The sequence below is a fragment of the Dendrobates tinctorius genome, unplaced genomic scaffold (assembly GCF_039654945.1).
Source record: "Dendrobates tinctorius isolate UK_male_01 unplaced genomic scaffold, ASM3965494v1 ptg000016l, whole genome shotgun sequence".
Lineage (NCBI taxonomy): Eukaryota > Metazoa > Chordata > Amphibia > Anura > Dendrobatidae > Dendrobates > Dendrobates tinctorius.
Window position 1 is genome coordinate 35,333,523 of NW_027361684.1, and position 288,358 is coordinate 35,621,880.

Consider the following 288,358-nt stretch of genomic DNA (forward strand, 5'->3'; position numbering starts at 1 on the left):
GTCGGCCAGGGCCGAGCCCAAACACCAGGGACTTATAGTTCTGTAGCCTCAAGATGCAGTCTCTCCTCCTGTAGTCCTCACAATTTCTCCTAGAAGCAATACGCCTGTTTCTCTATAAAATATCTGTCTAATATTGCTTCTCAGCTCATCGCAACAGGGACTCAACAGAGCTCCACAGTCACACAGCTCTCAGGAACGCTATGTATTTGTTCCACAGCAAGGCCTCAGGCTCCCAAAATGAAGGAGCTGCAGTAAACAGTCTCTTACAGTGTTCAGTCTCCTTGCTTCTCACAAGCTGCTCCACACACAGTGTCTCTCTGGGCAGTCTCTGATTCTGGAAGCTTCCTTACAGCTCTAGACAGCTGACACTGGGCCCCACCCCCCCAGCACACTCACAGACTCCCAGGCACTCACAGCACCTACTCTTAGCTGCAGCAGGCAAACACCACAGGGTCCTAGTGCTCTCCTAGTGTAATCACAGTTCACCCTCTTATATGACACCCCCCTAGAGGTTGGCGTCCCCAACAAACCTCCCCATTCAAAGTCATCCTCAGCATATCGCTGGGGCAGTGTTCCTGCCATAGATTTGGTAGTTCACCTGAGGCCTACTCCAACAGGCACAGCTCCAGAGGGAGCGGAAGTCTCTTCTGTGGTGTTGCCAGAGCAAGCGAGTGAGGTTGCCTCCTCCTGCAGCACGTGAAGTCAATATAGAATCACTGCACACGTAAATTATGCTAAAGTGAGCTTTTTATTATTTAATTGACGGTGATCACAGTCAATTAAATAATAAAAAGCTCACTTTAGCATAATTTACGTGTGCAGTGATTCTATATTGACTTCACATTTACAGGACCAGAGGCTCCCTTTCACTAGCACCACTTATTCATTACACTAGTCGAGTGCTAGCCATCTGCCATATCTCCTCCTGCAGCACGGCGTTCTGTGATACGGTGTCAGGACCAAGCAGCTGACCTGATGCTCTCTCCTCAGCAGGATCCACCACATTCTCAACATTCTCGTCACACGGGGACAGATTGGTCAAAAGTGGCAAGTAAGCAGGCGCGGGAGAAGGCACACCATCAAATTCAAGATCACTAAGAGTACCCATCCTTTGGGACGCGGCCTCTGGCTCCTTAGGAATGGGAGCCGAATCTTCAAACCAGCACTGTTGTAACATGTTGTGGTGCAAATTACAGGTTGGCCCCCCTGTCCCCACCGCTTTCACCTCGTACACTGAAATTTCAGGATTCACCTGTTTTTTTTTAATCAGATATGGAGTCGCCTCCCATCGGTCACTCAGCTTTCCTGACCGTCGTTTTGCCCTCACCAACACTCTATCTCTAGGAGAGAACATCTCTATTTGCATGGGTCGCGTGTCCCTATGGGTCACCTGACGAAGACAATCACCCACCACCTGATGCACCACCCTCAACCGCCACCGGTGTTCTCGTACCCATTCGGATGCAGTCCGAGGGGAATTGGAGGAGTGATCCGGCATGTTCAAATCCTCAATGTCAAGGCCGGTTCTGCCAAACATCAACATGTGTGGTGAATAGCCAGTAGTGCTGTGCACTCTATTATTGTAGGCCCACATCAATTCGGGGAGATACTTAGGCCAGCGTGCCTGCTGTTGACCCTCTAATGTCCTCAACATTTGCAACAGGATCAGATTAAAGCACTCACATGCCCCGTTACCCTGGGGGTGATAAGGCGTTGTTCTCAACTGTTCAATACTATACAACTGGTGCAGCTCCTTCATCAGCGTCCTCTGGAAGCATGCCCCTTGATCTAAGTGTATTCTCTGCGGAAACCCGAACAGTTGGAAGAAATGTCGACACACGGCCTCAGCCGCCGACTTTGCCATCTGGTCTCTTGTCAATATAGCTACAGCATACTCTCATACCCCAAGAACAGACAATAGAGCTGGTGGAGGCGTTGGTCTGCTCCTATCACCAAAATGTACCTTTCAGGTTATCCCTCAAGTACCCTCACTTGTCTTCCCTTCTTTTGAGGTCCATGCCGTCAGACTCTACACCCCCCTTCTCCATGTGAGTGGCGGTGGTGTATCGTCCTCCCGGCCCCTCCCATCAGTTCCTGGATCATTTTGCCACTTGGCTTCCACATTTTCTCTCCTGTGACATCCCTACCCTCATCATGGGAGATTTCAACATCCCCATTGCTCTTCCCCTCTCACCATCTGCTACTCACCTTTTATCTCTAACCTCCTCATTTGGCCTTTCGCAGCTTACTAATTCTCCAACGCATGAAGACGGAAACTCCCTCGACTTGGTCTTCTCGCGGCTTTGTGCAGTGGATGATTTTGCAAACTCCCCTCTCCCGCTCTCTGACCACCATCTTCTTTCATTCTCTATCAAGAACTGCCAGGCTGCTCAGGTCACCCCCACTGTCCAGACTTATAGAAACATACAGGCCATTAACACCCAGAAACTTATGAAGAACTTGCAGTCTTCATTGGCCCCTATCTCCTCCCTCTCATGTCCTGATTCTGCATTGAAGCATTACAATGAAACACTTCAAACTGCCCTGGATGAATTTGCACCCCCTATAAATAGAACACCACAACGCAGACGGCGACAACCCTGGCACACGGTGCAAACACGTTTCCTGCAGCGGTGCTCCAGGTGCGACGAACGTCTGTGGAGAAAATCCAATCTACCCGAAGATTTCATCCATTTTAAGTTTATGCTTAGAACATACAACACTGCCCTTCACCTCTCCAAACAAACCTATTTCAACACCCTCATCACCTCACTGTCCAATAACCCGAAACGTCTCTTTGACACTTTTCATTCTCTACTCAATCCAAGAGTACAGGCCCCAACCATGGAGCTCCGAGCTGACGATCTGGCCAATTACTTCAAAGAAAAAATTGACCAGATCCGACAGGAAATTATCTCCCAATCACCTCATACCATGCACTGTCCTCCCTCCCCCACTGCATCTAACTCACTCTCTGATTTTGAACCAGTCACAGAAGAAGAAGTAAGCAGGCTCCTTGCATCTTCTCGCCCAACTACTTGCACCAGTGACCCATTTCCGTCACAGCTCCTCCAGTCCCTTTCCCCTGCTGTCACCCTTCACCTAACTAAAATATTTAACCTCTCTCTCTCTTCTGGTATTTTTCCCTCCTCATTTAAGCATGCCATCATACATCCACTACTTAAAAAACCATCCCTCGACCAAAACTGTGCCGCTAACTATAGACCTGTCTCTAATCTTCCCTTCATCTCTAAACTCCTGGAACGCCTGGTCCACTCCCGTCTTATCCGCTATCTCTCAGAAAACTCTCTTCTCGACCCTCTCCAATCCGGTTTCCGCTCTTTACACTCCACCGAAACTGCCCTCACTAAAGTCTCTAATGATCTGCTAACAGCTAAATCAAATGGTCACTACTCCATGCTAATTCTCTTGGATCTCTCTGCAGCATTCGACACTGTGGATCATCAGCTCCTCCTCACTATGCTCCGTTCCATTGGCCTCAAGGATACCGTTCTCTCCTGGTTCTCCTCCTATCTCTCCGACCGCTCCTTTACTGTATCTTTTGCCAGTTCCTCCTCCTCTCATCTTCCCCTTACTGTTGGGGTCCTCCAAGGATCGGTTCTAGGCCCCCTCCTCTTCTCCTTGTACACTGCCCCTATTGGTCAAACAATCAGTAGATTTGGTTTCCAGTACCATCTCTATGCTGATGACACCCAATTATACGCTTCTTCTCCTGACATCACGCCAGCCTTTCTAGAAAACATCGGCGATTGTCTAAACGCTGTGTCTAATATCATGTCCTCACTATATCTGAAACTGAACCTGTCAAAGACTGAACTTCTGGTGTTTCCTCCCTCTACTAATGTACCTATACCCGACATTGCCATTTCTGTGTGTGGTTCCACTATTACTCCCCAGCAACAGGCCCGCTGTCTTGGGGTCATACTTGATTCCGAGCTTTCCTTTGCCCCCCATATTCGATCACTGGCTCGCTCTTGTCATCTGCACCTCAAAAACATTTCTAGAATTCGACCTTTTCTTACCTTTGACTCTGCAAAAACTCTTACTGTTTCTCTTATTCATTCTCGTCTCGACTATTGTAACTCTCTTCTAATCGGTCTCCCTCTTACCAAACTCTCCCCTCTCCAATCTGTCTTGAATGCTGCAGCCAGGATCATATTCCTCACCAATCGTTACACCGATGCCTCTACCTTGTGCCAGTCATTACACTGGCTACCCATCCATTCCAGAATTCAGTATAAACTTATTACCCTCACTCACAAAGCCCTCCATGGCTCAGCACCACCCTACATCTCCTCCCTTGTTTCAGTATACCACCCTACCCGCGCCCTCTGTTCTGCTGATGACCTGAGGTTAGCATCCTCAATAGTCAGAACCTCCCACTCCCGTCTCCAAGACTATACACGTGCCGCTCCAATTCTTTGGAATGCACTTCCCAGGTCAATACGATTAGTCCCCAATCCCCACAATTTTAAGCGTGTCCTGAAAACGCATTTATTCAGACTGGCCTACCACCTCAACACATTAACCTAATCTATCCCTGTGTGGCAGAGCCAAAAGTTTTACCATAACCAGGTTCCCCGCATCATTCTTCCACATGCTTTATGCATCCATTAGCCCTCTGTGTCCATATTGTCACACACCTAACATTATGGCTGGTCCATACAATCAGGGCAACTGTTACCACCCACCTTTCGTGTCTACCTCTTTCCTCATAGACTGTAAGCTTGCGAGCAGGGCCCTCTTTCCTCTTGGTATTTGTTATAATCTACTGTATGTGATTATTGTTATGCTGTAATGTCTATTGTCTGTACAAATCCCCTCTGAAATGTAAAGTGCTGCGGAATATGTCGGCGCTATAAAAATAAAATTTATTATTATTATTATTATTATTATTAAAGTGATCTGTCATTGCCAGGTAATAGGAGTACCCTGACGTAGAGTACTTTATCAAAACGTAGTCAATCATGAGTAGCTCTAGCGGAGCCAAAGTCTTAATAGACTGCATGGGAGCCCACTGCTCAGGGCTTTTGCTGAGCCCACAGACCCGACACTGCCAACACGCGTCTGCCACTATCCCTCCCACCTTAGGGCAATAGAGGACTCGCTGCAAGCACTAAAGTGTCTTTTCACTTCCAAAGTGAGCCCCCCTTCTCATGCGCCTCGCAAGCAACCACTGGACCCATCCACACAGGGATTATCAGTTGGTACTGGTGCTGCAGCTCAGATGGTAGGTACACCTTACGACACAAAAGGCCCTGTTCCACACACAACTTGTCCCATTGTCGCAGAAGTTTCAATTCTTCCGTTGAGCCTTGTCCTCTGCACTAGGGCAGACCTTGCTTTGTTTTGACATATCAAATAAGCTAAGGAAATCAAGAATTAGTATGTGAACATGTATTCCCCTTAAAAAACCTTTAATGATTCAATTTAAAATACACCTACCCATTGAAAAAAGGTATATGCCTAGAATATACCCAAAATAGACTAACCTAACAGATACCCTACAGTAGACCTATGATTGCCCCTACCTGACTGTGGAGGTTGGCACCCTAAAGAACGATTTTTTGGTGCCCCCACTCAATGTAGACTATCCCTTACTGCCCTATTATGCCCTACCACAAAGGTGGGAAAACAATATACTATAGGGCAGAGATGAAGAAAGTTTTGGAACTAAAGATGATTTACCAAAGGGTATCTGATAAACATATAAATACTTTAAATATCAAACATCATGAACCATGATTAGTGCTCCATCTCATCATCCATTATAAAAAATTATTATCTGATACAAGCCCACCGTAATGACTTCATAAGATGGACTCAGTATTTCATTCTCAAAGGAACAAATGTACTCCACAATGGCAGCACCTTGGTGAGCACTACACGGATGACCCCTCCTCCGAAATCTGTAATACAGATCCCTAGATTGCCTTCTAAAGGTACCCAAATCAGAACAGTTCCTTCTGATCCAGAGAAACTGTCCCTTGGGTATTCCTTTTTTAAGAGGGGTTGGATGATGACTCGTCCATCTTAACAAGCTTTGGATGGACAGCTAAATGAGGCTTCTTCTGTTGATAGGCAAACCCTCCTTAGTAATAATAGGGTCCAGACTGATGACCAAAAAAATCTGGTTAGACTCATTGGAACATTTTGATGGGCAATCTGAAAAGGGTTTACCAGGTTCTAAAAAAACACTGGGGGGGGGGTTCTTCTAGAGGACCCCAATGTAAGTATATTTGTCTCGACCAGACCAAGTATTAAATATAGGAGGGGTCGCTCGATCGGGGACTGGCTGGTCCATAGCCTCTATCAGAGACCAGGTAAAGCAGGTACCTGGCTCCACAGGAAGCCTCTAGGTTTCTATAAGTGTGGAAACTGCTCTAGATGTGGTATGATGACTCAGGGTAAGACTTTTTGTAGTGCGGCCAATGGTAGGACTTGTTTCATTAGAGATTTTGGAAACTGTAGGTCCATGGACTTGGTATATAAGGCCACTTGTACTTGTCCCATGGACTATGTTGGGAAAACCAAGAGAGAACTTAGGGTGAAGGTAGGTGAGCACCGCAGTGACATCAGGAATAAAAGGGATACACCAGTGGCTCGCCATATGAATGAGGTGTATGATGGTCGATTGAGTGACATCACCTTCACCATGATGGAGCTGGCTAAACCCAAAATAAGGGGAGGGGACCTGGACAGGTTAATCCTAAAACTGGAGGCTGAGTAGATTTTCAGATTGCAATTCCTCTCCCCAAAGGGGCTGAATGAATGCCTCTCTTATATATGTTTCATTTGAATTGATTATGCACCTGTTTTTTCTTGCTTTGCCCACTGAATTGATGATATGCTATGTTTAAACGCCATATTATTACATGTTTTTTACATGTCCCTATTAGGGGGTAAAACATTGGTATCAATTATTCTTTAATATTTATTGTTTAATCATTTACATACAGTTGTGGCCAAAAGTATTGACACCCCTGCAATTTTGTCAGATAATACTCAGTTTCTTCCTGAAAATTATTGCAATCACAAATTCTTTGGTATTATTATCTTCATTTAATTTGTCTTAAATGAAAAAACACAAAAGAGAATGAAGCAAAAAGCAAAACATTGATCATTTCACACAAAACTCCAAAAATGGGCCAGACAAAGGTATTGGCACCCTCAGCCTAATACTTGGTTACACAACCTTTAGCCAAAATAACTGCGACCAACCGCTTCCGGTAACCATCAATGAGTTTCTTACAATGCTCTGCTTGAATTTTAGAACGTTCTTCTTTGGCAAACTGCTCCAGGTCCCTGATATTAGGAGGGTGCCTTCTCCAATCTGCCATTTTTAGATCTCTCCACAGGTGTTCTATGGGATTCAGGTCTGGACTCATTGCTGGCCACCTTAGAAGTCTCCAGTGCTTTCTCTCAAACCATTTTCTAGTGCTTTTTGAAGTGTGTTTTGGGTCATTGTCCTGCTGGAAGACCCATGACCTCTGAGGGAGACCCAGCTTTCTCACACTGGGCCCTACATTATGCTGCAAAACTTCAGACTTCATAATGCCATGCACACGGTCAAGCAGTCCAGTGCCAGAGGCAGCAAAGCAACCCCAAAACATCAGGGAACCTCCGCCATGTTTGACTGTAGGGACCGTGTTTTTTTCTTTGAATGCCTCTTTTTTTCTCCTGTAAACTCTATGTTGATGCCTTTGCCCAAAAAGCTCTACTTTTGTCTCATCTGACCAGAGAACATTCTTCCAAAACGTTTTAGGCTTTTTCAGGTAAGTTTTGGCAAACTCCAGCCTGGCTTTTTTATGTCTCGGGGTAAGAAGTGGGGTCTTCCTGGGTCTCCTACCATACAGTCCCTTTTCATTCAGACGCCGACGGATAGTACGGGTTGACACTGTTGTACCCTCGGACTGCAGGGCAGCTTGAACTTGTTTGGATGTTAGTCGAGGTTCTTTATCCAACATCCGTACAATCTTGCGTTGAAATCTCTTGTCAATTTTTCTTTTCCGTCCACATCTAGGGAGGTTAGCCACAGTGCCATGGGCTTTAAACTTCTTGATGACACTGCGCACGGTAGACACAGGAACATTCAGGTCTTTGGAGATGGACTTGTAGCCTTGAGATTGCTCATGCTTCCTCACAATTTGGTTTCTCAAGTCCTCAGACAGTGCTTTGATCTTCTTTTTTTTCTCCATGCTCAATGTGGTACACACAAGGACACAGGACAGAGGTTGAGTCAACTTTAATCCATGTCAACTGGCTGCAAGTGTGATTTAGTTATTGCCAACACCTGTTAGGTGCCACAGGTGAGTTACAGGTGCTGTTAATTACACAAATTAGAGAACCATCACATGATTTTTCGAACAGTGCCAATACTTTTGTCCACCCTCTTTTTTATGTTTGGTGTGGAATTATATCCAATTTGACTTTCGGACAATTCTTTTTGTGTTTTTCATTTAAGACAAATTAAATGAAGATAAAAAGTAACAAAGAATTTGTGTTTGCAATAATTTTCAGGAAGAAACTGAGTATTATCTGACAAAATTGCAGGGGTGTCAATACTTTTGGCCACAACTGTATTATCTATGCTCTTTCTTGATAATGATAGATTTTGTATCCAAAAGACAATGCCCTGCTTCTTTCATGAATGGTTGATATTAGTACTGAAGTGGGGGGTTTCCTCTATGTTATACAGTGTATTTGTCTCTCCCATTTTTTACTTTCGAGCGTTCCACAACCTGAAACGCATCACGTGACTGTCAGATGTTTCATGCTTCATAGGCATGAGCAGGATGTGACGTGTGCGTTCCATATGGTGGATACCCGGGCGCCCGGAAGTAGGGAGGTGGAAATGACGTGTGCGTTCCACGTTTTGGACCGCATAGTGTATTCTGTGAGTGGGAGTTTCATCTCCGGATATTACAGCGCGTGTCTTGGTGTACCAGAAATAAGGCATTGGAGCGCATGTTAGGGGTGAGACTTTTTGGTACATCTGCAATGTAGCATAGTTTTATGACCCGGTAATGTCGCCAGCGATTGGGTGGGCGGAGCATATTGAGGTATGCTTAATTGATGGGGGTTAAGTCCACCCTGGAACTGCCGGTGTATGTCATCATCCATCATGGCATCTGGCATCTGTATCTCTCTAACCTACTGATGAACCATGCTATTGACGAGGAAACGCATTGGGGTGCATCTGAATCACTATGTTATGCTCCAAAAGATCTTGCAGCCTTTGTACAGCAAAACAGCACTGGATTAAGTTCATTTTCTATATTGTGGGACTTTAATCATGACTGCAGTTGCCATTGTGGGGTACATTTGTTCCCTTGACTGAGAATGAAATACTGAATCCATCTTATGAAGTCATTACTGTGGGCTTGTATCAGATAATTTTTTATAACGGATGATGAGATGGAGCACAAATCATGGTTCATGATGTTTGATATTTGAAGTATTTATATGTTTATCAGATACCCTTTGGTAAATCATCTTTAGTTCCAAGACTCTCTTCATCTCCACCCTTTAATATATTGTTTTCCCACCTTTGTGGTAGGGCGTAATGGGGCAGTAAGTGATAGTGGGTCGCCCTCCCGGGGCTGTGGGGTACTCGTACCGGGCCGGCGTCGGCGGGATGTGTCACAGCAGCGGTGACCCGGTCCGTGGCCCTAGGCACCCAATTAATAGGGGAAGTTTGAATGGTGGAATGTACTTAATGGAATAGTTCGTGACGCCACCTGTGGTGTTCGGCAAGTGAGATGTTGAGCCGACGCTGCGTGCAGATCCTCTGGGGCTGGTGGTATGTTGCAGCCAAGATGGTGAAGCTCCCCACAGGTGGAGCTGTAGCCCCAGGGCAGTGTAGATATAGGGGTAGAGGAGAGGCACAAGCGGTGTTGAAGCTGGAACCCAGATGTAGCAGTGCTGGGTGTGTTGGCGCAAGAATCAATGGAGGACACCAGGCTTGTAGTTCCAAAGCTTTACTCACAGTCTGTAGTACACATACAGGTGCCTGCCTCCGTGCCATGTCCTCCAGGTCAGGGACTCAATCAACCTCCAGGCCAGATGGAATGCTCCCTTCCAACGCTCCGCCAACATGTGCCTTTCTGAACGTCTCCTCTTATAGCGCCTTTAAGTGTGAAGTACTCCCAGTACTGAGTTACACTGGAGTGCCTCCTGAAAGATGTTCCCAAGAACTCTACTTGTATGGCAGACAGCTCAGCTCTGCTTCGGGGACTCCTTACTCCTGAGTCCCGGCTCACAATCAAGGTTGCTGTTGTGCCCCCAAGTCTTAGATGGGAGTAGTGCATTTAAAGCCTTCTACTCCGCTGGTGTCTACTGTAGGACCATTAGTATCCATACAACCTCGGGGACCGGGCCCCGGCCTTGCGCTTAGAACTTCTAGGCAGGGTTCTTCCTCTAACCCACGTCCTCTGGTCCCTTTTACTCCTACGTTCCGTATTAGTCTTTCTGAGCCTCAGGGGCACCACATACCCCCCATTAAACACAGCACGTCCACGGGCTGTAAGGCAAAGTTGACATTACAGGAACATACAAATTTTTTTTGTAATGCTGATAAACATTTCTTATACTAAACTTCCCATTGTGGGAGGCATGGTTTCTTGAACGTTGCAAATAGTTTTAACTAGCTATCTAAATTCAAAATTATGCTACCTAATTTAAAGTGCTATGGAAGCAACTCAATATCAATTCACCTTTTTCTAGCAACACATCTCTGTTCTGTTACTCTACACATTCTCTTACTTTCTTATATGACAACTGCTGGTGTCTGGTTCATCACCTGTAACTTCAATTCTTTATTCACATTCAAGGCATTTGGACTTCAAAATTTCTTTAGTATACCGTTTACTCCATTTTGACATTTGTAAAACATTCATTATAAAATCTGTCATTAAGCATTATCACTTTCTAGCTTTCTGTTTCAAAAATATATTAACCATTATCAATAAGTGCAAATAATAGACAGTGGTCCTGTCAGCATGTCTGGAAATGTCCTTATGCTGAGGTAATTCTTCCTTCAAGAAGAGAAAGAGAAAGTCCTATGTAAAACCAAGAGCTAGCACCTAAAGAGGTGCAAACTATATACAATAACAGTTCTGGACCATTCAGCGTTCATGATCTGTGCAGTTCAAGTGAGGAAACTGCCAATACAACTGGGCAACAACTGGAAAAAACAAAACTAAACCATGATGGTCAAAATAAGAAACAAAAGGCACAACGGTGCAAATACCCTCCTGGGCAACAAAGTTATTTTAAAGAAGCATCTTGACTAATTGTCCCTTCCTGGGGTTTCTGGATTGGAACTGCTTCTAGGGGAGAAAAATGCATTGGCAGTCCGCAGGTACTCCTTCTCCATCGTAGTCAAACTTGTGGTTTTCTGTACGCTTGGCTGCGGGACTGGTGTTGATCTAGCTCGGCACGTGGGGGTAGGCACAAACACTGTTGGAGTGGTCACTGGGGATGAAGGGGCAGTAGGCGGCTTCTGCCTGCAGGACTTGATGAGATCCTCCTGGACCCGTCTGATGTTCATTGCATACCAGCCTCTCAATCCTTCATGTCTGGTAAACGTTACATGATCTCCCGAATGCAAGTTTCTGGCAGGGTGCCCTTTTCTCAAGTGGGGTTCCACATCCCTCCGATTGAAGAACAGATCGAAGATTCGGCTGGGGTCATGGATGAAGCCGAACTCCCTCTCATGATTTACATTTAGGACGTGCCCCCAACCTGCTGCGTCCCGGGGTCCATAGCGACCGGCACGGCCCTGCTCCTTCCGGTCCAAATCAGGGCCCAGTACAGCTAACCTTCGCTGCTCCCTCTCTCGGTGTTCAGCTGCCATTTGTTGGATGGTCACTTGGCAGCCAGACCAGTTCTTCATCTTCTCGTTCCTCCCAAGACCGATTCTGGCTCATGGTGTACCGCTGCACCACCATCAGGGGTTCAGATGGTTCCCCCCAGGGACAGGTATCCCGGTCCCAGACCAAATCTAACACGACCGGGCTGGCCGCTGCAACCGCGGTACACCCCAGGGCCTTCCAAGGTGTAGGGGCTTCAGATATACCTGGGGCCTCCTGGTGGTGCGGTCTCTGCTCCGGTGCAGGCATAGTGGCGGTGGATGCCGTTCACTGGGATGCCGGGGACGGCGGTGGAGCTAATGGAGGCTCCGGGTCTGCAGGGGTCTCTGGAGGGACCTGTGCGGCCGCGTCAGGTCTGGACAGGGGCTTCTCTTCCTCCGCTTCAGCTCCCAGGGCCGTGTACAACTCCTCCGGTGGTAGCGGCAGAGAGGGAACGCTATACGCTACCGGTGGTATGGCAGCGGTTGCAGGCTCCACAAGGTCTGCCTGGAAAGATTCCGGTGCAGCAGCGGCGGGTACCGGTGGTGCGGGTACCGCAGGTGTAGGCCCCTCCTGGGCACGCTGCAGCTTTAAGGTCCATAGCACTTCCTGCCTCAGTTGCATGTGGCGTGTCAGCTGGGCTATTCCGTCCTCCAGCTGCTGGCGGTTCATCTCAGACACTGGGTTGGAGCCTTCAGCCATGGCACCGGGGAGGTCCAGCATAACATCCTCGCACTCCGCAGGCCTCCTCCCTTCTCCTTCCATGATGGCGTTCTGGCGTTCTTCCTGTCTCAGCTCTTTTCCCACCACTGGCTTCCGCTCCTCCTTCTTGGGGCGGCATCTTCTTCCAGCTCCTCCATACCAAGTCAGTATACGAACCCCTCGGGGGGTGGGCCATGTTGCTGTTGCATAGTACGGTAATTCAGGCATGGGAGGCCCAGGAGAGTTTGCGGTCATTTCTTAGGACCTCCCATGTTGTCACACCCTTCTTCACCACGCCAGCGGCCATTTTTAATGTTCATTTTACAGTCTATTAAATTGGGTCTTCGGCACATCTTCAAAAACTTTAAGTCTTAGGCTCACAGAACCCGATAGCATCGGGTCTCGTCATCCTGTTTGTGACGCCAAGTTGGGTCACCCTCCCAGGGCTGTGGGGTACTCGTACTGGGCCGGCGTCGGCGGGATGTGTCACAGCAGCGGTGACCCGGTCCATGGCCCTGGGCGCCCAATTAATAGGGGAAGTTTGAATGGTGGAATGTAATTAATGGAATAGTTCGTGACGCCACTTGTATTGTTCAGCAAGAAGGATGTTGAGCCGACGCTGCGTGCAGATCCTTTGGGGCTGGTGGTGTGTTGCAGCCAAGAAGGTGAAGCTCCCCACAGGTGGAGCTGTAGCCCCAGGGCAGTGTATATGTAGGGGTAGAGGAGAGGCACAAGCAGTGTAGAAGCTGGTACCCTGATGTAGCGGTGCTGGGTGTGTTGGCGCAAGAATCAATGGAGGACACCAGGCTTTACTCCTACGTTCTGTATTAGTCTTTCCTTCTTAATGAAGATCAGGTTTCAGTTCAATGTCTTTCTCCTTCTTTCCTTTCCAGTGCCAGCAGACCCAGGTCACTGAGATCTGCTGCAGCACCTCCTTCCTCCATCCCTCTGTCAGGGATCTTCTTTCCTCACTCCTCACCGAGTGACTTCCTCTCATTGACTGACCTCAAATCCTAAACCTTCCCGCTCTTTTATGTATTCTAACTCCACCCACCTCCCAGCACGTTTCGTGTTCCAAGCAGGGAGCCACCAAAGGTGCTCTGCTACACTCCAAGCAGCGAGCCGCAATGTGGCTTTGCTGAACTACCATGTTGTGTGGGATGCAAGTGTTGGAGCGGGGTCAGGAGCCTCCAACTTACCTGGATGGTGGGGCACCACACCTCAGGGGGAGGTGCAGTACCTCTGTGGCGACTGAGCCTCAGGGGCGCCACAGATAGTCTACGATGAGTGGGGATGTGAAAAAAATCATACTTTAGGGTGCCAACCTCCACAGTCAGGTATGGGCTATCATAGGCCTATTATAGGATATCTGTTAGGCTAGTCTATTTTGGGTATATTCTCGGCATATATCTTTTTTCACTGGGTTGGTGTATTTTAAATTGAATCATTAAAGATTTTTTAAGGGGAATACATGTGCACATACAGACTTTGTTTTGTCCCAACTGCGCACAAGTACAATGTCTGGGCACTCATCCTGGACCTTTGGCCAGTCTGAGGGTGTTTTAGCCAGGCCACCACACATGAGTGTACCACACTTCGGAAGATAGGTATCTGCCCCAAGGCTGGAGTGTAGGTGTCCTCAAGTTGGTCAACAACATCTTCCCCCGAGGACCCTAGGGATACCTTTGACAATGCATCTGCATTTCTGTTTTCTCAGCCAGAGCGAAATTTAATGCTATAATTGAACTTGGCAAGGAGGGCTACCCACCGCTGCTCCAACACTCCCAGTTTTGAATTCTCTAAGTGAGCCAGCGGGTTTTCTGTCATGACTAGCACCCGAGCTCCTGTAAGATACTCGGCAAAGCATTCTGTAGCCGGATTTAGCTGAGAGTCACTTAAAGACCTGCTACCATAGGCAATCACTCACTGTCGGTAATCCTGCACCTGTGCTAGTACCGCCCCCAATCCATGAAGACTACCGTCTGTGTACAACAGAATAGGGGTGTCCAACCAGGCATATATCAACAACGGAGCAGTCATTAGGGCGGTTTTCACTTCATCAAACGCCTTTTCCTTCTGGGGCCCCCATTGAATGGGGTGGTTTCAAGGACCCAGCGCTGTCCCTCTTAAGTTGCTTAGGGGACCCACCACTTGTGAGAATTTAGTCACAAAGCGCTGATAGTATACTGCTAGGCCCAGTAAGGCCCGCACATCTCGCAGGTCGCGAGGAGGCGGCCACGTTTGCACCGCCTTAACCTTACTGGCCACAGGTAGCACCCCGTCCGGGGTCACCAGGTACCCCAAATACTCAATCTGACTCCGGAACAGTTGACATTTCTTGGGCTTTATTTTCAGGCCATAGCTACTGAGTCGCTGGAGAACTTGACGCAGCTTTTCAAGATGATCTTCAAATGAGGTCCCGAACACGACGATGTCGTCTAGATATATCAGGACTGATTCAAAATTCAGATCACCTGGGCAATGTTCCATCAGACATTGGAAGGTTCCCAGGGTGGTAGCGAGGCCGAAGAGCATCTGGTTGAACTCATAGAGCCCCATTCTCAAGAAAAACGCCGTTTTGGCCCGATCTTTTTTGGCCATTGGGACCTGCCAATAACCACTTGCCAAATCCAACATCGAGAAATACTTGGCCTGACCTATTGTTGACAGGGATTCTTCAATACGGGGTAAAGGATATGCATCCCGCACCGTGTGGGCATTCAATTTTCGATAGTCCACACAAAATCGAAGAGTCCCGTCCTTCTTCCAGACCAAGACTACAGGAGCCGCCCAGAGACTCCGGCTCTCTCGGATGACTTGATTGTCCAGCATACTGGCCACCATGCTCTTCACCTTTTGATAGAGCGCCGGAGGGATTTGACTATATCTTTCCCTAATTGGAGGAGTATCCCCTATGGGGATCTCATGCTCAATCATCCGGGCACATCCGAAGTCCTCCCCATGTCCCAAAAAGGTCTCTTGATGCTCCCACAAAACTCTCCACCTCCTCCAACTGCTGGGAGGTCAATTTCTCCCAATCCACTCCCATCTGTTCCTTGGTCACATGGCCATTCCATTCTTCGGTAGGGAGATCAGTCCGGCCTACCTCGACAGCCAATGTCCAGGATGACTGTTGGTCTGGGAGCAGTTCGAATCATGCATTGCCAGGCACCTTCTCCGCCGGTGCAAACAGTTCAGCCAGAATGGTCCCAGCGGGAATTTTAACAGCCTCATCTAAAACATTGATGTATCAGACCAGCACCCGTCCATTCTTCACAATCGCCAGAGACAAGGCCACGTGTACCTTGGCAAATGAGGACTTCTCTTGGGCTGGCTCGAGTAGCACTTCAAGCCCATTCAACCTCTGTGCAGCTCCTACCGGCAGCATTAAGAGTTCCTCTTGTCTTGGCGCCATCAGGATCAAGGTCCATGATAGCACTTGGACCAGGCCCAGACGGCCCCCTGGGATCACACTTTTCATCAAGTCGCAGCTAAGCACTAGAAGGTGTAACATACTCTGTGTGGGTCGGTGGCTTGTTGCACGGGTCTAGTATTGAGGTCCCTCACTGGCATACATCTAGTGGTTCAAATCTCGCAGCATGTTCATTCCGAGTGTCACCTCCATCCCTCTTCTGGGGGGGTGATCCACCAGCACTATCCCTTTCTGTCCCAGCTCTTGACCAAACATTTTTAGCAGCATCCACACGATCCACTTAACAGACAGTTGGCCATTATTAGCGCCGGTAAGTTGTATCACTCGGCCATCTTCTGGAACAACTAGTTGACTGAAGTATCTCTCATACACTTCTAAAGGCATTATAGTACATTCAGATCCTGTGTCAACTAAGCACCTCATCTTCCGCCCTTAAAACTATGCTTCCATCACTGGTCTGCATGCAAACAAATCTTGTTCATCCCATTGAGGGCTTTGTGGGGGTGGGGCCGCTGCTGCATGCCCTCTCATGGCAGCGGCTGGGAATTTAAAGCTGGCGATGGGGTCTCTAGGGCTACAGGCATCCGGCAATAACGAGAGATGTGTCCCCGGCATCCACACTTCTAGCAGGTGACTGCTCTTCATGGACGAGGACTTTACTCATTCTGGGAGTGCGACCTGGCCGTCTGTGGGGCCACCGTTCCAGAGGTATGGCAAATGGTCCTCCAGCCCAGCTTTAAGTTTAGACACTTCCAGTTTCAGATCCTTCAACTTGGCACGGAGAGCTTGTACCACACTTACCAGCCCTTCTCCTCCTGACACTGATGACCGGCTTCCCTTTAGCTAGGCACTGTTCACTGACCCCTCGGGCACCAGGGCAAACTCCTCCTCCCTTTCCACCGCGGCTCAAAAAATCTGCCAGAAAGATAATTCCGGTGCAGTCCAGGACATCTCCATTCATGACAAACACTGGATCCTGTCAACTACGACAAAAATGTAATGACCAGAGATCTGAATAATATCCAGTGGGTCACAAACCAAGACTGAGGCTGAAATCCCAAAAGTATCTTTACTCAAACAGCAGATAAAGTAGAACTTAATATGTGGAAGAAACAGATTGAAATACCCTTATACAGTACACTCACTCAGCTGGAGCTGAAATCACTATGCCAATCCAAGGTTCCCTGAAGAGTGTATTACACTGGGATTTAAAATAAATTTACCTAACAGAAAGGTCAATTCAGGTACTCAGAGAACAGGTGTAAATCAAATGTAGTGATATCAAGGGACCCCCTGGAATGGCACACTGAGTATAACCTACAAAAACCTACAATAACAATACATATAAATATAATACAAAGGTCCTTAAGCGCTTCAACTAGGGATACCCGAGTATCTATGACTATGGTACCTTTAACCTGAGGTGAGTCTCCTCTCAGGCATATAGAATGCATAGGGTGCAGCCAGTTCCAGTCCCAAGTCTTCAGCACCTATCAGTTGCAGCAACACAAGGTTCCACCGTCTTGTCGGCCGGGGCCGAGCCCAAATGCCGAGGACTTATTGTCCTGTAGCCTCAAGATGCCGTCTCTCCTCCTGCAGTCCTCACGAATTCTCCTAGAAGCAATACGCCTGTTTCTCTATAAAATATTTGTCCAATATTACTTCTCAGCTCATCACAACAGGGACTCAACAGAGCTCCACAGTCACACAGCTCTCAGGAACTCTATGTATTTGTTCCACAGCAAGGCCTCAGGCTCCCAAGATGAAGGGGTTGCAGTAAACAGTCTCTTACAGAGGTCAGTCTCCTTCCTTCTCATAAGCTGCTCCACACACACAGTGTCTCTCTGGGCAGTCTCTCTGATTCTGGAAGCTTCCTTACAGCTCTAGACAGCGAACACTGGGCCCCACCCCTTAGCACACACACAGACTCCCGGGCACTCAGAGCACCTGTTCTTAGCTGCAGCAGGCAAACACCACAGGGTCCTAGTGCTCTCCTGGTGTAATCACAGTTCACCCTCTTACAAATTTTTCAAATGTTGCGACCTATGTGTGTTATTTGTGGGATTTCAGGTACACTTTAATGAGATGCCGAATATCTGCATATAAAAAATGCATCTGGATTTTTATTACAATTCAGCAGCAAAAAAAATTGATGCAATCCATACGCACATATAACATTATCAATAAAGCATTATCAAAGCTCACAGCATAAAGGAAGTTTAGAAAATTAAATAATTTTAATTAAAACATGACATACAAAAATAAGCAAGCGCAAAACTGAAAAAAAAAGCAATAAAACCATGTAAAAACACTCAAAAACGCAACAAAGAAACACAAGTAACCTAATCTGGCAAGTTGGAAAATGAAATTCTGCAGATAATCTGCAGCGTCAAAGTCTCACCAAGTACTCATCGTGGAAACCCATCAGTAGAGGGTAATATCACTGATTGTGAGACGGGAGATGAGAGACAAGTCTGTTGCCAATGGGAGAGAATTTGGGGTCTGAATTATGGGATTGTCCAGCTAAGAAAAACATGCACAAAAACCCCCAAAACATTTTGATATAGTCTCTTGAAGAATACTAGGGAATATAGGGGTGTCCTTTGACCATGATCCTCGTGGTCAGTGTGGTTACAGAGAACATGTCTTGCTCTCGCCTCCGGACGGCTGTTATACCCAGCAGTATCCGACAATCCACGGATATGAATAAGCGCTGTATAATAAATCCATTCTATGGTGCTAAAGGACAACGGAGCAGTATCACTGATTTCCTGATCTTCCTCTGGCAGCACATGATGGTGGAATCGTTCTTTGATCTGACTGGACAGAGGATTCAAGTAATCAGCAACAGTTAGTTTTCAATTTTGGTAGCTGAGACATTTCTCTATAAAATCCCCCTTCACACACTAAACAGGCTTTTTTTGTTTGTTTTTTGTGCTTCCAGAAACATTTAAAACTCATTTTACTGCCATTAAACAGAATCTGTCACCAGGTCTTGGCCACCTAATCTGAGAGCAGCATAATGCAGGGGCAGCAACCCTGATTCCAGTGATATGTCACTTACTGGGCTGCTTGCTGTAATTCTTATGACTGATTTATCAGGAGATTATCACTAGAGGACTAATACACCTGCTATCATGTGATCTTTCTCCTTATCCATGATCTCTCTGTAATCCCACCCATCCACTGATTGGCTGATTTCTGCCCCTACATCATACTGCTCTCAGATTCCTTAATGCTCAACCAGAACAAATCACCATCTGGGATCATTTGCATGTTTTATGTTCCTCTGCCTCTTTTAATCCAGGGATAACATTATGTAATCATGACAGGAGAATATTTACCCCACTACCTGAAATAACGGCAATTAAAATACGTTTTATTTATGGATCAAGTAGAGGAAAAAAAAATATCCAATACTAAACCCAGGTTGAAAAAACACCTAGAATCATCATGTCCAACCTATGTAATTATGTAAGCTGTACATTAGGAAAATGCTTGAAATGCAATTCCCTATAATATTATTTTCCAATAATTTCCCTTATGTTTTTCAGTGTAACGTGCTAGCTATAAACCCAATCCCTGGATCAAAAAAGTGCAAAACCCTCCTGAAACAATTGCACATTTAATCTGTATTTCTTATGGTGCCTAAGGAAAGCCATAATGATAGGCGCCTGCTTGGTGTAAAATATCAGTATTTCTATAATAAAAAATATATGGATTAATTCTCTCATACAGAATCTAGCTAACAGGCTTTGCTTACTTTAGAGAAGTGACTGACTTATTCTGAGTGCCTTGGCTCACACAGCTGTCTCTCTTGTCAAATGTATAGGTCAAAATAGTCAAAGCTGTCAAAATGTGACTATTTAGAGATAATGAATGGTTCTAAAGATCTCAGACTTTAGGCTTAAATATCTCAGACTAAGGTAATGCATAAATAACTGTATGCATATTGTTAAAATAACTAGGGTTCACTTAATATGGAAGAAGTTATGAACATAGTGGCAAGCCACCATATGTGGTTGTAGTTTATAGGTCAGAATAGTATATAAAGCCGGCCTAACTCTTGTTCAGGAGATCTCATATCCCTTGAGACTCTCGAACACCCGGACAACACAACTGCTCAAGACTATATGTAAGAACAATGCTCGTTTTCTCTTCAAATAATTATTGCATGTCATGAACTTACTTTTCTTCATTTTTGTAATCACTTTTTGAATGAACAATTAAAAACAAGATTTATTTTATCCTCAACATTGCTTTTACTTTTTGATTCTCAACCGTGCAAGAAGATATATATATATATTTTTCTACATTTTGGCGAGCCTTAGCCAGATTGATCTTTTGTGCTAATTTTGGCTGGCATTCCTTCCTCGATTGTGCAAGGGGGGAGCACGAACTCTGCTAAAAACCACCTGTTGTACAAGCCTCCTCAGGAATTCCACTATTTCACGGCACAAGGATCACACTGAACCTGGAGACGACGGGTGAGGATCGTAAAGAGCTGCATGCGTCTCATCCAGACGGAGATCTGAGGATTGCATAAGGACACAGAGGACCATCCATTGACGGGAAAGACTCTCAATAGGTGAGAAAAAATTATAATGGATTTTATACATGATTATGCTAAGAAAAGTAACATAGATTTCAAGTTTGTTCATAATCATACGGATGCCCAATTATGGTCTAGTTTGTATAATCAATGTGAGGCAGAAAATGTTAAAATTGACAAAAGGTTTTTCTCAGTAAGAAAATTACAAAGGAAACTTCAGAATGTTATGCAGCTAGTTCATGTGTATAATAGCCTAGTCTTTGAGAAAACTGAACCTAACACCTATAAAACATGCATTGTCACACAAGACATTAATCACACTGACACACCACGTGACACACAAGAGTCTGACGGGGATTACTTTGATTGTCCAAATTGTTTGATTTTGTCAGAGCACATAGAACAATTGGAAGATCAAATAGATACCAGGACAGAGTTATTGTCTAAATTACGACAAGATATAAAAAGGGTTTCTGCTAACACAAGATTAACAAGTAAACAGGAGGACAGTGCTGCTGCCTCTTCATTTGTACCAAATATGCAAGATCCAGATGCTTCAGTAGAGGAATTAGAGGCAGTAGAATTACAACGGAAAAAATTACATGACAGAGCAGCACGCATTAATCTGAAAATACACGATCAGCTAATGAAAATTGTAAAAGACATTCCAAATTACAATGATAAGATGGATGCCTTTTATAATGCGGACACTTTTGAATCAAACACAGACAAATACAATCTGAATGATGAGCAAAAGAATAAAATATTCAAAGTTTGGTTACCTTCACATATGGGAAAAAGATTACAGACCACACCCAGATTAAATGATGAGAATGAAATGGCACATAGTACAAAAGAAGACAGACTTAGACAATTAGTATTGTTTACAACTGGAGAAGACATGCCTACAGTTGATATTTTAGGGAGTTTACAAACAAATATTTCTGAAGACCCATTCTCTTTTTTGGTAAAGTTTGAACAGGCCTATAGGATGGTAATGGATCTCGGGCCTCACGAAGAGCCAGCATCCATGATCAAATTTTTTGTAAAGAAGTTCAAGTACTTAGATCCTGCCTCAGTGCAATTGGCTAACACTCAGCCATCATTGCAAGAAGCAACAGTTTTTATTGACAGAATAAGGAGATCCATGAAACAAAATCAGGTCAAGGCTAAAATAGCGGTAGTTCATGAGAAGGAAGACAGTCAACTGAAACCTAGAGCCACAGTATTCTCCAAGAGCAGGGATTACATTGAGCATAGAGGTAAAAATACTACACAAAGGAACAATATCCATTGTTATTTTTGTGGTATACCTGGACACTTGAAGTGGCAGTGCAGGAAATTTTTGAGAGCAGAATCAGAGATGGGTACACAAGGAACAGGTAAGCTTGGAAGGGAAAACGGACTCATGCCAAAATCATACACCACACCTTCCGCACCTGCATTACAATTATCTGCACCTGCTCATACTGCCAACAGGCAAACACAGTCACCATATGCACCATTAATCAGACAGATCAGAGAAATGACAGTGAAGGAAACAGAGTCAAGGGATAGAATTCCAAGGTCTTTTAAAAAGGACACTGGTCTTCTCCCATCTCCTTCATCTTTCTGACAATCACAGACTATTCCTGTACCACATCCATTGGAATTTGTGACTCGAGTTACATTGGATGACTGTGGAAGACCATTTATCAAAGTAAGTTTAGCAGGACAGAATGTTGTATTTCTCATTGACACAGGAGCTCAGTTAAGTGTTACAAACCTTGATTTGAAGCTAAACCCAGATTCACCAGTTTGTACAATTGTCGGTTTCAGTGGAAAAGGTGGAACTAAAGCAACCTTAGTTCCCAATGTGACATTGGAAATACCTAGTTCTTTCAAAACAGAAATTGACATCTGGTATTGTCGTGATTCTGAAAATATACTTGGCACAGATTTTATGCAGAAATTCGGATGGGTAGTTGACCTAGGAAATCAAGTGATCTGGAAAGATTCCAATGGTTGTAAACCGGTAGTCATTGATCCTAATGATTATAGCCATGTTGGAAGTATTTGCTTGAATGATGTGGTGTCATCTGACCATTTGTGGCCTGACACTAATGATGACGAGGTATTGACAGAAATTGTACAGCTTTTTCCTTCTCTTTGGGCTCAGTTCAGGAATGAGGTTGGAACAATGAAGGACGTTATCGTGAATGTGGAGGGGCGTGATCCCCCGCCACAGCGTCAGTATAAATTGCCTCCAGAATCAATTGACTCTATGTCAAAGATCATACAGGAATTGTTAGATCAAGGTGTTATCCGAAAGGCTAATTCTGTAAGTAACAATCCTTTGTGGTGTGTTTTGAAATCTGATGGTTCTTATCGAATGATATTGGATTTACGGATGTTCAATAAGCATACACCCAATGTCGCGCCAATTGTGGCAGATACTCATGACATGATGGCAAGGTTAAATGCAAAGGCCAAATACTTCTCTGTACTGGACATTAGCAATGGTTTTTTCAGTATACCTCTTGAAAAGAGTTGTCAGTATAAGTTTGCATTTACTTTCTTGGACGAGCAATATCTGTTTTGCAGGTTACCTCAAGGAGCACATTTGTCACCTAGTGTTTTTCATCAGGCATTGGCAAAGGTATTATCCAGATTTTCGAGGCCTGATTGCATTCTGCAATATGTGGATGATATTTTATTGTCTACAGAGGATAAAGAGACACATGTTTCTCTTCTGACAGAATTGTTTGAGTTGCTGCATGATGCAGGGTTGAAATTGAACACCAAAAAGGTCAAATTAATGCAGACTGAGGTCAGATTTTTAGGGGTGCTGTTGAGTCCAGGAAAAAGGCAGCCAGTGCAGGAAAGAATTGAGGCAATTGCTTCCCTACCAATTCCGACATCACACAAGGCATTGAGACATTTTTTAGGTCTTATGAATTATTCAAGGGATTTCATTGAGAATTTTGCAGATAAGGCCAGACCTTTATATGATCTTTTGAAAGGTGAAAACAGTGATTACTTTGGTCCTTGGTGTGATGAACAGCAAACCTCATTTGAACAATTGAAAATGAATTTACAAAATGCACCTGCTTTGTCCACAGTAGATCCTTCGGCTCCATTTGCTTTGCAAGTGCACACATCGGAGATTTCTGTTTCTGCTGTGTTACTGCAATTACAGGGAGAAGAGTGGAGAATTTTGGGCTATTTTTCAAAACTTCTCTCACCTGTTGAAAAAGGTTTTGAGACCTGTGCAAGACACTTGGTAGGTGTGTACTTTGCAGTCAAAGCAACCGAACATATTGTCGGGTTCAACAAAATCATTTTGCAAACTCCTCACTCTACACTAAAACTTCTCTTTGAGAATAATATCCCAGGTGTGTCACATCAGAGATTTGCTCATTGGTTATTGTCATTGTCTCCCAAACAAATTGAGGTAGATTACAAGGCCAAATATGTTCTTCCTCAGCTGATGCAATATGAAGGACAAACTCATGATTGTTTACAGTCTTTTCAGGATCCAAGTCCATCACTTTTCAGACGGAAAGCAGAGGTAACAGACGAACCAATTTTTGTAGATGGTTCCAGATTCTATTCAGATGGGCACTATTATTCAGGATATGCCATTTTTTATCCCAAAAGAGGACAGGTTGTGAAGCACAAATTACCGAGTCATTTTTCAGCTCAAAGAGCAGAGTTAGAAGCAGTAAAAATGGTACTACAGCTGAATGAAGCAGATGATCAGTGTCCCATTGTGATCTACAGTGATAGCTCTTATGTTGTAAGATCACTGACAGATTACTTGTCAGTTTGGGAAAAAAGAGGTTATGTAGATTCATCTAATAAGACTCTTGTTCACAGTGACACACTGAAGACAATTTTCAGGATAGCATCAAAAAACCCTAATGGTTTTGCTATTGTCAAGGTTCCGGCCCATAAAAAATCTGATGATGAATTATCTGTTGGAAATGCAACCGCAGATATGCTAGCCAAAGAGGCAGCCCTGACAGGAGAAGAGGTGTTTGAACCTGAACCTCTCGAGGTTTCAGCAGTTCAAAGAACAGACACGCATATCCCTTCTTTTGCGGAAGAACAAGAAAAAGACTCATCTCTTGTTGCTTCCCGGGTTGATCCAAAACCTCCCTTTGTTTGTGAAAACGGGGTTTTGTGTCATGACTTAAACGGGGAGTTGTGTCCTGTTGTCCCAAGACATCTACAGGTTGAGTTCACAAAATACAATCATGAAAGTTTGGGTCATTTGGGCCAACAAAAATTGTTAGGCATTCTCAGAGAGAAATTTTACTGGGAAAAGATGGAAGAGACAGTGCAAAGTGTTGTTCAATCATGTCTCATTTGTGCCCAAATTAATTCAAGACCAAAAGGACAGAAACCGCCACTACTCCGAATCGCACCTGCAGATGGTCCATGGTCTACGTTACAAATCGACTACATTGGACCGTTACCATCAGGTAAAAATGGTCTCAGGTATGCATTGGTTGTGGTAGATGTTTTTTCTAAGTGGGTTGAAATTTTACCTGTTAGGAAAGATGATGCTTTGTCTACAGCTAGAGCATTAGTTAATCATGTCTTTTGTACTTGGGGGATCCCAAGAATGATCACCTCTGATCGAGGAAGTCACTTTACAGGAAAAATCATGCAAGCCGTTTGTGCTATTCTAGGGGTACGACAGCAGTTTCATGTACCCTACCATCCACAGTCTGCTGGTATTGTGGAAAGGATGAATAGAACAATAAAATCCAGAATTGCCAAGATGTTATTGGACAAAGGCAATACTTGGGTTGATGCAGTACCTTTTGTACTGTTGAGTGTAAGAGGAACAACCTCTGCCACAACTCAGTTTACTCCTTTTGAACTGATGACAGGAAGAAAAATGCCATTGATTTTTCCTCATGAACCATTTTTGTCTACACCACAAAAAGATGCTGTTGCAAGGTCCAAATGGTTGCAATTGTTGCAGGAAAATTTGAAAACGATTCTTCCACATGCTGCATCAAGAATGCAGAGAATGGAGCCACCATATGTATCCAAATTCAAGAAAGGGGCTCTAGTGATGATTCAAACTTTCAGGAAGAATGGACCTTGGGAAAGTAATTGGGAAGGTCCCTTTGAAATTATCGAAACCATGGGACAAGTGATGATTCTTGTGCAACGAGCATCTAAGGTGGTTAAAAATACCCGCAGACAACAAAAATTGTGGGTACATGTTGATCAATGCAAACTGTATATTGCAAAATAATGATACTGCATTTCTTTTAGGAAGAAATGGATTCCAATAAGAACTGGAATATGAAACTCCACGTCCTTGACGGAAGGGATTCAACACCAATCCTTCAGGAGAAAAAGACATTTCCCAGAAAAAGCTACTATCTGATGGGAATCACATTTCTGCTGTTTTGTACTGTTTCAACTGTGATCTACGCTGAAGATATTTCACACCATGGAACAAATACTAGTGAAGTGAAGGAACTTTTCAAAGGAACTTTACATCCAAGGAAACCAAGAGGAACGAATCTACAAAGCTTAATAGATGAGGACATACCGGACGATTCAGTAGATATTACTGGAAACATTTGCATGGGTTTTGGTGCAAAATGCTGTATTGAGCTACACTTCATACATGACACTGACATAATATTACATGCAGCCACAGGACCTAAGACGAAGTTCACACAGTTACAAGGAGATTATATACACAATAATAAGACAGGCACATGGGAATGTAGTCCTACAGATGTGTTATTCTGGAATATAGAGATAAGAGGTGAAGAGAGAGCTGTGTGGTCAGGAGATATTACAAATGATATGATCGCAAAAGGGAAAGTTGAAACATCCAAAACAGATGCTTGGTTAAGGACACAACTTTTTGGGAAAGTTTTAGATCCTTCATTTCTTTCTATTACAGAAGGAGACGAGGATTGGGTAAAAACATGGAATTTTCAGATAACCAGAGAACCAGTACAAGTACAGGTATCTGTAGTTTTTACAGTTTCAAATACTATAGCTCCAGAAGTAAGGGTTACACCACAAGCAGTATATAGTCAAGAAAATATGTCTCCTTTATTACTAAAATGCAGCACGAGGTTAGAGCTACCTTCAGAATCTTTGTTAATATGGACCAAAGATAAATCATTTTTGGGAAGTTTTTCAAATGGTCCAACAAATGTTATACACAGAGGTCAATCCGGTAACGTGAGATGGTTAAATAAGGATTTTATTTTTTCTGTAGATAATCCATCTCCTAAGGATTCTGGACTTTACCAATGTTGCATTTTAACGAAATATAACTACAAACAATGTAGAGATGTAAAGGTAAATATATGGTCAGCAGTAGATAATGTATGCACACAGACAAGATTTCAACCATCTACTCCTTTTCAGATCAATCAGTTCCAAACTAAACCTCTGTTACGAGATGGAGTGTTTCTGACCATGGTATGGACCTTTAACATGTCTAACTGGAAAATCTCTTCTAGATATCCCCAGTGTCAACCACATCTCACTAACATGGAGATGGGAATAGAACAATGGTTTGGGAAAAGAACTTCAACACAGGTTAGAAGTAAGAGGGGAGTGTTAGAAGGTATTTTGGGGGGATTAGGAACAGTAGGAAGTTTAATTAACACTATGGACATTCATACACTTAAATCAGATCTGGAAAATATTGGGTATATTGGAGGAAAAGGGGTAAAGATTCAGAAAAGTTTGAATCAAGTCCTTGAAAAGATGGTTTTGAACACTGCTACTGTATTGGGATCTTCTGTATCACATCTTCAAGATGCTACTTTAGCTTTAATGGAAAGTGAACAGGAATCTCAAGTGGCCAAAACATGTCTAGAAATTCAGATTGAATATTCCACCAATCTGAAAATGATTGCACAAGCCTTACAAAGTGGAATTACCCCTTTAGGGCTAATAAGAAATTTGCCCATAGAATATAACTTTGCGTTAAACCATACAGATTTGTGGGTAAATAAGTGGTTAGGATGTGAACAGAACATTTGTGTAGGAACATCACTGATTCCAGTGTCAGGAAGAGAAGAAACCCTGGTTCCTATAGGTGTTCTGGGAATTCCTGTCAGCCCTACACAATTGTTATATTATCAATTACAGTACACAGATTTTGCATTTGATGGTATCAACACTGAACAATTAGACATTTCGTCATGCTTAAATTCTGTTTCCAAGGTAATGTGTCTACCTGGACAGGATAAAGTCATTTATCATTCATGTTTCCATAATCATACTTCTTGTCATGCCAGAGTTGAGAATGTCCACATGATACATGACTTGGTGACACCAGTAAGTGCTAACAAAACTTGTTTCCAAGTCATGTCAGGAAAAGAAGCAGTTTCTGCATTCTTCTCATCTTGTGTACATGTCGAAAATCTGACAATGGGTTTATATTGTATTGAGGGAAATGTTAAAACTCTCACAAAGAAGGAAGGAAGTATTAATATTACGTCAATAGGCTCAAGACGTCTGAAAATCCTTCCGATCCAGTTCAATTTGTCACAAGTTAATAAATTTCCTTGGGATTTGTGGACAAATGAAATAAAGAAAGACAAGGGTTTATTGAATCTGCTGACAAAACAATTAAAAGAAGCTGAAATTGTATTTAGACATGAACAAGGTAATCTAAATGATATTGAACATGAATGGACGAGTATGTCAGGCTCATCTTGGTGGAGAAATTTAGGAAAATCTGTAACTAGTTGGTCACAGTCTTCAGCGAAAATGGCAGCAGGAAATGTATTGTCTAATCCGATTGTTATTCTATTTATCATAGTTTTGCTGTGTATAATATATCAAATAATTATTATGTGTAAAATTAGGAGAATTTATAAGAATATAAAGATAGAAATGAAAAAGGAAGATGATATTTTAAGAGAGATGTTAAAACGAAAAAAATATAACTCTCTGATCTAATTTTTGTTTTTACAATAGGTTTGAAAATTCAGATGACATTCAGGGCAGATGTTGATACAAGGTTTTCAGAATAAAGAATGAATGTGATACGAATGGTGAGAGAATGAGTTAGGATTGATTATGATATGTCTCAAATCATAATCAGGGGGGACTGTAAAATATCAGTATTTCTATAATAAAAAATATATGGATTAATTCTCTCATACAGAATCTAGCTAACAGGCTTTGCTTACTTTAGAGAAGTGACTGACTTATTCTGAGTGCCTTGGCTCACACAGCTGTCTCTCTTGTCAAATGTATAGGTCAAAATAGTCAAAGCTGTCAAAATGTGACTATTTAGAGATAATGAATGGTTCTAAAGATCTCAGACTTTAGGCTTAAATATCTCAGACTAAGGTAATGCATAAATAACTGTATGCATATTGTTAAAATAACTAGGGTTCACTTAATATGGAAGAAGTTATGAACATAGTGGCAAGCCACCATATGTGGTTGTAGTTTATAGGTCAGAATAGTATATAAAGCCGGCCTAACTCTTGTTCAGGAGATCTCATATCCCTTGAGACTCTCGAACACCCGGACAACACAACTGCTCAAGACTATATGTAAGAACAATGCTCGTTTTCTCTTCAAATAATTATTGCATGTCATGAACTTACTTTTCTTCATTTTTGTAATCACTTTTTGAATGAACAATTAAAAACAAGATTTATTTTATCCTCAACATTGCTTTTACTTTTTGATTCTCAACCGTGCAAGAAGATATATATATATATTTTTCTACACTTGGTGACAAGCGCAGTTAGTTGACTCTATAATGGTGTGAATTACCATTTATGAAAGGGTTAATACTTGGGTCCTGCATCAGTAATTGCCCCTGTAGTAACCATGACAACTGTTATGAGGTCATAAACACGTGTAATAAAGAAGATTCCATAATAGAAGGGCGCGCTGCCACGATCAGCGCCATTACTGATGCGCCTGAGAACGTTGAGCTTGACCAACCCACGTAATGTGACGAACTTAGTCAAATTTGGAGGTTCTAGCAGGGAAAGGGGTTGTCTGCTTTAGACAGCCCAGGGCATGGGAATGTAGCAGAGGGGGGTCCCCAGCGCAGGATCCCCTTCTATTACCCTCTACAAAGAGCTGCTCTCCTTTTGGAGTTTATGGAAGCACCTATGACTTTAATGGGTGATAAATTGGGGTGGAGGAAGGGGGGAGCCGGTATTTCTCCTATTTGGGATTATTCATTATGAACAATCCCAGTAACCAAAAAAATTTTGAGAGTTGGACCTGGATCTGTAAGGAAGAAATGGTTCATCCATCTGGGCACTCAGATCAACTAAATTGGGTCTAGGAACCAATGTGGTGACCGATATCGCAGCCAGATCTCTCCCACATCTAGTTATCACATTTATCTATAATAATAAATGCCCTAAGCAGCTTCCGGTTGTAACAACTTCCGTCCAGTTGTAACCGGTGATGTCACCGCACACCTCTTTCCATGTTAACCCTCAACACACCACTCCTCCTCAACACACACACTCCTCTCACCTTTCACCATCTCCACTCACGTCCACTCACTCTTTCACTCCACATACGACCCTTTCTCTCACTCCGTCTCTCATACTCACGCCGTCATCGCCGCTGATCCACGATCCCCGTCATCTTCTTCCGCCGGCGCCATCCTGGATCCAGACGTCCTCCACGCTGGCGACATGTTCTTGCGGCGACGCCATTTTGGATCGGCGAAATCCCGCGATAGTCAAGATGGCGTCGCCGCAAGAACATGTCGCCGGCGTGGAGGACGTCTGGATCTAAAATGGCGTCGGCGAAATCTTGCGAGATTTCGCCGACGCCATTTTGGATCCCAACGACATCCACGCCGGCGACATGTTCCTGCGGCGACGCTATTTTGGATCAGCGAAATCCCACGATACTCAAGATGGCGTCGCCACAAGAACATGTCGCCGGCGTGGACAACGTCTGGATCCAGGATGGCGCCGGCGGAAGAAGATGTCGGGGATCGTGGAGCAGTGGCGATGACGGCATGAGTATGAGAGACGGAGTGAGAGAAGGGGTCATATGTGGAGTGAAAGAGTGAGTGGAGATGGTGAAAGGTGAGAGGAGTGTGTGTGTTGAGGGTTAACATGGCAAGAGGTGTGATGCTATCGCATCCTCCCGATGCGATAGCATCGGGCCATAATCTAGTAGTCTATATTTGTTATGTCATTCTCTATAAAATTAGTAAAATTCTGCAGTTACATCTGCTATATCGGCACTAACTCTTTAAGCCCAAGGGAAGGGCGATCCTCCAGCTTTGGTTCCCTAGAGGTTTCCTCCACAGGGGGTTTTCCTCTCCTGAGTGCTGGAGGGTGACTCTTCATGAGACGGGGGTTGTGCCATTTTTGGTGTCATGAATTGAAATAAAATTGAGAATGTTTGACACCTAATTACAATGCTTTGTGTATTTATTTTGTGTGCATCTGTCAGATTCATTTTGTTTGGGAGTCGGGGTCTATCACATGTCACTGTGTCATAGGGCTGGACATCTGCCGGCCACAGTTTTGCCCCAGGTGTTGCTCCTGCTCTGCTGAATATTATGAATGTACACTCATCATTGGAATAAGGACTTACCGTATATACTCGAGTATAAGCCGACCCCCCTAATTTTGCCACAAAAAACTGGGAAAACTTATTGACTCGAGTATAAGCCTAGGGTGGAAAGATGCTCCATAGATTATTCCCCCATATGCTGCCCCCATAAGATGCTCCATAGATTATGCCCCCATATTCTGCCCCATAATAAGCTCTATAGATTATTTCCCCATATGCTGATGCTGCCCCCATAAGAAGCTCCAGAGATTATTCCCCCATATGCTGCCCCCATAAGAAGCTCCATAGATTATGCCCCTATGTGCTGCCCTCATAAGATGCTCCATAGATTATGGCCCCATGTGCTGCTGCCGCCGCTGCTGCATTTAAAAATGAAAAAAATGACGTACCTCTCCGTCGCTGGGGCCAGGTGCCAGTGTCACTGCTGGCACCTGAGATATTCACCTGTCCTGCGTCCATGGCTGCTTGCTGCTGTCTGGCACGTCATCTGTCAGTGACGTTCAGACTGCAGGGGGCACGGCGCACACTAACCACGTCACCGTGCCCTCTGCTGTCTGACCGTCACTGACAGATGACGTGCCAGACAGCAGCAAGCAGCCATGGACGCAGGACAGGTGAGTATCGCTATGCTTACCCATCCTGGCGCTGTCTCTTCAGCCCCCAGCTTCTCCACGATCTCCCTTCCTGCCTTCAGCGGTCACGTGGTACCGCTCATTAAAACTCATGAATATGCGCATATTCATGAGTTTTTATGAGCGGTACCACGTGACCGCTGAAGGAAGGGAGATCGCAGAGAAGCTGGGGGCTGAAGAGACAGCGTCAGGACGGGTAAGTATGATCTGACATCCCTGCCCCCCTCCGACCCCCTGGTGTATATGACTCGAATATAAGCCGAGAGGGGGACTTTCAGCCCCAAAAAATGGGCTGAAAATCTCGGCATATATTCGAGTATATACGGTATATTACAGCAGGATTACAAGCAGCTTCCTCACCTCATTCACACAGTGAGTATTTGGGGCAGTATTTTACATCAATATTTGAAAGCTAAAAAACAGGCAGGAGCAAACACAGAGAAAAAAATAACTGAATCACTTTCACCTCGTCTGTGTTTTGGATCCACTCCTGGAGTCTGTTAACAAATTGTTAGCAGCGGATTAATCAGCGTAACATCCAGAGTCAGCAACACAGAATGTAGATTTATTCATATTCAGGTTGAACAGCTTACAGCATGAGATGTGATCAGTCTGGTATCTGCTGTGGCTTGCAGCATGGGAGCATTACAACAACAAGAAGGGAAGAGAAGGAGGGGCATCCTGTCTGTTTTTTTTTTTTGTCACTGAACTTTGTTAACAATCTCACAATATGCACAATATATAAAACAGTACAGTAGTAGTTGTTGCAATACATACAGATCAATATGCATTTTTCCAACACCCCCACTCAACAACTACTTATCCTCTTAGTCCCAGTGTGGTCCTCAATTCTTGGAACCTGGCTCGTGGCAATGGCTTTGTCATACTTTTGAGAATATCCTTTTGCCACCAACCTTGCTTTAAATCTGTGGACTTTACCTTCAGAGTCATATTTGGTTTTGAAGACCCACTTGCACTTGATTGCCTTTTTGCCCTGTGGCAGCTTGGTGAGTTTCCAAGTTTGAAGTTGATGAAGTGATTTGATTTCCTCATTAGCAGCATTGATCCACTTTGTTCTTTCATGGACAGGTAGTTCTTGCATTTCATCCCATGACTGCGGCTCTGATTCAGGTAGTGTCTTGACTATGTAGGATAGACGTTTAGCTGGTACGCCTCTGTTAGATCTTGAAGATCTCCTGATTTCAGATTCACCTGATTTTTCTGTTGTTCCTTCAGTGGTTGAAGAATCCAGCCAGACCTCTACATCTTCCTTGTTATTGTCTTGTAATTGTGACTTCAGCTGGACTACTGGCGTGATGTCACAAAACTTGGGGGACACAAAGTTCTCATCAATCACTACATCTCTACTTATTGTGACCTTGATTGTTTCTGGGTGTAGAATCCTATAACCTTTCTGGGTTTCACTGTAGCCTACCAGGATCCCTTCCTTAGCGTGAGATTCCCTGTTATGAATGAGTCACCATAGGAGGCAAAAACAGAAATGCTAGCTAAGTCCAGAAAACCAGAGAAGTTGGCAGCTATCGGATTGCAGACCCCTGAACCTATCAACACAACTAGCAGAAGCCGTGGGGGGTTCCTACGATGCCCTAGACCCCTCGATCACAGCCGGAGGACTATATAGCCTAAAGACAGAAAGGGAAATCTAAACTGCCCCAGAGCAGACCCCAAAGCAAAAGGCAGCCCCCAACATAGAATGACGGTGAAGCAAGAAGAAAGAACACTAACACAGACAGAAAGATAGACTGAGCAAAGACGGGGCCCAAGATAACTAGATAGGAAAGGACAGGAAGGCTGCTGTCTGCAATCTGTGAAAAACCCTATGAAAATAAGAGCCAACAGACTGACAGTGAAAAAGGCCCTGAAGACGCTAGGCTTCAAAAAGGCTATGTCAGTACTTAGGAATATTCTGAAGACAGAGCAACAGGCAAAAGGAGATTCAGCTCACTCCAGCAGGGAATGGCAGAATCCAGAAAAGCAAGGCAAACAAAAACAAAACACAAATGCTAACAGGCAAAGCAGAAAACTTAGCTTTAGAGGAGCAGGAATCAGACTGGTCTCCTAGAAGTCCACAGAGAAATCACCCGCAGGGCAGAAGGGCGTCGGCAGCCTTATATCCAGTCCGTGACTCCACTCAGCCAGTCATCATCATTAGGCTCAGGTGCCTGATAATCAGGCTCATTACCTTCCTTTACCAGAATAGGGAGTTCACCAGACCTCAGTGACGAAGGGGAAAATGAACTCACAACAATTCCCACTTAGTTCGCCTTTCTTTGGGAACGTGTACAAGCGCTTTACTTCCGAATATTCTTATATGATGTAGTTTTGGCTTTCTGCTGTTCCATTGCTCAAATGGAGTTTTCTCTGTAGCTTTACCTGGTAGTTTGTTCTGAAGATAGCAAGCTCCCTCAGTTTATACATGAGTCATTGTGACAGAAGATGGCGAGGAAGGGGAAGTGGCGGAGCAGTGGGTCACAGGAGGCAGGAGCACTGGCAATGAATATTCATTTCCCTTATAGCGCGCACAGTTATCGCCACAGTTGCCAGCTTCCAGCAGCAGTCAGGCTATCATGGGTGCCCACTCATTAAAGTAATGAATATTCACCTCTCTCCACTCCCATAGACATGGAAAGAGGTGAATATTCATTCCCCAAATGAGAGGGGACAAGAGATCGCCTGGCCGCAGGAGCTGCTGGCACTGAATCAAGATGAGGGAACAATGCATACCCAGCATATCCTCCTATGATCTAAGATCCAAGTGAGTTTGTCGCAGGTGGTAAGGGCTCATGCAGCCTTCTTTATACATGGAGCGGGCATGTCTTGAAGGTTAATTTTGGATCTGTTGTGGACCATGTGGCTCTTGACTAGGTGACCAGCTGCCAATCAATAAGTCAATAAGTTTTCCCAGATTTTCGTGGCAAAATTGGGCGCTTCAGCTTATATTCGGGTCGGCTTAAACACAAGTATATACGATACATAGACTTATACAATGGTTAATCAACATATTAGCAAACATCAATCATTCAATGACCCTGCATCCCTGTCCTCCAAAGATGGCAACACAATAAACTGTAGGAGCTGATATAATGGATAAACAGCAATTATTCAACAATTCGCAAACATCAATTCAAGAGACTTATATGTTCAGACTTATATGAACTAGTTTATGTCTCCTTGCCCACTGAAAATATTTGTCTGGCATAATTAAGATATTTTTCATACAATAAGATACACTTAATTCCTCCAAAAATTTGGAGAGGGAGCTGCAGCGACGGACGATCGGGTCAGAAGAGGCAGGAGCTGGCTTCTGTGGGTAACCCCCGGGCCCACTGTTAGAGAGAAATTACTATTCACTGTCCCCACTCCAATAATCCATACCACCTCTATGCACTGAAGCTGGTGCCGAGAAGTGGGAAAAAGAGCAGTGAATATTCATTCTTTTTAGTAGCGGGCACATGTGATCACCCAGCCGCTGCTGAAAGCCGGCAGCTGTGGCCTATCAGTGTGTCTGCTATTAAAGGGAAGTGAATATTCACTGATACACACACCCATAGTCCCGGGCGTGGGGAACAGTGAGTATTCCGGCAGCTGTCCTATGCTTGTAAACAAAGCATGATGTCACTGCCATGTGCAGCTTACAAGCATAAATCAGCTGCTGGCATATCAGAACAGGATGCTGGGAGAGAGCAGGGGGAAGGTAACTAGAATGGTAGATGTTTTTACTTTAATTTTTTGATGGGGGCCATTACTACCAGGATGGGGATAGGGCATGTATACCAGGATGGGGATGGAGGCCATGCATACCAGGATGGGGATGAGAGGACCATGTATACCAGAATGGGGATGAGGGCACCTTGTATACCAAATGGGGATGAGGGAACCATGTATACCGGAATGGGGATGAGGGGACCATGTTTACCAGAATGGGCATGAGGGTACCATGTTTACCAGAATAGGGATGAGGGGACCATATATATCAGGATAGTGATGAGGAGGCCATGTATATCAGGATGATGATGAGGGGGCCATATATACCTGGATTGGGGACATATATATACCAAGATGGGGATATTAGTACAGAATTGACCATAATTTTTGCTTCAATTTTTTCCCCTATTTTTCTCCTCTAAAACCTAAGTGCATCTTTTGTAGTCCGGTAAGTCTTATAGCCCAAAAAATACGGTAAATGCCATGTTGTCATATTACCTCTTATCCGATCCCCTGCAGCTCCACTTCCGGTGTCCAGCGTGCGTATGTGCTGACGCCTGTGCAATGACATTAGTGCTCAAGGCACCATCATAGAAGAGGCGAAGGGAGTTCCAAGCTGCACGCACTCCCATTCTGCTGATGGCTCCGGGAAAGCTCTCTTCATTGACAAAATGTGACAACACACCCCTGCCCCTGTGCCCTGGTGAGCAAAAGTCGGGGGCAACCTCTTTGCTTTTGCTCACCGGGCCCCATACAACAGTAAGGGTAGTAGTGCCATGATCGCGGCCCTGTGCATTACTCTACATTTATCAATATTTAATATCATTTGCCAAGTTTTTGCCCATTCAGACATCTTATCCAGATTGTTTTCTAATATTGTAATGTCAAGGTCAGTTTACACTTCACTCTCAAACCGATCCACAAGGTCATTAAGGGCTCATACACATTTGCGAGAGACTCGCACGTATTTCTATGTAGCCACACGCTCTGGTCCGAGTGGCGGTGGCATTGCCGGGTTTTCATGCGAGAGACTCGCACGAGAATCGTGTGAGTCTCTCGCAAGTGAGTATGAGCCCTAATAAAGAGATTAAAAAGAATCAACACACCAGTTTTTGGTACATTAGCTAACCGTTATTTTTATAGATAGATCACAGACCCATTACAATCAATGTGCCTTATGTCTTTTTTTTTTGCAAAGGGATTATCCATAAAAAAACCCTGGACTTTGATCCGTGTTGTGCACCAAACTCTCCAATGTAAGTTAATGTCCCCTATGAAAAAAAATGGTTAGCATGAGGATGTCATCCATGTGCTGACCATATTTTTACTGTTTAATGGGTTGGAAAAACTAAATTTTTTCTTTTAATACGAGCAAAAATGATGCAACCAAGATATAAAAACTGACACACAGACAAAGTGCATTGAAAAATCCTAGACAATTTTACAGATATGAGGAAAAAAAATGACGTGCGAAACCAGCCTAAAGCTAAATTCACATTATGGGTCTTATCCTTTTACTTCCTCAGTCAGAAGCTTCCATCTGGAGCTAAAAAAAGTGGTATTCCTCAATGGAGACATTGAGCCAAAACCAGTAGTGGAACAATCAGAGGAAAGTATAATAGAAACACGTCACCACTTCTGGATTTCTCGCCCACTCCGAGTTTTGGTTTACAGACATAGATGTAAACTGCTGACCAAATACTGAACGTGTGAACATGGCCTTATGATGAACACAATAGCGTGGTCGTAAATCTGGATCTTGTTGCAATCAAAAGCTTATATATATATATACAGTATATGAGCTGTAATATTCAAATACTGGAGCAGCAAATACTGTAGATAATTCAATTCACAGAATAGCAAGTCTAAATGGGAGAAAAACTAAACTCTAGAAGGGATGTCAAACAGAGGGCCAAACTTAAAAGCTTGGACAAAGTGGCAGCCAACCTTGACATATCTTTAAAAAAAAGTCTACAATTGAGGAAAGTTTTCCTTATCATCAAATATAACAATGAACATTTTCATATGGAAACAAACTTAAAGGGTTTAGCCAACAAATTATGTACTGTACATTTTAAGCCCGTTACCACCCGGGACATATCCATACATCCCTGTGACATGGTACTTATTGACCTGGGATGTATGGACACGTCCTGGCAATTTTGCGCTCACAGAGACTATGCGTGCACGATCGCCACCAGGAGTCAGTTGATTCTGACAGCTGACAACCGGCACTCAGTGCCAGGAGCGGTCCCGTGCCGTTCACAGCACTTTAACCCTCTAAATGCTGTGATCGAACTCGATTGCAGCATTTCAGGAGCAGGCAGAGGTAAGACAGCCCCACTGCCCTTGGATCGGAGACACCCGGTCCTGATCGTTGACACCCAGTCCTGATCGTTGCCATGGTGATCCGATGTAGTTATGATGACATCTGGGTCCCCAGAGCTAGCAAGGTTGCTTGATCATGCTCAGAGCATGATGAAGCAACTTTGTCAGTGCAGCGCTGACAGTTTGCATAGCATAGAGATACTCCTGCATCGCTATGCTATACAAGCGATCAGTCTGCCAAAAATGCAAGTCTCATAGTGGGACAAAGTAAAAAAGTTTAAAAAAAATTGTAAAAAAATTGTAAAAATATAAAAATATATATATTTGTGCTCATGAATAAATGTTTTTATGAAAAAAAAACATAAATGATAAAAGTACACACATTTGGTATCGCCTCGTCCGGAACGACCCAACCTATAAAACTGTCCCACCTGATAACACTTTAGTGAACACCATAAAAAATTAAAAATAAAACACAAGTAAAAAAACAATGCTTTATCATCATACCGCTGAACAAAAAGGGGAATAAAACGTGATAAAAAGACGGATATAAGTAAAAATGGCACTGCTGAAAACACCATCTTGTCCCACAGTAAACAAGCCGCCATACAGCTCCATCTGCTGAAAAATAAAGAAGTTATAGCTCTCAGAATAAATCGATGCAAAAATAATTATTTTTTCTGCAAAATAGTTTTTAATGTGTAAAAGCGCCAAGACATAAAAAAATATACCAAAGGCAGAATTTTTGCTTTCTTGGCCTTTTTATAGAGAATATGAATGATAACACCAAATATTTTTCTCCACTCATGGTTAGTAGTTGGGTGAAGTCATTTATTGTCAAACTACTGTGTTTTCTCTTTATAAATCATAATGACAACCCAAAACATCCAAATGACCCTGATAAAAAGTTCACATACCCTGGTGATTTGGCCTGATAACATACACTGATGTTGACACAAATGGGATTGAAAGGCTACTAAAGGTAACATCCTCACCTGTGACCGGTTTGCTTGTAATCAGTGTGTGCATAAAAGCTGAGTGAGTTTCTGAGATCCAGACAGACTCTTGCATCTTTCATCCAGCCACTGACGTTTCTGGATTGTGAGTCATGGGGAAAGCAAAAGAATTGTCAACGGATCTAAGGGAGAAGGTAGTTGAACTGTGAAAAAAATGAAAGGGATACAGAAAGATGTCCAAGGAATTGATAATGCCAGTCAGCAGCGTTCAAACGGTGATGAACACAGAAAATCATGGGTTCTGTAAAAACAAAACCACGTCAGGTAGCCCAACACAAATTTCGCCCATAACTGCCAGGAAAATTGTTCGGGATGCAAAAACAACATCAGCTGAAATACTAGACTCTCTGAAAACTAACTGTTCAAAGCAGTTAAAACTGGTTTGAATCACTGACTGGTAACCAACTTACGATTTTACTTAAAAAAATGCTTTGTCCCAATTAATTTGCACAGCACTGTATATTCTATATCTTGTGGATGGTGGATTGTCCCTTGCAGGGTTCACTTGGAGCCTGTCCTTGTTAGGACAGGAGCAACACAAGGGGCACGACAAGGAGTTAAGGAAAAACTTCATACCCCCTACCCCTCCCCTCCCTCCCTTTCTTGGGCTTTGATCTCCAGAGAAGGTTTAAGGAGGAACCTGCTGTGGATACATGTCCGTTCCCATTGGTGAGATCAAACCAATTTTTATTATTGAGCACTGGTGTAAACTGGGCTCTTCAGCTAGTAGTGAATAAAAGTTAAGTTTTACTTTATTGGGAGACTCTCCGAGCTATACTCTCCCTGTATTCTTACCCAAACAGTTTCTCAAGAGCTACTATTCTCTGAAGCTTGAATCTCTGGAGATATACATTTTAATAACATACAATGCAACCCTTCCTCCCCTCTTGCTAATCATGCTTCTAATAAATAAGTTGTAGCCTTAAAGGTTTGTATTCCAATCATGTGTATCATCCCACCAAGTTTCAGTAATTCCTGTGACATAATAGCTCTCTATGTTAGCAGTTCCAATTCTTCTTGTTTGTTTCCTATGCTCTATGCATTTGTGTAGACACATTTTAGCTTGTAGTTGGTTTCTCTTTCTTCTCTATTTTCATTCAGAATTTATTGTTTTTGTTCTTTATTTCCACTTCTAATATCAGAGTTCTCAATAGAATTAATTAGCTGCATATTTTTTTCTGGCTGTATATTTCCCATCCCGTATTGCTCTAGTTTAAAGTTCTGCTGATGAGTGTACCAAATATGTGTTTTCCTGTTTTTGTAAGATTCAATCCATCCCTAGTAAAATTCCATCATGCAGGTAATTCACTCCATGGTCAAGAAATCCAAAATGTTGCTCACGGCACCATCGATGAAACCAGTTGTAAAATGAAGAAGGGTGCTACCTTTTGTGGGTGTCATGAAAGAGATTTGGAAGGAAGGAAGACCGCACCCCATTGTGATGGATGCCCACCCGAAATGGGTGCGGATGAAGAGAGAGCTCCCGCCCCCACAGCAGAATCTGGAGAAACGGGTGGAGCAACAGAAAGTGACCCCTTTCTCAAATGAGTGGAACTCAGAAGGAGAGACGCCATTACCTGATATCATGCAGAGATGAAGTATGTCTTTCCGCAGCGGCATCAGTTGCCAGGACTGGAGGCGATCTGTGGCCCAGGCGGGGATGGACCTGCGTTTCGAGGCCTGTTGGTCAGAGGAGCTGGAAGAATGGCACCCGTTCCGGTGGCCGGACAAGCAGCCAGTGGATACTGGGGAGTTCGAAGGATTGGCGGTGCCCCGACAGGAACAGGAAGGAGTCCAGAATACTCTGGAGGCTGCCCTGAGGGGAATTGTTGCCGCCGTGATCATCAACATCAGCGGCCGTGCCAGAAGATGGCCACTGGATGCACCGGCGGTGAGTAGAGTGTTCCCACCCCGCCGTCCTGTCACCTCGGCCTCTGCTCCTTCACTTCCTGTGGCCCCACCGTCCTCTCCGCCCGTACAATCAAACAGTTTTCATATTTCATGTTTGCATGCTATAGCGCTACAGAGTGCTGCCTTATTTCTTTGATTGTATTTGAGTTGGCTACTCTAGGTAAGCACCTGTTCAGACCTTATTTATGTTTGGATGTGACGGTTAGTTTTTTACATTTGTATTAGCCTTCTGACTGAGCACTCCGCTCTTAGCCTCAGGCAATTTTAATTGCAACAGGATCCTACCCCTCCATAGAGATATAGACTTTAGTCCAAGGGAGGATACATATTAGGTTCCCAGAGAGATGTAGACTGTCTAAGAGAGGATTGGCATTAGGTCCTGGCAAACCTTAACGTGACTGCCATGTATACCTGAATTGGCCAATTTATGCGCTAAGCATTCTCAATTTTTCATATTTCTAGTGCAGTAATGCAATTCAATTTTCAAATTTCATGTTTGCATGCTATATCGCTACAAAGTGCTGCCTTATTTGTTTGATTGTATTTGAGTCCTCTCCACCCGTGGCGGGATGCTACTATGGCTAGGAGCAGAAGGTGCCCCGGACGACGGCGCAAAGCTGCCGCAGACCCCTACTTCAATCTGCCGGGCAGTGTAGATGGACACTGGGACCATCACAAGAAAGACTGTTGTGGATCTCCAGTTTGGGAGGGAGCCACTGATACTGACTGGCCTCAAGTAGCTGCAGGGACAGAGAAGGAAACATTATTTCATGTACAGTAAAGTTTTCCCTTTTGAATCAGAACTGTGCCTGTCGTGTTCTTCCTGGATCATCACCCTCAGTGGTTGCAGTGAGTGTGGAAAGAAGGTAACTGACTGTGCTGCAGGATTGGGACTCCACCTCTCTTTTTCATGTGCAAGGGGCTGGGGTGCTTCTGGACTGTTGCTTTAAGAGACTCGGTCGTGAGTACCACCCCGTGCTACCTTGTTACACCATCAGTAGGGAATCCCCCACAACTACCACTCTCCTCATTTTCTCCCTTCAAGAGGCTTCTGATTTCTTACTGGAGTGTTCTTTGTGGGCAAAGCACTTTTTTGATGTACATCGTCACAATTTTCCTGCGCAAGAGCCTGGTAGCGGTTTTTCAGTGCTATGGGTGCTGACTGCTTCTTTGGGTCACATGCTTCCATTTCTCTTCTTCTGCAGGTACATTGAAAGGTGCTTCTCTTTGAAAATTCTAAATAGTTATTCTTACTCTGTCATTAGCTTCTGCAGGAACACTGAAAAGTTCTTCTCTTGCAATATTCTGAAGAGATTCTTGTGCTCTGTCAAGGAAATCCTAATTTTCTTTGATGAGCTTCAGTGTAGCTATTCTCCTGAATACTTTGCACCTTTTCCTCTAATAGAGTCACAAGTTTGTCTTTTCCTCTGACAAGTCTCTAAACATAAAGCACACATTGGAGAACCCCATATTGGTAATCTCCTTCTCTTTGTTGAACAAAACTAATTTCTGCGGAATCGGTGTAAAGATTCACCCAAAGATCCTCAGACTCGTGGAGGCTCTTCACTCTGGTTGAGTTGATGCTAATGGCCGATCATTCCTGCATAATCTCTAAATCATATCGTGCAAGGAAACAAGGAAACAATAGTTCCTTAAATTGGGTCGTGCTTTAGTAAATGCAAAATAAATGTCTTATGCAATGGGTGTAATGATCATAAATTCATTGCTTGCATCTAATTAAACGTTATATAAATAGCTATAGTCATTTACTGGATGTTTTATTATTCATAATTATCAATGGAACATCTGGTTTGCTCAACATTACCCATGGATCATTACATTTACAGAGAGTTGCTTGATGAGTAATTGGGGTAAAGCTTTGCACAGAATGTCTGCAAATACTGTAGAAATTCTCCATTTATTCCATCTTGAAATGGACAGAAGTCTACTTTAAAGGGGTGGTCTGAAACTAACACTGATTTAATCCTAAATGTCTATCTATTTAAGTAACACAGCAAAAAGGGTCAGCAGTGTACTGTATACCTTCCCAGGTCTCAGAACTAATGCAGGACACAGCAAACCCATGTAGTAAAGATTTCAGCAATGCAGGTGCAAAATACTGATGAGACAACTCACAATCTAACAAGTCATGGAGGGGGTGATTGCTTAGTAATAAACTGCAGAAAATCGGCTTGTATAGGGTGCTGGGGAGGTAAACTCTACTGCCCTTTTCAGCTTTGTTAATTGTTGAATTTTTGGAGGATTTAAATTCTTTTTGTGGCATTGCTTTTAATTTTAGAGTTAGGACTCGCAAGTATTAGGACTCTTGATGCAGATTGTGAGCTTGCATATCATGGGCAAAATATCAAACAATACCTACCTCCTATATTTTGTATATTTTTTTAACGTCATTTGTCAGGTGGTAGTCAAGCCCAGCATTTTTGGCCTTGTAAACTAGTGTGTTTGCTCTCATAGGATACACTTAACCCCTTTACCCCCAAGGGTGGTTTGCACGTTCATGACGGGCCAATTCCACTGATTCTGTTTTCTCGTAACATATTGTACGTCATGTTAGTGGTAAAATTTCATTCACATAACTTGCGTTTATTTGTGAAAAAAACAGAAATTTGGCGAAAATTTTGAAAATTTCGCAATTTTCCAACTTTGAATTTTTATACCCTCAAATCACAAAGATATGGCACACAAAAAACTTAATAAATAACATTTGCCACATTAACTTTACATCAGAACAATTTTGGAACCAAAATTTTTTTTTGCTAGGAAGTTATAAGGGTTAAAAATTGACCAGCGATTTCTCATTTTTGCAACACCATTTTATTTTTACGGACCACATCACATTTGAAGTCACTTTGAGGGGTCTATATGATAGAAAATACCCAAAAGTGACACCATTCTCAAAACTGCACCCCTCAAGGTGCTCAAAACCACATTCAAGAAGTTTATTAACCCTTCAGGTCCTTCACAGGAATTTTTTGAATGTTTTAAAAAAAAATGAACATTTAACTTTTTTTCACAAAAAAATTACTTCAGGTCCAATTTTTTTTATTTTACCAAGGGTAACAGGAGAAATTGGAGTGCAGAAGTTATTGTGCAATTTGTCCTGAGTACGCTGATACCTGATATGTGGGGGGATCCACTGTTTCGGCGCATGGCAGCGCTCAGAAGGGAAGGAGCGCCGTTTGACTTTTCAATGCAAAATTGGCTGAAATTCAGATCGGACGCTATGTTACATTTGGAGAGCCCCTGATGTGCCTAAACAGTGGAAACCCCCCACAAGTAACCCCATTTTGGAAACTAGACCCCCCAAGGAACTTATCTAGATATGTGGTGAGAACTTTGAACCCACAAGGGCTTCACAGAAGTTTATAACGTACAGCCGTACAATTAAAAAATCATATTTTTTCCACAAAAATGATCTTTTCACCCCCAATTTTTATTTTTCCAAGGGTAACAGGACCCTAAAAGTTATTGTGCAATTTGTCCTGAGAACGCTGATACACCATATGTGGGTGTAAATGACTGTTTGGGCGCATGGCAGAGCTCGGAAGGGAAGCAGCGCCATTTGACTTTTTTGGCTGGAATTGAGATCGGACACCATGTCGCGTTTGGAAAGCCCCTGATGTGCCAAAACAGTGGAAACCCCCCACAAATGACACCATTTTGGAAACTAGACCCCCCAAGGAACTTATCTAGATGTGCGGTGAGAACTTTGATCCTCCCAGGGCTTCACAGAAGTTTATAACGTACAGCCATACAATTAAAAAATCATATTTTTTCCACAAAAATGATCTTTTCACCCTCAATTTTTATTTTTCCAAGGGTAACAGGACCCCAAAAGTTATTGTGCAATGTGTCCTGAGTACGCTGATACCCCACATGTGGGGGTAAACCACTATTTGGGCACATGGTAGAGCTTGGAAGGGAAGCAGCTCCATTTGACTTTTTTGGCTGGAATTGGGATTGGACGCCATGCCGCATTTGGAAAGCCTTTGATGTGCCTAAACAGTGGAAACCCCCCACAAATGACACCATTTTGGAAACTAGACCCCCAAAAGAACGTATCTAGATGTGTGGTGAGCACTTTGAACCCCCAAGGGCTTCACAGAAGTTTATAACGCCTAGACATGAAAATAAAAACAACATATTTTTTCCACAAACATGATCTTTTAGTCCCCAATTTTTTTATTTTCCCAAGAGTAACAGGAGAAATTGGACCCCAAAAGTTGTTGTCCAATTTGTCCTGAGTACGCTGATACCCCATATGTGGGAGAAAATTACTATTTGGGCACACGTAGGGGCTCGGAAGGGAAGTAGTGACGTTTTGGAATGCAGACTTTGATGGAATGGTCTGCGGGTGTCATGTTGCCTTTGGATAGCCCCTGATGTACCTAAACAGTGGAAACCCCTCACAAGTGACCACATTTTGGAAACTAGACCCCCTAAGGAACTTATCTAGATGTGTGTTGAACACTTTGAACTCCCCAGTGCTTCACAGAAGTTTATAATGCCCGTGGGTTAATATAAAAAAAATCATATTTTTTTCCACAAACATGATCTTTTAGTCCCCAATTTTTTAATTTTCCCAAGGGTAACAGGAGAAATTGGACCCCAAAAGTTGTTTTGCAATTTGTCCTGAGTAGGCTGATACCCCATATGTGGGAGTAAAACACTGTTTGGGCGCATGACAGAGCTTGGAAGGGAAGGAGCACCATTTGACTTTTTCAACGCAAAATTGGCTGGAATTGAGATCAGACGCCATGTTGCATTTGGAGAGCACCTGATGTGCCCAAACAGTGGAAACCCCCCAATTCTAACTCCAACCCGAACCCCAAGACACCCCTAACCCTAATCTCAGCCCTAACCCTAGCCCTAACCCTATCCCTAATGGGAAAATGGAAATAAATACTTTTTTTTAATTTTATTATTTTTCCCTAACTAAGGGGGTGATAAAGGGGGGTTTGATTTACTATTTATGGTGGTTTTTATGTTTGGCAGCTGTCATACGCTAAAAGACGCTTTTTATTGTAAAAATAGCTTTTGCATCACCACATTTTGAGAGCTATAATTTTTCCATATTTTGACCCACTGAGTCATGTGAGGTCTTATTTTTTATGGGACGAGTTGACGTTTTTATTGGTACCATTTTCGGGCACGTGACTTTTTTATCACTTTTTATTCCGATTTTGGGACGCAGAATGAACAAAAACCAGCATTTCTAGAATTTCTTTTGGGGGGTGCGTTTACACCGTTCCGCGTGCAGTAAAATTGATAAGGCGGTTTTATTCTTCGGGTCAGTATGATTACAGCGATACCTCATTTATGTCTTTTTTTATGTTTTGGCACTTTTATGCAATGAAAACAATTTTATATAAAAAAATTATTTTTGCATCGCTTTATTCTGCAACCTATAACATTTTTATTTTTTCACTGATGATGCTGTGTGGTGGCTCATTTCTTGTGGGACAAGATGATGTTTTCAGTGGTACCATGGTTATTTATATCCGTCTTTTTGAACGCGCGTTATTGCACTTTTTGTTCGGCGGTATGACAATGAAGCATTATTTTTTGCTTTGTTTTTTATTTTTATTTTTTAAGGGGTTCACTAAAGGGGTTAACTAATGGGACAGGTTTATAGGGCGGGTCGTTACGGACGCGGCGATACTAAATATGTATACTTTTATTGTTTTGTTTTTATTTCCAAAAAGTGAATTTATTAGGGAATATTTTTTTTTTTTAATTTATTTAGCGATTTTTTTATAAATTATTTTTACACCTTTTTTTAACTTTATTAGACTGTCTCAAGGTGGGCATCACTGTCATGTGTGAGATCGCTGATCTGACACATCACAGATCGCTGTGACAGATCAGCGACCTGACACAATCACTGCAGAAGGCTTCCTCATGCCTGCGCTTTGCAAGCAGTGAGGAAGCCGACTCCCTGCAGGCCCCCAAAGGTCCCCGCCACCATATTGGATCCGGGGACCTGCAGGGAAGGAGACCCCCACAGCAGCGCTGCACATCGCACTGCTGCGGGGGTCTCAGGGAAGCACAGAGGGCGCCCCCTCCCTGCCGATGCTTCCCTAAACCACTGGTACACTGCGATCGTGTTTGATCAAAGTGTGCCAGGGGTTAACGTGCCGGGGGCGGTCCATGACTGCCCCTGACACATAGTGCCGGGTGTCAGCTGTGATAATCAGCTGACACCCGGCTGTGATCAGCGGCGCTCACCCCGTGAGCGCCGCTGATCGCTATGACGTCCTATCCCGTCCTTGGGCATAGGGGCCCTGGTCCCATGGATGGGATAGTTCTTATATAAAAAGAAAATGGTATAAAACCAAAGCCAGCTCACCAACCAGACCATCAGGTGCACGGAACTCGATCCTGATGCGATGTCATCTTGTAATAAGAGAAAAAAAAAAAAAAGGTTTGTTCCAGCTCCTTTAAAAAATGTAATCCTTTAATGATTCCAAATATGTGTGCAAGCGACATGTTTCAATCTATTACAGATCTTTCTCAAAGCTTTGCATGGTCCCATCAGAAAACATTAAAAAAACAAACCATTACATTTACCTTCCATGCGCGCCCTTGCAGCTTCCTGCTCTGATGCCAGATGCTTTATGCTTGTAAGCAGTGCATGGCAGGGACATCATGCGCTGCTTGCAAGCTGAAGGGCAGCTGCCGGAATATTCAGGATGCAGAAGAGGCGACCATATATACCAGGATAGGGTATATTAAGTACAGAATTGACCACATTTTTGCTTCAATTTTTTTTCCTAATTTCCTCCTCTAAAACCTAGGTGCGTCTTATGGTCCAGTGCGTATTATAGTCTCAAAAATACGGTATAATGCGGATTCATGAGTTTAGGCTAAACTGATTTGCTGCGTTTAAGGAATTCTCCAACCTTAAAGGGATGGTCCGAAGTCAAACTAAATTTTATTCTAAATCCCTATCTATTTAGTGCTACAATCAAAGTTATTTTTGTCACGACACAGCTGTCGGGTGACCCGTGACCAGGGGCTTCTTCCCTGTCCCTAACACTAGGGGGGCTCCCTAGCATGCCCTACCCCCCAGGATACTGCATCCAAAGGTGAAGATGCCAGGGCCTCCACCCTTGTCTTATCTCCTGAGTCAGCCCTCTGTCTGTTCTCTTCCCCCACCCAGGAAAGAGGGGTGCTACTGTTTACCATAGTACAAGAACCCAATAAGCCTAGGCAATATAAACAAGGGATAACAGAAAACTCCAGGCATACAAAATATTCACTCACATGTAACAGAGGAATGCACCGGGGCGTGAAGGTCCGGACTCCTTATCTATGTACTGGTCCAGTATTTATGTTTCTCCCTCTCCCATATTGATAGTTCTGCTTCACGTCACTTGTCTCATCTATTGCATTTTTTCTGTGTTGTATTGTGCATAAATATGTGACTCTTCAGATTTTGTATTAGTCAAGCCTGAAGAAGAGACCTGAGTAGTCTCAAAAGCTTGCAATGTGTTACCATCTTTTCAGTTAGCCATTAAAAGGTGTCAACCACTGAGGACTCTCAATTCTGAATATTTTTTTAGATGTGACTAGGGAATCCAATTTCTAGACCAGCCTCTCATGTTAATATTCTAATTGCTGGTTTGTGTCTGGACAATGGCTATTTTACCAATCAATACATTATTTTTCCTGAAACTCTTTGTTGTAACCTTTCTCATAGCTAGATAGTGTCAGTCACCAACTTGCAGCTCTTCTTCAAAAGAGCTAAGAGGTGTGAAATGTAACCACTGTGTGGTTCTCAGGAAAGCCCCCTGGAGAGATTGGAGACAGGTGACTGCCTTCTCAGGATTACATGAGGTCATGACCTGTGTGGAGAGCTGCAGCCTAAAGGGCCCGTCACACTAAGCACTATCGCTAGCAATATCGCTATAACGTCACTGGTTTTGTGACATAGCATCGATATTGCTAGTGATATTGCTGTGTGATACTTACCTCCGACCGGCTCCCACGCTGGTTATCGCTGATCGCGCGAGAACGTCCTGGACCGTTTCTCGTCATCATCTTCCTGCTGGGCTTCCTGCTGTGGCGACGAGCGACACATGGACGCGGGCGGGAGGACGTCTTCATCGCCTCGTCTGACAGGTAAGTAACGACCGCCGACCCCTGCTATGTCGCTGGTGAGATCTGCCTGTGTGGCAGCTCACTTGCGACCACTTAGCGATGCACCAGCAATCCTGACCGGGTCATATCGTTGTCAGGATCACTGGTGCATCGCTAAGTGTGACACTGCCTTTAGACAAATGCTAATTACTGCTGGTAAAAAATGCATACAAATACATATTTCACTACAGCTGGTATGAAAAATTCCTTACTGCTCCCCAATTACATTAAGTAATTGCTATTCCATTTTGTTTTTTCCATTTTCCTATGTGATGACATTTCATTCCTGAATCCTCAGTGCATGCTGGGATATTCAAACAAAGCGTCATCAGAGCAGGGGGCAGAGGCTGCTGTCGCTGCCACAGCCCATGTCCCCTCTCTGAAATGAAGAATCATCAGTGATGCTCATTATGGCACAACATGCTCATGGCTGAGTGGAGAACGCTGGGAGCAACGGTCAATGAGATTAACGAATATGTCTTTGCCCAATTCTGCAACTGCTCATAACTTCATGCCAAATTACATGATTTCAATCCTAAACTCTTCCTGACTACTAATGGTTTATCTTCATCAGGTTTATAACCATATTGCAAGGATATTAAGTTCATAAAACACTTAGGAAAATATGAGTTTTTAGAGAATTTCGATTACTCTTCTTATGAAATAATTTGTAATTTATTAATGCACATTTGCTAGATGAGAGCATGTTGCATTCATATATTGTATTTCAAGTTAAAGAAGGCAGAATAAAAAACATTAAATATGATAGAAATAATGTAAATATAAGTAGCAGGAATGTCTTGGCATTGGTACATAAAAATCTAATGCACTTCAGTACTCTCATTGTATCAGCTCCATTATATTGAGAACAATATGTACACAATCTGGAATAATGCCCTGCTACATGAATAAAGCCAACTATATTCAACCTACTCTGTTATTAAAGAATATATTGGCTAGCAACAACCGGCAGCAAATGATTAACACCTTCAAATTTTTCAATTCTGACCACTGTCACTTCATGAGGTTATAACTCTGGAAAATTTTGGCAAGAAATTTTGAAAATTTTTTAATTTTCAAACTTTATTTTATTCCCTTAAACCAGATAGTTATATCAGGCAAAATAGTTAATATATAACATTTAACACATGTCTACTTTACATCAGCATTATTTTGGAAACTTTTTTTTATTAGGACGTTAGAAGGGTTAATAGTATATTAGCAATTTCTCATTTTTCCTACAAAATTTACAAAACCAACATTTTTAAGGACTTCACATTTGAAGTGACTATATGAGAGACAATACCCCAAATTGACACCATTTTAAAAACTGCATTCCTCAAAGTGCTCAAAACCACATTCAAGAGGTTCATTAAACCTTCAGGTGCATCACATGAATTAAAGGATTGTGGAAGAAAAAAATTTAAATGTTACTTTTTCCCACAAAAAAGTTGCTTTATCCCCAAATTTGTCACAAGGGTGGGGTTACAGGAGAAATGTAACATCCAGTTTGTTGTGTAATTTCTCCTGGAGTACGCCAGTACACCCCTTCCCCGCATATGTGGTGAAAAACTAGCTCGGAAGGGAAGGAACACCCTTTGATTGTGCAAAATTGGCTGTAATTGATAATGACGTCATGTCGCGGCTGCAGAGCCCCTGATGTGCTTAAATATTGGAAATTATTTCATTTTTCACAATTATAGCAGAAAAAATGGATGCTACAATTTGTTGTGCAATTTCTCTGGAGCACAGAGCCTACTAGAGAGCTGATCCCTTATATCATATTTTATTTACACAGACCATAGGTCACAAATCCGAAGGTGAAATTTAGACATTTTTTTCCATTTCATTTGAAAAAATTAGCTCATTTAGAAATTCATGACAGCAACATATCTAAATAAACTTTGGCCTGGGCCATGTCTATCATTGTGTTCCATCCACTCTTCTTCTAACAACAGTCTGTAGATGTCTGGGAAGTGAGGATACCAATTGCTGGAGTTCTGGGATAGGAATGTTGTCCAATTCTTGTCTGATTGACGATTCTAGTTGCTAAACAGTCTTGTTTTTTCCTAGATTTTTTCTTACATGTTACGCCAAATGTTTTCTATTGGTGAAAGGTATGGACTGCAGATGGTAGTTTCATCACTTGAACTCTTCTTCGATGAAGCCATGCTGTTGTGATGGATGCAGTATGTGCTTAAGCATTTTCTTTCCATAGAAATATGGTCAACGTGACGTGGTGGGATGTCTTTTACGTTTTTTTTAAACAAAATTATGCTAAACAAGTACCCTATGTTATTTTCATGCACTATTGCTATTTATTTACTGCAGGGTATTTGCTCACTTTGTTTTTATCTTAGGTTTTTTCTGTTTAGTGGCCAGTGTGAACATGCGCCTACATGCTTGCATGCATACCAACTTATATTACAGTTCATTTAAATTTTTGTCTCTGACTGTGAAGTCTAGTTCACATCTAAATTCTGGAGAGCTCTTTGCAAGCTGCTGAATATATAGCTGGATTTTGCCTCCGGGTAACATCCGTAGACCAAACAGCAAGTGGAACGGGTAAATCAGATTCTCTAAAACTACCTTCACCTATCTTAAACCAGATAAGGCCGGGGTCAGAGCATGGGATAGCATGACAGTACCAAGGGATTAGACAGAACAGAGAGTCGGGGCCAAGCAAAAGTCAATACCAAACAGACAGAGAAGGTACCGAGACAGAATCCAACAGGCAGTATCCAGAGAGCAGACCGAGTCAAAAAATAAGGTATCAGGCAAACCAGCACATGGCACAAATGCATTCAGGGGTCAACACACTCAGCCAAGGGCGAAAGTATCTCTGACAAGGGAAATTCCCAAAAAGTCCACCCAGGGTCAGAGTGAGGCTACAGAAATTAACCCTAGAATAACCAAACCAGACAAACCATGACACAAGGTATGACAACATTAGCTATTTCACAATAACTAAAGCATGATCATAATACTGTGAAAAGATGTATGGCTGACACAGGTATAGTAGACAGATTTATGCAGATAAAGGCACAATGAGGAAGGTTTCTGCCAGACAAATTCATCGGATTATGAGAGCAATAACTAAAATGCATTACAAGCAGCAAATGGCTGCCACCACTTAAGCTGTTTGTACCTTTGGAGTCCCGCGAACCTCAAGGTATAGGATCCTCCAGAGACTTGCAGTTGTGCATAAACCTACTATTCAGCCATCCCAAAACAGTCCTCACAAGCAAAAATGGTTGCAATGGGCCAAGACATGCATGAAGACTAATTTGTTAATAAATGCCGTGCAACCCTCGATGGTCCAGATAGATGGCATAGTGGATGGTTGGTGGATAGACACCATGTAACAACAAGGTTGTGATGTCAGCAAGGAGGTGGCAGAGTCATATTTGGGTCAGAACTATGGGGAAAGAGCTGTTAGGTGTGAAAATGACTTCGGCAAAGTATATAGAGTTTCTGACTGACCACTTTTTTAAGGTACAAAAAGAAGCACTGTGCCATCTGCAGCAAAATCGTCTTCATGCATGACAATACACCATCTCATGCTGCAAAGAATACCTCTTTTTTTATTAAGGCTATGATTTGACATTGAGTTTTGATGTATTTTTGATGTTGCAGAATTTCTGCACAATTTCTGAACCCATTATTGAAATTAAGCTACTTGCGTTTTTTTATTGTGTTTTGTATGCATTTTTTAACATGCATTTATCACGTTTGTGACGCTTTGATTTTAGTCTCTTGTGTCATGCTTTAAATAAAACTGTTTTGTTTTTGATACTTCCTGGTATTTGGCTTCGATAAAACTTTCTTCATATACTTAGGTCTAGATTACATGCATTTTTATGTGCTTCTGCCAGCACTTAAAACTTATGTGTGGTTTTTTTACCTACAAATTTCCCCAGCTAATTCAAGTCTATGCGAGAATACAACCTATAAAATGTTTGGAAACTCTATTGTACATAATTTGGAACAGTGCATTTTGATTTTTTTAGTTTTGAAAAAAAATACTGTTATCATTGGGAAGTTTGCCCCCAAATATTTGATTTATACTGCAGCGATTGATGATTTGAACATTATATTGACTCATTTGCATCAACCATTTTGAAAAATCAGAGAAAAATAGCATTTGCATAATAATTTGGTAATGAGGTGTAGTTGATGTACACTTTGATAAAACAATCTAAAGATGCTCCATATTTTTGGACTGTCTAATTAAAATTTGCATTGTCTAAAAGTTAGTCAGTTTTTGTAAGTCTAACCTAAATGTTTTCATTAATCTAAATTTAAACACAACAATAGACATCCCCCTTATGATGCATTATCATATGTGTGCATTCTTAAAACCTTATTTCATGATTATGTTGCGGTGTAAACCAACTGCCGATCACCCGATGAATAAGCAAAACGCTTCTTTAATGGGTGAAATTATTTTTTTGAGCAATACAGAAGTTCATCATTCTCGGTGACGCATCATCCTATGTAAATAGGACTCATACTTTGTTCACTTTTGGTCTACCTCTTGTAAATAGTCTATTAAACGACCACCGATCGGGAAAGATTTACCGATCAGCGGCTGTATTGTGCGAGACGAAAAGGTAATGAACAAGTAAGATCTAGATCAGCCCAGGCTGAATGCGTTATGCAGGGATTTTATAGAAGGCCATTATCGATTGAGAAGTCATATACCATACATTTGAGTCATAAGGAAAAGTTTTTTAGTCTAAATTTAGATCCTCTATAAATGTTTTGTACCCATTATCCAGTATGTTGCAATTGCTTTTTAAGCCCATTACAAGGGCATGTAGTCAACCATTATGTTGGCTAATCTTGTAAGTAAACGTGAATAATGAAACAACATATCTTTCAAAGTGAATAACCAGATGTTATCAGTACATATTACACATCTGAGATGGGTTCATCGCTCACTATTTATGAATTGCTTTGTTACAAACTGTTCACGGAAAACATTCACATTCTAATGTATGTGTACAGATTTGGCACATGGTGATATCAGGTTACCATTACACATGGACATCCAAAGAACACAACAGATTGTCAGTAGATATTAATGAGGATAAAGGTCAGGGACTGTAATAATGGGCAACATGTATGCAGGAGGGTATGCTGTATCAGATTTACTTTCTGCAAATATATTCAGGCATGTCCAACTCTAAAAAAACAATCTACAATATAAAAATATTGATGATCCTAATAACTCAGGGCTGTATTCATAATTCTGCTGAATGTCACTGAACACAGTTGACAAGCTTCATGTCTGGGACATCCTTATCAGGAGCCTGTCAGGTCCCCTGACTGTTCCCAACTGCAACTATGGTTGTATGGGTGCAGGGTTCGTTAAAGGGGTTATCCACTACTCGGACAGCCACTTGTCAAACACTATATTTCCCCCATCTAAAATAACAACAGCTATACCCATCTCAGGTCTCATTCCAGTGATGTCGGCATTGGCTGGCCAGGGGCTTGCACGATGTTATGTCACTGGAGCCTTGCAGCCAATCAGCAACCTCTTCACTCGCTCTTTCTTCAGACCAAACCGACACCCAGAAGAAGTGAGAGCTGCGACTGCGATGTCAGTAAAGTTCAATGGAGGTGAGAGTGAGCTCTGTGGCCAACATAACAAGAGCCCCAGGAGAGCAGGTGCCAACTTCACTATGGCATGGGACCTGTCACTGGAGGTGATTATAGCTGCTGTTATTTTACATAGAAGAAATACGATGATTGAGAAGGGGTTGTCCAATTATTGGAAACCCCTTTAATATTTTTAAACCCCCCCCCCATAACTGGTCTGTTTTCATACAACTGTTTTTCCATAACTTTTTTATTTTCTATTGACATAGCCGTATAAGGTCTTGTTTTTTTGGGTACAAGTTATGCTTTTAAATTTCCCAATTTATTTTACCATGCAATGTACTGAAAAATGGGGGAAGAAATTTCAAGTACAATGAAGTGGTGGGAAAAAAAATAATTTCTGCTATTGTTTTTTGGTGTGTTTATACCATTCATTTTGCAGACAAATGCCCTGGAAACATAACTCTTTAGGTCATTATTATTACAGCAATACAAAATTTAAAGAAAACCTGTCATCAGGATTTTAAACACCAAAGCAATAGCATATATGCAAAAGAAAAACAAACAGTTACATAACGTCTAATAAAATATGACCTTGATTGAAATATTAATAGCATAGATACAAGAATGGAGTAATTCAATGGAGGACCACATGACATATACTTTACCTTACTCTTGGTTATTATTTATACTGTCAATGTTTTTGTTACTCACTAGCTCCAGGCTTAAACTACATTAACTCATACTCTTAATTAAAAAACTGTTTGAAACTAACAGCAGAGCAAAAAAAAGTGTAAATTAGTATTTACATTGCCAAGAGCTAGTATGACCTCTGGTCCTGTGTGCCCAAATGAACATTTCACCCAAAATTCATCAGGGGTGCCCCCTGACGGTGCTTGTGCAAAATGTGCATTGGGGCAAAACATGCGTTGAGGCACACAGGACCACAAGTTTGCACTTTTTTTTAATTAGCAGCATCTTATATGCTCATAAGGCAGGGCTAGTCTAGTAGATATCTCTTACTCTCGAGTAGTATTGCCATGAATTTTGTAAACTGCCTCTATGGATGTAGGTAATGTAACACTTATGCATGCTGGCACACCTCTGCATCGTTGTCCTTTCCCCTCCATTTTGGGGCGCCAACATACTCACCACCCCGGCAGCAAGTCGTGGTCCCCGTTGTGTCTCCCTGCCTTTGTCTGTGTACTTCCCGGCGGCATGCAAATTCCTGTTATTAGAGAAGAAGTGCATGCACCTGCTAAGACGCTTCCAGCCAATAGCTGGAAGACATCTTGGATAAAAGGCAGCCTCCCCAATAGGGAGGTGCCTAAGCAACATTGATTCTTTAGTGTGGAAAAAGTGAGTTGTTAGGTCCCCTGGTCCCTGTGTGGTCAGATCTTGAACCTGCTCCCAGGGTCCTTGTGCTGCCAGTGCCCTGCTTCCCTGGTCAGTATGTGGCCAGTGCCTGAACCTGCCTCAATTGGTCCTTGTGCAGCCAGACAGAGCCTGAACTCGAACACCTGGTCAGTGGTCACACCTTCTTATTTGGCTCTTCCCACTTCTTAAAACAAAAGCATTAAACAACCAAAGAAACACTGCAAGTCACAACATTTTTTCCAAAACAAAATTTGTGACTTTTCTACACAAGCTTTCTGTAAAAAGAATTTATAATTTATCCTTGAAGAATTCATATCAAACTTTTGCCTATTTTAGTGATGTCAGGAATGATTTTCCTTGGAACAGAGTAATGAAGTGATGATTTCTTACAAGATTAGGATATGGCATAATATTGGTGCATGGGGATATCAGGGGAAGGGACAGAAAATATACAGTTTTTATCTTTTTAACCCATGTTATGCAATACCCCATATACCATGCAATAGTCATAACATAAGGTATGTGTGTTCCATCAATCCTCTTCTATTTTATAGAATAGTTCTCTTGAAATAAATGTTTTTTATTAGTTAGGAATTAGTCAATGTAATCAAATACATCTGATCTTTATCAACTGGACTCTATTCAGAACGCATGTTTTCATTTTCAAAATTCTGAGCAAGTATGTACATTTACAAGTGCAATATGTTATCTGTAGGCCTTTACAAAAGTTAACATGTCTAGTCTGCTCCCAGCCACTGATGTCAAATGTTGACCTTCTCTAGTGAATTATTACTGTATCTGAGTACATTGGGAGCATTGAATAGCCCTGAGGTTATTAGGTTCAAGGTATCAACCACTGAGGACTCTCAATTCTGAATATTTTTCTATCTACTGGCTAACACGGTCCAAAGATATACATCTTTCCTGTATGGTCCTAACTCTGACATTGTACAAAATGAAATTGAGAATAAAAGCATTTTACAGTGAGTAAAAGAAAGATATACAGTACCAGTCAAAAGTTTGGACAGATGTGTTTTCATTGTTCTTATTGGAAAGTACACACTGTAGATTATGACTGAAGATAGAAAAACCATGAAGGAACAATTGGAAACATGCAGTAAAGAAACTTGTATGAAACAAAACCAGAATGTGTTAAACCATAGATTCTTCAAAGTACACCACTTTTAATCTGCTGATAGCTTTAAATCCACTTGGCATTGACTCAAGCAGCTTCATCAGGTAATCACCTAGAAAGACATTCGCAAAGGCATTCTCAGAGGTACTAAGGCTAGGTTTACATTAGCATTTGAGTCCGCAGTGTGGTGCTACGGACTTCTTTCCTTAAAGTTCCGCCTATTTTTGCATGCGTCCTGCGTACCTATCTTTAACATTGGGTACGCAGGGACATGCATTGTATGCGGATGCGTCCGCGTGCGGCGTTTTGACGTGCCCTCCAAATGCAAGAAAATGCAACATGTTCCGTTAGGTACGCAGGACGCATGCGGAGTAGGCGGAGCTTAAGGAATGAAGGACTCAAACGCTAATGTGAACCCGGCCTAAGAGATTGGTCTCTGCCTTGCCTTTTCTCTTTGGTCCAATTTATCCCAAAACATCCCAATTTGGCTGAGTTCAGGTGATTGTTTACCTTGAATTTGGAATACATCACCCACAATATCACCAGAGAAGCACCACCACACCATCTCCTCCAAGTCTCATGCTGGGTATTTTGGGCACCACACATATAGAACCCATTGGCTAACCCTTTCTGCATCTCGCAAAGACATGGAGACTGGTACCACAAATGTCAAATTGGTAATCGGTAGACCACAGTACAGATTTAAACTGATCTAATGCCCAGTCCTTATGTTTTGGGCCAAAAAACATATTTTTCTTATATAGTAATATTTTTGTAGCAACATGATCGTAAAGGCCTGCTTCTCGCAGCCTGTTCTGGTCAGTTGATGAGATGTGTATGCTGCTTGATGTCTGTGCATCATTTGTCGGGGCTGTCAATTTGTGTGTTCTAAGGCTGGTAACTCTGATTAACTTTTCCCCTGCTGCAGATGTAATTCTTGGTCTTCTTTTCATGAGCCGGTCATCATGAGAGCCTGTTTCATTATAACTATTGATAGTTTTCATGACTGTACTTGAGGACACCATCAAGATTCTGGCAATTTTACAGATTGTTTGACCTTGATGTCTTAAAAAATGATTCTCATTTACCTTTTTTTAATTGAGTGATTCTTGCCATGTTCTGGCATAGAACAGTTGTGGACTTGTGCTCAGCACTGTGTGAAGATGTGTACCAGTGCTGCCTCTGCAAAACTCACCTGATGGTCGCAATCCCTTTCCAAAGGCAGGTGATTCCAAAAATTAACTCTTGATAAGCCATACCTGAGAGAATAACTAGTGGGTAAAAAGCGATCAGAGTAAAAGGAGAGTATTCAAAGATTTTAAGGTTTAACACATATCCTTGTTTGTTTCAAAGACATTTATTCACTTATTTCCATATATATTCTTTTATGGTTTTTCTGCCCTCAGTCTGAATTTAAAATGTGAACATTACAATAAGAAGGAAAACCATTGCATGGACAGAAGTGTAAAACTTTTGACTGGTATGGAAACACACACATACAGCGGGTGAAATAACTCAACCTCCATGGCTTGTATTCATGCTCACCGCGCAAGACTCCATTCCTGAACAAAAATCATGTTCAAGTGTGTTTAAAGTTGCCTCAACAACATTTAAACAAGCCTGTGAAATACTGGAAGAATCTAGATATCTAGGATCCGGTTATTTAGTTTAAGGCTACTTTTCTCTGAATGTATTATCACAAATCTATTTATCTTATAGGCAGATATTACCTTGCCTGTTTACACATTTTTGTGAAAGACATATACTGTAACTAGAGATGAGAGAACCCAAACTTAAAATTAGTGTCCGGTACTAAACTCCAAACAGGAACTTCTCCTGGAAGTCCGTGCTAATGTTCGGCCTTCCAGAGGAAGTCCAGGAACGAGAGAGAGAATTTTTTTCCAGATCCAAAGCTCGGATTACCATTGTTTCTCCTATCTTTTGGATATGACAGATGGTAAAATCTAATAATGATGTAACCCTATAAGGCTCTGTTCACCTTAGAATTTATAATTGAGTTATTCTGCTGGTGGAAAAATGTAGTTAATAAAAGTGCCAAATCCATCAAATGATGGACCACAGCATTGCCCCACAGAGTCTTTAGACCATGAAGCCCCAATCTGTGGCTCATGATGTGTGGCTCGCAGCTGTCTGCCAGCTTGGTACATTAGCATTCAGTATAGCAACCAGATATGAAGTGCATGTCTCCAAATGGTGAGTTGTGTGAGTCACCCCACACAGAAGACCAGATCGGGATGTGCAAGTACAGGCCTTAGAGGTTTAAAGATAATTTAGGTCTGGTAAGCTGTAGATAGGACAATACTACTTGTCAGAGAGCTTGCTTGAAGCTGGATGCGACAATGTGGCGGGAGTGCTTGATGAATGGAGGTAATGTGGGAAGCCCCAGATTTTGGTGTATAATGGGGCACAGGTCATCACTACTGTGAGGGGGGCGCAGGAGCTGGATGTGGCTTGCGACACACTCTCAGAGCTGAAGGTGGTTCTCAAAGTCAGAGGGGTTGGGGACCACTGCTTTAGACTGTCATGGGGTTGGTCAGCATACTGTCACCTTCCACCATATATTTTTCAGTATTTCATTGTGCAAAAATGTGAATAGAGTCTAAGTGCCAACATAGACTGTACAGCTAGTTTATCTATATGTAGGTTCTCCATAGACTGTGTGAAAATTACCTTGTGGTAATAAAAGTTCCAACATAAGACATATAAGCCATCGATTTCTACGCTCTCCTACAGTGTACTAATGTAAAGTTATTTAGCTGTTACCTTTAACCTATAAATACATTTAATTTAATGTGCTTCCATAATCTATTTGTCTTTATTAATTCCTAGAACACACTTAATCTCTGGTTATATTACTCAACACTGTGATACCATTAGGAATGGCAGTTGCACTGGGAACTTAATTAGGCAAAGGTTAAACATTAGATATGTCTTCCATAATTAGTAATCTGTATGAAAGCTATTAGGCTTCATCAGAGATAGGAAAACCAAGACTAAAGGTACTGTCACACTTAGCGATGTACCAGCGATCCCGACCAGCGATATGACGTGGTCAGGATCGCTGGTACATCGCTAAGTGGTCACTAGTGAGCTGCCACACAGGCAGATCTCACCAGCGACATCGCTGGGGACGGGGGTCGCTACTTACCTGTCACACTAGGTGATCCTGCGTCCTCCCGCCCGGCTCCACGCGTCGCTCGTCCTCACAGCAGGAAGCGCCACAGGAAGTGACCGACGAGAAACAGTCCTGAACGTTCTCGCGCGATCAGCGATAACCAGCGGGGGAGCGGGTCGCTGGTAAGTATCAGACACAGAGATATCGCTAGCAATATCGCTATAACGTCACTAGTTATAGCGATATTGCTAGCGATATCTCTTAGTGTGACAGGCCCTTAAGGAGATTTCATATAAAATGAATTCCCCTTGCTGTCTGATTTGCTATAACCGCACATCTTAATTACTGAAGAGTAGCACTGCTCCTTACATCCGTAGTTTGCACTTCAGACAACACTAAGGGCCTACGCTCTGCCGTAAGTGTCATACAATCACTGCTATCCTTCTTCAGCACCGAGAAAAATAATAAGGAAAATGAGATCACAGTCACAGGTTCTTCTAAATTATTTCTATACATATCACTATCATCATCACTATCATATACACATCTTAATATAAAATGAAATGTTACTACCGCCTTTCTATAATTAGATGGCAAACCATCTGGTTAAATGGAAAGAAACCAAAAGGAAATGGGGGAACTATAAAGCAGCAGGACCAATTGAATAAAAGTAATAAAATTAAATAAAGATAAAAATCAAAAATTAAAATAATAATAAAAATATAAAATGGGAATAGTTGTCAAAAATATTCTTTATTAAGCAATGGCACACATAGACAGCTTAAAAATTAATACAATAACAATAATAATAGAAAATAATAAAAATAATAAATTAAAAATAAATAAATAATCATTACAAAAACATATTATCTATATCTCTCTCTCTTCTCCTTCTTCAATTCTTCATGGTTGCTGCGTATGTGATGGTGCATCAATCAAAAAGTGTGTAAGACCACAATAGAAGACACTATAACAAATTAACTCTCTACACTCCATCCATATTATCCCTTCACTCCTTTCCTCTCCTATGTATAGTACTCACACTCTTTTCACATTCTTAAATTGCACAGATCCATTCAGTCCCACCATTCAACATAAGAGACGCTCCCACAAATCACTCAACCATCTACTCACTCTTTCTATCCTCCTTCTCCTAGTCACAGGAGACATTGCTCCCAACCCTGGTCCCCCATGTTATAGAAAGTCAAACCCCCCAACTGCTACACTCAGAAACCCCTCTAATCTTATTAATATTCCCTGCATGCCTTCTGTCTCTCTTAGTTGTGCCCTTTGGAGTTCTCGCTCAGTGTGTAATAAACTCTCCTTCATCCATGACTTCTTCCTTTCTAATTCTCTTACTGAAACCTGGATCCAGCAGTCAGACACTACCGCTGCTGCTGCTCTTTCATATGGGGGATTGCACTTCTCTCATACCCCAAGATCAGACAAAAGAGCAGGTGGAGGCGTTGGTCTGCTTCTATCACCAAAATGTACCTTTCAGGTTATCCCTCAAGTATCCTCACTAGTCTTCCCTTCTTTTGAGGTCCATGCTGTCAGACTCTACACCCCCTTCTCCATGCAAGTGGCGGTAGTGTATCATCCTCCCGGCCCCTCCTATCAGGTCCTGGATCATTCTGCCACTTGGCTTCCACATTTTCTCTCCTGTGACATCCCTACCCTCATCATGGGCGATTTCAACATCCCCATTGCTCTTCCCCTCTCCCCATCTGCTACTCACCTTTTATCTCTAACCTCCTTGTTTGGCCTTCGCAGCTTACTAATTCTCCAACGCATGGAAACGGAAACTCCCTCGACTTGGTCTTCTCTCGGCTTTGTGCAGTGGATGATTTCACAAACTCCCCTCTCCCACTCTCTGATTGCAACCTTCTTTCATTCTCTATCAAGAACTGGCAGGCCGCTCAGGTCACCCCCACTGTCCATACTTATAGAAACATACAGACCATTAACACCCAGAAACTTACGATGAACTTGCGGTCTTCATTGGCCCCTATCTCCTCCCTCTCATGTCCTGATTCTGCACTGAAGCATTACAATGAAACACTTCAAACTGCCCTGGATGATTTTGCACCTCCTATACGTAGAACAACATGACAAAGACAGCAACAACCCTGGCACACCCTGCAAACACGTTTCCTTCAGCGGTGCTCCAGGTGTGCTGAACATCTATGGATAAAATCCAATCTTTACGAAGATTTCATCCATTATAAGTTCATGCTTAGAACATACAACACTGCCCTTCGCCTCTCCAAACAAACCTATTTCAACACCCTCATCACCTCACTGTCCAATAACCCGAAACGTCTCTGACACTTTTCATTCCCTGCTCAACCCAAGAGTGCAGGCCTCAACCACAGAGCTTCGAGCTGACGATCTGGCCAATTCAAAGAAAAAATTGATCATATCCGACAGGAAATTATCTCCCAATTATCTCATACCATGCACTGTCCTCCCTCCCCCCACTGCATCTCGCTCACTCTCTGAGTTTGAACCAGTCACAGAAGAAGTAAGCAGGCTCCTTGCATCTTCTCGCCCAACCACTTGCACCAGTGACCCATTTCTGTCACATCTGCTCCAGTCCCTTTCCCCTGCTGTCACCCCTCACCTAACTAAAATATTTAACCTCTCTCTCTCTCTTCTGGTATCTTTCCCTCCTTATTTAAGTATGCCATCGTACATCCACTACTTAAAAAACCATCCCTCGACCAAAACTGTACTGCTAACTATAGACCTGTCTCTAATCCTCCCTTCATCTCTAAACTCCTGGAACACCTGGTCCACTCCCATCTGATCTGCTATCTCTCTGATAACTCTCTTCTCGACCCTCTCCAATCCGGTTTCCACTCTCTACACTCTACTGAAACTGCCCTCACTAAAGTCTCTAATGATCTACTAACAGCTAAATCTAACGGTCACTACTCCATGCTAATTCTCTTGGATCTCTCTGCAGCATTCGACACGGTGGATCATCAGCTCCTCCTCACTATGCTCCGCTCCATCGACATCAAGGACAACGTTCTCGCCTGTTTTCCTCCTATCTCTCTGACCGCTCCTTTACTGCATCTTTTGCCGGCTCCTCCTCCTCTCATCTTCCCCTTACTGTTGGGATTCCTCAAAGATCGGTTCTAGGCCCCCTCCACTTCTCCTTGTACACTGCCCCTATTGGTAAAACAATCAGTAGATTTGGTTTCTAGTACCATCTCAATGCTGATGACACCCAATTATATGCTTCTTCTCCTGACATCACGCCAGCCTTTCTAGAAAACACCGGTGATTGTCTAAACGCTGTGTCTAACATCATGTCCTCACTATATCTGAAACTGAACCTGTCAAAGACTGAACTCCTTGTGTTTCCTCCCTCTACTAATGCACCTATACCCGACACTGCCATTTCCGTGTGTGGTTCCACTATTACTCCCCAGCAACATGCCCACTGTCTTGGGGTCATACTTGACTCCGAGCTTTCATTCACTCCCCACATCCAATCACTGGCTCGCTCTTGTTATCTGCATCTCAAAAACATTTCTAGAATTCTACCTTTTCTTACCTTTGACTCTGCAAAAACTCTTACTGTTTCTCTTATTCATTCTCGTCTGGACTATTGTAACTCTCTTCTAATCGGTCTCCCTCTTACCAAACTTTCCCCCCTCCAATCTGTCTTGAATGCTGCAGCCAGGATCATATTCCTTGCCAATCATTACACCGATGCCTCTACCTTGTGCCAGTCCTTGCACTGGCTACCCATCCACTCCAGAATCCAGTACAAACTTATTGCCCTCACCCACAAAGCACTCCATGGCTCAGCACCACCCTACATTTCCTCCCTTGTTTCAGTCTACCACCCTACCCGTGCCCTCCGTTCTGCTGATGACCTGAGGTTAGCATCCTCGATAATCAGAACCTCCCACTCCTGTCTCCAAGACTATACACGTGCTGCGCCAATTCTTTGGAATGCACTTCCCAGGTCAATACGAGTAGTCCCCAATCCCTACAATTTTAAGCGTGCCCTGAAAACTTATTTATTCAGACTGGCCTACCGCCTCAACACATTAACCTAACTATCCCTGTGTGGCACAGTTAAAAGTTTTACCATAACCAGGATCCCCGTATCATGTTCCCACATGCTTTATGCATCTATTAGCCCTCTGTGTCTGTACTGTTACACACTTAACATTACGGCTGGTCCAAACAATCAGGGCAATTGTTACCACCCACCTTTCGTGTCTCCTCTTTTTCCCTCATAGATTGTAAGCTTGCGAGCAGGGCCCACATTCTTCTTGGTATCTGTTATGATCTATGTGATTATTGTCATGCTGTAATGTCTATCGTCCGTACAAGTCCCCTCTGAAATGTAAAGTGCTGCGGAATATGTCGGCGCTAAAGAAATAAAATGTATTATTATTACTATAAAATAAATACAAAAATATTACTATAAAAATTATAAAAACAGAATAAAAGACCAAGTGGGGACACTGTCGGGAGTGTCCATATCCACTTGGTCTCCAATTGGGCAAGATGTCTACTGACATTTCCTCCCCTAATATTACCACAATGCATATCAATGCCCGAGACCTTCAATAGCGTAGAATCACACTTATGATATAATTTGAAGTGTCTCGGTAATGTCTTAAGTGATTAAATGATTAAATATCTTCGACATCTTTAGCAGCCTTAATGCCCAAAGCGTGCTCACGCACCCTCACTTTAAGGTGGCAGGTAGAGAGGCCAACATATATTCGGGAACATGGGCACATGGCATAATAAATGACTGCAACTGACGAGCAGGTGATGTCATAAACACGAGAATTATCAGAATTCGTAAAATTGCGAGTTCTGATAATATTAGGACAGGCCACACAGGATCCACAGGGTTTACACCCTGGAGTCCTTTTAAATTGTGAGAGGAAATTAATTTCCAGCCTCTTGACCCTGATGTGTTTCCCATCCAAGGCCCCGATGTGTGTGACTCCAGCCTTAGGCTGTGTTCCCAGGATGAATTTTTGGTGCCTTTTTGACACTGCGTATTTTTGTTGCATCAAAACGCACTGTCTTCCAGTTCCAGCAAAGTGAATGGGATTTATAGAAATCTCACTCCCATTGGGCTTTTTATTATTCACCATTAACTAACCTGTGGTGTTTGTTTCAAATCCGCAACATGGCAATTTCTCTTGTGGGTACTCTGAGTTATATGTGCAGAATTTTCCCACAGACTTGCATTAAAAGCGGAAAATCTGCAGGAAAAAAAATGCACATGCGTTTTGTAGACCGTTTCTGAGCCAGAAACTCATAAAAATGCATGAAAAATGCATAAAAAATAAAGCAGCTTACTAACATACGAGCAAGAGAAAAAACACAGTCAAAAACGCAATAAAATATTATGTAATGGGTGCAGAAAATCTGCAACATTAAAAGCTCATTGTGGGAACTTAGACTTATAGCTCTTACCTCCTGCTGCTCCCTACTACTAGAGTTGTAGAGATACAGTTGTTGCCAAAAGTATTGACACCCCTGCAATTCTGTCAGATAATACTCAGTTTCTTCCTGAAAATGATTGCAAACACAAATTCTTTGGTATTATTATCTTCATTTAATTTGTCTTAAATGAAAAAACACAAAAGAGAATGAAGCAAAAAGCAAAACATTGATCATTTCACACAAAACTCCAAAAATGGGCCAGACAAAAGTATTGGCACCCTCAGCCTAATACTTGGTTGCACAACCTTTAGCCAAAATAACTGCGACCAACCGCTTCTGGTAACCATCAATGAGTTTCTTAAAATGCTCTGCTGGAATTTTAGACCATTCTTCTTTGGCAAACTGCTCCAGGTCCCTGATATTTGAAGGGTGCCTTCTCCAAACTGCCATTTTTAGATCTCTCCACAGGTGTTCTATGGGATTCAGGTCTGGACTCATTGCTGGCCACCTTAGAAGTCTCCAGTGCTTTCTCTCAAACCATTTTCTAGTGCTTTTTGAAGTGTGTTTTAGGTCATTGTCCTGCTGGAAGACCCATGACCTCTGAGGGAGACCCAGCTTTCTCACTGGGCCCTACATTATGCTGCAAAATTTGTTGGTAGTCTTCTGACTTCATAATGCCATGCACACAGTCAAGCAGTCCAGTGCCAGAGGCAGCAAAGCAGCCCCAAAACATCAGGGAACCTCCGCCATGTTTGACTGTAGGGACCGTGTTTTTTTCTTTGAATGCCTCTTTTTTCTCCTGTAAACTCTGTTAATGCCTTTGCCCAAAAAGCTCTACTTTTGTCTCATCTGACCAGAGAACATTCTTCCAAAACGTTTTAGGCTTTTTCAGGTAAGTTTTGGCAAACTCCAGCCTGGCTTTTTTATGTCTCGGGGTAAGAAGTGGGGTCTTCCTGGGTCTTCTACCATACAGTCCCTTTTCATTCAGACGCCGACGGATAGTATGGGTTGACACTGTTGTACCATTGGACTGCAGGGCAGCTTGAACTTGTTTGGATGTTAGTCGAGGTTCTTTATCCAACATCCGCACAATCTTGCGTTGAAATCTCTTGTCAATTTTTCTTTTCCATCCACATCTAGGGAGGTTAGCCACAGTGCCATGGGCTTTAAACTTCTTGATGACACTGCGCACGGTAGACACAGGAACATTCAGGTCTTTGGAGATGGACTTGTTGTCTTGATATTGCTCATGCTTCCTTACAATTTGGTTTCTCAAGTCCTCAGACAGTTCTTTGGTCTTCTTTCTTTTCTCCATGCTCAATGAGGTACACACAAGGACACAGGACAGAGGTTGAGTCAACTTTAATCCATGTCAACTGGCTGCAAGTGTGATTTAGTTATTGCCAACACCTGTTAGGTGCCACAGGTAAGTTACAGGTGCTGTTAATTACACAAATTAGAGAAGCATCACATGATTTTTCAAACAGTGCCAATACTTTTGTCCACCCTCTTTTTTATGTTTGGTGTGGAATTAAATCCAATTTGGCTTTAGGACAATTCTTTTTGTGTTTTTTCATTTAAGACAAATTAAATAAAGATAATAATACCAAAGAATTTGTGTTTGCAATCATTTTCAGGAAGAAACTGAGTATTATCTGACAGAATTGCAAGAGTGTCAATACTTTTGGCCACAACTGTATAGCTGGCCTACAAGGCCACGTTCACATGTTGCGTATTTGGTGATTTTTTTAACCTCAGGATTTGTTAGGGTGCTGTCACACTGCGTTCTGGCACCCGTTCGTTCGTCTTGTCGGGGCTTATGTTCATCTACAACATCTTGGTGTCTATCTCCAGTAGGCGTACAAAGCAGAAAATGATGCAAGATAGAGCACGCCATTATAGTCTATGGCGCCGTCTGCGCATATGTCTGAATTCTATTTTGCGCAAAGTTCAGACAAAAGCCCCGACAGGACCAACGAATGGGTGCCAGAATACAGTGTGAAAGTTCCCTAAGACAAAAACATGGGATCACAGTTGCCCACTGATAACATGTTATAACTAAAAACTAACTAACAGTTATAAAAAAATGACAAAACACCAAAACGTGGAATAAAAGGCCGCAGTGTTTATTTAGGGTTACCAAAACATTACAAATAATTAAACCACATATTAATAATTGCTATTCAACCATTTAATAAATCATCAATCTAAATATATCAATCCATTAAAAAATCCTGTCCACCCAGCGATAACTGGGAGACTCCCTCAAATTAGCACCACAACGATTATAATCTTAACATCAAGAGTGGGTGTGAGGGAAGATGCTTCAGTGTTGACCTCTTCAGTCTGACAGGACTGGAACCAGTGAGTCAGTTTATATAGAAAAACCTTCTTCCCGCCAAAACTGACATCTGCCAATCAGAGACCTGTCGCTCAAAACTGCCTAAACATGTGACCTGACAGCAGATTCTTCTAGAAGGTCACTACCAAAACCATTTATCTGAACAAAAAATGGGAGAAAGGAGGGGAACATACCATTTCAAATAAACCACAATATGCTCATTAAAGAATGAAAAAGGGAGTGGGTCGACGTGATCCAAAGCGCCCCTTTTACTGATATATTTTCAGGGGCTCGCAGGAGTGGAACAATTAGAGGAAAAATTTAATTCAAATAACTTGTGTTTATTTGTGAAAAAAACGGAAATTTGGCAAAAATTTCACAATTTTCCAACTTTGAATTTTTATGCCCTTAAATCACAGAGATATGGCACACATAAAACTTAATAAATAACATTTCACATGTTTGCTTTACATCAGCACAATTTTGGAACCAAATTTTTTTTGTTAGGAAATTATAAGGGTTAAAAAGTTGACCAGCGATTTCTCATTTTTGCAACACCATTTTATTTTTACGGACCACATCACATTTGAAGTCACTTTGAGGGGTCTATATGATAGAAAATACCCAAAAGTGACACCATTCTAAAAACTGCACCCCTCAAGGTGCTCAAAACCACATTCAAGAAGTTTATTAACCCTTCAGGTGCTTCACAGGAATTTTGTGAATGTTTAAAAAAAAAAAGAACATTTAACTTTTTTTCACAAAAAAATTACTTCAGGTCCAATTTTTTTTATTTTTCCAATGGTAACAGGAGAATTTGGACTGGAAAAGTTATTGTACAATTTCTCCTGAGTACGCTGATACCTGATATGTGGGGGGAAACCACTGTCTCGGCGCATGGCAGAGCTCAGAAGGGAAGGAGCGCCGTTTGACTTTTTCAATGCAAAATTGTCTGGAATTCAGATCGGATGCCATGTCACGTTTGGAAAGCCCCTGATGTACCTAAACAGTGGAAATCCCCACAAGTGACCTCATTTTGGAAACTAGACCCCCCCAAGGAACTTATCTAGATATGTGGTGAGAACTTTGAACCCACAAGGGCTTCACAGAAGTTTATAACGTACAGTCGTACAATTAAAAAATCATATTTCTTCCACAAAAATGATCTTTTCACCCACAATTCTTATTTTTTCAAGGGTAACAGAACCCTGAGCGCTATTGTGCAATTTGTCCTGAGTACGCTGATACCCCATATGTGGGTGTAAACGACTATTTGGGTGCATGGCAGAGCACGGAAGGGAAGCAGCGCCATTTGACTTCTTTGGCTGCTAGAGAGGCAGAGCACTGTGGCGTTAATGTGCACGGGGTTAACTGCACCCAGAGTGCACTGAAGCAAGCTCTGTTGAGGACACAGAGCTGCATACTTAAAGCACACAAAAACGCAGTGTCTGTTTAAGTCACAGAACAACAGTGATAAAGACACGGTATTACAGGGTCACAGGAGTAGCCTTAACTCTCAGAACGACTCTGAACTAGACATACCGTAAAAAGAGGTGCGAGGCGTCGCAACTGCGAACGCTCGAGAAACTACAATCGCAGCGCGGTGTGAATGGAGCCAAAGAGGAGACACCGCAATATCGCTGGCGCGATGCAGCACGCTAGCTGCTGAGACAGGAATAGCTGGAGCGTGCTGGCGCTGGCGGCTGCCCAATCACTCACACAATCGTAATGTCAGAGGGAAGGGGTTTCTTAATAAGTCAGTCACCAGTCCAAGCATCCGTCACCATACATACAGCAGCAGTATGAAATACTAGCGCATGGCATAGCGGCCATGCGCACTTTTTATAGCGTACGGGACCTGACAGAAATCTCCAGAGCCCTGAGCTAAGCCAATGGAATCAGGAGCAGGACCTGAGCACCTGACTCCTGAACTCCAATGGGAGCTCGTCCCATGGGCATGCTCAGAAGTTGGAAAAAACGACTTAGCCTCTGGAGACAAATGTGAGAATCTGGATTCCCGCATAGGCAGCTTAGAACCCAGATTCCTAACACACAGAAGTTTATAACGCCCAGGCATGAAAATAAAAAAATCATATTTTTTCCACAAACATGATCTTTTAGTCCCCAATTGTTTTATTTTCCAAATGGTAACAGGAGAAATTGGACCCCAAAAGTTGTTGTCCAATTTGTTCTGAGTAAGCTGATACACCATATCATAGAATCATAGAAACGTAGAGTTGGAAGGGACCTCCTGGGCCATCTGGTCCAACCCCCTGCTCAAAGCAGGATTCGCTAAATCATCCCAGTCAGATGTCTGTCCAGCCTCTGCTTGAAGACTTCCATTGAAGGAGAACTCACCACTTCTCATGGCATCCTGTTCCACTCATTGATCACTCTGTCAAAAAGTTTTTTCTAATATCTAATCTGTGTCTCCTCCCATTCAGTTTCATCCCATTGCTTCTAGTCTTTCCTTGTGCAAATGAGAATAAAGATGATCCTTCTACGATGTGACAGCCCTTTAAATATTTGTAGACAGCTATTAAGTCTCCTCTCAGTCTTCTCTTTTGCAAACTAAACATTCCCAAATCCTGCAACCTTTCCTCATAAGATAGGGTTTGCAGACCAGTCACCATTCTGGTCGCTCTTTTCTGAACTTGCTCCAGTTTGTTGATGTCTTTTTTAAAATGTGGTGCCCAAAACAGGACACAATATTCCAGATGAGGTCTGACCAAAGAGGAGTAGAGGGCAATAATGACTTCACATGATCTAGACTGTATGCTTCTGTTAATACATCCTAGAATTGCATTTGCCTTTTTTGCTGCTGCATCACACTGTTGACTCATATTCAGTCTGTGATCTATTAGTATACCCAAGTCTTTTTCACATGTGCTGTTGCTTAGCCCTATGCCTCCCATTCAAGATTCAAAGAAGCTTTATTGGCAGGACTAAATACACATTAGTTTTGCCAAAGCAAGTGAACAGAAGGGAATAGGGATAGGGACTGTAGGGATGTTGGGAAAGGGCTGTAGGAAAGGTGTTTGGGGCAGATCCAGGATGGGGCTATAAAAGTCCATGGCATAGGGAAGGTGGATGGGGGCATGGGGGCAGATCCAGGATGAGGCTATAGAAGTCCATGGCATAGGGAAGGTGGATGGGGGTTGGGGCATATCCAGGGTGGGGGCCATAGAAGTCCATGGCATATTATAGTTCTCTTTCTCGCAGTCTATGACATTCGCTCACATATTGCGCTGCTATCTCCACTGCTCTCTCTTCTTCCCCCAGCAGGATATATATTTTCTCTTCCTCCTTCATGGTGGTGAAATCCGGGAAGAGATGTGAGAGTCTCCTGAAGTGAGTGTCCCTCACTGCTGAGTACTTGGAGCAGTGTAGCAGGAAGTGGGTCTCATCCTCCAGGGCCTCCTGGTTACAGTGTTGGCACAGTCTTTCCTCCCTGGGCTTGAAGCTCTGCCTGTGTCGGCCGGATTCGATGGCCAGACTGTGGGCACCGAGTCTATACCGGCTCAGGATCTTGCGGTCTTTGGGGTCCGGGAGTTTCTCCAGGTATGGAGCCAGTCTGTAGTCTCTCTGTAGACTCTGGTACATGGTCAGTTTCTGTGAGCTGATGATGTTGTTCTTCCAGTCACTTACGTACCTCTCCTGGCCTTCGTCTACCATCTTCCTGATTCTGGCTTTTGTCAGGTTGTTGTGATTGGTGTTCTGGTCAGGTTGGGTTTGGGTGAGCTGTTCCAAGGGTCCTGGTTTTTCTGTTTCCCCTACATGTGTCAAGGCTTTATGGTGATGGGAGCTTGAATTGCTCCTACGTAGGTGAGCCCGGAATGACAGTGCCCTCTTTAGAACCGTTAGGTGTAGAGGGAATCTGCCCAGCTCGGCCCGGCAAGCACTGTTGGAGGTGCTCCGATGGACTTGGAGAAGGTGCTTGCAGAATTCCAGGTGGAATATTTCTGTTGGGCTTGAATCCCACCTTGACCAGTCTGGGTAGGTGTGAGGACCCCAGACTTCGCTGCCATACAGGAGGATTTGGGCGATGATAGAGTTGAAGATTTTTAACCAGACCCTCACTGGTGGCTTTAGATGGTAGAGTTTCCTTCGGATGGCATAGGTTTTGCATGCCTTGTCTTTCAGGGTCTCTATGGCTTGTTTGAAGCTCCCTGATCGGTGAATCTCTAGGCCCAGGTAGGTATATTTGTCCGTTCCTGTAAGGGCGCAGTTGTTGAGGATAAATGAAGGGTGCTGGTCTGATTTTCTCTTTCTCTTCTGGAACACCATGGTGTTGGTTTTCTTTAGGTTGACCGGTAGAGCCCAGGTGGAGCTGAATTTCTCTAAGATTTTCAGGTTATCTTGGAGGCCTTTCTCGGTTGGTGACAGAAGCAGCAAGTCATCTGCATATAGCAGGAATTTCACCTGCGTATCATGGAGGGTGAGACCTGGTGCTGTGGAAGATTCCAGAGCGGTAGCCAGCTCGTTGATGTAAATGTTGAAGAGCGTTGGGCTTAGGCTGCAGCCTTGTCTGACTCGCCGGCTCTGCTGGAAATAAGCCGTTCTTCTGCCGTTCACACTCACACTGCAGAGGTTCTCGGTGTAGGAGCTTTTGATAACATCATAGGTCTTTCCTCCTATTCCGCTCTCCAGCAGTTTCAGGAATAAGCCTGGGTGCCACACCGAATCAAAGGCCTTTTTAAAGTCCACGAAACAGGCATATATCTTCCCGTTCTTTGCATCGTGGACGTGGCTCTGAATGAGGCTGTGCAGGGTGTAGATGTGGTCAGTAGTGCGGTGGTTTGGCATGAACCCTGCATGGCTCTTGCTGAGGACATTATGCTCGGTGAGGAAACTGAGGATCCTCTTGTTCAGGATGCTGTTGAACAGTTTTCCCAGGTTGCTGCTGACACATATGCCTCTGTAGTTGGCTGGGTCATGCCTGTCCCCATTCTTGTGGATGGGTGTGATGAGGCCTTGATTCCAGGTACGAGGGAAGTAGCTGGCACTTAGCACAATATTGAAGAGTTTAACCATTGCGGCCTGTATTTCTGGTGGGCTGTACTTCAGCATTTCTGGTAGGATTCCGTCCAGGCCACCGGCTTTTCTACATCTTATGGAAGAGATTCTCTCTGCTACTTCCTGTAATGTAATAGGTGTATCCACGGGGTTTTGAAAATGTTTTACTTTTTGCTCCATTGCTTTTAGTTTTGCCATTATGTTTTCCTGTTCTTGGCTTAGTTCTTCCTTTGGAATGTCTTTATAGAGGTCTCTGAAGTACTGGAGCCAGATGTTGCCATTTTGGATATGGATGTTGTTTTTCTTGTCTTTTGTGCCCATGTGGTTCCATAGTTCCCAGAAGGAGTTGTCTTGGAGGGCGTCTTGGAGTTGGTTAAGTTTGGTGGAGATGTAACTCTGCTTCTTCCTCCTGAGGATGGTTTTGTACTGCCTTTGTATGGTTTCATAGGCTTCCCTCAGACCCGGGTGGTTGGGGTCTCTGTTTCTTGTTTGAGGCTGTTCTCAGGGTCTTCCGTACGACTTTACATTCTCTGTCAAACCATCCGTTGATCTGTTTTTCTTTTGGTCTCTTGTAGTTGACTTTTTTAAGGTCGGACAGTCTGGCCATTGCATAGAATATATTGTTGAGGTCTTTTGCAGCTTGACTCACTCCCTTTGGGTTAGGCTGGTACTCGTAGTTGTAGAAGTGGTGGAGCATCCGCTGTATTTCAGGTCTGCTGGGAGCCTCTTTATACTTTAATGCCGACGGTTTGTGACATTTATAGGATGGAGGCCGGGTGAAGAGGCCACTCTGCTGAGGCTTTTGAGTGGATGGTTTCTCTGTAGATTTCAGGTACAGAAGAAGTTGGCTGTGGTCTGACAGGTGTGTTTGTGGGGAGACTATGAAGGCGCTGATATTTGCCAGGTTCATATCTGTAATGGCATAATCTACTGCACTCCTCCCTACATGGGAGTTTAGTGTGCACATCCCTAAGGAGTCTCCTTTGGTTCGTCCGTTAAGAATATGAAGTCCTAAACTTCTGCATACGTTCAGAAGCTTTTTACCACTTTTGTTGACTGTACTGTCATAGCTGTTTCTCTCTGTGACTACTGAGTCTTGGCTGTTAATCTCTGCTCCAAATATGTAGATGTTCCCATCCGTTGTCAGGAAGTCATTTTCTCTCCCTGTTCTTGCATTAAGGTCTCCAAAGATGAAAACTTTGCCCAGGCCCTGATAGTGGGCAGCTTCTCTTTGTAAGATCTCGAAGCAGTCTGGATTGAAGTAGGGTGACTCTGGCGGTGGTATATAGGTGGCACAGAGATAGACATCAGACTGAGAGGTGAGGATGGAGCTGCTGATCCTGATCCATATGTGGCAGCCTCCTCTCTTCACCGGTTTGATGTACTGGTGGAGCTCCTCTTTATGCCAGATCAGTATTCCTCCTGAGCTCCGGCCCTGTTTGATGTTTTTATTTTTCAGGGCAGGGACAGAGATTTCCCTGTATCCGATGGGCACCAGAGATTCGTCTTCGGCTCTGGTCCATGTTTCCAGGAGGATCTGAATGTCTATATTTCTCAGTCTTTGTATAAAGTCAGGGTCATTTGTTTTACATCCAAAGGCCGAGGTGTTGAGACCCTGAATATTCCAGCTGCTGATTGTAAGTGAGGTCATTTTTTTTTCTATATATCTTGGGTGTATATACTGTACCTTGTAATGAGTATGGCTGTGTAGGACACACTGGATCTCTGACTGGTTTACTAATGGTGTTGTTTCCGTCCAGTCACATTAGTTTCCTGCACACTGTGTTGAGTAGAGTCTTTATCTCCTCCATATCTCTGCTCTGTATGTCTTTGCTCTGTATGCCTCTGTTTCGCATGTCTCTGTGTGAGGTCGGTGAACTCCTCCATGGTGGTCTCCTCCTCTGACGGTCCAATTTTGAGTGAGGGTGTATGTTTTCAGCTTCCTTTGATATAATTGTTGTTTCTTTCCTTCTTATTGTTGGGGGTCTTGTCATGGGATTCTGGTTGGTGTTGGCTCCAGGCCTAGGGTGGTCTCTGTTTAGTACAATGTCCTTCAGCTCTTTGGCCAGAAGGCTGACCCCTGATTTGTTCAGGTGCTTACTGTCATAGAGGTGATGGTGATTTATAGAGGGGTGTTGGGCCAGAATCACTCGTGGCACAGATTTCATTCTTGCTGTTAGGTCTATATTGATGTTCTGGATGGTGTGGTTGGGTATATCCTTTCTTGGGAGCAGAGATGACAGAATGATTTTGCTGTCTGGGAATCTTAGTTGAGCCGTCTTTGCTAGTTGGGCCAGTTGTCCTGAGATCTGCTGGTGCTGGTCTGGTAGATTGTTTGTGCTGGTGTGTATAATGATATGGTTTGGGTTGGGAAACCATGGATTATTGATGACCGTTGTCACCTGCTCAATAGTTGCACAGCGGATTTTTTCCACCCTTCTTCCTGGGAATAGCCGCCTTGTATTCAGGTATTTCCCATTCGAGTCCATTATGAGGACGGTGTCAGGACTTTGTGGTGTTGTTGGTGGGGGATGTGGCTGCTGATGGGGGTCTGTGCTGGAGATTATGCTGGTAGCAGGTTCTCTTCTCTTCTATGGGTCTTGTTTCTGGCTCACTTTGATTAGACTCCGGTTCCTCCATATTGGGGTTGTTTGGCCTCTCGGCCTCCTGGCCAGTGGAGGTAATGTCCTCTGCACTCCTCGTTTCCATGGCCCCCTCCTGGCTCAGATGTCCAGGTGTTGGTGCTTTCAGCTTTTCTATCTCCTGTCTCAGCCTTGCGTTTTCTTCCTGCAGTTCACACATTGCGGCTCGTATTTGCTGCAGGGATGACCTGTATTCACATTTCAGCTTGTTTATCTCAGTAACTATGTGGTCATTAGCATTTCTGTCACCTGTGTTTCTCACATGTTCTTCCTTAAATTGGACAAATTCTCTTTCTAATTGAGATAAACAGTCTCTGAGGGTCTGGGGTGAGGGGTGTGAAGCATTGGGGATAGACCGCCCACGATTCCAGGAGTAAGCAGCACTGAACATGAGCTCCTGAATTTTCATCACTTTATACCTTGTAATGAGGAAACTTTAGGACCCAACCTGGAAAAATTCATCCCCGTGGAATACAGAAGTGAGCAGGACGGAGCCGGACTAAAGATTTTATGAAAAAGGAGGAAAAAATAAGTTCCAAAGGACAAAACAAGAATCCCCTGGAGGACAGACAGCAACCACCAGGCAGCACCAGGTCTGACATCCAGAGGACAGCACCCTCAGGTAGGACCATCCTCAGCCTCACCACACTCAGAATCTTGCTAGAACTTAAAACTATCAGAAATAAGAATTAGAATTATAAAAATGGAAAATGTTAATTTGGAACAAGGGAAACTGAACAAAGTAAATGCTGATACAGAGCCGGAGACACCAGGCAGCAGGGGGTCTAAGATCGTGGAGATAACATTCCCTGAAGGGCAGAAGAACAGTCATGCAAAGAAAGCTATAAAAACTGCCACAATTAGAGAAAACCCAGAGACCCTGTATGCAGACTTCACATCTAGTGAGGAAGATAAAAGGAAAACCAATGTGTTATTCTTCACAGAGCATCTCCTGGCCTGGCACACCGCCCTGTGCAAGCAATATCAACATACAACCAAGTCTGATACCAATCATAGCCGGCAGATTAGAGTCAGAAACCATAAAAGACGACGAATGCAGCTCACTTACCATCACTCTGTACAACAGTGGCACCGTCCTGGTACAAGGGACTGAGGACAATCTGGAGCAATTTGAAGTCAGGTTCCCTCATATTAAACTCCAGGCCCAATCCCACAAAGAACAACAAACCCCAGCCACCTCTGATGTCCACAGGCCTAGAGAGACCTCCAGAGACACCACTGCATTCTGTATATGCTTTTTTCATTTTTATTGCCCAGATGTAGTACTTTGCATTTTTCCCTGTTAAAAACCATTCTGTTAGTTGCTGCCCACTGCTCCAGTTTATTTATATCTTTTTGAATCCTCTCTCTCTTCTCTAATATTAGCTATCCCTCCTAGCTTTGTGTCATCAGCAAATATAATCAGTTTACCCTCAATTCCTTCATCTAAATCGTTGATAAAGATGTTGAACAATACAGGGCCCAGGACAGAGCCCTGTGGTACCCCACTTGAGACATTCTTCCAACTGGATGTGCAGCCATTTACGACCACTCTTTGGGTCCGATCACTAAGCCAGTTATGAATCCACCTAGTTGCCTTGTCCATTCCATACTTAGCCATTTTTTCAATAAGGATTGTATGAGATACTTTGTCAAATGCTTTGCTGAAGTCAAGATATACTATATCTACAGCATTTCCTTGATCCACCCAATCAGTGATTCCGTCATAGAAGGAAATTAAGTTAGTCTGACATGACTTATTAGTTACAAACTCATGCTGACTCTGTTTAATCACTTCATTCTTATCCAGGTACTGACATACATGTTGTTTAATAATTTGTTCAAAGATCTTTCCTGGTATAGAAGTCAGACTCACCGGCCTATAGTTGCCTGGGTCCACCTTCTTCCCCTTTTTGAAGATAGGAACATTTGCTCTTCTCCAGTCTTCTGGGACTTCCCCTGTTCTCCAAGAAATTTCAAAGATTATGGAGAGGGGTTCAAAAATTTCTTCTGCTATCTCCTTCAGTACTCTGGGGTGTAATTCATCTGGACCTGGAGACTTGAATTCATTTAGGTTAGCTAAGTGTTTCCTCACTATCTTTCTGTTTATAGATATCCTGGATTCTTCTATTCCCTTAATAGGACAGTGAAGAACAGTTGATGTTACATTTCCTTTCTGAGAGAAAACAGATGCAAAATAGGAATTTAAAAGTTCGGCCTTCTCAACATCCTGTCTTACCATTTCATCATTTTCATCCTGTAAAAATCCTATAGCATCTTTGACTTTTCTTTTACTTTTGACATATCCCCAAAATCCTTTATTATTGCTTTTGACATCTCTTGCAAGTCTCAATTCATTGTCAGCTTTAGATAATCTGATTTGTGCCCTGCAGCTTCTGCAGACATCATTATATTCTTCTTTAGATATGCCTCCCTCTTTCCATTTTATAAACATTTCTTTCTTCCTTTTTAGCATGTGCTTAAGTTCTGTTCATCCATCCTGGTTTCCTTAAATGCTTCCTATTCTTCCCTCTTTTTGGAGTTGTTAACAATTGTGCTTTGAGAATTTCATTTTTCAAGATTTCCCATCCTTCCTGGACATTTTTGTCTTTAAGGATATCCAGCCATTGGATCCCTCCAATTCTCTTTCTGAATCCCTTAAAATCTGCCTTTCTGAAATCTAACCTTGAAGTCTGAGTCTTCACAAGTCTTCCTCCTCTAGTTATCCAAAATTCTAAAATAGCATGGTCGCTACCTCCTAGGGTCCCAGACACTTTTACCTCCTCAACCATTTCCTCCCTGTTTATAAGGATTAGATCCAAGGTAGCAGTTCCTCTTGTTTTCTCCCCTACCCTTTGGAAGATAAAGTTGTCAACAAGAGAGGATAAGAATTTCCTTGACCTGTTAGTTTTGCCTGAGAGAGATTCCCAACAAATGTCTGGATAGTTGAAATCTCCCATGACAACTATGTCATATTTTTTGGAGAACTTGGCCATTTGATACATAAAGAGTTCATCCATATCTTCAGCTTGCACAGGCGGCCTGTAGTAAATGCCTACAATGGTGTCCTTTCCATTGTTCTGTCCTTGTATTCTTACCCAAATAGTTTCCACAGAACTCCCAGTCTCTGAAGCTTCAATCTCTGTGCAGATATACGCGTTTCTAACATACAGTGCGACACCCCCTCCTCGTTTATCAAGTCTGTTTCTTGCAAATAAGTTGTATCCTTCTAGTCTTGTATTCCAATCATGTGTATCATCCCACCAAGTTTCAGTGATTCCAATGACATCATATTTCTTTTCCTGCGTTAGTAGTTCCAATTCTCCTTGTTTGTTGCCCATGCTTTGTGCATTAGTATAGAAACATTTTAGTTGGTGTTTGCTTTCTCTTTCTCCAATATTTTTATTATTTAGATTCTTTTGTCTTTGTTCATCCTTTCCACTTGTAATAGCAGAGTTCTCAATAGCATTTTTCAGGTGTATGGCTTTTTCTGGTCTTTTGCCATATGTGGGAGAAAACTACTGTATGGGCAAACGTCAGGGCTCGGAAGGGAAGTAGTGACGTTTTGGAATGCAGACTTTGATGGAATGGTCTGCGGGTGTCATGTTGCCTTTGGAGAGCCCCTGATGTACCTAAACAGTGGAAACCCCCACAAGTGACCCCATTTTGGAAACTAGACCCCCTAAGGAACTTATCTAGATGTGTGGTGAGCACTTTGAACCCCCCAGTGCTTCACAGAAGTTTATAACACCCGGGCGCGAAAATAAAGAAATCATATTTTTTCCACAACCATGATCTTTTAGTCCCCAATTTTTTCATTTTCCCAAGGGTAACAGGAGAAATTAGACTGCAAAAGTTGTTGTCCAATTTGTCCTGAGTACGCTGATACCCCATATGTGGGAGAAAACTACTGTATGGGCACACGTCAGGGCTTGGAAGAGAAGTAGTGACGTTTTGGAATGCAGACTTTGATGGAATGGTCTGCGGGTGTCATGTTGCCTTTGGAGAGCCCCTAATGTACCTAAACAGTGGAAACCCCCACAAGTGATGCCATTTTGGAAACTAGACCCCCTAAGGAACTTATCTAGATGAGTGGTGAGCACTTTGAACCCCCCAGTGCTTCACAGAAGTTTATAACGCCCGGGCGTGAAAATAAAGAAATCATATTTTTTCCACAAACATGATCTTTTAGTCCCCAATTTTTTTATTTTCCCAAGGGTAACAGGAGAAATTAGACTGCAAAAGCTGTTGTCCAATTTGTCCTGAGTACGCCGATACCCCATATGTGAGAGAAAACTACTGTATGAGCACACGTCGGGGCTCGGAAGGGAAGTAGTGACGTTTTGGAATGCAGACTTTGATGGAATGGTCTGCGGGTGTCATGTTGCCTTTGGAGAGCCCCTAATGTACCTAAACAGTGGAAAACCCCCACAAGTTATACTATTTTGGAAACTAGACCCCCTAAGGAACTTATCTAGATGTGTGGTGAGCACTTTGAACCCCCAAGTGCTTCACAGAAGTTTATAAGGCCCGGGCGTGAAAATAAAAAAAATCATATTTTTTTTCCACAAAAATGATATTTTTGCCCCCAATTTTTTATTTTCCTAAGGGTAACAGGAGAAATCGGACCCCAAAAGTTGTTTTGCAATTTGTCCTGAGTAGGCTGATACCCCATATGTGGGGGTAAAACACTGTTTGGGCACATGGCAGAGCTTGGAAGGGAAGGAGCACTGTTGTGAATTCGCTTTCTGGCCTCCCTCTGGTTATTACTGAAGGTAGTGGAGCTGATCTGATTGACAGAGGCTTGCCACCTGATTATGATGATGACGATTGGAGATCTGGGGTTTCATATTGGGATTTAAGACAGCTGGCTCCCTCTATCCCTGCTGGTGATTTGCTTCCTGTTCCTCCTGAGGTCTGATTTCTCCAAGCTCTGTCCCTGCATGTTCAGCTAAGTGGTTTATTTGCTATTCTGTTTGCATTTGATCTGGTTTTGTCTATCTCTTATTGGTGCGGGTCAGCCAGCTCCGGCTGAGGCTGTGGTGAATCACCGCCCATATGTTACTGCTTGTGCCAGTTTGTTTTATCCCCTGTTAGATTGGTCTCTTTTTGCTCTGCTTTCAGAATATACCAGAGTGCTGATATAGTGGGGGCTTCAGATGAGTTGGACTTTTTGCAGGGTTTTTTGCGTGATTGCAGACAGTGTCTTTCCTTTCCTGTCCTGGATAGTCAGTGTGGGCCCCATCATTTGCTCAGTCTATTTTCCTGCCTGTGTTTGTGTTTTCATCTTGTCTCACCGACAATATATGTTTGGGGGCTATCTATTCCTTTGGGGTCTGCTCTGGGGCAGTTTAGATTTTCCCTTTCTTGCTTTAGGCTTAATTAGCTCTCTGGCTGTGCCGAGGCATCTAGGATCATCGTAGGTATGCTCCACGGCTACTGCTTGTTGTGTGGATAGGATCAGGGGTCTGCAATCCGCTTAGGTACCAACCTCTCTGGTTTTCTGTGGCTTAGCCTGGACCTGCTCTCCTCCTCGGTGGCCCATTCATAACAGAGCACCATTTGACTTTTTCAATGCAGAATTGGCTGGAATTGAGATCAGATGCCATGTTGCATTTGGAGAGCACCTGATATGCCCAAACAGTGGAAACCTCCCAATTCTAACTCCAACCCTAACCCCAACACACCCCTAACCCTAATCTCAGCCCTAACCCTAGTCCTAACCCTAGCCCTAACCCTAATGGGAAAATGGAAATAAATACATTTTTTTAATTTTATCATTTTTCCCTAACTAAGGGGGGGTGATAAAGGGGGGGTTTGATTTACTATATATGGCGGGTTTTTATGTTTGGCAGCAGTCACACGTCAAAAAAGGTTTTTTATTGTAAAATAGTTTGTGCATCACCACATTTTGAGAGCTATAATTTTTCCGTATTTTGACCCACCGAGTCATGTGAGGTTTTATTTTTTGCGGGACGAGTTCACATTTTTATTGGTACCATTTTAGGGCACGTGACTTTTTTTATTGCTGTTTATTCCGATTTTTTGGACGCAGAATGAACAAAAACCAGCATTTCAAGAATTTCTTTTGGGGGGTGCGTTTACACCATTCCGCGTGTGGTAAAAATGATAAAGCGGCTTTATTCTTCAGGTCAGTACAGTTACAGCGATACCTCATTTATGTCTTTTTTATGTTTTGGCGCTTTTATGCAATAAAAACAATTTTATATAAAAAATTATTTTTGCATCGCTTTATTCTGCAAGCTATAACTTTTTTTATTTTTTCGCTGATGATGCTGTATGGCGGCTCGTTTTTTGCAGAACAAGATGATGTTTTCTGCAGTACCATGGTTATTTATATCCATCTTTTTGATTGCGCGTTATTGCACTTTTTGTTCGGTGGTATGATGATAAAGCTTTATTTTTTTCTTCGTTTTTTATTTTTATTTTATAAGGGGTTCAATAAAGGGGTTAACTAGTTGGACAGTGTTATAGGGCGGGTCGTTATGCACGCGGCGATACCAAATATGTGTACTTTTATTGTTTTTTTATTTTATTTCCAAAAAATGAATTTATTAAGGAATATTTTTTTTTTTTAATTTATTTAGCAATTTTTTATAAATTATTTTTACACTTTTTTTTTTTTACTTTATTGCAAAGTCCCAAGGGGGACATAACTGTCATGTGACAGATCGCTGATCTGTCACAGGCAGTGCAGAAGGCTTCCTCGTGCCTGCGCTTTGCAGGCACTGAGGAAGCTGGCTCCCTGCAGGCCCCCGAAGGTCCCCGCCACCATTTTGGATCCAGGGACCTGCAGGGAAGGAGACCCCCGCAGCAGCGCTGCACACTGCGCTGCTGTGGGGGTCTCAGGGAAGCACGGAGGGAGCCCCTTCCTGCCGATGCTTCCCTAAACCCCCGGTACACTGTGATCATGTTTGATCGCAGTGTGCCAGGGGTTATTGTGTCGGGGGCGCTTCGTTACCGCCCCTGACACATAGTGCCGGGAGTCAGCTGTGATAATCAGATGACACCCGGCCACGATCAGCGGCGCTCACCACATGGGCGCCGCTGATCGCTATGATGTACTATCCCATCCCTGGGAATTAAGTCCCAGGGCACATGGACGGGATAGTACGTCATATGGCAGAAGGGGGTTAAGCAGGGGGCCAGATCACGATCCCTCAGATCATTGGAGGGGTGGAATATAGTTTTTTTTTTAAAAATTATGAACAAATTGCTATGCACCCTGCACATATCTTATTTTGAAGTCATAAAACAAAACAGGAACAAATACAATATTTAAAATGAAGAAGTAAAGTTAAATCAACAAACTTACTGATTTTTTAATGGGTTCTTTGAATATCCTACACTTCGAGTCAATTTTTTCTCTTTTTTTATAACATTGTTTTCTGGGGATTCAAAATTGCTATTAGTAAAATACCAATAAATATACAGCGCTACAAAAACTATACCAGCAATAAAATTGTCCACAAAGAGACATACAGACTGCACTGCCCATCAATTTAGTCTGATCAGTGCCCACCAATGCAGCCATACCAATGCCCATATTGGTGGAACTCCACTTTTACCTCAGGCTCAGATTGGTGTGGTGTGAGAGTCCCCAATAGGCAGGTAAATGTCCCCAATAGGCAGCAAAAGTCCCTAATAGGCAGGTAAATGTCCACAATAGGCAGCATAGTCCCCAATAGGCAAGTAAATGTCCCCAATAGGCAGCATAGGATCCCAATAGGCAGCATAGTCCCTAATAGGCAGGTAAATGTCCCCAATAGGCAGGTAAATGTCCCCAATAGGCAGGTAAATGTCCCCAATAGGTAGCATAGTCCCCAATAGGCAGGTAAATGTCCCCAATAGGCAGCACAGGTCCCCATAGGCAGGTAAATGTCCCCAATAGGCAGCATAGTCCCCAATAGGCAGGTAAATGTGCCCAATAGGCAGCACAGGTCCCCAATAGGCAGGTAAATGTCCCCAATAGGCAGCACAGGTCCCCAATAGGCAGGTAAATGTCCCCAATAGGACCCGGTGTTTAAAATAAACAAACAGTACTCACCTATGTCCCCCACTACTCTGAAGAGGCGCCAGCTCATCTCAGTCTTCTTCCAGCACAAACACAGGCAGCAAGACGTTATCAGGCTGTGCAGGCAGCATGATGACAATCACGTTTTCTGTGTGTGCTTGCTGCATACAGAGGGCTGCGCAATGCCTTTCCTCGGCGCCTCGTTGTTCCACCCGCGATTACAGAGCCCGCTGGCATTGAACTGCAGTGAAGTTCAATGTCGACCGGGCCCAGGGGCTGGATAAAAGTCCTCGGTGGGCTGCATGTGGCCCACAGACCGTAGTTTGAGGATCCCTGTCTTACACTGTAAAGTTTTGTTCACGTGGTTGCCACAGCTCTGGAGTTACTAGACCCACACATCGGAGGCCAATGACACTATTTCTACAGGTTACTAAAAATCCTATACCATGTTCTGTCTGATTTCTCTGTTTTACTGATTTGATGTTACAGTTTACCAAGTGATCTAACTAGCCTAAGGACTGCCAGACATATAGTGACCGGTGGGCAAAAGAGTGACCGACACACAAAATAGCTCTGCTCTACATGGAAAAAACTTTCTCCTAAGCGCCACCTGTAGATGGGCACCCAATAATTACTCTAGCATGACTAAAAGGGAAAAGCGCATTTCCAGTTTTCTTTATCTCAGGTTTCAAACAAAACATACACAAACAAACACAATTTATAGAAATGAAGAATTAGAGGAAGCAATTCATCTAATGTTCTGCGTCAGCAACTTAAAAAAAAGAACTACCAACATAATGGCAGTTTACACTGGTAATACTGGTTGAGCTTAAATGGAACTGACAGTTTATACATGCTGCTCAATCACTTATTTTTTTTATTTCATTGTTGGAGTGGTGTCACTAATGGCAGACCCGGACCATCAAGAGGGGAATACATACAGTTGTGGACAAAAGTATTGACACCCCTGCAATTTTGTCAGATAATACTCAGTTTCTTCCTGAAAATTATTGCAAACTCAAATTCTTTGTTATTATTATCTTCATTTAATTTGTCTTAAATGAAAAAACACAAAAAGAATTGTCCTAAAGCCAAACTGGATATAATTCCACACCAAACATAAAAAAGAGGGTGGACAAAAGTATTGGCACTGTTCGAAAAATCATGTGATGCTTCTCTAATTTGTGTAATTAACAGCACCTGTAATTTACCTGTGGCACCTATCAGGTGTTGGCAATAACTAAATCACACTTGCAGCCAGTTGACATGGATTAAAGTTGACTCAACCTCTGTCCTGTGTCCTTGTGTGTACCACATTGAGCATGGATAAAAGAAAGAAGACCAAAGAACTGTCTGAGGACTTGAGAAACCAAATTGTGAGGAAGCATGAGCAATCTCAAGGCTACAAGTCCATCTCCAAAGACCTGAATGTTCCTGTGTCTACCGTGCGCAGTGTCATCAAGAAGTTTAAAGCCCATGGCACTGTGGCTATCCTCCCTAGATGTGAACAGAAAAGAAAAATTGACAAGAGATTTCAACGCAAGATTGTGCGGATGTTGGATAAAGAACCTCGACTAACATCCAAACAAGTTCAAGCTGCCCTGCAGTCTGAGGGTACAACAGTGTCAACCCGTACTATCCGTCGGCGTCTGAATGAAAAGGGACTGTATGGTAGGAGACCCAGGAAGACCCCACTTCTTACCCCGAGACATAAAAAAGCCAGGCTGGACTTTGCCAAAACTTACCTGAAAAGCCTAAAACATTTTGGAAGAATGTTCTCTGGTCAGATGAGACAAAAGTTGAGCTTTTTGGGCAAAGGCATCAACATAGAGTTTACAGGAGAAAAAAAGAGGCATTCAAAAAAAAAAAACACGGTCCCTACAGTCAAACATGGCGGAGGTTCCCTGATGTTTTGGGGTTGCTTTGCTGCCTCTGGCACTGGACTACTTGACCGTGTGCATAGCATTATGAAGTCTGAAGACTACCAACACATTTTGCAGCATAATGTAGGCCCCAATGTGAGAAAGCTGGGTCTCCCTCAGAGGTCATGGGTCTTCCAGCAGGACAATGACCCAAAACACATTTCAAAAAGCACTAGAAAATGGTTTGAGAGAAAGCACTGGAGACTTCTAAGGTGGCCAGTAATGAGTCCAGACCTGAATCCCATAGAACACCTGTGGAGAGATCTAAAAATGGCAGTTTGGAGAAGGCACCCTTCTAATATAAGGGACCTGGAGCAGTTTGCCAAAGAAGAATGGTCTAAAATTCCAGCAGAGCATTGTAAGAAACTCATTGATGGTTACTGGAAGCGGTTGGTCGCAGTTATTTTAGCTAAAGGTTGTGCAACCAAGTATTAGGCTGAGGGTGCCAATACTTTTGTCTGGCCCATTTTTGGAGTTTTGTGTGAAATGATCAATGTTTTGCTTTTTGCTTCATTCTCTTTTGTGTTTTTTCATTTAAGACAAATTAAATGAAGATAATAATACCAAAGAATTTGTGATTGCAATCATTTTCAGAAAGAAACTGAGTATTACCTGACAAAATCGCAGGGGTGTCAATACTTTTGGCCACTACTGTAGCATTAATATGCATTTGTATTCCTCTCCTGAAGGGTTAAATGGCAGGAAAGAGGTTTTTCCCAGCAAGTTTTTCCCCACTGACATGGGGGAAAAGAAAGGTATGGATTGGCTATAGGTATTAGCCAGTCAGCGATACGCCGCAGGGGAAGATTATGTTTCTGCCCCTGCAACTGTAGGGGTATGATATATTACGGTAATGCCTTTGCCTTTCTCTTTCATCCCGGTGCCATATATTATCAGTGTATGTATATTTGTTAATACATTATGGTACTGTTACACGATTAAGTGTATTACCATGTCTATATAATGGTGATGCTACACTGTTGTGTGTATTACTGTGTCATGCTATATATATATATATATATATATATATATATATATATGTATAATGCTATACCTTTGTAATGCTGCTATGTATAGTGTATAGAATAAGTGTAGTTATTGGATTCGCCACTAGATGACGGCATTATAGTGTACAGAGCTTTCAGCTAGTGAATAGTATAGGTAAGGGTTAACTATAGGATGGGCTGCTGTGTGGTAATCTAGGAATGTTCCCTTAGGTAGGCAGAAGGGCCCGGCCATCCGAATAGTCAACATGGGCTCTAGGCCCAGGACACCACAGAAGTCACGTAATGTTAAAGAAGAGAAGCTTAGCCATTCGGAGTCTTTAGGACAGAAGTATGGTGTCAAGCAGCAGGATTGCAGCAGTTTATAGCTGGATAAAGGAAGCGGTCCGGGAAAGTACAGGGCGCAGATTGTTCAACATGTGGCAGATAGTTGCATGGGCCGATGCTCTCAGGACCGGGGCAAAATGGGACAGAGAATCCCCAAGCACAGGAAGTCTGAACAGGGAGAACTCTGCGGTACTGCCTAAGGCACTATTACCCTGTAATATACTGGAGGACGTAGAACTAAGTGAAGGGAAATAACAGAATGAGAATTGCATCGAACTTGCTGTTGATGTTGTAACTGACAAGAACTTGCTGCCAAGTTGTTCAAGTAAAGTTTCACTTGTTGCATTTGAACCGGACTGTGTCTCAATTCTTGCGAAACCAACTGCAGAAAGGTTTCAGCACCACAGTGGTATCCCTGATGGCGCAGTGAGAGAACACACAGGTATGCTGGTGAAAGAATGCTGTTTTCATAAGAGAGGTCAGGGCTCAGATACACCGGAGTCCTCGGCCATGACTACAGTCCTGGACTTCCCTTTCACAACGTCCATTGATAGAATAAAGTATTTGTAAATGGGGGGAGCTGAAGGGGATAAAAGATGGCAGATCCAAAGGTGCCATGTTAGTCCTCTACGCTGTCATATTGGAAGTGCTGCTTGACCAGGAAAGATATATAAACATGAGTGCTCCTTTTGTGGAGGATTATATCCAATGGCTAGGTGTTTTTAAAAAAAAATAAGCCAGGCAGGACAGCCCTTCACAAAAGAATACTTTATTCAAAGCATCAACTGCGGTAAGGTTGGAGAAAATGCGACCATAGCTAGAGTGGTACCCAACACGCTAGATAGCCAAATTAATAATTGAAGGTTTTTCAGATGGGTTCGCAATTCCCCAGTTTTCTGGGGTAGTGTGCATATGGATAGATAATCTATAATCAGCAGAGCTGCATCCAGAGGTGGTTGAAATGAAGTTGGAGAAGGAAGTAATAGACAGAAGATTGACCGACCCCTTTAAGGCGCATCCATTTGTTAACTTTCATCTTTTACCTCAGGGAGTAGTTCAAAAAGGGAACAAAATTAATTTAGATTACGGTAATTCACCATTTATCTTACCCATATGGATCATCTCTAAATTATAGCATTGATAATAGTCTGATATCAGTGACATACAGTATGTCCTTTGCTAAAGCAGCAGAGATAGTTAAAAGTTTCGGGATTGGGGTGCTGATGGCCAAGACCGACACTGAATCAGCATTTAGGTTGCTACCAATTCATCCTAACGGTTTCAATTCTTTAAGTTTTCAGTTTGCTGGTTTCTTCTATGCTGATAAATGTTTACCACTGAATTGTTCTATATATCTTGTTTTTACTTTGAAGCATTTGCATCTTTTATTGAATAGGTAACAGTAGTTCAATGTATGAAAGGCAGGTTAGCACACTATTTAGATGATTTTCTGTTTGTCTGACCTAGGGATTCTAACGTTTGTAGTGAGCTCCTGTCTACTTTTCTGTTAATCTGCAGAGATTTTGGTTTCATCTTGGCTAAATAAAAGACAGTCCCTCCAGCTAGTTGTATAGAATATTTAGGTATAGTCATAAATACAAGTAGAGGTGAATTTCATTTGCCTTTAGCTAAAATAGAGAAATGCAAGAAGGTTCTGTCATCTATTGGTAGTGTAAGGAGGCTAATGGCTGCGTAGTCAGTGGGAGGGATGTGTCACAGAGATGGCTGCTCTCTGTGATGTAATCTGAAGTATTTTCTTTAGTGCACATAAACATTAAGACGTTCGTTTGGTTCACCTGGGACCGGGTTTTGGTAGCTATGAGAGATAGGCAGATCTGGCTACCTACATACCTCACATGTGGATGTGGTTACAGCCTATATAATGGAGGCTGTTGTTTGGCACATGGTCTGTATGTTGGGAGGGAGAAGGCCTCCTGTGAGTTTGGCTCCAGACTGAGCCTGAAAACTGGACACTAATCCAGCCTGTGTACCCACAGGCCTGGTGGAGCAGAGCCCTGCTATGGACACTTTGTGTTGGGTTTGCCTTATCTAAAGGCTGTTTATTTTCTGTTTTGCGTCTGGGTTTTATGAAGCAATAAATCCCCATGAACTTTTAAAACAACAAGCCTCCTGTTTTCCTCCTGTCGCACCTGAGTGAGTAAAACCCCTACAGTAGTAAGAAAAAAATTACATTGTAGGAAGTGGGGTCATTTCTAGGCTTGTTAGCTTATGCGTCTAGGATAATGCCAATGGGTAGGGTCTTTTGTAGACCCATGTTTTCATATATCTAGATAAATAAAGGAAGATTTAATGAATTTTTACTGTCAAACCTTATGGCGAGACCCTTTTAATAACCGATGGAGAATTGAATATCTTAATAGATGTAGCTTCAACAGAAGGTTTCGGTGCTTTCTGGTACTGGAGATGGTGCGAAGAAAGGTGGCCCAGGTGTGGATAGAGAAGAGTGTTAGGCCTGTTTCACACCTCCGTTTTTTGACGTCAGTGAAAATCCACCTATTTTTGAAAAAAACGGATCCGCCAAAAAAGGGGCAGATCCGTTTTTTCCCCATAGACTTCCCTTTGCGGCGGATCTTGACTGACGGCCGTCCGTCCCACCCGTCTTTTGGCGGATCCGTCAAAATGTTAGCTACTCCCGGGCGGATGATGGTTTTTTCTGAGCGACGGTCCGCTAATTTCTATTATGCATGCCTGGCAGATTCGCTGGAGCAGGGCTTTTAACCCCTGAATGGTGTTCCGGAACAGCCGTGCAAAGAAAAAAAAATTCTCTCTCTCTCGCTCTCTCCTTTCCAGGCCGCGGTTTCTTTAAATTTCCCCTCCAGCGGATCCATACACAACACGGATCCTGTAGCATCCGTTTAGCCCATGACGGAGGCGGATCCGTTTTTAACCGCTCTGACGGATTTGCCTCCCGTCAAAATAACGGAAATGTGAAACAGGCCTTACAAATAATTTGGTTTCATTGGAATTTTAGCATTGGTCATTAGGGGAAGAAACTTGGCAAACAAAAATATTCTTATTAAATTGAACAACAAAGTTGTAGTGTTTGCTGTAAACTGTGTAAATGTAGGGTCATAATAAAGCTGTTCAGGCGTCTGGTGTTGTTTTAAATTGAACATCTTGTTGAAAGCAATTCAGGTTGAGAACAAATGCAATTTAATTGCTGTCTCAATCTCTCATTTTCAGTTCAGGAATTTCTTCAATCTCGTACCCGTGGCCCAACAATTAGGAGGATTGACCGGAATATCTGTGGGGACTAATTTGGTCATTAAATATGGAGCTCTTACAGAGGTCTGTGGCTGGTTCAACCTGGAAAGGTTACCTGCCTGCTTTGGATCTATGGTCCAAAATTTGTAATACCAAAGATTTAGAAGTGGGCAAAACTTCACCGCAGGCCGCATTAATGGCTGCACTGTAATTTTTATATAATGCAGGCATATTCTAATGAAGCAAAACATTTGGCCAGTGTCTCCTTTTTTATGAAAATACTTAGTCAACAGCCTCTAAATAGTTATTTTTTAGTTAAACAGGTTTTAAAAGGGTATAAGAAGAAGCATTATGTTGGCAACAGTAGATGCCCTATCTCTCCTGATATGCTGAGACTTGTGTGCAGTTTCTTTTTTATTCTGTTATGATAATTTTGAAGCACTATTAGTTTCTACAGCAGCAACATTAATGTTTTTTGGGATCTACGAATAGGGGAATTGTTACTTAGAGGCAAAAAAGGTTTGAATGGGCTAGTATTAAAATCAGATCATGCTTAAAACAGATTCGTTGACACTTTAAATGGCTAAATCCAAGACAGACCAAGCTGGAACGGGTAGCGGTTTAACCCCTTAACGACCGCCGATACGCCTTTTAACGGCGGTAATTAAGGGTACTAAAACCACAGCGCCGTTAATTCACGGCGCTGTGATTTAAGTGAATAGCGCCCCCCAGTGTCGGATTTTCTCCGGGGTCTCGGCTGCCAGGGGTAGCCGAGACCCCAGAGAACATGAATCGGTCGGTTTTTACCAACCCCCGCTTTTGCGATCGCCGTTATTAACCCTATAACGGCGACCGCAAAAAAAAAAAAAAAGCCGCGATTTTACATTTAATTTCTCTCTCCTCTGATGTGATCGCACATCAGAGGAGAGAGAAATAGGGTCCCCGATCCCCCCCGATACCTCTCCGTGGCCCTCCGTCCCCTCCCGGTGGTCCCACGTCCCGCCGGCATCCTCCGATGGGCGCCGCCATCTTGAAAATGGCGGGCGCATGCGCAGTGCGCCCGCCGGGAATCTGCCGGCTCTGGCTGGCAGATTCCATTCATTATTTTGATCACTATGATAAACGATCATAGTGATCAAAATAAAAAAAATAGTACATAACCCCCCCGTTTATCACTCCCTTATATAGGCCAATATAATGAAATAAAGAAAATATTTTTTTTTCAGTTTTCCATTAGGGTTAGGGTTAGGGTAGGGTTAGGGCTAGGGTTAGGGCTAGGGTAGGGTTAGGGTTGGGCTAGGGTTGGGCTAGGGTTAGGGTTGTGCTAGGGTTAGGGCTCGGGTCCCGACTAGGGTTAGAATTAGGGTTAGGGCAAACTAGAATTAGGGTTAGAATTAGGATTAGGGTTGGGATTAGGGTTAGGGTTGGGATTAGGGTTAGGGGTGTGTTGGGGTTAGGGTTGGAGCAAGAATTGAGGGGTTTCCACTATTTGCCAACTTTGGGGGTCTAAAAATTGGGGTCTAAAAAATCACTTTTGTGGAAATAAAAAAAGACTTTTTATTTTCACGGCTCTGCGTTTATAAACTTTTGTGAAGCGCTTGGGGGTTCAAAGTGCTCACCACACATCTAGATAAGTTCATTAGGGGGTCTAATTTCCAAAATGGGGTCACTTGTGGGGGGTTTCCACTGTTTAGGCCCATCAGGGGCTCTGCAAGCGCAACATGATGCCCGCAGACCATTCCATCAAAGTCTGCATTCCAAAATGGCACTCCTTCCCTTCCGAGCTCTCCCATGCGCCCAAACAGTGGTTTCCCCCCCACATATGGGGTATCGGCGTACTCAGGACAAATCGCATAACAACTGTGCGGGTATGATTTCTCCTGTTACCCTTGTAAAAATAAAAATTTGGGGGCGAAAAGATCATTTTTGTGGAAAAAAAATGGATTTTTTATTTTCACGGCTCTACGTTATAAACTTCTGTGAAGCGCTTGGGGGTTCAAAGTGCTCACCACACATCTAGATAAGTTCATTAGGGGGTCTAATTTCCAAAATGGGGTCACTTGTGGGGGGTTTCCACTGTTTAGGCCCATCAGGGGCTCTGCAAGCGCAACATGATGCCCGCAGACAATTCCATCAAAGTCTGCATTCCAAAATGGCACTCCTTCCCTTCCGAGCTCTCCCATGCGCCCAAACAGTGGTTCCCCCCCACATATGGGGTATCGGCGTACTCAGGACAAATCGCATAACAACTGTGCGGGTATGATTTCTCCTGTTACCCTTGTAAAAATAAAAATTTGGGGGTGAAAAGATCATTTTTGTGGAAAAAAAATGGATTTTTTATTTTCACGGCTCTACGTTATAAACTTCTGTGAAGCACTTGAAGGTTCAAAGTGCTCACCACACATCTAGATAAGTTACTTAATGGGTCTAGTTTCCAAAATGGGGTCACTTGTGGGGGGTTTCCACTGTTTAGGCCCATCAGGGGCTCTGCAAGCGCAACATGATGTCCGCAGACCATTCCATCAAAGTCTGCATTCCAAAATGGCACTCCTTCCCTTCCGAGCTCTCCCATGCGCCCAAACAGTGGTTCCCCCCCACATATGGGGTATCGGCGTACTCAGGACAAATCGCATAACAACTGTGCGGGTATGATTTCTCCTGTTACCCTTGTAAAAAATAAAAATTTGGGGGCGAAAAGATCATCTTTGTGGAAAAAAATAGATTTCTTATTTTCACGGCTCTACGTTATAAACTTCTGTGAAGCCCTTGGGGGTTCAAAGTGCTCACCACACATCTAGATAAGTTCCTTAATGGGTCTAGTTTCCAAAATGGGGTCACTTGTTGGAGGTTTCCACTGTTTAGGCACATTAAGGGCTCTCCGAACGCAACATGGCATCCGATCTCAATTCCAGCCAATTCTGCGTTGAAAAAGTCAAACGGCGCTCCATCCCTTGCGAGCTCTGCCGTGTGCTGAAATAGTGGTTTACCCCCACATATAGGGTATCGGCGTATTCAGGAGAAATTGTACAACAAATTTTGTGGTTGATTTTCTCTTTTAACACTTGTGAAAATAAAAAAAATTGGTTCTGAAGTAAATTTTTTGCAAAAAAAAGTTAAATATTAATTTTTTCCTTCCACATTGCTTTAGTTCCTGTGAAGCACTTAAAGGGTTAGTAAACTTCTTGAATGTGGTTTTGAGCACCTTGAGGGGTCTAGTGTTTAAAATGGTGCCACTTTTGGGTATTTTCTGTCATGTACACCCCTCAAAATGACTTTAAATATGATGTGGTCCCTAAAAAAATGGTTTTGTAAATTTAGTTGTAAAAATGAGAAATCGCTGGTCAACTTTTAACCCTTATAACTTCCTAACAAAAAAAAATTTTGCTTCCAAAATTGTGCTGATGTAAAGTAGACATGTGGGAAATGTTATTTATTAAGAAATTTGTTTGACACATCTCTGTGATTTGAGGGCATAAAAATTTAAAGTTTTAAAATTGCAAAATTTTCAAAATTTTCGCCATATTTCCATTTTTTTCATAAATAAACACAAGACTTATCAAAGAAATTTTACCACTATTATGAAGTACAATATGTCACGAAAAAACATTCTTAGAATCAGCGGGATCCATTAAAGCGTTCCAGAGTTATAACCTCATAAAGGCCTGGTCATTAAGCTGCAAACTGGCTCTGTCGCTAAGGGGTTAAAGATGTGTCTCTCAGAAAAGAACATTGACCAGTCTGTTTAGTCAGGAAATATATGAACTTACGCCCCTTAAACGGAGATGCATTTTTGTTACACCGGTCTGATAAGCCTCTGACGCAGTTCCAGATCAGGATCGTTTTGAATAAATGCCTGGCCAAGTTAAGTTTAGGCGATAAATATTTTTTCACTCATTCTTTTATGATTGGCGCTGTGACAGAGGCTGTCAGACTAAGCGAAGCAGTAATAAAAAAACTGGGGACACAGGGCTTGTGATGTTATCAATTGTATATTAGAAAAAAAATGTAACTAACATTTGTTTATAGTTTTCATAGGTGTCATAGGGCAGAATGGGGAGTACAACAGTGATGTTATGGATATAAACTATAATTGTCTTCTGATAAAGTAAGAATCTTTTTGTTCGGGGTTAGAGGACAAAGATGGGACAGCCTAATGGATCAAGTAACTCTGATGTGTGATAAAGCTCCAGCCCCTGATATCATCATTGTGCACCTAGGAGGAAAGGACATTGGGAAGATGAGTATAATTGAGCTGTTATGTCAAATGAATCTGCAGTGTTTCTGAGATAAATGTACCTGGCTGAGATCAATCAGCCAGTGCCTGATACCTGCTTTTTTTTTTCGCTAGACACATACATAGAAATGTCAGTGAGATATATAATCAGTGCTTTACCTGTATACTTTTCTGTACTTATATTTATCTAATAATTAATTGAAAAAATGGTGTTGGGTCTCCCTTATTCTTGACAACCAGCTGAGTGAAAGCAGACAACTGGGAGCTGATGTTATTAGTCTGGGAAGGGACCAATATCCATGGAGATTCCCAGTCTATTAATATTAGCTCACAGCTGTCAGTTTAACCTTTACTGGTTATTAAAAAGGGGACCCAAAATAAAAAATTACATGGGATCCCCCCTATTTTTAATAACCAGCAAAAGCTAAACAGACAGCTACAGGCTGATATTAATAGGCTGGGAAGAGGCCATGTATATTGGCTCCCTCCCAGACTAATAACACCAGCCTTCAGTTGCCCCAGAAATGGTGCATGCATTAGATGCACCAAATCTGGAGCTTAGCCTCGGCTCTTCCTGATTGCCCAGGTGTATTGGCAATCGGGGTAATGGTTTTAGGGTTGATGACAGCTGTGTAATGTCTGCTGACATCAAGCCCAGAGGTTAAAAATGGAGAGGCATCTGTCAGACACCCTTATTACTAACCCCGTAGTCAAAAGTAATAAACACACACACAGAAAAGTCCTTTAATAGTAAAAATAACTCCCCGACGATTAACCTCATTTTCTCATTTATTAAAATAAAAATAAAGATAATCCATGATTCCTGGCTCTGCTACAGCCGGATGCTGTGATGAGTGGTGACATCAGTAACGTGACCCCTCACCACGGCAGCCGGAACACTGATGTGTGACAGGCCTAAAGGGCATGTCACACTAAGAGATATCGCTAGCAATATCGCTATAACTAGTGACGTTATAGCGATATTGCTAGCGATATCGCTGTGTCTGATACTTACCTACGACCGGCTCCCCCGCTGGTTATCGCTGATCGCGCGAGAACGTTCAGGACTGTTTCTCGTCGTCAGCTTCCTGCGGCGCTTCCTGCTGTGAGGACGAGTGACGCGTGGAGCCGGGCGGGAGGACGCAGGATTGCCTGGTGTGACAGGTAAGTAGCGACCCCCGTCCCCAGCGATGTCGCTGGTGAGATCTGCCTATGTGGCAGCTCACTAGCGACCACTTAGCGATGTACCAGCGATCCTGACCGCGTCATATCGCTGGTCGGGATCGCTGGTACATCGCTAAGTGTGACAGTACCTTTACTCATGGTCTAAACACTGATCCCAGTGACCAGGAGAAGAAGCAGAAACAAATAGAAAGTACTTTTAACATAATTATCATCATTTTACAGTTTCTAATGAATGCAGCTCATTTGTTCTTACCAGAATTCTGGGCTATGTATCAGTTATAATCATAATGATCTATTATGGTTTTCCAATGTGTCAGTAAAAGATGTATTGTCTGTTCACAATTTTTTTTTATAGGCTGTTCTGAAAAAATAAAAAAATCAAGTTGGCAACCTTGATCCTGGCAGAGGAAGAAGCAGATTTCTCCAACAAGATATATTACTAAGTTTCTTATTTTCATCTATACTATTGATTTATGAAATCAAAATTAAAGCAACGGTTCTTCTTTAACAATACTAAACAACAGCTGTTGTGAGGGGTTGACTGACAGCGCTGCTTTCAGAAGTAGACACAAGAACGCTTCTTAGGTAAGTTACCTGCAGGTTTATTATGGGACAGCATAAACCATAGCAGGATTCAGCAAAATAAATATGGTCTTTCTGGCATAACGGCAAAAAAAAAAAAAAAGACAAATCACAGCAAATCCTAATATCTGAGGGGTTCGCCCGTTCAGACCACCATATGTCTTCAGCGCCTACTGAAGCCACCGTATGGAAACTCTCCTCTCCAAACACAACACAGAGAAAAAAAAACAGTGGCTGAACATTTAACTCCCCAGCCACACCATTGAGGTGGAGATATGGTGAGTAGGCATCTCATCCATCTCTTACCCACTCACCAAAAAATGTGGTCCCTTATCATGGCTGGATAACCCCTTTAGCACATAGCATGCTGGAGAGAAACTTATGAGTTTTTAAATCACGGAAGAAAGCAATCTTCGTCACACATATCTCCCCTCACATACAGTGCCAGTGACCCCATATATGTATATACAGCTCTGGCAAAAATAAGAGACCACTTTCAAATGTTCAGTTTGTCTGATTTTTCTTTTTATAGGTATATTTTTTGAGTAAAGTGTAAATTGTTTTTTTAGTCTATAAACGTCTGACAACATGTCTCCGAATTTCCAAGCAATAAATTTTGTATTTTTTTTCTGAAAAGAAGAAATGGTCAAAATAAAAAAAACAGTGCTTTGAGACCTCAAATAATGCAAAGAAAACAAGTTCATAATCATTTAGAAACAACAATGCTAATGTTTTAACTCAGGAAGAGTTCAGAAATCAACATTTTTTAGAATAACCATGATTTTTAAAAACAGCTTTCATGCGTCTTGGCATGCTTGCCACCAGTCTTTCACACTGCTTCTGGCGCAAAAATTTAAGCAGTTCTTTATTTGATGGCTTGTGACTATCCATCATCCTCTTAATTACATTCCGGAGGTTTTCAATGGGGTTCAGATCTGGAGAATGGGCTGCCCATGACAGTGATTTGATGTGGTGATCTCTTAATTTTTGCCAGAGCTGTATTTATGAACAGGATTAAAATAAAAAAAGCAAAAGTTAAATGCAAAATCCAGTAATGCGACAGACTGACTGCAGAGGTCATGCACTTACTGCTAAACAAAAACATCAGCGGTGACTCGGCAATGGATAGAGGGCGTGTACTGTATTTTTTTGCTTTTTAACATTTGCAGCAGTTTTAAAATATTTTTAAAACATTGGATAAAACTTTTAATTACTATCTCAACATTTATGCATTAAGATTGTAGCTGACTTCACGAGCGATTAATAGACAATTATTCCTGCTTGCAATCATACAGCCAGGCTCTGATTCCTTGCGCCAATGACAGCATAAATCAGCTGACAGGTTTACTTTAAGAGCAAGAACATCTTACTAATCAAAATTGCTTTATATTTCCTTGACCAAGAAACTACAAAAATGCTTGTGCATGCCCTCATCTCCCGCCTTGACTATTGCAAACTTCTACTCTCTGGCCTCCCCTCTAGCACTCTCGCACCCCTCCAATCTATCCTAAACTCTGCTGCCTGACTAATCCACCTGTCTCCCTGTTATTCCCCAGCCTCTCCTCTCTGCCAAGCCAATCACTGGCTTCCTATTGTTCAGAGGCTCCAGTTCAAAACCCTAACTATGACATACAAAGCCATCCACAACCTGTCTCCTCCATACATCTGTGACATGGTCTCCCGGTATTTTCCTACACGCAACCGTCGATCCTCTCAAGATCTACTTCTCTACTTCCCTTTTCTCTCTTCTTCCCACAACCGCATAAAAGACTTCACCTGTGCTTCCTCCATACTCTGGAACTCTCTACCCCAACACATCAGACTTTCGTCTACCACAGAAACCTTCAAAAGTAACCTGAAGACCAACTTCTTCCAGAAAGCCTACAACCTGCAGTGATCCTCTGTCTACTTAACCACCACATGACCAGCTCTACCCTCTCCTAGTGTATCCTCACCCATCCCCTGTAGACTGTGAGCCCTCGCAGGCAGCGTCCTCTCTCACTCTGTACTTGTGTGTGCCTTGTATTGCTCATGTTTATTGTGCTTGTCTTTGTATGCCCCATTTTTCACATGTAAAGCGCCATGGAATGAATGACGCTATAAAAATGAATAATAATGATAATAATAATAAATTTGGAGATGATTGAATACATTTGAGTGCATTTGAATTCCATCAGAATTTTATAAAAAATGTGGATTTTTTGTAATGCACTTCCACATAGATTCAGATAATTGGCAGCTGCTCGCTGACATTTCTCTGGACCTTAATGGTCTACCATTGGCCAGTCCTCACAGCATTTTCTGATTCCCAATCGCTTGCAATAGAATCTTTAGACCTCTCACACTGTGCCAGATTGACAGGCACTATGGCACCCAGAAAGGTTCTGCGTAGGTGTGTGGGAGATCACGGCACTCATCGTCATGTTGTGATGCCATTGACCACCAGCGTGCCTGTGCAGAACTCTCCCAAGCACAATGACACCTATAAGCCTGGCATAGTGCGAGACAAATCAGTGGTGTGGAATCAGAAGATGTGTCGGAGAGTAGCGGTGAGGTGAGTGGAGGGTGAACATAACAATATTGTTTTATTTTTTACATATTATATTTATTATGCTTTGGGGATGGAAGAGACCCCAGAGCATAATAAGGGACATTAAATTTACAGGCAATAACTTCTCTGCAAATTGTATTTTGCAGGAAAAAATGCATGAACAAGCAAGTTCAAATTTTGCCTGATTGAAAATGCTAAGACTGAAGTTCCACACTACGAAGGTACTAATTCATTGAGTTTTTTTAGAAAAAAATAATTATGGCTTTGGTACCAATCTCATGTTAGTTTTTTCAGTCCTCAGAATTTGTTAAGCCTGCTCAATAATGCGGGCATAGTTTTCAATATAAAGATGTTTTTGACTAATTGATCATTTCACTCTTCAAAATGTTGCAAGTTTGTGTGTCTCATTTTGTGTCTCATTTTTTTCCTCTGCAGTTGAACTGTACCTTGTGACATATTATAGCTTATTGAATGGGTTGTCTAACATTTCAAAGAAAAATGGAATAAAGCAAACGAAAATGTGCCAGCACAAAAAGAGTGAAATTACTAAAAAAAAAAAAAAATCACAAATGATAAACTCTCTCCTACATTTTCTCTGCCCAGCAGAACTCCCAGGCACCACTTACTGGAAAACAATGAAACCACCATTGCAATACTTTCAATCTCTCCCTCCACTGATCATAAAGGGGTGGCATATCCTAGTCATGTGCTAATACTTTATAAAGTGGGAATACACTTATAAAACCCATTTAGCTGAGAATTAAATCATTAAGGAACCATTTAGGCTACAGTTCTAATGGGAATGTTCCTTATTATATTTCATGACTAAGGGCTCACTCAGACGTCCGGTTTTCTTGTACGAGTGCTATCCTTGTTTTCAACGGACAGCACTTAAACCGGTGATAGTCTATGGGGCCATTCACATGTCCAATTTTTTTCTTGAACTGAGTGGTCTGCGGAGAATTTCGGAGACGTGTCCGATTTTCATCCAAAAGATCATTTTTGTGGAAAAAAAATGGATTTTTTATTTTCACGGCTCTACGTTATAAACTTCTGTGAAGCACTTGAAGGTTCAAAGTGCTCACCACACATCTAGATAAGTTACTTAATGGGTCTAGTTTCCAAAATGGGGTCACTTGTGGGGGGTTTCCACTGTTTAGGCCCATCAGGGGCTCTGCAAGCGCAACATGATGTCCGCAGACCATTCCATCAAAGTCTGCATTCCAAAATGGCACTCCTTCCCTTCCGAGCTCTCCCATGCGCCCAAACAGTGGTTCCCCCCCACATATGGGGTATCGGCGTACTCAGGACAAATCGCATAACAACTGTGCGGGTATGATTTCTCCTGTTACCCTTGTAAAAAATAAAAATTTGGGGGCGAAAAGATCATCTTTGTGGAAAAAAATAGATTTCTTATTTTCACGGCTCTACGTTATAAACTTCTGTGAAGCCCTTGGGGGTTCAAAGTGCTCACCACACATCTAGATAAGTTCCTTAATGGGTCTAGTTTCCAAAATGGGGTCACTTGTTGGAGGTTTCCACTGTTTAGGCACATTAAGGGCTCTCCGAACGCAACATGGTATCCGATCTCAATTCCAGCCAATTCTGCGTTGAAAAAGTCAAACGGCGCTCCATCCCTTGCGAGCTCTGCCGTGTGCTGAAATAGTGGTTTACCCCCACATATAGGGTATCGGCGTATTCAAGAGAAATTGTACAACAAATTTTGTGGTTGATTTTCTTTTAACACTTGTGAAAATAAAAAAAATTGGTTCTGAAGTAAATTTTTTGCAAAAAAAAGTTAAATATTAATTTTTTCCTTCCACATTGCTTTAGTTCCTGTGAAGCACTTAAAGGGTTAGTAAACTTCTTGAATGTGGTTTTGAGCACCTTGAGGGGTCTAGTGTTTAAAATGGTGCCACTTTTGGGTATTTTCTGTCATGTACACCCCTCAAAATGACTTTAAATATGATGTGGTCCCTAAAAAAATGGTTTTGTAAATTTAGTTGTAAAAATGAGAAATCGCTGGTCAACTTTTAACCCTTATAACTTCCTAACAAAAAAAAATTTTGCTTCCAAAATTGTGCTGATGTAAAGTAGACATGTGGGAAATGTTATTTATTAAGAAATTTGTTTGACACATCTCTGTGATTTGAGGGCATAAAAATTTAAAGTTTTAAAATTGCAAAATTTTCAAAATTTTCGCCATATTTCCATTTTTTTCATAAATAAACACAAGACTTATCAAAGAAATTTTACCACTATTATGAAGTACAATATGTCACGAAAAAACATTCTTAGAATCAGCGGGATCCATTAAAGCGTTCCAGAGTTATAACCTCATAAAGGCCTGGTCATTAAGCTGCAAACTGGCTCTGTCGCTAAGGGGTTAAAGATGTGTCTCTCAGAAAAGAACATTGACCAGTCTGTTTAGTCAGGAAATATATGAACTTACGCCCCTTAAACGGAGATGCATTTTTGTTACACCGGTCTGATAAGCCTCTGACGCAGTTCCAGATCAGGATCGTTTTGAATAAATGCCTGGCCAAGTTAAGTTTAGGCGATAAATATTTTTTCACTCATTCTTTTATGATTGGCGCTGTGACAGAGGCTGTCAGACTAAGCGAAGCAGTAATAAAAAAAACTGGGGACACAGGGCTTGTGATGTTATCAATTGTATATTAGAAAAAAAATGTAACTAACATTTGTTTATAGTTTTCATAGGTGTCATAGGGCAGAATGGGGAGTACAACAGTGATGTTATGGATATAAACTATAATTGTCTTCTGATAAAGTAAGAATCTTTTTGTTCGGGGTTAGAGGACAAAGATGGGACAGTTCTTGTACGAGTGCTATCCTTGTTTTCAACGGACAGCACTTAAACCGGTGATAGTCTATGGGGCCATTCACATGTCCAATTTTTTTCTTGAACTGAGTGGTCTGCGGAGAATTTCGGAGACGTGTCCGATTTTCATCCAAAAGTCGCATCAAAATCGGTAATCTAAGTCAGTGGGTCCATGAAAAAAATTGGACTCCGAGTGCAGCACGATTTTCTCGGACTGTCAAATTGGAGAATAACTTTTTAAATTTCTCTATGTAAGGCTACTTTCACACATCCATTTTTTTAAATCCGGCACGATGCGGCGAAAATTGTGAAAACCGGATCCGGAATTGGATCCGTTTTTTTCACATAGAATGTAATGATCGCCGCATTGTGCCGGATGGACATGCGGCGCCTCCGGGTTTTGCCGGATATGGCAAACATGCGCCGTCCGGCGTCTGCAAAAAACGTTGGCTGCAACTTTTTTTGCAGCGCCGGACCGGCTTTTTCAATAGTGCATGCCCGGGCACTGTGAGTTTTAACCCCACAAGTGCCCGGTGCGCATCTCTCTCTCTCTCCCCCTCCCCTTCTCTCTCTCTCTCTATACGCTCCATACCTTTCTTTGGCTGGCTCTCTCGTCCCCCGCTGTCTCTCTGGCTGTTCTCTTGTTTCCCGCTGTCTCACTGGCTGCTCTCTCGTCCCCCGCTCTCTCTCAGGCTGCTCTCTCGTCCCCCGCTCTCTCTCAGGCTGCTCTCTCGTCCCCCGGTGCTAAATGTCCTCCAAGCTGCATCAGGCGCCGCATGTACATCCGGTGTCACCGCTGCAGGCCGGATCCGGCAGCCTGGCTTTTCGCCGCACGCCGACAGACCCCTGACACCGGATGTGTGAAAGAGGCCTAAGAGAAACATGGATGACACTCAACTCATAGCAATCTCTGATCAAACTCTGACCAGATTAATCGGTCTAATTTTCTCATATGTGAAAAAAAAATCGGACTTCTGAATGAGCCTTAAAAGTCGCTGTCTTTCAGATTTTATCTTCCATTGTCCTCATTGTACTATCACAGCTGCACATATTGTATGTTTATACATAGATGATTTCTTGGGCAGAATAACAATCTCTTTCTTATATCTGATGATCCCTCTTTTACCTGTTGTAACCTTCAACATTAGCAGCAATGATCAGACCATGCCAAATACTATAACATCCTGATGGGATGATTGCGATATGTCAGGGACATCACGGATCACTGGCATTCACAAACAATACCAGGCAATAGTGAGAAGGGAACATTTCATGCTGCAATAAGCAATGATCCATAATACTTTCACAGCGGTCAAAACTGAGCGGCAGAGACCTTGTATGGCACTATAATGACATTATTGTGTACACATATGATCACTGCTAGTATGTTATGTCATAACACACTGTACTGTGGATATATTTCTATTCTATCATCTTTTTTATCAATATTATCACGCTATTGCTCCTTAGGGCTATTTAATTGATATGTCGGTAACATTTATAAATGAAGAATAAGGGACTTGCTATTGTTTTGTAGCTAAACATTTAAATAATGACTTCATATTATAAATGCGTGCCAGTGGAGTCTGCTTGCATTATTATTTTTGCTGGCTGGAAAACATGGAGAACCAGAACTACGGTCAGGAGACTTCAGGCAATTTTTGATTTCAGCTGTTGCCAATTGTTTGATGCTATTGACCCTCCTTTTAAAGTGTAAGGGTATGTGCACACGCTGCGGATTCCGCTGCGTTTCCGCAGCGGTTTTTGCCGCTGCGGACCCGCAGCAGTTTTAGCTGCGGTGTACAGTACCATTCAAATGAATGGTACAAAAAAACCGCTGTGTAGACTTTGCGGAAAAATCCGCGCGGATTTGCTGCGGTTTTGAAACCGCAGAAAGAATTGACATGTCAATTCTTTCTGCGGAATCCGCAGCGGGTTCCTATCTCCACCATTGTGGAGATGGTGAATCCGCAGGACCAAACCGCAGGCAAAACCGCAGATAATCCGCAGGTCTTTTGACCTGCGGATTATCTGCGGTTTTTGCAAAATCCGTGCGGATTAATCCGCAGCGGATTCCGCAGCGTCTGCACACACCCTTATTCACCATACACATTCAGTGATTGTCAGTGGAACATGCTGATCTTGGTGGAGCTGGCTAATCATTTCATGTATATGGCGATGTCCTGACTTTTTCCAGATGTGGCAAAAGTCAAGAAAGAGAAGGATCAGGGTATCTAGATTTCAGTATGCCAGAGCCTCGTATTCTTTAGGGCTCATCCTCACTTGCGAGTGTCTCTCCAATGAAAACCTGGCACTGCCGCTGGCACTGGTACCCGAGTGTGCGGCTACATGTATTTCTATGCAGCCGCACGCTCCGATCCCAGTGCTGGCGGCAGTGCCGGGTTTTCATGGGAGAGACTCGCAAGCGAGTATGAACCCTTAGGGTAACTTCCATGATGACTATTTTCTGTCTTTGATGCTATGCATGTTTGCTCAGTCGTTCCAGGAAAGATGGAATTTATAGTAGAAGAGCATGGGATGGGATTTATAGTAGTCTTATGCCTACTGTGTTGTTTTTTACACTATGAGAATTGACTTGCGATGTGTTTTTGAAATCTGCAACATGTCAATTCATCTTGCATTAAATATAAACTTTATTTGCAGATTTCCTTTGCAGACGGAAATGAGATGAGGAGAAAAGGTTAAAAAAAAGCATATGCATATTTAGCGCATTTCCGTCCCAGAAACGCACTAAAAACACATGTAATCTGCACATGACTTTGTCAGTGAGGTTTTAGCTAGCCTATGTATCAGTAAGTTTTTAAAACAAAGGGGTTTTATTTAAAACATTGACATCCCAAGAGAGGACAAACACTGCAGCAGAAATAAGAGATATAACGCATGTTACAAAAAGTCAGTCAAAAGATCAACAGAAAAATGCAAGTTACTTAATTCATTTAACTAATGTAGAAATGCAGTAGAAAATCTGCAGCATGAAAAACTTGCCAAATATTCATCATGGGAATTCAGCCTTAAGTTTTTTTTGTGTACAAGTGCTTTCCACTTTTAATGGATAGCACTCATACGGGTCTGTTGACATGTCAGTGATTTTTTAAAGACCAAGTAAATCATGGAGACATGTCCAATGTTGATCTGACTGTTGGATCAAACTCGGCAATGAAAAGCTAAGCTACGTACCCATGATGAGCTTTTGGTGAGATTTGATGCTGCAGATTTTCTGCGCCTATAAAGTAAAATAGGTTACTTGCATTTTTTGGAAAATATGCAGCTTTAAAAAAAATCACCAAAAACTCATTGTGGCAATTTAGGCTAATGGTTCTTTAAAAACAAATCGGACATCACTTGGATGCCATCTGTGTGCTGTCCGCTTTTCACAGACTGATAGGAGAAGGTGGTGAAACATTTTTTTTCTCATCAGAGAAAAACTGATGAAACTCTGATCAAAAAACCTGAGACACATTTTCTTGTACAAGAACATCACTGACATCTGAATGAGCCCTGAGAGAGGTCAGCTATCGCCAGAGAACATTGAGAACATATGGAAGTGAATCTGAACCCAACGTGCTTCAGTATGGAGAGGGCTGAAATTTGCTGACATTCAAACATGCATTTGACAACAGACTCCATATCCACTGTGTCTCAATTTTTTAAGACAGTTTAAACAAACTATGGGCTGTAGACCATGTGGGCAGTGTATAGCTTGCCCTAACATTGTCAGGGCTAGTAAATTTAAGAGCTCTGACAATACTCTTGTTTTTAATATTAAGAAGTCTATTACCTGTTCTTCGACTGCTGTCATTTATTATGCCACATGCCCCCTCATCTATGTTGGCCTTACCACCCGCCAGCTTAAGGTGAGGGTGCGGGAGCATGTTCTAGGCATAAAGGCAGCTGTCGATGTTGAAGACATTCCCTCACTTAAAACCCTGCCTAGACACTTTAAAACACACCATAACTGTGACTCTTCATTATTGAAGGTAATTGGCATTGATATGGTGTGTATGGGTGATAGAGGGGGCAATGTCAGTAAATTGCTTGCGCAAATTGAGATACAGTGGATATGGACACTAGGTACTGTGTCTCCACTTGGTCTCAATGAGAGTCTTTCGTTTATTCCATTTTTATAATTTTGTGTATTTTAACAATTTTATCTTTATTTTTCTTATAGTTACTATGGATGTGACCTTATGAGGATCATTACATCTATTTCACCTTTGGATAGAGGAAACAATGAGGATTTGTCATATCATTGTTTTTTTGTTGTTTTGTTTTTTTGTTTTTATGTATTTTTGTGTGTGGCTGTTTTCACCACTATCTTAATATTTCGGCACTATTTACTATTATTGTACATATACATATACATATATAATTTCACTCTCATGCACTGCTGGAATTTGCATGATTATTCATGGAATTACTTTTAAAAAAAATTTTCTTGTCTCATTATTTTGCTGTTATATATCTTTTTCACAATCATTTATATCATATTTTCCTGTCCCTCTTCCAATTGTTTGAGGCAGCCACTTGCATTGAGCTGTGCGAGTGCGCCGTCTTGGCACCGGTGACTTGCATGGTGGCGGCGTTTGATCGCGTGCCGCCATTCAGTCTCCTTGGTGCTGCGTCTGCGCATGCGCCGCTATGTTCTCTGCCTGTGCTTTCCCTCAATATAGTATTATACCACCAGCGCTTTTTCTTATAATAGTATTATACCATCAGCGTATGTTACTGAATATGCAGTCGTTTAGTCATATGTGTGCCAATATCTTTTTTGTACAAACATTGAGCCACATGCATTTGTTATTGGTCACGTCACTGGTCTACATGACAACGGCGTCTGGCAATACCCGGAAGTACTTAATCATATGACTTGGATTAGTCTTTGACTTCTGGGTAGTAGCGGTTTGCATGGCAACGGCGTCTGACAATACCCGGAAGTACTTAGTCACATGACATGGATTAACTTTCAACTTCCGGGTTTTAGTAGCGGCGCATGCGCTGTTGTGGTACTTTGTATGTAATTGATTCCTCTATAAATAAACCGTCTGTCCATATTACACTGCATTTATCCCCCTGACGAAGGAGATTTTATCTCCGAAACGCGCGTCGGGGCGCGTTATTATACCACTCACATAGCGGTTATTGGCTTACAGGTATACATACATATTTATTTTTTGTTTTATTGCACATGCCTTAGGGCAATTTGTAATTTTGCACAGTTACAATTTGGCACTTTTTTGCACATTTATTCGTTCATGCAATTTGTGTGTTATTACAATTATGCACTTTTTTACCTGTATTATTAATTAAGCCCCTTGCTTTATGGTATGGTTGCTCCATTATCCATAAATATATCGCTAATGTGGTTATATTGTATTAATTTTCTTTTTATTATTATATATATATACACATTTTTATGTACTTAATTGTTGTGCCAATATTTTAATAAAGGCATTTTTTATTTCTATAAAGACTTTGCCATTTATTATTTCTATTATTTTATCAGTGTATCATCATTCATGTTGTATATCTTTTTGATCCTGCGGGATCTTCCATCCACCTTTGAGTAAATCTTTTTCATTTATACCGGATGGTCTGCCATCCTTTCTTTGGGAGATTGGTTTAATCACACTTTTTTTTTATTTATACCTCCATATATTAGTATCATTATTATATATTATATTTTATTACATTGTGTGTTTGTAAATCTTTTTCCCCTGTTTATTCATAGGTGGGAGCAATGCCTAGTAGACCAACATCACGAAACAATCACTGACCTCAGGGAGACCAGTCAAAGAAAACACTGCGGCAGCCGGCAAAGGCGCTCAATCAGTGAAATCCTAGGTGCAATGCTCCCTGGGAAATACAAATATGCAAATAAAGTCCGTGGAGCCTCATTTAAGAGTCTCAAACACAGGACTAGCCAGATCTTCCTCCAGGGAAGGACCCAGCCAAGGAGTGGCTCCTTTCGGAAACCACCATTACCACCATATTAAGTGGCCCTTTAAGTCAATATCCAGCTCTTTACGAGTTTACAGATATGGCAAGGGAAATACAACATCTAATACCTCCTGGAATTTCTATTGGTGTACCCAAAATATATTTTTAACAAGTACAGTATAAATGTGAAGTTTTATCTTTCTTGCTGCGAAGGAGATTTTCCTATTTCATTTCTGTTCCAAGAAACACCCAGGACCAGGGCAGCTCCATGTATGGACTTCATTGCTCTTCAGGTGCATGGAACACGTTGAGCTGGCTACTTCCCACTCTTTATATGCTTATCATCTACTCACTCTATATATACTGGCTCTGAGTGTTTACTCCCTCCCGGTGAAAGAATCATCTTCCTGTGCTGAGTGCTAAAGCTAAGTGGTTGGAGTGGAGTTGTTCTAGTTATGATCTGTAGTTTTCTGTAGTACATGTGAGTGTTTTTCTCCTGGTCCCTATTCCCATTTAGCTTATTCCTCCCTGTCCCTAACCTCCTCCCTATTGCTGATTTGTGCTTTTGTTTGATAGAGGTTTTCTGTTATACTTATTTTGTCTTTGTGTCTTGTTTCCCTTACATTTCTGTCTCATGCCTCATATGGTGGGGAAGGGGACAGATTAGGGTTTAACAGGAACATAATAAGGTTGGAGACTCGGGCCTCTCCACATTCAAGAGTACCCCCGGTCAGTGATAGTTAGGGGCCCTGTTTCAGGGACAGTTTGAGGCCCCTCTCCCTTACCAAAAGTGATTATTATAGGCGAACTCAGCCCAAGGAAGTAGACCGACCCAGTCATTCTGATGAGCATTAGAAAAATGCCGGAGGTAGGATGTAAGGATCTGGTTGGTACGTTCTACCTGCCCATTGGTTTGGGGGTGATAGGCGGAAGAGAAATCCAATGAAGCTTTCACGAGTCTGCATAGAGCTCTCCAGAATCGGGAGGTGAATTGGACCCCTCTGTCAGACACGATGTGCTGGGGGAAGCCGTGAATCCTGAAGATATGGGAAATGAAGATCTTCGCCAAGTCAGGAGCAGAGGGTAGTCCGGGAAGAGGAATGAAGTGGGCCATCTTTGAAAATCGGTCTACAACCACCAAGACCACAGTACAACCGGAAGAACAAGGCAGATCAGTAATGAAATCCATGGCTATGTGCTGCCATGGAGCCGACGGAACGGGAAGCGGGAACAGAAGACCGGAGGGTGGTTGTCTGGGTATCTTGTTCTGGGCACAGGACGGGCAAGATGCCACAAAGTCTTTAACATCCTGGGAGAGTGAAGGCCACCAATAATGGCGAGAGATTAAGTCCAAAGTCTTTTTGACATCAACGTGGCCGGCAATCTTGGACGAATGTCCCCAATTTAGCACTCGTTTTCGGTTATCCTCAGCCACAAAGGTTCTTCCCGGAGGTAACGTGGTTAACTTGACAGGGGCCACAGTAATCACTTTGGATGAATCAATGATATGAGAGGGTTCTTCCTCTGCATCAGACGACAGGAATGATCTTGACAACGCATCCGCTCTAACGTTCTTATCGCCGGGCCAAAAATGTAGCTCAAAGTCAAAGCAGGCGAAGAATAGGGACCACCTGGCTTGCCGAGGATTGAGCTTCTGTGCGTACTGGATGTACGCCAGGTTCTTATGGTCCGTGAAGATCTTGAATGGATGTATGGCACCTTCCAGTAAGTACCTCCACTCCTCCAAGGCCAACTTAATGGCCAATAGCTCTTTGTCGCCAATGGAGTAGTTCTGCTCAGTGGAGGAAAATACTTTAGAAAAGAAGCCACAGGTGACAAAACGTCCAGAAGAGGATTTCTGCAGAAGGACTGCGCCAGCCCCAGTAGAGGATGCGTCCACCTCGAGAGTGAATGGTCTACTAACCTCAGGTCGGTGAAGCGCTGGAGCAGCGGCGAAGGCTTGTTTCAACGACTGGAAGGCCTCTTCAGCCTCAGAGGGCCAAGCCTTTGGGTTAGCTCCCTTGCAGATAAGGGACGAGATGGGGCGAACCAACGAGGAGAAATGAGGAACAAACTGTCAGTAGTAGTTCGCAAAACCAAGGAAGCGTTGGATTGCCTTCACCCCATGGGGCTGTGGCCAATCGAGGACGGCGGACACCTTTGCCGGATCCATGCGTAGACCTGATTCTGAGATAATGTACCCCAAGAATGGCAGGGACGTTTGCTCGAAGGCACATTTCTCGAGCTTGGCATAAAGGCGGTTCTCCCTCAGGCGCTGGAGGACTTGACGCACGTTCTTTCTGTGGGCGGAGAGGTCTGGAGAAAAAACGAGGATGTCATCCAGATAGACTACCACGCAGGAGTACAGCATATCCCGGAAGACGTCATTCACGAACTCCTGGAACACCGCTGGGGCATTGCAGAGGCCGAAGGGCATGACCAAGTACTCATAGTGACCGTCTCTGGTGTTAAAGGCGGTCTTCCACTCATCCCCGGAACGAATGCGGATCAAGTTGTAGGCCCCACGAAGATCCAGTTTGGTGAAAATTCGAGCTCCTCTAAGTCGGTCAAAGAGCTCCGGGATCAATGGCAATGGGTACTTGTTCTTGACCATGATATCGTTCAGGCCTCGGTAGTCTATGCAAGGACGGAGGGAGCCGTCCTTCTTTTTTTACAAAGAAAAATCCTGCTCCCGCGGGCGAGGAGGACTTACGGATAAAACCTCTCGCAAGGTTCTCCTGGATATAGTCAGACATAGCTTGGGTCTCAGCAGGGGATAGCGGGTATATCCTACCCCTGGGTGGTGCAGAACCAGGAATGAGGTCAATCGGACAGTCATATGGCCGATGGAGGGGCAGAGTCTCGGCCTCCTTCTTGTCGAAGACATCTGCAAAGGACCAGTAAGCCGACGGCAGACCTGTAGGTGCCGGGGATGGACCGGCAGAGTTCATCGGACGGACGGGCAACAGGCACTTCTCCTGACAGAACGGTCCCCACCGGAGTATCTCGCCCGACCGCCAGTCCAGGGTTGGCTCATGAGTCCGTAGCCAAGGGAGGCCTAGAAGAAATGTGTAAGACATGGTAGACAAGACGAGAAAGGAGATCTTCTCCCGGTGCAGGTCTCCAATCTGCAGCTCGATCTCTTCGGTGGCCTGGGTAACGGTCTCCTGCACGGACGTACCATTGACCGAAACAATCGACCGAGGAGTCTCCAGGGATCTGACAGGAATCCGGTATTTTTTAACTGCCTCGAGTGTGATAAAGTTCCCCTCGGCGCCAGAGTCCAGAAAAGCCTCCTCAGAATAACGCTTGGCACCGAGATTCAATAATACGGACACAAGCAGGGGAGGAGAGGAATCACGTACACCTAGGGAGGCCTCTCCTATCAACCCTAGGCGGAGAAGTTTCCCGGCTTCTCGGAGCAGGAACGGAGGAGGTGAGAGGAGCTCCTCTCTCTGGCTAATTCACGGGCGCGTTCCTGAAACCGCAGGTCAATGCGTGTCGCCAGAGAGATCAGATCCTCTAAAGAGGTGGGGGTATCCCGACCTGCCAGTACGTCTTTGATCCGACCGGACAGGCCACGCCAAAAGATCCCTACGAGAGCCTCGTTGTTCCAACCGAGTTCGGAGGCCAAGGTACGAAAACGGATGGCATACTGTCCCACCGGTAGCGTACCCTGATGGAGGTTAAAGAGGGACTCGGTGATAGAGGCCAGCCGACCCGGCTCGTCGAACACCTTGCGGAAGGTGTCCAAAAAGGTGGAAAGCTGAGACGAGTGGGTCATTGCGCTCCCAGAGGGGGTTCACCCATGCTAACGCCTCCCCCTCTAAGTGTGAAACAATAAAGGCAATTTGGGCGCGCTCAGTGGGATAGTGCTGCGGCAAAAGCTCCAAATGTAACCGGCACTGGTTCAGAAATCCTCGACAAAACTTGGGGTCCCCGCTATATCGGGGTGGCTTGCCGAGGCGCGGCATCGGGTGCGGGGCCGAGGACTGGGCAGAAATGGATTGTATGGCCGACAAACGGGACTCCAAGGATTTCAAAAGGGCCATAATCTTGGTCTGACTCTCCCGTAGGAACACCAGTTCCTTTTGGATGGAGGTGGTGGTACCAGCGGGGTCCATGGCCTGATTATACTGTGACGACTCCTGGAGTGGACCCTCTGGGTCGTGGCACCAACCCTCCCAGGGCGAGCTGACCTAGTGAAGACCACCCCCTATACAGGGAGTGTCAGGGGCAAGCCCCAGGGGGTGAGGCACCACGACTGCTGGCACCAGGCGGCCGGCTCACAGGAGACACGAGTGGGTGAGTGTGTCTGCAGGAACGTGTAAAGCGTGGACACGGCAACACGTGGTATACAGAGACTACGTTCGTCCGGGTGTGAGTGAAGCAGGATTTGTGCAAGGCGCACGTCAGAGCACTGAGTCAGGCAGCAGGTGTGCCAGGAGGTGTAACAGAGTACAGGAGCAGAGTGTGTGCCAGAGGGCACAACAGAGCATAAGACAGAGCGCAGGATTGGTACATGTGCCAGGAGGCACAACAGAGTAAGAGACTGAGTACAGGATCAGGCCATGTGCCCGGAGGCACAACTGAGTATAAGACAGAGCACGGAATCAGAGTGTGTGCCAGGAGGCACAACTGAGTATAAGACAGAGCACGGAATCAGAGTGTGTGCCAGGAGGCACAACTGAGTATAAGACAGAGTACAGGGTCAGAGCATGTGCCAGGAGGCACAGCCAAGTACGAGACAGAGCACAGGGTCAGAGCGTGTGCCAGGAGGCACAACCAAGTACAAAGCAGAGGACCTGAATACAGCGCACAGCCAGGCAGGGACACGGCAGACCAAGCCAGGAAGCACAACAATAATCAGGCACATCCCCTAGGGGGAGGTCGTCTGATATAGCACATGACTACTACTGGTTCCGGGTCAGGACCTAGCCAGAAAGCACATGACCACTACAGGTACCGGGTCAGGTCCTCCATTACCATAGAGAGGACCGAGCCCTATACAGCACTGACAGGAGCGCGCAAGCGTGACATGTAGGAGGAGACCCGGGGACGAGAGCTGCGCGTGCGCACCCGACAGGACCCCCGGTGACCGCGGCTCCGGAAGAGATGACGTCGGGACCGAGGTCCCGCCCCCAGGTGAGCATGGTGTGACACCAAAGACCGTCACAGTGTGACAAAAACCAAAGAAATGAGCTGGAGCATAAGTTGGGACCCATGCAAATATGAGAACATTCACACTGTGACCATTTCACAGGCAAAATCCAAGAAAAAAAAACAAAACAAGTATATACCCTATATTAAGTAAGTAAGAATACTATGTGTAAATAACATACAGTAGTGTACTTGGTAAACACTATTTTGATCAAAAAGCATAAAAGTCATCCCACCGCAACAAGGTGCACCCAGTCAGGAAGGTGCTAACCTGTCTCTAGTATTAAAACTGTTATGGGGAAACTGCAACAGAGAAGGGCCAGCAAATGGTGGCATCTGGTTACAGGAACCTATGCACTGATTAGATCTGCTTCACTTTCTTATTAGAAGTGAGCATGCCAATATTTCAGTTTTTAGCTTGGCATACTCCTGTTCTTTCTGTAAGGCCATGTCATAATAAGCCTTTTGGGGCTCACCAGTTAGATAGGGGGCCAGCGCCTCCGCCTGCTGCTCTGGCGGCAGCTAATCCCGCTCTGCAACCTTTCAAATATAGTCAAAAATGCTTCAACATCATCGTCTGGCATCATCTTTTGCATCGCTTATCTTACTATCTTTCAGACGCATGAGCCATCACCTGGACTTGAGGGAGGGGCAACTTCTCTACTGTGGACATTCCCTGCCAGGATTTCCATCTGCCTTTGCTGGATCAATTTAGCTGTCTCCTGCTCGGCTTACTGCTGCTGGAGCTGCTGCTGGCTTAGGATCAGGTGCTTGATCAACTGTTACATTTTGTCTGACCGCTGTTCCATCTACTAAAGCAAGATACCATTGGTAGCTCCTTAAATGTGCTTTGATCATCTGAATAAACTTCATGGACCTGCTTTTTCATTATGTGTGATGACTCTACTCCTGTTTGTTTAGCTCATATATCCTACGTTTGCTTTATGGTAAAGACTGTACAAATTTTTGTCATTATGATCTATATTTATATGATTTATCATTTGTTTCCTTTTACTATACAGATATACCTTGACAAAGGCCATAACAGGTCGAAACGTTGGCTTTATGTGATTATCTGTCTTCGATGGATCTTTGAATAAATAATTTTTCAGGTTGCATTTTTGAGTGAAGAACTATTGTTTTAAACATTTTTAGAGACTTACGTCTTACTTATGAGCACCTTCCTCACACACAGTTGAGCAAAAAACGTATTCCAGTTTTTGATTTTTTTTGTACACAGATCTATGCATCGGCCACTTAACGACCCAGGTTAGCACCAGCTAAGAAGATGGAACAGGAAGCTGAGGGGCCAAACATGGCAGTTGCAAACACAGGATCTGAAGGCGAATAACACAAAACAATAGGTATTTGGGGCAGAGGACTTTAGAAGTGTCAAGACCCTTTTTTGATAATCAAATTTGGTAAGAAACCACTTTAGAGATTCGATCACCAAGTTTATGCTCCTCTGAGCGCAGCATAAAGTTGTGGCCATAATTCCAGTGATTTTTGACTGTTTAGCATGGACAGCAGGGGCTGACCTACCGCCCATGCAGACCGTGCATTGCACGGGCCCCGGGGGAGAGGGGTCCCTCCAGCACCGCATGGCTAATTATGTCAAAATTCAAATTAGCCATGTGTAGTGCAATGAGGAGAGCAGCGCTGCGGGAGGCAAAGGGGCCCCTCTCCCATCATTCCCCGCTCTGCCTCTGACACAGCGGGTGCGCGATGACGTCATCGCGCTCTCACTGTTTACCAGGCAGTGCAGGAGACAGGAGCCGGGAGCAACGCAGGCATGTGGGGCCATGCTGGGCTGTATCATACCATGCTGGGAGGGCTATATACCATGCTGGGGGGCTATATACCATGCTGGGCTGTATTATACCATGCTGGAGGGGGCTATATACCATGCTGGGCTGTATTATACCATGCTGGGGGGGCTATATACCATGCTGGGCTGTATTATACCATGCTGGGGGGGCTATATACCATGCTGGGCTGTATTATACCATGCTGGGGGGGCTATATACCATGATGGGCTGTATCATACCCCCCTGGGGGGTATATACCATGCTGGAGGGCTATATACCATGCTGGGGGGGCTATATACCATGATGGGCTGTATTATACCATGCTGGGGGGGCTATATACCATGCTGGGCTGTATTATACCATGCTGGGGGGGCTATATACCATGCTGGGCTGTATTATACCATGCTGGGGGGCTATATACCATGCTGGGTTGTATTATACCATGCTGGGGGGGTTATATACCATGCTGGGCTGTATTATACCATGCTGGGGGGACTATATATTATGCTGGGCTGTATCATACCATGCTGGGGGGCTATATACCATGCTGGGGGGCTATATACCATGCTGGGCTGTATTATACCATGCTAGGGGGCTATATACCATGCTGGGGAGTCTATATACCATGCTGGGCTGTATTATAACATGGTGGGCTATATACCATGGTGGGCTGGGCTATATACCATGTGGTGCTGGGCTATTTACTATGCGGCTGTGTTATATACCATGGGGGGTGCATTTTACATTATATTCTATAAGGGCAGGCTGTGTTATATAATATGAGGGGCTACATTATATTCTATGGGGAGTTGGGCTGTATTATATTCTATTTGGGGCTACATTATATTCTATAGGGGGGCTGTATTATATTTATTATATTCTATGGGGGCTGCATTATACTATATGAGGGCTACATTGTATTCTATGGAGGGGCAACTGTTGTGAGCTCATTTTCGGGTTTGCCTCTGGCTTCTGGTGAGGGTTATGGAGCTGGCTGTGCTGACAGAGGAGTAGTGAGTTCTCTATCTGGACTCCCTCTGTTGGTGAAGGGAGGTAATGAAGCTGATCTAAATGGCAGAGACCGGCCACCTGAGGAAGAGGACTGCGATTGGACATCTGGAGTTTCTGATTGGATTTAAGGCAGCCGACTCCCTAGTTTCTTGCTGGTGATTTTTCCTGACTGTGGCTCCTGGTTTCCAGTTAGGTTCCTGCCTTCCTAAAGATAAGTTTTCTCTGCTATTGTTCATATGAGTTTTTGTCTGGTTTACTTAGTTTTTGTGTTCAGCCAGCCCTGGCTGGGACTGGGCTGAATCCCCATTTTTTCTCTCTGATCAGTTGATCTCTTTTGCTCTGTCTTCAGAATATACCTGAGTGCTGATATAGTGTTTTGAAGTCTAGCGACTTCAGGGCCTTTTTCTATCAGATGTGTTGGACATTCTTTTTGGCAGAGTTTTTTGCGTGATTGCAGACAGCAGCTTTTCTTTCCTGTCCTTTCTAGTTAGCGAGGGCCCCATCGTTTGCTCAGCCTATCTTTCTACCTGTGTCTGTGTTTTCATCTTGTTTCACCGACAATATATGTTGGGGGCTGTCTGTTATGAATGAGTCACCGTAGGAGGCAAAAACAGAAATGCTAGCTAAGTCCAGAAAACCAGAGAAGTTGGCAGCTATTGGATTGCAGACCCCTGAACCTATCAACAACTAGCAGTAGCCGTGGGGGGTTCCTACGATGCCCTAGACCCCTCGATCACAGCTGGAGAACTGCCTAACCTAAAGACAGAAAGGGAAATCTAAACTGCCCCAGAGCAGACCCCAAAGCAATAGGCAGCCCCCAACATATAATGACGGTGAAGCAAGAAGAAAAAACACTAACACAGATAGAAAGATAGACTGAGCAAATGATGGGGCCCAAGCTAACTAGACAGGACAGGATAGGAAAGCTGCTGTCTGCAATCTGCGAAAAACCCTATGAAAATAAGAGCCAACAGACTGACAGGGAAAAAGGCCCTGAAGACGCTAGGCTTCAAAAAGACTATGTCAGTACTCAGGTATTTTCTGAAGACAGAGCAACCGACAAAAAAGGAATTCAGCTCACCCCAGCAGGGAATGGCAGAATCCAGAAAAGCAAGGCAAACTAAAACCAAAACACAAATGCAAAAAGGCAAAGCAGAAAACTTAGCTTTTGAGGAGCAGGAATCAGACAGCTCTCCTAGAATTCCACAGAGAAATCAACAGCGAGGAGGAAGGGCGTCGGCTGCCTTATATCCAGTCAGAGATCCCCGTTGCCCAGTCATCCTCTCCCAGCTCAGGTGCTTGGTAATCAGCCTCACTAACTTCCTTCACCAGAAGAGGGAGTTCATCAGACCTCAATGGTGAAGGGGAAAATGAACTCATAACAGTACCTCCCCCTTGAGGAGGGGTCACCGAACCCTCATCCACGCCACCAGGGCGATCAGGGTGAGCCCGATGAAAGGCACGCACCAATCTTTTGGCATGAATATCAGAGGCAGAGACCCAGGAATTATCCTCCTGACCATAACCCTTCCACTTAACCAAATACTGGAGTCTCCGTCTAGCCAGACGGGAATCCAGTATCTTCTCTACCTCATATTCCATGTTACCTTCAACCAATACAGGGTCCGGAGGTGCCACCCCAGGAACTACTGGTTCAACAAACCTCTTCAACAAAGACTTATTAAACACATTATGGATTTTAAATGTGACAGGAAGAGCCAACCGAAAAGAGACCGGATTAAAGATCTCCAAAATCTTGTAAGGCCCAATAAATCTAGGCTTAAACTTAGGAGAAGCTACCTTCATAGCGATATTTTTTGATGATAAGCAAACCATATCACCCACCTTAAACTGGGGACCAACGGTCCTATGTCGGTTGGAAAACCGCTGGGCCTTTTCCTGGGAGAGAGATAACTTATTCACCACTTGGTCCCAGATCTGGTGCATTCTCTCCACCACAGTGTCAACACCTGGGAAGGCAGAAGGCTCCACCTGCCCTGAAGAAAATCGAGGATGAAACCCAAAGTTACAAAAAAAAGGTGACATCAAAGTGGCAGAACTAGCTCTATTATTTAAAGCAAATTCGGCCAAGGGCAAAAATGAAACCCAATCATCCTGATCAGCGGAAATAAAACATCTCAAATACGACTCCAAGGTCTGGTTTGTTCTCTCCGTCTGCCCATTGGTCTGAGGGTGAAACGCAGAGGAGAAGGACAACTGAATTCCCAGCTTGGAACAGAATGTCCTCCAAAATCTAGACACAAAATGAACTCCTCTGTCAGATACAATGTTCTCAGGAATCCCGTGCAAGCGAACCATCTGTTGCAAAAACAGGGGCACCAACTCAGAAGAAGATGGCAACTTAGGGAGTGGTACAAGATGAACCATCTTAGAGAACCTATCACAAATCACCCAAATAACAGTCATTCTCTGAGAGACAGGCATATCAGAGATGAAATCCATTGAAATATGGGTCCATGGCCTCCTGGGGACCGGCAAAGGCATCAACAACCCACTAGAGAGAGAACAAGGTTTAGACCGGGAGCAAGTCCCACAGGACTGCACAAAATTCCTGACATCACGAGACAAGGCGGGCCACCAAAAAGACCGACTCACCAGATCTCTAGTACCAAAAATACCTGGATGACCAGTCAATGCAGAGCAATGAACTTCAGACATCACTCTCTTCTTCCACTGGTCAGGATCATACAACTTTCCACTGGGACAACGCTCAGGTCTGTCCTCCTGGAACTCTTCCAGAGCACGTCTCAAATCGGGCGAGATGGCAGAAAGAACTACCCCTTGGCCTAAGATGGTAGCAGGCTTGGTCACCACAGTTGAATCAGCAAAGAAGCTCCTAGAAAGAGCGTCAGCCTTGACATTCTTAGTGCCAGGAAGAAAAGAGACCACAAAATCAAAACGTGTAAAAAACAAGGCCCATCTAACCTGTCTAGGGTTCAAGCGTTTGGCCGACTCCAGGTAAATCAAATTCTTGTGGTCAGTGAGGACCACGACTTGATGTTTAGCTCCCTCCAACCAATGTCTCCACTCCTCAAATGCCCATTTCATGGCCAACAGTTCCCAATTCCCCACATCATAGTTACGTTCAGATGGGGAGAACTTTCGGGAAAAGAAAGCACAGGGATTCATTTTAGATGTTACAGGATCCTTTTGGGACAAAACAGCTCCTGCACCAATTCAGAAGCGTCCACCTCTACCTGGAACGGGAGTGAGACATCAGGTTGCCGCAAAACCGGGGCAGAAGTGAATCTTCGCTTCAGCTCCTGAAAGGAAGAAACAGCCTCTGGAGACCAATTCAACACATCAGCACCCTTCTTAGTCAGATCAGTCAATGGCTTGGCAATACTAGAAAATTTTGCTATAAATTTCCGATAAAAATTAGCAAAACCCAAAAACTTCTGGAGGGCCTTCAAAGAAGTGGGCTGAACCCAATCATAAATGGCCTGTACCTTGGCCGGATCCATTTCAATATTTGACGGAGACAAAATAAATCCCAAAAATGAAATCCTCTGTACCCCAAAAAGGCATTTCGATCCTTTGACATACAGGGAATTCTCCCTCAAGATCCGGAACACCGTCCGAACATGTTCCACATGAGAATCCCAATCCTTGGAGAAGATCAAAATATCATCCAGATAATCAAAAATTTATCCACAAAGTCTCGGAAAATGTCGTTCATGAAGCACTGGAAGACAGAAGGGGCATTAGTGAGCCCAAAAGGCATCACCAGGTACTCAAAATCATTATACGCCCCCGAGGTCAAGCTTGGTAAACCAGCAAGCACCTTTAACTCTGGAGAATAGATCCGAAATCAGGGGTAACGGATACTGATATTTAATAGTAATTTTGTTGAGGGCACAATAATCAATACAAGGCCTTAATGAACCATCCTTTTTGGCCACGAAAAAAAACCCCAGCACCTAATGGTGAAGAGGATGGTCTAATATGACCCTTCTCCAACGCCTCCTTAATATAGGATCGCATAGCCTCGTGCTCGGGTACAGATAAATTTAAGAGCCGACCCTTGGGAAATTTACACCCCGGGCTCAATTCAATTGCACAGTCATAACTCCTATGAGGAGGCAAAGACGCAGACTCATTCTCACTAAATACATCATAAAAGTCCGCCAAATAGTCAGGAACATCATGCGACTGAGGAGAGGTGGAAAAAACCGGAGCCTCACTAAGGGCACACCGACAACCCCAACTCACCACAGACACAGATTTCCAGTCCAAAACTGGATTATGAATTTGCAACCAGGGAAACCCCAGAACAATGGTATCATGCAAATTATGCAACACCAAAAATCTGCAATTTTCTTGATGGTTTGGGGCGACCCGCATTACCACCTGGGTCCAAAACTGAGGTTTATTTTTCGCCAAAGGAGTAGCATCAATCCCCCTCAAAGGGATAGGCGTCCGCAGAGGTGTCATAGGAAATCCACAACGTTTAGCAAAATCCAAGTCAATTAGGTTCAGGGCTGCTCCCGAATCCACAAAAGCCTTGGCAGAAAATGTGGACAGGGAGCAGATCAGAGTAATTGCCAGAAGAAACTTAGGTTGAACACCACCTACAGAAAACGTGTGTGCAAAACGTTTCTCTCGTTTAGGACAGACAGAAATAATATGCGAGGCATCTCCACAAAAAAAACACAGCTTATTACGCCTTCTGAACTCCTGACGTTGCTCTCTGGACAAAACTCTATCACATTGCATAGGTTCAGACACTTGTTCAACAGGTGGCAACACCTCTCGTGCAGTCCTGCGTTCACGTAAACGCCGATCAACCTGAATGGCTAATGACATAGAATCGTCCAGACCAGAGGGAACAGGAAATCCCACCATAGTATCTTTTACGGCTTCTGACAAACCCTTCCGAAAGAGAGCTGCCAAGGCATTATCATTCCAGGCAGTAAGGACCGCCCACTTTCAGAATTTTTGACAGTACAATTCTGCAGAATCTCGACCCTGGCTCAATGCCAACAGGGTCTTTTCAGCCTGATCAATAGCATTAGGTTCGTCATACAACAACCCCAAGGCTTGAAAAAATGCGTTCACATTAGTCAGACTAGGATCATCTGGTTTTAAAGAAAACGCCCAATCCTGGGGATCGCCGCGCAGCAAAGAGATGACAATTTTAACCTGCTGCTCGGAGCTCCCTGACGAGTTAGGCCTCAAGGCAAAAAATAATTTACAATTATTTTTGAAATTCAAAAATTTAGACCGATCCCCAAAAAACACCTCAGGAGTAGGGATCTTTGATTCAGCAGCATGTGAATGAGCAAGGCAGGCGGAAATTCCCCGCACTTCCGCAGCGAGCTGCTCCACACGATCAGACAATTGCTTTATCTCCATTGAGAGATAAAAAAATTCCCCCTACGGCCTCAGAGATATAGAGGAAAAAATATACACTTTTTTTTTTTTTTAGTTCTTTCCTGCTATTGAGTACCCTAGGATCTGCGGTATGGCTGGTGATTCTGTTATGAATGAGTCACCATAGGAGGCAAAACACAGAAATGCTAGGTAAGTCCAGAAAACCAGAGAAGTTGGCAGCTATCGGATTGCAGACCCCTGAACCTATCAACAACTAGCAGTAGCCACGGGGGGTTCCTACGATGCCCTAGACCCCTCGATCACAGCCGGAGAACTGCCTAGCCTAAAGACAGAAAGGGAAATCTAAACTGCCCCAGAGCAGACCCCAAAGCAATAGGCAGCCCCCAACATATAATGACGGTGAAGCAAGAAGAAAAAACACTAACACAGATAGAAGGATAGACTGAGCAAATGATGGGGCCCAAGCTAACTAGACAGGACAGGATAGGAAAGCTGCTGTCTGCAATACGCGAAAAACCCTATGAAAATAAGAGCCAACAGACTGACAGGGAAAAAGGCCCTGAAGACGCTAGGCTTCAAAAAGACTAGGTCAGTACTCAGGTATTTTCTGAAGACAGAGCAACCGACAAAAAAGGAATTCAGCTCACCCCAGCAGGGAATGGCAGAATCCAGAAAAGGCAAACTAAAACCAAAACACATATGCAAAAAGGCAAAGCAGAAAACTTAACTTTTGAGGAGCAGGAATCAGACTGGTCTCCTAGAATTCCACAGAGAAATCACCAGCGAGGAGGAAGGGCGTTGGCTGCCTTATATCCAGTCAGAGATCCCCGTCGCCCAGTCATCCTCTCCCAGCTCAGGTGCTTGGTAATCAGCCTCACTAACTTCCTTCACCAGAAGAGGGAGTTCATCAGACCTCAATGGTGAAGTGGAAAATGAACTCATAACAGCTGTCTATTGCTTTGGGGTCTGCTCTGGGGCAGTTTAGATTTTCCCTTTCTTTCTTTAGGCTTTAGTTCTCCGGCCGTGACGAGGCGTCTAGGACCACCGTAGGCACGCTCCACGGCTACTGCTAGTTGTTGTGGATAGGATCAGGTGTCTGCAATTCGCTAGTTACCAACCTCTCCGGTTTTCTGGGCTTAGCTTGCTTTTTGTTTTTTCCTCCTCGGTGACTCATTCATAACAGGCTACATTATACTATATAAGGGGCTGCATTATATCCTATGAAGGGGTTGCCATATAGTCTATGGAGGGGCTGCATTATACTATACTAGCTGAAGAGCCCGGCACTGCCCGGGCATAGTAACTAACTGTGGTTATAGCAAATTATAATTATCCTCCATCCCATAGTCCCATGCCCATATACCCATCATACATATCCACGATCCCATAGGCCCGTGCCCATATACCCATCATACATATCCTCCATCCCATAGTCAAGTGCCCATATACCCATCACACATCCTCCATCCCATAGTCCCATGCCCATATACCCATCACACATCCTCCATCCCATAGTCCTATGCCCATATACCCATCACACATCCTCCATCCCATAGTCCCATGCCCATATACGCATCATATATATTTGCCATCCCATTGTCGAGTGCCCACATACCCACACATCCTTCATCTCATAGTCCCATGCCCATATAACCATCATACATATCCGCCATCCCATAGTCCCGTGCCCATATACCCATCACACATCCTCCATCCCATAGTCCCGTGCCCATATACCCATCATACATAGCCTCCATCCCATAGTCCAGTGCCCATATGCCCATCACACATCCATCCCATAGTCAACCATTATGACATCATAATGAGCGGCGGGGCTTGCAACCTATGATGTCATCAGCGTCGCCATGGCTACAATTATGACATCATAATGAGGGGCAGGGCTTGATACACACACACCTTTTCCCATTATGTAGATAGGGGCAAAATTGTTTGGTGAATTGGAATGCGCGTGGTTAAAATTTCACCTCACAACATAGCCTAAGACGCTCTCAGGGTCCAGACGTGTGACTGTGCCAAATTTTGTGGCTGTAGCTGCGACGGTACGGATGCCTATCCCGGACATACACATACACACACACACATGAGCTTTATATATTAGATGGGGGGACCGCATTATATTCTATGGGGGGTTACATTATGTTCTATACAGATATAATATCCAGTCCTGCATAGCCTCAATATTAGATAACAACAAATAACAAATAACTTTGTTGCCCTATGAAGGGTTGAGGGGGCCCAAAAAATTTCTTGCACAGGGGCCCACTACAGTCTGTGTCCGCCCTGATGGACAGGGTAAGCCAAGCACAGGAGTCCTGATTACATGCATTGTGTAGTCCTTGATATTCATGAGCTGAACAATAGTTTAGGGAAAAAGCTGTCAATCAGCAATGAGAGTATTATAAGCCACTTTGTACACTCAAAATTTAAATTGCAACACCTAGAAGGAAAAGTCGTGGAATTATAGAAATTGAAGGATGGATAGTCGTGTTATTGATAGGTAAATGATAAAAAATGGAAACCTTTTCAAAAGATTTCAGTTTATTCAGTATACATAAAATACAAACACATGCCTTGTATCAATACAAAAAATGGTGGGGGGAACAAGAGGCGTAGTAGTGCCCTATCACTAGTGACACTTGAAGTATGAGCGATATAATACAGTTCCACTCACCTATTCCAGTTGTGTAACCCATAACTGGCTTGAGAGCATATCACAGAATCAGCTGCTGCAGGACCTCCACCAACCACTTACACGTGGAAAAACCTTCAGAAAGTTGTGGGAAGCAGGGTGTGTTGCAGTCCGCGCTGCCGAGATTCACAAATCACCTGGGATACAAGATGTTGTAGCAGTGTACTCCTTTATATCCTCCTACGCGTTTCGGCGCCCTTCCTGGCACCTTCCTCTGGCACCTTCCTCAGGGATCCCTGAGGAAGGTGCCAGAGGAAGGTGCCAGGAAGGGCGCCGAAACGCGTAGGAGGATATAAAGGAGTACACTGCTACAACATCTTGTATGCCAGGTGATTTGTGAATCTCGGCAGCGCGGACTGCAACACACCCTGCTTCCCACAACTTTCTGAAACACATGCCTTGGCATGTTATAAGTGACATTATTAATGATTAATGAATGTTCTGTCATGCTAAATACACTTGGGCTCACATCATAAGATCCACTGCTGGCAGTTTCTTTTGCAATTAATGACAAACAGCATTTCATATGTGCTCAATGGGGGACAAGTTCGGAGATGCTGCAACTGCAAGCCATCGGAGCCTGTTTAAGCCATACAGGCTGCTCACAGTAGCATAAGTAAAAAGCGGCCTGGTGTTATATTGAAAAATGGTTGCATGGACACTATGGAAAAATGGCCATACCACTGGTTCCATGACCAAATGGATGTAACACCAGGCTGCTAGTGTAACTGGAATGAAGCCTAGAGTGGTCCGGCTATCGTACATTATGCCACCCCACACCATAATCCAGTGAGTAGCACTAGTGTGCCGTTCCCTAGTGAAGGACTCTTCATAGTGTTGCACTTGTGGTCTCCAGACCGATCTGTGACTGTTATTGTGTCCAATACTAAAGTGAGTCTTGACACTTAAGTTAGTCCTCCATGCAGCATGATAGCTTTTGAGAACGGTGGTGGAACAGTTGATGCTGAACGTCTGGCTCATAGCCCAATTTAGTGCAAATGCCTTCTGATGGTTTGTGTAGAAACTGATTGATGCCTTAGGCTTGGTGTGTTACATCTAATTTTACTTGCAGTACAGAATGTATCACTATCTGCCATTTTTCTAATCTTGATGATCCATCTGTGCAGAGGTTCACCTCTGTGCACCTCTTTCTGTTATTCCAATTTGTTCTTGTTCTCCCTACTACTGAGACCTCTAAGGGGTACTTCACACTAAGCGAGATCGCTCATGAGTCACCGATTTTGCAACGCAACAGCTATCTCGCCAGCGGTCTCGCTGTGTGTGGCACGCATCAGTGACCGGCCCCCCCCCGCGGGGTATCGCTGATTGTGCAGGAATGTCCTGGGCCATTGTTTGATCGTTGGTCTCCCGCTGCGTGTGGCAGCGGTAGACCAGCGATCAGCGAGCTCCCAGCGCTGTAAGCAGACGCTGGGAGCTGGTATCCAAGGCAAACAGCGGGTAACTAAGCGCCACACGTGCTTAGTTACCTGCTGTTTACCCTGGATACCAGCTCTGAGTGAGCACGCTGGTATCCAGGGTAAACAGCGGGTAACTAAGCGCGCGTCGCGCTTAGTTACCCGCTGTTTACCTTGGATACCAAAGTCCTCGCTTGTCCTGATCGCTGGTGAGATCTGCCTGTTTGACAGCTCACCAGCGATCATATAGCGACGCACCAGCGATCCTGACCAGGTCGCATCGTTGTCGGGATCGCTGGTGCGTCATTTAGTGTAACGGGACCCTAACACTGGACAGTGATGACACCTCTAATTATAAATAATAAATTCTATTTCTATAGCGCCGACATATTCCGCAGCACTTTACATTTCAGAGGGGATTTGTACAGACAATAGACATTACAGCATAACAATAACCACATAGATTATAACAAATACCAAGAGGAATGAGGGCCCTGCTCGCAAGCTTACAATCTATGAGGAAAGAGGTAGACACGAAAGGTGGGTGGTAACAATTGCCCTGTTTGGACCAGCCATAATAATACCTACCTACATGCGTCGCTTGCTATCTGTCAAGGATACTGTCCCTCTCAGTTTGTGACAAGCAGTGACAACTGGCACCTCAACGAATAAGAGGCATCACACAATCATACCACAAGATTTGATTTCATTTTTGAGGTTCCATATGGTTAAAAAAAAAAAATCGCTTTTAACCTGGATTTTATGCATCTCACCAGCCCACAGATGTTGTCCTTCAGATAGCTTAAAAATGAATCCCCTTTAGACAAACAGTGCTTGGCATTTCTTTGAAAACCAGTCAGTCTGCGCATGCTTTCTGACTAGACTGCTGAGAATAGGTTGAGATTTCCCATGTACCTAACCTTCGTACATCACTTTAAACTTCCCCTCTCCCACTTGCCCTATTTTGTGGTATGTTATATTTTTCTTTTGCTAAAATTTCCCAGCCAAGTAATACAAAAATGAGTCCCTTGTGTATGTAAGCTGGAGAGGTGTTTGGGTTTGCTATGTCTACAAACACTGACGTCAAGATCTTAATAATCTTGGATGTGGATCAGATGTTACTGTTCCAGTTTTTAAGTTTACTTCAGACTTGGTTACATAGTAACCTTTCTAGTGTTTCATCTGTGCACTGGTTCCCAGACTATCTCACGCTAGCCATGATGGTAACGCTGTCTATAACACAGAGCATGCGAATGAAAGCAATTCTGGTCACTAACGTTTACAATAAAATATTTCCAGATTCAGATCCTTTATATATTACAATAAGCATGCACAATCCATTTTTATGAAAAAATTCTAATGTCAATGTTTCATTAGAAGGGAATTTGGGGGTCATATCTGGGAAAATTAGTAGTGATTAATGATGATGATGAGAGAACGTGCCCGGATAATGTTTTATCCGAGTATCTGGGAGTTCTCGTATACTATGTTCCATTCCCTGTGATAGGCGTCAGGTTCCTGTCGCTGCACAGCAGGAATCCCAATCCTTGCCTTCGGCGGTCTCCCATTCCTCTCGCAGACGAGGCTGCTCAGCAGACTCGTCGATCCCGGCGCTCTGCTCAGACCAGCACTGTGGGTTTGTTTGCTGCTGCCACCTCTGGTCCGGCTATAGCAATGCATGCTCGTCAGCAGCGAGCTACTCCAGGGACTAAGTCCTCCTTTCGGTCCAGAGAATGCCCGTGGGACGATCTCTCATTGGAGATCGGAGGTTACATGATCATGTCCTTCTCCAGCTCGAATTGGACCATCAGGAAGGTCCCGGAAGGAGGCTGCTATAAAAGGTTTGCATGGCCGCTCGGCCATGAGCTAGTATGGACTCAAATGCTTATGGTGTGTATGGTGATGGATGCATGTATCTGGTGACTGACTCATTGGAAACCTCTACCCTTGGTTGTGTCTGTCATTAGGGTCTTGTGGTTAGAGTCAGCGTCTGTCAGTGGCTAGGCTATACGCCACAATTCTTCCAGGTCAGCACCTCACTTAGTGCCATATTGTGCCATCCAGCTCAAGGCACATAAGTACCCCATCTACTGCAGCATCTGTCAGAGCAGCTCCGTGTGCACTTCTGTAGTGTTGAAGTGCGCTTTCCAGTCCTAAGTCTAGGCTGGCTAGTGGCGTCTGCAAGTGTGGCACTGTATGCACTTTAGTGCAGTACTTCCTTACCTAGTTCTCCCTGGCACTCCGACCCTGTGTCTTGGGGCAGAGTCCTGTGACTGAACACGAGCGCTCACTTTGCCGAGCTTAACAGGCTTCGGCATTTATATTCTGCGGTAGTGCGGCTCTGTGAGGCAACAGAGTCCGCCTTGCACACACCAGGTGACGTTAACCCGCGTGTGTTCATTTATTATACCGCCATATAGTGTCTGCCATTACCGAGCAGCAGCTACCATCTCTGCACGGTGGACCCTGGGCTGCGAACGCACCTAAATACCTCATAATGTATATTATTTGGTGCATTCTGCCAGCCCCTAACACCCTGTGGCTGCGCGATTTGCGGCTGTTAGACAGCCTGAACACGTGGGGATTGCCCATTTGTTAAGGAATCCCCAAGTTTTCAGGCTAACAGCCGCAAATCGCCACACGAGTATGCACGTATAAGATGTTATCGGAGCACGTTCACTCCTCACTAGTAGTGATCAAATTTTGTAACACAAGTACTGTAAAAACTGTAATATTACTCATCATCACTCCCAGACTGGTTTTCATTGCTTCTAGCTTCAGCGCAAGGGTCTTAAAGGTGTTTGTGTTCCTGTTGTACAGCTACTTCTCTTTTCTTTGCATACCCAATGTTAAAGATAGGTATACAGGACGCATGCCGACGTAGGCGGAGCTGAATGGAAGAGGTGCGGCAGTGGGCGGGGCACAATGGAGGACGAAAGGAGGAAGTACACAGCCCTGCCAAATGCTAGTGTGAAACTAGCCAAATACGGGAGACTCTGCAGACTGCTCTGTGTCTGTGAGGAGTCTCCAGGCTCAGAGGAGCTGCACAGTGACCCGCATGTGGCATAAAGTTTTAAGAAGGGTGTTATAACTTCTTTAAATTTGTTGACCGGGGTGTAGCTTAGCAGCATTGGGGGTGGAGCTTACCATTTAGGGCCTACTGCTCTAAGTGGGGGATGCATCTTGGTGGAATGAAGACAGTATCGGATGAGGTAAGCTGTCATGTTTAGAATGTATTGGTGCTGTGTATATTCTGTACTGTATTTTTGTGTACACTGCACTTGTGCTTCTGTGATGAGGGTGCACGGTGCTTGTGTGATGTATGTACATGGTGCTTGTGGGACAAGCGTTCACAAGGGCCTTTTGCTGTCAGTTTCTGTTCCTGACCTCTGTACAATATACATATTTAAAATTGCTAACATTAATCTTGTCATATACTACAACCTCTAAGGGTAGGTGCACTCGGTAAGTAAACGCTGCGGGTTGGACGCTGAGTACTTGTGCAGCATCCAACCCGCAGCGTCCAGATGTTACAGGATAGAGGATGGGATTTCAAGAAATCTCATGTCCACTATGCATGTACAGACGCCCGCGTCTCACCCGCGGAGATGGACAAATAGCGCGTCTCTCCAGACCGCAGCATGTCAATTTCTCCGGCTGTGTGAGGGAGGCCTTATTAAGATGCTGTATATGAATTGCATTGCAGCGCTTATACTGCACAGAGGTAATACTTTGCTGGGGTTACTCATCAACTTTGGCCATAATTAAGTGTGCGTCCAAAAATCCCATTATGCTGCTGCTACAATGCACTATTGCAAGGGAATGTGGCTGCATTGCATCCGGCAAGTTTTCTGGACCACAGCACACAAGTGGAAAAAAACAAAATTATTTTGATTTTTTTTTGCACCAGCAGCCACGGATCACATTTACTTACATTCTGGTGCATTGAGGTCGGTTAGTAATGTGATCTTAGGATGCAGCGCGAGTCGTGGAAAAATTATTTGTTTATAATTTTCTATATTCCTAAGGGCAAATAAAAATAACCCCCTCTCCTCTGGATAGGCGATACCTTTCCAAGCACTAGGGATCTGACAGCAGAGACCACCACGATCCTGAGAAAAAGCGCTCTAAAGAACACCATTTAACAAACCAGTGGTCGTTCATATGTAAGGAGATGGGCAGTCCCCTCAGTTGCACCCCCTCATTCTGCCGTGTGACCCCCGTGTACTTCTTATGTACATAAGTTATGTACTTGTACTGTTTATGTGTGTCCTATGCCTTGCAATGTACTGTATTATATTGCGGATGTTCCCCTTTAAATGTATTAGAGTTAGGACAAGAAATGGTTAATGTGAGGGGATGGGTCAGCAGCAGCAGAGAGAGAAAGCTGCTGTTTCCCTCCAGTTCTACCTGGATCCTTGACAGGTGCAGACATGTCAGACATACGGGGCTCTGCCAGACCCCCAGATGGGAGAGGTCTGTTGCCCTGGACTAAAGAGGACTTCCATACAGGCCCTCTGGACTATAGAGGGGCCTCTGCTGAAGGGGTCTCAGGCGCCCAGATACCAGCGGATTGGACGACTGGGATTCTCGGCTGCTGCAACCGCAGCTCATGTCAGGGAAAGAACAGGAAATCCAGTGTTTGGAATTGTCGTTGATGTCCATTCTTCACTACCCGTTTTCAATAAAAGTCATGTTTTCCCTATTGGAACACAGCTACATCTCTGGACTTTTAATCACCTGGACTGCTGCGACAAAAGGAGAGAAGGTAACTTAGTTTGGGGGAAAGACCTACAGTTGTAGCCAAAAGTATTGACACCCCTGCAATTCTGTCAGATAATACTCAGTTTCTTCCTGAAAATGATTGCAAACACAAATTCTTTGGTATTATCTTCATTTAATTTGTCTTAAATGAAAAAACACAAAAAGAATTGTCCTAAAGTCAAATTGGATATACTGTAATTCCACACCAAACATAAAAAAGAGGGTGGACAAAAATGTTGGCACTGTTCGAAAAATCATGTGATGCTTCTCTAATTTGTGTAATTAACAGCACCTGTAACTTACCTGTGGCACCTAACAGGTGTTGACAATAACTAAATCACACTTGCAGCCAGTTGACATGGATTAAAGTTGACTCAACCTCTGTCCTGTGTCCTTGTGTGTACCACATTGAGCATGGAGAAAAGAAAGAAGACCAAAGAACTGTCTGAGGACTTGAGAAACCAAATTGTGAGGAAGCATGAGCAATCTCAAGGCTACAAGTCCATCTCCAAAGACTTGAATGTTCCTGTGTCTACCGTGTGCAGTGTCATCAAGAAATTTAAAGCCCATGGCACTGTGGCTAACCTCCCTAGATGTGGATGGAAAAGAAAAATTGACAAGTGATTTCAACGCAAGATTGTGAGGATGTTGGCTAAAGAACCTCGACTAACATCCAAACAAGTTTAAGCTGCCCTGCAGTCCGAGGATACAACAGTGTTAACCCGTACTATCCGTCGGCGTCTGAATGAAAAGGGACTGTATGGTAGGAGATCCAGGAAGACCCCACTTCTTACCCCGAGACATAAAAAAGCCAGGCTGGAGTCTGCCAAAACTTACCTGAAAAAGCATAAAACGTTTTGGAAGAATGTTCTCTGGTCAGATGAGACAAAAGTAGAACTTTTTGGACAAAGGCATCAACATAGAGTTTACAGGAGAAAAAGAGGCATTCAAAGAAAAGAACACGGTCCCTACAGTCAAACATGGCGGAGGTTCCCTGATGTTTTGGGGTTGCTTTGCTGCCTCTGGCACTGGATTGCTTGACCGTGTGCATGGCATTATGAAGTCTGAAGACAACCAACAAATTTTGCAGCATAATGTAGGGCCCAGTGTGAGAAAGCTGGGTCTCCCTCAGAGGTCATGGGTCTTCCAGCAGGACAATTACCCAAAACACACTTCAAAAAGCACTAGAAAATGGTTTGAGAGAAAGCACTGGAGACTTCTAAGGTGGCCAGCAATGAGTCCAGACCTGAATCCCATAGAACACCTGTGGAGAGATCTAAAATGGCAGTTTGGAGAAGGAACCCTTCAAATATCAGGGACCTGGAACAGTTTGCCAAAGAAGAATGGTCTAAAATTCCAGCAGAGCATTGTAAGAAACTCATTGATGGTTACCGGAAGCAGTTGGTCGCAGTTATTTTGGCTAAAGGTTGTGCAAGCAAGTATTAGGCTGAGGGTGCCAATACTTTTGTCTGGCCCATTTTTGGAGTTTTGTGTGAAATGATCAATGTTTTGCTTTTTGCTTCATTCTCTTTTGTGTTTTTTCATTTAAGACAAATTAAATGAAGATAATACCAAAGAATTTGTGTTTGCAATCATTTTCAGGAAGAAACTGAGTATTATCTGAAAGAGTTGAGGGGTGTCAATACTTTTGGCCACAACTGTAATCCATCTCATATCACACATACTAGGGGCTGGGGTGTATACAGACTGTGTTTAGTGGGTGAGCTCGGTCCGGACTACCACCCCGGTGCCCCTTGTATTACACATACGCACTGCTGCGCCATTCACATGTGACTCTTCAAATAACTCCTTTAAGAGAGGCACAACCAAGTAACGCAAAATTCACTGATCGGGGTGGGGAATGTTGTAGTATATGGGCTGGCCGGGTTTGTGTGGCAGGGCGGCTTTTTTGTCCCAGTCCGGCCCTGTATGTGGGCCTGCTAGACATCCTGTGCTGGTGACTCTGGCCCTGGCCTCCTGACATGTACTTTCTCGGCTCCCTGCTTCTCGCACATGCGTCACGAGGCAGACAGAGAGGACCCCCATGGCACACCCCCAGTCTGCAGAGTGCAGCGGCAGGCTTTCACTGTGTGTAATCCTGGCTGAGAGAGGAACGTGCTTCAGGCAAGCCGGACTGCCGTCATACTGAGAGACTCTATTGCTAACCTTCCCCCTGAAAACTACAACTCACAGCATGTCCTGTCAGATTCAAGCCTTCAGGACCTGCTTGGAGTTGTAGTTTTTTTTTTTTTTTACTGCAGTGATGATACTAGGACAGGTGTTGCATCCCCATGCCCCCAGAACCATCAGCAGTTGCGTCTGGCTATGTAGACATCCTGCCTAACAGTCCCTGTATTACAATACACACATAAATAGAACTGTAGAAAAGTATTTGTAAAGTCCGTTTATGATATGTAAGTGAGGGCTTTCACTAGTCGAGGGGGCATTAGTATCCCAGACTAATTGGCCCACTTAGATGTTATCAAGCCCCTGTGGGTGTGATGACGACATCTCCGGCGTCATCGCCAGCTCTATACTTACCTCGCACATGTCCGGCTTCTGTCCCTCACTGCATTAATCATCTGGGTTTACATGTCCCAGCTTCAGAGAGGCTCACTGCCCATGATCGGGCATGCAGATTGACTGGTCAAAGCCCTCACTTACATATCATAAACAGACTTTAGAAATGCATTTTCTAAGGCTCTGTTTGTGTTTAGTGTAATACAAAAATATTCAGACTTGAGAGTCCTCAGTAGTTGATACCTTTTAATGGCTAACTGAAAAGATGGTAACACATTGCAAGCTTTCTAGACTACTCAGGTCTCTTCATCAGGCATAGACTAATACAAAATCTGAAGAATCACATATTTATGCACAATACAGCACAGAAATAACACAATAGATAAGACAAGTGATGTGAAGCAGAATTGTCATTATGGGAGAGGGATAAACATAAATATTGGAACAGTTCATAGATAAGGAGTGTGAAAGTTTTATTGCCCTCTGTTTGGGGTCTGGTTCTATGTTGTGATAACCCCAGAAGGTCTGAAGAGCAAATTCCTTGATTGATGTAAAAAGACATTAATTCATGCGACACATTCATTCCTGCACTGAATGTGCCAAAAGTTGTCATAAATGTGCACTCCAAGATTCTTCTCTCTCTCTGAGACTTGTAGTTACCTTTTAATACAAGTAATTTAATGTCCATCATTCTATGACCAGGGATACAAAAATGTTTTGCCACAGGTAGATCCATTCTTTTTTCTCTTATTGTGTGACGATGAGAATTCATCCTTGTTCTCAGTTTTTGCCCGGTCTCCTCCACATACAGACCCCCAGTTGGACATTTAGTACAAATGACTACGTACACCACATTAGATGTTATACAGCTGAAAGTACCTGAGATCTTGTAGTCCTGATGTGAGTTGGGTCGCCTCAGAAAGACCTTTTTGAATCAGGGCTACCATCCAACAATAATTGAAAACCAAATTACAAGGGTCACCAGAATATCAAGGAATCACCTGCTACATTACAAAGTTAAAGAAGAAAATAACCGGGTGCCTCTAGTGGTCACCTATAATCCAAATCTGGAGGTGCTAAGGAGAGCTGCACGGAAACTACAACTTTACAACAAAAAGATGCCCGATTAGAATCCATATTTCAAGATCCCCCACTGCTGTGTTTTAGGCAGCCCCCAAATTTAAGCAGCATCATTGTCAGAAGCTCCCTGTCCTCTCCAACAGCTGCAGGAACCTTTTCTTGCAACCAGAAAAAATGTAAAACCTGTCCATTTATAATGACCACGGACAAGATAAAGATCCCCAACCTACTGGTTGTAAATAACAGATTCCGTTATCAAATACAATAAATAAGTTGCTTAACAAGAAACACTTTGATATAGTGCAGTGCACAATACAGTTCTCTGTTGCACACTTCATAGTTTGCTAAAAGGCACACGTTTCAGTGAGAGGCCAAAAAATGAACAAGTAAAAAAACCCGTTTATGGTAGCCATGGGGTGGGCCCCTAGAGTTAATTCCACTGGTGGGCCCCTAGGCACCCCAGTCCGACCCTGGTCCCAGCTGTCAGACCTTCAGCGATCAGTAAGTTCCCGCAGACAAGTGCTAACTTATTTTCACTGCACACCCCGGTAAGTTGGCTATAAATAAGCCAAAGGTGTCAGCTCAAAGTATCTTTATCACATTACTGACATGTGAGGGTCCAAAGGGCCCTGATATTTTATCTCTATAGGGTCTACAAATTTCTGATGTTAGCCCTAGTTGCCTAATTATCCTTTATTATATTTTTCACAGCTTATATGTTCATTCAAATATTGAACAAGGTTACTGCCGGGTATAAATTCTCATTATTTGTCTGACACTGTCCTTTTGATCTGGCTTCCCTTGTTAAATAATTTCTTTTTGATGCTTTGAAGGTTTTTCACCACCATCAGAACCAGGTGCAGCATCTCTTAAAAAGGTTCTTTAATTTTCATTTGCTTTGGATACTCACTGGCTGTCAGAATTACCTTCTCCGCTTTCACGTCTCTTGGCAATTTTCACTATTTTTGTTTCTACTTGATCTCACATTTTTATTAAATAATAGTTAATCATAGCAAGAAAATGACTATTTTTCAGATGCCTGTTTTTTTTTTATCTTCTCCTGGAGATGAACATATGTTAGTTAATATCTTGTGAATGCTGTAATTGCGCAATTTTCTAATAACTTTCTTTCCTTATAAGGCTGTGTGCACACGCTGCGGAAAAGGTGCGGTTTCATCCGCGCGGATTTTGTACAATCCGCAGGTGAAACCACAGGTCAAAAGACCTGCGGTTTTACCTGCGGATTGCTCTGCGGTTTTGCCCTGCGGTTTTTCATCTCCTCAATGGAGGAGATGGCAAACCGCAGGAGAATCCGCAGAAAGAATTGACATGTCAATTCCTTCTGCGGATTGAAAACCGCAGATAATCCGCGCGGAAAATTCCGCACCGTCTGCACTGCGGTTTTTGATTCCCATAGGAAATCATTGTACTGTACACCGCAGCAGAAACTGCTGCGGGTCCGCAGCGGCCAAAACCGCTGCGGAACCGCAGCAAAATCCGCAGCGTGTGCACACAGCCTTACTCCACTTCACATAACATTTTTGGATTTTTGGATCTGATTTGTCCTATTCTGTTGTGAGAGGGGAAGTCTGTTGGGATTTTATCTGGCATTTTTACAGAGTGTGAACCTAGGCTTATGTTTAGCCAAAAAAATATGTTTTCAAATTTGCACTTATAACACTTATTTTGGAGTTTATTGCCAATGCATTAATAACACATTTGTAAGTACCTGGTTAGAAGATATGTTTCAGGCCTGTCAGAATATACAAATATATTATGTTTATGGTATATTATCATTTTTCTGTAGGCATCAATGGAAAGCAACACTTACAGGTGCTTCTCACAAAATTAGAATATCAAAAAGGTGTCAAAAGTACCAATACCTGGTTTAAAAACAACAGTATCACTGTGCTTGATTGGCCAGCAAACTTGCCTGACCTTAACCCCATAGAGAATCTATGGCAGAGGTCTCAAACTGCATTCCTCCAGGGCCACAAACAGGTCATGTTTTCATTATTTCCTTGTGATAATTTAATCAGCTGCAGAGTTAATGATTCCAGCTCCTTGTGCAATGCTAAGGAAATCTCAAAAACTCGCATGGTTTGCGGCCCTCAAGAAATGCAGTTTGAGACCCATGACCTATGGGGTATTGTCAAGAGGAAGATGAGAGACATCAGACCTAACAATGTAGATGAGCTGAAGGTTGCTATCAAAGCAACCTGGGCTTCCATAACTCCTCAGCAGTGCCACAGGCTGATCGCCTCCATGCCACGCCGCATTGATTGAAAAGGAGCCCTGACCAAGTATTGAGTGCATTTGCTAAACATACACTTCGGTAGGCCAACATTTCAGAATTTAAAATAATTTTTCAAGCTGGTGTTATAAAGTATTCTAATTTACTGAGATAATGACTATTGGGTTTTCAACATTAACAGAGATAAACACTTGAAATAGATCACTCTGTTTGTAATGACTCTATACAATATACGAGTTTCACTTTTTGTACTGAAGAACTGAAATACAGGGTCGGCCATTTATATGGATACACCTAAATAAAATGGGAATGGTTGGTGATATCAACTTCCTGTTTGTGGCACATTAGTATATGGGAGGGGACAAACTTTTCAACATGAGTGGTGACCATGGTGGCCATTTTAAACCCTTCCTGACATCAGACGTACTATCCCGTCCATGGGACCCAGGCCCCTATGCCCATGGACGGAATAGTACATCTCAGCGATAAGTGGCGCCCACGTGGTGAGCGCCGCTGATCGCGGTCGGGTGTCAGCTAATTATCACAGCTGACACCTGTCACAGACCGCCCCCGACACGTTAACCCCTTGCACATGTTTGTCATGTTTGATCGCGGTGTACCTGGGGTTAAAGGGAAGCATCGGCAGGGAGGGGGCTCCCTCCATGCTTCCCTGAGCCCCCCACGGCAGCGCAATGTGCAGCGCTGCTGCGGGGGGCTCCTTCCCTGCAGGCCCCCGAATCCAAGATGGTGACGGGGGCCTGCAGGGAGCCTGCTTCCTCGGTGCCTGCAAAGTGCAGGCATGAGGAAGTCTGCAGCAGTGCCTGTGACAGATCGCTGATCTGTCACAGTGATCTGTGATGTGACAGATCAGCAATCTGTCACAGGACAGTGATGTCCCACCTGGGACTATGTAATAAAGTAAAAAAAAAAAAAAAAAAAAGTTAAAATAATTTGAAAAAAATCGCCAAATAAATTAGAAAAAAAATTTTTTTTTCCCCCCAATAAATCCATTTTTTGGAATTGAAAAAAAACCCCAAAACAATAAAAGTACACATATTAGGTATCGCCGCGTCCGTAACGACCTGCCCTATAAAACTGTCCCATTAGTTAACCCCTTTAGCGAACCCTTTAAAAAAATAAAAAACGAAGCTAAAAATAATGATTTATTATCATACCGCCAAACAAAAAGTGCAATAACGTGCGATCAAAAAGACGCATATAAATACCCATGGTACCGCTGAAAACGTCATCTTGTCCTGCAAAAAACGAGCCACCACACAGCATCATCAGCGAAAAAATGAAAAAGTTATAACTGGCAGAATAAAGCGATGCAAAAATAATTATTTTTTATCTAAAATAGTTTTCATTGCATAAAAGCGACAAAACATAAAAAAAGACCTAAATGAGGTATCGCTGTAACCGTACTGACCCGAAGAATAAAACCGCTTTATCAATTTTACCGCACGCGGAACGGTGTAAACGCACCCCCCCAAAAGAAATTCATGAAATGCTGGTTTTTGTTCATTCTGCGTCCCAAAAATCGGAATAAAAAGCGATCAAAAGATGTCACATACCCGAAAATGGTACAAATAGAAACGTCAACTCGTCCCACAAAAAATAAGACCCCACATGACTCGGTGGGTCAAAATACGGAAAAATTATAGCTCTCAATATGTGGTGATGCAAAAACTATTTTTACAATAAAAAGCGTCTTTTAGGCTGTGTGCCCACGTAGCGATTTTTAAGCGTTTTTGCAGCGATTTTCGGCGCGAAAACGCTGTGAAAACATTTAAAAATCGTGTACAGAATGCCCCCCATGCATCCTATGGCATTGCGCACATGCTGTGCTAATGCTGCGCTTTTTTCCGCGGCGGAATCGCATCGCGGAAAAAAATCGCAGCATGCTCATTCTTTTGTGCGGAATCGCAAAGAATTGCCGCGATTCCGCACCCATAGGAATGCATGAGAATCGCTTACTTCCCGCATGTGGCTATGCCCACCATGCGGGAAGTAAAGCGTCTCATGTGCGGTTGGTACCCACGGTGTGGAGGAGAGGAGACTGTCCTCCATGCCCTGGGTACCATACGCCTGTAAAAAAAATAAAAAATAAAAAATCGGGGTATATTTACCTTTCGGCGTCACGCGCTGCATTCCCAGTAATGCCTTGCGGCAAGGTCCTGTGATAACCTGGTCTCGCGAGATCGCTATAGCAACGCGAGACCAACGTTATCACAGAACTGGCAAGGCATTACTGGGAACGCTGAGGCCGGGAATGCAGCGCGTGACGCCGGAAGGTAAATATACACCGACTTTATTATTTTTTTTTAGCATTTTAACATCCTATCTTTTACTATTGAGGCCGCATAGGCGGCCTCAATAGTAAAAAGCTGCTCACACTTGTCAAACACTATGTTTGACGAGTGTGACCAACCTGTCAATCACTTTCCAAGCGATGCTTCAAATCGCTTGGAAAGTGCTTGAATATCGCACGCGAAAATCGCGGTGAAATCGCGCGGAAAAAAACGCGCGATTTCTGGGAAGGAGTCCGTTTTTTAGTGTCTGGAATAAAACGCTACGTGGGCACATAGCCTTAGCGTATGACAGCTGCCAAATATAAAAACCGCCATAAATAGTAAATGAAACCCCCCGTTATCACCCCCTTAGTAAGGGAAAAATAATAAAATTAAAAGAAAATGTATTTATTTCCATTTTCCCATTTGGTTAGGGCTATGGTTAGGGCTGAGATTAGGGTTAGGGGTGTGTTGGCGTTAGGGTTGGAGTTAGAATTGGGGGTTTCCACTGTTTGGGCACATCAGGGGCTCTCCAAATGCAACATGGCGTCTGATCTCAATTCCAGCCAATTTGAGTTGAAAAAGTCAAATGGTGCTCCTTCCCTTCCAAGCTCTGCCATGCGCCCAAAGTGTTTTACCCCCACATGTAGGGTATCAGCCTACTCAGGACAAATTGCAAAACAACTTTTGGGGTCCAATTTCTCTTGTTACCCTTAGGAAAATAAAAAATTGGGGGCAAAAATATCATTTTTATGGAAAAAAATGATTTTTTTATTTTCACGCCCGGGTGTTATAAACTTCTGTGAAGCACTTGGGGGTTCAAAGTGCTCACCACACATCTAGATAAGTTCTGTGGGGGTTCTAGTTTCCAAAATGAGGTCACTTGTGGGGAGTTTCAATAGTTTAGGTACATTGGGGGCTCTCCAAACGCACACGACACCCGCAGACCATTCCATCAAAGTCTGCATTCCAAAACGTCACTACTTCCCTTCCGAGCCCCGACATGTGCCCATACAGTAGTTTTCTCCCACATATGGGGTATCAGTGTACTCAGGACAAATTGGACAACAACTTTTGGGGTCCAGTTTCTCCTGGTACCCTTGGGAAAATAAAAAAATTGGGGACTAATTGATCATGTTTGTGGAAAAAATATGATTTTTTTATTTTCATGCCCGGGCATTATAAACTTGTGAAGCCCTTCGGGGTTCAAAGTGCTCACCACACATCTAGATAAGTTCCTTAGGGGGTCTAGTTTCCAAAATGGGGTCACTTGTGGGGAGTTTCCACTGTTTAGGTACATCAGGGGCTCTCCAATGGCAACATGACACCCGCAGACCATTCCATCAAAGTCTGCATTCCAAAACGTCACTACTTCCCTTCCGAGCCCCGACATGTGCCCATACAGTAGTTTTCTCCCACATATGGGGTGTCAGCGTACTCAGGACAAATTGGACAACAACTTTTGGGGTCCAATTTCTCCTTGTACCCTGGGGAAAATAAAAAAGTTGGTGACTAAAAGATCATGTTTGTGGAAAAAATAAGATTTTTTTATTTTCACGCCCAAGCATTATAAACTTCTGTGAAGCACTGGGGGGTTCAAAGTTCTCACCACACATCTAGATAAGTTCCTTGGGGGGTCTAGTTTCCAAAATGGTGTCATTTGTGGGGGTTTCCACTGTTTTGGTACATCAGGGGTTTTCCAATCGCGACATGGTGTCCGATCTCAATTCCAGCCAAAAACGTCAAATGGCGCTCCTTCCCTTCCGAGCTCTGCCTTGCGCCCAAATAGTGGTTTACCCCAACATGTGGGGTATCAGCGTAGTCAGGACAAATTGCACAATAACTTTTAGGCTAAGTGCACACGTACCGGAACTCTCGCGGAAATTACAGCGAGAATTCCGGAATTCCTGTCCGCGGGAAAATCGCATTTTAAATTCCCGCGATTTTCCCGCGGAAAAACTAGCATTTTGCAAGCGTATTTAGCTTGCAAAATGCTAGCGTTTTCCAAGCGATCTGTAGCATCGCTTGGAGAACTGATTGACAGGTTGGTCACACTCGTCAAACATAGTGTTTGATAAGTGTGACCAACTTTTTACTACCGAGGCCGCCTATGCAGCATCAGTAGTAAAAGATAGAATGTAAAAAAAAAATAAAAAATGGTGTTATTCTTACCTTCCGACGTCCCGCGCATCCCTTCCCAGTAATCCTTTGCGAAAATGCCCGCGATGACGTCCGTTCTCGCGGGATCGCGATGTCTCGCGGTAATTCGCGATGACATCGCGCGAATGACCGCGAGACTTCGCGATCCTGCGAGAACGGACGCCATCGCAGGCATTTTCGCAAAGGACTACTGGGAACGAGAGCGTGGAGAGAAGCGGGAAGACTGCGCGGGACGTCGGAGGGTGAGAATAACAATATTTTTTATTTTTAAATTCTATTTTTTACAGGGATATGGTACCCAAAGCCCGGAGGACAGTCTCCTCTCCTCCGGACCGTGGGTACCATCCGCAAATGTTCTGCTTACTTTCCGCATGGTGTGCACAGCCACATGCGGGAAGTAAGCGGAACAATGCATTCCTATGGGTGCGGGATCGCCGCGATTCCGCAAATTAATGAGCATGCTGCGGTTTTTACCGCGAAGTGATTCCGCCGCGGAAAAAACCGCAGCATTAGCACAGCATTGCGGAATCCCATAGGAATGCATGGGATGCTTATTTTTCGCGTTTTCGCGGCAAAATCGCGCGGTTAAAACCACCGCGGAAACGCGAAAAAAACGCCACGTGTGAACTCAGCCTTAGGGTCCTGTTACCCTTGGTAAAATGAAAATTGGGGGTGAAAAGATCTTTTTTGTGGAAAAAATATGATTTTTTAATTGTACCGCTGTACGTTATAAACTTCTGTGAAGCCCTTGTGGGTTTAAAGTTCTCATCACATATCTAGATAAGTTCCTTGGGGGGTCTAGTTTCCAAAATGGGGTCACTTGAGGGGGGTTTCCACTGTTTAGGCACATCAGGGGCTCTCCAAACGCGACATGGCATCCGATCTGAATTCCAGCCACTTTTGCATTGAAAAAGTCAAACGACGCTCCTTCCCTTCTGAGCTCTGCCATGCGCCGAAACAGTGATTCCCCCCCACATATCGGGTATCAGCGTACTCAGGACAAATTGCACAATAACTTTTGCAGTCCAATTTCTCCTGTTACCCTTGGTAAAATAAAAAAAATTGAACCTGAAGTATTTTTTTTGTGAAAAAAGTTAAATGTTAATTTTTTTTTAAATATTCAAAAAATTCCTGTGACGCACCTAAAGGGTTAATAAACTTCTTGTATGTGGTTTTGAGCACCTTAAGGGGTGCAGTTTTTAGAATGGTGTCACTTTTGGGTATTTTCTATCATATACACCCCGCAAACTGGCTTCAAATGTGATGTGGTCCGTAAAAATAAAATGGTGTTGCAAAAATGAGAAATCGCTGGTCAATTTTTAACCCTTATAACTTCCTAACAAAAAAAAATTTTGGTTCCAAAATTGTGCTGATGTAAAGTAAACATGTGGGAAATGTTACTTATTAAGTTTTTTGTGTGCCGTATCTCTGTGATTTAAGGGCATAAAAATTCAAATTTGGAATATTGCGAAATGTTAAAAATTTTCGCCAAATTTCCTTTTTTTCACAAATAAACGCAAGTTATTTGAATGAAAATTTACCACTAACATGAAGTACAATATGTCATGAGAAAATAATGTCAGAATCACCGGGATCCATGGAAGCGTTTCAGAGTTATTACCTCATAAAGGGACAGTGGTCAGAATTGTAAAAATTTGCCCGGGAGTTAATGTGCAAACCACCCTTGGTAGTGAAGGGGTTAAAAAAGATTTTTTTTTTTAAACTTTTTTACATTCTCTCACTACGTGGACTTGCACAGGTCTGATTGCTATTTTAAACCAATGTAATATCAACTGACAGCTGATATATGCTGCCAGTGGTTTAAGAAGCATCAGACACATGCTTTATGATTTTAGCCAGGTATGTCAGAGTCTGAAATGCTGCAGCGTTCAGAGAAAAACATACTTTAAAAGCAGTTGAGAACTGAGCCGCACAGGAGTCTAGTCAGAAATGTGGGTCCCCGGCAGCTTCTCCCCACCTCTCCCCTAGAGTGACCGGTCTCTCCCTAGACACAAACGCCTTATAAACGCTAGTACTTTAAACCCCTGGTAATTAATCTACAGCACCGCCAATTCTTGTTTTCAATTCATTTACTCTGTGTTCTAAATAAATAAAGATGAATCAAACATTTTAACATTTATTTTAATTTATAAAAACAAAAAGTAAGGTTTTATTTTCACTCTTTTTTCAATTTAAGGGCTGCACTACATTTAGAACAGCTAAACAATTGATACTGAATACATAGTCCTGTCCTCTTGCCAAGATAGCTCACTGATCAGGGACGCTCTCTTAGTTATACAGTCGTCACACATGGGCTCCTTTGGAAATTTTTTTCTTCCTGGTGAATTCACCGCATCACTTTTTTGTCTTTTCCACTTGTGAGTTCTATTAAAACAGATTTTCATATAGTTCACTTTTAAGAATGACATTATTGTATCGTATTGAAATTTACTAACGTTTTTACATATCATGTGCCATGCCATGTGGTACCGGACTGAACCCCGACCTGTCATGTGGTTCAGTTTTTTGGCGCCCACATTCAAAGCATTTACCTATTTAAATGATACTCCTGCTGTCTCGTCATACATGTGATTTTTCCTGAAGAAGTAACAATACTTCGAAACACGTTGAAATAAACCACCACCTTACTGTACCATCCCGGGATATGTCTCAATTCTGTTGGCAGCACGGAATTTGTCCACTACCTTCCTTTACAGTCTGATATACACACCCGCAGAGAGAGACCTGTCACTCAAAGGGGAGCGGACATGGAGAAGCCGGCGGGGACCCTCCTTTCCCATGTGGCTTGGCCCACGGTGGCTTTTAAAGTTTTTTTCTCTGAAAGTCGCAGTTTCAGATTTAAACATACCTGGGTGAAATAATGCAGCCAGTGTCTGATTCCTGCTGTCCGTAGATTGTGCAGCATGTATCAGCTGTCAGGTTCCCTGTAGGCTCCAACCTATTCTTAACCTTATAAGTCTCATGTGCACTTGCGGTGCATATACTCATCTCTACTCCCAGACTCTAACTTTCCATATTGAAAGTGACTCAATTCTTTTGCGCTACACAGATTTCCCAAACACACCATGTGGTCTCAGCCACACACTGACTCACTTCCGGCTTAGAGCCTCTACTTAAAGAAGTTCTCCACTACTTAGACAACTTCTTTTCATACCCCATGCTTGGCCCCGATAAAACAAAAAAAGCCTATACTCACATCCTGTGCAGGCGCCGGTTCCGAAGTGGCAGCACTCGCTCTCCCCGAAGCTCCCGTGCAGTTGTTGTGACCAATCAGCGCCGGCGTCACAGTCCCCGCCTTCTCTCGAACTGAACATGAAGAGGAAATGAGAGAGCAGCTGCAGCCCAGGTTTCCTCTTCATGTTTGCGTTGTCTGAAGGCGGGGACAGTGATGCCAGTGTTGATTGGGCACCGGGGTCACATGACAGCCCCAGGACCATGAGTGCTGACACCGCTGGAACGGCGCCGGCAAGGGAGGAGAGTATAGGTTTTTTTTTTTTTAATTTTATTGGGGCCAAACATTTAGATCAAGAAGGGGATTCTTCTAGTAGTGGACAGCCCCTTTAAATTTTATAATACTGCAGAGCCATCTAGTGGCAAACCCTACAACTACAGGCATGCAATAGATTACAAAACACAGGAGACTTTTGTAAAACTAATCAGACTAGTGAATGCTGCAGTTGTTACAATCTGCGCTGAAATTCCTCATTGCACTCGCAGTGATTTACCACTGTCAGTGTGCTATGTGCGGTTCTTTGTGCACACTGACAATAAAGTTACTAAAATTATGCTCATCTGAACTGTCCCTAAATGAAAACTATATATAGATATGGATGTATTTTTGTCATTATCCAAATTGCCTCTTCAGAGAAAAAGAGGACTTGAACTCTATAGCGCCACCTGTTAGTAGTAGCGATCCTACACGTCACAATCAACCCTTTAACGAGTCTTGTAATATGACTTAGGATAAAAGCCAAATCAGAAGGGTTAAAGGGTTGATTGTGACTTGTAGGATCGCTACTACCAACAGGTGGCGCTATAGAGTTCAAGTCCTCTTTTTCTCTGAAGAGGCAATTTGCATATTATTTTCCCAGAGGAGCATTGCACAGCGAATAAGACTTCTTACCTTGACAAGCCAGAGCTGGCATGTCACTCTCCACAAGGAGAAACCTTACCCTTTTTTTCATTAATAACAAATATCTTATCTATGCAGATTATACATAAAATACATACAAAACAACATTTTAATAAGACTTGTTTCTTTTTACAACAAGTAGTCTGTATTTTAGAGGACCACGTTCACGCTAAACAGAAATAAAGCTGATCACTGCTGAACTTGGTCTCCTATACTACATGAGAAGAAACATCTTGAAAACCAAGACTACCGTGGTATATTGACAGATTGGGAGGCTTCATCTCCTCTTCGTACTGTAAACAAGCTGTAAACACACTCTTGCACGTTTGGTTGCTTCTTGATGCACTTGAGTGTGGCTTCTCCTAATTACATGTAATAAGGCCATACACACCGGAAGCACGCCCTGCTGAGAATAGGCTTCCACCGAATTGTTGACCACAACAGCAGATGGTGCTTAGCAGAAAGAAAGGTTTCTTATCAGTCAGACGATCTCCTGATGGGCCATGAGCAGATTGCATTAGACTCATCTAGTCAGTAATAGATTTTGGTCACGCTCATTAGAACACTTTTAATGCAGGCGGATGATAAAAAAAACACACATGAGCAGCACATTTTTCTCTGCGCTTTGGGCTAATGTACTGAAAAGTAACTAAAGGGAAATATTTCAGGAAGAGACTACATTTTTTCCCCCAAAATGGCAGCTTTTTTTTTTTTTTTTTTTGCACAACCCCCCCCCCCCCCCCCACCAAACAAATTGGGAGTTTTTGCAGCATGTTTCCTTGATATTTTAGTGGCAAAGTACAAAGCGACCAGTTGTTGGTTGTAAGTAGAATTGGTGTGAACGGCTCATCCCAATAGATTGGGCACAACAGTGGTTCATGGCCATTGCACGGGGGCGGAAGTGCCGCCTCTTAGGCCTGTTTCACACTTCCGTTTTTGACCATCTGTCAAAATCCGCCGTTTTTGCAAAAAACGGATCCGCCATTTTTTTTGGGTGGATCCGTTTTTTTCCCCATTGATTTGCATTACCGGCGGATCTTGACGGATGGCCATCCGTTGGATCCGTTTTTTTGCGGCTCCGTCAATTTTTTTTGTGTCCGCCGAGATGCCTGGACAGACCATGCAACGTTTTTTGTGATGCAGGATCTGCATTTTTATAGTGCGCATGCTCGCTCTCTCTCCTTCCCGGGCAGCAGTTCCTCTAAAATTCTTCATTCGGTGGATCTGTCAAAAAAACGGTCCGGTGGCATCCGTTCACATCAGTTAACAACGGATCCGCTTTCCGCCATTTTGGCGGCTTTTAACTGACACCAAAAAAGTGATGTGTGAAATAGGCCTTACCTGATGGCCCCTTCTTTTGATTAGCTGGTCTAACGTGAGGCACATGTGACGATGGCATGTGACGATGGACCAGGCCAGCTACCAATTTTTGGTGCATCATAAAGTAAAATGAATGGTATTATTCCAAACCACACCACAAAACCAAAAAAAGCAAAAAATAACTGACCCTGTCTGGAGGCAGTTAAGACATTTTAATAATTTGCTTTTCAGACTGTAAGACCATAAGACACAAATAGGTTTTAGAGGAACAAAGAAAAAAAATTGAAGCAAAAAATATGGTCATGACACACTTATGGGGGGGGGAGCTGCAGCTGACACTGCTATAGAGTTAAATCCTGTATCCCCCAAGGGTGGTTTGCATGTTAATGACCGGGCCAATTTTTACAATTATGACCGCTGTCCCTTTATGAGGTAATAACTCTGGAACGCTTCCATGGATCCCGGTGATTCTGACATTTTTTTCTCGTGACATATTGTACTTCATGTTAGTGGTAAAATTTCTTTGATATGACTTGCGTTTATTTGTGAAAAAAAACAGAAGTTTGGCTAAAATTTCACAATTTTCCAACTTTGAATTTTCATGCCCTTAAAACAGAGAAATATGTCACACAAAATACTTAATAAGTAACATTTCCCACATTTACTTTACATCAGCACAATTTTGGAACAACATTTTTTTTTGTTAGGAAGTTATAAAGGGTTAAAAGTTGACCAGCAATTTTTCATTTTTACTTTTACAACACCATTTTTCTTTTTTTAGGGACCACATCACATTTGAAACAACTTTGAGGGGTCTATATGATAGAAAATACCCAAAAGCGACACCATTCTAAAAACTGCACCCCTTAAGGTGCTCAAAACCACATTCAAGAAGTTTATTAACCCTTCAGGTTCTTCACAGGAATTTTTGGGAATGTTTAAAAAAAAATGATTTAACTTTATTTCACAAAAAATTTACTTCAGATCCAATTTGTTTTATTTTATCAAGGGTAACAGGAGAAATTGGACCCCAAAAGTTGTTGTCCAATTTGTCCTGAGTACGCTGGTACCCCATATGTGGGGGTAAAACACTGTCTGGATGCATGGCAGAGCTTGACTTGACATTTGACTTTTTCAACGCAGAATTGGCTGGAATTGAGATCGGATGACATGTGGCATTTGGAGAGACCCTGATGTACCCAAACAGTGGAAACCATTTTGGAAAGTAGACCCCCCAAGGAACTTATCTAGATGTGTGGTGAGCAGTTTGAACCCCCCAGTGCTTCACAGAAGTTTATAATGTAGAGCTGTAAAAATAAAAAATCATTTTTTTTCACAAAGATAATATTTTCTCCCCCAATTTTTTATGTGTACGGCGCCCCGGACATATAATCTGCACAGGCCGTGTGTACAGCGCCCCGGACACATAATCTGCACAGTCCGTGTGCACGGCGCCCTGGACATATAATCTGCACAGTCCGTGTGTACGGCGCCCGGACATATAATCTGCACAGTCCGTGTGTACGGTGACAGGGACATATAACCTGCACAGTCCGTATGTACAGCGCCCTGGACATATAATCTGCACAGTCCGTGTGTACGGCGCCCCGGACATATAATCTGCACAGTCCGTGTGTACGGCGCCCCGGACATATAATCTGCACAGTCCGTGTGTACGGCGCCCCGGACATATAATCTGCACAGTCCGTGTGTACGGCGCCCCGGACATATAATCTGCACAGTCCGTGTGTACGGCGCTCGGGACATATAATCTGCACAGTCCGTGTGTACGGCGCTCGGGACATATAATCTGCAAAGTCCGTGTGTACTGTGCCCGGGACATATAATCTGCACAGTCCGTGTGTACGGCGCTCGGGACATATAATCTGCACAGTCCGTGTGTACTGTGCCCGGGACATATAATCTGCACAGTCCGTGTGTACGGCGCCCGGGACATATAATCTGCACAGTCCGTGTGTACGGCGCCCGGGACATATAATCTGCACAGTCCGTGTGTACGGCGCCCGGGACATATAATCTGCACAGTCCGTGTGTACGGCGCCCGGGACATATAATCTGCACAGTCCGTGTGTACGGCGCCCGGGACATATAATCTGCACAGTCCGTGTGTACGGCGCCCCGGACATATAATCTGCACAGTCCGTGTGTACGGCGCCCGGGACATATAATCTGCACAGTCCGTGTGTACGGCGCCCGGGACATATAATCTGCACAGTCCGTGTGTACGGCGCCCGGGACATATAATCTGCACAGTCCGTGTGTACGGCGCCCGGGACATATAATCTGCACAGTCCGTGTGTACGGCGCCCCGGACATATAATCTGCACAGTCCGTGTGTACGGCGCCCCGGACATATAATCTGCACAGTCCGTGTGTACGGCGCCCCGGACATATAATCTGCACAGTCCGTGTGTACGGCGCCCGGGACATATAATCTGCACAGTCCGTGTGTACGGCGCCCCGGACATATAATCAGCACAGTCCGTGTGTACGGCGCCCGGGACATATAATCTGCACAGTCCGTGTGTACGGCGCCCCGGACATATAATCTGCACAGTCCGTGTGTACGGCGCCCGGGACATATAATCTGCACAGTCCGTGTGTACGGCGCCCGGGACATATAATCTGCACAGTCCGTGTGTACGGCGCCCGGGACATATAATCTGCACAGTCCGTGTCATATAATCTGCACAGTCCGTGTGTATGGCGCCCGGGACATATAATCAGCACAGTCCGTGTATACGGCGTCCCGCACACCTTGTACACCGCTCTGTATTTTGCACCAGTGGTTAGCTCCATTCTCTGCTGTGGCTGCCGTGATTTTATTCCCCTGCAGCCTGAAGCTTTTTCTTACCCGTTGATCACGTCTCATCCCGCCACCACACAACCACGTGCCGCTGCTCCGTTTGTAGTGACGCTCTGGGTCACATGACCGGTGTCAGCTGATGCAACATGGCTGAGCCCAGACTTCCCTGATCTCACCTGACCCAGTTTGGCAGCGCTGATGCGGGCGGTGCAGGGAGGATAGTGCGGGAATAGCGGGCAGCGGAGAAAGCCGAGCACGTCCCCTCCGCCCCGAGCTGCCTGCTCCCGGTCCTAGGCAGTCCGCGCCGCTGTGCATGACACATCAGGGGGCATCTGCAACTGTGCGCCGTGCAACCGCATCGTGTGCTCAGTGCCACATGTCATGTACTGCGTGCCTGCAGCTAGGCGCTCATATACAGGCTGCACGTCCGGTGCAGGGCAGCAGTGATCGGCAGCGGCGTGTCAGGAGCAGGTGAGTCTACTGTGTGTGCATCGTATATGGAATATGGTCTGTATCCCATCACCCGCGTCCTAAACGTTTTTTTCTCTGGCGGATCCTCCAGACACTGATTTAACCCAAAATTCTTTCTGGGTGCCAGACAAAAAAAATTCTCTCTCTCTCTGTCTCTGTCTCTCCTCTTCCCGGCCAGCGGTTCCTTTAAATTTCCTCATTTTCAGGATCCGTCTCAAAACGGATCCTGTAACATCCGTTCAAATCAGTTAAGAACAGATCCGCTTGTCTGACTTTTTGGCGGATTTGAACTGATGCAAAAAACTGAAGTGTGAAAGAGGCCTTATAGCAGCTCAGCCCTCATAAGGTGTATATATATATATATATGTTCATGTCTGATTGCAGCCCTTCATCCTGTGTAATTCCACTCTATAGAATATACATGTCTGATTGCAGCCCTTCATCCTGTGTAATTCCACTCTATAGAATCTACATGTCTGATTGCAGCCCTTCATCCTGTGTAATTCCACTCTATAGAATCTACATGTCTGATTGCAGCCCTTCATCCTGTGTAATTCCACTCTATAGAATATACATGTCTGATTGCAGCCCTTCATCCTGTGTAATTCCACTCTATAGAATATACATGTCTGATTGCAGCCCTTCATCCTGTGTAATTCCACTCTGTAGAATCTACATGTCTGATTGCAGCCCTTCATCCTGTGTAATTCCACTCTGTAGAATCTACATGTCTGATTGCAGCCCTTCATCCTGTGTAATTCCACTCTATAGAATCTACATGTCTGATTGCAGCCCTTCATCCTGTGTAATTCCACTCTATAGAATCTACATGTCTGATTGCAGCCCTTCATCCTGTGTAATTCCACTCTATAGAATCTACATGTCTGATTGCAGCCCTTCATCCTGTGTAATTCCACTCTATAGAATATACATGTCTGATTGCAGCCCTTCATCCTGTGTAATTCCACTCTATAGAATATACATGTCTGATTGCAGCCCTTCATCCTGTGTAATTCCACTCTATAGAATATACATGTCTGATTGCAGCCCTTCATCCTGTGTAATTCCACTCTATAGAATATACATGTCTGATTGCAGCCCTTCATCCTGTGTAATTCCACTCTATAGAATATACATGTCTGATTGCAGCCCTTCATCCTGTGTAATTCCACTCTATAGAATATACATGTCTGATTGCAGCCCTTCATCCTGTGTAATTCCACTCTATAGAATCTACATGTCTGATTGCAGCCCTTCATCCTGTGTAATTCCACTCTATAGAATCTACATGTCTGATTGCAGCCCTTCATCCTGTGTAATTCCACTCTATAGAATCTACATGTCTGATTGCAGCCCTTCATCCTGTGTAATTCCACTCTATAGAATCTACATGTCTGATTGCAGCCCTTCATCCTGTGTAATTCCACTCTGTAGAATCTACATGTCTGATTGCAGCCCTTCATCCTGTGTAATTCCACTCTATAGAATCTACATGTCTGATTGCAGCCCTTCATCCTGTGTAATTCCACTCTATAGAATATACATGTATGAACATCACTTTATGGCAGTGACTTATTGTTGCTGCTTTTGACCTCTGCTGATGTTTGTCTTTTATGTAGACAGATTGTCTTATGGAGTAAGGTACTTCAGTGTCTGCCGGCTTTAGCCACATTGCATTGTGTATTTTTTTTCCTGGGAAACTGTCAGAAACCCCGTCCGGCGCTGTTAGTGTCCTGATACTTTTCGTGGACAAGGTCCCTTTTACTATCCCGATAACGGAACACTTGTGTAAACCTATAAAATGACTGTAATGTTTCCCTAACCGTTCAGTTCTCCCCAGTGTATGTAGATGGGTTCTTTAGCCATAGAATTTTTTTTTCTTTTTTTTTATCAGGGCTCGTGCATGTAACCATAAAAATCGGATGAGTGCTATTCTTCGTTCTGACAGCAGTCTTCCACATGTTGTTCTATGAGGAAAAATAGCACAGGTGTGGTCTACTATAACAAATCGCAAGCCACCATTCATGTCTGTGGGTCCATGAAAAAAAAATTGGATCTCGCTCAAATGACATCCAAGTGTTGGCTGATTTTGCCCAAGCTGACTTTTTTTTCTTTTCTTTTTTTTTTTTTTATTCTCCATATCTGGGGGAAAGAAAAGGATCACATTCTGATTAGTGATGAGCGACCGTGCTTGGATCAGGTGTTTTCTGAGCATGCCCTTATGCCAATACAGTATCTTCGGCGTGCCTGAATACTATGTTCGAGTCCCCGAAGCTGCATGTCTCATGGCTGTTCGACAGCCACAATACATTCATGGATTACCTAACTAACAGCCAATCCCTGCATGTGTTGCAGCTGTCAAACAGCCATGAGACATGCAGCTGCGGGGACTCGAACATAGTATTCAGGCACGCCGAAGATACTGTATTGACACACGGGCATGCTCAGAAAACACCTGATCCAAGCACGGTCGCTCATCACTAATTCTGATCAGTGTGATTAGCATAATCAGACAGATTTTTGTGGATGAGAGAAAAATGGCCGTGATTTTTATGGGACCGGTCACCACCATAATGGAACATCATTAAGCTGCGGACTTTCCATATGCACTTAGCCTCTCACAATATCCGAGAAGTAGATGATAATTGAAAACTCTCATCTATGTGTAAATTAACCTCTGATAAGGATTTTGGGAATCGCATTCTGTCAATCCTTAATGAAGATTTTTATTGAGGATTTCACTCTTTGCGATGCAAAAGGCTACTTTCACACATCAGTTTTTTGCCGTCAGGCAGGATCCGGCTATTTTTAGAAAAAACGGATCCGGCATAAATTTTGGAGAACTGTAGAAACGGATTTGTTTTTCTGCCGGATCCGTCTAGCAGGTTATATCTGTTTCCTGGGGGCTTGCCAATTGGATCTGAGCATGCGCAGACTTAAAAAAACGGATCCGGTGGCTGGATCCGTCTTTTTCTGGATCCGGCGCATTCCGGCGGCCATAGACTTTCATTGTGGCAAAAAGCCGGAAGCGTCGGATCCGGCGCTTACGGCTTTTTCGCCGGAGACAAAAAACGTTACAGTAGCCGTTTTTTCCAGACGCCGGAATGAGACAAGTAGCCAGATCCGGCAAAAAACGGATGAAACGCAATGCCATCCGGCACGATCCGGCACTAATGCAAGTCAATGGGGAAAAACTGGATCCGGCATTGCATTTTGCCGTATCCGGTTTTACAAAAAAAAGCCGGATCGCGCCTGACGGCGAAAAACTGATGTGTGAAAGAGGACTAAGATGAAGTCCGTGACCAAATCCGTATGTGTTTTGCTGTGGATGCACTGCCAGTAATCTGTTGTGTGCAGGTTCCCTAATGTGGATTTTCCTTCTGCATTTGAAGGTGGAAAACTGGCAGCATCCAAGTACAGTAGCAGCAAAGTGGAAGAGATTTTACCGAATCTCATGAATGGCGCTGTATAAAAGACTGCGGTGCAGAGTTTAAGGTTCACATGGGCTTATGGTGAAACTTTTCCATGTAGATTTATATGCAGAAAATTTGAAGCATAATATGGTGCCAGCTGAGTACATGTCTCATCTATGACTTGTTATGGTTTACCTATTCCTAGTGTAAGCCATCCTCAGCTGTATAGGGGTCTCACATCAAGCACTGCCACCAGTAAGCAGTTTGCAGCTCCAATAGCAGCCGGATGTGCACAGTAGGCAAGAGCTGGAACAGCACAGGTACAGTAGGCAAGAGCTGGAACAGCAGGCACTACGCAGTGTACGAAGTCCCGGATAACCCTTTTATTCTGTCTATTCCTCTTCAAGGAGTGCATAGCTAATATATCAGATCTAAGCTAGTCACACAATAAACTTAAAGGGAACCTGTCACTCTGTACATGCAGCCTGATCTGAGGATCGAATGATGTAGAAAAGGGGAAGCTGAGTAGAATATGTAGATTTGTTGGAAAAGATACAGTATTAGCGCTCCTTCACACAACCATAGTTTCGGTCCGAGATCTGCACATAAAATGGAAAAATAAAAGGACCAATATTATTAAATGGAGCAGTGTAGCCAATCGACTGTTTGTTTTTTGTTTTTTTTTGTTTCACTAGTTGAATCTGCATGTAAAAAAGAATTGCAGCGTGCACTTTTTCTTTTATAAATCAGGTGATACGCGCCCATTCAAACTATGGGTGCATAAAAGCATTGCATTTTTTTTTAGCAAAGGAAACTGAATGGTGTATTAAATGATAAATAGCTGCTGCTGTAAAAAATAGGAAAAGTAGTACAGTTAGCACTGTTCTCAGGCACCGAGTGCAGAATCCGACTCTCATTATTGTCTCCTAGGCGACACTGATAAGAGTTGAATGTCAGCACACGCTTTCTGTGTATCACGAGTATTAAATAAATGTAAATAAATTAAAAAAGAAAAACGTAGGATCCACTTTAATTTTCCTAACCAGCTGAGGGAAATCGAACAGCTGGGGGCTGGTGTTAATATTCTATGAAGGGGTCAATAGCCATAACGGTATTCTGGCTATTAATAATAGCTCACAGCTCTTTGCTTAGCCTTTACTGGTTAGTAAAAAGCCCCCCCCCCCCCCCAACAACAAAAAAATTATATATAATATTACATGAGGTCCCCCCTAGATTTACTAACCAGTAAATGCTAAACAGACAGCTGCAGGATGATATAAATAGGCTGTGAAGAGATCATGGATGTTGGGCCCCCTCCCAGACTCAGAACACCAGCCCTCAGCCACCCCAGAAATGGTGCATCCATTGGATGCTCCAATTTTGGTGTTTAGCCTCAGCTCTTCCCACTTGCCCTGGTGCGCTGGCAAGTGAAGTTATAGTTTTGGGGTTGATGTCAGCTGTTTTATGTCTCCTGACATCATGCCCAGGGGTTAGTAATGGAGGGGTGTCTTATCACCCCCACTACTAACCCCATGGTCAAAATGAATAAAGACACACACAGAAAAGTCCTTCAAATGAAATAAGAATATTTAGAATTGAGAGTCCTCAATGGTTGATATCTTTTAATGGCTAACTGAAAAGATGGTAACAAGTTACAAGCTTTCGAGACTACGCAGGTCTCTTCATCAGTCTAGCCTTGTTACCATCTTTTCAGTTAGCCATTAAAAGGTATCAACCATTGAGGACTCTCAATTCTGAATATTCTTCTATCTACTGGCCAACACGGTACAAAGATATATATCTTTCCTGTATCAAGTGAAATAAACACTACTCACCCTTTTTTACCCATTTAGTAACCCACAAATAAAAAAAGCAAAGTTACTCACCTTTCATCCATAATGGTGAGGTCCCACAATGATCCCCCAACTCTGCTAAATCCGGATGGTTTGGTGAGCGGTGACCGCTCACCACGCCAGTCAGGACACATTAAGCTTAACGTGAGAACACAGCTGCAGTGACGATCGGTGATGTAATTTAAGGTTACAACTGGTCACAGACAGCGGTTCCCACGGTAAGCTCTGTGTGAGCCGGCCTATGAACTGCGGTGACCTTACTGATGTCACCACTTGTAGCGTGAGAAATATCAGGACGTGTGAAGGGGGCCTAAGGCTAAATTCCCACGGTGCGTATTCAGTGCGTTTTTTGGCAATGCTTTTTTTCGCTCCTCTAAAAATGCAGTGTATTAAAGTTCCAGTAAAGTGAGTGGTATTTATAGCAATGTCATGCCCACTGTGTTTTTGTTTTTTCTTTTTACACAGCGTAAACCGACCTGTGTTGCCTTTTTGAAATATCACTTTGTCTTGCAGTAAAGGTGGCTTTTACTCACAGATCTTCCCATGGACTCAAATGAGATGAGGAAGTTCTGTAGGTAAAAAACGCAGCAGGGACATATTAAAAATGTGTTTATCCGCACATGACGTTATCAAGAAAGTTTTATCAAAGCTTAGTAACGGGACGTATCAAAAACTGAGTTTTTTTCATTAAAACACGACAAACCAAAAAGAGTCAAAAACTGCAGCAGAAAAAAAGCCGGTAAAAACGCATGTAAGAAAAGCACAAGTAACCTATGTAATTAGTACAGATATGAAAATCTTCAGCATCAAAAACTCACCAAATACTCATCGTGGGAACGTAGTCTAAATCAAAGCCTGAAAAGGGAACTAAAAAGGGGAATAGAGAAAAAGGTCTGGGATACAGGTTAGGAAGTGGCTAGAAGGGCGGAACAGAGTGAATGGATGGCGAGAGTGTGGAGCCATCGGTCAGCGCACATTGCAGGTTTTCATATGTAAAGGTCGCAGCGTGGTTGTACCATCACATGGCAGTGTGAAATCTGGCAGAAAGTAGGTAATTGAATTAGGCCATGAACTATTCCAGGCAAGTTCTAACTGGTATTGTGTGGAACAGTAGACTGCCTTCATACAGATTAGATGGAATATAGGATTACACTATTAAGTTATCTGCTCTCTTGGCAGTAAAGAAGCTGCTTACAAAAAGCAGGCTTTGCTGTGTTTTTTTGCTGTGTGTTTAGTGCTGCCTTTTTGTTGTCTCTTGTGCATGTTGATAAAGTTTAGTTGTCCCCCCCCCCCCCCCCAAAAAAAAAAAAAAGCATGATTTAACGTCCTTAGGTTTTTGCATCAAAAACCGATACCTGCGTTTTTGCTCCTACCATTTGTTTCCTGTGGGTGAAAAAAACGCTGAAAGAAGTGACATGGTGCAGTTTGCAAAAAGCGCAGCAGTTTTCCAAATCAGTCAGTAAAAAAAACAAGAAAAAAAAAGAACAATGCGTGCGCATGAGATTTCTGAAATCACACAGTCTCTGCTGGTACTGTAGAACGCTGCTTAAAATTTGCACACAAAAAAGCTGCAAAAACGCAGCGAGTGAACATAGACTTGCATCATTGGGTTATTGTACAAAAGGGTAAGTGTTACATTTCTTTCAAATGTAAATGAAAATGTTTTTCACTAGATTCAGTTCCTGGGACAGACACTATTGGCTGCTTCTAAGAATGAATGTTAAAGGGAATGAAGAATCGGAAAATGACCTGGTGTAATAAACAGGCTTTTACATTAAATCATAACCGTCATTTTAATTTTTAGTTCATAAATCAGAAAATAAGAAACATTGTAATATGTCTCATCAGAGAAATCTTTCTCCTCCAGCACTGATCATTCTCAACTCCTGGGTAATATCTGTATCCAGTGACGACAGATTCTTATATTACGTAGAGAGAATCTTAGAAACAGCAACTGTCCTCTTCTATTTAGAGAAGGGGAAAGCGGACGTCCTGCCTCTTCTCTCGCTCTATCGTCACTGAAGACAGATTTTACCCATGAATTGAGAATGATTGGAGGAGGAAGAAGCAGATTTCTTTTATAAGCTATATTACAAAGTTTTTTTTTTTGTTTTTTTTTTTTTAATTCACGTTTACTATTGATTTATGAATTAAAAATTAAAACGACGGTTACTTTTTAAATTTTTTTATTAGAAATCTTTGGTAATTTTTTTCATTGTATAATCCTGTTACATTGCGGAATTTCTAGGGGTTGTCCACTCCTAGGACAACCCCTTCTCAATCCCTGTGTTTCCCTCCCAGTAAAGTAATATTGCCTGCACTTTCCACCCGGGCCGGCGCTGTTCCCGTGGTGTCTGCAATGGCTTTCCCAAGGATCGCGGGAGTTTTTCATGTCGCGTGAACCCTGTGGCCAATCAGCCCTGGCGTCGCTCTTTCTCCGCCATCACAAGTCGCCTGTATCTGATGCAAGTGAGAGAGCAGCATCTGTCACTTCCTCGGGAGGTGAATATAGATGTTGTTTTGCTTGGAGTAAACGTAGAGATTGGGAAGGAGTTTTTAGCACAGTGGACAACCCCTTGAAAAATTTCCAAGGGGTGGATGACCGTTCTAATGATCGGTCAGCTTCTAGCAATTATAGGCGACATTGATCACCTATGTATAGATAATAAATGTCTTTTGCTTGTAAACCACTTAAATCTCCCCATCTTTCTAGTTGCATTCATTCCTAAATGTTAGAATGATGTAGACCGATTATGTGCGTTTATGGCAGTGTGTGCTTTAGGAGAAACGCTAAATCTGACTCTATGCTTTCTGAATGTTCATTATCTCCATAGAAAGCAATCCAGCTTACAGGAAATATCCTTTTAGTCAGGAGTCCCAGTGTGATTGAGCTAGCACATGGCTGCTAATACTAAGCCTTATATGTTAATGATGCACATCTACTTGGTATTTACTTTAATCCTCTGCTTAATTTTGTAGGGTTCCAATACTAAAATGTGAAAAATTTTAAACCTTTACACTACTCATTATCCTTGCCAAAATGGAATGGTTGGTAAAATCCATTAAGAAAGAACTTGGCATTGACCAAAATCAGCTCTCTGTATGTGAGTCTGAGAATCATGTGGTCGCCCTAGTGTCTCAAAAATGGCTTTTGAGCCTGAAGGAGCGTAGAGGAGTTCCAGTACAATGCCCAAGGCCAGAGGGGTTCACTTGTGTGGAAATACAGACTTTTTTACAGAAATCTGTGCAGAAGATACCAGTTGGCTGGACGAGGATAGAGATCCATGGACTGCGGAAAAAAAAGCTAGGCTATTCTGTGGCTTTAGACAATGGTCTCCTACAAGGACATAGTGGTGACTCTGAGTCTTTGATTGGGTATATGCACAATGTTGCCAAGCAGAACTATAAGAATATGTGGAACAAAGCTTGTAGGACTTATGTGCAACCCTATGAGAAGTTAACTAAAGTGCCAAGCATGCAGGCCCTGGATGTGCTAAAATTGTCTCTCCAAAAAGTCTACAGTTGTTCCTTCTTAAACATAACTAAGGCAATAACAAGTGTCTCGCCCTCTAAAGAAAGTGCCAATTTTGTTGTTGGGTCTCCTACTTGTCCAAATATAGTTCCAGCTGAAGCTCTGATCGAGTCCGGTGACATGATCTATATTTTATTACCTTATGTGCAGTATTCCTTGTATGATGCAGTCACTTTCAGTCCAGCCAAGCTTGCAAACAGCCACGCCAAAGTACTTTTTATCCTGTATAATGTCCTGCAGGCCATGAAAGCTTGTCATCAGGCAGGCCTATCCAGTGGAGCAATTTCATTATGCAGCATAGCTCTTGACGAGAAACTTTGTAGTCAGTTAAGACCCAACTTTATCGATTATGAGGCACCGTTCGAAAGCATTTTGGACAGTAAAGATGAAGTCAATTCCGCAACTGGTGTTGACCTAGTAAAATGTAATCGACTGTGTGCATCATGCAACAGTAAGCTGAAAGAGCTAGTGATAGGCTGGATTCATGGAAGGGTGAGCAACTTTGACTACCTTATGTACGTCAATAAGCTGGCTGGAAGAAGAGAAGGCGATCCTAATTATCATCCAGTCTTACCATGGGTTGTTGATTTTACTACCAAAAATGGCAAATTTCGAGACCTAAAGAAATCTAAATTCCGACTTAATAAAGGGGATAAACAACTAGAATTCACATATGAGATGACAAAGCAAGCCTTTGTTGCAGGAGGTGGCAGTTCTGACCAGTTGCATGTTCCTCATCATATTTCAGATGTTCTATCTGACATCACATACTATGTATATAAAGCCAGAAGGACACCAAAAGCAGTGCTCTGCAATCACGTACGGTCTCAGTGGGAACCTAATGAATATCCTGCGAGCATGGAACGAATGCAAGGGTGGACACCAGATGAATGTATTCCAGAGTTTTATACAGATCATACCATTTTCAAATCCATTCATGCAGACATGCCGGATCTTGACATTCCATCTTGGTGCAGCTCCTATGAAGACTTCATACATGTCCACCGAGCACTTTTAGAAAGCAGGGATGTCTCTCAGGATCTTCATCATTGGATTGATCTCACATTTGGGTACAAGTTGACAGGGAAAAATGCCATTAAAGAAAAAAATGTGTGTCTTCATCTGGTGGATAACCATACCAACTTGACATGCTATGGCGTTGTCCAATTGTTTGACCAACCACATCCTAAGCGTCTTCTGGGTCCTGGACATTCCTTATATGAAGCTCCTAATATAGTCCCATCTAACCACAATACAACTGAGATGACAATATGCGATAAGGACGCTGTCAGCGGTCTAGTTCCAGAGGCCACTGCTTGTGAAAGCCAATGGACAAGTGAAAAGGTTAGCTCTGTGGATGATGATCTGGAACAAGGAACTGAAGCTCTAGATGCCTTAGGATCTGCGGGAAAGAATGAGCCTGCTGCTGTACCATCCCTTCAAATCAGTAGTGCTGGTGCCTTTTCGAGCGAAAACCGAGCTACACCATTAAAGTCAAACAGACAGTATAAGGGTGTATCTGATGAAAATGGTGGAAAGATATCACTTCCTGAAGGTTTTAACCCTATACAGGCCCTAGAAGAACTAGAAAAACTGGACAATTTTTTAGTTCGAGGTTTGCATAGCACTATTCTTCCTGTAACGGAGTCTGAAAAGAAGCTTACTCTGAGCCATCTGGATTTTTTTCAGCGAGATATTCAAGCTCTGGGTGTCATGATAGCAGAGATTATTTTTGCACCTAAAATTCACACCACAGCACCAAAAGCTTCATTGAAAGAGCGGTATTGTTTGGTCCGTAATCTGAGCAGACACCACATGAAAGAGATTCCAACTCCTCTCTTACAGATGCTTGAGTCTTTGCTTCAGATACACACTCCAGATGACTTTCTTTTCGGTGGAATAAGCCTCGAGGAACAAGTCAAAGTGTTTGAATTCCCCCAGATTTATAATGGTCTTCCTCCACCCTGTCCTTCACAACTCCTTAGTCCTTTTTGTTCCACCATTCCTTTCCCTAAATACTTTCCAAACTTGCATAAATTTATTTTAATGTATCAGTCTAGAAGAACAGAAGATGACAGCCAAGGTCGTGAACTTGTGTTCCAACTGTGGCAGCAAATAGATGGTATTCTTTGTGATATCACCCCTGAAGGCTTAGAGATCATTCTTCCATTTGTCCTCTCACTTATGACCGATCAGAGCACAGCTGTATATGCTGCTTGGTATCTCTTTGAACCTGTGGCCAAAGCTTTAGGTCCTAAAAATGCAAATAAGTATCTGATGAAGCCACTCATTGGTGCATATGAAAATCCTTCATATCTGCATGGAAGATTTTACATGTACACCGATTGCTTTGTGGCCCAGCTAATAGTACGTTTGGGCTTGCAAGCATTTCTTTCTAATCTACTTAATCATGTGCTGCAAATATTTGTCGGTGTGGAAAGTTCAGGTGATGACGGAAAACTCCTGCCTGGAACTGCCGAGGATGAGGAAAGTGGTGGTGAAAGCCCAGTCTCGTGTGAATTTGGTGAAGGTAGGCACAACAGTGTAGATCGAAGTTCCTCGTCCCACGAACTCTTGGACTATACATCTGGAGTCAGCTTTCATGATCAAGTGTACATGACCGAAAATGAGGACTTTCAGTCCGGCCTCTATGTTAGTGATCCTCTTCAGCCGCAAGAACCAGAATCTCTCAGTCTTGGTCGATTGAGTGACAAAAGCAGCGCAAGTGAAGTTTCTCTAGGAGATGAAAAAGCCATGGATAATGATTTAATTAGGGAAAAGGGTAGTATGAAATCTGGAGACAGCAGCCAAGACCTAAAGCAAAGTGAGGAATCCGAAGAAGAGGAAGAGCGAGAATGTTCCCCAGGTCTCTCAGAGCTAACCCTATCGGTCAATACTGATACCTCTTCTGATACAGTGCTGGCCAATGACAGTAGAGAACTGGAAGAGGAGGAACCTGATTTAACTAACCAAACGGAGGAAAAAGAACAGAAGATCTTAATAGGTAAGAAATTATGACTTCATTCTGGGCAAATCTGGAAGTGATAGTAAAATATTGCTATGACAGAGGACAGCCAGAGACGAGACAAGTGAACTATTCAATAACTTGTGCCCAAGTTACCGAATATTTCTTAAAGTTCAGCATTTGCAGTTCTGAGTTGGAAATCAGTGCTGGATTAAACTACGGTAATTGCTCTAAAGTTAAGGTGCATTTACACTGAAACATTATTGTTAACTGGCTTTACTAGGAACGTAAACTGGCTGTCGATCATCAGATGAATGAGCACAAGTCTTGTTCATCGGGTGAAATTATTTTTGAGGTGCTTAAAAATATTTTTTCTCGGCCATTCATCGTCCTATGTAAACTGAACTTGTGCTACCGAGAAAAATGGGAGCCTATGCACACTAAACAATCTATTATAGATTGTGCAATGCTCATTGTTAAAGGGGTTGTTCAATACATAGACACCCCCTTCTCAATTCTTATGTTGTCCCATTGTAAAATAATATTTATACTAGTCTCTGGTGCCGCCGTTCCAGCATTGTTGGCAATGGCTCTCCCAGGGATCGAGTGACATTGTATCACGTGATCCCTGCAACCAGTCAACGGCAAATTCAGACGTATCCCTTAGAACTGGAGGAAGTGAGAGAGCAGCAGATCTCGCTTTCTCTGAATGTTTGTGGTTTGTCCAAAGGTGGAGAAAGTGAAGCATTTGCTTATTCACTGCAGGGATCGCGTGACATGTCGCTCTATCTCCGAGAGTGCCAGTGCCGACACCGCTGGAATGATGCCAGGACTGGAAGTGAGTATAGATGGTGTTATTTTACAAGGAGGCAACCTAGAAATTGAGAAGGGGTTGTCCGAATAGTGGACAACCCCTTCAAGTTCAGACTTCCTGTGAAAACAGGCTGTAAAACGAGTGTTAAATATTTACTGATCGGCGGCTGTTGAGTGCTTCTGGTCAGTTCCAGTAAGCAGAACCTTAAGACCCCCGTACACCTTAGACTAATGATGGACAGGGAATATGTCGGTCACACACATCTGATTTCTTCCTGCTGATTGCATTGTTCTGGCGATAAGCTTCTGGCTGACGACCGTCTGCTGCGCTTTCATAGAGGAGGCGAGCGCTCTCTGCTGAATGAATGAATGGAGGCCGAATGATCACTCCTTTTTGTATGGGCATTTCAGCTGAGATGGTTGTCGGCCGAACGATCGGCCAAAGCATTGTTTAGCCAACAGCCATCTAATATGTATGGCTACCTTTCCGTTTACATGGCATAATGCGATCGTTGATTGGTAAACCTTACCAATCGGCATTCGTTTAAAGGGCACCAGTCAGGTCCCCATGCCCTCCAACCCAGCAGCATTCACTTATTTATGAGTAAATTCCTAAGTATCTCTATATAACGTTATTTTAATGCTTTTCTTAAACCTCATTTGTACAGAAAAATGTTTTATATAGGGATAGTTGGCCAGGGAATTTAATCATAAATAAGTGACTGCTGCTTGGTTGGAGGGCATTATTAGTGATGAACGAACGTGCTTGGATAACTTATCCGAGGGTCTTGGGCGTGCTCAGATAATCTCGCGTCCCTGCGGCTGCATGTTTTGCAGTGGTAGACAGCACCAACACACGTGGGCATTGCTTAGCACACAGGCAATCGCTGTTGCCGCTGTCTTCCGCCACAAAACCATGCAGCTGCAGGGACTCGAAAATGATTACGAAAACACGCCCAAGGCACTCGGATAACACGTGTGCTCATCACTATAGCCTATATGCACAGGCAGACCAAGGTAAAGTCTGCACATGGAGCGATTTATATTAGATTACTTAGGACAGGCTGCCATAGTAGAACAATGATTTTTACACACTGCCCAAAAAATAATTTGATCCAATGAGCAAACATTTTGCAGATTCATCGGGTGATCAGCAGCCTGTTTACATGGCAAGATGATCATGAAACGATCATGTTTACAATGCCTAGTCAAAAGTAGAGTTTTAGGGACAAAGAGTACTGCTGGTATCGGAAAATGGGGACCGTTTGCAAATGTTTTTGTTTTTTCTTTAAGGAAGATCCATGTGTTATTTGTAGCAAATCTAAAGATGTATTTTAAGTGTCCTACAACTTTAATAATGCTATTAGAGTTTATTAATGTTTGGGGCTGTTGGTGGACCTGATTATTATAGTATGGGGTAGACGTGTCTGGCTATACGAGCTCTCCACAATATTATCGCTGGGCTTCAGCGCAAACTGTTTTAATTTTTTTCTTGCTTTATCAGGGGATGTCAGGCGTATTTCCCGCTTATTGTATGTTTATCAAACTGTTTGCTTGTTTTGCAGATACAGCCTGTAAAATGGTGAGATGGCTGTCCGCCAAGTTAGGTCCTACAGTGACCTCCCGCTGCATTGCAAGGAATTTGCTGAGGTTGCTGACGTCCTGTTATGTTGGTAATTGTCTGCCTGTTGTCTTCTCGGATGGATGCGTGACATGCTGCATGATAGACGACCTAATAAACACCTGACCTTGTTCTAGCAGAGCAATATTCTTCTGAAGGATGTGCATGAAATCAACACTCAGTCTCCTTGTACTTTTAAGACTAACTGGACAGTTTTAGTTGTAGATATATTCTGCTCCTATATTTTTGGCTCACAGTAAGTGTTGTCATGTGTCTATGGATATACTTGTATTCAGAGTGTTACATGTTGCCCATCAAAGCCACTGATGGCAGACGTAGCTTTTGCACATTAAAGTGTAACTGTCTTTTCAGATAACTTTTCAGAGAACGCAGATGGGAGAATAGCACAATTTTGGGCCATTATATAACTTATGTTATAGTGTGTCACTTTGCACCTTTGCTGGCTCTATCTATAATGTTAATCTGTTTTATCTAGCTGCTATGTTGTTCCATGCACCGAACACGCCGCAAGATAGATTCCTGTACTTAGTTATCTGTATTATACAGACAGACGCAACAGCCACAGTACAGAGGATATCTTATAGCGGTACTGACCTGTGTGGCTGTGAATCCAGCTGTGGTGTGAGATTAAGCAGTCACAAACATGTAGCCTAATCCCCCTGTGTCTGCCTGATTTTCATTGTCCTGAGTGCTTATTCACCCCACACTCTGTAAAGTATAATAGGAGCGGTAACATATGACGCCTTACTATGCTTTGACCAAGGTGGATTTCGGTATATTTTTTTCAGAGTACAAGGTAAGTTGGGGAGGAAGTGGCTTGTAAGTGGAGATAGAAGCATATTTCTCTAATAAGATCTATTACAAACTTTTTTTTCTATTCACCTTTACTATTTTATGCAGATGTTGTTGATACAACACTGACTATTTAAGGTAAAAGCTATACCTAGAGCCACAATCAGATTTGCAATGTCATTAGGTTACGCTGTGTCATTACATACGTGTATCATGCCAGATGGCAGTGGTCTCCATACTGAGTCAAAAGTTGGAGACCAGTCCTGCACAGCACAATTACAATAAGATACAGCATATGAACGTCCTGAGGACATCACGGTGCAGTTAGTTGATCTTTGTGCTCCCCACACACAGTGCGTACGTATTGTAGTGCTGATCAGACTGGTGCATAAAAAAAAAACAAAAAAAAAACATTTCTTTGTCTAGGTCACCAGAGACATCAGTTTTTATCTAACATGGAAGAGAATAGCCCACTTAATGTCAAGAGACCAGTGTGTGGAGATCAAGTGTCCAAACCAGTGCTGGATTGTCTGATGCATATGGCACATCTGTACGGAGAACCCTTCCTAACATATCAGTATCTGCCTTACATTAGCTACCTGGTAAGTCTCATATTAATCTGTCCAAAGCAGAGCTTCTATGATTATAGACTAAGGCTCTGTGCACATCTGCATCAGGAGCTCCGGTCAGACAATTTGTTAGGGATTCTACGAGGTTTGCCAGGAAAAATATTTGCTGTTTGCAACTTTATTGTTCCTGCTTCTATAATGGAGCCTAATGGATCCTAGACCCAAATCACAATGCAGATCAGATGTGAACAGAATCTGACATGACTAATGCTCCTTATTGTTAGCTTACTTTTTCGTATACATATAGTGACATCTTGCCCAAACAACCAACTCTTTAAAAATGCCCTCACCTTATCCAAACTTTGACAGGTTTTTTCAATGCCAATGTAGTTTATCAATATTTGCCATCTTCTTGGAGAAGTCAACTTTTCAGTGCAAATTTGGGCGGTTGTCTTCTCAAACCGGCAGCAAACAGCTGATATACCGTTGACTAAGTTTGTACGTTTGGCCTCTCAGTTGACCACTAGAGTAGGTCCAAATTTATTTACAGGACTTGGTCCAGTGTCAGTAATCTGACTGTCCGTAATCTGTGGCCTCTAAATAGGTTCCCTGAGAACATGAATCTGACGGCATCCACAACTTCTCCTTTGATGAGCCAGCTTGGTGCGACGTGCTTATTGCAGCATGACACGTTACATCGCACTACCCTCTAGTCTAAAGAAGAGCCACGGATGCCGTCAGGTAAGAGGCGGTTATTAGGTCTTCTGTCCAGCCCCCTGAGATTACTGAGGTGGATGCTGGACCGGCTTCTACCATCGATTTGTACCAACTCTAGTGACCACATAATAGATTGGTGGCTCAAGCCTGCAAGGACATCAGTTTTTGAGGCCCAGGTCACACGTTCATGACTCCTTCGAGGAATCTACCTGAACCATTGAAAAACAGGATTTGGACATCCTTCAGAAAGAACCTTTGCCTACGATGGATGATGCAGATGGGAGTAACTTTTTACTTTCTTTGTTTGGCCTCCATCCCAGTGGTGTCGTCTATTTTTATGCTTAGACTGACACCATAGCATGGCAGGCTATGCTTATAGTTCCTCCTAAAGAGATGAACACTGCTGGAACATAGATAGAGGAAGAAGGTGCCGCATTTTATTCTTCATTCGATGCGTTTTTAGTGTGAAGTTTCTAGTGTTACAATCAATTTGTAATTTCTGATCGATGTCTGTTTCATTATAACGTGTGTATCACTGGAACTAACCGTGACAATGTTGGCAAGTCTAATCCCACAAGACTGTTTAATTACTTGGAGTGACATTGTCTGCACGGTATACACAGCACTCATTATAGAACGTGCCTGTAGATTTTAATTGCAATTGCTCGGAAATGCCTCAGAATATTGAAATATGCAAGTAATGCTAAAATAAATCTGTTATCTTGTGCATATCCATCTATTATCAGCACAATTTCTCTTGGGCGTTACACTTCCCGTTTTGTGCAAAAATATATACAGATGATTTATTGTCTTGTGACCTTTCGTATAGTTGGATGTGAATCACAATAGATTCACCATTCAGGCCTAAATCCGATGCTCGCACTTATCAATGCAAATGCCCAGACCACAAAATTAGGAAGAAACAGGGAATCCCCAAGTTACGCAATGGGAGACATTTAAGGCCCCTTTACATTTAGCGATGCACCAGCGATCCGACCACGATACGACCCGGTCAGGATCGCTGGGGCATCGCTAAATGGTCGCTAGTGAGCTGCCACACAGGCAGATCTCACCAGCGATGTAGCGACGCAGCAGCGGTCGTTACTTACCTTTCACATGCAGTGATCCTGATGTCCTCCCGCCCGCGTCCACACGTCGCTCGTCGGCGCCAGCAGGAAGCGCCCGACGAGAAATGGACCCGGCCAATCTCGCGCAATCAGCGACAGACAGCGTGGGAGCCGGTCGGAGGTAAGTATCACACATAGTGATACTGCTGCTGCGTCACCAAATCGGTGATGCTTTAGCGATATTGCTAGTGATATCGCTATGTGTAAAACCCCCTTTACTCTTACTTTTAGAAACTGCAAACATAGACTAGACAGTGTTATAATGAGCCAAATTTTATCAGAGTTTCTGCTATTAAATACATTTGGCATATTTTAAGATCTAGTCTAAGTTTACACCACTTATTAGTTGTTTTACTTTGCGTCAATATTTTTGAGACAGACTTTTATTTTTTTCTAAAAGGGGATACAGTGGCATGTAAAAGTGTGTGCACCCCAGGTCAAAATTACTTTTATTGTGAAGAGTTAAACAAGTTGAAGATTAAATGATCTCTAAAAGACCTAAAGTTAAAGATGACACATTGCCTTTATATTTTAAGCAAAAAAAAGTATATTTTCATCTGTTTACATTTTAAAAATTACAAAAAGGAAAATGGTCCAATGCAAAAGGTTGTGCACCCTGCATGGTTAGTACCTAGTAGCACCCCCTTTTGCAAGTATCACAGCTTGTAAATGCTCTTTGTAGATGGGCAAGAGTCTTTCAATTCTTGTTTGAGGGATTTTCATCCATTCTTCCTTGGAAAATTCTTCCAGTTCTGTGAGATTCCTGGGTTGTCTTGCATGCACTGCTGTTTTGAGGTCTAGCTACAGATCTTCAATGATGTTCAGATCAGGGGACTATGAGGGCCCTTGTAAAACCTTCAGCTTGCACCTTTTGAAGTAGTCTATTGTGGATTTTGATGTGTGTTTAGGATCATTATCCATTTGTAGAAGCCATCCTCTTTTCGAATTCTGCCTCTTGACAGATGGTATCATGTTTGCATCAAGAATTTGCTGAAATCTCATTGAATCCATTCTTCCTTCTATCTGAGAAATGCTCCTCGTTACATTGGATGCGACACAACCCCAAAGCATGATTGATCCACCCCATGCTTAATGGTTGTCGAGATGTTCTTTTCCTGAAATTCAGCTCTCACTTAAATTTTGCTTGGTCTTCCATACCTTATCTTGACCTCCACTGTTCCTGTTAACTGCAATTTCTTAATTACACTTCAAAGTGAGGAAAGGGCAACTTGAAAATGCTTTGCTATATATTCTTCTAGCATTCTCCTGCTTTGTGGACTGCCACCATTTTAATTTTCAGAGTGATAGGCTGATAGGCAGCTGCTTATAAGAACCCATGGCTGCTTATTTGGCACAAGGTTAGAGGAGGCTGGGCTTTTATAAAACTGGGAAATTTGCATCACCTGGCCTTTCCTAACAATGACGGTGAGCAATCCATAGCACTAACGGGCTAATTGAGGTCAAAGTAATCTGAATGCACACATCTCCAAGGGTGCCCAAACTTTTCCATCACCCCAATTTCATTTTTGTAATTTTTAAAATGAAAAAAAGACTTTTTTTTGCCTAAAATCCATAGGAGATGTATCGTCTTTAACTTTAGGCTTTTATAGATCATTTCATCTTCAACTTGCTTAACTGTTTACGATAATTTTAATTTTGACTAAGGGTGCCCAAACTTTTACATGCCATTGTAACTTCTGCTTAATCAATTCAGTGCTTCAACAATGTCACTTGACCGCTGCAGCTGATCAACTTCTATTTTTTCAACATGGACATCCCCTCTGATGGAATATTGATGAGCTGATTGGCTACAGCGGTCACATGACACCCACCAGGAACAGCAGCGTTGACATCACATTAAAGGGAACCTGATAGTTTATACATACTACATGATCCATCAGCAGCATGTCTGAGCCACTTGCTGTATGATTTCAGCCAGCTTTGTTTAACTCTGAGAAAAACATAGTTTATTAGCTGCCAGGGACCGAGCTGCACAGGAGACTAGTCAGACAGGCAGGTCTTAGGCAGCTTCTCCCTATACATTGCCAGTGAGTGATCTCTCTGTACAAATATGTAGGGAGGGGAGATGCTGCCGGGGTCCTGCCTGTTTGACTAGTGCCGCCGGGGTCCTGCTTACACAACCAGACTGATAGAAGGGGGGACTCCAGACTACATAACTGGACTGACAGAAGGTGGGCTCCACACTACATAACCGGACTGACAGAAGGGGGGCTCCAGACTACACAACCGGACTGACAGAAGGGGGGCTCCAGACTACACAACCGGCCTGACAGAAGGGGGGCTCCACACTACATAACCGGACTGACAGAAGGGGGGCTCCAGACTACACAACCAGACTGACAGAAGGGGGGCTATAGACTACACAACCGGACTGACAGAAGGGGGGCTCCAGACTACACAACCAGACTGACAGGAGGGGGGCTATAGACTACACAATCGGACTGACAGAAGGGGGGCTCCAGACTACACAACCGGACTGACAGAAGGGGGGCTCCAGACTACACAACCGGCCTGACAGAAGGGGGGCTCCACACTACATAACCGGACTGACAGAAGGGGGGCTCCAGACTACACAACCAGACTGACAGAAGGGGGGCTATAGACTACACAACCGGACTGACAGAAGGGGGGCTCCAGACTACACAACCAGACTGACAGAAGGGGGGCTATAGACTACACAATCGGACTGACAGAAGGGGGGCTCCAGACTACACAACCGGACTGACAGAAGGGGGGCTCCAGACTACACAACCAGACTGACAGAAGGGGGGCTATAGACTACACAACCGGACTGACAGAAGGGGGGCTCCAGACTACACAACTGGACTGACAGAAGGGGGACTCCAGACTACACAACCAGACTGACAGAAGGGGGGCTATAGACTACACAACCGGACTGACAGAAGGGGGGCTCCAGACTACACAACCAGACTGACAGAAGGGGGGCTCCAGACTACACAACTGGACTGACAGAAGGGGGGCTCCAGACTACACAACCAGACTGACAGAAGGGGGGCTATAGACTACACAACCGGACTGACAGAAGGGGGGCTCCAGACTACACAACCAGACTGACAGAAGGGGGGCTATAGACTACACAACCGGACTGACAGAAGGGGGGCTCCAGACTACACAACCGGACTGACAGAAGGGGGGCTATAGACTACACAACCGGACTGACAGAAGGGGGGCTCCAGACTACACAACCGGACTGACAGAAGGGGGGCTCCAGACTACACAACCAGACTGACAGAAGGGGGGCTATAGACTACACAACCGGACTGACAGAAGGGGGGCTCCAGACTACACAACTGGACTGACAGAAGGGGGGCTCCAGACTACACAACCGGTCTGATTACTAAACCAATAGTCCAATTTTCAATAACGATCCTATTACATTAGATATCGACTCCCAAAATTCAATTTACAATTCTATGCACTTCCCATAGTGAGTAAACCACTACTGGAAAATGAGTGAGATTTAAAATTATGGAGTTTTTATTAAATCATGATAAAATACAAATATAAAATTCAAAAGGTGCAGAAAAAGAAGGGAGAGACTGGGGAACTCACAATTGTACTAAGCCATGTAGTAACTAGTAAGACCAAAGATAAAACAATAAACCTGCATGAATCCTGTTACTGGAGGCAATGAATACTGCTGTGCTAATAATGATTCATATACCTTTAAAAATAGTGCATACGTCATAAGATATACACAGCATAATAGTAAGTAATTGTCTTGCAGAGACCAAAAAGTATATGCAAAATTAACACTGTCTGAACAGACATAGATTCCATGGTGAACACTTGTTAGTCAATGCAGGGCAAAGTAATCAACAGAGCCTCTATTTCCATAGGAGTTTGTCTCAGACATTGTAAACTTACAAAAATGCAGAAATACAAAAACCAAATGTTTAGCAAACAGACATGGTCATGGTGACTTTACCTGGATCTTGGCAGCGTGACACAAAAAGTAGTGGAGTCCCGTCCCTCTGCCCCGACGCACATGTTTTGCCCTGCTTCTTTGAGGGGCGTGACTGACAGAAGGGGGGCTCCAGACTACACAACCAGACTGATAGGAAGTGGGCTTCAGACTACACAACCGGACTGTCAGTAGGGGGACTCCAGACTACACGGCTGGACTGTGAGAAGGAGGGTTCCAGATTACAGAGCCAGACTGCAGTTATAGGGGGGCTCCAGACTATACAGCTAAACTTCTCATAACACTGTATTTTGATTGGACTCATTCAGGTGGCCCCCAGCACTGGGTGCAGACTTAACAGCCGTAAAGAAGCCGGACTCCTTGCTGCTGTCACCTTAACTCAAAAGATCATCATCTACCTTTCTGACACCACCCTCATGGATATTTTACCCAAAATCAACCAAGATGTTCTACTACCAGTTCTGAGTTTTCTAACCTCCACCACTGTTCGGTAACGTATGTTTTATTTTAGCATTAATGCCACATAATTTCTGTGTGGAAAATGTAGTTATCTGTAACACACAGTATGTGACCATGAAATGTGAATGTCCATAGAAGCATTGTGACGTGCATGGACACTTTGGAAGTAATCTTTGTATACAAATTCTTCTCATGACTGATGTTTTGGTTTGCTTCTTGAGGTTCTTTTTCTCTTGTAGTTGTATTGCAGGCAACAGCAGGTTTTATTTCAGGATGTCACTCATTTGTTCCTGCCCAGGACTATTTACAGAGAAGTGTCCTCCCAGCCTGATTGTGCCACCACTGTTATGTTAAAGTGTTATGGTGAAGCTGTTATTTTCCCTTTAGTGGCTTAAAGAGAACCAGTCATCCGGCTTTCCCAATATACAGGGTGGGCCATTTATATGGATACACCTGGGTGGGCCATTTATAAAGTTGGATCCAAAATGGCCGACTTCAAAATGGCCGCCATGGTCACCACCCATCTCGAAAAGTTTCCCCCCCTCCCATATACTAATGTGCCATAAACAGGAAGTTGATATCACCAACCATTCCTATTTTATTTAGGTGTATCCATATATATGGCCCACCCTGTAGTATAGCAAGTCTAGCAAGTTGTATAGAAGTCCACAACCCCTTCTGCATAACCAAAAAAAATCTTTTATAATTCTTCCCCATACGGTCCGGTCTTACTTTGGCGCCTCATCTCATCCTGTCGTAATCACCGTCGTCCTGCTTCCTCCATGTGGATGACACGTCCTACATCATCCACACAGTGTCCTCCATCTTGCTCCTGCACAGTCATACTTCTCTCTGTTCTGCTGAGGGCAGAGCAAAGTACTGTAGTTAGCATGCACCGGCTTTACCTCCGGATCATCGATGCTCCTTGGCCTCTCCCAGCACATGCGCATTAGGACACTTTTCTCTAACTTCAGCAGGGCAGAAAGAAGTGCTCCTGCCCAAGTCCATGATGGGGACGTTGTGTGGATGATGTAGGATGCATCCTCCACCTGAAGCAAGCAGGAGGCCAGCTATTACGTTGAGAGAAGAGGCGCTGAAGCAAGACCAACGACGCCCATCGTACTGGACCACGCTGTATGGGGGGGATTATATACTGCTTAATAGACTACTGTAAAAGAGACGTTAAAGGTGGTGATCAAAATTTATGTTGGGAAAACCTGGTGATGGGTTCGCTTGAAGCAATTTCAGAAGATCTCCAATTACACAATGTTTTTGTAACTTTCCTTTCGTCATATTTCCACCTTCCCTAAATTCACTAGTACAAGAAATTGGAATTATACAGGAATATTAGCAATTTGTTTAGCAAGGTCTCTGGAGATTTGTTCATTCTTCCTTCTTAGTTTATGCTCAGTGCATATACTGGGAATATCTCCTGACTAGAGTTGAGAGAATGTGTTCAGAATCTGTCGCGGAATCTGAATTTTCCATATTCGTGCCATATTTGCACCCTATTCGTGCCGAATTTATGTTTGACCTGCTTTCAACATATTCTTTCATTTCTTCTCCCATTGACTTCAATGACGTTCAGCAAATATTGCAAAAACAATATTGGAATCGAATTTTTAAGAATTCGCTCAACTGTATTCCTGACTAGAGATGGGCGAACCCGAACAATAAATTTCGACGTCTGTACCAAATACCTACTGTTCAGACACGGACACCAAACACCGACTTCACCAGGAAGTCCGTCTTACCGTTTGGGTTCGGCCCCACCGGGTGTTTGTTGCCCTGTCATGTTGCAACCCTGCACATGACAGCGTGGCAAGCACTGGATGTTCGGGGTCCTCATTCAAGTGAATGGGGTCCACATTCGTAACTGTTCGGCCAGACCCGAACATCAAGGTGTCCACCCATCTCTGCTCCTGACTTGTGTAAACCCTTGGCACAGGACCCTACTATAAAGTTTCTTTTGTTTCATGCCTTTTTATTGACCACATGCCTAACTATGCTTTTTGGCAGAGCTGAGAATAGGTATGCTAACAATATATAATCTTTATTATTTTTTTTTTTCATAATAATCTTTATTTTTTTTATACAGCGCTAACATATTCTGCAGTGCTTTATAGTTTGCACACATTTTCATCACTGTCCCCGGTGGGGCTCACAATCTATATTCCCTATCAGTATGTCTTTTGGAGTGTGAGAGGAAACCCACGCAAACACGGGGAGAACATACAAACTCCTTGCAGATGTTGTCCTTGGTGGGATTCGAACCCAGGACTAACCACTGAGCCACCGTGCTGCCCAACATGTGTAAGTTACTCTTACACATTTTGGGTAAAATAATCTGTGTGAACAGAGCCTTAGTGATTTTATTGGTGACCTAATTTAAAAAAATGTTGCTGTGACTAGACATCTGGTGCATCACAAAGTTTTTCCTTGTTATCTTTGCAAAATAGGTCATAGTCTTTTGTCCTATATTACCCAGAAACTGCAACAAAATTGAGGCAGTGCTTACACCTAAAAATATAGTATGACTAGATGGAGGCCCGATGCTATTGCATCGGGAGGGCGGTAATATCACGATGGGGGCAGGCTTTACAGCATTTAGAATTCTCCCCCCCCCATGTGCTCAGCCACCTATCCACTCTCTCTTTCTCCATGTGCTGACTTCTCCCATCTGTGCTCTCTTCTTTGACCTGTCTACCCCATGTGCTATCCCTTTTGTCTGCTGTCTCTCTCCTTCCTGTGCTGTGTTCTTCTCTAATGTGCGGTCCCGTTTGAGCAGTATCCCCCTTGTGCTCTCTCTCTCACCCCCTGTGCGCTTTCTCTCTCCCCCATCTGCTGTCTTCTCCTCTCATGTCATCTCTTGTTTGACCTGTATACCTCATCACTAAGCAGCCAGTGTACAGGATGTCAGGAGAAATTTCTATTTAAAGGGGTTTTCCCACGAATGAAAGTTCATTTTAAAAATTGTCTGTGTCTGACCGTGTACAGAACATACCACAGCTCCTGGGCAGGGGAGGAAGTGAAATACAATACTGACATTACAGCATGAGATCGCAGAGGATTCATTTTGTGAGGTAAAATATTTTTTAAAAACAATCAGTGAAATATTTTACCTCACAAATTGAATCCTCTGTGATCCCCTGCTGTAATGTCAGTATTGTCTTTTGTTTCCTCCCCTGCCCAGGAGATGTGGTATGCACCGTACATGGTCAGACACAGACAATTTTTAAAGTGAACTTTCGTTCCTGGGAAAACCCCTTTAACGTGACCGGCTTCCTCTGCCTGTAGACAGTCGCGCATCTGCCGCCGGGATCAGCCGAATGATTCACTGCGCCTGCACGGAATTTGCGCAGGCACAGTAAATTAGACTGCTGCTATCTTTGTGCAGACAGCGGCAGTCACATTAAAACTGTGCATGCGCTCCTCATTTGTGTGTGGTGCGACGGTGTTCCGCTCGTGGTATCGCGCAAGAGGCTGGTACCACCAGCAGTTTCCATATTGAGACACCCATCACTTGGGTGTCCCTATATGGCGGTCGGTGAACTTCCACTTGGTAATCTGGTATCCGGACACATCTGGATGGAACAGGATGTGAAGCCATTACACAAGGTAATTATATATAGATGTGTGGAACTAATTAGTGCACCCAGATATGGTACACTTGGCAAGTAAAACTTTTTATAATAGTAAAAACTTTGAAGATGTTCATCCAACAGCCAAGTTTTCATCAGTGTGCTCCTTCACAGCTCCATGTAGCCTGGTTTCTTGGTATTCTCTGTATCATTATACATGTTCTGAAGAAATTCCGCGTAATCTCTGTATTCATTACATAAGGATTTGTAGATCTGCTGCCTGCCTAATAAGATAAAAGCGGTTGAATAGATGAAAAGTGCTTTTTCTCCTTCGTCTCATTGGGGTACACAGGTACTGTGGGTGTATGCTACTGCCGTCTGGAGGCTGACACTAAGTATACAAATAAAGAGTTAGCTCCTCCTCCGCCACATACACCCTCGCCCCGATTGCGGGCGGAAACCAGTTTTTTGCTTAGTGTCGTATGGAGGCACACGCAGCATAATTTTGGCCTAATCGGCAATATGTCTGGGAAAGGAAAAACGCACATGTTCCTTTATGCCGCATGCGTTTCCTGTGGGGTTATGTACCCACGAGTGCAGACTATTAAGTTATGTGAGGCCTGTGACTCCGAACGCGCCCAGGAGCCCTCCCCTGCGACGGAGCCCTGGGGTCTGAATACCCCGGAATGGGCGTTATCACTCTCTCGCTCCATGGTTTCGCTTACGAAGGCGATTGAGACCCTTCAGGCCCTGGATATGGTTAGAGACGATGGCTCGCCTGTTTGGGAGGGTTCATCCACCTCACAAGAGGGGCCGCACTCTCTCTAGAAAGATGCATAGGAAGAGAACCCACACTTCGTCTCCGGTCCCCTCCGGTGCTTCGGCATCCGTGAGTGCGGCGTCTCGCTCACCGTCACCATTTTCCGGGAGCGAGCAGAGTTCAGGTTATGACGTGGAGGAATCCTTGGACCTGGATACCCCGGGGTGTCAGGAGACGGTAGACAGTCTCATTGAAGCTGTCAATCAAACTTTGGGTATTGAGGAGGACGTCTCCCTAACCGCAGGTCATAAGGTATCCTTTAAGAAGACCAGGCGACCGCATAGAGTGTTTAGCACTCATCCAGAGTTCGAGGACATAGTGCAGCGGCACAGGGAATGTCCAGACAAGCGTTTTTCGGGACAAAAAACGCAAGAAACGAGATATCCGTTTGCACCAGAGCTCTGTAAGAGATGGGCGGAATCTCCGGTTGAGGATCCCCCAGTGTCAAGCCTGGCCTCAAGAACTTTGTCGGTGCCTAGTGTTTTTTCCATTACAGACCCCACGGATTGACTCAGAGAGTTTAGCCCGCTCGGTGTATGAGGCATCAGGATCAGCACTCTCTCCATTTGTGGCAACATGGGTAGCCAAGGCCATGATGTCATGGTCAGATTCTTTAAATAAAGTCCTACAGGATAGAGACCTGCCAACGGAAGTGTCTGAGATAGCAAGTCAGATCGCGATGGCGGGTGACTATTTAATCAATGCGTCCTTGGATGCGGCTAATTGCGCAGCACTAGCGGCGGCGAATGCAGTCACCATTAGGAGAGCCCTGTGGTTAAGGCTATGGCGGGCTGACTCGATTTCCAAGAAATCCTTGACTTCCCTGCCTTATCAGGGTAGCCGCCTATTTGGGGAAAAATTAGACAAACTTATCTAAGTTTCTACGGGGGGAAAAAGCAGCTTTCTCCCACAGCAGAAAATTAAACTGCCATTTCATCAGCCTCAGGCACGCTTTCGAGCATTTCGCAGCCCCGGGTGGATGACAGCGGCCAGTTCTTCCGCCCCAGCTCGCTACAACCAAGACAAAGAGCGTCAGGTCACGTATAGAGCCAACCCGCTGGGCAGGATGCGAGGCCGCCCAGGTCAAGGGGGGCCAGGTCCCAGAAGCCCTTGGCGAAATGACTCGGGGCATCCGGTACCCGAAGACGGCAGAGTGGGCGGACGTCTACTCAGGTTTTGCCACGTCTGGGTCGCGGTGGCACGCGACGCATGGGTGGCGGAACTAGTGTCGTCCGGGTACAAAATAGAATTTGTCAGAGATCCTCCAAGACGATTTTTTCTTTCCCTGCTTCCCAAAGCAGAATCCTGGGCGGAGGCATTGCTAGGGGCCATCAAGGTGCTGCAGCGCAACGGGGTCATTGTCCCTGTACTAGAGTGCGAAAGAACTCAGGATTTTCATTCCAACCTGTTCGCGGTCCCCAAGAAGGACGGGACAGTAAGACCGGTTCTGGACCTAAAGCTCCTGAACAGGTTCATCAGAATCAGGCACTTTCGAATGGAATCTTTCCGTTCAGTCATATCGACCAAGGAGTAGGGAGTAGGGAGAATACTTGGCCTCGATCGATGTCCAGGATGCTTACCTGCACGTCCCTATTTTTCCCCCACATCAAAAATTCCTACGTTTTGCAATCGATGGTTGGCATTTCCAATTTGTGGCTCTGCCTTTCGGGTTGGCCACCGCCCCCAGAGTGTTCACGAAGGTAATGGCGGTCGTCATGGCCATTCTACACTCTCGGGGCATAGTGGTTTTGCTGTACTTAGATGACCTCTTGGTGAAAGGTCCGTCTTTTCGGGCATGCGAGGAAAATGTCAGCATCACGCTGGATACCCTATCTCGCCTAGGATGGTTGGTCAACGAGAAAAAGTCATCCCTTGTCCCAGCTCAGAGGATTTCATTCCTAGGGATGATTTTTGACACCTCCCGAGGGTTGGTAATTCTCCCTCAGGACAAGGCTCGAGCCCTCCGGCAGGGAGTTCGGAAGCTTCAACAACCAGGCCCTCACACCATTCGGTTCGGGATGAGGGTTCTGGGGAGGATGGTGGCGGCAATGGAAGCGATTCCGTTTGCCCAATTTCATCTTCGTCCCCTGCAGCACGCTCTCTTGACATCTTGGGACAAGAGTCCATTCACGCTCGATCATCAGTGCAGGTTGTCCTCTCGAGTCAGACGGTCACTTCAGTGGTGGACGCGCAACTCCTCTCTTCTTCAGGGGAAGCCCTTTCCCTCAGATCAATGGTTGGTGATCACAACGATGCGAATCTTCTCGGTTAGGGAGCAGTTTTCCGCCATCACACGGCTCAGGGGCAATGGTCGCATCAGGAGGCGCGCCTCCCGATCAACTTGTTGGAGATACGAGTGGTGCGGTTGGCACTGCAACATTTCCAGCACCTTCTAGCAGGACGTCCGGTCCGGATTCAATCGGACAATGCCACTGCGGTGGCGTACGTGAATCACCAGGGAGGCACGCACAGCAGGGCAACCATGCGCGAGATAGAGCATGTACTATGCTGGGCCGAGGGGAACCACTCGGTAATCTCAGCAGTCCACATACCAGGCGTGGAAAATTGGGCAGCAGATTTCGTAAGCCGGCAGGGTGTCGCGGCCGGGGAATGGTCCCTGCACCCTGAGGTCTTTCAGCAGATTTGCCAACGGTGGGGGACTCCGGACGTGGATCTGATGGCCTCCAGGGAAAACGCCAAAGTGGCCGTGTTTGTCGCTCCGTCTCAATACCCGCAAGCAATCACAGTGGATGCGTTGGTCCTACCATGGAACCAGTCTCGGCTCCCATACCTGTTTCCCCCGCTGCCACTACTTCCGAGGGTCATCAGAAAAACCAAGACAGAGGGGGTTCCGGCAATTCTGCTTGCCCCAGACTGGCCCCGTCGGCCATGGTACGCGGATCTAGTGCAGCTCCTCGCAGACGTTCCTTGGCGTCTGCTGGAACGGCGAGACTTACTGTCTCAGGGGCCAATCTGCCACCTGAACTCAGGGGCCCTGTGTTTGACGGCATGGTCGTTGAATCTTGGATTCTGAACCAGGCGGGGTTTGGATGTGAAGTGGTTGCCACAATGGTTAGCGCCCGGAAGCCTACCTCGGCGAGAATTTACCATCACACTTGGAAGGTTTTCTTTCGTTGGTGTCAAGAGCACAGTGGAGTGTCCGTCTCGGTTCCCAACATCCTGCATTTTCTTCAGTCAGGCCTAGACGCAGGGTTGGCCCCGAGCTCCCTTAGGAGACAGATGTCGGCCTTGTCTGTCCTCTTCCAGCGAAGGATCACTACTAATATGCAGGTCAAGACGTTCATTCAAGGGGTCTCTCATTTGGTGCCCCCCTATAGAGCGCCCATAGACTCCTGGGATCTTAACCTGGTCCTGAGTGTCCTGCAGGAAGCTCCTTTTGATCCGTTACAAGAAATGTCATTATCATACCTTTCCAGGAAGGTCGTATTCTTGGTGGCCATAACTTCCATTAGGCGGGTCTTGGAGTTGGCAGCCCTGTCTTGTAGCGCACCGTTTCTGACTTTTTACAAGGATAAGGTAGTCCTAGTCCTTAGACCAGCTCCTCTCTATCTGCCGAAGGTCGTGTCCTATTCAACATTAATGAGGACATTGTTCTGCCTTCATTTTGTCCAGCGCCAGAACATAGGGTGGAAGGGGCGCTCCACACATTGGACCTAGTGAGAGCGCTCAGGAGGTACGTGTCGAGGACGGCACCTTTTCGCCAGACAGACTCGCTGTTTGTGATCCCCGAAGGGAGCAGGAAGGGGCTCGCAGCCTCAAGGTCGACCATAGCCAGATAGATTCGTCTAACTATTCATGAGGCTTACCGTATTAGAGGCACACTGATTCCAACAGGGATAGGGGCGCACTCTACTCGGGCAGTGGGCGCCTCTTGGGCGCTTCGGTACCAGGCTTCGGCAGAGCAGGTATGCAAGGCGGCAACCTGGTCCAGCCTGCATAATTTTTCTAAGCATTACAATGTGCATACTCCAGGCTTCGTCAGATGCAGCCTGGGTAGAAAAATTCTCCAAGCAGCAGTGGCGCACCTTTAGACAGAAAGGCATGCGGCTTGGATCGGTGAGTTGACTTCCCACCCAGGGACTGCTTTAGGACGTCCCACAGTACCTGTGTCCCCAATGAGACGAAGGAGAAACATGGATTTTTGTGAGTACTCACCGTAAAATACTTTTCTCCGAGACGCTCATTGGGGGACACAGCACCCACCCTATTAGCCAGTTGGCTCTTCTTTATTTAATCAATATGCATTTTTGTTGATGATAGGGTGGTCCTTTTTCAGACATATTATCATCTGCGTTTAAGGCTGTTTTGTTTTTTTGTGCTCTCCTACTTCTTTTGCACTAAACTGGTTTCCGCCCGCAATCGGGGCGAGGGTGTATGTGGCGGAGGAGGAGCAAACTCTTTTTTTGTATACTTAGTGTCAGCCTCCAGACGGCAGTAGCATACACCCACAGTACCTGTGTCCCCCAATGAGCGTCTGGGAGAAAAGGATTTTACGGTTAGTACTCACAAAAATCCATGTTTTATTATCAATAGAAATGCTACTTCCACATTCAGCTCGGTATAATGCGCGCACACACATTACCTATCATAGAAATACTTGGGAGAACAATATGCGCAATGGTCCCCTAAAAAGGGATTTTATTTGAGGTCTTAAAAATTATATTAAAGCCATTTAACCCATGGGTGATGCTTAGCTGCTTTTTACGTACTTTATTGTCAAACTACATGTTTTTTCTCTTTTTAAATCATAATGACAACCCAGAACATCCAAATGACCCTGATCAAAAGTTCACATAACCTGGTGATGTTGGCCTGATAACATGAACAGAAGTTGACACAAACGGGTTTGAATAGCTACTAAAGGTAACATCCTCACCTGTGACCTGTTTGCTTGTAATCAGTGTGTGCATAAAAGCTGAGTCAGTTTGAGATCCAGACAGACTCTTGCATATTTCATCTAGCCACTGACTGTTCTGGATTGTGAGTCATGGGCAAGCAAAAGAATTGTCAATTGATCTAAGGGAAAAGGTAGTTGAACTGTATAAAACAAGAAATGGTTAGAAAAAGATGTCCAAGGAATTGATAATGCCAGTCAGCAGCGTTCAAACTGTGATTAACAAATGGAAAATCAGGGGCTCTGTAAAAACAAAACCACGATCGGGTAGATCAATACAAATTTCGTCCACAACTGCCAGGAAAATTGTGCGGGATGCAAAGAAAAACCCATAGATAACATCATCTGAAATACAGGACTCTCTGAAAACTAGTGGTGTGGCTGTTTCAAGATGCACAATAAGGAGGCAGAAGACAGCCATTACTGCGCAAATGCCACAAAGTATCTCGCCTACAATATGCAAAACGGCACAGAGAGAAAACTGAGCAGAGCTCCAAAAAAAGCGACTATAAGTCCAGAGTAAAGTCAAAAAGTTTTTATTTTAATTAAGACACATCCAGATACAAATGGGGGGGAGTGGGCAATAAAGTGCGAAACCGCACACCGCATGGATAAAAAAGGATTGCTGTACAACCAGAACCTATGCAGTAACAAGACATACATAAAGTTACTAAATTACCACAAAGTGCATATAGTGCATGGCAATGTATGGCAATTAAGAATAGACCACCAAACAGTATATATGTAGATATATATCTCTTTATACCAGCTCCATCCATCAAGTAAACAGCTAGATACAGATCATTATCAGGTAGCAGGTGACCATTCACCATGGTTAGACAGATATATGATGCCTAAGAAGCATAGTAATAAGAGGAAGCATAAATTACCTAACGAAATGGCGGGCAGAGGCTCCAGCAGTCAGCAATCCACCCCAACGATCGTTTCGGAGGGTTACTCCTTCATCCCGAAAATTGTTCGGGATGCAAAGAAAAACCCACCGATAACATCATCTGAAATACAGGACTCTCTGAAAACTAGCGGTGTGGCTGTTTCAAGATGCACAATAAGGAGGCAGAAGACAGCCATTACTGCGCAAATGCCACAAAGTATCTCGCCTACAATATGCAAAACGGCACAGAGACAAGCTCCAAAACTTCTGGTCAAGATAATTTGGAGTTATGAGACCAAAATTGAACTTTTTGGCCACAACCATGAGCGTTACATTTGGAGAGAGGTCAACAAGGCCTATGATGAAAGGAACACCATTCCTACTGTAAAGCACCGAGGTGGATTGCTGATGTTTTGGGGATGGGTGAGCAATAAAGACATAGGAAACTTGGTTAAAGTTGAAGGAAAGATGAATGCAGCACGTTAACAGCAAATACTGGAGGCAAATTTCCAATCATCGCAGAAGCTGCGCATGGGGTGTACTTGGATGTTCCAACGTGTCAACGATCCAAAACAGAAGGCCAAGTCGACCTGTCATTGGCTACAGCAGAACAAAATGAAGGTTCTGGAGTGGCCATCTCAGTCTCCTGACCTCAATATCATTGAGCCACTCTGGGGAGATGTCAAGCGCGCAGTTCATGCTAGACAGCCTAGGAATTTACAGGAACTGGAGGCTTTTTGCCAAAAAGAGTGGGCAGCTTTTCCATCTGAGAAAATAAAGAACTTCATCCACAACTACCACAAAAGACTTCAAGATGTCATTCATGCTAGAGGGGGCAATACACAGTATTAAGGAATGTGGTATGTAAACTTTTGATCAGGGTCTTTTGGATGTTTTGGGTTGTCATTATGATTTAAAAAGGAGATAACACAGTGGTTGACAATAAATGGCTTCAACCAACCACTAACTATGAGTGGAGAAAAATTTTTAGAAACAGAGCGGAAGAATCATAGAATCGTAGAGTTGGAAGGGACCTCCTGGGCCATATGGTACAACCCCCTGCTCAAAGCAGGATTCACTTCTAGACTTCTATTGAAGGAGAACTCACCACCTCTCGTGGCAGCCTGTTCCACTCATTGATCACTCTAACGGTCAAAAAGTTTTTTCTAATATCTAATCTGTGTCTCCTCCCATTCAGTTTCATCCCATTGCTCCTAGTCTTTCATTGTGCAAATGAGAATAAATATGATCCTTCTACAATGTGACAGCCCTTGAGATATTTGTAGACAGCTATTAAGTCTCCTCTCAGTCTTCTCTTCTGCAAGCTAAACATTCCCAAATCATGCAACCTTTCCTCATAAGACAGGGTTTGCAGACCGGTCACCATTCTGGTCGCTCTTTTCTGAACTTGCTCCAGTTTGTTGATGTCTTTTTTAAAATGTGGTGCTCAAAACTGGACACAGTATTCCAGATGAGGTCTGACCAAAGAGGAGTAGAGGGCAATAATGACTTCACGTAATCTAGACTGTATGCTTCTGTTAATACATCCTAGAATTGCATTTGCCTTTTTTGCTGCTGCATCACACTGTTGACTCATTCAGTCTGTGATCTATTAGTATACCCAAGTCTTTTTCACATGTGCTGTTGCTTAGCCCTATTCCTCCCATTCTGTATATGCTTTTTTCATTTTTATTGCCCAGATGTAGTACTTTGCATTTTTCCCTGTTAAAAACCATTCTGTTAGCTGCTGCCCACTGTTCCAGTTTATTTATATCTTTTTGAATCCTCTTTCTCTCTTCTCTAGTATTAGCTATCCTTCCAAGCTTTGTGTCATCAGCAAATTTAATCAGTTTACCCTCAATTCCTTTATCTAAATCATTGATAAAGATGTTGAACAATACAGGGCCCAGGACAGAGCCCTGTGGTACCCCACTTGAGACATTCATCCAACTGGATGTGCAGCCATTTATGTCCACACTTTGGGTCCGATCAGTAAGCCAGTTATGAATCCACCTAACAGTTGCCTTGTCCATTCCATACTTAGCCATTTTTTCAATAAGGATTGTGTGAGATACTTTGTCAAATGCTTTGCTGAAGTCAAGATATGCTATATCTACAGCATTTCCCTGATCCACCCAGTGATTCTGTCATAGAAGGAAATTAAGTTAGTCTGACATGACTTATTAGTTACAAACCCATGCTGACTCTGTTTAATCACTTCATTCTTATCCAGGTACTTACTTACATGTTGTTTAATAATTTGTTCGAAGATCTTTCCTGGTATAGAAGTCAGACTCACCAGAGCCTATAGTTGCCTGGGTCCACCTTCTTCCCTTTTTGAAGATAGGAACATTTGCTCTTCTCCAGTCTTCTGGGACTTCTCCTGTTCTCCAAGAATTTTCAAAGATTATGGAGAGGGGTTCAAAAATTTCTTCTGCTATCTCCTTCAGTACTCTGGCGTGTAATTCATCTGGACCTGGAGACTTGAATTCATTTAGGTTAGCTAAGTGTTTCCTCACTATCTTTCTGTTTATAGATATCCTGGATTCTTCTATTCCCTTAATAGGACAGTGAAGAACAGTTGATGTTACATTTCCTTTCTGAGAGAAAACAGATGCAAAATAGGAATTTAAAGAGAAGTGTGAGCACCAGGAAGACACAATGGCGAGCGGTGAGTGGAGGCCCGCTTGACACGGGGTGGTAGCAGTAGGCTCCCCCGGCCAGGAAGATAGAGGGTTCGACTGGTCGTCTGCAACTGACCTGGCGCTCCTGGAAGTAGAGGTGGAGTAGCTGACACGCCGCTTCCTGCGGACACAGCTGGCCGCAATAACCCGGTGGAAGGAGACAGTGCTGGAAAGAGCCACCAGATCACGGTTGCTCACGTCACCAGCACCCTCTGCCCTGGAAGCTGCGACAGACAACCCCGTCACCGAAGGAGCAGGTACAGGTTCTGCCCTTGGGGAAAAGGAGACCCTGCTGGGACCCCTAGAACCACCGCTGACCCCTAGACCTGGCCAGGTGATGCTAGATATAGCCTGGGACCAAATGACAGACCCCAGGGGTGGGCTATTGGAGCCATTGAGGCCTGCACACATGCCCCCCGGTAGTGCGCCGCAGACAGGAAGTGATCCCATGGGAGAACAGGGGATCAGATCTAACTAACACCGTAGCAGCAAGTTCCCAAGCACCGCAGATCCCGGCTGCAGCAACATGTAAGTCACCCATTGTGGCCACTGAGCAGGACTCTTCTTCCCAGTCAGGAAGATGCAGATCAGAGGAACCAGCATTCAACCAGCAGCAGGAGTAAATAAAACGACATGTTACTGTACATAGTTAAAAAGTTAAGTTAACCCGGTAGGGTTCTTGCAAAAAGTTTAACACTTGCACAGACTGAGTGATCATGAACGGTGAATGGTCCAAAAACTTTTACCTGTATATAGTTAACGCCTCTTAAGGTGCTTCCTTTTGGTTTTGCATTTAGCCTTTAAAAGTGAAAGTTCACTTGCCAAATAACCACAGAACAAAAACCCGTTTGGCGTGGCCGAAGATGTGGTCCCATAAGGAGACCAGCCATGCCTTTCAGCACGCCCAAGGCCTACTTTGGAAGTTTTGGGACTTGTCCTCCATTTTGCACTTAGGACATAAGAAAAACACCCCGGATGAGGATTGCACTACAGAAAAGCAGACTACCTCGGTTTTGATAGTTTACTTGCACTTAAAATGTGTTATTGTAAAATAAAAATGTTTGCATGTTTTATATAGAAGGTAATATATATTTCGTCTAATGTTGTGCAAAGTTAAAGAAAAAAAGTGCCTCCCATAAAGGGAAGTTGTGTTTGATTGTTATACCTGTCGATATGCATACCCAAAAATGTGTTCCTTTTAACACCTGTTTTTTTTACTCTGTTCGAGCCCGTCGACGTGCTGTGTTCAACAGGGGGGGAGTATGTGGCGCCCCTGAGGGTTCAGTCGCCACAGAGGTACTGCACCTCACCCAGAGGTGTGGTAACCCACTCTAAGATAAGGAAGGAGCACCCCCAGGGCTCAAACACCTGCACCCAACACACACTATAGCAGCAGGACATCCTGGACGTACCCTAAGGGAGGATGGTCTCTTCCCTGGCTGGGTAGTAAAGGGTGTTAGGAGGTGGGTGGAGTTGGTAGGAAGAGAGCGGAGGAGCTTAGAGAGCAGGACAGAACAGTGCAGAGACAGTGAGGCAAACATCAGGAGAAAGTGAAAGTAAGCAGAGGTGCTGTGAGGCAGCTCCCTGTCAGGAGGAGCTGCAAAGAGAACAGTTTGGAGAGTGGAAGGAAAGTGGAGAGATGTGTGGTGAAGCAGCTACCTGTCAGGAGGAGCTGCAGAAGGAGGGAAAGAGACAGAAGGAAGCTCCCGGAGAGCAGAAGGGGTCTTGGGGCATGGGAAGTGTGGATGCCACCCATGGGGCCCGATCCAGTATTGGAGAGACCAGGTTGCATGGGGGTGCTGGCCCCCGAGCCTAGTGGAGAAATCACCAGACTCCACTAGCAAGGTGGAGGCAGGGGCACCTGTAGGTGCTTCAGCCACAAGCCACAGTTATCTTCGCCGGAAAGGCAGCCATAAGGGGGAGCAAGGGGGCGCAGAGAGGACGTCACCTGACAAGGTCCGCGGCTGCTGGCCTGGGACACTGACTGTGAGGTGTTGGGCAGGAGAGGCGGAAAGCCAGCACAGTGAGATGGCCAGGATAGGCATATACTGAAGGGAGTCCTGGAAAGGTGTATTCCAATCTACCAGGGAGTTTGCTCGACCCCTCACCTGGAGGACACAGCGCCAAGCGGGCATATGTGCACCAGAACACTGAGTAAAGCTTTGGAACTGCACCCAGCTGTGTCCCCTCTTCATTACTGCGTCACCTGCCCTGCATCATATCTACCTACATCACCTTAAACATCTACATTCAACCAGCCCTGGGATACAGCTCTACCTGTGGAGGGCTCAACCATCTCTGCTGCCCTGTCACCATCCCAGAGGATCTGCATAATAGCGTTGGTCCCCTGACCGAATACCGCAGGTGGCGTCACGAACACTTTATTTTATAAACTTTATCCCTTGTAAATATCCCTTTAACTGGACACCCAGGGCCACGGACCGGGTCACCGCTGCAGTGACATATCCCCTTTAAGGATTGGCCCGGTACTGAGTACTCCACGGCCCTGGCGGGCGATCCATAATCCTGCTGTAATAGAAGTCCTTAGTCCAATGATGACTGCACACTTGCTTGTCTTCTCTGCTCCATGATATTCAGCAGAGCAGGAGCAACACCTGGGGCAAAAGTGTGGCCGGCAGATGTCCGGCCCTATGACAGAGTGACATGTGATAGACCCCGACACCCAAACAAAATTAATCTGACACGCACACAAAATAAATACACGAAGCATTGTAATTAGGTGTCAAACGTTCTCAATTTTATTTAAATTCATGACACCAAAAATGGCACAACCCCCGACTCACGAAGTCACCCTCCAGCACTCAGGAGAGGAAAAACCCCCTGTGGAGGAAACCTCTAGGGAACCAAAGCTGGAGGATCGCCCTTCCCTTGGGCTTAGAGAGTTAGTGCCGATATAGCAGATGTAACTGCAGAATTTTACAATTTGTACATTTTACTAAATTTACAGAGAACGACATAACAAATATAGACTATAAATGTGATAACCGGATGTGGGAGAGATCTGGCTGCGATATCGATCACCACATTGGTTGCTAGACCCAATTTAGTTGATCTGATTGCCCAGATGGATGAACCATTTCTTCCTTATAGATCCAGGTCCAACTCTCAAATTTAGACTTTGTTACTGGGATTGTTCATAATAAATAATCCCTAATAGGAGAAATACACCCTCCCCCCTTCCTCCTCCCCAATTTTTCACCCATTAAAATCATAGGTGCTTCCATGAACTCCCAAAGGAGAGCAGCTCTTTGTAGAGGGTAATGGAAGGGGATCCTGTGCTGGGGACCCCCCTCTGTTACCTTCCCATGCCCTGGGGGTGTCTAAAGCAGACAACCCCTTTCCCTGCTAGAACCTCCAAATTTCACCAAGGTCGGCACCTTACGTGGGGTGGTCAAGCTCAACGTCCTCAGGCGCATCAGTAATGGCGCTGATCGTGGCAGTGCAACCTTCTATTATGGAATCTTCTTTATCACACGTGTTTATGACCTCATAACAGTTGTCATGGTTACTACAGGGGCTATTACTGATGCAGGACCCAAGTATTAACCCTTTCATAAATGGTAATTCACTTCATTATAGAGGCAACTAACTGTGCTTGTCACCAAGCAGGCGCCTATCATTAAGGCTTTCCTTAGGCACCATAAGAAATACAGATTAAATGTGCAATTGTTTCAGGAGGGTTTTGCACTTTTTTGATCCAGGGATTGGGTTTATAGCTAGCACGCTACACTGAAACAAATAAGGGAATTTCTTAGAAAATAATATTATAGGGAATTGCATTTCAAGCATTTTCCTAATGTACAGCTTACATAATTACATAGGTTGGACTTGATGATTCTAAGTCTTTTTTCAACCTGGGTTTAGTAATGGATAATTTTTTTCCTCTACTTGATCCATAAATAAAACGTATTTTAATTGCAGTTATGTCAGGTAGTGGGGTAAATATTCTCCGGTCATGATTACATGATGTTATCCCTGGATTAAAAGAGGCAGAGGAACATAAAACATGCAAAGGATCCCAGATGGTGATTTGTTCTGGTTGAGCATTAAAGGGAATCTGAGAGCAGTATGATGTAGGGGCAGAAAGCAGCCAATCAGTGGTGGGTGGGGTTACACAGAGATCATGGATAAGGAGAAAGGTCTCATGACAGCAGGTGTATTAGTCCTCTAGTGATAATCTTCTGATAAATCAGTCATTTTATAAGAATTACATCAAGCAGCCCAGGAAGTGACATATCACTGGAATCAGGGTCGCTGCCCCTGCATTATGCTGCTCTCAGATTAGGGGGCCAAAACCTGGTGACAGATTCTGTTTAATGGCAGTAAAATGAGTTTTAAAGGGAATCTGTCACCCCTTTTTCGAATATGAGCTGCCGGCACCGACATCAGGGGCTTATTTACAGCATTCTGTAATGCTGTAGTTAAGACCCCGATGTAACCAGAAAGAGAAGAAAAAGGAGTTAGATTATACTCAATGGGGGTCGGTTCGTTCTTGGTCCGATGGGTGTTGTGGTCCGGCGCCTCACATCTTCTGTCATGTCCTCTTCTTTCCTTCCTGTCGTGGCTCCGGCGCACTGTTGAGGGCAGAGCAGAATACTGCAGTGCGCAGGTGCCAGGAGAGGTCCTGCGCACTGCAGGACTCTGCTCTCAACAGGGCAGAGCAGTGCGCCTGCGCAGGAGCCATGACAGGAAGGATAGAAGAGGACGGCTTCGTATGGAGATGGGAGGCACCGGACCGGACACCGGGTGAGTATGTATAATCTAACTCTTTTTCTTCTCTTTCAGGTTACATCGGGGGCTTATCTACAGCATTACAGAATGCTGTAGGTAAGCCCCTGATGTCGGTGCCGGCAGCTCATATTTGAAAAAAGGGGTGACAGATTCCCTTTAAATGTTTCTGGAAGCACAAAAAACGCCTGTTTAGTGTGTGAAGGGAGATTTATAGAGAAACTTCTCAGCTGCCAAAATTGAAAACTAACTGTTGCTGATTACTTGAATCCTCTGTCCAGTCTGATCAAAGAACGATTCCACCATCATGTGCTGCCAGAGGAAGATCAGGAAATCAGTGATTCTGCTCCGTTGTCCTTTAGCACCATAGAATGGATTTATTATACAGCGCTTATTCATATCCGTGGATTGTCGGATACTGCTGGGTATAACAGCCGTTCGGAGGCGAGAGCAAGACATGTTCTCTGTAACTACACTGACCACGAGGATCATGGACAAAGGACACCCCGATATTCCCTAGTATTCTTCAAGAGACTATATCAAAATGTTTTGGGGTTTTTTGTGCATGTTTTTCTTAGCTGGACAATCCCATAATTCAGATGACAAATTCTCTCCCATTGGCAGCAGACTTGTCTCTCTTCTCCCGTTAGATTACTTGTGTTTCTTCGTTGCCTTTTTGAGTGTTTTTACATGGTTTTATTGCTTTTTCTTCAGTTTTGCGCTTGTTTATTTTTGTATATCATGTTTTAATTAAAACTATTTCATTTTCTGAACTTCCCTTTTGCTGTGAGCTTTGATAATGCTTTATTGATAATGTTATGTGTGTGTATGGATTGCATCCATTTTTTTGCTGCTGAAATGTAATAAAAACCCATATGCATTATTTATATGCAGATATTTGGCATCTCATTAAAGTGTGCAGGAAATCCCACAAAAAACACATATTATTCGCAAGATTTCAAAAATTTGTAAGAGGGAGAACTGTGAATACACCAGGAGAGCACTAGGACCCTGTGGTGTTTGCCTGCTGCTGCTAAGAGCAGGTGCTGTGAGTGCCTGGGTGTCTGTGTGCGCTGTGGGTGGGGCCCAGTGTCAGCTGTCTAGAGCTGTAAGGAAGCTCCCAGAATCAGAGAGACACTGTGTGTGTGTGGATCAGCTTGTGAGAAGCAAGGAACGCTGTTACTGAACACTGTAGATTTTTGGTGTTATCATTCATATTCTTTGAAAAGCAAAAATTTGATCATGTGAACGAGACTTAAGTGTTCTTCACTCAGACATTTATGTACGGTAGGTTATGCCAAAAAAAAATCACCACTCGGCCTCCTCTTTTTCAAGAGATCAGGGCCTCGATCATTGCTACTGGGAGTGAAGCTGCTTGTGCACCGTCCTCTACATTCCACTTGTATGGGAATTCCCAAAATGTTATTGAAACTCCAATACAAGTGAATTGAAAGAGCAAGTATACACTGCCACCTCTGTCAGCTACAGAAGTGTCGCCATTCTCTCCAATTCCAGTCTTCAAGAGCCACCAACAGTTCATGTTTTCAGGATTTCCTTAGGTTTGCACAAGTGATGGAATTCTTGCCTGTACAGATGATGCAATTATCACATGGTACATACCAAGGAAATCCTGAAGACATGACCTGTTGGTGGCTCTTGAAGACTGGAGTTGGTGAACCTTGCTGTAGAGCAATGAGGGAGTCTGCTATAAATTTCTGAGATGGAAGAGCCTTTACCTTTAACAAGATGGTATTACCTTTAAAAACACTGGCTTGTTTTCAAATTTTGCATCTGATGATGTGACTTTGAGGCCTAGGAGCACCGTGCAATGGTTAATTATACATTTGGGTCTTTTCTGATATACGTAGCTAGACTATAGCCCCCGTTACACACTGCGATATCGCTAGCAATATCGCTGTAAAGTCACCGATTTTGTGACGTTGCAGCGATATTGCTAGCGATATCGCTGCATGTGATACTTACCGCCGACCGGCTCCCCCACTGGTAATCGCTGATCGCGCGAGAAGCTGCTGGACCATTCCTCGTCGTCCACTTCCTGCGGCGCTTCCTGCTGTGACGATGAGCGACGCGTGGAGCCGGGCGGGAGGACGCAGGATCGCCGCGTCTGACAGGTAAGTAGCGATCCCCGTCCCCTGCGATGTCGCTGGTGAGATCTGCCTGTGTGGCAGCTCACTAGCGACCACTTAGCGATTCACCAGCGATCCTGACCGCGTCATATCGCTGGTCGGGATCGCTGGTGAGTCACTAGGTGTAACGGTACCCTATATCTAGGTAGAAAGCAAAGCTTTGATCAGGAGCGAATACTCCACCATAATTGTCTTTTAATTTCCTCTTGATCTGTAGTGTGTACACAGATGTTTCCTTTATCCTCAAGGTTAATCTGGTTCCTTTCAGGAACGCCGTGTGCTGTATTTGCAGTGTCAATAATGTAATATTTCTAATGTTGGACGTACGTAATAACATGACCTGAAATGCTGGCAGGAGAAGCTGATCTGTAGAGCTTTTATACTTCTCTCCTATCTCCACATTCATTGATTTTTATCGGCAGCAGGTTTTGCCAGTTGTTACTGTCATGCAGACCACATAGCTGTATGGAGATGTTACATAGGGGAATCGCCAGAGCAGTGGAGTCGTCAAGGTTCTGGTCTTCAGATGTTATAAAACTAAAACTCCTGGCATTTGTTGACATTCAGTGACATTGAAGCTGAAGATTGCTGATCCCTGGGCTACAGCACCATGGAGAAGACATTAGCAATAGCTTTACTGCCCTGGCAGCATCATGCGACATGTTGCTATTTAGGTGAATGGACAGCATTTTTGTTTAGTTTTGTGCCGTTGGCTTAAAATTCTGCAATTTCTTGTGTGTAATAGTTGAGACACTTTCTACAGGGAAGTCTCCTTAATTACCTGTTCTTTTTTAATGAAGCAGATTGATATCCCCTGTAATAATGGTCTTCGCTCAACTTTCCCACACATAGATCCAGTTTGTTGTAAGTAAGGAATGAATATAGAATTGTAGAGGAATAGGGTCTCCACTTCTCCCAAACTGTGACATTGGGGTAACCTGCTCACACCTGCCTGTTTAAATAATTGGGTATTGAGCTGTACAAAAGTTTTTTTTTTTTTTTTTCCTTGCAGGTTTCCCAGTGGTCCTCAAGCTCGGGTAGCTCTTTGTGTCAAATGCAGCAGCCTGATCTCTCTCATCTGTCTCCGAATAGGAAGAGAAATGGTCCAGCAACATCTTGATGATGCTCTGAGAATCCTCTTCAGTAACTTCACTGTAGTCCAGGACATTAATAAACAGGTATTTGCTAAAAAAAAAAACTATCAAAAAAATAAAGTCAACAACCCTGGAGTGGAGGAGGGGGGCACAACTAGCAATCTGACAGCCCACAGTAATCAAATGTTTTAATTTCCTGCAGCGTTACCTGCGGTATTTTGATTTTAATGGACAAGCCAGGTTTTCTGTACCAAAGGATCCTAATTTGTGGACACCAATAATTCAGAGATGTCCCAATTGAGCAATTAAAAGGGACTCTGTCCACAAAGAATGACTTTTAATACCAAATACAGGCCCTTTGTGCACCCTTTGCATGGCCAAACATTTAAAGGGGTTGTCCGGTCAATCAATAAGTCTGCAGTCTCCTCAACTGAAAACATCAGTGTGCATAGCTTTTCACCCCCCCCCCCCCCCCCCAAAGTCAGTACTTTGTACGGCCTCTTTTTGTGGCAATTACAGCTCTAAGTCGCTTTGGATAAGTGGATAAGTCTCTATGAGCATTCCACATCTTACTGGGACTCACTGGGATTTTTGCCCATTCCTCAAGGGAAAATTGCTCCAGCTCCTTCAAGATAGATGGTTTCCTCTGTTGAACAGCAATCTTAAAGTCTTATCAAAGATTCTCAATTGCATTAAGGTCTGGGCTTTGACTAGGCCACTCCAAAACATTTACACCTTTCTCCTTAAACCACTTTGGGTCATTGCCTTGTTGGAATGTTATCCTCTGTCACAGTCTCAAATCACTGACAGAATCAAATAGCTTTTGCTCAAGAATATTCCTGTATTTCGTACCATCCATCTTCCCCTCCACTTGGACCATTTTCCATGTCCTTGTTGCCAAAAAATATCCCCACAGCATGATGCTACCACCACCATGTTTCACTGTGGGGATGGTGTTCTTGGGGTGATGAGTGATGTTGGTTTTTGGTTTGACGCCCGACATAGCATTTACCTTGGTGGCTAAAAAGTTTAAATTTGGTCTCATCTGACAACAGCACTTTCCTCCATACATATGAGGAGTCTCCCAAGTGTCTTTCAGCAAACTAAAAATGAGCTTTACAATTTGTGTAAGTAAAGGCTTTTTTCTGCCCACTCTTCCATAAAGGCCACCGCTATGGAGTGTACAGCTTATTGTGGTCATATGGACAGATACTCTAGTCTCTACATGGGAACTCTGCAGCTCCTTCAGGGCTACCTTTGGTGTTTGTGCTGCCTCGGAGTAACGCCCTCTTTGCCCTAACTGAGAGTTTTGGGGAGCGGCCCTCTCTTTGCAGCTTTGTGTGGTTCCATGTTCTTTCCATTTGATGATAATGGATTTGATTGTGCTCCAGGGGATCGTCAGAGATTGGGATATTTTTTTAGAACCCAACCCTAACTTGAACTTCTCTAAAACTTTGTCCCTGACTTGCTTAGCAATCTCCTGGGTGTTCATGGTGTTTGGTTTGTGGTGCCTTTTGCTTAATGGTATGAAAAAAGACATGAGAGCACAACAAATATGTAAGGGATCACGGACCACATACTTAAAAATTAACTTTTTAAAAGAGAAAGAAGTGTGTATAAACTATTCAGGATCACCAATTGTAAAATCTAATAAGTTTTATTGATAAACACGATCAAACAGCAAATTTGTAAAAACGATTAAAAAGCCATAAAGGCTGAAAATAACCACAAGAAGGTCCATGTAATTACCAATAATCCTCCTCCAAAGTGCTTGCTTCCAGCATGGAAACCTCAGTGAAATGGTTGTGCAATAATAGAGTAATCACAATAAAATTATTAATTTGCAAAGGAAGGAGAACAAAATACATTGTGCCATATATTCACACTTTTTGTTCTGCAAAATCATGATCATGGCCTCTTTAAAAAAAATAAAAAAAATGATCATGTAGTTATGTTTAGGGGCATAGTGAAATTAAAAAATTTTGGGTCTAAAGTAAATTTATTGTGAAGAAAAAAAAATAAAAAAAAAAAAATCACTTTTTCTTTCCACATTGCTTCAGTTCCTGTGAAGCACCAGAAGAGTTAAACAACCTCTTGAATGTGGTTTTGTGCACCTTGAGGGGTGCAGTTTTTAGAATGGTGTCACTATGGGGTATTTTCTATCATATAGGCGCCGAGCGCACCAAATTGCAACAGGTTGCGTTTGGCCTGGTCGGCGCACCGTCAAAAGGACGCATGTGCCGACAAACTTATACCTGCGCACGGCCTGCGTCCCCAGTGCTAAAGATAGGGGACGCAGGTCGCATGCAGCGTCATGCACCCATAGGCGGAGCTACTGTAGGAGGCGCGGCAGGGGGCGGGGCTTAGCGGCGGCCATGCGCAGGCCGACGCTGCGGCCTGAAACGCTAATGTGAAACCACCCTTAGTGTTCGTGTTGAAGGTGAGCGATATGATTGGTGGCACAGACAGATTTAATGGTCACTTTGATTTTTTTCGGATGCACAGGAGCAAGGCCGAGGGCATCGCGGCTTCAGCCATTTTTTTGTTGCTAGTTCCACTGTAAATGCAGCTTTGTATTAAAGTTACCAAAGAGCTCTCCGAACGACAAGCGCATTCAGCAGTTTTTAATTAGACATATACAGCCGTTAAGATAAAAAAAGAAGTGACGATTAGTCATCGGTGGCTGCAATGAAATCAGAGAATTCTTGCCAGCAGACCGGACGCCGTGTCTCGCTTTAGAACATCTGAGAACTGTTGTCCTTGAGCTTTTGTCACATCAGTCTCTTTCCACTAAAGACTGAAAAGTCGTCTTTTGTGAAATACACAATTCCAGCTTCAGACGTTTTATTCTTTGAGGGCTCTAGTGTGTGGGTAGATCTACCATCAGGGAGAATGAGCACCGGATTATGTAGCGCCAAGGCCAGTGCGTTGAGTGTGTCTGTGATATCTGTGAAAAAAGAAGGTATCCAGCTCCGGAGATAAAATCCAAAATCTTTATTGAAACAAATTAAAAGGCAATAAGCTGCTTGATAACCAGTGTATACTGGAGGAAGGAATGTCCTAGATAACTTGACGCGTTTCGAACACGTGTAGTGCTCTTAGTCCTAACTGAGGACTAAGAGCACTACACATGTTCGAAACGCGTCCAGTTATCTAGGACATTCCTTCCTCCAGTATACACTGGTTATCAAGCAGCTTATTACCTTTTAATTTGTTTCAGTAAAGATTTTGGATTTTATCTCCGGAGCTGGGTACCTTCTTTTTTCACAAATACCTGACGTCAAGCAGAGACGCTTCCTTGCTCGGATAGAACTACTCATGTGCGGTGTGGACATCACTATAATGGTGAGCTGAATCAACTTTTTCCTGTCTGTGATATCTGCCTGTTCATCTCCCATCACCAGGGCCTGGTAGCAGAGACCCAGAATACAGGGGAAGCGTCTATTGAGACTGTTATCTGTTCTGATGGAAGGACGCTACCCGTGGACTTGACTCTGATTGAGGAGCTGGAGAAAGTATTTAATGCAGAAATGGCATATGCAACATTCATTCCATTTTCTTGCCTTATAGGTAGGTACGAGCCCTACAGTCAATTCCAAACTCACTCTGATCTAATAGTTCTACATAACACAGAATATGGGTGTTCCCATCTCCTACATTTATGGTGTGCCCACAGGTTAGGCTATAAATTGCTTCATAGGTATCGTGTGTTACTGTCAGGGGAGAGGTGGCCGGTTTTTACCTAGAAATGAAGGTGAATTCCGACCTCCTCTGTATGGAATGCAGTGAATCGCGTGATCGGTGTGAGTCTGCGGACCCAGACCCCAACCGACCTGCCGTTAATTAGCATTCTTGCCAAATATGAAAACAATGTAAAATGGTTTACTTGGTCTTTTAAAAGAAATCAATAGTAATTGTGTCATATTTGGCAAGCACTTTAACTGCAGATCCGTGGGGGTCCGGATCCCTCCTTCAGACCTCTCGATTTCCGGGCGTAAGGAACCAGTAGTTTTAATTGGTTGCATAAAAGTCAAATAATTTAAAAAAAAAAAAACCTTCAAGATTCTGCACTTAATGTAAAGGAGAAAAGTATTTTATGGTCTAAAATCTAGTTTTTAGACAATAAAATGGAGGTAGTGCCACATATCAAGTGCTTTATTTGTGGGGTTTTTTGTTTTTTTTTAATTTAACCATTGTTATGCAAATAATTACTCTATGGGTTCTCACGTCCTTATCAATGCTACTTCTGAATGTGAGAGAGATTCTGGAGCAGGAACAATATGAGATGGAGCTTAGAAATTGAAAAAATGCAGGATACTATTCTAAGATAATGTATCCTGGTTGGAAAACATTGTTTTTCATGTACACTTATGATAACTTTCTTCTGAAAAATCCTCTGAAATGACGGTTCAGTTTGACAGTTCACATGAGCAACAGAGATGGAACTACCCAAGAATTCAAATGTATGAATCAGAAATCTTTATTGAAAGCAAAAAGACTGCATAAAATACATTGTCTCCAGTCTTTTTGTATTCAATAAAGATTTCTGTCTTATACATTTGCATTCTTGCGTAATTCTATCTCTGTTGGTCATGTAATTAGTTCTGAACTCCCACTTTTGAGTTAATTTCCCCACCTTCACTTGTTCGTATTCGACAATTCACATGGTTGGTGTAATTAATGAAAATTCCATCTGAGCGATCAGAGTAATCCTGGTTTTTTTATTATACTAATGTTTCGGTATCTACTATATAATCGTCTAATTCGGTTTGTCTGTAACGGAAATCTCGCGTCAGCGACAGGCGCAGTGCTCAGGCGCAGTCCGGAAATCTGAGGACGCACGCCACCACTACCATCGGGAGATCAGCGGCGCTAGCTAGCGCCGCTGATCTCCCGACGGTTGCCGCGGGTCATCTCCGGCCGCACTGACGTCAGCGGCGACACAGCCGGGAGATGACCGGCGCTAGCCGGTACCCAGGGTCCGGAGGAGAGGAGACTCCTACGGACCCTGGGTACCATAAACCTGTAAAAAATAGAATTAAAATAAAAAATTAGTAATATACTCACCTTCCGACGGCCCCCAGACTCTTTCCCTCCTCTCACCTCACGGCCGGCATCTTCCGTTCCCAGTAATGCTTTGCGCGAAATACCGCTGATAACGTCGCGCTCTCGTAAGAGTGACGTCATCTACGGTCCTTTGTGCTAAGCATTACTGGGAACGGAAGATGCCGGGAGCCTGGAGAGGAGGGAAAGAGTCCGGGGGCCGTTAGAAGGTGAGAATAACATTTTTTTTTTTTTTTCTGTCAATCGCATTCCAAGTGATGCTTCAAATCGCTTGGAATGCGCTTGAATTCCGCATGCGAAAATTGCGTGAAAAACGCATGTTTTCCACTGGAAAACGCATACGAATTGGCCATATTCTAGAATACCAGATGCATTAGAATCGGGCCACCATCTAGTTACATATAATGGGCAGAACAATTCCTATATTAATACATGTACAGGATGGTGACTGCATCACCCACAACATTTCTCCATTCACACAGGGCTCTTCAAAGCCTCGTACTGGGGAACGATGTCAGACCCGCAGTGATCAGTAAGTCATCCCCTAGCCTAGGGATAGGAGATAACTTCTAATCTTGGCACAAATTCTTTAAAAACATGAATGAACGAATGTCCTTTTCAGATAGTGGACATATCAACTTTAAAGGGAACCTGTCAACAGGTTTATAGTCCTTAAACTATCATCTACGTAAAGCATCGTAATTGTCGATTTTGTCTATGCCTTTGTATTATAATTGACTTTCTCGATTTCTATAAATCCATCGGTGAATGTTTATGCATATGAGCTGGCAAGTGGTTGGTCTGCACTTACACCCCTCCGGCCACTCTCCCTCCTTATCCCGCTGCCGCCCTCCTGTCTGTAACCGACTGGTCACTCTTCTCTCTGACCTGCTCCCCTGCCAAGAGATCTCATACAGGTGTCATTATTCCCAGAGGCGGCAAATGCGCAGATTCTTAGTTTGGCTCTTGCAACGTCATCAGGACCTTTTTGTGTTGTGCTGCCCCCGGTAATGGTGGTGCCTGCATGATATCTCAGGTAGGGGGAGTAGTTCACAAAGAAGAGTGACCCATCAGTTGCTGACAGAAGGTCGGCGGTGGGAGAAGAAAGAGAGAGAGAGAGTCCGGAGAGCTGTAAGTGCAGACCAAGCACTTGCTATTGGATTCCTGGAAACCAGAAACTTACAATACAAAGGTATAGACCTGATCAACGTTTCAGAGCTTTTCATAGATGATTGTTTAGGATCTAAAAACTTGCTTTCAGGTTCACTTTTAATCGTAAAGTTTGCAATCACAAGTTAGATGAAATATAAAATAGTTGTGGTCCAAACTTTGTGCCTTTCCTCTGTAGCCTTGTGTCTCTGATGGCCACAAAACTCTCCGGTGTCGTCTCACCAATGGTGAGTGGTACTGGATTACATATGTAAAGTAGCTATTATACGTTTTATGTCTTGTAGGGGACGTCATTGCCCAGCTTCTTCCAAACCATGATTTAATATGGAGACTGACCATGGTTTATCAAGAAGCAGTAATTCCAAAAGAAAGCGACAGCAGGGCACAAGCATTTGAATATGGTGGAAGAATGAGCATGCCTATGCTCCGCTCAGAGGAGGACACCCAGTCGGGCACTTTTGGGAGTGTCATGGTTGGCAACCGTATTCAATTACCAAAAGATAGCCAGCAGACGGCACCAAGGTCGTCGTGCCGCAGCCCTGTAGTGGAGAACTTCCACTGCGATGAGAACACCTTCAAGCAAGATCTTCAGAAAAGCGCCCATGGTCTTTGTGGGAACTGGCTTGCATACTGGCAGTATGAGATTGGTGTGAGTCAGCAAGAGCCCCACTTCTACTTCCACCAGATCAAGCTTCAGAGCTTTGTGGGCCATTCGGGGGCCATCAAGTGTGTTAAACCCTTAAGTGGAGAAGATTTCTTTCTGAGCGGCAGCAAGGACAAAACTGTCCGTCTATGGCCCTTGTATAACTATGGGGATGGCACCAGAGAGATTGAGCCACGTCTGACCTACACAGAACATAAGAAAACTGTGTTTTATGTGGGCCAGCTGGAGTCCGTGCAGCAGATTGTCAGCTGTGATGGAGGGGTCTGTATATGGGACCAATATACAGGTAAGAACGGTGGCAGAAATTAGAGGAGCTGTCCTCCAAATATCCTAAAATCCATTTATTTTGAAAACGCATTACATTTTCTAATCTGCTTTTTCAATTCTTAATCATTTTCAAGATCTCCTCTGATGCCAGGGAAACTTCCACCATATAAACAGTGAATTTGTATTTTTTGTGGTTTTATTTTTTCCTTCCTTCTTCCAAGAGACATTTTTTTTTTTCTGTTCATAAACCTTGGAGGACTTGTTTGATAATATATATTATACTTAAAAGTGGGGAAAGGATTGGGGGTGAGTAAATCCATTATTTAATTTTTTTTTTTTTATTTGATTCTGCAAGTTTCTTCAATAACAATGCTACCACAAAACTTTTTTTTTTTTTTTTTTTTTTTTTTTTTAAACCTAAAAATTGTCACTACTTTATTTTTTATCTTTTATTTTATACCCATCAATTTTCTTATTTGCCCATCAATGGAGCTGTGTAATTAATTTTTTAGCACTATATTGGGAAAAATGCAACGTTTTGATGCTATTTTGTTTACATTTATTGCGAGAGTGCAGTTTTTTGTGTAATACAAAGTTCCAGACTGTACTCTTCACATTTTTTGCAAATAATTTTATCTTTTCATGGGACAACGCTGAAGATGTGACACTTTAATACAGTGTAAAGTAGTCAGTGTACAGCTTGTATAACAGTGTAAATTTGGTGTACCCTCTAAAAAAAAACTCACGCAGCTAATAATGTCTAAACCGCTGGCATCAAAAGTGAGTACACCCCTAAGTGAAAATGGTCAAATTGTGCCAAATTAGCCATTTTTCCTCTCTGGTTTCATATGACTCTATAATAATGGTCACTGAAAGTTTAGCATGGCTCCTCATGGCAAAGAAGTCTCTGAGGATCTGAAAAAAAGAATTGTCGCTCTACTTAAGGATGACCTAGGTTATAAGAAGATTGCCAAACCCTGACACTGAGCTGCAGCACGGTGAGCAAGACCATTGAGCCGTGTAACAAGACTCAGAACAGGCCTCGTCATGGTCGACCAAAGAAGTTGAGTGCACGCTGCACACAAAACATCAAATCGGTCAGTATGGCTGTTGTCCCAGTTGGAGTCATTTTGTAAAGATGATGCACAGGAAAGGCCACACTTTGCCTGAAGACAAGCAGACTAAAGGCATGGATTACTGGAACCATGTCCTGTGGTCTGTGGAGACCAAGATAAACTTACTTGGTTTAGATGGTGTCAAGCGGGTGTGGCAGCAACCTGGTGAGGAGTACAAAGACAAGTGTCCTACCCACAGTCAAGCATGGTGATGGGAGTGTGATGGTTTGGGGCTGCACGAATGCTACCGGCTGTGGGCAGCTATAGTTAATTGAGGGAACCATGAATGCCTACATGTACTGTGCCATACTGAAGCAGAGTATGGTCCCCTCTCTATGGAAACTGGTCTGCAGGGCAGTATCCTATGATAACGTCCCAAAACACACCTCCAAGAAGATCGCTGCCTTGCTAAAGAAACTGAGGTCAAAGATGCTGGACTGGTCAAGCGTGTGTCCAGGCCTCAGCGTTTGAGCATCTGTGGGGCATCCTCAAACGGAAGGTGGAGGAGAGCAAGGTCTCCAACATCCACCGGCTCTGTGATGTCGTTATAGAGGAGTGGGAGAGGATTCCAGTGGCCACCTGTGAAGCTATAGGGAACTCCATGCCCAAGAGAGTTAAGGCAGCGCTTGAAAATAATGGTGGCCACACAAAATATTGACACTTTGGGCACAATTTGGCCATTTTCACTTAGAGGTGTACTCACTTCTGTTGCTAGCCGTTTAGACCTTAATGGCTGTGTATTGAGTTACCGTATTTAGAGGGCACATTGCTTACATATTGCCATCACTTTATGATCGGTCATGGTCTGACCTCTAGGCCCCCCACTGCTTGCTTTGTACGTCCAAGTTAATGTGTGCACCTTATTGTTCACATACGGTAAAGCCCCTGGAACTGAAAGCCCCTGCAACTATACTGTCTATCGCTGTATATCTGCATTGGCGTCTATAGTCCTCCGTTACTGATTGTCGGCCTTGGTGACATCTGGAATTCATTAATGACTACAAAGGTGAAATAAATCTGATAGTAATGTAAGATGAGAATACCTTTACTGCCATCTAGTGGCTTGTATATATGGTGCATCTTCTAAAATCCCAAACCTACAAACATCAGTGCTGCGCTCAGCGTTTGGCCAGTGCGACCATATAATAGTCAATCGATACGGATCACATGTCACAAGAGGAGCTTCTGAGATGGGCGCCGTAGATTGGAGCCTTCTGCTCAGAATCCCCCTTATAAGCCACACTCGAGGCCCATTATTCATCTGAATTGCAGTTAACGCCTAGCCGACCACATCTTACCCCAGTAAAATCAACTGCCACACTTTATAAAGTCTCTGTAATGACGGAGAATCCATTTACTTCTAACTTATGGCTGTTTCCAGCAAATGTTCACTTTATGCATGGCTAAAGAAAAATTGCAGATTTTCAGGCTGAATTATGCACCCAAGATCTTCAGTACAAAATCTCACATTATTTTTATTCTTTTTGTTTGATAGTTCTGAACTGGTTATGGCCAGTCTAAGGTGAGGAGATATTTGGGTGCATTGGTACAGTGGATACGGACAGTATTCAGACCCCTTTACATTTTTCACTCTGTTTCATTGCAGCCATTTGGTAAATTCCAAAAAGTTCATTTTTTTCTTATTAATCTACACTCTGCACCCCATCTTGACTGAAAAAAACCCAAAACTGAACTGTAGAAACTTCTGCAAATTTATTAAAGAAAAAACAAATGTACCAAATGGCTGCCATGAAACCGTAAAATGTAATGGGGTCTGAATACTTTCCGTACCCACTGTATATAGCTCCTCTTATGCCTAGTGGGGAAAATTGGTGATTTTTTTTTTTGGTTGGAGGTGGGAGGCAGGGAAAATGGTACAGAAGAAAGGGTGGGTTAAGTTTTTCATAGAACTAGCTATAAAAAAAAAGGTACAAAAAACACAAATCTTAGAGCTTTTACACCTCTTGTTTTGGAAGTTAAAGCACACCTCTTAAGTTGGATTACACGATATTGATCTGCAGATATAGGGTTAATCTGTATGTTACTAGCATTTATATGGTGCCCGGCCGCCGTGTTTAAAGTACAGCACTTGGGAGAAAAATGAAGTTTATTTCTCCCAGGAGCTGCAGGCTTTCACTCATACAGGGTGCTGGCGCGGTTCCAGTCACAGTACTGAGAGTGGCGGCTGTGATTACACCCCGGGACTGACTGCCGGTATTCAGCGCAGAGCCGGGCTCCGCATATGCCATACATGTCTCGCTATTGATATCTGTGTTATATTCGGGTTTGCTCATTTACATCTGTATGCTTTTGGAAATGTGGTGATTAGATCATCTACATATGGGAATTGGGGCTAGTAGGAGGAATACTTGAACCGTTATTACAGCTTGTGACAGAAGGAGGTAATCCTGGAGATCAGCATTAATGTGGCAAGCGGTTTTATTGACAGGTAAAACCATTCGCTCTTATGAGGCTGGAGACACGAAAATCCCCATAACGGCAGTGGCCACAATGCCGCCTCCTTACTGCAGCGTAACGTTTGGCAGCTCCGATTCTGTACTGCGATTCATTGACCCCCGGAAACCAGGGCTTCAGGTACTGAATGTACACGGTTCAGTCTGGCTTCTCTGTGTTTGATCGCCATCATTGATGGGGCTTTTTTTAGATTTTATCTTTGCTCTATACTTTTACTTGAATCATGATTTTAAGTGACAGTGTAATAAAGATTATTCTTCCTACAAAACAATCCTTGTGTATAGGAGCTGAGGACACTAAGCGAAGGGGCATTATAATACAAGCATATTGGGTTTTTTGTTTTTTTAAATGTTAGGTGCATAGGAGCAGTTTAATTTTTTGGTGTTTAAATAGTATGTCGATATAACGTGTAGGGGAATGGTGTATGTGTGTATGTATATTTAATATATATGTGTATGTCTAATACATACATATCCTATTCCAATATTCACATACAAAGTAACTCGTACAGCAGTGTTCAAAATATTAGCAGTCCAATTTGACCAGATTAATCACGGTTTTTGGGATAAATTATATTGCCACATATCTAACAATACCAGTTAGTGCCGTAGATCCTAAGAAAACCACCTGACTCAGCATTCATGATCTGCATGGTTTTTAGTGTGTGTACTATTAGAATAATTAATTGAAAGGGGATGTGTTCAAAATAATAGTGTAGGGTTCAATTAGTGAGGTCACTCATTCTGTGAGGAAACAGGTGTGAATCAAGTGGCCCTTATAATAATATTCTTCTTTTTTTTTTATATATAGCGCTAACATATTCCGCAGCGCTTTACAGTCTGACACATTATCATGTAAGGGTCATGTTGTACAGGACATGTTGTACATGCATTTCTCCTTAAAAGCCTGAGGAATATGGGTCATTCGAGACATTGTTCAGTAGAACTGCGTACTTTGATTAAAAAAGTTGATTGGAGAGGGTAAAACTTATAAAGGAGTGCAGACAGTGATAGGCTGTTCAGCTAAAATGATCTCCAGTGCTTTAAAATGGAAAGCCAAACCAGAGAGACGTGGAAGAAAATGGAAGACTGCCATTGGAATGGATGGAAGAAAAGCCAGAATGGCAACGATCAGCTCCAGGATGATCAGACAGTCTCAGGTTACCTGTGAGGGCTGTGATCGTTGGAAGACACCTGTGTGAAACTAATCTCTTAAGGCCCCGTCACACACTGAGAGATCGCTGATTTTGTGACGTGACAGCGATCTCGCCAGCGACATCGCTGTGTGAGAGACACATCAGCGACTGCAAGGCGCGCCTCCCCCCCGCCGGGTATCGCTGATCGTGCAGGATCGTCCTGGGCCATTTTTTGATTGTTGGTCTCCTGCTGGCCAGTACGCATCGCTGCGGGAGAGCCGCGCAGCTCTTAGAAACCCGCTGTTTACTTTAGATACCAACTTGCTCGCTGGTCCTGATCGCTGGTGAGCCGGTCTATGTGACAGGTCACCAGCGATCAGCCTAAAGATATCCCAGCGATCCCATCCATGTCGGATCGTTGGTGGGATCGCTGGGACATCGTTGTTTGTAACAGTGCTCTTAGTAAGAAGTCCCCGCAAAGTCCAAGTGTTAAAAAAAAAAAAATACATGTACTGAAGCGGATACAATTTGCTAAAGAACACATCAGCTGCCCTAAAGAGAAATGGAGAAACATTTTTTGGATTGATGAAAGTAAAATTGTTCTTTTTGGGTCCAAGGGCCATAGACTGTTCATCAGACGACCCCCAAACTCTGCATTCAGCCACAGTACACTCTGAAGCCAGTGAAGCATGGTGGTGCAAGCTTCATGATATGGGCAAGTTTCTCTTACTATGGTGCCGGACCTATTTACTCCATACCAGGGATCATGGACCAGTGTGCATATATTAAAATACTTGAAGAGGTCATGTTGCCTTACTCTGAAGAGTATGTGCCCTTGAAATGGGTGTGACAACGACCCTAAACACACCAGTAAACAAGCAAAATCTTGGCTCCAGTCCAACAAAATTGAGTTTATGGAGCGGCCGGCCCAATCCCCAGAACTTAATCTGACAGAACACTTGGTTGACTTCATGCAAAATATACAGTTAGGTCCATATATATTTGGACAGAGACAACATTTTTCTAATTTTGGTTCTAGACATTACCGCAATGAATTTTAAACAAAACAATTCAGATGCAGTTGAAGTTCAGACTTTCAGCTTTCACTTGAGGATATCCACATTAAAATTGGATGAAGGGTTTAGGAGTTTCAGCTCCTTAACATGTGCCACCCTGTTTTTAAAGGGACCAAAAGTAATTGGACAATTGACTCCAAGGCGATTTCATGGACAGGTGTGGGCAATCCCTTCATTATGTCATTCTCAATTAAGCAGATAAAAGGCCTGGAGTTGATTTGAGGTGTGGTGCTTGCATTTGGAAGGTTTTGTTGTGAAGGAAACGTGGTCAAAGGAGCTCTCCATGCAGGTGAAACAAGCCATCCTTAAGCTGCAAAAACAGAAAAATCCCATCCAAGAAATTGCTACAACATTAGGAGTGGCAAAATCTACAGTTTGGTACATCCTGGGAAAGAAAGAAAGCACTGGTGAACTCATCAATGCAAAAAGACCTGGGCGCCCACGGAAGACAACAGTGGTGGATGATCGCAGAATAGTCTCCATGGTGAAGGGACAACAGCCAACCAAGTGAACAACACTCTCCAGGAGGTAGGCGTATCAATATCCAAATCTACCATAAAGAGAAGACTGCATGACAGTAAATACAGAGGGTTCACTGCACGGTGCAGGCCACTCATAAGCATCAAGAATAAAAAGGCTAGACTGGAGTTTGCTAAAAAAACATCTAAAAAAGCCAGCACAGTTCTGGAAGAACATTCTTTGGACAGATGAAACCAAGATCAACCTCTACCAGAATGATGGAAAGAGAAAAGTATAGCGAAGGCGCGGTACAACTCATGATCCAAAGCATACCACATCATCTGTAAAACACAGCGGAGGCAGTGTGATGGCTTGGGCATTATGGCTTCCAGTGGCACTGGGTCACTAGTGTTTATTGATGATGTGACACAGGACAGAAGCAGCTGAATGAATTCTGAGGTATTCAGAGCCATACTGTGCTCAGATCCAGCCAAATGCAGCCAAACTGATTGGTCGTCGTTTCATACTACAGATGGACAATGACCCAAAACATAAAGCCAAAGCAACCCAGGAGTTTATTAAAGCAAAGAAGTGGAATATTCCTGAATGGCCAAATCAGTCACCTGAGCTCAACCCAATTGAGCATGCATTTCACTTGTTAAAGACTAAACTTCAGACAGAAAGGCCCACAGACAAACAGCAACTGAAAACCACCGCAGTGAAGGCCTGGCAGAGCATCAAAAAGGAGGAAACACAGCGTCTGGTGATGTCCATGAGTTCAAGACTCCAGGCAGTCATTGCCAACAAAGGGTTTTCAACCAAGTACTAGAAATAAACATTTTATTTACAATTATTTTATCTGTCCAATTACTTTTGGTCCCTTTAAAAACAGGGTGGCACATGTTAAGGAGCTGAAACTCCTAAACCCTTCATCCAATTTTAATGTGGATACCCTCAAATGAAAGCTGAAAGTCTGAACTTCAACTGCATCTGAATTGTTTTGTTTAAAATTCATTGTGGTAATGTCTAGAACCAAAATTAGAAAAATGTCTCTGTCCAAATATATATGGACCTAACTGTATGTGAAACAGTTCTAAAAAAAACCTGTGGGTATACAACTAAATATTAGGTTAGTGATTCACAGCAATGCTAAATAAACAGAAAGAATAGTGCAGATTGTGGATATGTAAAGACAAATGCAGACATTGCTATTTTTTAGAACGGCCCAATATTCATTTTTTGTTATTTTCTGCAAAGTAGTTAAACAGTCTAATCATTTCTCTTCATGTTTTGAATTAGAAAACAGTGTGCAATGTTCCCAATGCTGGAAATAAAAACTAGTATAAAGATTTTGTGATTAACTCATGTGTTTGAACACACTGCTATTATATTAAACACTTCTGTATGTATATCTCATTTATAGACTTCATATAAAAGTTATTGCAGTCTAGCAATTCTCATTGTATATGACTCTCTATCATAGATGTGACTAGAAAGTGAGTTATTCTGTGTTGAGATATACTGTGTGTGTGTATGTGTGTGTGTATATATATATATATATATATATATATATATATATATATATATATAATAAATAATAATGTAAATTATTGCTTCCCTATTCATATTTGTGTTTTGCTCCTTAGCATGAATTTAAGCTGGCCAGCAATATGAATGCAGGGCTTATCCGCTACCTGGCCGTCAGCCCAAATGGACGCAGCGTTGTTGCAGGTTATTCTTCGGGATTCATTATCCTACTGGACACCAGGACTGGTCTGGTACTCCGAGGGTGGCCTGCACATGAGAGTGACATCTTGCAAATGAAGGTAAAAAAAAAGTTCATTTTTTTGAGAAAGTGAAACTGTCTTAGATTTTTATGCCCCTAAACCATTTATATAACTGTGTAGTCCTTTCAAAGATAAACACATTGATCTATTTAGGATGCTCCAGCAGTGAGATTTTGGGTTTTGAAGTTCTTTACATGTGTTTCTGGACGTGCATTGGGGCGTGATGATGCATCTGCAGCTCCTCAGATCAAGCGTAAATGATCTGTCAATCAACCAGAGGACAGAGGTGGTAGGCAGGGATTAGAGGTTGAACACAAAAGTTGAGCTTGATTTGAGTTGGTATACATGCAGCACATAAACGCATGTTCACATCGGCCATAAAACATAGAAAATCTACAAGAAACAAAATGAGCAAAAACCCTGCTGTAACTAAATAATAATGTCTGTAAAGCGCTGTGGAATTAATGGCGCTATATAAATGAGTAAAATAAATAAGTAAAAAGCTAAAGTGCATTCTAATAACACAGGGTTCTTGGTAATACTGTTTTTGATCAAAAATAGCATAAAAGCCATCCCGTCGTCGACAAGGTGACTCTGATCGTGATGGTCCTACATCCCTGATGGCGAACCTATGACACGCGTGTCAGTGCTGACATTCATAGCCATTTTTGCTAAGGCCTGTTTCACACTTCCGTTTGTGACCATCAGTCAAGATCCGCCGATTTGGAAAAAAAAACGGATCCACCATTTTTCTTGGCGGATCCGTTATTTTCCTCATAGACGTGCAGATCTTGACGGAAGGTCGTCCGTTTGATCCATTTTTGTACGGATCCGCCAAGATTTTGGCGTCTGCTCAGCGGCCCGGACGGAGCATGTAACGTTTTTTTCGTGTCCTGATCCGCTATTTGCCAATTTAACCCGCGTTTCTGTCTGGCTGCTGGACAAAATTGACAAAACTCTCGCTCTCTCTCGCGCTCGCTCTCTCTCGTGCTCTCTCGCTCGATCCGTAAATCCGCTGACCCCCGTTTCTGTCAGTCCGGCTGCGGATCCGTTTTCCGCTATTTTGGCGCATTTTAACTGAAAGAAAAAACTGAAGTGTGAAACAGGCCTAACACGCGGCCACATACAGAAAAGTATGGGGCTGCATGCCAAGAAGGATGTTTTCATCCTCAGCTCCTGCGTGGCCGCGTGCAGTGTAGAAACTTTGCGCCGGATGTCTGTAGGCCAAAACAACAGGACTCCGGCAGAGAGCGTCTAGTTCTGCTACTTCTGGTTAGGCCGCTAGGGGCCCTCACTTCCGGCCGGCGGAGCACAGCAGGGAGAAGCGGATTGCCGCAGATCGCATCTCTGGGGGCCCCTTGTGATTACCAGCAACTGCATAACTGTTATAACCAGCAACATCATCCAATCTACTGGGGTGTCGTGGATTGTTAAATAAACAAGCATTACTGAGATAAGTGAGGGGGAGGCTGGGAGAGGCGAGGGCCTGTGATATGGGTGCCATTTACCGCCATTAGAAATAGCAGCAGCCATCTTAATTTACATAAGGAACACCATCAGCATAGTGCAGACTCCATTTCACCACTATTACTGTTTTGCATCCTTATTAACCCCTATCTCTGCTTATTAACCCTGCCCTTTCCTATTAGACAGTTACTTGTGCCATGTGTCTTGTGGTCATTTAGGCTAGTTAACCTCTAATTGCCTGCAGGGCTAACAGGCTATCTATAATTCTATCTTCTGTCCCTGCCCCCCTGATGGACCCAAAAAATAAAAAAACAAGGACCAAGGTTAAGTAAAGGAAGTGGCAGTAGCCGACCCTTTCAAGAGACATAGACCGAGATGTATGGCATTATAGAAAAAAATGGCAGATCATTTTGCATTCTACGTTCTGAAGTAAGCAGAACGTGAAATATAAATAGACATTTTGAAACTAATCATTCCCAGCTCCTGAAAAAAAGTGAGGATGAAAGGAAGGAATACATTTCCAGGCAGCTACGCCTTTATAAGAGCCAATCTAATTCCATGCATAAATTTACAAAAGGCTCTACAAATTTAACGTCTGCAAGTTTGAGCATTGCTCACTCCATAGCTCAGCATGGAAAAGCACTCAGTGAGGGAGAATTTATTAACCAAACTCTCCTAAGATGTGCACCAGTTCTATTTGACGATATGCAGAATAAAGATGCAATTATTAAGAGAATATCTGCGTTACCACTCAGTAGAAATATCATAAAAGACCGAATGAGACTGAACACAAATGTACATCAATTAAAGAGACATAAGTGAATGTAAATATTTTTCGATCTCTCTTGATGAAACTACTGATGTCACATCACATGCTCAGTTGGCCATTATTGGTCGATACTCTGATGGTCTCACAATGAGGGAAGAGTTGATAAAGTTAGTATCAGTGCCAACAAGTACATCAGGAAGCGAAATATGTAAGGTTGTTATTCAAACATTCCGTGACCTAAGCATTGAGATCTCTAAAGTTGTGTCAGTGACGACAGATGAGGCACCAAACATGGTGGGGAAAAAAGTTGGATTTGTCAGATTGTTTACGGATGCTATTGGACATCCGATTGTGCCTTTCCATTGTATTATCCATCAGGAGGCTTTATGTGCCAAGGCAGGATTCACCGACTTAATGTCAGTTTTTACAAAAATAGTTAATTTAATAGCTGCTCGCCTGCTTCACAAGTGAGAATTTTCTGCACTTTTGCTGGAGGTTGATTCCGTCTACAGTGGACTGCTGATGTACAATAATGTATGATGGCTGAGCCGAGGCAAAGTTTTTGAGCGCTTTGTGGAGTGCCTTGAAGAAATTAAGGTATTTCTTGAGGATAAGGATCTGGGAATCTTTCCTCAGCTCAATGATGAGTGGGTCAGCACCCTGACGTTTTTTACAGATCTCTCTGTTCATATTAATGAACTGAACTTAAAGTTACAAGGTTTTGGCAAAAGTATTGACGTTATGTTTGGATACATAAAAGCTTTTGAAAGTAAACTTAAAATTTTCAAGCGAGATGTAGAAACTAAAACTTATAAGTATTTTCCTCGAGTAACAAAGTATTTTGAGAAGGCCAGTGCAGGTGTACAAAATGAAATGGAACCCTTGCATATAAAGTACCAGCATGTTTTAGACTCGTTACTTGACCAGTGCAGTGATAGATTTAATCAATTTTGAAGCCTAGAACAGACCATGAAAATAATTAAGTATCCTGATGTAGTAGTCTACAGTAGTTTGGAATTAAATGGTTTCCAATGGATGCAAATTGATGATTTGGAGATGCATCTTGCAGAATTTCAAGACCACATCTGGGCTCAGGTGTTTGTGGACTTAAGGTCAAAGCTTGAGAATCTGGAAAGGTGTCGCTTGGAGAATCAAGAGGAGCACCACTACGAATAAGAAATTTGGAGTGCCTGGAACAGATTACCAGACACTTTTAGCACCCTGAAAAATATAGCAATGGCTTTACTCACAATTTTTCCCTCTACGTACTTTTGTGAGACCTTATTCTCAGCGTTAAATAATATCAAAACCAACAAAAGAAACAGATTGACAGATGAATAGTGCTTGAAGTGTACCTGAAGTGTACTAAATACCAACCTTCAATTGAAGGTTTAGCCTATGAAAATCAGCCACAAAAAAGTCACTAATAGGCAGGTTAGTTAAAGAATTCCCCCTCCCCCTCACTTATCTTCGTTCATGGCACCCCACACAAGTTAAATAATATCAAGAGCAACAAAAGAAACCGACTGACAGATGAACAAAAATAGTCACTAAGCAGGTAAGTTACATAATTAGTTTTTGGTTTATTAAATACAGTTATATATTACAGTTATACATTTTTGTTATTTAAACTATAAATATCACAAAATTATGGGGTTTTTTTTCTCAAAGTGACACACCACCCAAGTTATGCTTGGTTTTTTGGTGAATTTTCACACACCAAGCTCAAAAGGTTGCCCATCACTGTCCTACACTAATGTTAAAAATATTTTGTTCATTTTGTTTCTTGTAGGTTTGCTATGTTTTATGGCCGATGTGAACATGCGTTTATGTGCTGCATGTATACCAACTCAAACCAAGCTCAATTTGTGTTTTTTCTTTGTATTTTTGTGGCCTCCCTTTACTGAGCTGGAGATTACATTTAAAAGCTTCCCTAGACTGGTGTCCACTGGTTGGGACCCAGTCCTTTTGTCTGCCCTTATTCACACACTGAGGTCAACTTTGACACATGGTAAGGTTTTTAATATTAGACAACGTAGGACTGCCCCAATCGGAGTCCCCTTGTCGACGGTGGGATGGCTTTTATGCTATTTTTGATCAAAAGCAGTATTACTAAGAAGTTATTTAGATGCACTTTTGCTTTTTACTTATTTAGTTACAGCAGGGTTTTTGTTCACTTTGTTTCTTGTAGGTTTTATAGGGAATAGGTTAGGCTGAGAAGTGCATCATCACGGCCTTCTGCACGTCCATGCACAATTTATACAGAACTTCAAAACCCAATTTCTCGCTGCAGGAGCATCACTTTGGGGTCCTAAATAGATCAAAAAGCTCCGCAGTCATATAAATAATTTGGTGGGTGTAGAAGTTTGACAGGTTCCTTTTAAAGGGAATCTGTCACCCCATTTTAGCCCTATCAGCTGCCAGCACCGCCATCAGGGGCTTATCTACTGCATTCTTTAATGCTGTAGATAAGCCCCCGATGAAACCTGAAAGATAAGAAAAAAGAGTTAGATTATACTCACCCCGGCGTTCGGTCCGGTCCTGTCCATCGCCTCCCATCTTCATATGATGATGTCCTCCTCCTTGCTTCTCACTCTGCTCCTGCGCAGGCGTACTTTATCTTCCCTATTGAGGGCAGAGCAGAGTACTGCAGTGCGCAGGTGCCGGACCTCTCTGACCTTTCCCGGCGCACTGCAGTACTTTACTCTGCCTTCAACAGTACCGATAAAATACGCCTGCACAGGAGCCGTGGGATAAGCAAGGAGGAGGACATCACCGTATGAAGATGGGAGGCGCCGGACCGCGACACCCACTGCACCCGCCCCCCGGTGAGTATAATCTAACGTGTTATTCTTATCTTTCAGGTTTCATTGGGGGCTTATCTACAGGATTACAGAAAACTGTAGATAAACCCCTGGCAGTGGCTGCAGCTTATAGGGCTAAAATGGGGTGACAGATTCCCTGTAAAGTTTCCTCTCTTGAGGTTTGTATTTCTTTAGTCTTCTCACTTTCTTTAAGGTATTCATGAGTCCCCTCAGAGGTGTATATTAAGGCTTCATTGACATTGGAGTATTCTGGTTTAGAGCAATATGGCTTTCTTCTCACCAGTTTTTACTTTGTCTGTGATACAGGGACGTATACAAAGCAAATGTATGACATGTTTTCCTATACATCTGCCTACAACTACCCGTTGTTTAAGGGATTTCCAGTTAGTTTCCCATGCGTCTGGTCCATAGATGTCTATGGATACATTTGACACATGCCTTGAGAAATTTTCACTTAGACATTTATGCTAAAACTGAAATCTTGATGCACTTGTTTTACGCTATTAATATAGATAAAGCATTGATGGGGCATTCTGGTAAGATCGTTATCTTCTAGGATCACCAGGATAGTTGCTAAATTCTAGTTTAGTGGCGTCTGACCAAGTTTAAGTGGCGCAGCGGTGAAGTATGTACACTGTCAGTCTATTCATTCTCTGTGGGACAGAAGCAGACAGCTGAGCACAGTCCCATAGACCATAAATAAAGCTGAGGCCAAGAATGTGTCTCTGCTCCATTTAAGACTGGACTGTACGCAGCTTTGTTTTCTGGGTTGCTGAGCCTTGTTCTTGGGATTGCTTGTGATCTTGGGGTTGAACTCCCAGCAATCCGCAAGTTATCCCTTGTTCTCTTTATAGGGAGCTGCCTGAGATTTTTTGGAAAACCCCTTCTGACATTTCTATAACTGAAAATTTCTTTTCACACATGTGAATAGGGCGGCTTCTGCAGCGTGTGCATGGATGTCTGCAAGCCTCATTCACTTGAATAGGACAGTTGATACATTTCTATAGTGTTTAGATATTGGAAGTCCAAGAACTTTGGGCCAGTTGCACTTGGAATGGGCTAAATCCCTATTGACCACCTCTAGACCGCTGCTTACATATATCATATATTTCACTGGAAGGCAATAAACTATAACAGGGAGCTGTACTTTTTAATGGGAGCGTGTCCAAGAGACATCACGGGTCAAATTCAGATTCTGGACCGTGAAGAAGGCGGGTTCTACCGCTGAAACGCGTAGTCCTATCTGCACGACTTTCCTGCGTTATTGCTGTTTTGAATTGCTTGGACCATAGCATTTTAATGGATTTATGAATAAAAAGAAAAAAAAAAATAATTTTTTAACAGCATCCTGGATTGCTCACGTTATTGCTGGACTTTGCTTTGTCGTTGTGTGTGTGTGTATGTATGTGTGTATATATATATATATATATATATATATATATATATATATATACACAAAATATTTTATAATATATAGCGGCATATAAAGTACATTTTTTTTATATATAATACATGAAATATGTAAGGAATAAGCAAAATATATATATTAATATATATGTGTGTGTGTGTGTATATAAAATGACCTCGCCACAAGATCAGCAGGGGGCCCCAGAGCTCGGAAGGGCGCAGCACTATCCGTTGCACTAACCTCCGTTGCAGGGAAGGGTGACAATTTGTACAGTACTTTATTTAATAAACCCTTGTGTTTAGGTAATTTTTTAGCATCACAACTTCCACTGATGACTGCACACTGCCAGTGTACACTGGGTTCCTGCTGATGGTAATTGGATTTATACGGTGCCACTAACCAGTCCTTTTGTGGATTCTATCAAGCAGTTTGTTTAAATCAGAAAGACAAGTGTCCGTGGGTGTCTTACCCAAGCCCCAGTAATGAGTAACTCTTCTTTATATTTGCCTGCCCCAGTGCTCGCTGGGATAGTTTGTTTAACCTGTTCTGAGTCAAGGTGAAATAACGTCCTTCCCATCACAACTTGTTTATTATCCTAAGGAGATGGTCCCTTTATTCAACTCCTGAAATTATGGATAGTAGTAGATTAGTTTATGAAGTTATTTTGTCTGTGCTTTGTTATTATGGCTTTTAGACAGGAGATTAGTAGTTTCCTTATTAGAGGCTGATTCATAAACTGCAAGTGGCACAGAAGTTGTAGGAAATGTGACATTTTTCATGCCGTTTTCTAATTTCAGGATATATATATATATATCTATATATATATACAGATCTCTCTCTCTCTCTCTCTCTCTCTCTCTCTCTCTATATATATATATATATATATATATATATATATATATATATATATATATCGTATTTTCCGGCGTATAAGACTGCTTTTTAACCCCTGAAAATCTTCTCAAAAGTCGGGGGTTGTCTTATACGCCAGGTGTCGTCTTTAGTGACGCAAGCTGCAGGCATCCGGGGACCCCCAGGGTATGGAAAAAGAGAGCGCGGCCTGCGCTGCTTCACTGCAGTCCTCAGGAGTAGAGATGGGCGAAACACAAACAAGTTCTGTACTGTTCGGGTTCGGCTGCCTGAACACCGGATGTTTGTAGCACTGTCAAAAGACAGCATGAGCACTCGGCTGTGATTGGAGATATAAAGTTTACCTCAGGTCATTGGTGTCAGCTGATGTGACTACTGATCCCATCATCCAACACCTACAGCTGCTAATAACAGTGAGAGCAGGAGCAGCGGATGGGAGTATTCAGCAACTGCTACTACGCTGTAAATAAATAATTTAAAAAAAAAAAAACCGGCGTGGGTCCCCCTGTATTTTTGATAACCAACCAGGCAAAACTCACAGATGGGGGCTGCAACCCTCAGCTATCAACTTCAGCAAGGCGAGTTATCAAGAATAGTGGGGTTTTATTTAAATAAATAATAAAAAAAAAACAGCATGGTGTTCCCCCCCCCATTTTTGACAACCAGCCTTGCTAAAGCAGACAGCTCGGTATTCTCAGGCTTGTAATGGGCCATGGATATTGCCCCCCCGCCTAAAAATAGCATCCCTCAGCTGCCCAGAAAAGGCAAATCTATTAGATGCATCAATTCTGGTGCTTTGCCTGGCAATTCCCACTTGCCCTGTAGCAGTGGCAAGTGGCGTTCATATTTGTGAGGTTGATGTCACCTTAGTATTGCCCAGTGACGTCAAGTCTGACACCTATCCATTACTAATCCTATAGTCACATTGTAAGAAAACACAGACACCCAGAAAAAGTCCTTTAATTGATAGAATGACACAGATTCCTATAATAATCTTAATTAAACCATACTTACGACCTCGCCTAATTCCACCGAAGCCCTCTATCTCCTGTAATAAACCAAAAATAAAAAACAATAATATACCATACCTGTCCATCATTCTGTCCCACGCCGTAATCCATGTCTGGGGGATAAACAGTTGTCAACCTGGACGGTTCCAAGATGCATCCGTCCAGGCTGACAACCACTAGCGACTGTGCGGCCGCGATCGCAGCCTCAGAGACCGGTGGTCATAGAAATTACGTCCGGTCACTGAGGCTCCGTTCCTAGCACCATGAGAAAAACGCTCAGGCTATGTGCACACGTAGTTTTTTGGATGTGCGGATTTTGGAGAGAAAACCGCAGGTAAATCCGCAGGACAAAAGTCCTGCGGTTTATCTGCGGTTTTGCCCTGTGGTTTTACACCTCATAATGGATGAGGTGTAAAACTGCAGCGTTTCTGCACCAAACAATTGACATGCTGCGGATTGTAAACTGCAGCAAAACCGCGCTAAAAAATCCGCAGCATCTGCACTGCGTTTTTTTTTTTTCATTGAAAATAAAGGTACTGTACAACGCAGCAGAATCTGCTGCGTTTCCGCAGAGCCAAAACCGCTGCGGAAACGCAGCAGATTTCACTACGTGTGGACATACCCTCACGCTGCTAGCGCGGATCTCTCCGAGGTCACCGCAGTTCAGTTCGGCTGGGAACGGAACCTCAGTGACCAAACGTAACCTTAATGACGTCACCACCGGTCTCTGAGGCTGCGATCGCAGCTGCTCAGTCACCAGTGGTTGTCAGCCTGGACAGTTGCACCTTGGCACCGTCCAAGCAGATTGAAAACTGTTTATCCCCCAGGCATGGATTATGGAGTGGGACAGAATGACAGACAGTTATGGCATATTGTTGTTTTTCTATTTTACTTTTATTACAGGAGATAGAGGGCTTCGGTGGAAATAGGCGTTTAAATAAGAGTAAAAACAGTTTTCCATTTTTATTTCAAATAAAGGACTTTACTCTGGCTGTGTCTTTATTTCCCAAACAACTATAGGATTAGTAATGGATAGGTGTCTTATAGATGCTTCTCCATTACTAAGCCGTGGGCTTGATGTCGCCTGACAATACAAAGGTGACATCAATCCCACAAATATGAACCCCACTTGCCACCGCTACAGGGCAAGTGTGAAGAGCCGGGCAAAGCGCCAGAATTCCTTTAGCAAGGTTGGTTGTCAAAAATGGGGGGGGACCTCACGCCGCTTTTTTAAAATTTTTTAAATAATTAAAAATATAAAAAACAGCATGGGGGACCCCTCTATTCTTGATAACTAACCTTGATGAAGCTGACAGCTGAGGGTTGCAGCCCCCAGCTGTGAGTTTTGTCTAGCTGGTTATCAAAAATAGGGGGGGATCCCACACCGTTTTTTTTTATTTATTTATTTACAGCGCAGGAGCAGCAAACGAATACTCCCATCCACCGCTCCTGCTCTCACTGTTATTAGCAGCTGTAGGTGTCGGATGATGGGAGCGGTTGTCCCATCAGCCGACACCAGTGACCGGAGGTAAACTTTATACCATTGATCACAGCTGAGCACTCACGCTGTCTTTTGACAGCGTGGGAACCACGGCTCTCTGACCGGTGGGGATGACTTCACTGCCGATCAGAAGCGGTGTTTGCCACACTGTCTTGCACATTACAGCACAACAAACACTGGAAGAGGGTTAGTCTTATATGGCGAGTATATCCCAAACTCTATATTTTAACTGGAAAAGTTGGGGGTCGTCTTATGCACCCAGGCGTCTTATACGCCAGAAAATACGGTATCTAGCAAACATTTTTTAACGTGAACTTGTGATTTGCTTTGTGCTGCCCAAACCACAGGCAGCATTAATCAGACTCGGGTCGGCTCAAGAAACCTGTTGATCACCTGCAGTGGCGCTGGGAGAAGCCGGCCAAGGGCAGAGCCCTAGTCTCATCTCTGGCTATGGTCCATAACTTTACAGAATATTTAGAAATCCTCCTGGCTGAAATTACTGCTTAAGCAGTTTCCTAAAGTTTATTTGATTTATAAGCGTCGTAATATATGTTGGTGCCGTATAGATAATGGCTTCCTATATATCAAATCAAATACTTAACTGTGTCTTTATTAATATATTAGCTGATTTCTCTGTCCTGTTCACCAATGACTTCTCTGTCCTGCAGGCAGCGGATGGAAACCTCATAGTGAGCTCCTCATCTGACCATTCCCTCGCTGTCTGGAAGGAGCTTGAGCAGAAACCGTTACATCAGTTCAAGTCTAATTCTGACCCCATTCACGCCCTTGATCTGTACGGCAGTGAGATAATAACTGGGACCGTGGCAAATAAAATTGGCATCTACTCTCTACTTGACTCCTCGACGCAGCCGAACAGTACAACCAAACTCAGCTCAGAAAACTTCAAGGGGACCTTAACCAACCTGGCCGTTTTACCTACCAAGAGACTACTTCTCCTGGGCTCTGACAATGGAGTAGTCCGTCTCTTGGCTTAAAAGGCATTAATAACTATTTAGGAAACTAAATTACCCTCAATGTATCCGTGATGTTGGAAAACTTAAAAAAAAAAAAAAAAAAGCCATAGACCCATTACCTTCTAGTGTTAATAATATTCATGGCAAGACCAGCAAGCATTTTGTTGTAAGCCCAGGCGACATTTTTACCCATCAAGTATTAAACAGGAGGTGCTGCTAGAGCTGAAGAGACTGGGACCCTTCATATTTATTTTTATTAAATAAATGTATATTCTAATTTGTACAGCCACATTCAGGATAACATCATAGCACTGCGGACAAAAGTATTGACTCTGTGCTTTGCTCTACAGAAAAACCATCGTGCTCAAGAGCCGAAAGTACGCTCTAGTTCACACTGTAAATGATTTCCCCTTAGTTATGCATTGTATATAAGCTGTATGGATCATACCGGTAGCATCGTTACTATGTATTCAAACGCTTGGTCTACGTTCTCCCAATCTGCCCAATCCGATCACAGCTTCCGTTTCTTAACTTGTGCTGGAAGGATGAAAGCTGCTCAGTGATTGGCTTCTATAGGGAGCGAAGCCTCATTTTCTTTGGGCAACTTTGATAAAGAACCCTCATTTTGTCTGGTTTGGGGGCATTTTACACAAAGTAGAACAGAAATTGTATAGTGGGAGAAAATAAAGCCGGACAGCTGGGAACATTTTCCATCATCGACGCCTGATCTTTCGGCAGATCATCTGTGGACCCACGAATGCCATAAATGCCGGCTGATGGGAACACAGGGCAAGACATTGCTGCCCTTCAGTATTTTCAGATCACCTAAGTCAGGATCACACGGGGCATTTGTGTGGCGTTTGCCTATAAAATACACCAGCCAAACGTTGCATGTACATTTTTGATCCCTTGTACATTTTTTCTAACGTCAGTATCATATATACCTATTGTTCTTCCATTATGGTACATTCCCACAAGACCTTTCCGCTGTGGAAACACCTACAGGATCTTTAATTTACATTCAAATGTGTAAATTCAAATTTATACTGCTGATTTTCTCTGCAGCAAGTGAATGAGATTTTGTGAATTTCTGGCACCCACTGGATCTGCGATACACATCATGGCTTCAGTACCAACAGAAAGCATTAGGCTAGTACAGATGGAGCATAAAGTTGGCCATATACAGTACATCAGACAGCTGCCAGTGAAGAGGAACGCTCACCTCGGTCGTACGTTCCTGTGTTCTCGGGCAGCTGTCTCCCCTAACTTCCCCATGCACAGGAATGCTCATCTCGGTCGTACATTCCTGTGTTCTCGGGCAGCTGTCTCCCCTAACTTCCCCATGCACAGGAATGCTCATCTCGGTCGTACTTTCCTGTGTTCTCGGGCAGCTGTCTCCCCTAACTTCCCCATGCACAAGAACGCTCACCTCGGTCGTACGTTCCTGTGTTCTCGGGCAGCTGTCTCCCCTAACTTCCCCATGCACAGGAATGCTCACCTCGGTTGTACGTTCCTGTGTTCTCAGGCAGCTGTCTCCCCTAAGTTCCCCATGCACAAGAACGCTCACCTCGGTCGTACGTTCCTGTGTTCTCGGGCAGCTGTCTCCCCTAACTTCCCCATGCACAGGAACACTCATCTCGGTTGTACATTCCTGGGTTCTCAGGCAGCTGTCTCCCCTGACTTTGTACACAGGAACGCTCACCTCGGTTGTACGTTCCTGTGTTCTCGGGCAGCTGTCTCCCCTAACTTCCCCATGCACAGGAACGCTCACCTCGGTTGTACGTTCCTGTGTTCTCGGGCAGCTGTCTCCCCTAACTTCCCCATGCACAGGAATGCTCATCTCGGTCGTACATTCCTGTGTTCTCGGGCAGCTGTCTCCCCTAAGTTCCCCATGCACAAGAACGCTCACCTCGGTCGTACGTTCCTGTGTTCTCGGGCAGCTGTCTCCCCTAACTTCCCCATGCACAGGAATGCTCACCTCGGTTGTGCGTTCCTGTGTTCTCAGGCAGCTGTCTCCCCTAAGTTCCCCATGCACAAGAACGCTCACCTCGGTCGTACGTTCCTGTGTTCTCGGGCAGCTGTCTCCCCTAACTTCCCCATGCACAGGAACGCTCATCTCGGTCGTACGTTCCTGTGTTCTCGGGCAGCTGTCTCCCCTAACTTCCCCATGCACAGGAACGCTCATCTCGGTTGTACGTTCCTGTGTTCTCGGGCAGCTGTCTCCCCTAACTTCCCCATGCACAGGAACGCTCACCTCGGTTGTACGTTCCTGTGTTCTTGGGCAGCTGTCTCCCCTAACTTCCCCATGCACAGGAACGCTCACCTCGGTCGTACGTTCCTGTGTTCTCGGGCAGCTGTCTCCCCTAACTTCCCCATGCACAGGAATGCTCATCTCGGTTGTACGTTCCTGTGTTCTTGGGCAGCTGTCTCCCCTAAGTTCCCCATGCACAAGAACGCTCACCTCGGTCGTACGTTCCTGTGTTCTCGGGCAGCTGTCTCCCCTAACTTCCCCATGCACAGGAACGCTCATCTCGGTTGTACGTTCCTGGATTCTCAGGCAGCTGTCTCCCCTGACTTTGTACACAGGAACGCTCATCTCGGTTGTACGTTCCTGTGTTCTCAGGCAGCTGTCTCCCCTAACTTCCCCATGCAGAGAAACGCTCACCTCGGTCGTACGTTCCTGTGTTCTCGGGCAGCTGTCTCCCCTGACTTCTTTGTACACAGGAACGCTCACCTCGGTCGTACGTTCCTGTGTTCTTGGGCAGCTGTCTCATGACTTCCCCATACACAGGAACTCACAACCAAGTGGAGCGTTTCTGTGTATTGGAAAGTCAGGTTAAACAGCTGCTACTGACTCATTGAGTTGCATGGATGAGTGCGATCTGAACATCGGATCACACTCTGGCATGAAGTGATTTTTTTTTTTACCCCGCGATCCGAGGAAAAATTCTGCAGTGCACATGCCAAGTAGACTAACAATGGTCTAAGTGCAATCCATTGTTTTGAAGGATCGCATTCGGACCGAAAATACAGCAAATTGAATGTACTAATTAATTCTGATTCCCAAAGCTTATTCAAACACGCCATAAAAGAACTAAATATTAGATGCTGTCAGCTTTGTAAGGCCATGCAGTAAACCTTCATGTGCATATATTCATGGATTAGCATTATGTATATATTTTGTTTGGAAATGCAAGCCTGACCATCTCAGGAAATATATATGTCTACTTAAGGCTCGCACTCCACTTTACCACTTCCGCAGGATGATTTGAAACTTTTTCCATGTTTGCACTCCTGTTACATCACACACAGTGTTGTCAGAGGAAGTTCGAGCTGTGAAGCAAGTTGTGATGTGCGTATTCTCAATCTATAAGAAATGTCTAAAGATCTGTTTTTGTTTGTAAATACTGTAAAAAAAAAAAAAAAAAAAAAAACATTTCGGAAACAGGAAACCTGTGTGATGTAGCGATTTTTTTTTTTTTTTTTTTTTTTTTTTTTTCCTTGCAGAAGTTGGAATAATTTCAACGTCAGATTAATCTCATCTCCTAATATATATTGCTTGAGGGGGGTAATTATAGATGCCTGGTATTATCCCGATGATGGGAGAAAAGCTTATTGCATTGTGATACAAGTGGTAAAGAACTTGCTGTTGGGAATTATGATGAACGACAAGAATGTTCTTCATTCCAGTGTATAGGAAGAAAGAGCCCAAGCTGAAATATCAGATTTCTATTAAAGTTTATGATTCTAGCAATAACCCTGCTTGCGTGCAATGTTTTATCAATACATTGGTATTCTTGTTTCAGTGCTTGTATGGCCGCAGTCACACAAGAGTAGATTCTCTCACGTGAGAGAATCTGATCGATTTACTGACACTTTGATCAGTTTCATTGGAGTGTCATCATCATGTGTGATCCGATTCTCTTGGAGGAGGGAATCGCGGCACAGTTGAGGAGTAGATGGAGAACAAGATTTCTCCATCTTTTCCAGTGTGAGTCCACGGATGACATTCGAGTGCAGTCTGATATTTCCCACACACCCGTATACTTGAATGGGTGCGTACCAGCCGATTTGTGGAGTCATGTGCAGCTTGCTGCAGTTTTTAATTTTTTTAATTTTTCTACTGCTGAATCTGTTAAAGAAAAAAATTGCTGATCAGCACTGCCTCATATAAATAAGAACACTGGTCCGAGTGCTATCCGATAAAACATCAGCTAGCACTCGTTTGATGTATACGCTCATGTGAGCCCTATGGCTGAGGTCATGCTCCATGTTATAACCCAGAGCTGACTTCACAATTCTGCTGTCGACAAGCTTTTTGACAATTACAAACCCGAAGACTTAGGAAATCACCTAAGTGGAATTGTAAGGCTACCTTCACATATCAGTGTTTCCAGTACGTGTGGTGTCATTTTTCTCCAAGTACTGGAAAAAAACACGCGCGCCTATTATAATCTGTGGGGCTGAGCACATGTCCGTGTGTCCATACGTAGACCTGTCTGTTTTTTTACGATAGCACTGACGTTAATACGTCCCGCACACGAGTGACAAAATATGATATTTCTGTGCAGTGCAAGTGACACCAGAAATAAAATGCAGAACAGAAATTAGGTGTTAAAGATGTGCAAAGTTAGAGATGGCTAGATAGATTTCTGTGCGCTATATAATTAATGTTTTGCGCGTGTAGTTTACTGTGCATACATTAAGCTAATGAAAAAAAAATTTTGGGGTTCCCCCTATTTTTGATAATCAGCAGAGGTAAAGCAGACAGCTGAGAGCTGATTATTATCAGGCTGGGAAGGTCCATGGTTATTGGGCCCTTCCAAGCCTAAAAATACCAGCCTGCAGCCGCCCCAGAAGTGGCCCATCACAGTAAATTGCTTGGCGCTTTGGCAATCAAAAATGCAGGGGAGCCCCATGTGTTTTTTTGTTTTCATTTGTTTACTTAATATATGTAAAGTAAACTTCACACGCAAATCACTAATTATATATCTCATTAATATTTATCTACAGTGGGTAAAATAAGTATTTGATACACTGCCGATTTTGCAAGTTTTCCCACCTACATAGAATGGAGAGGTCTAATTTTTATTGTAGGTACACTAACAATCTAAAAATAAAAACTAGAAGATCACTTTGTACAATTTTTAAATAATTAAATTGCATTTTATTGTATGAAATAAGTATTTGATCACTTACCAACCAGCAAAAATTCTTGCTATCACAGACCTGTTAGTTTTTCTATAAGAAGCCCTCCTACTCTAGACTCATTACCTGTAATAACTGAACCTGATTGAGCTAGTTACCTTTATAAAAGACACCTTTCTCACATGCTCAATCACACGCCATCTTCTCCACCATGGCCAAGATCAAAGAGCTGTCTAAGGACACCAGGGACAAAATTGGAAACCTGCACAAGGTTGGAATAGGCAATCAGCTTAGTGAGAAGTCAACAACTTTTGGCACAAATAAGACAGTCATCTTGGGTTTCCAACATTTTCTATCTTCCTTGTTCTGGGAGTCCATGAAAAATCTTGCCCCATGTGGAAAGGATGATTCTAAGGTCAGAAATCAGCTTCAACCTACACTGAAGGACCTTGGCAATTATCTGAATAGAGCTGGGACCACAGTCTCAAACATTACCGTTAGTAACATACTATGTTGTCATGGATTAAAATCCTGCAGGGCACACAAGGTCCCCCTTATCACGCCAGCACATGTCCAGGCCCGTTTGAAGTTCACCAGTGACCATCTGGATGATTCCGAGGAGGTATGGGAGAAGATCATGTGGTCAGATGAGGCCAAAAAGTTCTAACTCCAGTTCCTGTCTTTGGAGGAAGAATGGGTAAAACCCCAAGAACACCAGGCCACCCGTGAAGCATGGTGGGGGAAACCTCACACTTTGGGGGAGCAAAGGGGACAGAACAAGTGTACCGTATTGAAGGAGGAAGGATGGGGGCCACTTCTGAACAGGGGTGATAGATTTGCAAAAAATCACTGGTGGAAAAAACGATAAAACATAACCTTTATTAATAATAATTAAAGAATAATATAACAATCCACCGTGCTTGTGTGCAGTCTGTCCTGATGAAGGCTACACAAAGGACACTAATATATAATCAAAAGAATGATGGCACTGTATTTACAAATAAATGATAATCCCCTGATATTAGGATACCTGGAGATGTCTCCTTATATCTCATGGCAATATAGTTATTCCACCAAGTCCCTATCCTGAAGATATACCAGATTCTCATTTATATTTATTAACAGCCCATTTCTTTTCCAAAGCTTTTATTGTTTAAACATTAAACAGAAGGGGGAGGGAAGAGATAATAGGGAATTAGGGAACATGTATCAGTTGACAAGGGATGCAACCCTTGAATCGTAAACAAAGTCAGCATTATAATCTGAAACATAATACAAGGGTATTAACTAAGGCAATGCAGATTAAACCGCTTAAGGAGAGAAACAATATTACAAGGTAATACAAAATAGCGGCTCTGTATAGCAATATGTAGTTTAGATTGTGTAACGGTGTAGAAATAAAGATATTGCAATATAACACTAATGTGTCTTAGGAGAGAAATCCAGTTGGTAGATAGGACAGAATTCTAACATGGAGGGTTTAAGTGATGGGAGATGGGAAGACTTGGTCCCATTTTTGCCATTTACTAAAAAATGATTTGAACTGATTGTTAGACAAAGCGAACTTTAGTTCATGGGAACGATGACGAGAAACTAATTGTATAATGTCATTAGAGTTAGGAAGTGTAGGCCCTTCCAGTGGTACGCAATGGAGTTTTTTGCTACCATGCAAATGTGCAAAAATAATGGTTTTAAAGAAGGTTCCTATTCTGCTATGTCTAAGGAAAGAAGTGCAGATTGTGGGCTCACAGTCATAGTAGAGCCGGCAAGTTTGCTTAGAATAGAGAAAATCTGATTCCAAAAGGAGTGTACTATTGGGCAGCTCCAAAATATGTGGAATATGTCTCCTTTTTGCCCACAGTTTCTCCAACATTGAGCTGAGTTTGACGAGCCAAAGTGGGCCATTCTGGCCGGAGTATAATACCAGCGGGAGGACACCTTGTAATGCGCCTCCTGCAATGGCATGGATAAAGTGGAACTATAGGTTAGAGAAAGGGAGTCTTCCCAGTCTTCAATGGAGAATGTGTGATTTAGAGTTTTTTCCCAGTTGAACATGTAAGGGGTTTTTTGTTTTTTTTAAATTGAGTCACAGTTGAAACTGTCATATAAGAAGCTATGACTCCAAAATCTTGGATGACCGCAGTTACAAAGAAGTCTCAGAGAGGGTAGGTTTCTTATTCAGGAACAGCCTTAAGTTGTTTTTTAGAATCAGGAAATCCATGAATAGTGACGAGGGGATATTGTATTTATTCTTGAGAGAGCTAAAGCTTAGAAAGTCTCTACCGTTGAAGATATCTCCTAATTTCTTGATATTCAAATCTGCCCAAGTAGGCGGAATAGAATGACCAATTATTGTATAGGATAAAGATAAAGGGATATCTTGCAAAATTTTTGTTTTTGGAGTTTTGAAATCAGGTTTTAAGATTTTTAACCAGGCAGTAGTTATTGCTTGGAAGACGGGAGATTTTTGTTGATTCTGTTGCCTACGGGTAACTTTATCCAGTATTAAAAATTTAAGGGGTTATTGTTAATGGCAGTTTCAAGATCAAGCCAAGCCGGGTCGAGTGAATTAGAAAGCCAAGACAAACTGTTTGAGTAGGAGGGTGAGGTAATGTGCATTGAGATTGGGAAAGCTAATTCCTCCATGAGATTTTTTCTTATACAGGGACCTGGTGTCAGTTCTTGATCTTTTATTACCCCAAATAATTGAGTTTATTTGTGTTTGCATGTTCGTAAGGTATATGGTGGGGATGTATAGGGGTAAGCATCTCAGGATGTACAGAATTTTTGGCAGAGTAAGTAATTTTACCGCAAGATTCCTCCCCCACCAGGTCAAGTCTTTGTCCTTGAAAGATCTGCTGTCTTTAAGTATTGATTCCTCTATTTTTTTAGGGTTGGATTTGACTGTTTCCAATAGGTCTTTATTAATGATTACGCCTAAATAAGTGAACTCCTTTTCGCACCAATTCAATGTGGTTACAGCTTTGATGGTTGTGATTTGTTCTTTTTGAACATGATGTGGAAGAATGTTTGAATTTGTGGTGATTTATTTTGAAGTTGGAGAGAATTGAGAATCTATCTATTTCTCTGAGGGCTTCAAGAGTGGAGAGTTCAGGCCTTGTAAGAGTGAGTATTAAATCATCGGCAAATAGACTCACCTTATGCTGATGAGTATGGGTGGTAAGATCTGTTATGTTAGGATTTTGCCGTAGGTGTTCTGCTAATGGCTCCATGGCCATATTGAATAGTAAGGGGGAAAGGGGACAGCCTTGTCGGGTACCATTGGAGATCTCAAAAGTCTCAGAAATATGGTTATTGCATATAATTTTTGCCTTAGGGCACGAATAAAGAGCCATAAAGGTAGTGATAAGGGCTTCATTAAAACCAAATTTCTTTAGGATATATTTTAGGTAACACCAGTTCAGGCGATCGAACGCTTTCTCAGCGTCAATTGATATTAGAACTGTCGGTGTTTTTGTCATATTGGCTAATTTAATAGAGCCAATTATCCTCCTAGTAGCATCGGCCGGCTGTCTCCCCTTCGTAAACCCCATTTGGTCATTTTTTATTAATTTTGGCTGTAGTGGGCTAAGCCTGTTAGCTAGAGTCTTAGAGAATAATTTAAAGTCTGTATTTAACCCAATCACTACCAAGGGTGGTTTGCACGTTAACTACCGGGCCAATTTTTACAATTCTGACCACTGTCCCTTTATGAGGTCATAACTCTGGAACGCTTCCATGGATCCCGGTGATTCTGACATTGTTTTCTCGTGACATATTGTACTTCATGTTAGTGGTAAAATTGCATTCAAATAACTTGCGTTTATTTGTAAAAAAAACGGAAATTTGGCGAAAATTTTGAAAATTTCGCAATTTTCCAACTTTGAATTTTTATGCCCTTAAATCACAGCGATACGGCACACAAAAAACTTAATACATAACATTTCCCACATGTTTACTTTACATGAGCACAATTTTGGAACCAAAATTTTTTTTTGTTAGGAAGTTATAAGGGTTAAAAATTGACCAGTGATTTCTCATTTTTGCAACACCATTTTATTTTTAGGGACCACTTCACATTTGAAGCCACTTTGAGGGGTCTATATGATAGAAAATACCCAAAAGTGACACCATTCTAAAAAATGCACCCCTTAAGGTGCTTAAAACCACATTCAAGAAGTTTATTAACCCTTTAGGTGCGTCACAGGAATTTTTTGAATATTAAAAAAAAAATGAACATTTAACTTTTTTTCACAAAAAAAATACTTCAGGTTCAATTTTCTTTATTTTACCAAGGGTAACAGGAGAAATTGGACTGCAAAAGTTATTGTGCAATTTGTCCTGAGTACGCTGATACCTGATATGTGGGGGGGAACCACTGTTTCGGCGCATGGCAGACCTCAGTAGGGAAGGAGCGCCGTTTGAGTTTTTCAATGCAAAATTGGCTGGAATTCAGATCGGACGCCATGCCGGGTTTGGAGAGCCCCTGATGTACCTAAACAGTGGAAACCCCCCAATTGACCCCATTTTGGAAACTAGACCCCCCAAGGAACTTATCTAGATATGTGGTGAGAACTTTGAACCCACAAGGGCTTCACAGAAGTTTATAACGTACAGCGGTACAATTAAAAAATCATATTTTTTCCACAAAAATGATCGTTTCACCCCCAATTTTTATTTTTCCAAGGGTAACAGGACCCTAAAAGTTATTGTGCAATTTGTCCTGAGTACACTAATACCCCATATGTGGGTGTAAATGACTATTTGGGCGCATAGCAGAGCTCGGAAGGGAAGCAGCGCCATTTGACGGTTTTGGCTAGAATTGAGATCGGACACCATGTCGCGATTGGAAAACCCCTGATGTACCAAAACACTAGAAACCCCACACAAATGACACCATTTTGGAAACTAGACCCCCCAAGGAACTTATCTAGATGTGTGGTGAGCACTTTGAACCCCCCAGTGCTTCACTGAAGTTTATAACGTACAGCAGTACAATTAAAAAATCATATTTTTTCCACAAAAATGATCTTTTCACCCTCAATTCTTATTTTTCCAAAAGTAACAGGACCCTAAAAGATATTGTGCAATTTATCCTGAGTACGCTGATACCCTACATGTGGGTGTAAACCACTATTTGGGCGCATGGCAGAGCTCGGAAGGGAAGCAGCGCCATTTGACGTTTTTGGCTGGAATTGAGATCGGACACCATGTCGCGTTAGGAAAGCCCCTGATGTACCAAAACAGTAGAAACCCCCCACAAATGACACCATTTTGGAAACTAGACCCCCCAAGGAACTTATCTAGATGTGTGGTGAGCACTTTGAACCCCCCAGTGCTTCACTGAAGTTTATAACGTCCGGGCGTGAAAATAAAAAAATCGTATTTTTTCCACAAACATCATCTTTTAGTCCTCATTTTTTTATTTTCCCAAGGGTAACAGGAAAAATTGGACCCCAAAAGTTGTTGTCCAATTTGTCCTGAGTATGCTGACACCCCATATGTGGGAGAAAACTACTGTATGGACACACGTCAGGGCTCGGAAGGGAAGTAGTGACGTTTTGGAATGCAGACTTTGATGGAATGGTCTGTGGGTGTCATGTTGCCTTTGGAGAGCCCCTGATGTACCTAAACAGTGGAAACTCCCCACAAGTGACCCCATTTTGGAAACTAGACCCCCTAATGAACTTATCTAGATGTGTGGTGAGCACTTTGAACCCCCCAGTGCTTCACAGAAGTTTATAACGACCGGGCGTGAAAATAAAAATATCGTATTTTTTCAACAAACATCATCGTTTAGTCCCCAATTTTTTTATTTTCCCAAGGGTAACAGGAGAAATTGGACCCCAAAAGTTGTTGTCCAATTTGGCCTGAGTACGCTGATACCTCATATGTGGGAGAAAACTACTGTATGGGCACACGTCGGGGCTCGGAAGGGAAGTAGTGACGTTTTGGAATGCAGACTTTGATGGATTGGTCTGCGGGTGTCATGTGCGTTTGGAGAGCCCCTGATGTACCTAAACTATTGAAACTCCCCACAAGTGACCCCATTTTGGAAACTAGATCCCCCACGGAGCTTATCTAGATGTGTGGAGAGCACTTTGAACCCCCAAGTGCTTCACAGAAGTTTATAACGCCTGGGCGTGAAAATAAAAAAAACATTTTTTTCCGCAAAATTATATTTTTGCCCCCAATTTTTTATTTTCCTAAGGGTAACAGGAGAAATTGGACCCCAAAAGTTGTTTTGCAATTTGTCCTGAGTAGGCTGATACCCTACATGTGGGGGTAAAACACTGTTTGGGCGCATGGCAGAGCTTGGAAGGGAAGGAGCACCATTTGACTTTTTCAACGCAGAATTGGCTGGAATTGAGATCAGACGCCATGTTGCCTTTGGAGAGCACCTGATGTGCCCAAACAGTGGAAACCCCCCAATTATAACTCCAACCCTAACCTCAACACACCCCTAACCCTAATCTGAGCCCTAGCCCTAGCCCTAACCCTAGCCCTAACCCTAGCCCTAACCCTAGCGGGAAAATGGAAATAAATACATTTTCTTTTAGTTTTATTATTTTTCCCTAACTAAGGGGGTGATAACGGGGGTTTGATTTACTATTTATGGCGGTTTTTATGTTTGGCGGCTGTCGCACGCTAAAAGACGCTTTTTATTGTAAAAATAGTTTTTGCATCACCACATATTGAGAGCTATAATTTTTCCGTATTTTGACCCACCGAGTCATGTGAGGTCTTATTTTTTGCGGGACGAGTTGACGTTTTTATTGGTACCATTTTCGGGCACGTGACATTTTTTGATCGCCTTTTATTCCGATTTTTGGGACGCAGAATGAACAAAAACCATCATTTCATGAATTTCTTTTGGGGGGGTGCGTTTACACCGTTCCGCGTGCGGTAAAATTGATAAAGCGGTTTTATTCTTCGGGTCAGTACGCTTACAGCGATACCTCATTTAGGTCGTTTTTTTATGTTTTGTCAGTTTTTTGCAATGAAAACAATTTTATATAAAAAATAATTATTTTTGTATCGCTTTATTCTGCGAGCTATAACTTTTTTATTTTTTTGCGGATGACGCTGTATGGCAGCTCGTTTTTTGCGGGACAAGATGACGTTTTCAGCGGTACCATGGATATTTATATGTGTCTTTTTGATCGCGCGTTATTGCACTTTTTGTTCGGTGGTATGATAATAAATCATTATTTTTTGCTTCGTTTTTTATTTTTATTTTTTAAGGGGTTCGCTAAAGGGGTTAACTAATGGGACAGTTTTATAGGGCAGGTCATTACGGACGCGGCGATACCAAATATGTGTACTTTTATTGTTTTTGGTTTTTTTTATTTTGAAAAAATGGATTTATTGGGGAATATTTTTTTTTTTTTTACTAATTTATTTAGCGATTTTTTTTTTTTTAAATTATTTTTAACACTTTTTTTTTTTTTTTTTTTACTTTATTACCTTGTCCCAGGTGGGACATCACTGTCCTGTGACAGATCGCTGATCTGTCACATCACAGATCACTGTGACAGATCAGCGATCTGTCACAGGCATTGCTGCAGACTTCCTCATGCCTGCGCTTTGCAGGCACTGAGGAAGCCAGCTTCCTCAGGCCCCCGAAGGCCCCCGTCGCCATCTTGGATTCGGGGGCCTGGAGGAAAGGAGCCCCCCGCAGCAGCGCTGCACATTGCGCTGCTGTGGGAAGTCAGGGAAGCACGGATGGAGCCCCCTCCCTGCCGATGCTTCCCTTTAACCCCCGGTACACCGCGATCGCGTTTGATCGCGGTGTGCAAGGGGTTAACGTGTCGGGGGCGGTCCGTGACCGCCCCTGACACATTGTGCCGGGTGTCAGCTGTGATAATCAGCTGACACCCGGCCGCGATCAGCGGCGCTCACCACGTGGGCACCGCTGATCATGGTGACGTAATATTCCGTCCATGGTAATTAGGTCCATGGTCACATGGACGGAATATTACGTCAATTGTAGGTAAGGGGTTAATAATGATATAGGGCGGAAATTATCTAAGGATTCAGGATCTCCCTTTTGCTTTGGAATAAGCGTAATTGCCGCTTCTAGCATCTCCGGGGGGAAGAAGCCTTTTTTCGAAATGTAGTTAAATGTCTCAGCCTATTGTTGTGACAGGGTGTCGTCAAAAGCCTTGTAGTAGGCGTTGGTGAATCCGTCTGGTCCGGGGGATTTGTGCATTTTTTTTATTCCTTTATTGCTCCAGCTATTTCTAAGGGGGTGAATGGAGCTGACAAACTTATAAGGTCTTCATCATTCAGAAGAGGGTAGGTTTATTTCTGAGAGATATTTGTTAATATTAGGATTAATTAGGGGGCAGGTTTCAGATTGTATAGTCTGTTGTAGTATTTGGCAAATTCATTTGCTATCTCCTGTTTAGAGGACATGCCAATGAGAACGCCCCTGATGACTGCTTTATGGGCACACCAATTCAAAGCTGGATTTGTGGCTTCAGATTTGTTTTCAGCAAAAAAGTTGTCAATAGCAGTTTTCAAGGTGGCTTTATTGATGGGGTTGTGTAGTACATAAGAACTGCATTTCCACAGACTGGCTCTATTCAAGGGGAGACCTAGGGACAAATCTGCAAAGACCAGGGAATGGTCCGAAATTGTTCTGTGTCCAATAGAAACTTTTGTGATCTTAAGGTACTGTCACACTAAGCGATATCGCTAGCTATATCGCTATAACTGGTGACGTTATAGTGATATTGTTAGCGACATCGCTGTGTCTGATACTTATCTACGACCGGCTCCCCCGCTGGTTATCGCTGATCGCGCGAGAACGTCCAGGATTGTTTCTCGTCGTCAGCTTCCTGCGCATTTCCTGTGGAGAGACGAATGTGGAGCCGGGCGGGAGGACTCAGGATTGCCTAGTTTGACAGGTAAGTAGCGACCCCTGTCCCCAGCGATGTCGCTGGTGAAATCTGCCTGTGTGGCAGCTCACTAGTGACCACTTAGCGATGTACCAGCGATCCTGACCGCGTCATATCGCTGGTCGGGATCGCTGGTACATCGCTAACTGTGACAGTACCTATAGTGAGGGAAAAAATGTCAGCTATGATTAGATCGATCCTTGAAGCAGATTGGTGAACTGTGGAGAAATGTGTGTATTCTTTAGAATTTGAATTTAAACACCTGAAGGAGTCGAATAGCTCGTTTTTATCCAACCAGGGATTTAAGTTATCAGAGGGAGGTCTTTTGTTGGAAGAGGAGTCTAAGGAGCTGTCTGGGGTGATATTAAAGTCTCCCAGCAGTAGTAGAGCCCCTCTTTTCACTTCTGATATTTTCTTCATGAGTTTGGACAAAAATCTGATTTGGTTTCTGTTTGGGGCATAGATGTTTACTAAAGTGCATTCTGTACCATTGATTTTACACACTAATATGTGGAATCTACCACTTTCATCCCTGTATTCCTCCAGGGCTTAGAAAGGAATAGATCCACTGATGATGGTCGCTACTCCTGCCTCTTTTTTTTGGGACCACAAGCTTCGAATATATGAGGGAAATTCTGGTGTGTGAAGTAGGGATGATTGCCTGCCAGGAATTTCGTTTCTGGTATACAAGCTATATCTGCTTTAGCATTTAAAAGTTCTCTCCAAAGGGTGTGTCTTTTTTGTGGGCTGTTCAAGCCCCTAATGTTGTAAGAAACAAGTGTAAGACTCATGTTAGCAAGTTAATATTGACAAAAAGTTAACCAGTGAAAATATGTTAAGTTATACAAGAGCTATAACTCGTCAATGCCTACAGAAGTCCTAAAACCTTTTATGAGTCTAGAAAGGTAAACAGTTATGCAGAAATATGGATTATAAAACAAAGAAAATGTCAACTTTCAACAAATGAGTATAGAGTTGAGCATTAACGTTACAAGAAGGGAAACTGTTCAGGAAGTCCACTTTAAGAGGACTGCCTCTTATTACTGAGCGTATTCCCTGCCGAAGGGAATACAAGGAAAAACCTCAGAACTGTGGTGGAGGTCGAAGAGCCAGCCAACAAAGTAGAGGAACAAGATTAAGTTTAGGTTCATTTGCCATTGTGAGACGAAACTCCACCAAGTGATCTGATGAAATCAATTCCATCTTCCGGATGGAATATTGGGATTGTTCTCCCTTTATGAAAGGCCAATAATTTTGTGGGGTAACCCCACTTATAGGGGATGTTTCTGTCACGAAGAGCTGCAGTAGTTTTGCCGAAGGACTTCCTTGCTTCGAGAGTATCCTTGGAGAAAACTGGGAATACTTTTAATTCCTTATGAGGTTCTGGAAAGTTTCCATGGGGTTTTAGGTAGTTCATGATCTTCTCTTTTGTTTTGAAAAAATGTATCCTGAGGATGGTGTCTCTTGGTAGATCTGATGAGATCTTTGGTGGTCTCTGTAGTCTGTGGGCCTTATCAATGGCTAGGTCCGGTTCACTCAGTTTTGGTAAGGCTTGTCGGAAGATGTCTTGGATGTGACTTGACAAATCATCTTGAGCAATGTTCTCGGGGATTCCCCGGATTTTTATGTTGTTGTGGCGTCCTCTATCCTCGAGATCCGCTAATTTCACTCTAAGCTTATGAACATCTGATGATAAGCGATCTAGTTCGTCGTATGTAATTGAAGATCTACGTTCTAGTTTGTTGATCCTTTCTTCATGGTTGGTTAGTTGTTTATCTATTTTGTCAAAATATTTTTGAAAAGACGTATCAATATCGGCTTTGAACATTCTACTCTGTTTTTCCAGTTTGGCATCCGTTTCGATGCTGTTTTTTTTTAGCAGATTAATCATAATGGCCTCAAAGTCAGAGTTGATATCTTTTGCCTTAACGGTTGTTTGTGGAAGGTTTGAGGAGACTGATTTTTTTAGTGGATCCAGGTATATCCGTTTTCATTTTGTTTTTGGCGGGGCTTAAATTTGGGGAAGTGTCAGTGGAAGCGTCATCAATATCTTCAGCTTCAGAGTTTTCCCTAAAGAGTCGAATTTTTCACCCCATGACCCCGGGATTCTTCTTTTATTGTTTGTAGTAGAATCCATTTTGTCAGGGGAGGAAGTCTTTCCTGGCGTTCTCGTTCGTGCGTTGTAGTTAGGAGAATGTTGTAGGTCCTTATGTGAATCTAATGAACGAGGACTGTTTCTCAGGGGAGATCGTGATTTAACCAGACTGACTCCATCTAATTGATCTCTTGATTGCCGATCATATCCAAATGATCTCTCAGAACCTCTGGTATTCTGTGGCTTAGATAGGGCATTTTTCCCTTTTATTTTTTGATTGCTCATTTTAAGAGGTTTTTTTTCTTTCCTCCTCCTATAGCCTGCTAGTTTTGCAGAGGTTATTACAATGAGATAAACCTAAGGTAGTAGAAAAGAGTGGGGAGTTCTTATCCACTGATAGGGTTAATGTATCTTTAATTGTAGAAGGGGGAGAGACTGAGGGAAGTTAGAAACAGTCCAGCACAGCAAATTTCTCTGTGTTCCTGCTTTGATTGATAGGGAGACTAGAGGTAATAAATTTACTTTATCTCCAGAGGCCCACCAGAGACACTGTGTGTGAAGTCTGAAGCCAATGAAAGTGTCTATTATAGAGGGGAGCTGCCGTTCTTTGGCCTTAATCATGACTGAGCGTTACAGGCTTTTTATTGCGGGTACCGCCAGCAGATTTCCTCAGCTTATCTCCAGCAAAGTAAGCAGGAGGGAGAGAAGCGTTCTCTCAGGTGTGGTGAGGGGGAGGAGAACGAGCTGCCCATTAAGAGACCGCAGGAGCACAGGAGTAGTGGAGCAGATTTAGCTATCCAGTAGTAAGGCTCATCTATCCGCAGCCACCCAGTCACGACCGGCAGCGCTGGGGCCCCCGCAGCCCTCCCAGTCCGAGCAGCGACCACAGCCTCGGCTGTGGCTCTGGCGTCTCCCCCTCCGTCCCCAGGCACCAGAAGCCGCGCAGCACCTCAGGTAAATTAGATGAAGGGGGGAGGAGCGGTGAAGCGATAAGCGGTAAACCGCGGAGATACTGCGGGAGAGTCCACTCACGGTTTGTAGGTGTCCGGTCTCCCCGCTGCCTGCCTCACTGACTCTTGCCGCTTGGAAGCCTGCCGCAGTCCAAATTAGTTTAGGCCGTCCGCCTCTAAGGCCTGACAGGCTGTGATGGCCCCTGTTCAGACTCCCTGGCTGTCAGATGAACTCCGGAGGTTGCCTGAGTCGGGTCTCCACGAGCGGGTCTCGGGTAACACCAGAGCAATTACGAGGCTTCAGAGAGTGAGGTGTCCAGCTTCCATAGACCGAACCGCTGGTCTAGGAGGGTCCCAGGCTGTGAAGTGAGGCTAAATGAGGTAGGCCTCAAAGTGTGTTCCCCTTTTTAGTGGGACTAAATGGCTTGTTTAGTGTCAAAATGCTTTCCCAGTGGAGAGGAGTTCGTCTCATCAGGTTTTAGAGGCTGAATGACCGATATTAGCTGCTTTGTGAGTCGGATTGGGAGGTTTTTCCTCAGAGATCCCTGAACTTGCGTCCTACATGTTCCAGACACAAGCCGCAGCCCATTTCTAAACAGACTGTCAGTAAGTTAAAGTGCTATTAATATTGCACATTACCCGCAATAGATAGACAGTTGTCAGGCTGTCATACTACTAAAGTGCTTATGTATTGCACATAGTCGCAAAGTGGTTCTCCAACATACAGTGTCATTCTATTAACCACACAATGGCTCCTTAACCACTTAAGGCAAAATAGGGACATTCAATGGCTGAGGAGGATGACTAATGCCCTCAGTCTATAAGTGTCACCTATATTTGTATCAGGACAGGTATATTCACAATCTGCCTGAGATGTTAAGCCTTATTTTATGCTCAATTCATCCCTGCAATATCCCATCAACGCATTTCCCTCTACAATATTTCATTAGGGTTCATCAGGAGGCTAAACTATTAGCTTTCTGCTTGTATATTTACATTGGAGCATATTACTTCCGGCCACGATGAGAGCTTAATGCAATGCGAGAAACTTGCACCTCAATAGCTGGCACTGCCGCCGGCACTCGGGACCAGAGTGTGTGGCTGCATGTATTTCTATGCAGCGGAATGCTCCCATCCCAAGTGCCGGCGGCAGTGCTGGGTATTTAGGTGAGAGACTCGCATTGTAGTTGCAAGTGTGACCCCGGTCTAAATCATAGAATCATAGAATGGTAGAGTCGGAAGGGACCTCCTGGGTCATCTGGTCCAACCCCCTGCTCAAAGCAGGATTCACTAAATCATCCCAAACATATGTCTGTCCAGCCTCTGAAGACTTCCATTGAAGGAGAAATCACCACCTCTCGTGGCAGCCTGTTCCACTCAATGATCATCCTCACTGTCAAAAAGTTTTTTTTAATATCTAATCTGTGTCTCCTCCCATTCAGTTTCATCCCATTGCTTCTAGTCTTAGCTTTTGCAAATGAGAATGAAGATGATCCTTCTACAATGTGACAGCCCTTGAGATATTTGTAGACAGCTATTAAGTCTCCTCTCAGTCTTCTTTTTTGCTAGCTAAACATTCCCAAGTCCTGCAACTGTTCCTCACAGGACATGGTTTGCAGAACGGTCACCATTCTGGTCGTTCTTCTCTGAACTTGCTCCAGTTTCTTGATGTCTTTTTTTTAAAATGTAGTGCGCAAAACAGGACACAGTATTCCAGATAAGATCTGACCAAAGAGTAGAGGGGGGATAATGACTTCCTGTGATCTAGACTGTATGCTTCTGTTAATACATCCCAGAATTGTATTTGCCTATTTTGCTTCTGCAGCACATTGTTGACTCATGTTTAGTTTATGATCTATTAGTATATCCAAGTCTTTTTCACATGTGCTGTTACTTAGCCCTATTCCTCCTTCCTCCCACTCTGTATATGCTTTTTTCATTTTTATTGCCCAGATGTAGTACTTTGAATTTTTCCCCTGTTAAAAAACATTCTGTTAGTTGCTGTTCACTGCTCTGGTTTATTTCTATCATTTGAATCCTCTCTCTCTTCTCTAGTATTAGCTATCCCTTCTAGCTTTGTGTCATCAGCAAATTTAATCAGTGTACCCTTAATTCCTTTATCTAAATCACTGATAAAGATGTTGAACAATACAGGGCTCAGAACAGAGCCCTGTGGTACCCCACTTGAGACATTCTTCCAATTCTATGTGCAGCCATTTACGACCACTCTTTGGGTTCGATCACTAAGCCAGTTATGATTCCACCTAACAGTTGCCTTGTCCATTCCTTGTCATTTTTTCAATAAGGATGATGTGAGATACTTTGTCAAATGCTTTGCTGAAGTTAAAATATACTATATCTACAGCATTTCCCTGATCAACCCAGTCAGTGATTCTGTCATAAAAGGAAATTAAGTTAGTCTGATATGACTTATTAGTTACAAACCCATGCTGACTCTGTTTAATCACTTCATTCTTGTTCTGGTACTGACATACATGTTTAATAATTTGTTCAAGGATCTTTCCTGGTATAGAAGTCAGACTCACCAGCCTATAGTTCCCTGGGTCTTCCTTCCCTTCTTGCCCTTTTTGAAGATAGGAACAACATTTGCTCTTCTCCAGTCTTCTGGGACTTCACTGATTTCCAAGAATTTTCAAAGATTATGGAGAGGTTCAAAAATTTCTTCTGCTATCTCCTTCAGTACTCTGCGGTGTAATTCATCTGGACCTGGAGACTTGAATTAATGTATGTTAGCTAAGTATTCCCTCACAATCTTTCTGTTTATAGATATCCTGGATTTTTCTATTCCTTTAATAGGGCAGTGGAGATCAGTTGATGTTACATTTCCTTTCTGAGAGAAAACTGATGCAAAATCGGAATTAAAAGTTCGCCCTTCTCAGCATCCTTTCTTCCCATTTCATCATTTTCATCTTGTAAAAATCCTATAGCATCTTCTTTGACTTTTTTACTTTTGACATATTGCCAAAATCCTTTTTTATTGCTTTTGACGTCTCTTGCAAGCCTTAATTTATTGTCGTCTTTAGATAATCTGATGCGTCCCCTGCAGGTTCTGCAGACAGCATTATTTTCTTCTTTAGATATGCCTTCCTATTTCCATTTGAGAAACATTTCTTTCTTCCTTTTTAACACGTGTTTAAGTTCTGTGATCAACCATCTTGGTTTCCTTAAATGCTTCCTATTCTTCCCTCTTTTTGGAATTGGTAATGATTGTGCTTTGAGAATCTCATTTTTCAAAATTTCCCATCCTTCCTGGACATTTTTGTCCTTAAGGATATCCAGCTATTGGATCCCTCTGATTCTCTGAGTCCCTTAAAATCTGCCTTTCTGAAATCTAACCTTGAAGTTTGAGTCTTCACAGGTGTTCCTCTTCTAGTTATCCAAAATTCTAAAATGGCATGGTCGCTACCTCCTAAGGTCCCAGCCACTCTTACCTCCTCAACCATTTCCTCCCTGTTTATAAGGATTAGATCCAAGGTAGCAGATGCCCTTGTTTTCTCCCCTACCTTTTGGAAGATAAAGTTGTCAGCAAGAGAGGATAAGAATTTCCTTGACCTGTTAGTTTTGCCTGAGAGAGAATCCCAACAAATGTCTGGATAGTAGAAATCTCTCATGACCACTATGTCATATTTTTGGGAGAACTCGGCCATTTGATGCATAAAGAGTTCATCCATATCTTCAGCTTGCACAGGCAGCCTGTAGTAAATGCCTACAATGGTGTCCTTTCCATTGTTCTCTCCTTGTATTCTTACCCAAACAGTTTCCATAGAACTCCCAGTCTCTGAAGCTTGGATATCTGCGCAGATATACGCTTTTCTAACATACAATGCGACATCTCCTCCTCGTTTACACGTTTGTTTCTCGCAAATAAGTTGTATCCTTCTAGCCTTGTATTCCAATCATGTATATTGTCCCACCAAGTTTCAGTGATTCCAATGACACCATATTTCTTTTCTTGCGTTAGTTGTTCCAGTTCCCCTTGTTTATTACCCATGCTCTGTGCATTTGTATAGAAACATTTTAGTTTGTGATTGGTTTCTCTTTCTCCAATATTTTTATTATTTAGATTTTTTTTGTCTTTGTTCTTCCTTTCCACTTCTAATAGCAGAGTTCTCAATAGTATTTGTCAGGTTTATGGCTTTTTCTGGCCTTTTGCTTTTGGTAGATTCTCAGAGCCAAAACGACTCAGACTTAGTCAGCTTTCCAATGGGTGAGTTGTTTATATAAGGCTAGAGGATACTAGATATTTTGCTTTGTCTTTTAACCCAATCCCATATGGATTTCTAACAATTTAAGGTATCTGAGTCTATTTTCTCATCAGGTCAAAGTGGGAAGTTTTTGATTTTATTCTTGTTACACCCCTGAGTATTCCTTTTCCCCCCACCATACAGTTCCAGAAATAAGGGCCTTTGTATTTAGTGCTATTTTTTATCATTTTCACCAAGTATTTTTTGTGGGGACTTTTTTTTTTTTAGTTTGCTCTGCACTATTATGCCACGAGCCATGCCCCTTTTGTAAAAACAATAAAATAAGCAGCAGGATAAAAATTGGAGCTAAAACTGACCACTTTTATTCTGGTGACAGATCCACTTTAATTTATATGGGGTGTGAAAACAGTGCGAATAAGGCCGGGGTCAGACTTGCGAGAAACTCGCACGAGTTTCACATCTTAATACCCGGCACTGCCGCCGGCACTCAGGATCGAAGTGCGTGGCTGCATGTATTTCTATGCAGCTGAGCGCTCCGGTCTCAAGTGTTGACGGCAGTGCCGAGTATTAACCCCTTCACTACCAAGGGTGGTTTGCACGTTAACTCCCGGGCCAATTTTTACAATTCTGACCACTGTACCTTTATGAGGTCATAACTCTGGAACGCTTCCATGGATCCCGGTGATTCTGACATTGTTTTCTCGTGACATATTGTACTTCATGTTAGTGGTAAAATTGCATTCAAATGACTTGCGTTTATTTGTGAAAAAAACGGAAATTTGGCGAAAATTTTGAAAATTTCGCAATTTTCCAACTTTGAATTTTTATGCCCTTAAATCACAGCGATACAGCACACAAAAAACTTAATACATAACATTTCCCACATGTTTACTTTACATCAGCACAATTTTGGAACCAAAATTTTTTTTTGTTAGGAAGTTATAAAGGTTAAAAATTGACCAGCGATTTCTCATTTTTGCAACACCATTTTATTTTTAGGGACCACTTCACATTTGAAGCCACTTTGAGGGGTCTATATGATAGAAAATACCCAAAAGTGACACCATTTTAAAAACTGCACCCCTTAAGATGCTTAAAACCACATTCAAGAAGTTTATTAACCCTTTAGGTGCGTCACAGGAATTTTTTGAATATTAAAAAAAAATGAACATTTAACTTTTTTTCACAAAAAAAATACTTCAGGTTCAATTTTCTTTATTTTACCAAGGGTAACAGGAGAAATTGGACTGCAAAAGTTATTGTGCAATTTGTCCTGAGTACGCTGATACCTGATATGTGGGGGGGAACCACTGTTTTGGCGCATGGCAGACCTCAGTAGGGAAGGAGCGCCATTTGACTTTTTCAATGCAAAATTGGCTGGAATTCAGATCGGACGCCATGTCGCGTTTGGAGAGCCCCTGATGTACCTAAACAGTGGAAACCCCCCAAGTGACCCCATTTTGGAAACTAGACCCCCCAAGGAACTTATCTAGATATGTGGTGAGAACTTTGAACCCACAAGGGCTTCACAGAAGTTTATAACGTACAGCGGTACAATTAAAAAATCATATTTTTTCCACAAAAATGATCTTTTCACCCCCAATTTTTATTTTTCCAAGGGTAACAGAACCCTAAAAGTTATTGTGCAATTTGTCCTGAGTACGCTGATACCCCATATGTGGGTGTAAATGACTATTTGGGCGCATAGCAGAGCTCGGAAGGGAAGCAGCGCCATTTGACGTTTTTGGCTAGATTTGAGATCGGACACCATGTCGCGATTGGAAAACCCCTGATGTACCAAAACAGTGGAAACCCCCCACAAATGACACCATTTTGGAATCTAGACCCCCCAAGGAACTTATCTAGATGTGTGGTGAGAACTTTGAACCCCCAAGGGCTTCACAGAAGTTTATAACGTACAGCAGTACAATTAAAAAATCATATTTTTTCCACAAAAATGATCTTTTCACCCTCAATTCTTATTTTTCCAAAAGTAACAGGACCCTAAAAGATATTGTGCAATTTATCCTGAGTACGCTGATACCTACATGTGGGTGTAAACCACTATTTGGGCGCATGGCAGAGCTCGGAAGGGAAGCAGCGCCATTTGACGTTTTTGGCTGGAATTGAGATCGGACACCATGTCGCGTTACGAAAGCCCCTGATGTACCAAAACAGTAGAAACCCCCCACAAATGACACCATTTTGGAAACTAGACCCCCCAAGGAACTTATCTAGATGTGTGGTGAGCACTTTGAACCCCCCAGTGCTTCACTGAAGTTTATAACGTCCGGGCGTGAAAATAAAAAAATCGTATTTTTTCCACAAACATCATCTTTTAGTCCCCATTTTTTTATTTTCCCAAGTGTAACAGGAGAAATTGGACCCCAAAAGTTGTTGTCCAATTTGTCCTGAGTACGCTGACACCCCATATGTGGGAGAAAACTACTGTATGGGGACACGTCGGGGCTCAGAAGGGAAGTAGTGACGTTTTGGAATGCAGACTTTGATGGAATGGTCTGTGGGTGTCATGTTGCCTTTGGAGAGTCCCTAATGTACCTAAACAGTGGAAACCCCCCACAAATGATCCCATTTTGGAAACTAGACCCCCTGAGGAACTTATCTAGATGTGTGGTGAGCACTTTGAACCCCCAAGGGCTTCACAGAAGTTTATAATGCCCAGGCATGAAAATAAAAAAATCGTATTTTTTCCACAAACATGATCAATTAGTCCCCAATTTTTTTTATTTTCCCAAGGGTAACAGGAGCAATTGGACCCCAAAAGTTGTTGTCCAATTTGTCCTGAGTACGCTGATACCTCATATGTGGGAGAAAACTACTGTATTGGCACACATCAGGGCTCGGAAGGGAAGTAGTGACGTTTTGGAATGCAGACTTTGATGGCATGGTCTGCGGGTGTCATGTTGCTTTTGGAGAGCCCCTGATGTACCTAAACAGTGGAAACCCCCCACAAGTGACCCCATTTTGGAAACTAGACCCCCTAATGAACTTATCTAGATGTGTGGTGAGCACTTTGAACCCCCCAGTGCTTCACAGAAGTTTATAACGACCGGGCGTGAAAATAAAAATATCGTATTTTTTCAACAAACATCATCTTTTAGTCCCCATTTTTTTTATTTTCCCAAGGGTAACAGGAGAAATTGGACCCCAAAAGTTGTTGTCCAATTTGTCCTGAGTACGCTGATACCTCATATGTGGGAGAAAACTACTGTATGAGCACACGTCGGGGCTCGGAAGGGAAGTAGTGACGTTTTGGAATGCAGACTTTGATGGATTGGTCTGCGGGTGTCATGTGCGTTTGGAGAGCCCCTGATGTACCTAAACTATTGAAACTCCCCACAAGTGACCCCATTTTGGAAACTAGACCCCCCACGGAGCTTATCTAGATGTGTGGAGAGCACTTTGAACCCCCAAGTGCTTCACAGAAGTTTATAACGCCTGGGCGTGAAAATAAAAAAAACATTTTTTTCCGCAAAATTATATTTTTGCCCCCAATTTTTTATTTTCCTGAGGGTAACAGGAGAAATTGGACCCCAAAAGTTGTTTTGTAATTTGTCCTGAGTAGGCTGATACCCTACATGTGGGGGTAAAACACTGTTTGGGCGCATGGCAGAGCTTGGAAGGGAAGGAGCACCATTTGACTTTTTCAACGCAGAATTGGCTGGAATTGAGATCAGACGCCATGTTGCCTTTGGAGAGCACCTGATGTGCCCAAACAGTGGAAACCCCCCAATTATAACTCCAACCCTAACCTCAACACACCCCTAACCCTAATCTGAGCCCTAACCCTAGCCCTAACCCTAACCCTGGCCCTACCCTAACCCTAGCGGGAAAATGGAAATAAATACATTTTCTTTTAGTTTTATTATTTTTCCCTAACTAAGGGGGTGATAACTGGGGGTTTGATTTACGATTTATGGCGGTTTTTGTTTTGCGGCTGTCGCACGCTAAAAGACGCTTTTTATTGTAAAAATAGTTTTTGCATCACCACATATTGTGAGCTATAATTTTTCCGTATTTTGACCCACCAAGTCATGTGAGGTCTTATTTTTTGCGGGACGAGTTGACGTTTTTATTGGTACCATTTTCGGGCACGTGACATTTTTTGATCGCTTTTTATTTCGATTTTTGGGACGCAGAATGAACAAAAACCAGCGTTTCATGAATTTCTTTACACCGTTCCGCGTGCAGTAAAATTGATAAAGCATTTTTATTCTTCGGGTCAGTACGGTTACAGCAATACCTCATTTAGGTCGTTTTTTTATGTTTTGTCGGTTTTTTGCAATGAAAACAATTTTATATAAAAAATAATTATTTTTGTATCGCTTTATTCTGCGAGCTATAACTTTTTTATTTTTTTGCGGATGATGCTGTATGGCGGCTCGTTTTTTGCGGGACAAGATGACGTTTTCAGCGGTACCATGGATATTTATATGCGTCTTTTTGATCGCGCGTTATTGCACTTTTTGTTCGGTGGTATGATAATAAATCATTTTTTTCTTCGTTTTTCATTTTTATTTTTTAAGGGGTTCGCTAAAGGGGTTAACTAATGGGACAGTTTTATAGGGCAGGTTATTACGGACGCGGCGATACCAAATATGTGTACTTTTATTTGTTTTTTTTTATTTTGAAAAAATGGATTTATTGGGGAATATTTTTTTTTTTTTTTTTTTTTTACTAATTTATTTAGCGATTTTTTTTTTTTTTTTAACACTTTTTTTTTTTTTACTTTATTACCTTGTCCCAGGTGGGACATCACTGTCCTGTGACAGATCGCTGATCTGTCACATCACAGATCACTGTGACAGATCAGCGATCTGTCACAGGCACTGCTGCAGACTTCCTCATGCCTGCGCTTTGCAGGCAGTGAGGAAGTCAGCTCCCTGCAGGCCCCCGTCGCCATCTTGGATCCGGGGGCTTGTAGGGAAAGAGCCCCCCGCAGCAGCGCTGCACATTGTGCTGCCGTGGGGGGCTCAGGGAAGCACGGAGGGAGCCCCCTCCCTGCCGATGCTTCCCTTTAACCCCCGGTACACCGCGATCGCGTTTGATCGCGGTGTGCAAGGGGTTAACGTGTCGGGGGCGGTCCGTGACCGCCCCTGACACATTGTGCCGGGTGTCAGCTATGATAATTGGCTGACACCCGGCCGCGATCAGCGGCGCTCACCACGTGGGCGCCGCTGATCGCTGGGACGTAATATTCCGTCCATGGTAGTTAGGTCCAGGGTCACATAGACGGAATATTACGTCCTTTGTAGGTAAGGGGTTAAGATGCGAGACTTGTGCGAGTTTCTCGCAAGTGTGACCCTGGCCTTAGTATGGAAAACTTGAGGTTATCAAATAATAAAGATGGGAGGGATCACTACCTAGCTCCGTGGATCTGTGGTTCATTTCTGACACACGTGTGGCTCTTTCAGTGGAGGACAGTTGTAAGTTCCATACGCTGATGTCACATCAAGTACTAGAATGCCTTGCTTCACCCGGGCATAACCTAGTTCCGCACACCCCACCTGATTTGACTGGGCTGTGGGCAGAGTTTGACCTCACATCTCAGTATCCAACTCCTTTGCTTTCATTTGCCACAAGCATGAGCTGGATACTGGGCTGTAAAGTGCAGTGAAACTCCGGCCATAGCCAAGTCCATCAGGAGGGGTTGCCACATCTGGGTCACGCCTGGGTGAAGCAAGGCATTATGGTACTTGTGACATCAATGGACACTGCAGCTGGGTCACGTGATACCTGGTGAGCGGTCAGTGATAGTGCAGCTCACCGGCAGAGAGGACAACAAGAGGATTTTACAAAAATACTTCTATACAAGGGTTAAATCTGTGGGGGAATTATAGAATGTAGTGGACAACCCCATTAAGTAAAAAAAAGAAAAAAGCTCAAGCGTTTCCACAGTCAGTGATGGTTTGGGGAGCCATGTCATCTGCTTGTGTAGGTACACTGTGTTTTATCAAGACCAAAGTCAGCGCAGCCGTCTACCAGGAAATTTTAGAGCACTTCATGCTTCCCTCTGCCGGCAAGCTTTTTGGAGATAGAAATTTCATTTTCCAGCATGAATTGGCACCTGTCCACACTGCCAAAAGTACCAATACCTGGTTTAAAAACAACAGTATCACTGTGCTTGATTGGCCAGCAAACTCACCTGACCTTAACCCCATAGAAAATCTATGGGATATTGTCAAGAGGAAGATGAGACACCAGACCCAACAATGCAGACGAGCTGAAGACTGCTATCAAAGCAACCTGGGCTTCCATAACACCTCAGCAGTGCCACAGTCTGATCACTTCCATGCCATGCTGCACTGATGCAGTAATTGATGCAAAAGGAGCCCCAACCAAGTATTGAGTGCATTTACTGAACATACATTTCAGTAGGCCAACATTTTGGATTTTAAAATATTTTTTTTTAAGCTGGTGTTATAAAGTACAGTATTCTAATTTACTGAGATAATGACTTTTAGGTTTTCATTGGCTGTAAGCCATAATCATCAACATTAACAGAAATAAACACTTGAAATAGATCACTGTCTGTAATGACTCTATATAATATGAGTTTTACTTTTTGTATTGAAGAACTGAAATAAACGAACTTTTTGATGACATTCTAATTTTGTGAGATGTACCTGTGAGCACTGTGACAGTTAGAAGACACCTGTGTGAAGCTAATCTCTTCACAAGAAGTCCCCGCAAAGTCTAACTGTTGAAGAAAAAAAAAAAGATATGCACTGACGCGGATACAATTTGGCGAAGAACACATCAGCTGGCCTAAAGAGAAATGGAAAAACATTTTTGTGGACTGATAAAAGTAGAATTGTTATTTTTGGGTCCAAACTCTGCTTTCAAGCCACGGCACATTCTGAAGACAGTGAAGCATTATGATTTGGTCATGTTTCTCTTACTATGGTGCCGGACCCAGTGTCGGACTGGGTTGCCTAGGGCCCACCAGTGACATTGACTTTTTTGGGGGCCCACTTTTCTCCTGCATACAAATATTCTCATTGACAAATTTACCTATATCTCTATATAACAATAATCAGGGCAGCTTGGCTAATGAAGTCAAGTGAAGTGAATTATGCCAAGTACTGCCCATACAGATCTGAACTGGGGCCCACAGGGGGATTCCCCTGTTACCCTATGGACCAGTCCGAGCCTGGCCGGACCTATTTACCGCATACCAGGGATCATGGACCAGTTTGCATATAGTAAAGTACTAGAAGAGGTCATGTTGCCTTAAACTGAAGAGGATACAGTATGCGCTTGAATGAGTGTTTCAACAAGACAAAGGCTCTAAAGACCCCAGTAAACAAGCAAAATCTTGGTTCCAGTCCAACAAAATTGAGGTTATGGAGTGGCCAGTCCAATCCCTGTACCTTAATCTGATAGAACACTTGTGGGGTGACATTAAAAATGCTGTTTCTGAGGCAAAGCCAACAAATGCCATGAAATTGTGAGATGTAGTCCAAGCATCCTGGGCTGGAATAACAGTTGACAGGTGCCAGAAGTTGGTTCACTCTATGCAACATAAATGTGAAACAGTTCTAAAAAAAACTGTGGGTATACAACTAAATATTAGGTTAGTGATTCACAGGAATGCTAAACCTAAAAAAATGCTAAACCTCAAAAAAAAAATAGTACATATTGTGAGTTTGTGAAGACAAATGCAGACACTGCTGGTTTTTTTAGAACAACCCAATGTTCAATTTTTGCTATTTTCTGTAAAGTAGTTAAAAATTCTATACATTTCTCTTCATGTTTTGAATTAGAAAGCAGTGTGCAATGTTCCCAATGCTGGAAATGAAAACTAGTATAAAGATTTTGTGATTAACTCATGTGTTTGAACACACTGCTATTATTTTGAACACTACTGTACCATAAGGCCTGTTGTTTTGAAAATGTTCTGGCCCAGATTTCAAACCATTACAATTTTGGCCCTTGCTAGTTTTGTCAAAATGCTTATATCGCACCTCGTGATAAGTGACATGGCAGCAAGGTAATTGATGCTATTCACATAACCTCTTTAAGCCCACATTCACATGTTCAGTATTTGGTCAGTATTTTACATCAGTATTTGTAAGCCAAAACCAGGAGTGGAACAATCAGAAGAAAAGTATAATAGAAACACGTCACCACTTCTGCATTTTTCAACTATTCCTAGTTTTGGCTTACAAATACTGATGCAAAACACTGACCAAATACTGCACGTGTGAATGTGGCCTTGGGCTAGCTTCTCGATTGAGCTTTTGGTGAGTTTTACATGTTGCAGAATTTCTGCGCCTATAGTGACAATTAGGTTACTTGCATTTTTTTCAGGTTTTTGTTGCATTTTTTTTGGTGTGTCTTGTTTAAAAAAAAAAAAAAAAAGTTGCTTTGGTTTTTATACTTCCTGGTATTTGACTTTGATAAAACTTTATCGATGTAGCCATGTGCAGATTAAAAAATAATGCACGTTTTTTATGCGTTTCTGCTGCAGGAACCCACTAAAAACCCATGAGCGTTTTTTCCTGTCGATTTTCCGCATCTAATGCAAGTCTATGGGGAAATTCCACACAGAAAACTCTGTGTCCCCACAAGATTAACTGACATGTTGCAGATTTGAAATCTGAAAAAGAAGCAAAGCGGGCAGGAGATTTCTATAAATCCCATCCACTTTTCTGGTAGCGTAAGACACTGTGTTTTGATGCAGTAAAAATACTAAAAAACTCACCAAGAGCTCATCATCAGTACACAGCTGATCTCCTGTTTGGACATTGTGTATAATGCACCTGATACTTATAACATAATTCACATATGTTGGCATTGCCAATGTAATTTTCAAACCAAGTAATAATTGACAGAACTGGATCACTTTGAAAATCTTCAGTCTGACAAGAGATGTTAGGAACTAAAAATATTAAAATTCCATTAAGTACTTGTGGCGCTGATGACTGCTTGATTGTATTCCCCAAAGAGTTAGGCTTTATGATATTTTTTAGAACAAAATTATGAAAATTATGGTTTTTTTCTATTAATCAGGAGACTACAGCGATGTCACAGTCTACATTTATTATTTCTGTATATCATCCACCCACATGGATAAGAAGATGGGGACATAGCTAGGAGATGGGGGATGGGAAAATTGCTCGTTGAAAGGGAGAACGCCATCAAGCTAATTTGCCATGGTTAGGGTATTCAGACACAGGGTAACAGGGTAATGAGCTGAGCCATTGCTCTGGTTGAGGAAAGCTTGACCAATGGTATGTGCACACAAAGTCGTTTAGACATTGATGTACTGGTGGACACGCCGCTATCTATTTCTGGTGTCTTTTCGTTTTTTTTACATTGTCTTCACCAGCATTTTATTTGTGAATGGAGGGGAATTTTGATATGAACTATTGAGTGGCTTCTTAGTAGAAGCCCCCTGAACAATAGTTTGCTTTTTACAGTGTTAGTACAGCTTTTGAAGTCTAAAGTGGTTGAAAGAAGCTCAAAAAGATGTAACAAATGCTCAGCAAGTTGTTTTTACATTGCAGTGCATTATGTTCGTTCTTATTAGAATTTGTTATAGGGTATATCCAGGTCTGTATGGAAAAACAAAAAATATGCCAGAGCACTAACAGGCAGGTAATTGCAACTTACCTGCCTGTTGTGTACAGCACCTTTCTTCCCTGGCACAGAGGGCCACAGACTGCTCCCACCAGGGATTCAGCTGACTTGATGGGGCGTGACTTCAGACGTCATCTGATTGACAGCAGGCTCCCCCAGTTAGGAAGTAGGGATTCGGCTGTCAGTCAGAATGACGTCGGAAGTACTGCCCTGTCAACCGAGCGGAACGGAAAAGAAGCCTCCGTTCTGTAGACGTAATGTCGGCAGTGGCTTCGGAATCCCCGGCAGGAGCAGTCTGTGACCTCTGTGCTGGGGAATAATGACGCCAGACACAACAAGCAGGTAAGTTGCAATTACCTGCCTGTTAGTGCTTAGGTACATTTTTTGTTTTTTTTAAAGTCTCAGATGCCCCCTTTAACCACTTTTTCAGGTGAGTTCCTGAGTGGTCCTACCTAAAAAAGAACTTGAGTGCACATACCGTTTGGGTCTAAAAGAAGGTTTTACTGTTCTCACAGGTATTCTAAATTGCTGTGGAATAATCTTCTCAAGAGTCTTACATTGCCATGTGGTTTAATTACATCAGACCCTAAAATATTTCCACACTGAGAAGTTTCCATTTTTTTAAAGAAGTACTCTGATCAAACTTTTTATCCTCTGAATATATTGCAATCATCATATTGTATAGCATTGTGTACTTACAATTGCTCATTTTGTCTTTCTAAGGCCGGTTTCACACTAGCGCATTTTCAACGCGCGCACGGCCGGGGGTAGCTCCGCCCCCGATCCGGCTCTCTGCCCGGCGTGCCCGCCCCTTCCTTGTAGCGCCGCCTCCTAGCGGACAGCGGCGCCTGCGATCGGCGCACCCTATCTTTAGCATAGGGTGCGCCGATCGTGCGCAGGCCGTGCGCTAGTTGCGCTTTGACCTGCGCTGCGCACTTATGACGGTGCGCCGTGCGCGCCAAAATCGAACTTTTCGGATTTTGGCGCGCACGGCGCACCGTCATAAGTGCGCAGCGCAGGTCAAAGCGCAACTAGCGCACGACCTGCGCACGATCGGCGCACCCTATGCTAAAGATAGGGTGCGCCGATCGCAGGCGCCGCTGTCCGCTAGGAGGCGGCGCTACAAGGAAGGGGCGGGCACGCCGGGCAGAGAGCCGGATCGGGGGCGGAGCTACCCCCGGCCGTGCGCGCGTTGAAAATGCGCTAGTGTGAAACCGGCCTAACCAGTTCTTCGATTTTCTCTGCTCTTCGTAGAAACAGGAAGTCTTTCTTCCCTGCATTTATCAGTCCTCTCTTTAACGCCTGACCCAACTGCTCCCTCCTCCCCTCTGCCAGGGAGTTTTGCAGTGACTCATGAGTCATGCAGGAAAAATTGACTTCCTGTTTCTGCATAGAGCTTAGAGGGAATCGACTAGTCAGTTTTTAATCATGTCATGTCATAGCTTAATGGAAAAGAGAAGAATTACCTGGGTAGAAGGGCAAATTGAGCATTTATAAGTACACAGTGTCATTCAAATAGGATTGCAATATATTAAGAGGATAAAACTCTTTATGGGATTGCTTCTTTAACAGCATCGGTCCTGTGTGCCGATGATGGTAAAATTAACTGCAGGGGTATGTCAGGAAACTGTATGATAGCCTAGCAAATTCATAATATGAGGAGCAATAGAGAACTCATGATGAAGATATTCTAAGATCTATCATAGTTTTTGAGAATTGTTTGAGGAGCAGGCCCGCTAAAAAAAAAAAACTAATAAAAGAATTGATTCATAAACGCTTTAAGGACTCTGACATTTAATTTCTTCTCTACTATAACTTTCCCACTGTGTAGACACGGAAGGTCAAACGGCGCACTGGTCTGGTATACTGAAACCCCCAGCATGTACCAGGACTCATCCCACCGAACACCTGCTTTCCTTTTACTGTGGGCATAATACTACTCAGACAACATAGGGTGAGGAAAAACAGTGTGGCGATACTTTATTGAACCACAAAACCGGTAAATAACACATACAACTGTCCCAGAAAAACACCCAAGATGGTGCACACTACAGAGTCTCACCCTTCCACTGACTCGCCGGGAGAAGAGCATCTGTGACTTCAGAGTTTCCAGGGCCGACTATCCCCACCTGTGGCACGCACAGAGAGGAGTTATCAACAAGCTTAGGACACTGACAGTCCATTGAGGTACAAGGCCAAGTGACCGGAAGGTCACAACCTGACTTTACCCAACATTTCCATGGAACCAGGTGATCCATGGGTCCAAATCCTGGCTTTCCCAAATGTATCAATGGGTTACGTGATGGTCAATGGAGCAGATTGGTCTTCTTAGGCTACTTTCACACATCAGGTTTTCGGCGTCAGGCGAGATCCGGCGTCGTGCCGGATCCGGCAAATGTTTTGTAAAACCTGATGTGCCGGATCCGGTTTTCTGCCGGATCCGTCTTGTTCTTGACAGACAAAACCGGATCCGTCTCATCCGGTTCATCCGTTTTTCTATCCGTTTTTCGACGGATTACGCCGGATCCGGTTTTTAAAATTGACCCTTGTGGCCTTCCGAACGGGATTGGCTACTGGAAAACTATATATAGCATGTTCCTACAGCCCTTCTTTGACAGGTTGTAGAAGAGAAAGTGCAGGTTGGAGAGAAGAGCAAGTTACTGGCGAAGATGGATGTTGTCATTGGAAATATTTTGAAGAATTTGGCGGATTTTATAGTGGAGGCGAATCGTTTGAGGGTGATTGTTCTGGAGAAGGAGAGAGCGAGACAGCAGCGCATCAGGCATCGTAGATGACGTTTGTGGATCCACCCCATCACAGCCAAGAGAATGACGCGTGGGGTCTATTCTACACTCTGCATGGACCTTCGACGAAACCCGGATAAATTTTTGGGATATCTTAGGATGAAAATGGAGAATTTTGATTACTTGGTGGAGCGCATTGCACACCTCATAAGAAAAGCGGACACCTATAGCCGCTTCTCTGTTTCACCCGCAGAGCGTCTGATGGTGACTTTAAGGTAAGCCACATTTATTGGATGTGATCGCATCAGAGCACACTTTCACTGCAATCTTGTTGGTGGTAGTTTGTATCTCCAAGTGTTATAGCTCAGTTTTGGTATGTGATTTAAAACTATTTATTGTTTTTTAATTCCCCACAGATTTCTTGCAACTGGAGAATCCCTTTCGTCACTGCATTTCCAGTACAGACTCGGGATTTCCACCATATCTGGAATTGTGAAGTACACATGCCGTGCACTGTGGGACTCCTTAGCTGAAGAGTTTTTACCAGAGCCCACAACAGAGAGGTGGATTGAAATTGCTGACAAGTTTCAACAGATATGTCAGATTCCGAACTGCTTGGGCGCTGTGGACGGGAAACATATCCGCATTGTAAAGCCAGCCGGATCGGGATCGGAATATTTCAATTACAAGAAATATTTTTCAATTGTCCTCATGGCCATCGCTGACGCGGAATACAAATTTATTGCGGTTGATATTGGGGCCTATGGCCGCTCCAATGACTCTCAAGTTTTCAAACTGTCTGCCATGGGGCGTAAACTGTATGGAAACACCTTCCAGTTCCCACCACCTAGACCGCTGCCGCAAACATCTGGTCCACCTATGCCATTTGTCTGTGTAGGGGATGAAGCCTTCCAGCTGTCAGAACACCTTTTGAAACCGTACTCTAGCAGAGGATTGACAAGACCAAAACGCATTTTTAATTACCGCCTCACAAGAGCAAGAAGAATGGTTGAATGTACCTTTGGTATTCTGACAGCCAAATGGCGGGTCCTATTGACTGCGATCAACCTCAAGACAGAAACTGTGGACGAGGTGATCAAAGCTTGCGTGGTACTCCACAATTTTGTTATCTGCAAGGAACCCATTTCCATTGAGGACACCTCTGAAGAAACCACCTTGCAAGATTACCATGACATTACCACTAGAAGTTCTGTGACGGTTTCAGTAATGAGGGACAATTTTGCACTATACTTTATGTCACCTCAAGGCAGAGTACACTGGCAGGATGACAGAGTGTGAAAGATTTGTGCCCTAACCAAACTTGTGTCCCTTCTGTACCAACAGTATATACCTTTGCCAACCAAAGTTGGCTATCTTGTCATGGTCTCTATTTTTAGCTTTAGGCCACAGGTGTGTACCTGGTTGTGTTTTATGCAAAGTATTTCACCTTTTAACAAAAGTTGTGTACATTGTTAGGAAATCACCAACAATAAACACAACTTTTCAGGTGAAATACTTTGCTTCAAACACAACCAGGAACACAACTGTGGCAAAAAGCTAAAATTTACCCACAGTTATATACCTGGTTTTGAATACCTTTTTACCTTTTAAATACCCTGTATTTAACCTTTTTTTTAAACATATTTCGCCGCAGAAAGAAATGACAGACAACCAGTGTAAACAATAATTTAACTTTTATTTAAAATATTTTTTTTTTGTAAACTGTTTTTAAAGTTAAAAAAACTTTTTTAATAAAGGTTTGAAACCAACTGGGCATTTTTATTACAAAACACATCATAAATCTGTGTAGTGTGGGGTGGAAATACTGCTGGAGGGGCTGCGGGACACTTCGACAATGGGAGTGTGGAGAGAGGACTGGGATCGTGGTGGGGAAGGAACAGTTAGAGGTGAAGGTGTGGAAAAAACTACAGAATGGGTGGACATGTGGGAGGCAGAAGAGGTGGTGGGCGGTGGAGTGGAGGGTTGGGCAGGGACTGTAGGAGCAGATGATGTTGATGGAAAGTTGTATGGGGAAGGAGTTTGGTATGGGGAAGGAGTTTGGTATGGGGAAGGAGTTTGGTACGGGGAAGGAGTTTGGTACGGGGCAGGTTGCTGGAAGTGGGGAGGTTGCTGGTACTGGGGAGGTTGCTGGTACTGGGGAGGTTGCTGGTATGTAATAGGAGGGGGAGGATGGAAAGTGGCTGGAGGGGGTGCAGATGTAATAGGAGGGGGAGGATGGAAAGTGGCTGGAGGGGGTGCAGATGTAATAGGAGGGGGAGGATGGAAAGTGGCTGGAGGGGGTGTAGATGTAATAGGAGGGGGAGGATGGAAAGTGGCTGGAGGGGGTGCAGATGTAATAGGAGGGGGAGGATGGAAAGTGGCTGGAGGGGGTGCAGGTGGAGGAACTACAGTGGTGGGAGGTGGAGGTTGGGAGGTAACCTGCTGTAGAGCACCATGGCACGAATGCATTACATGCATCTGCTGGGTAGGAGATAGTGTTGCCATGCGCTCCACAACAGACCTGAAAAAGGTGTGGTTTGGCGAAGATCTTGCTTCTGAATGCATGGTTTGCAGAAGTGTCTTCACCTCCAGAATGCTGGAGTTGATCTGCTGAAAGCCTGCGGAGATTTGCTCTGACAAGACTTTTAGACAGTTCTGGAAAGATGCATTCAGATGCAAGAACTCTGGCGCATAAGTCTTTTCCTGACCCCGCTGCCGCCCAGTACCCGCAGGTGTACTAGAGGTGGCAGGGGCAGAAGGGTGGGGTAAAGGGAAAGCGATCTCACCAGCAGCTTCATGTAATGTAGGCGGCCACGATGCTCCTGTGCTGGTGGATGGGACAGATGGGTCGAATGTGTGGGAAGGCTGGGAAGGTGCAGATGTACCGGGGCGGTCGAAGTGTCCCTCGGTGACGGTCTCCTCAGGGATCGCCTCAGAAGGGTCCAATCGTGCAGGCTCCCGAGTGCTGCTCACCGTGCTGTGGAATAAAGAGAAAAAAAAACAATTCAAATAGTGACATGGTATGGCCATGGCTGAAAAAAAAAAAGTTACATCTAAACATTTTTTTGTCACATGTGGTGTGTAATATTTACCTTCTGGTGAGCATTGTCTCCCGGAGGAACGACAGGGCTCGTGCGTACTTGTACTTGCTCCTGCGTCCTCCAGATCCACTCGGGGCCCGCATCTCTTTATTGAACTCCTTCTTAAAACGGTCCCTCACAGACCGCCACCGCTTCACAATTCTCTCCCCTGAAACGAGAAAGGACAAAGTGGTTAGTATACAACATCAGTGTTTCCCAAACTCCAGTCCTCATGGTCCCCAGGGGTCATGTTTTCAGGATTTCCAAAGTAAATAGAAATCCTGAACACATGATCCGTGGGGACCACGAGGACTGGAGTTCGGGAAACACTGGTTTAAATCAAGCAACCGGTACTGTATATACTTACGCTCTTTAATCTGGGCCCGAGCTTCGAGGTCCTCCCAGCGGTCCACAAGGAGCGAACAGATTTCCTCCCAGAGTCGTCGGGTAACGATAAGGTCAGCGTGGCGGCGGTCAGCCATATTCCAGAGCGGCTCCCTTTCTATGACGAGATCGATGAGGCGGTCCACATCAATCCCTCCATCCTCAGCGTCAGAGTCGGAAGCACGCTGTGAAGGCTGTTAAAGAAAAAGACAAAAATAACATAATTAGCCTCCACAAAAGAAATGAAATAAAAAGTGCAAAAAAAACAAAGCAAAAATATTTATACTTACACGCTGGTGACCGCCGCGTTGCTGTCGCCGACGACCCCGGGAGGCACTGCAAGGACCTCTTGGCCGAGCACCAGATTGGGAAGACTAGAGAAGAAAACAAAAAATGTTATGTCTTTGGATGTAGGCATTTGTTTGCTGTGTGTGGTCTGCAGAACATTGTTTTCTATGTGTTGTGTGTAGTGTGATGTTGTGTTTCTGCGTTTGATGCAAAAAACTTACCAATTGTGAGCCCACTCCAGGAGTCTGTCCACCCCTTCCTTCTTCTTCTGGGAGCTCCTCTTCATCTTGTGATTCCTGTTTTGAAATAAAAGGCAATGAATAGACATATATTCCAGAGATGATGGATTTTGGAAATAAAAACTTACCGTCAAACGCTGACGATGCGAGGGAGGGCTCCCAGAAGATGATGTGCTGTCTTCCTGGTGGCCACACTCCATGCCTGTGGGTGGTGTTCCTGCTGCATCTATTGGGCGGCTGTTGAATAAAGAGAAACAAAGGGCCAATGAATATCTTGATATTCCATAGCCCTAGTTTGGAGGAATGGGGGATTTGATAATTACCGTCTCTCATCTGCTGCTGGACTCCCCTCCCGTTGTTCAGCATGCTGCTCCATTTGGGGTGGTGCTGATGGTGCTGCTGCTGCAGATGTCTGCTGCCTTCTCCTGCTCCTGGTTCTTGGCTTGGGTGGCATGTTGGGTGTGGCTGAGGGTCACACTGTCTTGCTTTTATATATGTCTTGTGGGCAGAGCTACTGAGCATGCTCAGACCAAAAAAACCGGATCCGGCCACCGGATCTGGCTGTCGCCGGATCAGGCACATTGCGGCGCTCATAGGCTTTCATTGTATGAAAAAGCCAGGACATGCCGGATCCGGCGTGTCCGGCTTTTTCGCCGGAGACAAAAAACGTTACAGTAGCCGTTTTTTCCAGACGCCGGATCGCGTCACATTGCCGGATCCGGCGAAAATCGGATGAAACGCATGGTCATCCGGCTCGATCTGGCTCTAATGCAAGTCAATGGGGGGGAAACCGGATCCGGCATTGCATTTCGCCGGATCCGGTTTCTGTCAAAAGCACCGGATCGCGCCTGACGGCGAAAACCTGATGTGTGAAAGAGGCCTTAACAAGATTTTTGACCACTTCACCCTTTTTATCCTGTAAATATCCTATAGCATCTTTGACTTCTATTTTACTTTTGACATACCACAAAATATTTTTTGATTGCTTTTGGTCTCCCTTACAAGCCTCACTTCATTATTGGCTTTAGCGCTTCTAACACTTGTCCTTCATTCCCTGCATAGAGCATTATATTCTTCTTTAGATATGTCAGACTGTCTCCCATATGTGCTGTATATTTCAGGCTCAGTATACCATATGTGCTGTATACCTAGGTGACACCGAGTCTTAGATATACAGCACATAGAGGAACCGAGTCTGAAGTATAGAGCACATAGGCAACACCACCTGAGGTATGAAACACAACAAGAAAACACAAAATGACAAATTTGCAAAAAATACTCTGCAGTAAAAAACATGACAGTAATCAGCAAGTGCTGTATAACAAATACAGGGTATTTAGTCGATACATTTTTTGCAAAAAATTTATACCAAGCCGCTTCACCACGTCACGGTAACCCTTCTCGAAGCAGTCCCTATCTAATGTATTTAAAACCTGAACATGTGAACAGTGTCTAAATTGAACAGGATACAGACAGGCGCCTCCTAGTATATGGGCTTGTGGTGTAAGACAGCTCATTTATGTGCATGTCACACAGGAGAGGGGTGGGGTCTCCCAAACCATGCTGAGCAAGGAAAAAAACGGATTCAAAACATATGTGACATGCACAAGTGTGAACAAGTCGGTCAGACAATGCTCACACCACCCAATGGCTGAAACACAACAAGAAAACACAAAATGACAAATTTGCAAAAAATACTCTGCGGTAAAAAACATGACAGTAATCAGCAAGTGCTGTATAACAAATACAGGGTATTTAGTTGATACGGTTTTTGCAAAAAATGTATACCAAGCCGCTTCACCACGTCACAGTAACCCTTCTCGAAGCAGTCCCTATCTAATGTATTTAAAACCTGAACATGTGAACAGTGTCTAAATGAACAGGATACAGACAGGCGCCTCCTAGCATATGGGCTTGTGGTGTAAGACAGCTCATTTATGTGCATGTCACACAGGAGAGGGGTGGGGTCTCCCAAACCATGCTGAGCAAGGAAAAAAACGGATTCAAAACATATGTGACATGCACAAGTGTGAACAAGTCGGTCAGACAATGCTCACACCACCCAATGGCTGAAACACAACAAGAAAACACAAAATGACAAATTTGCAAAAAATACTCTGCGGTAAAAAACATGACAGTAATCAGCAAGTGCTGTATAACAAATACAGGGTATTTAGTCGATACGTTTTTTGCAAAAAATGTATACCAAGCTGCTTCACCACGTCACGGTAACCCTTCTCGAAGCAGTCCCTATCCTATAGGGACTGCTTCGAGAAGGGTTACCGTGACGTGGTGAAGCGGCTTGGTATACATTTTTTGCAAAAAAAGTATCGACTAAATACCCTGTATTTGTTATACAGCACTTGCTGATTACTGTCATGTTTTTTACCGCAGAGTATTTTTTGCAAATTTGTCATTTTGTGTTTTCTTGTTGTGTTTCAGCCATTGGGTGGTGTGAGCATTGTCTGACCGACTTGTTCACACTTGTGCATGTCACATATGTTTTTAAACCACCTGAGGTATACAGCACATGTGACACAGTCTGTGTTATACAGCTCATCTGCTGTATGTCTCAGACTATGTTCCATATTTTCTGTATACCGCAAGCTGTGCCCCATATATGCTGTATACCTCAGGCTGTGTCTCATATTTGCTGTATACCTCAGGCTGTGTCCATTGGTTGGGACCCGGTCCTTTTGTCTGCCCTTATTCACACACTGACGTCAACTTTGACACATGATATGGTTTTTAATATTAGACAGTGTAGGACCGCCCCGATTACAGAGTCACCTTGTCAATGGTAGGATGGCTTTTATGCTATATTTGATCAAATACAGTGTTACTAAGAACTCTGAATTACTTAAATGCACTTTTGATTTTTATTTATTTAATTACAACAGGGTTTTTCTCATTTTGTCTGTTGTAGGTTTTGTATGCTTTATGGCCAATGTGAACATGCGTTTATATGCTGTATGTATACCAACTCAAACTAAGCTAAATTTTTATGATTTTTTTTGTGTCCCATATATGCTGTATACCTCAGGCTGTGTCCCATATGTGATGTATACATTAGGCTGTGCCCCATACAGTTAGGTCCATATATATTTGGACAGAGACAACATTTTTCTAATTTTGGTTCTAGACATTACCACAATGAATTTTAAATAACACAATTCAGATGCAGTTGAAGTTCAGTCTTTCAGCTTTCACTTGAGGGAATCCACATTAAAATTGGATGAAGGGTTTAGGAGTTTCAGCTCCTTAACATGTGCCACCCTGTTTTTAAAGGGACCAAAAGTAATTGGACAATTGACCCCAAGGCTATTTCATGGATAGGTGTGGGCAATCCCTTCGTTCTGTCATTCTCAATTAAGCAGATAAAAGGCCTGGAGGTGATTTGAGGTGTGGTGCTTGCATTTGGAAGGTTTTGCTGTGAAGGAAACTTGCGGTCAAAGGAGCTCTCCATGCAGATGAAACAAGCCATCCTGAAGCTGCAAAAACAGAAAAAACCCATACGGGAAATTGCTACAACATTAGGAGTGGCAAAATCTACAGTTTGGTACATCCTGAGAAAGAAAGAAAAAGCACTGGTGAACTCATCAATGCAAAAAGACCTGGGCGCCCACGGAAGACAATAGTGGTGGATGATCGCAGAATAATCTCCATGGTGAAGAGAAACCCCTTCACAACAGCCAACCAAGTGAACAACACTCTCCAGGAGGTAGGCGTATCAATATCCAAATCTACCATAAAGAGAAGACTGCATGAAAGTAAATACAGAGGGTTCACTGCACGGTGCAAGCCACTCATAAGCATCAAGAATAAAAAGGCTAGACTAGACTTTGCTAAAAAACATCTAAAAAAGACACTTCTGGAAGAACGTTCTTTGGACAGATGAAACCAGGATCAACCTCTACCAGAATGATGGAAAGAGAAAAGTATGGTGAAGGCGTGGTACAGCTCATGATCTCAAGCATACCACATCATCTGTAAAACACGGCGGAGGCAGTGTGATGGCTTGGGCATGCATGGCTGCCAGTGGCACTGGGTCACTAGTGTTTATTGATGATGTGACACAGGAGAGAAGCAGCCAAATGAATTCTGAGGTATTCAGAGCCAGACTGTGTGCTCAGATCCAGCCAAATGCAGCCAAACTGATTGGTCGTCATTTCATACTACAGATGGCCAATGACCCAAAACATAAAGCCAAAGCAACCCAGGAGTTTATTAAAGCAAAGAAGTGGAATATTCTTGAATGGCCAAATCAGTCACCTGATCTCAACCCAATTGAGCATGCATTTCACTTGTTAACCCCTTCCTGACATGAGACGTACTATCCCGTCCACGGTACCCGGGCCCGTATGACCGGGGACGGGATAGTACGTCTACCGCGATCAGCGGCGCCCACGTGGTGAGCGCCGCTGATCGCGGCCGGGTGTCAGCTGATTATCACAGCTGACACCCGGCACAATGTGTCAGGGGCGGTCACGGACCGCCCCCGACACATTAACCCCTTGCACACCGCGATCAAACGCGATCGCGGTGTACCGGGAGTTAAAGGGAAGCATCGGCAGGGAGGGGGCTCCCTCCGTGCTTCCCTGAGCCCCCCACGGCAGCGCAATGTGCAGCGCTGCTGCGGGGGACTCCTATCCCCCAGGCCCCCGAATCCAAGATGGCGACGGGGGCCTTCGGGGGCCTGGGGAAGCTGGCTTCCTCAGTGCCTGCAAAGCGCAGGCATGAGGAAGCCTTGTGCACTGCCTGTGACAGATTGCTGATCTGTCACAGTGATCTGTGATGTGACAGATCAGCGATCTGTCACAGGACAGTGATGTCCCACCTGGGACTATGTAATAAAGTAAAAAAAAATTAAAAAAAAAGTGTAAAAATAAATTAAAAAAAATCGCCAAATAAATTAGTAAAAAAAAAAAAAAATATTCCCCAATAAATTCATTTTTTTAAAATAATAAAAAAAAAAAACAATAAATGTACACATATTAGGTATCGCCGCGTCCGTAACGACCTGCCCTATAAAACTGTCCCATTAGTTAACCCCTTTAGCGAACCCCTTAAAAAATAAAAATAAAAAACGAAGCAAAAAATAATGATTTATTATCATACCGCCAAACAAAAAGTGCAATAACGCGAGATCAAAAAGACGCATATAAATATCCATGGTACCGCTGAAAACGTCATCTTGTCCCGCAAAAAACAAGCCGCCACACAGCATCATCAGCAAAAAAATAAAAAAGTTATAACTCGCAGAATAAAGCGATGCAAAAATAATTATTTTTTATATAAAATAGTTTTCATTGCATAAAACCGACAAAAACATAAAAAAAGACCTAAATGAGGTATCGCTGTAACCGTACTGACCCGAAGAATAAAAGCGCTTTATCAATTTTACCGCACGCGGAACGGTGTAAACGCACCCCCCCCAAAAGAAATTCATGAAACGCTGGTTTTTGTTCATTCTGCGTCCCAAAAATCGGAATAAAAAGCGATCAAAAAATTTCACGTGCCCGAAAATGGTACCAATAAAAACGTCAACTCGTCCCGCAAAAAATAAGACCTCACATGACTCGGTGGGTCAAAATACGGAAAAATTATAGCTCTCAATATGTGGTGATGCAAAAACTATTTTTACAATAAAAAGCGTCTTTTAGCGTGCGACAGCCGCCAAACATAAAAACCGCCATAAATAGTAAATCAAACCCCCCGTTATCACCCCTTTAGTTAGGGAAAAATAATAAAATAAAAAAAATGTATTTATTTCCATTTTTCCATTAGGGTTAGGGCTAGGGTTAGGGCTAGGGGTGTGTTGGGGTAGGGTTAGGGTTAGGGCTAGGGTTAGGGTTAGGGCTAGGGCTAGGGTTAGGGTTAGGGCTAGGGCTAGGGTTAGGGCTAGGGTTAGGGCTAGGGTTAGGGCTAGGGTTAGGGCTAGGGTTAGGGGCGTGTTGGGGTTCGGGTTGGAGTTAGAATTGGGGGTTTCCACTGTTTGGGCACATCAGGGGCTCTCCAAATGCAACATGGCGTCTGATCTCAATTCCAGCCAATTCTGAGTTGAAAAAGTCAAATGGTGCTCCTTCCCTTCCAAGCTCTGCTATGCGCCCAAACAGTGTTTTACCCCCTCATGTAGGGTATCAGCCTACTCAGGACAAATTGCAAAACAATTTTTGGGGTCCAATTTCTCCTGTTACCCTTAGGAAAATAAAAAATTGGGGGCAAAAATATCATTTTTGTGGAAAAAAAATGATTTTTTTATTTTCACGTCCGGGCGTTATAAACTTCTGTGAAGCACTTGGGGGTTCAAAGTGCTCACCACACATCTAGATAAGTTCCGTGGGGGGTCTACTGTCCAAAATGGGGTCACTTGTGGGGAGTTTCAATAGTTTAGGTACATCAGGGGCTCTCCAAACGCACATGACAACCGCAGACCATTCCATCAAAGTCTGCGTTCCAAAACGTCACTGCTTCCCTTCCGAGCCCCGACGTGTGTCCATACAGTAGTTTTCTCCCACATATGGGGTGTCAGCGTACTCAGGACAAATTGGACAACAACTTTTGGGGTCCAATTTCTCCTGGTACCCTTGGGAAAATAAAAAAAATGGTGACTAAAAGATCATGTTTGTGGAAAAAATACGAATTTTTTATTTTCACGCCCGGGCGTTGTAAACTTCTGTGAAGCACTGGGGGGGTCAAAGTGCTCACCACACATCTAGATAAGTTCCTTGGGGGGTCTAGTTTACAAAATGGTGTCATTTGTGGGGGGTTTCCACTGTTTAGGTACATTAGGGGCTCTCCAAAGGCAACATGACACCCGCAGACCATTCCATCAAAGTCTGCATTCCAAAACGTCACTACTTCCCTTCCGAGCCCTGACGTGTGCCCATACAGTAGTTTTCTCCCACATATGGGGTAGCAGCGTACTCAGGGCAAATTGGAAAACAACTTTTGGGGTCCAATTTCTCCTGGTACCCTTGGGAAAATAAAAAAAATGGTGACTAAAAGATCATGTTTGTGGAAAAAATACGAATTTTTTATTTTCACGCCCGGGCGTTGTAAACTTCTGTGAAGCACTGGGGGGGTCAAAGTGCTCACCACACATCTAGATAAGTTCCTTGGGGGGTCTAGTTTACAAAATGGTGTCATTTGTGGGGGGTTTCCACTGTTTAGGTACATTAGGGGCTCTCCAAAGGCAACATGACACCCGCAGACCATTCCATCAAAGTCTGCATTCCAAAACGTCACTACTTCCCTTCCGAGCCCTGACGTGTGCCCATACAGTAGTTTTCTCCCACATATGGGGTAGCAGCGTACTCAGGACAAATTGGAAAACAACTTTTGGGGTCCAATTTCTCCTGGTACCCTTGGGAAAATAAAAAAATGGTGACTAAAAGATCATGTTTGTGGAAAAAATACGAATTTTTTATTTTCACGCCCGGGCGTTGTAAACTTCTGTGAAGCACTGGGGGGGTCAAAGTGCTCACCACACATCTAGATAAGTTCCTTGGGGGGTCTAGTTTACAAAATGGTGTCATTTGTGGGGGGTTTCCACTGTTTAGGTACATTAGGGGCTCTCCAAAGGCAATATCACACCCGCAGACCATTCCATCAAAGTCTGCATTCCAAAACGTCACTACTTCCCTTCCGAGCCCCGACGTGTGCCCATACAGTAGTTTTCTCCCACATATGGGGTATCAGCATACTCAGGACAAATTGGACAACAACTTTTGGGGTCCAATTTCTCCTGGTACCCTTGGGAAAATAAAAAAATGGTGACTAAAAGATCATGTTTGTGGAAAAAATACGAATTTTTTATTTTCACGCCCGGGCGTTGTAAACTTCTGTGAAGCACTGGGGGGGTCAAAGTGCTCACCACACATCTAGATAAGTTCCTTAGGGGGTCTAGTTTCCAAAATGGTGTCATTTGTGGGGGGTTCCACTGTTTTGGTACATCAGGAGTTTTCCAAACGCGACATGGTGTCCGATCTCAATTCCAGCCAAAAACGTCAAATGGCGCTGCTTCCCTTCCGAGCTCTGCCATGCCCCCAAATAGTGGTTTACCCCCACATGTGGGGTATCAGCGTACTCAGGACAAATTGCACAATAACTTTTAGGGTCCTGTTACCCTTGGAAAAATAAGAATTGAGGGTGAAAAGATCATTTTTGTGGAAAAAATATTATTTTTTAATTGTATGGCTTTATGTTATAAACTTCTGTGAAGCCCATGGGGGTTCAAAGTTCTCACCACACATCTAGATAAGTTCCTTAGGGTGTCTAGTTTCCAAAATGGTGTCATTTGTGGGGGGTTTCCACTGTTTTGGTACATCAGGGGTTTTCCAAATGAGACATGGTGTCCGATCTCAATTCCAGCCAAAAACGTCAAATGGCGCTGCTTCCCTTCCGAGCTCTGCCATGCGCCCAAATAGTGGTTTACCCCCACATGTGGGGTATCAGCGTACTCAGGACAAATTGCACAATAACTTTTAGGGTCCTGTTACCCTTGGAAAAATAAGAATTGAGGGTGAAAAGATCATTTTTGTTTAAAAAATATGATTTTTTAATAGTATGGCTTTATGTTATAAACTTCTGTGAAGCCCATGGGGGTTCAAAGTTCTCACCACACATCTAGATAAGTTCCTTAGGGGGTCTAGTTTCCAAAATGGTGTCATTTGTGGGGGGTTTCCACTGTTTTGGTACATCAGGGGTTTTCCAAACGCGACATGGTGTCCGATCTCAATTCCAGCCAAAAACGTCAAATGGCGCTGCTTCCCTTCCGAGCTCTGCCATGCGCCCAAATAGTGGTTTACCCCCACATGTGGGGTATCAGCGTACTCAGGACAAATTGCACAATAACTTTTAGGGTCCTGTTACCCTTGGGAAAATAAAAATTGGGGTGAAAAGATCATTTTTGTGGAAAAAATATGATTTTTTAATTGTACCGCTGTACGTTATAAACTTCTGTAAAGCCCTTGTGGGTTCAAAGTTCTCACCACATATCTAGATAAGTTCCTTGGGGGGTCTAGTTTCCAAAATGGGGTCACTTGTAGGGGGTTTCCACTGTTTAGGTACATCAGGGACTCTCCAAACGTGACATGGCGTCCAATCTGAATTCCAGCCAATTTTGCATTGAAAAAGTCAAACGGCGCTCCTTCCATTCTGAGCTCTGCCATGCGCCGAAACAGTCGTTCCCCCCCACATATCAGGTATCTGCGTACTCAGGACAAATTGCACAATAACTTTTGCAGTTCAATTTCTCCTGTTACCCTTGGTAAAATAAAAAAAATTGAACCTGAAGTATTTTTTTTATGAAAAAAAGTTAGATGTTCATTTTTTTTTAAATATTCAAAAAAATTCCTGTGACGCACCTAAAGGGTTAATAAACTTCTTGAATGTGGTTTTGAGCACCTTAAGGGGTGCAGTTTTTAGAATGGTGTCACTTTTGTGTATTTTCTATCATATAGACCCCTCAAAGTGGCTTCAAATGTGATGTGGTCCTAAAAATAAAATGGTGTTGTAAAAATGAGAAATCGCTGGTCAACTTTTAACCCTTATAACTTCCTAACAAAAAAAAATTTTGGTTCCAAAATTGTGCTGATGTAAAGTAAACATGTGGGAAATGTTAGTTATCAAGTTTTTTGTGTGCCTTATCTCTGTGATTTAAGGGCATAAAAATTCAAAGTTGGAAAATTGCGAAATTTTCAAAATTTTTGCCAAATTTCCGTTTTTCTCACAAATAAACGCAAGTTATTTGAATGAAATTTTACCACTAACATGAAGTACAATATGTCACGAGAAAACAATGTCAGAATCACCGGGATCCATGGAAGCGTTCGAGAGTTATGACCTCATAAAGGTACAGTGGTCAGAATTGTAAAAATTGGCCCGGTCATGAACGTGCAAACCACCCTTGGGGGTGAAGGGGTTAAAGACTAAACTTCAGACAGGCCCACAAACAGCAACTGAAAACCACAGCAGTGAAGGCCTGGCAGAGCATCAAAAAGGAGGAAACACAGCGTCTGGTGATGTCCATGAGTTCAAGACTTCAGGCAGTCATTGCCAACAAAGGGTTTTCAACCAATTACTAGAAATAAACATTTTATTTACAATTATTTTATCTGTCCAATTACTTTTGGTCCCTTTAAAAACAGGGTGGCACATGTTAAGGAGCTGAAACTCCTAAACCCTTCATCCAGTTTTAATGTGGATACCCTCAAATGAAAGCTGAAAGTCTGAACTTCAACTGCATCTGAATTGTTTTGTTTAAAATTCATTGTGGTAATGTCTAGAACCAAAATTTGAAAAATGTTGTCTCTGTCCAAATATATATGGACCTAACTGTATATGCTATATATTTCAGGATATGTCCCATATGTGCTGTATACCTGAATTACACTTAGGGTATGTGCACACTGTGCGGATTTGCCTCTGCGGATCCGCAAGCAATGTACAGTACAATGATAATCAGTGGATTTTAAAAACTGCAGTGCACACGTTGCGGATTTTTCCACGTGGATTAGCTGCGGTTTTAAATCCGCAGCATGTCAATTTTTTCTGCAGATTCTGCAGCGGTTTGACACCTGTTCCATTGTACAGGTGTCAAAACGCAGGGCAAATCCGCAGGTAAAACGCAGGTCATTTTAACTGTGGATTTACCTGCAAATCAACGAGGAAAAATCCGCAGCACATTCCGCACCATGTGCACTCACCCTTAAAGAGTGAATTCTTGAATTTTAACTTTCACTGCTAAGCTCTATAATATGTGACACTTACTGTTCTGTAGAGATCATTTCTCAGCAGTAAAGATGAGCAACAAGATTTTTGTCCCCGCAACGTCATGAGGTTGCAGAGGCCTAGTAGCGATGCCCAGAATGCTGGTAATAGAATACCAGATGAGGAGGTTTTCACTGCCCTAGTCTGGCTGTCACAGATTACTGACGTAGATGTCAGACCAGGGTGCTGCAAATATTTTTCCTCAATATTTTCTTATCATTATTCATGTCATTATCATTACAGGCAAGAATAAAATGGAAGGCAATAGCTATGTATAAGATATAGATGACACACAGTTTCACATAATTCACAGCTCACCTTCTTCCCCTTCCTGCTGTACAAATCACAGAGCATGCCCACCACACTTCCCCTTAGAAATCAACGAACATCCCCAGTCTATTGTTTCCTATGGCTAATGTAACTGCTACATATTTCTGAATTCTCTAAACAGCAGCTCAAGTAAGGTGATCGCTCCAATACAATAGTACAGAAAATAGTTAAAAAATTTACAATAAAATAATAAAAAAATGAAAATATGTTTCACTATCTGTTTTAATTATAAAAGCAACAAAGGTAATAAATTCCCTTTAAAGTTAGGGTCACATGAGCATATTAAAAATCGGTCTGATTCTCATCTGGAAAGTGGGATGATTTTTTTTCTAACTTGTCATCCATGTGCAATCTGTATTTTTTTTTCACTCAGCAGCTATTAATCATTTCCAGTTTCCTATGCTACAGAATTGCGATGTATCCATAAAAGTCAGATGCTTTACTGTGGCTCCTTATGGCATAAAATTTTCTCTCTCACCCATCCAATTTGGAAGTGGAATCATAGCATGCTGCAAATTTTTTTGACAGATATATCGTTTGCCAGTGAAAAAAAAATCAGTCATCAGCACTGCTCTGTAGAGTAACATTGGCCTGAGAGCTATCTGATGAAAAATCGGATAGCACTCGTCCGATTTATACGATGCCGGGAGCGATCCCTAAAAGAGGAAAATGGGAAGAACAATCAAAATAACTTCTAGAATTCATCCTGATCCAGCCGCTCATACTATAATCAGCTGTAGCTGTGATATTGGGTCACATGCTGACCATAGATGAACTATCTGAAGGATTCTTTCTGTAGTTAAGAACACAATGAAACTTAGAATTATTTTCTTTTTTTGCAACACATTGTACTGATTACTATTTCAAGAGGGAAACTTGTAATCATGAACAAAAGGGGGCCTTTACTACTCAAGAACAAGAAAAGGAATAAATTATAGATATTGTCAGAATGTTCTCATATATTTAAACGTTCCACATATGTCAAGTTTTTATATGAATTCTGTTTTATGGCTTTTTAGGGAAGTCATAGAGCTTTTTATCAATTTGATAGTTCAGTATTTGCTGCGGATTGGACGCTGTGTACAGCCGCAGCGGCCAGATGTTACAGCATAGTGGAGGGGATTTTATGAAATCCCATCTCCACTATACGTTCAAAGACGCAGGTGGCAGACCAACGTAACCGGACATGCGGCGCGTCTTTATAAACCGCAGCATGTCTATTTATCTTGCGGAGATGCTCAGTCTCCGCAAGATAAATAACCCAGTCTAATGTATGGGATGCAGTGATTCCGCATGTGTTCAATGAACATATGCGGAACGGTGGCTCAGTGGTTAGCGCTGCAGCCTTGCAGCGCTGAGGTCCTAGGTTCGAATCCCACCAAGGACAACATCTGCAAGGAGTTTGTATGTTCTCCCCGTGTTTGCGTGGGTTTCCTCCGGGTACTCCGGTTTCCTCCCACATTCTAAAGACATACTGATAGGGAATTTAGATTGTGAGCCCCATCGGGGACAGTGATGATAATATGTGCAAACTGTAAAGCGCTGCGGAATATGTTAGCGCTATATAAAAATAAAGATTATTATTATTATTATGCGGAATCACCGAGCGTACAAAATCCGGCAGCGCTTTGGGCGGAACTGCGTCCAAAGCTCTGCCAAAAGCGAACGTGGAGACATACCCTTATAGTATCCCAAGCATGATCCTGCCAGCAAACAGCATGTTCAATGATCAGAAAAATCATCGATCAATGTTCAATGATTGCTAAATGCAGGTATGGACTGGGACTAATATTCAGCCCTCTCATTTGAAATCCTGCATCCCCAAGCACCAGATGAAATATATTACTAATATTACTCTGGATGGAGGAAAGCATGATTTTCTACATGACCAATATTTCTAATGATTCCCGTGGTCTGCAGGGATAAGTGATGAAGTTGGCGACTTTGTTCTTCGTCACAACTCTTAACAGTATGGGTGTCTTAAGAACACAAATTCTTTTAAAAACGTAGCAGACAAGGTGGCCCATGACCATACAGGCCCTTCTGGCTTTTGCTGGAATTGCCAGATGGCCTGTCAGGCCCTGGCTACATGTCTCTCAAATAGCCAGCTTTATAATCAGAAAACAAAAAATCTAATGTGATGCGCCATTTCTGTGGTGGTTGCGGGCTTGTATTTTTAGGCTGAAGCAGGCCCAATAACCAGGGACCTTCCCAGCCTGACTATGTAAGTCCACAGCTGCCTGCTTTACCTTGGCTGGTTATCAAAAATAGGAGGGACCTCACATAATTTTTAAAAATTATTTATTAAAACCATGCTTAAAAAACACCTGTGTAAACGCATATACAATGCATGTGCTTTTTTTTAACTGCAGATTTACCGCATTTAATGGCAGTAGCCAACATGGGTATGGCATTACCGTGTATAGCAGGCAATCCTCCTTCATGTTTATTGACTGTCTAACAATGGGATGGAGGACTCGAGCATGGAATTCGAACATCTGGTGTACTCAATAAGTTAACAACCGTACCAAAGCACCCCGATGCTCGTCGATCAAGCATGCTCGCTCATCAATAGAAACAACCCAAAAAAAGTAAAAATTAGACAAATTATTGGGGAAATTTGTGGTTTGATCTGGTTTAAGAACCACCTTTATGGATCTGTTAACAGATTTTTCATGGTGACGGTCCTGTTTGATAATGCCTTCCCGTCATGCGCCGTACTAGTACTGCTCAAAGGGAGGTGCGTTCCCGCAAACAGCAGTGGTAGTACGGCAGCACAATCACGCGGCCTTACGCTGAGTGCCGCGGCTATCGCGTGCATATGTCAACTGTATGTGACAGCTGACACCATGCAGCAGCAATGCCCACGATCCGTGCTGGCACCAATCGTGGGCATTTAACTTCCCTGCGTGCTTCCATCAGGGCAACACAATGCAATCGCGTTGTCCTGATGGTCTCCATGGAGACCCCTGGCTTCAAGATGGCCATGGGGTCCTTTCTGGGTCCTGCAGATGTTACAGCACAGTGGATGGGATTTCTGAAAATCCCATGTACATCATACATGTACAGCATGTGTACCTGCGGATCACTCGCCGACACTGACATGCAGCGTGTCTATCAAGACCGCAGAATGTCAATTTCTAGCATCTTTGCAAGAGAAATTACATCAATGGAATATATAGGATGCGGTGAACCCGCACAGTTCAGTGAACACATGATGATTTACCTGCGTTTAATAGAAGACAGCACTTTGGACGCAGTGAACATACGCTGCATTCAAAGCGCTGCTAGTTCCGGGTACGTGCCCACGATCAGCAATAGCAAAGTTTTGGACACAGCGCACTTGTGCTGTCTTCAAAACGCTCTGTTGTACAATATAAGCACAGTGGATGGGATTTATTGACGCGATGTAAACTCACCTGTGAGCCGCTGGATTTCAATTTCTGTTGCGGAGACACTAGTCTCTGCAACAGAAAGTTCCACAATAAAATGTATTGTATGTGGATGGCTAAATTGCGTGCACCCGCTAAGTCACAAGTAGAGTGGGAGTGATGGAAGAGGGAGCCTCAGCTGACGCTCGCTCCTCCATCAGTGCTTTCAACTGTATCGGCGTCTATGATGCCGATAAGTTGAATGCACGATGGGGGTGCGGCGCCAGGTCCCTCTTATGGGTGCCATAGTGGCTGCATGGTGTGCCCCTATTAGTGGCATGCCATTGGCTGGGGGCTCCTGGAGAAGTAGGGGCCCTAGGCAGCTGCCTGCTCTGCCAGCCCCTAACGCCGTCCCTGCCTGTGTGATTAGAACGCACCGCTTTGGACGCAGCGAAAATACACTGAATCCAAAGCGCTGCTTCTTCCTGATCATGGGAATGTAGGCTTAACCCCTTTACCCCCAAGGGTGGCTTGCACATTCATGACCGGGCCAATTTTCACAATTCTGACCACTGTCCCTTTATGAGGTCATAACACTGGAATGCTTCCATGGATCCCTATGATTCTGACATTGTTTTCTCATGATATATTGTACTTCATGTTAGTGGTAAAATTTCATTAATATAACTTGCGTTTATTTGTGGAAAAAACGGAAATTTGGCGAAAATGTTGAAAATTTCGCAATTTTCCAACTTTGAATTTTTACGCCCTTAAATCACAGAGATATGGCACACAAAAAACTTAATAAATAACATTTCCCACATGTTTACTTTACATAAGCACAATTTTGAAACCAAAATTTCTTTTTTGTTAGGAAGTCATAAGGGTTAAAAGTTGACCAGCGATTTCTCGTTTTTACAACACCATTTTATTTTTAGGGACCACATCACATTTGAAGTCACTTTGAGGGGTTTAAATGATAGAAAATACCCAAAAGTGACACCATTCTAAAAACTGCACCCCTCAAGGTGCTCAAAACCACATTAAAGAAGTTTATTAACCCTTCAGGTGCTTCACAGGAATTTTTTGAATGTTTAAAAAAAAATGAACATTTAACTTTTTTTCACAAAAAAATTACTTCAGGTCCAATTTTTTTTATATTTTACCAAGGGTAACAGGAGAAATTGGACTGCAAAAGTTATTGTGCAATTTTTCCTGAGTACGCTGATACCTGATATGTGGGGGGAACCACTGTTTCGGCGCATGGCAGAGCTCAGAAGGGTAGGAGCGCCGTTTGACTTTTTCAATGCAAAATTGGCTGGAATTCAGATCGAAAGCCACGTCATGTTTGAAGAGCTCCTGATGTGCCTAAACAGTGGAAACCCCCCCACAAGTGACCCTATTTTGGAAACTAGATCCCCCCCAAGGAACTTATCTAGATATGCGGTGAGAACTTCTAACCCCCAAGGGCTTTACAGAAGTTTAAATCGTACAGCCGTACAATTAAAAAATCATATTTTTTCCACAAAAGTGATCTTTTCACCCTCAATTTTCATTTTCCCAAGGGTAACATGACCCCAAAAGTTATTGTGAAATTTGTCCTGAGTACGCTGATACCCCATATGTGGGGGTAAACCACTATTTGGGCGCATGGCAGAGCTCAGAAGGGCAGCAGCGCCATTTTACTTTTTTGGCTGGCATTGAGATCAGAAGCCATGTCACGTTTGGAAAGCCCCTGATGTGCCAAAACAGTGAAACCCCCCACAAATGACACCATTTTGGAAACTAGACCCCCCCAAGGAACTTATTTAGATATGTGGTGAGAACTTTGAACCCCCAAGGGCTTCACAGAAGTTTATAACGTACATCCGTACAATTAAAAAATCATATTTTGTCCACAAAAATGATCTTTTCACCCTCAATTTTTATTTTCCCAAGGGTAACATGACCACAAAAGTTATTGTGCAATTTGTCCTGAGTACGCTGATACCCAATATGTGGGGGTAAACCACTATTTGGGTGCATGGCATAGCTCGGAAGGGAAGCAGCGCCATTTGACTTTTATGGCTGGAATTGAGATAGGACGCCATGTCGCGTTTGGAAAGCCCCTGATGTACCTAAACTGTGGAAACCCCCCACAAATGACCCCATTTTGAAAACTAGACCCCCCCAAGGAACGTATCTAGATGTGTGGTGAGCACATTGAACCCCCAAGTGCTTCACAGAAGTTTATAACGCCCGGGAGTGGAAAAAAAAATCATATTTTTTCCACAAACATGTTCTTTTAGTTCCCAATTTTTTTATTTTGCCAAGGGTAAAAGGAGAAATTGGACCCCAAAAGTTGCTGTCCAATTTGTCCTGAGTAGACTGATACCCCATATGTGGCGGTAAAACACTGTTTGGGCGCCTGGCAGAGCTTGGAAGGGAAGGAGAGCTGTTTGACTTTTTCAATGCAGAATTGGCTGGAATTGAGATCAGATGCCATGTTGCGTTTGGAGAGCACCTGATGTGCCCAAACAGTGGAAACCCCCCAATTCTAACTCCAACCCTAACCCCAACACTCACCTAACCTTAGCACTAACTCTAACCCTAGTCCTAACCCTAATGGGAAAATGGAAATAAATACTTTTTTTTTTTTTTCCTTAACTAGGGGGGTGATAAATGGGGGTTTGATTTACTATTTATGGTGGTTTTTATGTTTGGCAGCTGTCATACACTAAAAGACGCTATTTATTGTAAAAATGGTTTTGCATAACCACATTTTGAGAGCTATAATTTTTCCGTATTTTGACCCACCGAGTCATGTGAGGTCTTATTTTTTGCGGGACGAGTTGACATTTTTATTGGTACCATTTTCGGGCACGTGACATTTTTTGATCGCTTTTTATTCCGATTTTTGGGACGCAGAATGAACAAAAACCAGCATTTCATGAATTTCTTTTGGGGGGTGCGTTTACACCATTCCGCATGTGGTAAAATTGATAAAGCGGTTTTATTCTTCGGGTTAGTACGATTTCAGCGATACCTCATTTATGCCGTTTTATATGTTTTGGTGCTTTTTATGCAATGAAAACAATTTTATATAAAAAATAATTATTTTTGCATCGCTTTATTCTGCGAGCTATAACTTTTTTAATTTTTCACTGATGACGCTGTATGGCAGCTCGTTTTTTGTTGGACAAGATGATGTTTTCAGCGGTACCACGGTTATTTATATCCATCATTTTGATCGCGCGTTATTGCACTTTTTGTTCGGTGGTATGATAAAGCATTGTTTTTTGCTTGTTTTTTATTTTTATTTTTTAAAGGGTTCTCTAAAGGGGTTAACTAGTGGGACAGTTTTATAGGGTGAGTCACTACGGACGCGGCGATACTAAATATGTGTACTTTTATTGTTTTTTTATATCTAAAAAATGAATTTATTAGGGAATTTTTTTTAATCTATTTAGCAATTTTTTTTATAAATTGTTTTTACACTTTTTTTTTTTTTTTTACTTTATTACATTGTTACATTACATTTATTACATCGCTGATCTGACACATTACACAGCGCTGTGTCAGATCAGCGACCTGACAGGCGCTGCAGCAGGCTTCCTCGTGCCTGCTCTCTGCAGGCACTGAGGAAGCCGCCTCCCTGCAGGACCCCAAAGGCCCCCGTGGCCATATTGGATCCAGGGACCTGCAGGGAAGGAGACTCCCGGAGCAGCGCAGCACTTCGCGCTGCTCTGGGGGTCTCAGGGAAACACGGAGGGAGCCCCCTCCCTGCCGATCCTTCTCTAAACCCCCGGTACAATCGCAGTGTGCCAGGGGTTAACTTGACACATAGTGCCGGGTGTCAGCTGTGATAATCAGCTGACACCCGGCTGTGATCAGTGATACTCCCCCCGGGGGGCACTGCTGATCGCTATGACATACTATCCCGTCCTTGGGAATTAAGTCCCAGGGCACATGGACGGGATAGTACATCCAATGGCAGAAAGGGGTTAAAAGGCCTTGCCACATGTCTAGAGTTCCTGTTCTTTTCCTACTTCAAGAGGCTAATTGCATTTTTCAATTCCCAAAGGAGCATTGCTGCATTTTTTGTAACTTCTTTGCAGCATTTTTTGGGTCCGGATTACATGAGTGCTTTATTCACAGTACATCTTTAATAAAGTTAGCTTATTTACTAAAAAAAAACTATTTAAAAATGTTGCAAAAAATGCAGTGAAAAAATGCCGCAAAAAGTTTGTTGCTTTTTTTTGCTTTCCCATTCCTTTCTACGAGTGAAAACATGCTTCAAAAACGCTGAAATAATTGGCATGCTGCAAATTTTAAAAAATGCTACAGTTCTCAAATTCAATCAGTAAAAAGAAAGCAAGAGTGTGCATGATATTTCTGAAATGCCTCTACACGTCTTCGTAACCATGACAACCGCATACCTATTCATCCAGCCCCCACTCTCCCAACCCCCTTACCTGGAACCCTATGGAACGCATCCTCTGTCTGTAACAAGCTATCATTTTCCCATGACCTCTTTATCACCAACAAACTCTCCTTCCTCGCCATCACTGAAACCTGGCTCACTCCCTCTGACACAGCCTCTCCAGCTGCGCTTTCCTATGGCGGATTCCATCTCTCTCACACCCCTCGCCCCAGCAATAAACGTGGTGGAGGAGTTGGCTTGCTGATGATACCTGCTCCTTTACCCCAATTCCTCTGCCACCCTCCGCTACTCTTCCCTCGTTTGAGGTGCACTCTGTCCGCATCTACTCCCCCTCCAACCTCCAGCTGTCTGTCATCTACCGCCCCCCAGAACTAGCCATCTCCACCTTTCTCGACCACTTCACCACCTGGCTACTCCATTTCCTTTCTGCTGACATCCCCACCATCATCATGGGCGACTTCAACATCCCCATTGACACTTCCACCCTGGCTGCCTTTAAACTTCTATCGCTCACGGCTTCCCTTGGCCTCACTCAATGGTCCTCTGCGGCCACTCACAAAGATGGTCACACGCTGGACCTTATCTTCACCCGTCTCTGTTCCCTCACTAATCTCAATAACTCACCCCTCCCCCTGTCTGACCACAACCTACTGACATTCTCTTCCCTCTCCTCTCCCACTGAGCAACCCCCGCTCCATAAACTCGCTCACCCTCGCAGGAATCTCAAACACCTCAATTTACAATCACTCTCTGAATCCCTTCTCCCCCTTACAGACATAGCTTCTCTTCACGACACAGATGCTGCTGCCGCTTTTTATAACACCATAATAACAGGAACACTTGATTCGGCTGCCCAACTCACGCACAGCAAAACTCGAACAATCAACAGGCAGCCCTGACTGACCAGCCTGACCAAAGAACTGAGACGGGTTTCCAGGGCCGCTGAGCGGAGATTGAAGAGAACCCATTCTAATGAGCACTTCAACGCATACAAGCAGTCCCTTGCCAGCTTTAAGTCCACGCTCTCTGCCGCAAAGCAAACTTACTTCGTATCTCTCATATCCTCCCTGTCTCATAACCCTAAACAGCTCTTCAACACTTTCAATTCTCTACTCCACTCCACAGCACCTCCTCCCCCCTCCTCTCATCTCTGCTGAAGACTTTGCCTCCTTCTTTAAGCAGAAGATCGACACGATCAGACAAAACTTTGGCCCGCAGCCCCCAATGCCCCTCTTAACCGCTCAGCCCTGTTCTGAAAAAGCCAGCTTCTCCACCATGACAGAAGATCAGCTCTCCACCCTTCTGTCAAGATCACACCTCACCACTTGTGCCCTCTACCCACTCCCGTCCCACCTCATCCCTAACTTGGCCACAGTCCTCATCCCATCTCTAACACACCTATTCAACATTTCAACCTTTCACTTACAAATGCTGTCTTTCCCTCATCATCCTTCAAACATGCCTCAATCACACCCATCCTCAAAAAGCCCTCCCTTGACCCATCCTCTGTGTCTAATTATCGCCCGATATCTCTTCTCCCTTATGCCTCAAAACTACTGGAGCAGCATGTATATCTTGAACTGTCCTCCCACCTCTCCTCCTGTTCCCTCTTTGACCGGTTACAATCTGGCTTCCGACCGCATCACTCAACTGAAACTGCCCTAACTAAAGTCACTAACGACTTACTAACCACCAAGAGCAAGCGACACTACTCTGTCCTCCTTCTCCTGGACCTGTCCTCTGCCTTCTATACCATAGACCATTCCCTCCTGCTACAGATTCTCTCATCTCTTGGCATCACAGACTTGGCCCTATCCTGGATCTCATCATGCCTAACGGACCGTACATTCACTGTCTCCCTCTCACACACCACCTCCTCACCTCGCCCCTTGTTTGTCGGTGTTCCCCAAGGCTCTGTCCTAGGACCCCTACTATTCTCCATCTATACCTTCAGCTTGGGACAACTCATAGAATCCCACGGTTTGCAGTATCACCTCTATGCCGATGACACGCAGATCTACCTATCTGGACCCGACCTCGTCTCCTTACTGACTGACATCCCACAATGTCTGTCTGCTATCTCAGCCTTCTTCTCTGCTCGCTTTCTCAAACTGAACATGGACAAAATAGAATTCATCATCTTTCCCCCATCTCACTCTACCCCTCCACCAGACCTATCCATCAATGTCAATGGCTGCTCTCTTTCCCCAGTCCCGCATGCCCGGTGCCTTGGGGTGATCCTCGACTCTGCACTCTCTTTCAAACCACATATCCAAGCCCTCACCTCCTCCTGCCGCCTGAAACTCAAAAATATTTCCCGGATCCGCTCATACCTCAACCACGAAACCACAAAAACACTAGTGCACGCTCTTATCTCCCACCTCAACTACTGCAACCTCCTCCTCTCTGGCCTCCCCTCTACCACTCTAGCACCGCTCCAGTCCATCCTACACTCTGCTGCCTGACTAATCCACCTGTCTCCCTGCTATTCCCCAGCCTCCCCCCTATGCCAGGCCCTTCACTGGCTTCCTAATGCCCAGAGGATCCAATTCAAAACCCTAACCATGACATACAAAGCCATCCACAACCTGTCTCCTCCATACATCTGTGACATGGTCTCTAGGTACCTACCCGCACGCAACCTTCGATCGTCCCAAGATCTCCTTCTCTACTCCCCCCTTATCTCTTCTTCCCACAACCGCATACAAGACTTCTCCCGTGCTTCCCTCATACTCTGGAACTCCCTACCGCAACACATCAGACTCTCACCATCAACGGAAACCTTCCAGAAAAACCTGAAGACCCACCTGTTCTGACAAGCCTACAGCCTGCAATGATCCTCGGTCTACTGAACCACCGCACGACCTGCTCTACCCTATCCTACTGTATCCTCACCCATCCCTGTAGACTGTGAGCCCTCGCGGGCAGGGTCCCCTCTCCTTATGTACTTGTGTGTCTCTTGTCCCTTGTCTTACACTTGTATATTACTCTTGTATATATTACACTTGTCTATATTTCCCCTTTTCACATGTAAAGCGCCATGGAATAAATGGCGCTATATAAATGCATAATAATAATAAAAATGTCATAGACTTTGCTGGTAATGTAAACCATATTGTAATTAAACAAAAAAAAATGCAGCAAAAAATGCTGCATGTGAACATTACTTTACTTTGTAGCCAAACTTCTGTTTGAAGATCCACCATGTGAATTAGCCCTAATAACACATGTCTGCAAAGGTAAAATAGTTTGAAAAGTAAGAGGTGATTTTAATATACTTATCATGGCTGAACTCAGTAAAAATAAATAAAAAAAAAATCCATCACATACAGTTTTTTCACAAACACTGACTCCATAGACTTTATTGCACAATACTTTGACCCCTTTGCGTGACCTTTGGTGGATGATTTTGGTGTCATTAGATTGGTTAGTAATTAATGAACGCTGTACTATGATTAGTTCCTGTGGGCAGAGAAGATTTTCTTAACCCAGCTTCCAAAGAGAGTGTGGTGGTGTCCATATCATCCAATCATAGCAAATCTTTCATTTTACCACAGCAGTATAAGAAATTGTGAAGAAATTTTTAAGTTACAACAAAGATCCCAAATTTACGTCCATAGTGGAGAACATGGTGAAACGTTTAAAGCCTTGGGTTGTCTGATGAATTTGAAGTTACTCTTTTTAAATCCTCTTTTTGACTACTTTCCTGAAAACCTCGGTGTTGCTAGCGAAGAGCAAGGGGATAGATTTCATCAGGATATCGAAGAGACGGAACAACGATACCACGGTAGATGTAACGTGAACATGATTGGGACTACTGCCAGATGCTTCACAAAGAAGATCTGCAGGCCTTTCATAACCGTAAGGCAATGTGCACACGTAGTTTTCGGTGGTGTGGATTTTTCCACGCGGATTTTGGAAAAACCGCAGGTCAAAAAGACCTGCGGTTTAGGCTGCGGTTTCACACCTCTACAATGGAGGAGATGTGAACCCGTAGTGGATTCCGCACAAACAATTCACATGCTGCGGATTGTAACCCGCGAAAAAATCTGCAGCATGTGCACAGCGTTTTTGGTTTTACCATTGGAAACAATGGTACTGTACAACGCAGCAGAAACTGCTGCGGACCTGCCTGGCCAGAAACGCTGCGGATCCGCAGCAGAATCCGCACCATGTGCACATAGCCTAAAGGTATCAAGAGAACCTTTGAAGAGAAAAGTAAAAGGTACAATAATTAATTTGCAATAAAGTTGCAGAATTAAAGTTTACTACATTTTTATATATAATATTGTGTATATTTTTAGCTACAATAAAGATTTTTCTTGTTCATCTCACTTGTATGTAATTTCACATGCGTTCATGCAAAATCCATACGTGATGGTTAAAAAAATAAGTTTGTTTTTTTTTTTCTTAAATCAGGGCATAAAAATATAAGAATGAGTCATTGGATTTGAAACAATTTTCATAAACCCAAATTTTGCATACCTGTGTAATTATCCCATATGTTGTGTACAGGGGATAAGAATTAGGTTACTAGAATATCCCCTTTAAGACAGGAAACTGTACCTTATTACAGACAAGCAGAAGTAGATAGGGTTGAGATTAGTAGTACTTAGTAGTTTGCAGGCATGCAGTAGACAGACATCGCCTCCAACTTGACACTGGATGAGCAGGGAGGAGGGCACAAGAAGAGTAGCGGGTGAGTGGGCCAGCAGATGGGGGAGTGGGAGGTCAGAGGGACGAGTGTGAGGGAGCACGCACCTCATCACTTTTAGGCCCTCAACAATTGCATATAATGTGCCACAAGAGCCCAGGGCACATCGGCAGCTTAGGAACAGAGAGTGGGCCAGTAGCATTTGACATCACTGATGTCAGACGTGGCTGACCCCCTATGCTTCGGCCATATAATGTAAGTAGCTGCGGCTGTGAATGACTGGGACCTCAGGGCTTATGAAGCAAAGTTAAGTAATTAGCACCAGCTTCAGCGTGCCACGCAGTCTGCCAGGCCATTTATACAGTGGCTCGGCTGTGTGCCCCTTTGCTTCTGGTCTCCAGGCACCATACACCAGTAATGCCCTGATGGTGGCCCTGATGGGCGATACCAATTCATGCCATTTCTCTGTAGTAAACAATGTATTGTGTCACGACAAAAGCTCACCCCGGTTTGGCTTTCTAATTGTTTAACTGCAGTGAACATGCATGTCGATTTTCTTCCAGCCTTCTCATCAGAAGACGCTCCTGTTTTGGTGGTAACTTCTGTGGTCAGCCTTGATGTCTCTCTGAGATGGATGCAGTTTCATCTTTGTTAAATGTTTGTATCATTTTTGCTACAGCATTCTATTAATTGAAGCTTTGCTGATCTAATAGCATTTACCTTTCTTGCATAAAGAAATTATTTTCCTTCTTAGGTCTTGTGACATTTCTCTTCCATGTGGTGCCATTTCCAATAACATGAATTGGGAAGTAGTTTTCTTTGTTAAAGGAAACCTGTCACCTCATTTTTCGCATATAAACTGCGGCCATAGCCTTTAGGGGCTTATCTACAACATTCTGTAATGCTGTAGATAAGCCCCTGATGTAACCTGAAAGATAAGAAAAACAAGTTAGATTATACTCACCCAGGAGCGGTCCGGTCGGATGGGTGTCGCAGGTCCAGGTCCGGCGCCTCCCATCTTCATGCGATGACGTCCTCTTCCTTGCTTCTGTCGTGGCTCCTGCGCAGGTGTAATTCTCTGCCCTGTTGAGGGCAGAGCAAAGTACTGCATTGCGCAGGTACCGGGAAAGGTCAGAGAGGCCCATCGCCTGCGCACTGCAGTACTTTACGCTGCCCTCAACAGGGAAAATCAGTACGCCTGCGCAGGAACCACACTAGGAAGCAAGGAAGAGGCCATCATCGCATGAAGATGGGAGGTGCTGGACCCAGACCCGGGACACCCATCGGAATTATAGAATGCTGTAGATAAGCCCCTAATGGCGGTGGCCGCAGCTTATATGTGAAAAATGAGGTGACAGGTTCTCTTTAAGAAACACCCTTTTAAATCCAACTGTTTGCTGTACACTTGTTTAATGAATAATCAGACTTACCTGTGGTTGAATTTTTCTTGAGTGACGACTTGGCACCTGTGAATAGCAGTGAATTTACGAACGTCACTTCTGGTGACGTCGGCGCCCCGGGTCAGCGTGCGTTCCACAAGGTGGAATGCGGAAGCAGCCGGCAGAGTGGGAAATGTCACTTCCGGTGACAATAGAGCCGGAGCCAGCAGGGGCAGCCGAGGAGAACATCACTTCCAGTGACATCAGCACGGGTCCCAGCGTGCGTTCCAGAGGTGGAACGCAGGAAAACCTCTGCCAAACGCTGCACACAGGGGATAAAGGGGCACCTTGTGTTTCAGGCTGGGAACGCAATCGCTGCTCTATAAGACAGCGACAGACAGGCTCCCTGATGCCCGAGGGGAACATGGAGGACAGAAGCAAGGACCCAGGGGTAAATGCGCGCAGCGCAGAACTGCACCCCTGACACTCACTTAAACACTTAGACCTCAGCTCCCTGTCCTGACTATCCCCATTCTTGCACTATCTAGGATAAAGGTACCCAACCGGCACCCCTACCTGCGACAAAAAAGTCAGGTAAGGCCTTGGCGAAGTCTAACCATTGCCCCATATGCCATGTAAAGCTACCGGACGCTTACAGCAAAACCCTTTGTGGCCTTTGTACATCCAGAGTTGTAAGAGAGGAACAGCCTTCTCTCTTATCTGAAATGAGAACCCTGATCCACGAGGAGGTGCAGGCATCCTTGTCCACCATTGTACAGCGGCAGCCCCCCAGTCCAGGCCCAAGTCATAAGAGGCCTAGGTGGGAATCAGAACAGGGTGAATTGGAGCTGGACTCGGAAGAACAGGACTTAATGTTTGGGGTCTTACATCCCAGAGGCAGACGGTGTTCCCAATAAGTGACCATATTCAGGCGATGATGCAACAGGAATGGAAGGAGGCGGAATATAGACTGGTGATGTCCCGAGACTTTAGGACTTGCCTACCGTTCGATCGAGATGACATCAAAGCGTGGGAAGAAATTCTTAGAATTGACGATCCGGTCGCAAAGAAGACATCCATTCCGTTTGAGGACTCTTCAAGCCTGAGAGACCCCATGGACCGGAAAGCGGACATTCTCCTGAGACGGACTTGGGAGTCGTCGGCGGCCCTGATAAGGACAAATATAGAGGCCACCTCCGTTGCCAGATCCATGTTCCTGTGGATGGGACAATTAGAGGCACACTCAGCCAACAAGACCCCTAGGGCAGAGATATTGGCATCTCTACCCCTTATGAAGTCCGCCACTGCCTTCTTAGCCGACACTTCGGCCGAGTCGGTGAGATTCTCTGCCAGAATTAGCTTCATGTGCAATGCGGCTCATAGAGCCATCTGGTTAAAGTCCTGGTCGGGGGATAATGCTTCCAAGAATAAAATATGTGCCATCCCCTTCTCTGGGTCCATGGTATTTTGGGCAGGCTCTAGATGACATCTTAGAGTTCGCGTCCGATAGTAAGAAAGGGTTCCCTGAAAACAAACCCAAGAGATTTCAGCTCTTTCAGAAAAGGGCGCCTCCTCATAAACAACCCGATTGTAGAGATCAGGGAAGATCCAGCAGAGGATCCTATAGAAGTTCCTACAACCAGAGCAGGAGGGGAAAGAGCTCTCTTTTTGGATCTACCTCTAGATCCTGGGCAGGCTCTGTCTCTTTGCAGAGAATTGGAAGCAGGTCACCAAAAACAAATGTGTCCTAAGAACCATAGCAGAGGGCTGCAGACTAGAGCTCACCTCTTCCCCACCCCAGAGATACATCACACCTACTTCCATAAGAACTGACTCAACAATGTTTCGGGACCTCCAGGAGTTAACCAACTCAGAGGTCATACTACCGGTTCCCCTGTCAGAGTTAGGCAGAGGACACTACTCTTCTCTATTTTCAATAATGAAGCCCTCGGGGGAGTCATGAACGATCATAAACCTGAAACTGTTGAATGCGTGGTTTACATACAAAAGGTTCAGGATGGAGTCGATAAGGTCGACGGTCCATCTCATAGACGAGGATTCTATGATGTGCACTAGGGTGACCGGATCTCATATGGGGGGGAAAAAATGTCAGAATCTTGTTCGTCTGGACCCCACAAAACGATTCCCCTTTCCAGATATTGAGAGAGCCAAAATTTGAGCTCGATCAAACGACGTTAACCCGTGCCGCTCGTCGCTCAAAGTTTGAAAAAATCCAAATTGAGGTATTTTAAGATTTAGGTATTTTGCATAGTCTGTTAGACTATAAAGAATATTTTCACTAGAAGGTTGAAACAAAAGCGCAATAGGGTCTTATCCGGGTAAAATGCTCAATTACTGAATGTATTAAACTCACCTTCTCAAAGATAAAATAAAGCTTGTATAGTGAGTCAGCCTGCTGCACGTCCAACGGTCCACAGCGGAACCGTACCACAATTCAATAAGGAATAAATTCTTGGACTTTGAGTGCGCTGCCAGACGAATTCAATAACCACACAAGGTTAAAAAAGTTAACCCTTTAATCCCTACGCGTTTCGAAGCGTAACGCTTCTTCTTCAGGGGTAGATACATGACTACAGAGAGCTGTCATCACATTTATACATACAGGATTCAAATTTGGCGCCCTCAGAAACACGAGGAGCGCCGCTAAGGTCAAAGATCAAAGTAATTCAAGCATCAAGAGTTCATAAAGGTTAAACATTCTCTAATTAAAAATGATTAAAAATAAATCTTTATTATGTTTTACAGATAAAAGAAAACGAAGAAAAGGAAAAGGATGATAAAAAATATATAAAGAAAAACGAGAAAAAAATGTAAAATGAACCCACGACGTGATGAAGAAAGAAAAAAGGATCAAAGTCCAGCGAACACACCGCTACACCAGGGAGAGTGTTTGAATTTAAAAGAAAATTTGTAATCCGACCATTGGTATGAGTCTCACAGAAAGATATTTATAAAAGTGATAATTAAATAGTAAATGTATATGTATGAATAAAAATACGCTAATGAAATTGATGTGAAAAAAAAAAATTAATAAAGATGAAAATAATAATAAAAATAAAAATGAAAATAAAAATAAAATGTGTCACTAGTTATTTAATTCAAATTCCATGAGAAATCCGTGGCGTGAACTGGAAGACAAAAGGCAAAAAAGGAACAAAGAAAAAAGAAAAAACCGCAAATGGAAGAAACCATGATCGAATACCGCTGAAGAAATATTAAAAAATATTGTATATATTAAAAAGAAGTCACCCAGAACAAAAACTAATTATTATAAAAATCTGTATGCATGAAGATATTTTTTGAACAGAAAAACGCATAATTAATTTCATTTCAGCAATCAATTCGAGATGCGAGGTTCCAATAACACGAACCAGAGGAACAGAGAAAAATTGTAAGAAACGAAAAAATGCAAAATAATGACCAAAAAAAGGGAAATTAACACCTTAGTTTCCAGAACAATGTCCCATTGTAAGGAATATGAACGAAAACAATACGTAAAAAGTAAAAATTACGTCAAAAATGAATGAAAATATTATTAAATAAAAATGTTATTATTATTAATATGAAACAAAAACGTATAATAGATAAAATAATTTATCCCCTTTCTTTCATTTGGGGGTGAATGGTTTATAATATTAAATAATTTCTCTCTTTTTAGGTATATATATATTTTATATATATATGTATATTTTTTCCTTGTACATTTTCTACACCCTCTTAGTGGGTTAATCCTACCTATATATACTATAATCTTTATTATGGCCAATACGGGTGTATATATCCCTCAAATTATTTTATCTATTATACGTTTTTGTTTCATATTAATAATAATAACATTTTTATTTAATAATATTTTCATTCATTTTTGACGTAATTTTTACTTTTTACGTATTGTTTTCGTTCATATTCCTTACAATGGGACATTGTTCTGGAAACTAAGGTGTTAATTTCCCTTTTTTTGGTCATTATTTTGCATTTTTTCGTTTCTTACAATTTTTCTCTGTTCCTCTGGTTCGTGTTATTGGAACCTCGCATCTCGAATTGATTGCTGAAATGAAATTAATTATGCGTTTTTCTGTTCAAAAAATATCTTCATGCATACAGATTTTTATAATAATTAGTTTTTGTTCTGGGTGACTTCTTTTTAATATATACAATATTTTTTAATATTTCTTCAGCGGTATTCGATCATGGTTTCTTCCATTTGCGGTTTTTTCTTTTTTCTTTGTTCCTTTTTTGCCTTTTGTCTTCCAGTTCACGCCACGGATTTCTCATGGAATTTGAATTAAATAACTAGTGACACATTTTATTTTTATTTTCATTTTTATTTTTATTATTATTTTCATCTTTATTAATTTTTTTTTTTTTCACATCAATTTCATTAGCGTATTTTTATTCATACATATACATTTACTATTTAATTATCACTTTTATAAATATCTTTCTGTGAGACTCATACCAATGGTCGGATTACAAATTTTCTTTTAAATTCAAACACTCTCCCTGGTGTAGCGGTGTGTTCGCTGGACTTTGATCCTTTTTTCTTTCTTCATCACGTCGTGGGTTCATTTTACATTTTTTTCTCGTTTTTCTTTATATATTTTTTATCATCCTTTTCCTTTTCTTCGTTTTCTTTTATCTGTAAAACATAATAAAGATTTATTTTTAATCATTTTTAATTAGAGAATGTTTAACCTTTATGAACTCTTGATGCTTGAATTACTTTGATCTTTGACCTTAGCGGCGCTCCTCGTGTTTCTGAGGGCGCCAAATTTGAATCCTGTATGTATAAATGTGATGACAGCTCTCTGTAGTCATGTATCTACCCCTGAAGAAGAAGCGTTACGCTTCGAAACGCGTAGGGATTAAAGGGTTAACTTTTTTAACCTTGTGTGGTTATTGAATTCGTCTGGCAGCGCACTCAAAGTCCAAGAATTTATTCCTTATTGAATAGACTATAAAGAATGTGACAACAACATTGCAGAAATAGCCCTGACCAAATTTTCGAACCATTTGTGGTATTTGAATGCAGAGTTGGTGGGATTATCGTTTTTTGATCACACCATTACAGACAATGAAAAGTTGTTAATGGCTAATAAATTGCTCAGTAGCACAGATGAACCATCAGAGCACGCTAACCTACATGAGTTGATAATTTTACATAGTTATCTAATCTATTCTAGAGCTTTTGTTAAAGTAGTTTTTGAAACGTCAGAATATAATGCTCGGCATTTGCTTACAACTTGCAGGACATATTGCTTTTGTTCTTCATCTTTTGTCAGAAGGTCGTTAAAGTCGGTTACTTCCTACCTCTTTTAATTTTTCTTTCCTAACTTTTGGATTTTCAACCCTAGCGTGCTCTGATGGTTCATCTGTGCTACTGAGCAATTTATTAGCCATTAACAACTTTTCATTGTCTGTAATGGTGGGATCAAAAAACAATAATCCCACCAACTCTGCATTCAAATACCACAAATGGTTCGAAAATTTGGTCAGGGCTATTTCTGCAATGATGTTGTCACATTCTTTATAGTCTAACAGACTATGCAAAATACCTAAATCTTAAAATACCTCAATTTGGATTTTTTCAAACTTTGAGTGACAAGCGGCACGGGTTAACGTCGTTTGATCGAGCTCAAATTTTGGCTATCTCAATATCTGGAAAGGGGAATCGTTTTGTGGGGTCCAGACGGACAAAATTCCGACATCGATTTTTTGCGGTCACCCTAATGTGCACTCTCGACCTGTAGAGTGCTTATTACCAAGTCCCGATCCATCTGGCCTCACAGGAGCTTCTGAGATTCGCCGTAAGTGTACCGGACCATACCTGCCACTTCCAGTTCCGATGCCTCCCATTCGGCCTGGCCTCGGCTCCCAAAATTTTTACGAAGTTGGTTTCAGAAGTGGTAGCCTACTTAGGAAACCAGGGAATTACAATCGTACCTTACTTGGATGACTTTTTCCTAGTGGCTCGATCTGCAGAGACCTTGGCCCTACACAGAGATCGGACCATTTCAGTGATGGAGTTCCTGGGCTGGGTGGTAAACTGAAAGAAGTCACATCTAACACCAGAATCCGGGAAGATATTCCTAGGAGTGTTCCTAGATTCCACTTGCAGAACATCCTTTTTGCCAAAGGAGAAGCAGGAGTCAGTAAGAAGGAAAGTCGCAGATCTTTTAAGTCATCGAGTTACCATAAGGTCAGCCATGAAGGTCCTAGGGGTAATGACGTCATGCATCCCATGTGTCAGGTGGGCTCAGGCCCACTCAAGACCATTGCAGAAGGAAGTCCTCACAGTGTGGAAGCATCACCAGCCATCCCTGGACAAGACAATACACCTGTCAGCAGGGGCGAGAAGATCTTTACTTTGGTGGACTCAACGCAGAAACCTAAAGACAGGTGTCCCGTGGATCCCCTCTCCATGCGTAATAATAACCACAGACGCCAGCTCGTGGGGATGGGGAGCTCACTTACAAAGAAGAATCCATCAGAGCAGATGGCACGAAGATATCAGCCGCAGATCCTCGAATTACAGGGAGCTTTATGCAGTCTTGGAGGCCCTAAGAAGAAACCAGTCACGTCTGAAGAACCAGCACGTGAGAATTTTGACAGACAATGTGACAGTAGTAGCCTTCCTGAAACACCAGGGAGGTCTCAGACACAGGATCTAGCGTGGAAAATATTCTCCTGGGCAGAAAATACGGTCCTCTCAATAACTGTGGTGCACCTGGAGGGGGTCGCAAAATATTGTAGCAGACTACCTGAGCAGGCAAAAGATCTACCAACCGAGTGGGAACTGAGCTAGGAGATTTTTCAGTTACTGTGCTGCCGCTGGGGTACTCCCCGGATAGGCTTGTTTGCCACAAGAAGAAACTCAAAGGTGCCCAGATTCTATTCCCTGATCGTCCCGATCTGGCCAAAAAGGAGCTGGGTCCCGCTGTTGGGGTCCATGGCCACAGAGAACCCAATCAAGCTTCCCCCGTGGAAGGACATCATCCACCAAGGTCCAGTCTTACACCAGGACCCCGGAAGGCTAAGCCTGTCAGCATGGATCCTGAGTGGGACATCTTGAAAGCTTGGGGCCTATCGGATCAGATTATATCCACCATCCAGGCCAGCAGAAAACTGGTAATCACGGCTATATACTACAAAATCTGGAAGAGGTTTTGTCTGGAAGGTGGCAGGTCCGATGTCATAGCAGGGGTCCCCGATGTCCCTCGAGTCCTGGATTTTCTCCAGGCAGGGGGCAGGGTTTAATATGGGTCTCAGACCTAGCACACTTAAGGTGCAGATTTCAGCATTGAGTACCTACCTGTACTACCCTCTGACCTCTCGTTCTTGGGTGGTCAGGTTCGTAAGAGCTGTCCAGAGATTGTGCCCCACTATCAGACAGCTATCCCCGCCCTGGGACCTAAACCTGGTCCTCACGGCCCTTTGTAAAGAACCCTATACTCTGGAGAGGGATATGCCTATCTCAGTCCGGACTTGGAAGACAGCATTTCTAGTGGCCACTACCACAGTTAAGAGAGTGGGGGAGATTCAGGCCCTGTCCACTAGAGACCTATATCTACAGATTCGGGATGACACATAATATTAAAGCTAGATCCAGCCTTCATTCCCAAGGTAGCATCCGGCCAGAATCGTAAACAGGAAATCGTGCTACCATCCTTTTGCGAGAACCCATCAAACGTAAAAGAGCAGGCTTTGCACTCTCCGGACGTCAGACGGGCAGTAATTGACTACCTGCAGGCCACTCATAGCTGGAGGAAGGACCCTAACCTGTTTATTCTGTTCGGGGCAAAGAACCGGGGCAGAAAAGCTTCCAAAGCATCAATCGCAAGGTGGATTACCACTGTAATTACTAAAGTCTACACATCAGCAGGGGTAGACTGCCCAGTAGGGATAAAAGCCCATTCTACCAGGGCCCTTTCAGCACCTTGGGCCGAATGAGCAGGAGCATCATTAGATCAGATCTGCAACTTGGGCTAGGGCAAGCACGTTCTGCAGGCACTACAAATTAGATGTGTTATCCGGCCAGCAGATGGCTTATGGGAGAAAAGTTCTCCAGGCAGTAATCCCACCCTGAGGAGGTTTCTTTGGTATTCTCCATGGTGCTGTCAGGGGGACGTCCTGGAAAATGGGTTTTAAACCTACCGGTAATTCGGTTTCCAGGAATTCATCCTGACAGCACGGTTAGTTCCCCCCATATGTATACTATATCATATGCTGT

General features: G+C 43.4%; 1 protein-coding gene and 1 long non-coding RNA gene across 4 annotated transcripts; one reads left to right on the plus strand and one right to left on the minus strand.

The window, feature by feature from the left end:
- Positions 1–18,103: 18,103 nt before the first annotated feature.
- On the minus strand, positions 18,104–148,414 carry LOC141080449 (uncharacterized). Of its 2 annotated transcripts, none has more exons than XR_012228908.1 (2): positions 148,325–148,414; positions 18,104–18,828 (listed from the first exon to the last, which is right to left on the minus strand). It is a non-coding gene; the product is annotated as an uncharacterized lncRNA (long non-coding RNA). The 2 variants fall into 2 exon arrangements; XR_012228909.1 differs by lacking the exon at positions 148,325–148,414 and adding an exon at positions 38,802–38,958.
- Positions 148,415–148,425: 11 nt separating this feature from the next.
- Positions 148,426–221,271, plus strand: WDR81 (WD repeat domain 81). Of its 2 annotated transcripts, XM_073565675.1 has the most exons (11): positions 148,426–148,747; positions 156,993–160,549; positions 162,889–162,996; positions 164,184–164,359; positions 170,446–170,627; positions 191,397–191,562; positions 194,883–195,048; positions 197,997–198,662; positions 202,208–202,353; positions 206,550–206,729; positions 217,209–221,271. In XM_073565675.1, the coding sequence occupies exons 2-11, from the start codon at positions 157,054–157,056 to the stop codon at positions 217,533–217,535; spliced, it is 5,613 nt and encodes a 1,870-aa protein (XP_073421776.1). In that variant the 5' UTR covers positions 148,426–148,747; positions 156,993–157,053; the 3' UTR covers positions 217,536–221,271. The 2 variants fall into 2 exon arrangements, with proteins under 2 accessions (XP_073421776.1, XP_073421777.1); XM_073565676.1 differs by lacking the exon at positions 156,993–160,549 and having other exon boundaries at positions 148,454–148,747.
- The last annotated feature ends 67,087 nt before the right edge of the window (positions 221,272–288,358 follow it).

What these genes read in the sequence shown, in the direction of transcription:
- WDR81 (XM_073565675.1), top strand. Translation starts at nt 157,054, where the DNA reads ATGGAATGGTTGGTAAAATCCATTAAGAAAGAACTTGGCATTGACCAA. An exon ending in AGAACAGAAGATCTTAATAG is followed by an intron (nt 160,550 to 162,888) that starts GTAAGAAATTAT and finishes CTTGTTTTGCAG; the next exon opens with ATACAGCCTGTAAAATGGTG. An exon ending in GTGACATCTTGCAAATGAAG is followed by an intron (nt 206,730 to 217,208) that starts GTAAAAAAAAAG and finishes TCTGTCCTGCAG; the next exon opens with GCAGCGGATGGAAACCTCAT.